At 44.1% G+C, this 288,358-nt stretch overlaps 3 protein-coding genes across 3 annotated transcripts; all 3 read right to left on the reverse strand.

Moving 5' to 3' along the window:
- Positions 1–41,784: 41,784 nt before the first annotated feature.
- On the reverse strand, positions 41,785–169,040 carry magi2b (membrane associated guanylate kinase, WW and PDZ domain containing 2b). Its single transcript, XM_030365817.1, is given in 23 exon segments — positions 41,785–44,941; positions 51,890–51,947; positions 51,949–52,029; positions 52,901–53,044; positions 54,280–54,535; positions 57,406–57,916; positions 59,739–59,948; positions 65,521–65,757; positions 66,815–67,007; positions 67,751–67,866; positions 68,374–68,548; positions 69,248–69,279; positions 81,406–81,574; positions 86,896–87,404; positions 88,840–89,022; positions 96,569–96,690; positions 97,000–97,057; positions 113,321–113,400; positions 114,288–114,516; positions 118,454–118,678; positions 121,326–121,445; positions 149,122–149,238; positions 168,200–169,040. Coding segments are annotated over 23 exon segments (4,797 nt in total). The 5' UTR covers positions 168,501–169,040; the 3' UTR covers positions 41,785–44,270.
- Positions 169,041–206,431: 37,391 nt separating this feature from the next.
- LOC115550678 (guanine nucleotide-binding protein G(i) subunit alpha-1) lies at positions 206,432–236,640 on the reverse strand. The gene is made up of 9 exons (XM_030365932.1): positions 236,214–236,640; positions 219,458–219,500; positions 219,072–219,213; positions 216,552–216,709; positions 215,514–215,642; positions 213,491–213,620; positions 213,246–213,399; positions 209,534–209,725; positions 206,432–207,490 (listed from the first exon to the last, which is right to left on the reverse strand). The coding sequence occupies exons 1-8, from the start codon at positions 236,329–236,331 to the stop codon at positions 209,535–209,537; spliced, it is 1,065 nt and encodes a 354-aa protein (XP_030221792.1). The 5' UTR covers positions 236,332–236,640; the 3' UTR covers positions 206,432–207,490; position 209,534.
- A 38,585-nt stretch (positions 236,641–275,225) lies between these two features.
- On the reverse strand, positions 275,226–277,577 carry LOC115551409 (uncharacterized). The gene is made up of 2 exons (XM_030367129.1): positions 276,580–277,577; positions 275,226–275,660 (listed from the first exon to the last, which is right to left on the reverse strand). The coding sequence occupies exons 1-2, from the start codon at positions 277,171–277,173 to the stop codon at positions 275,334–275,336; spliced, it is 921 nt and encodes a 306-aa protein (XP_030222989.1). The 5' UTR covers positions 277,174–277,577; the 3' UTR covers positions 275,226–275,333.
- Between the last annotated feature and the right edge of the window lie 10,781 nt (positions 277,578–288,358).

The raw sequence follows: 288,358 nt of genomic DNA on the forward strand, positions 1-288,358 counted from the left end.
TTTATCGTGCAGGCTACACTCTTTCGCGCTGCTATGATGTCACGATGTTTACGTAGCTGCCGTGGCGATCGACATCCGGCCTATCATAAAGGGTACTGTCGGTGGTGGAAACGCGACCTCGGAACTGCGCTGGACTATACCGCCCCCTCCCTACCGGATTGAGGCGAACCGAACCGTACCGCACCCTGCAGTGGAAACGCGGCATAACCCTACATGCCCACTACCTCCGTCAGTCAACGGACGTGGGAAGGCATGGCTGACTGATGGGGGAGTAGTCTTTGCAGATGCATCCGTCAGCCAATCAAATCGGTTCGCCGGGTTCTTCCCACTTCTTCCTGCTTGTTGCGAGGCAAGATGACCCGCTTTCTCGCTTTCCAGTATCGTCAGAGCCCGAGTCGCGTCATAGTGCTTACATTTGCATACGCGATCTGATTGGATGACGGATCCGTTGCTGCCGAAAAAGTTGAACATTTTTCAACTTTTTGACTGAGCTGAAGGCTCCAACGGAACGGATGGATCCACAATGCATTGCGCGTCTGTCCCCATTCAAAGTCAATGGAGATCAGTCAACTGACGGAGGTAGTGGGCATGAGGCGTTAGAGAGAGCATGGCCACTACGAAAGCCTCCCTCTCGCCGCACAGCATCCGAAATGCCCTATGGATGGTTATGCAACCTAATCCCACCATTAGATGGTCAAGGTTGACCGGGACCTCTCGGCAACAGACCGATTCAATGGCAGTCTCCATGCTCCGGCAGCACCCACACGATCCGAAGGTGGAGCTGGAGCCCGAAATTGATCCCTCCCCACCGGGTTGCAGTCGGACACTACAGGCATGTCCCTCACAGGCTCAAACGCGTAACCAGCCATATTAAAATCACTATTTTCCGCTGTGGAGTGTAGAACACATTTGCGTGTCTGCTGCACCGACCTAGTCCTACCATGCCAGTGACGTCATCGGTGCTCTAATACTAAAAGACGCATTTTCTTTTGTTACTGAATATTTTTTTTATAATGGTCAAACTAACACGTTATCGGTGTTGATTATTTCAGTTCATTTGATCTTTAAGGTACGGTATGGTTTGGTCTCCTCTCATCGGTGTCACATTCCCTCCAGCTCATCACCTCCAGAGTAGAAGTCGTCCAGGAGCACTCCTGATTTATTGATAAAGTTCAGTATCAATGTAGCTTACTATGACGTGCTACAATGACAAGGGGCGCATGCTAAACGTAGCGCTACACACTGAGAAGTACATCGGTTATTTTAGCATTGACAACAGCGCTGGGATGCATCAGGATTGAATTTGCCACAACATTTACAAATGTATCGGAAGTCAACTCTTCGAGCTGTAAGTTAAAGTGACAATCTCAGATTGTTCCTGTAACAATGTGTGGTACGTCCTATCTTTTTGAACAAAGTAACGAATGCTTTGCAGTTTTATGATATTTGGGGGCCGGGGATCTTGGTCATCCCCGTTGGGATCTATGGGCACAAATCCCACTTTGCCATAGGTCAAACCAAGGAGGACGTAATGGAGATCTTTGTGTATTTTGACCGGCCATGGAGGTGAAGACACTCCGCAAACCAGGAGACATGGACGGCGTGTGGTGTCATTTCACACACATCCATATGAGGTTGAGTTTGAGTCTGGATGTATTCTAGTACCCGAATACTTTATGTCAAGCCTCAGGTAATCATAGTTTCAGAACCTATATTCAAAAAAGGAAATAAAGATCTATTGCACTATGAATAGGAGCAGGTGGAATCCAACGCTGCAAAAACATGTTTTTATCAACTGATGGTTTTTCCTATTCATTTTTAAACTGGATTTTAATAACTTAAAAAGATCAACTACATGATCAGGTAAGATGACTGGTCCGGACTGACTGATCCAGTCTTAGGTAGGATGGCTGGTCGGCCCGACTGGTCCGGTCTGAAAGTGAGAGGAGACCACACATGTTGATTTACTGTGAATGTTAACTTCACACATGAATGTGAATGTTTAGCGTTTGTTTTCTGATTGCTGACCCCCAACCAAGCCGCTGCACCTTTACTTAGAAAGGGGTCAGTTGAGGTGGTTCAGACATCTGGTAAGGATGCCCACTGAGCGCCTCCCTTTGGTGGTGTTCCAGGCACATCCAGTGGGGAGAGGACCTCGGGGAAGACCGACGACTAGGTGGAGATATTATATCTCAATACTGGCCTTATCATTAAGAGTTACTTTAGACAAAAACATTAGCGTTGGCACCAGTGGCGAATCTAGACCTTCTTTGGGTGGACTCAAGCCCACCCAAAACTTGCCTTAGCTCACCCTATCGTTTCGTCCTCAAATCTTATATTCTACCTTTTTTTATTACAAAAGTAATGAGAGGATGGATGCTGTACACTAATGAACAGGCTCAAATGGGCTAGTGAAATCGAGCGCAACCTTCCTGCAGGAATCTCTAACCTCTGATTGGTGGGTGGGCGTCTCCTGTTTGACAAAACCAAAAATACAGCACGAGCGCACCTAACATAGTTTCTGCTGTTTTGTCTGTCGAAGAGGCTAGCTAGTCTTCATCAGAAAATCCACGATTTCCAGCTGTGTTATAACTTGACCTGGTAATAATAATAATAATCATTTTAAAACCTTGACATAATCTGTCAGATGTCTATTAAATGACAATTGACCACAAGGCGATTCTATCTATGCCTCTTCTTGAATTGCTTCATGTTTTAGTCAGCAGAGGCTTGTAATGCTGCGTAGCATGATAAGGTGCAAGGAGCAAAAAAAGTTGACATGGGTGCTAATTTTCAGTTTAAAAAAAACGCTGGCATTATTTTATCAGCTGAGGGTGTATTCATTGCCATAACAACGTGAGCTAATCAACAAGTACAACATATTCTAACACTATGAGACTCAGGAAAATCTCCAGCTAGCTCCAGTAGCTACCGCAGGATAACAACAATCGGAAGTTTGCTCTGGGTCACGAGCTTTAGTACGTGCACGACGGGGTCAAGGCGTGGAGCGGGGGAGGGGGAGTGCAGTACGACCGTTTGATTGACGTACTTACTGTCCAATGCCACTCGGTGGTTCTGGAATTCATTGGCTGGAGTTTTTCGAGCCCTGCCCATTCCACAGATGATTGACTTGTTTAATTTTCATGTCAGTACTTCTAACTCAGTGGCTGTAAGTGGGTTATGGTAAGTAATACATTTTGTAAGTAATTTTGCAAAAATGGCCAAAAAAGAGAATTCCATACCCAACCTTTAAAGATCCCATGCCATGCTATTTATGGATGCTTTAATATAGGTATTAGTTGGCTACAAACACAGTATTCAAAGACGTCCCCGAAATTCAGCCGTGGTGCAGAGTTACAGCCACTCCAAACCAGTCGCACATTGAGCTTCCCCCAAACGCGCTGTTTCGGTGGGCGTGTCAAGGAGGGGGGTGGGGGTGTGGCCCTGAGCAGCTTGTAGCCACAGTACAATGCGCTCTGGTTACGGTGGGCGTGTCAAGGCAGGTCAAGGAGGGGGGTGGGGGTGTGGCCCTGAGCAGCTTGTAGCCACAGTACCATGCGCTCGCCGCTCTGTTGACGGTGGATGTATCGCAATGGCTCGTAGAAACCCATATTATACATAGATATCTATATAATATAATATAATATATGATGTATATTATCACCTGGCCCTGCATGCGCTCTGTTTACGGTGGATGTATCGCAATGGCTCTTATAAACCCATATTATACATATCTATATCATATAATCTATAATATATATTATCACCTGGCCCTGAGCAGCTTGTAGCCACGGTACCATGCGCTCTGTTTACGGTGGATGTATCGCAATGGCTCTTAGAAACCCATTTTATACATAGATATCTATATCATAATATATATTATAACGGCCAAAAGCTGTGTGAGCCTCCAGACGATCAAACGACCGCGTCTTCTTCAGATTGATGTGGAAGTGGAAGAACCAGAGACGTCGGAGAACCCGACGAAGTCCTTTGCGATTCATTATATCGTCTGCACACAGGTTTTGGCCGTGATAATATGTATTATTTGATATAGATATCTATGTATTATATGATATTATTTAGATGTAGAGCCCCAGGACTGTAACGCTGCTGGAGTTGTTATTAGGATCTAAACAACACGTCGGACTCTCGTCTCTGGTATTTCTACAACGAGACTCGTAGTGGGGGTTATCTCAGCCATGGTTGAGAATGAATTGGGGGAAAGGAACTTTGGCTTTGACTCCCTGAAGTACATGAACCACGACATGGAGGAGAAGGGGATTGTTGGCCGCGAATGTATCCCGCTTGAGCCCTGCTTCCCGCCGCCTCGGCAGCGGTCAGCGCTAATCACCGCCTCCTGAAGCGGTGGTCCATCGGCAGCGAGGCTCCGGCGGGAGACGACCGCGGTCAACAATCCCTTTCTTCTCCATGTTGTGGTTCATGCCTACTTCAGGGAGTCAAAGCCAATGTTCCTTTCCCCCAATTCATTCTCAACCATGGCTGAGATAACCCCCACTACGAGTCTCGTTGTAGAAATACCAGAGACGAGAGTCCGACGTGTTATGCGCCATCACACCAACAGCAGAACGGTTATCCAAATAACAAGGAAGTGTACAACACTTGCGTTACAGTCCTGGAGCTCTATATCTAAATAATATCATATAATACATAGATATCTATATCAAATAATACATATTATCACGGCCAAAAGCTGTGTGCACGTCCAGACGATATAATGAATCACAAAGGACTTCGTCGGGTTCTCCGACGTCTCTGGTTCTTCCACTTCCACATCAATCTGTAGTAGACAGAACCGCGCGCTGCCTGCTGCCAGCTGCCGGGGCAAGGCACCACCGCCCGGCTGCCTGCTGCCGGGCGGTGGTGCTTCGCGGCGGTGGTGCCTCGCGCCGCGGCAACCGGCGGCAGGCAGCATGTCGCAGTTCATGTACTTCGATGTTGTTCTGCCATTGCATTCAAAATTCTGTAACTAGCCTGTTACTACGAACTAAGCAACTACCATACACGTATTAGCATTTAGCACTAGCTCAATCACGACTCCTTCAGAATTCTTGTGGGTGGTTACGAACCAACCAAGTGGGCAGGGCCATGAATAATAGTTTGACAACGCTACGTCACAGTGTCACCTTATCCAGATTGGCTCATTTCTTCTGCCTTTTTCCTTTCATTGCCTATTGCATTCAGCAGACACACTGCATAGATTTCAAACTTACCACAGCTCACAAACTTATTCAGACCTATGTTATTCAACAAACAACAGGAAAAATGTGATTTTAATGGCATGGGCTCTTTAAGTCAGAGGATAATGGCGGCGCCCGTGCAGTCACACTTCGTGAGAGGTAAAACTTTAACAAATAGGCTATAAACTTTACCTCTCTGCGTTAAGGGTTGTTTTAACACTGCAATTTTAGCACAACTTGTTTTTACATATTATAGCATGAAATTATTTCGTTATTATCTGTTGGCATAAAGATATATGGTAAAAGTATACCCAGTTACGTTATATAGCGATATGCAGCGCTTTTACATTAAATGCTCCCGAACAGTTGGTGAAGATGTTTTAGTTAGAAAACCGCTATCGTCAACCAATGTTACCCAGTGCTGGACAATATTGTGGCGACTCCTACCCCCCGGGGAGTCTGGGTATTCGCAATGTTGTTTGGGAAAAAGGGGTTTTAGTTCCTTTTGGTGTGGGTTTAACGGGTTTGGGTTGTGTGTTCGGTTGAATGTAAATTATGTGTTGTTGTGGGGTGTTGCTTATTGTGTTAAAGTGTTGTCGGCAACCGTTACCCGGAGTCGCATGTCCGTTGGTGGGGTGTGCGGTGCGCTGTGTGTTGTGTGACATTGTTCAAATAAAGGTTATGCTGTCGTGCGGTGAATGAGACGCGGGATTACCTTAAGACCTGACTCTGTCCTTCTTGGCCGAAGCTACAATATGTTAATCAATGTGTTAGACTTATCTTTGATTTATTGTTAATATTGTAATATTTCCTCTAAGGAGACTGCGATTTCGGTAGCAGACTGGCCGACTCATTTGTTGTGATTAGGCGGGTGTTCAAATGTTAGCGATTAGATGGTGCTCTTTTGATGCATAGCCTACATTGTCGAGCTGTTGCTCTTTTATATATAGCCTGTAGATTGTCATGTAACGTTATTTTAACGTTTAACCATAAACTAAATTACGTTTCCATGAACTAAATATAAAAAATATATGTATATATAAAATATATAAATATAATCTTAGATGAGGGGATGAACGCCTTCCTAGATGAGGAAAGATCCCATCCCCTCATGGGCATACCATCGCCATACCAGCAGGATTGTGACCGGAATGCCTACTTCCTCGATGAAGCCTGTATGGTCAGTGTTCAAATTGGCCTTCCAGGTAGGTCATGGAGCCGATCTAGATCATTTTCAGCCATAGAATCATAAGAATAGCATAGACATAAACTCACCACATCCCCAATTCCTGCAGAAACTCAGAGAGACAGGGACATAGGACCATGGAGAGGAGAGTATGGAGGAACTTGAGCTGCTGGAGTCCAGCAGCTCAAGTTCATAACAGATGCAATGCAATGATACCTTTGCAAGAGAGCATACACTCATTCTTATATTATTGATTTAATGAGGAGACACCTAGAGGCAGATGGGAGTGTACTCCCTCAGACCCTGGCAGAGATTAATAGCAGGATAAAACATGGGGAAGGCTGTCCATTTTGGTCTGATATTTGATACTGCACGGCTCAATAGAAAACGGAACAAAAATTAAGGATAATAACAGGAGCACAGGGAGGGGAACAATTCGCTTCAAATTTTACAATGAAATGGATGCTCTTTTGGGGGCAAACCATGATGTTGAGTTCCCAATTATCGAAACTTCAGAGGGCATCCAGATTTGCAGGCCTGGGGCCTCATGTACAAAGCTTGCTTACGCACAAAAAAGCTGCGTAAGCAACTTCTCACGCAAACGTTCGGATGTACGAAGACTGACTTGACGTGAGAAAGTGCGGTTCTCCACGCAAACTAAATGCCTGGCTTACGCACATTTCTGCTGCATTGTCAGTTGGCGGCACATAGAGGCAAATCAGCGCAACAACATGAGGCCTACGCGATCACGAGTCAAGAAGTAATATTGCAATATGAGGCGAGTTCAAAGTGGATTTGAACATCGGGATGCGTGATCTTAAATGCACTTCAATAATGCGTTATTGTTGTCGAGACGCATAATGTGACACTGTTGTTAGGCTAAACTTAAACAGACCCATAAAACTAAATTGTCAATATTGGAATGAAAAGGAAATTAAAAGGAACCCCCAGCAATATTATTTTCAGTGATGGCTTGTTTATTAAACGTTACATATTTTCCGGACCACGCATGACATATGATCTCTCTTCACACATTTGTTGTGAAATTCTTGACTGCAATATTATTATATGATGCTGAGTGGATTAAGCGCAAGATTGTTACTTAAAATCAATCCATCAATAAACCAGTCGGCCAATTTCGAATTATGTGTATATTATTGACACCTTGGGTGTATGGGAACAACCTATCGTCAACATGCATCAAATTAAATGAGAATATAAAAGCAGGTGCAAAATGTGGCAATAATCGATAGGTTGACAATGGCAGTGTTGGCCTTATTAGAAGATATTGCGAATGGTCACATTCGAAATGAACGAGTGTTCCGTGATTATTACGATTTTTTGGCTCATGATGATGACTGGCTTATCAGCCGATTCACATTTCCAAGAGCTATCCTCTTGGAACTATGTACTGAGTTGAGCCCGGGTTTGGAGAGGCAGACGGCGAGGAGTCACGCATTGCCAGTTCCAATACAAGTCCTGACTACGCTTGGTTTTCTAGCAACAGGATCATTCCAGAGGGAATTGGCTGACCGGTCAGGAATGAGTCAGGGAGCTCTGAGCCGCGCCATTCCGCCTGTTTTAAACGGGATCATCCGCATCTCAGCCAGGTATATACGGTTTCCATATGATGCAGTAAACCAAGCAAACATCAAAGCGCAATTTGCAGCGATAGCCGGTTTTCCCAATGTAATCGGAGCGATCGACTGCACACACATTGCAATAAAGGCGCCATCTGAAGGGGAATATGAGTACGTTAATAGGAAACACTTCCATTCCTTAAACGTGCAAATAATCTGTGATGCCCAAATGCGCCTTACGAATATCGTGGCAAGGTGGCCTGGGTCAACCCATGATTCATTCGTCCTGAGAAACAGCTCGGTTGGGAATAGGTTGGAGGCTGGAAGAGTGTGTGATGGGTGGCTAATTGGTAAGCAATTTAAAACACTTTAAAGTGAATTTACTGAAATCTAGACATGTTGGGTAGCCTATGCTGTAATTGTACCTATTACTCCTAAGGAGACAGCGGTTACGCCTTACGGCCATGGCTGTTAACCCCCCTCGCCAACCCACAGACTGTCCGAGAGCAGAGATATAATGATATCCATGCACGCACTCGGACAGTCGTGGAAAGAGCGATAGGGCAGCTGAAGAGCCGGTGGCGCTGCCTTGACCGGAGCGGGGGAATGCTGCTCTATCACCCTGAAAAGGTGTGCCGCATTGTGCAGGCATGTGGGGTTCTGCACAATGTTGCGCACAGGCACGGCGTGCCATTACGCGAGGTAATGGACCTCCCAGAAGACCCAGACCCCGGACCAAACAATGCGCAGCCCAATGTAGAGGCCATTCGAATCCGGCAGCAGTTAATAGCCAGAATATAAAAAAGGTAAACGGAGACAACATTCATTTTTTAACTAGTTCTTTGAATGTGAGACTAATTGCTTGTAAGGCCTCCGTTATTTCTTTGAGGTTCGAATTCATCTCCTGAATTCCCTTAACGATCTCCTCCTGCGAGTCCAGCACAGCGCGAGTTAAAACCCGGCCTTTCCCACTGGCAGCAGAAGGGGGGCAATGGGCAGTGGAGACGGAGACGCCGGACACGCCTGGCTGGGGGTCTTCCTCTGGCACCATCAGCTGTGCGCCACTTGGTCCTTGGCTGTCTGTGATTAAAGAATGTATATAAATTACAATCACATTGAGGAGAACGCGTTTTATTGCTGGCTAAACATTAATCATGTATACGGAAATGCAGGCTAGGGCCTATACTAGCAGGTATAAAAGTTCTTCAAATATATGAAAACAATTGTACCTTCCGTGGGATCCTGGGCCAAGTCGGAATCCCCTTCGGCTGGCGGGACCACGCCAAAAAGGAGCCGATCCCCCAGCACTGCGGCCACCCTCTGCTCGAATAGGGCGAGCTCCCCGACTCCGGCTCCGCTGCCCGTCTGACCCACGCTTCTCCGGTGGGCAGAGACCTTTTTTTTGACATCAACTTTTATGTCCGACCACTTTTTTTTTATATCCGCCACAGTTCGGCTTTCCGCCCCAACCTCATTAACAGATTTTGCTACCGATTCCCACGCCAGTTTTTTTGTTTTAGTGCTGATTCCGGAGGAAAGAGAGCCAAACAAGATTTTATTTCTGGCCTCTACCTCCGAAATCAGCACTTCCACCTCGCATTCGCTAAAGTTCTTCTTTCTTGCTTTATCCATTATCTCCTTTCTCCTAACAAGCGCACTACTGCAGGCCTGTTTATACTAATTAGCATATTAAATGAGGGAGGAGACTGGGCGGAGAGTCGGGCTCGTGCACGTGTGCACAATTTCACGTTAATTGGGATGTACAAAGAGAATCTGCGTGAAATCGTGCTTACGCAAGGATTGATACATCCGGATTTATTTGTGCGCAGCAGCTTTCCAAATTTTGGCGTCCGCAAAGTTTTACTCAGAAATCCACGCAAGTCTTTGTACATGAGGCCCCTGGGGTCTCATTTATAACCGTTGCGTACGCACAAAACGGGGCTGAAATTGGCGTACGTGACTTTTCACGCCAAGGTTGTGATCTATAAAAAACCAACTTGACGGGAAAATGTGCGCAGCCCTAAGCAAACTCTGACCCATGCGTACGCATGGTTTGGAGGAAAAGGAGAATTGGCGACACAGACGGTGTGGTGGTGAACTGAAGTCAGACCGAAGAATTGCAGAGTGAGAAGAACGATTATGTTTTATCATCGCCCTTCATCAATTTAATTTCAACCCGTATCATGCGTTAAATCCTAATCAGAATAATTTAAGTCCACTGCGTTATTTCTCAGTTATAACTCCAGAAATATCTCCTTAGAATAGAAATAAAAAGAAATTCTCTATATTTAATCCCGTCACTCCATACTGTCCACTGACGGCGCGACTGCATGGAATAAAGCATCTGTCCAACATGTGTCAATAACATAATATTTTTATGTGACACTGTAAACACATGATCGAATGTCAATTAAATCCCAAGTGTGAAAAACCAAGCCACACATCACAATCGTTGTCCGTTACTCTTGATGCTTTTCATGACAAATCAGGCATTAAAAAGGGGTTATGTTCAAGAACATTTTACGTGGGTAATTACAAACTGATTATCCAAGGCGTTCTCGTCAGTCTTATTACCGTAACCCTATAAATACAGAGGTGAGCGCCGTGGTAATGCTGCACCATATGGCACTTCTGGCGGACCATGCAAATGGCAGGATTCGGAGGGAGAGGGTATTTAGGGACCATAACGATTTATTGGTAGGCTAGATAAAAATATGTAACTATGTCAGACCACTTCTTTTTTTAATTCTGGGACAGTGCGCTCCGTGCTACTGACAGAGTTCACTGCTGCAGCAACATGTTGCCACTCACTCTGCTTTTTGTTGTTGGCGATCCCAATCCCGTGACCGCCGAACAAAACTACCTTTCGAGCCTCCATCTCACCCACAAGTGTCTCCACTTCAACCTCCGTGAAATTTCGCTTTTTTGATTTTCTCAGTACTTCTGCCATTGTTTCCAACAAGACATAATACCGGCATCTGAGTCTGTTTTATATGCAGATCGCATTCATGAGGTCATTTGCATTGACCATTTATGGTTAAAAAGGGGCGTGTAGAGGGCGGAACGTGAAGCTGATTCAGCTGCGCACAATTGTAGTCAGTATGTGATTTATAAAGCAAAGATTGCGTACAGGTGTGCGTACGCAGTGTTTTATAAATCTGAATATTTTTTGGCGCACGCAAAACTTGGCTTCTTGGCGTACGCACCTTTTTAGTAACGATCCTACGCACAGTTTTATAAATGAGACCCCTGATCTGTTCAATGAGGGTGGGCAGTTACTTGCAGCCAGCCCATCTCCACAGGTTAGCATAGCTCCTAGCACAGTGAGCCCAGCACCTAGCACAGTGAGCCCAGCACCTAGCACAGTGAGCCCAGCACCTAACACAGTGAGCCCAGCACCTAGCGCAGTGAGCCCAGCACCTAGCGCAGTGAGCCTAGCACCTAGCACAGTGAGCCCCTCACCTAGCACAGTGAGCCCAGCACCTAGCAGTGAGCCCAGCACCTAGCACAGTGAGCCCAGCACCTAGCACAGTGACCCCAGTACCTAATACAGTGACCCTAGTACCTAGCACAGTGAGCCCAGCACCTAATACAGTCAGCCCAGCACCTAGCACAGTGACCCCAGCACCTAGCACAGTGACCACAGCACCTAGCACAGTGACCCCAGCACCTAGCACAGTGACCCCAGCACCTAGCACAGTGAGCCCAGCACCTAGCACAGTGAGCCCAGCACCTAGCACAGTGAGCACAGCACCTAGTACAGTGATCCCAGTACCTAGCACAGTGAGCACACCCAGAACAATGAGCACACCTAGACAGAGGTTTAGGTCACAGCAAAGTGACGTTGTGGAATTACTCAGAGCGTCAGAGTCTGCCAATGAAAGGAGGCACAGTCAATTGTTAAGTTATGTTACAAAAAGCTGAGAGCACTTCAACAATACATCTGGGGGCTGATGATTGTGAAATGTTAAATTTGTCTGACATTTCACGAAAACTATTCTAATTACCCAAATACCACAAAAAGGTGCAAGCTTTTGTCTCAGAGGAATGGAAGAAGGGCCTCCTGCGTGCTCTTTATTTAGGCCCAGCTGCTTCAGTAGGTAACTTATGGAATCAAACTGGGAGTGGGTAATGCGGAGATGTCTGTAAAATGTGTGTTCATCCATTTGAAACCGAATTTCCCATTCGGTACCAGTCTTGAGAATTTGCCGTTGTATAACACATTGGCCAAATATTGATATTCTGAAAAGGAGAACGTGAAGTGTACGAGTTCCTAAATTACGGACAGATTTTAAAAAAATGAATGCCACATAAAAACACAAAGACCACACACCAGAGGGGGGGACTACTTTAACAGGAAGAATAACTTCTCTGTTGTTGTAATTGTTCAGTTGGCCTTGCAACACATATTAAGATATCAAGGAGACTCGTAGAGATGTGACTGCATGGTATGAACTCCGTTCTTTTAATGGCTCCCGCCACTCGTTGACTATGTTACATGTATACAGAACGTTCCGACGTATTACCGTATTACCTCTAATACTACATCCCCCTTTCTGACTTAAGGATGCTGTCTAAGAAAATGCATAACAAAACAATAAAACTCCTGTTAATAAAACATTAATTATTTCTTTCACTCCTCTTGAGAGTTAAACTAAACACTTGCATCTTTTCAAGCAAACAGGTTTTTAAACTAAGACTGTTTTATGTTAATCTCATAAACTTTTAACCCTTATGTCAGTCTTACTGGAACTATGAAATCATGTCAAATGTAAACAGTTGCATTTTTCAATTTCAACAAATAGATACTCTAACAAGCATCAACAACATTTACAACATTTGCACATCACTTTCTCTTTTCTCTTCAGTCATGGACTTAGTCTTTTAGGTACAGTCATAGTCTTTTAGGTACACCGGTGGTACTCTCACTCTGGAAGGGACAGGTCCTTCTTTTACTGGTGTCTGCTGCCCCGAGTCACAAGGATTTGCAGGTGTGACAGGTGTGTTCACCGCAGTGGATGCACCATCCTCAGGTAAGTTGGTGTGTGTTGCTGGTGCAATAGGGGTGGGCGAGAGATGGTACCTGTTTCTTCGCAGCGTGCCCCTAGGTGTCTCCACATTGTAGGATCTTGGAGTGCCTGCATTTGACACCACTGTGCCTCTCTCAAGGATGTCCTTGACCCACACATGGTCACCTTGTCGGAGGAGTGGCAGGTTTCGAGCTCTGTGACGACGGTCGTAGTTCAGTTTCTGCTTCTGTCTGTATGCTTGTTCAATTCTTTTTAGACTGTTCATGTCTGTCCAGCCCGGGTTAAGCTGAGATGGGATGACAGGGACAGGTGTTCTAATGTTTCTGCCCATGAGGAGCTCTGATGGACTGTGTCCGTTCACCAGAGGAGCGGCCCGGTAGGCCATGAGGCCAAGGTAAGGGTCACTGGATTTCTTCAGGATACCTTTGATTGTCCTAACGGCCCGCTCTGCCTCACCGTTGCTTTGTGGGAAGTGGGGGCTAGATGTGACATGACTGAAACCCCACTCTCGTGCAAACTTTCTGAAGTACTCGGATTTAAATTGTGGCCCATTGTCTGAGCGCACCACATCTGGAATGCCATGACGTGCAAATATGGATTTGAAGTGCTCCACCACCGCCTCAGATGTTGTATAAGTGAGTTTGGCTACTTCAAAGAATCTGGAAAAGTAGTGTACAATGACCAGATAGTGCTTATTATTTTCTGTCTGAAATAGATCTGCCCCCAAAGTGGACCATGGTCTTGCTGGGAACTCAGTGGGTTGCAGTGTTTCTCTAAAGTTGGGTCTCTCCCGACTGCATACATCACAGTTCTCTATCAGTTGTGTCAGGTCTTTGCTAAGGCCTGGCCACCACACAGATTGCTTGGCCCTCTCTCTGCATTTAGTGAGTCCCAGGTGGCCCTCATGCAGTTTGTTCAGCATCTCTGCTCTAAGTGACACTGGAATTACTATTCTACAGCCGTAAAGTAGCAAACCCTCATTAACTGTTAGCTCACCTGAGAACGGCAGGTAGGGACGGAATGCTGTTTGTATGGAGAATTTACCAGGCCAGCCCTCCTTGCAGTATCTCTTCAGTGTGTGGGATACAGTGTCTTTGTCCTGATGTGTTTGTATTTCTTTAAGTCTTTTGTCTGTAGCTGGCAGGTTTGCCATCACAGTGTCCACGTACAGGCTCACCTCTTCTTCCTGTAAGCCCTCCGCTGTGTTTTCGATTGGCGCTCTGGAGAGCACGTCAGCGGTGGCGATGTCCTTGCCTGGCACATGTGAGATGGTGTAAGAGAACCTCATCAGCCGCATACGTAGACGCTGTATGCGAGGTGGCAGTTCATCCAGACTCATTGAGCCTAGCAGGGGAACCAAAGGCTTGTGATCTGTCTCTACGTGGAATTCCTTTCCTATAAGGAACTCTGCAAATCTCTCACAGGCCCATGTTGTGGCTGAAGCTTCTTTTTCGATTTGAGCATACCGCTGTTCGGTGTTGCTCAGGGCTCTCGAAGCATATGCCACCGGCTTCCAGTCTTTTTCATTTCGTCGCTGGAGGAGAACAGCACCCATGCCGTATGAAGACGAATCTGCTGAGAAAAGTGTGTCTGCATTTGGGTCATACAAGGCAAGACCCGGCGGTGTTGTAAGCTCAGCCTTAATCTGTTCAAAGGCTTGCTGCTGTTGTGGACCCCAGGCCCACATGTTTGATTTCCTCAATAGATCTCTGAGAGGGCGCGTTTTCTCCGCCAGGTGAGGCAGGAATTTTCCCAGATGATTGGTCATTCCCAAGAAGCGCCTCACCTCACTGACGTTACTGGGCTCTGCCATGGCTTTCACAGCGCCCACCTTGTCAGGGTCTGCACTGACTCCAGTGGCATCGATAAGTTGTCCCAGGAACTTTATCCTGCTCTTTGAGAAGTCACATTTGTCATTGAGTGTCACCCCTGCCTCCTGCAGACGTGTCAATGTCTTCCTTAGCCTCTCATCATGCTCACTCTGCGTGGCACCCCATATGAGCACATCGTCCATCTGACATACAACACCTTCCAGGCCCTCCAGGATAAGAGACATGCGTTTTTGGAAGTGCTCTTGCTCGGACGAAATTCCAAAACAGAGACGGTTGTAGCAGTAGCGCCCAAATGGTGTTATGAAGGTGGTGAGGAGAGAGGATTCTTCGGATAGCGGAATCTGCCAGAATCCAGCATTGGCATCGAGTTTAGAAAAGATCTTGGCTCCTGCAAGCTTTCCTAAAGTGTGCTCAACAGATGGTAGCGGATGCTTCTCCCTCATCACTGACCTGTTCAGCTCCTTGAGGTCGGTGCAAATCCTGACTCTGCCAGAGCTTTTGGGCACCACAACCATGGGTGCACACCATGCTGTAGGCTCCTCCACCTTTGAAATCACTCCTTGCTGCTCCATGCGAGTGAGCTCTTCTCTCACCTTTGGCATGAGTGGGAGGGATATGCGTCGCGGTGTCGAGAGAGAAAAGGGCTTTGCTCCAGGCTTCAGCACAATGGTGTACTCTCCCTCCATTTTCCCTAGTCCAGAGAAAAGATTTGGAAACTCTCTTTTCACAGTCAGTCCCAGGAGTGGCGTACGTAGCCCATCAACAACATAAACTTCCTCTTGTGTGCTTTTGTTACCCTTACTGAGAGTAGCTGTACATTTTCCATTCACCTTTAATGCTGTCCCTCCTGGTCCATAAAGAGTCTTTGTGGCTCTGGAAAGTTTGCTGAACTGGCCCTGGGTGTAAAACTTTGCTGGGATTGCAGTGACATCTGCTCCAGTGTCTATCTTAAACACTGATTTTTGATTGTCCACCCTTACCTCTGTCATCCATGGGCAGGCACCTGTGGACTCCACAGAGCCCAAGAACGCGACGTCCTCATCGCTGTATTCCTCATCGCTGTCTTCCTCAGTCACTGCAGCTACATGAACTCCCGGTTTCTTTTTAGCTTGGCAGACTCTAGCATAATGTCCTTTCTTTCGGCACTGGTTACACACAGCCTCTCTAGCTGGACACTGCTGTGGATGATGCCCTCGTGTGTCCCCGCATCTGTTACATTGTGTTTGTCTTTCCAGTGTCTTTTTATGAAATGTCTGCCTATCTCGCTGCATGCTTTGCTTCGCTGCGCTGCCACGATTGAATACTGTCTAGCTGAGTGCTACTGGCTTCTGCTTTAAAGTTTGTTTTTAGCATTTCAAGTTGCTTCTTTACCTGCTCACTTTGTCGTGCCTTGTTAATTGCCTTCTCCAACGTCAGTTCAGGGTCCATCTGCAACTGTTCTGAAAGGCGTTTATCCCTCAGGCCCACGACTAGACGATCTCTCACCATTTCGTCGTGTAGGGCACCGTATCCGCAGTACTCAGAAAGGCAATGCAGCGCGGTGTGGAAGCTGTCTGCTGACTCGCCGACCTCTTGTTGCCTCTGGTTGAACTTAGCCCGTTCGAATATAATGTTCCTGCGCATTACGAAATGTGCGTCCAGCTTATTTTTCACGGTACCATAGTCTCCCGCCTCTTCTGCGTTTAAATGTAGAGAAATTACAATGTCCTCTGCTTGTTCTCCCATTGTGTAAATCAACGCATTGACCTGATTTTCCTCGTCCTGAGCGTCCATTCCAGACGCGATGCGAAATCTGTCGAATCGTTTTATCCATTTCGTCCACTCTTCTGCCTTGAACGAAAACGGCTCCGGAGGCTTAACTTGGTAGTGAGCCATCGTTGCTCCCGCCGTCAAGCTGCTAACGCTAACTCACTGACTGGCTTATCTAACCTAACTTAGCGAATACCACTACCACTTTGCAGCTCACTGTCTTCACTTCTGACACCATGTTTAGTTGGCCTTGCAACACATATTAAGATATCAAGGAGACTCGTAGAGACGTGACTGCATGGTATGAACTCTGTTCTTTTAATGGCTCCCGCCACTCGTTCCCTAGGTTACATGTGTACAGAACGTTCCGACGTATTACCGTATTACCTCTAATACTACAGTAATATTGATTGACATTACATCAGGACAATTTTGTTGTATAAACATGCAATTTGTTTACTATCATACAGTTTTGTACCGTTTAATAGGGGAAGGGGTGAAAGAAGACAACACGTAGCCTAGCCAAATGGATAAACACATTTTTCTTTTGATGTTTTTAGTAGAGCTGTCAAGCGATTAAAATATTTAATCGTGATTAATCGCATTAATGTCATAGTTAACTCACGATTAATCGCAATTAATCACAAATTATTTTTCTATGCTAAATATCCCTTGATTTTTTTGTCCCATAATTCTTCTCATTTTAATTATCTTATCAACATGGTGAAGTGCATCGGCTTGCCTTGTGCAAATGATTTTTTATTGATATCAACATTGGAATATACTGATCAAAACAGGACGATACAAAAAAAGAGCCTATAGTGCAATTAAATTACTGCTTTGAACAAATGTCATTTGAACATAGCAGTCAGGCTACTGCTTCTTTGTTTTGAGCCAAAGAAAAAAAAAGTATTATTATTTTTTTTTAAATATAAAAATTGCGTTAATCGCGTGATAAAGATTTTAACGCCGTTAAAATTGGTTTGCGTTAACGCCGTTAATAACGCGTTTAACTGACAGCTCTAGTTTTTAGACTTTTTTCAAAGCAATTTTGCAATGAGGAAGGCTACAGTGCATATTACCTAATCCGTCGTTTGGCCTCTTCCATCTCGTTTGTGTATGTAAGTACACTTAATTAATTAATCTGACCCATATGACATCACTAGTGGGTGTGTCCACCTAGATATGTGCTGGATAGATGAGCAACGTTAACTTCAGTCCACTGGGTAGGCTGGGAGACTGAGCTATCCAGCACAGATCTAGGTGGACACGCCAACTAGTGATGTCATATGGGGCCGATTTTCGAAACGGCTTGTAAGGTTGCCATGGTGACGGCGCGGCTGTGTCCAGACGCCGTCAGGGTCTCTATGTTTAGACTGTGCATTTTACCTTTTTTTTTTTTATATTTAATCTTTTTTCTGATGTGACTTTTAGTATGATCACATATGATCACCAAATGCTTGCGGCATATTTTATGTTAGCACGTCTTTTGACAGCAAGTCGGCGTTTCAGCTGCGATTCTCCGACAAACTGACAAACTGACGTTCAATAGCGACAAGCCCTGGAAACGGTCAAAACACAGAGGGAGAAGAGGGGGGATCCGGGACAGACTGAGGAGGAAGGACGCAGGCGGAGATGGCGCACACGTGTCGCGGGACCATCAACCTGGTCACGGCGCACATCGACACGGAGGACGCCTGCAACATCGTGCTGAGCAGCGGGGGGCGCACGTACCACCTGAAGGCCAGCACGGAGGTGGAGCGCCAGAGATGGGTCACAGCCCTAGAGCTGGCCAAGGCTAAAGCCATCCGCATGATGAATGACCAGTCAGCTGAGCGGACTATCAGAGCGTCCCTACCCAACGTGAAGGACATCTACCACAAGAGGGTGGAGTCGAGGGCAAAAAACATCAGGAGGGATGACACACACCCCAATGTACGGAAGAGGATTAGGGCCACACATGTAAAAAAAAATTAAATTCTGACTTTATTCTCAGAATTCTGAGAAAAAAGTCAGAATTCTGACTTTAATCTCAGAATTCTGAGAATAAAGTCAGAATTCTGACATTAATCTCAGAATTCTGACATTAATCTCAGAATTCTGAGATAAAAAGTCAGAATTCTGACATTAATCTCAGAATTCTGAGATTAAAGTCAGAATTCTGACTTTAATCTCAGAATTCTGAGATAAAAAGTCAGAATTCTGACATTAATCTCAGAATTCTGAGATTAAAGTCAGAATTCTGACTTTAATCTCAGAATTCTGAGAAAAAAGTCAGAATTCTGACTTTAAAGTCAGAACTACGGGTATCTGTAAGGACCAACCTCCGTGGGAGAGACACTTTGCTTTATGCAGTAGGAGGAAACCTATGGAAGTCCAAGAAAGCCACAATCCGGCCCTAGAATGGCGCGGTAAAAGTGCACGTCCCATAGCCAACTCACCAAGCTCACCAAGTCCAGTATTCAGAATTCAAAGCATTTATTCACAAATACGTTCTATTTTTTTGACAAGCGGAGCCGACAGTCCTGTGCAAGTATGCACATTAGCCATGTGCGCCAAACAGAAGATAGACGCAATGTATAGAACTGATTGTTGTGCATTGTTGTGGATATGTAGGCTGGTTAGTTGTGGTTGTTTGTGGTCTTAGTGAAACAGCTTTGCCTTGGAGTTGGAGAAGTTGGAGTGATTGTGTGAATGTGCGAGAGAGAGCGCACCTGCCGTGGCGATGTTGGGCTTGTTGTTGGCTTATATGTGATCAATGATGTATCTGTCTGATCGTATTAGCTGTAGATGGATGGTTAAATAATGTCACAAGAACGGTCATACTGCAGGCTCTTATTTGCAAATGCACTGATTGTGTGCCTGTCTCCGATATGCTATATACCTGGCATTTATTCAGTTCATGTTCTTCTGAGTGCGCAAGAACTGTGCCAATTATTGTCGTGTTTGCATTGTAATGCACAACTTTGCCCCTCCCTGTTATAAAATAACGTGCATCCCAACAACTTTAGCCAATGCAGGCTCCTATTGCTATACCAGTGTGTTTAACGTGTGTGTGTGTGTCTGTGTGTGTGTGTGTGCGTGTGTTGTCATGTAGGCTATAGATATAGAATTATTGTCTTGGCTTGCTTGCATCCATGAAATATTGTAATGTTATGGCCTAGCTGGCTACTGCATATCGAGAACAATCTGGGGATGAGGGCATCCCCGAATATTGACGGGTATTTCGAACACTGCCATCTCAATATATAGCCTAACATATACAAATATATCAGTGTACTAGACACAAATGTATTTTCCACTAGCTAATGGTGGTCATTACATTGTAGTGAAACTAGTAAAGACAACACAGCTTTATGTTACGGCGAAACATGGAGGCACTGCAGCTCTAGTCTCGACAATGCGTTACTTTAGTCTGGTATTTCTCTTCACTGATTGGTTAGACAGCCTTCAAACTTAGTGGTCAAGCTAAGAAGAGGGAGGGCTCGTTCTGCATACCTAATAGCCGGAGTGAATAACTAATAGCCGGAGTTAATAACTAATAGCCGGAGTGAATGACTAATAGCCGCGGCTATTAGTCATTCAAAACCGTACGGAATTCTTGCCAAACCGCACAGGTTTTGCACTTTTACCGCGCCATTCTAGGGCCGGATTGTGGCCTTCTTGTCTTTCCATAGGTTTCCTCCTACTGCATAAAGCAAAGTGTCTCTCCCACGGAGGTTGGTCCTTACAGATACCCGTAGTTCTGACTTTAAAGTCAGAATTCTGACTTTAATCTCAGAATTCTGAGAAAAAAGTCAGAATTCTGAGATTAAAGTCAGAATTCTGACTTTTTTTCTCGGAATTCTGAGATTAATGTCAGAATTCTGACTTTATTCTCAGAATTCTGAGATTAAAGTCAGAATTCTGACTTTTTTCTCAGAATTCTGAGAATAAAGTCAGAACTTAATTTTTTTTTACATGTGTGGCCCTAATCCTCTTCCGTACCAATGCCAGCCTCTTCACCCTGCTGCCGTCGGGTAGACGCCTACGAAGCCTCAACTCAAGGAATTTTTAATTCAACACCTTATTTTTAAATTTGATTTTATTTACTTTTTTTTATTTTATCTAAATAAATTAACTAATTTATTTTATTTTATATTTTTATTTATTTTTGCACAGTGTGGAGCATTGAACCTTTAACATTTCACTTCAATTTATTGTATGTGACAAATAAAAACACTTGAACTTGAACTTGAACTAAGGCTAATCACACTCACACCTGTATGGCAAGCCGAATTGTCATTTATTAATGAAGTTAGACTATCCGGAATTAACATTGTAGATATCAATAACTTCTTTCTGATTAGTCGTAATAACATTTTGAATAGTTGGAATTTTCATTCAAGATATCTGTAATTAGATTTTGACTAGGCGGAATGAAAGTTACAGATATCTCTAATCAAAATTCCTTTCAAGATATCTATAACTTGATAATAGATATCTACAATTAAATTATGACTATCCCTAAGTCCAGTTTGAGATATCTACAACGTCATTTTGACTAGTCGTAACTCCAGTCAGAGATATCTACAACGTAATTTCGCCTAGTCAAAACTTAATTTAAGATGGGCCTATCTGAAAAGGGTATGTAGATATCTTGAATTGAGGTGAATTAAAGATATCTTGAACTGGAATTATGACTAGTCAGAATCAAATTGTAGATATCTCAAACTGGAATTGATATCTACAATTCAGTTGCAGATATCCGTAATTCACAAAGTGGATATCCGCAACTGAATTGTAGATATCTGCAATGAGAAACCCCATAGACATGCAGGGCCGGATTAACAATTTTCTGTGCCCTGGGCAACAAGGCTCAAGGCCCCCCCCCCCCCTCGCCGCCGCCAAACAATCGTAAAGTCGCTATCATCAGAACTTGGTGGCTTGATGAGTACTTATTGAATGTTTCAATTGTCTTGACAGCAAACAGCTAGGTAGGCCTTAACTTAACTTAATAGGCCTCACCTCCATTACCACTGTTAATGGCTGTTAGGGCCGGCTGCCCTGGGGAGGGGGGGGTTCATCAGGGGGGATAAGGTGCTTCGGGTGTGACCTCTATCGCGTTGGGGGTCGGAGATGCCGGAGGAAAGCATCTGGCCACACACACACACACACACACACACACACACACACACACACACACACACACACACACACACACACACACACACACACACACACACACACACACACACACTCTCTCCCTATCACAAACACCTCCCCAAACCCTCTCGTAATCTGTCCTTGTCCCCGTATAATTCTTTATGTTTTGGTATATGTTACATGTCTGTCACACGTATCTGGGTTTTGTCGTGTTATGTGGTGTCTGAAGATGTATGTTTGCACTTTGAAAAAAAAAAAAAAAAAAAACGTTGTCAAGGGCCCCTTTGATGTCACGGGCCCTGGGCAAGTGCCCAGTTGCCCTAATGGTTAATCCGGCCTTGTAGACATGAATGGCGAAAATGACGTCATTTCTCCTAGGAGGAAAGTCTTTGTGGATATCTGAAATGACAATTGTGGATAGGAGGAATGTAGTTGCAGATATCCGAAATGTTAGTTTTGACTAGGCGAAACTGAATTGCAGATATCTGCAACACATATCCAGTCTAGCGAATTTATGTATAATTGGCTTGCCATACACCTGGTGGTATAATATGTCCCCTTTAAGTATCCCAAACGAGGTCCACACGTTACACACTGCACAGCTAAAGAGGGAGATGAATACCTGATGGGCATTTTCATCAAATGTCTTGGCACCTGCTGGCATCATCATCTTAATGATGGCAGCTCCATCAATAACTACACAGGTAGCATCATGAGCTGGAGACAAGTCCTGGAGAGAGCGCTGGTGGCCATGCTTGGGGATCATTCTGAAAGTTAGCCTACGTCATGGCGCCGTCCTGTGTTTGTCTTTATGTTTGTTACTATATGTTCGTATGGTTTATTTTTTTGGACTGATACAATATGGAAGGCTGGACCTACTGCACATAAGAGACAATATGGCAAACTTTCCACCAAAGTTGTACTCTTACTTACGCCATAGATGTTATGATCAGACCTGCAGTCGCTAGTGCTAAGCAAGCCGACGCCAACCCAAAACCCCAGCTGAGACCCAGGAAACTGGGGAAAGAGAGCGGGTGCTTAATCGGCGGAGGAATCGATCCCCACTACCGAGTATTCTACTCTCCAACATCCACTCACTGGTCAGCAATCAGGACGAACTCGGCATCCTCATTGATAGCAGACCGGTCATTGCAGATTGCTCCGTTTTGTGTTTCACCGAAAACTGGGTTTAATGCCATTGCCGACTCCACGGTACAACAAGACGGATTAACCCTCCCTCGCGCCGACCGTACCGAGGCTTCTCAGAAGACCAAGGTGGCGGTGTATGCTTCTAAGTGAACCAGAGATGGTGCATAGACACAACAGTCATCTCACAGACCCGTTCCGGGGCCTGCCCGTAATTCCGACGCCTCATTGTTCCGACGTCTCAATGTTCCGAAATATTTCCCATTAGATCGACATGCCACTATTCCGACGGTTCAATGTTCCGAAAACGAAACCCATTGGTCCGAAGGTCCGTTAGTCCGACTTTTCAAAAAGGAGGCGCATTAGGCCGACGGTTCAATATGCCGAATAGGAAAAAGAGTTTTATACCTCGCTCGCTCCCTCTCTCTCTCACTCACTCTCACTCTGTGTGTGTGAGTGTGTGTGTGTGCGTGCGTGCGTGCGTGCGTGCGTGTGTGTGTGTGTGTGTTCGTGCCCGTGTTGAGAATTAGACCTCCGCTCTCTGTCCATGGTGCTGCAACACTGTGTCGAAATGAAGTGAAGCGTTGTCTTTTTGCCCTCCAAAATTCATCGTGAACGTGATATGTAGGCCTAGGTTGTATTTTGGAGACAGAGAGAGAGTGAGAGTGAGAGAGAGGGGGAGCGAGCGAGGTATAAAACTATTTTTCCTATTCGGCATATTAAACCGTCGGCCTAATGCGCCTCCTTTTCGAAAAGTCGGACTAACGGACCTTCGGACCAATGGGTTTCGTTTTCGGAACATTGAACCTTCGGAATAGTGACATGTCGATCTAATGGGAAATATTTCTGAACATTGAGACGTCGGAACAATGAGGCGTCGGAATTACGGCATGGCACCCCTGTTCCACAGTTCTCGAGACACTCACCATAAAATGCAGACCGTTATATCTGCCGTGGGACTAAATTCCGAGTCCGAAGCAGCCCAGCAACTTTCTACACACATCACAGACATTGAAAGCGACTATCCAGACGCTTTGTAATTCTTGTGGACTTTAACCACGTCAGCCTGAAGTAATCTCTGCCCAGGTTTAAACAGCAGATTCGGGTGCCGACAAGGTATGAAAAAATACTAGACAAATGCTATTGTAGCATAGCTGATGCCTTTCATGCAATAACACTATCCTTCTAATTCCTTCCTAACATCAGAAATTAAAAGCTGTTAATCCTATGACTAAGGTAGTTAAGCCATGGTCTTCCCAAGCAATTTCTGAAAAAGACTGTTCTGATAACACAGATTTGTCTGTTGATTTCACTTAGTTGGTTGATGCCTACATAAGCTTTTCTGAAAATGTGTGTGTTCCTACTAAGACTATAACTGTGTACAGTAATAATAAGCCATGGTTAAGCAGAGATAAAACACCTATGGAAAAACAAACATGATGCTTATAAAGGTGGTAACAGAGATCTTTACAAAGCAGCCAAATATGACTTTGAAAGAGCTGTTAAAAAAGCCAAAGCTGATTACAAGAATAAACTCAAGAGCAAACTTCAGGCCAATGATGGCAGAAGGCTGTGGGAAGGCCTGAGGCAGATTACAGATTTGACAAAGACTGGGACGATGCCATCACACAACTAGGGGCGCCGCTAGGGATTTTGGGCCCCATGAAAAGAATGAAACTTAGTGTCATTATTTTTTCTGTATTATAATTTCATCATCATTAGGGGCCTCTCTGGGCCCCCCTCCATCATGGGCCCCTAGAATCCGTCTCCTTTACCCCCCTTTTTCGGCGCCCCTGCACACAACCAAGGAGCATCAGAACCCTAACACCGCCTTTTGTTACGGAAGAGATTGAGGTTAGGCTTCTATTACACTGTAGAACTGTAGAAAAGCTGCAGGCCCTGACCTCGTATCATCACCTACCATCAAACATTGTGCTGATGAACTGACCTCTGTACTCACAGACATTTTCTACTGGTCTCTGAAGGAATGCTGAGTCGCTACATGCTTTAAGTCTGCGGTTATTATTTCTCTGCCCAAAAAGCCCATCATTACTTGTTTAAATGACTCTTAATCGTACATCTGTCATAATGATTATTATTTTTAAATTGTATGTGACCGTCTGTCCAAAGCGATCAGTCAATGCCGCTTCCAGTTTGCCTAAAGGACAACAGGTTTGTCGAGGATGCTGTGTCCCTTTGTATTCACTCAATTCTACAACATCTTGGATCCCCTGGTAACTACGCAAAGGTACTTTTTATAGACTACACTTCTGCTTTAATACAATTTTACCCAGCAAACTTTTCTATAAATTCCAAAACACTGGTCTTCAGAACTCCTTGTGTCATTGGATTTTGGACTTCCTACTGCAGAGAATACAAGTAGTCAAAATCAATAACAAGTTTTTGAAGGTCAAGTACATTAGCACTGTTTCCCCCCAGGGGTGTGTATTATCACCACTTTTATATTCTCTGTACACAAACGATTTGTCACACAGTGAAAATGTTTAAATTTGGTGATGACACAACTCTGGTAGGGCTGATTCCTTCCCTACTTAATGGTGTTCCCACCACAACCTAGAGCTAAATGTCTCAAAAACTAAGGAGCTTGTGGTTGACTTCCAAAGTTGGGGACGGTGACCAAGCCGTTGTACATCAATGGGCTGGTGGTGTCAGTTTCAAGTTTCTGGTTACAATAATGTCCTCCACCTTGAAATGGGAGGATAGCATAACTGCTATTATGAAAAAAGCCAACCAGAGGCTTTTTTTTCTCCGCCAATTGAAGAAGTGTGGGGTGGCCTGCAAGGGGATGCTGCAGTTCTACCGAGCCACCTTTGAGAGTGTCCTTACGTTCTCAGTTACTGTCTGGTATGGCAACTACTGTCCAGCAGAGGATGCGACTAGATAGGATTGTCCACCCGGCCTCCAAAATCATTGGTTGCAGACACCCCCCCCCCCATCTCAGACATCGACAAGGCCCGTATCCGTCGCAGAGGCCTAACAATTCTTCAGGATAAATCGTACCCTGCTAACTCCCTCTTCAATTCACTTCCGTCAGGTAGAAGGTTGAGGGCTATGAAAACAAAAACCTCCCGTATTCCTCAACAGCACATACTGCAGAACCATTACAAAAGCTCTACATCCCTGCACCAGTATATCATTACGGTAGACTCTAGTGGCTCTGTATAACATGCATAACCTTTTATTCTGTTTTTATATACTGTTGGTTTTCTTAAAGACTACTTATATCTGTACTTTGCATTTATTTATTGGACTCTATGCGGATTTGCACATCACTTGCACTCATAAGCACCTGTCACTTTAACCAGACATCTGACATTTAGCCTGTTCTGACAACCAGGTTTAAATAGGCTATATTCTGTCCTATCTTGCATCCGGCGCAATTGACTTAATCACTAACGTATGTGTCGTTTCTAGTTTGCAACTGGCGCAGAGCGTTCTTTACCCTCCTGCGCCACACGTCGGTAAATTAGGGAATGATCTTGCGCCCCAAGGGGCGGTTCGGCAAAATGAGGAGGCGTGTTCTGGCGCAAACGTGCCCAGGTGCTATTTTGCAGTTTCAGAAACCACTTGCGCCACAAACCAGGAAATACCTGGTTAAAGTCAGTCGCGCATTGTTCAGATGCTATTTTAAGGGCGCATACATAATATTGCTTGTGCACCTCGCGCATACACTTTGCTTCTCTCATCTACCTAGCCACACATTCTTGGTAAATTATTTGGGAAAGAACAGCTGACACAGCGCTAATAAGTTGTACTTTTAAATCAATGCATCTGCAAACACCGTACAGCAAACACATATTTTCTTGACACAGACATGTACATGCCCATCAATTTTAGGATTGTTGTTTATTTGATCGTGAGAAAACATTGTTTTACCGCGAGTGAGAGTTAAAAAGAATGAATGAAGTGTGTGTATATGTAAAATAATTAATGAATGCGCGCGCGCGGGTGTGCGTCCCTCTGTTTAAACACACGAAAAATAACACGCAACGCATAATACAGTCCATGGCAATGCATATTAACGGGAGGATACATGCATATTAGGAACACAAGTCGATAATGATAATGCACAATACTGATAAGAAACTATGTTCATAATGTATTGCGTATATCATTAAACAGAACCACAGTTACTGCATATCATATGTGTGTTAAGTTTTCTTTGCCGAAATTTATTTGAGGACTCTGGAAGAAGTTCTGGGAGAAAAACCTTATTCCATGTGTGAATTAGGCCATATTATTTGTCCATAAACTGAGCCATTTGAAGTTTTAAATTCATGTGCATCTGTCTCATCGGAGACTGCAGTCGCGCTGTCAAAATATCAACTCAGCAAATGCGCTCATGGCTCTTAAAGGGGATGGGAGCTGGCACTCTCATTGGTTTATTGCACGTTATGCCCAAACAACACTTACAGGTAATTAGGCTACCTCAGACCAACCCTTTTTAGATTTGCCCCTTTGGCAAGTGTAATTTTTTCTCCGGTAAAATAGCGACATCGCCATAGAACCGCCCACAAAGCTACTTGCGCTTGGCGCTTCTCACTTGCGTTTCAGACCGTTAAAATAGGACCCTATATGTCTGTGTGGGATTTCTTTCTTTGTTATGTACTGTCATGAGCACACTGAAACGAATCCCAACTTGTACAGAGTTGTATGGCAATAAAGTCTTCCAGGTTTCCATCTCTTGTTCGACAGCTAATGTAGAGTTGTGAGGACAGCTCAACATCACTCTCCATACTTGCCGTCTTTGCCGTTGAGCCATCAAACAGTTTCAACCGGTTGCGGTGGATTGTGTCATCAATGGGCTTTGTTCTCTCAAGACTGTTTGTGAATGCTTGGAACTGTTGTCGGACAATCTTTTGTACCTTCTTAACCACTGAACCACGTTTCCACTGCCGATGGATTCAAAATCTCCTAGCTGTCAAGGACAAGCAAGCACTCTCCTTTTTGAAGTGGTTGCTCAGTTCTTCCATTATATTGACGGGTGAGCAAACAACTTTCCTAAGTGTTTTCTGTAAACTTGCTGTCTGGTCATGGTGGAGCACCTCATCTTGCCATCCCTAGAGGTGCTGTGTATCTTCAAAGTCGTCAATCAGCTTTGCAACCTCAGGGCCAACTACCAACCACCGCTCGAGGGCACCAGGGTTGGCTGTAAAACTAACAAACCCTCAATCACTCTTGATGCAAGCATTTTTCTGCTCATGTGCTTGATTGATGAGGATTACCGAGATGACCCGGTAGCTCTTCTGAATTGTGAAATTGGCAGTATTAAATTATCTGGCAAGATCTGGGTTTATTGTTGGTAGTTCAGTCGTATCCCGGAGATCAACTGGTATCCAGAGCGCATAGTTGGTATGATCCAGAGGGGACGAGTTCTGTCAGAGCATGTAGGTACTGTTGATGTTGAAGGAGGACTGCCACAGGGATCCCACATAGACCAGTAAAAACATCTCCAATGCCATGACTGTTGCCCAGTACTGGAATTGAGGGCAGCTCTCTTCCCTCTTTGAGCACCATTTGACTTCTCTATCTGTGTCATGGTTATTGTAGGCCCGATACTGCAGGATGTATAATGCAGTCGCTGGGGCTTGGTGGGCACATCTGTTGCGAGCAACTTGTTCTGAATGCAAGAAGGAGTGGGCAGTGCCTGCTGTTATGATTTCCGCTTCTACCAGTGCATCAACCTAGCCACTGCCTTGCAACCAATCACCCAGGGTCTTCAGAGCTGCCATCTCTATATGCAATCTCTGTACTTCCAAAGCGAGAGCTGTGTCCGCGTGCTCGGCAGCAAGTCAGTTTCGTTCCCAGTGGGGGTTGGCCTCGGCCAGGGCTGCGCTTTGTCACCAATCATGTGTGTGATATTCATGGACAGGACATCGAGGCATAGTCGTGGTGGGGAGGATATAGTCCTCCGCACTGGTCAAGAGATTCTTTCATGGGTAGACGTGTCAAAACTGTTTTTTTCTCACCTGCTTACACCACGCTGGGATTTTCCCTCCGTGTTGTGTGGGTTAACCAGGCATTGGCTATGTACGTCAAACGTTCGGCCACGTTCCGTTCCACACAACATTTGTTCGTAAGTTATGGCGACGCCATACCCAGCTCTACACAAGGTGTGGCTGCTTGGACGGCTCTATTCTAGGGCGTTTCGGTGGAGGATTTTTGAGTGGCTGCGTCATGGTCCTCCCCCGGCACTTTTTATCTGTTTCTACATGCTAGATATGTCCAGGGGCCCCGCTCTGTGTTCGAGTCGGGACTTCTCCTACGGCTTGTTCGTATCCCATCCTATCCTATCCTGTCAATTTATTATTGATCCGCTAGCACTATCTCTTAGAAACGCTTTGTGTTCATTGAGAAGGCTATGTGTGCTTGTTTGGACTTTTAGTCTACCGTTGCATACAGTGGTTTTGAGCACTCTGTGTGTACGGAAAGTAAGACTTTCTTCGCTGCGTTGATACGTCAAATAAGCTGCTCTTTGATATTGTTTATTTCATGTAGGCTAGTGTGTCTTGGCTTCGCCTCATGCTTGCGTCCCAGTGTTGTGCTGGGATTAACAGTGACCAGATATTCTGGTTTTGGTTACAGTTCATAACCGGCGTCTTTTAATATTCTGTCCTCAATCCATCTAAAATGGATGTTATCCTTGTCTCTTATACACTTGCGTTTATTGAGTGCTCGTGTGGACCTTTAGTCCATTGTCGCATACATTTGTTTCCAGTTTTACACATTCTGTGTGTTCACTAGCAAACCAGAGTTTATTCGTTGCTTTGTGAAGTAAATAATTGTGTTCTTAGGAGAATTTGCGGTTATGTATAGTAGAGCTGGGCGATTAATCATTTTTTATCGTATTCATATTTATGGTTTAGGATTTCTTTAAATGAAAATCGATTATTACGATTATTTTTGTGGGGAGATGTGGGTAATTTAATTTGCTTTTGTAAATCATTGTTATTCTTCGAATCATTTCCAAAATAGAGATTTAATTTTTAGGCCAAAATGCCCAGCCCTAATTTATAGAGCCAATCCTCTTATGAGCCTGTGACTTAGGGTTTTACAATCATCAAAAATCATAAAACTAGAGTTATTATAGCATGACTATCACTCAGTCAGAGATAAGTTAATTTTAACAAACATTCAAATATCATCATCATTCAAAGAACTCAACAATGGGGAATCCCGGCTGCGTAGAACAAACCCAATCCGTGCAAACGGTTTCGGGATCCTAGGGAACGGATTAACCCATCAAGTCCAAATGTACAAATGTATTCACAAAAATAAAAAAAGGCCATAAAGGCAAAAAAGAAAAGAAAACTTGACTAGTTTATGTATGATGCTTTCTCAGTAAACGGTAAAAAAAAGAAAACAAAGGGAGCCCTATGAGCCATTTGTGTAGAAAACAAGAATAATCTGATAAGGTCATTATTACTGTGCGTTCACACCAAACGCGAAATTTGTCGCCTGTTCGCGTTGTCGCCGAAGTTTTGTCGCTGTGCAAGTTTTGTCTAATTTGTCGCGCCACAACAAGATAACCACCATTGCATGTCTTTACCTTTTGTGGAAGAGGGAGAGACGTTGGAGGACCTGACGCAGTATATTCATAATATTGTAATGACCACGGAAGAGGCAGTGAATGAAGCATTGAATATACAGAGATTTATTAGATAGGCCTACCTAATAAACCGTTGGAACACACAAGACCGGAAACATAGCAACGCCGGTAAACAAACCCCCAGAAGCACAATTCCTATGAGAGCTCCCCGCGCTACGGCCATCCGGAGGCGCACAGAGCTTTTGGCCGTGATATTATATATACAAATATTATATACTATTATATTATATATAGAGCTCCGGGAGTCGCAAACGCCAACGTTCACTTCACTTTCTCCTCCATGCTACAGTTCACCCCGGACTGCACTGCACTGAGTTTGACTGTTGAATGCTGATTGGCTGTTACGTTACACATGTGACTCAGTGGCCACGCTGTTGAACACTGATTGGCTGTCATCACGCGAAATTCGCGTCAAAGTTGAAATATTTCAACTTGAGCGAATTTCTCGCGCAACAAATCCTCGTGAACGCGCTCGCCTGTGCACGGCGAAAGTGTGGCGCGACAAATCAAAACTTGTTGCCGGTTTTCTCGCGCGAAAAATTTGCCCGATACACGTCTATACGTTCACTTTGTATGGGATCCTGTCGCCCCGTCGCGTTTGGTGTGAACGCACAGTTAGGACTAGAGTTTCCCTCAACCCATAGCTTTAATGTGGAAACTCTCTGTAAGAAATTTCTGAGGGCAGAATTGTCGTCCCTCAGCGGGAGCTCGTTTATTGTCCTTCACGAGTGGAACACAACAACTCAAAACTATAACTTAGGAATTACGAGAGTCCTTTCCGTGTGGTGTTTTAATGCGAACTCCACTTGCTCTCGCCGTGGATCTTTCTGTTTGGTCCGCTCCCGGTCTCTTCACTACAACACAAAGAAGGCACATAAGTACACACTCCCTGATTGGCCTGATTGCGAGCAGGTGTCCGCAATCAGGTCCAATCCCCCCAGTCGTTCCGGTACGTAATGAATCAAGCATAATTCTTCTACATGTAAGCCGTTTTCAAATATATTGCCGCATTTGTAGGCCTATATCAGGAGATTCGCTCGAGTGATTCAGACTTGATGCTTTATACGCGGACATCAATGTCGTTCAGTAGAATCAACGGGGGTTTAGGGGGGTGTGCTTGCAAGAGGTGGGATGAGTGTGGCAACTGTCACTGTAGTTTGTTTTGGAGGCAGAACGGACAGAACTCATTGCGATCATCTTAAATGTTGCTAAAATGATGCATTATATATTCCGTTGCATACACAAAATCCGAAGCATATGGATGGATGAAAGATTGGAGCATGAGTTAGAGACAAATAGAAGAAACGGCGAAGAGGAAAGGCATCGCGAACGACTGCGTTACCGGAGAAAGAGAGCGTCTTTTTTTGCTTCATTTCACATATAACAAACACTTGGACAAAGGTAGTTGATTTCTGTGTTTAACTGAGAAAACAGGGAGTGGAAGGACGGGACCCTATAATGTTCAGCTGACTGTGGTCAGTAATGGTAATAAAAAAACATTCAAATTACGCGTGCAGCTGTGAACTCATGTTTTGTAATTTATTGTTTGATGTGTACTTTTAGGGTTATGATAAGACCTATCTTTTAGCGTTCACCACGAATGAAAGCAGTGCTGATGTAACCAAACTGTATTTTCAGTCAGCTAATGCTTTCTTGTAATATCACTGTTTTTTGTGTATGTTCCTTTAAGTGTTACGACCACTTTATGTTACGGTAGCTTTACACTGCCGTGTTATCGTTTCCTCGGAGATGAAAATGCGCGGGTTCTCACCGCGGTGAAGTTAGTTTTAGGTTGGATATTCGACAGATATTCAGTCCAGTTCCGGCCGCGACTTCACGGAGATTTGCCCGGCAATAGCAGCAGGAGAACGGTTAGCACACCTCGCAGAGCCTCGCGGTGAATCGCTAGAAACTGATTTAGGGACCGTCAATAAATTACTTCACGTAAATATATCAATACAAAATACTTGCAGTTTTTTCAATAGCTTCCATGCCATATGACCCAGTGACTCCAAACCAGAATCTAATTGTATTATTAAACCCTGAGAATAAGACACACCACTTGTTATGGTATTTTAGTGCTTCCTCTATTTTATATGAATATTAATAAGCAGGAATTATCATATTTCTTTCAATAGCTTCCATGCCACGTGACCCAGTGACTCCAAACCAGTATCCACTTGTAGAACTAAACCCTGAGAATAGGACACACCACTTTTTATGGTATTTTAGTGCTTCCTCTATTTTATATGAATATTAATATGCAGGAATGATCATATTTCATTCAATAGCTTCCATGCCATGTGACCCAGTGACTCCAAACCAGTATCTAATTGTATTATTAAACCCTGAGAATAAGACACACCACTTGTTATGGTATTTTAGTGCTTCCTCTATTTTATATGAATATTAATAAGCAGGAATGATCATATTTCTTTCAATAGCTTCCATGCCACGTGACCCAGTGACTCCAAACCAGTATCCAATTGTAGAACTAAAGCCTAAGATTAGGACACACCACTTTTTATGGTATTTTAGTGATTTCTCTATTTTATATGAATATTAATATGCAGGAATGATCATATTTCTTTCAATAGCTTCCATGCCATGTGACCCAGTGACTCCAAACCAGTATCCACTTGTAGAACTAAACCCTGAGAATAGGACACACCACTTTTTATGGTATTTTAGTGCTTCCTCTATTTTATATGAATATTAATATGCAGGAATGATCATATTTCATTCAATAGCTTCCATGCCATGTGACCCAGTGACTCCAAACCAGTATCCAATTGTAGAACTAAACCCTTAGAATGAGACACACCACTTGTTATAGTATTTTATTCCTTCCTCTATTTTATATGAATATTGATATGCAGGAATGATCATATTTCTTTCAATAGCTTCCATGCCATGTGACCCAGTGACTCCAAACCAATATCCACTTGTAGAACTAAACCCTGAGAATAGGACACACCACTTTTTATCGTATTTTAGTGCTTCCTCTATTTTATATGAATATTAATAAGCAGAAATGATCATATTTCTTTCAATAGCTTCCATGCCACGTGACCCAGTGACTCCAAACCAGTATCCAATTGTAGAACTAAAGCCTAAGATTAGGACACACCACTTTTTATGGTACTTTAGTGCTTTCTCTATTTTATATGAATATTAATATGCAGGAATGATCATATTTCATTCAATAGCTTCCATGCCATGTGACCCAGTGACTCCAAACCAGTATCCACTTGTAGAACTAAACCCTGAGAATAGGACACACCACTTTTTATGGTATTTTAGTGCTTCCTCTATTTGATATGAATATTAATAAGCAGGAATGATCATATTTCTTTCAATAGCTTCCATGCCATGTGATCCAGTGACTCCAAACCAGTATCCACTTGTAGAACTAAACCCTGAGAATAGGACACACCACTTTTTATGGTATTTTAGTGCTTCCTCTATTTTATATGAATATTAATAAGCAGGAATTATCATATTTCTTTCAATAGCTTCCATGCCACGTGACCCAGTGACTCCAAACCAGTATCCAATTGTAGAACTAAAGCCTAAGATTAGGACTCACCACTTTTTATGGTATTGGAAGCTATTGAATGAAATATGATCATTCCTGCATATTAATATTCATATAAAACAGAGGAAGCACTAAAATACCATAAAAAGTGGTGTGTCCTATTTTCAGGGTTTAGTTCTACAATTGGATACTGGTTTGGAGTCACTGGGTCACGTGGCATGGAAGCTATTGAATGAAATATGATCATTCCTGCATATTAATATTCATATAAAATAGAGGAAGCACTAAAATACCATAAAAAGTGGTGTGTCCTATTCTCAGGGTTTAGTTCTACAAGTGGATACTGGTTTGGAGTCACTGGGTCACGTGGCATGGAAGCTATTGAATGAAATATGATCATTCCTGCATATTCATATTCATATAAAATAGAGAAAGCACTAAAATACCATAAAAAGTGGTGTGTCCTAATCTTAGGCTTTAGTTCTACAATTGGATACTGGTTTGGAGTCACTGGGTCACGTGGCATGGAAGCTATTGAAAGAAATATGATCATTCCTGCTTATTAATATTCATATAAAATAGAGGAAGCACTAAAATACCATAACAAGTGGTGTGTCTTATTCTCAGGGTTTAATAATACAATTAGATACTGGTTTGGAGTCACTGGGTCACATGGCATGGAAGCTATTGAATGAAATATGATCATTCCTGCATATTAATATTCATATAAAATAGAGGAAGCACTAAAATACCATAAAAAGTGGTGTGTCCTATTCTCAGGGTGTAGTTCTACAAGTGGATACTGGTTTGGAGTCACTGGGTCACGTGGCATGGAAGCTATTGAAAGAAATATGATCATTTCTGCTTATTAATATTCATATAAAATAGAGAAAGCACTAAAATACCATAAAAAGTGGTGTGTCCTATTCTCAGGGTTTAGTTCTACAAGTGGATACTGGTTTGGAGTCACTGGGTCACGTGGCATGGAAGCTATTGAATGAAATATGATCATTCCTGCATATTAATATTCATATAAAATAGAGAAAGCACTAAAATACCATAAAAAGTGGTGTGTCCTAATCTTAGGCTTTAGTTCTACAATTGGATACTGGTTTGGAGTCACTGGGTCACGTGGCATGGAAGCTATTGAAAGAAATATGATAATTCCTGCTTATTAATATTCATATAAAATAGAGGAAGCACTAAAATACCATAACAAGTGGTGTGTCTTATTCTCAGGGTTTAATAATACAATTAGATACTGGTTTGGAGTCACTGGGTCACATGGCATGGAAGCTATTGAAAGAAATATGATCATTTCTGCTTATTAATATTCATATAAAATAGAGAAAGCACTAAAATACCATAAAAAGTGGTGTGTCCTAATCTTAGGCTTTAGTTCTACAATTGGATACTGGTTTGGAGTCACTGGGTCACGTGGCATGGAAGCTATTGAAAGAAATATGATCATTTCTGCTTATTAATATTCATATAAAATAGAGGAAGCACTAAAATACGATAAAAAGTGGTGTGTCCTATTCTCAGGGTTTAGTTCTACAAGTGGATACTGGTTTGGAGTCACTGGGTCACATGGCATGGAAGCTATTGAATGAAATATGATCATTCCTGCATATTAATATTCATATAAAATAGAGAAAGCACTAAAATACCATAAAAAGTGGTGTGTCCTATTCTCAGGGTTTAGTTCTACAAGTGGATACTGGTTTGGAGTCACTGGGTCACGTGGCATGGAAGCTATTGAAAGAAATATGATCATTTCTGCTTATTAATATTCATATAAAATAGAGAAAGCACTAAAATACCATAAAAAGTGGTGTGTCCTAATCTTAGGCTTTAGTTCTACAATTGGATACTGGTTTGGAGTCACTGGGTCACGTGGCATGGAAGCTATTGAAAGAAATATGATCATTTCTGCTTATTAATATTCATATAAAATAGAGGAAGCACTAAAATACCATAAAAAGTGGTGTGTCCTATTCTCAGGGTTTAGTTCTACAATTGGATACTGGTTTGGAGTCACTGGGTCACGTGGCATGGAAGCTATTGAATTAAATATGAGCATTCCTGCATATTAATATTAATATAAAATAGAGGAAGCACTAAAATACCATAAAAAGTGGTGTGTCCTATTCTCAGGGTTTAGTTCTACAAGTGGATACTGGTTTGGAGTCACTGGGTCACGTGGCATGGAAGCTATTGAAAGAAATATGATCATTCCTGCTTATTAATATTCATATAAAATAGAGGAAGCACTAAAATACCATAACAAGTGGTGTGTCTTATTCTCAGGGTTTAATAATACAATTAGATACTGGTTTGGAGTCACTGGGTCACATGGCATGGAAGCTATTGAAAAAACTGCAAGTATTTTGTATTGATATATTTACGTGAAGTAATTTATTGACGGTCCCTAAATCAGTTTCTAGCGATTCACCGCGAGGCTCTGTGAGGTGTGCTAACCGTTCTCCTGCTGCTATTGCCGGGCAAATCTCCGTGAAGTCGCGGCCGGAACTGGACTGAATATCTGTCGAATATCCAACCTAAAACTAACTTCACCGCGGTCGGGTTCTCTCTCTTTCAATGCATGCAAGCAATGTGTGGACAAGCTGTAATTTTCCTACTGTTTATTTCGGAGTTTAACTTGTCAAAAGTATTTTATTTACCGTACAAAGTACTCGGTTTGTATTTGATAATAATCCAGAAGCCGTGTATCCACAAGAAGACCGCAAGAAGGGAACTTGATGAACATTGGTGAACGTGATGGCCGTTTCTTTTCCTGAGTTGCCTATCCCAGTGGCTCGTGAGGACCCGTCGCCATCTTCTGAACGTCCCCGAGGATTACAGGCAAAACCATTTCAATCACATACACATATAGAGCTCTATAATATTGTTTTGCTGGTCAGCACTTTACTTGACTTTATAACTTTTTTTTCTTGTTGCTAAAGACAACACAAGGACACTTGAAGACTTATTCTATTTTTTGGATAAGAAGGCCGTTCGGTGATTAGTTTGTTTATGGACTACACTGAAAAAAGTCTAACCGTGCTCAAATTAAAAAAAATGATGTCCAGATATCACATCTAATATATTTGACTTCACTGAATCTAAATTGAGTCACTTGTTATGACCTGATTATTTTATGTTGATGTAAACAATAATGCTGCACTTGACCCAACATTAAATCTTTGCCTTGATCCAAATGATTTTCTCAACATTTAAATTGTTGAACCAAACTAATATATCTACTTTCAACTAAATTAACATGAATTAATGTTTGCATTGATACCAGTTAATTTATTTACATATGACCAAACTATCATTTACACATTTTAAAAAAAAAAGACACTTGGCCAACAGATAACTTTATATGTATTTATTCATCTTTAACATATGAACCGTAACATATTTAACATGAGGGGAGGAGAGAGGAGGTGAGGAGGAGAATGGAAAGGAGGAGAAAGGAGCAGATGAGAGGGGAGGAGATGGTGGAGAGAAGAGGAGAAAGGCTGGAGAGGGGAGGAGAAGGGTGGAGAGGGGAGAGGGGAACAGAGGAAAGGATGGAGAGAATGAGAGGTGGGAAAGAAGAGGATAGAGAAAGCAGGACAGGGCCATGAGGGCAGGATTCTATGTTTTCTAAAAACCAACATACTGGTACTTCTTTATCATCCTCTGGCGACTGGAATCTCACTGTCCAGATGCCATCTTGATAAAGACTACCCTTAAAAGGGCAGTTTTCTGCACGGATATAAACTGTGATGATCTTTAAGAAATGCAAGTCAAGTAAAAAATAGATGCCGCAAACACACACAAGCATGTGTGTGTGTAGTGTAGATGCAAGATATTAACTGTTCAGGTTGGATGAAGATATAGGCTACAGGCATGGAACTGAAGAGAGCGACCACGTGTTTCTGAAACCATACAAAATAAAACAAACAATTACTACTCTCTGAAGAGCACATAATACAACACCAATAAATAAATAAACGTTGCTGGGTGGAGAGCGAGAGAGTCTGTGTTTTCTCTCCACCCAATGACAGACCTTAGGTGAAGCTAATACGTGCAGCAGAGTATGTGGGTGGGCTACTAGCCACACTAGCTGCCCCGGATGTTAGCGAGCGAATCATTGTCATAACGTTACCGGTAAATGCATTATAATAACTCAAACGTCAGCTTGCTCATATTAACAGTTAAGGCCAAGCCAAGAGCCTGCCTGGAACGTGCCACAGCCCGCTACGGCAATTTTGCACAAAAAAACAACACAAAATACTAAAACATTGATTATCTGCAACTGTTTTGCTACTTACATTCATGTTTCGACGAAATCCTCCAAGGATGAAAACGACCGAAAGAGAGCTCTCGATCACGTTCTGAGACTGGGACCTGAATGTGCTCCGACTGTGCAACGTGCAAATTCAAATTTGACTCAAACTAAAAATAATACCTGCAGGTCATGAATAAAAAATAATTGTTTGTGAGAAATCTAAAACTTTTGTTTGTGTCTATTGGACGTATATTTAGTTCAGTTTAAATCAAACTTGGTGTCTCAAAATGCATAAAGAATGAGTTACACAATCAAATCAATAATTGTATCCTGTTTTCAATGACAGTTATTAGTTTGAATGAACAACCGCATGTTACTCTTTTTACAGTGTAAGAAAGACCATGTGTTGTTGTTGAGACATTTAAGTATTTGGTTTAACGTCCTAAAAAAAGGGAAATGTATGTTATTTTTTTATTTTATTTTCGTATACCAATTGAGGGTTAACAAAAACATAATTGCATTTCGATGTGCTTTAAATATACTGTTATATGGTCTATCCGATTTCCATCATGATGAAGAAGATGCGTTTCAGTCCAGCAATTGTTGAATAAATCTGGATCGATAGTACACTGCTATCACAACCCAAGTAAATTCTGTTTATTGGTTAAACCAACATTGAAATACTTTTTAACCAGCGAAAAAAGGCAACAGGCTGATTATCATTTACGGTACCACTCAATGACATGCAGAAGAGTCATCAACACTCCCACTCAAGTGGTTTGAGAAATACCAACTTTCTACTCCTCAGTCACATATAAGGTATTTTACATTTCCTACAGAGTTTTCAGGGTACAAATGTCAGGATATGTTGTTTACACACACGGCCCATCTGAAGAATAGCAGGAGAATATCAGGACTTAGACCTGTGTCTTAAAGCATTTGATTACATTATAAAATGAGTCAATTTATTGTTTACAGGGGTAATTGTTCAATGGAAACTGTAGTATACTATATGCATGCTAATCAATTATTCAATCGCTTTTACTGTTATTCAGGGCTCAAAGTGTATTGACATTTTGTCTATTGGCAACTACTATTGGTTTGTTGAAAATAATAATAAACAGCTGAAAATTTACCTCAGTGAAATAAACTAGGTGTACCAACAGCTAAGGCAGCAACCTAACTATAGTGAAATAAAGCACAGGCTTGTGTGGGGGAGGGGGAGAGGGAGAAGTGGGGGGGGGGGGGGGGGGGGTGTGACGGCAAGATTGTGGATTGTACATTGGCGAGTTTAGGATGTTTATTTTATAAAAAATGTACCAGAAGAATAGGCTCAAGGAGGAAAGTAATATTACATTTTAGCAACAAAGTTTAGTCCTGTAGTTGACTCTATGGACGTTTTCTCGTTCGCACGCCGAAATATTCACTCGCAAATGCGAGTGAAATGGGCGCACTGTAGAGCCCTGACCCCATCTGTATGTTTGCTGACCCATTGTGCAGGCAATAACACCGCTGCACCCATTGCTGAGCGTCCCGGGGTGAGTTTCCCAAAACAGTCAGGACGTTAGCATTTTGCCGACTTATTACTAAGCCCAGTTGTACTATGCAGCAGCCGAAGTACGAGTGTTTCCCAAAAGTCTCAAGCTAACATAGCAATACATAGCTGACCTCTTCGTTGAGTAGCTGCATACTTATCAGCTAATACATAGTGAACAGATTTTTTCTGAAGGCGAAGTTCGGAGTTGCTCTGACAAACTTTGATATTTAGACTACATGCTTGTTATACAGTTGTGGTTAATATTCGCCAACTTGATTGTGTTTAGCCTACCTATCCTTTGTATCAACATTAGATACTGCACTAACTTGGAATGCTACCAGGACCCCAGCATCACATCCTACCAGGACCCCAGCATCACATCCTACCAGGACCCCAGCATCACATCCTATCAGGAGCCTAGCATCACATCCTACCAGGAGCCTAGCATCACATCCTACCACTCATTACCCATCCAGGTACCCCGGAGTACCAATCTATCCAGGTACCCCGGAGTTACGAGTACCCATCCATCCAGGTACCCCACTTTGACAACCACTGACCTAGGCATGAGGAAAACTTTGGTAGTTTTAACATTCTCACTCCATATTGAAAAATTATTCATGATAAATGACTGAAATATGACCAAAACACCATGACTACCAATAACATTCCTATGCTCCTTTACTTCTGAAATAGTGGTGGTCGTTGTAATGAGGCGTCACGATGTATGGTCCGATAGCTAATGTCATAATAAAAAAATATTTTTCAGGATTCCATTATGTACTCCATACAGCTAAGGAAATCACATTTTAAACTGGGGAACATGGGACACATGGATTATTTCACTTTCCCACGCCAATGGAAAGGAGGCAATGTTCCAGTGTATTTGGCCTTCTTGCATCACTTTGGATTTTGATACCCATTTTGAGATGATCCAAGGATAATCATTTTAAACCTTTGTAGTAAAATGAGTGTCCAGAGCTAGTCCAGGTCACTGCAACAACACATTTAAAAAAACACATTTGTAAAGGATATTTAATGATCATATTGAATATAAGGAAGTTGTGTGAAAAGTATCCACGGCTGGAATTTATGACCCAAAGAAAGTTTCTTTCCGCATGCAGTCAGTACGAACACTTGAAGCGAAGGGTCAATCCTGCTGCTTTACACCTGGAACATTAAGCATCCACTATAAGTACAAATTATAGCTCATATTTTCTATGTAATCATTATCAAATATAAACACATATCGCCCTCATGAAATTAAAACATTGAGGAAACACTATCTCTCGCTTGATCGCTTTTCAGGTATGTTGTCGATGTTTAAACCTTGTAGGCTAGGCTTGACTGGATTGAGTTGGTGGCGAGAGTGTTTAGGGGTTTGAGCGTGTGTGTGAGCAAAGACCTGCTCGAAAGCATAGAGCGACTCGTGGCCGTGCCAAGTGCAGCCCCCATTTTGTATTAACAGTGAAGTCACGTGTACATGTTGCAATACATTTGCAAATTTATCTCATTTTCGATTTCTGTAATGGGTTTTATGCACTGTGATGGTTTTGGGTTTGCAGTTTTTGAAAGAGATATAAAATTAAAGTTACCATTGAGGAAACACCGTATCACTCTTGTGATAATTTCTCCGCCTTTCCGGGACGTAACATGTTTGAATGAATTTGTGTGTGTGTGTCTTCCAGAAAATGATATTATACTAATTAGAATATAACAATAGGTAGCCAAATATTTTCAGTGAATATCTAATAAGGCCATCCCGGTCCATTCCTTCAGTCTGTTTCCATGGTGATTGTGACCCCCCTTCTCCTTCATCTGAAGCCATATGAGAAGACATACATCGACTCCATTTTGTTAATTTTCCATATCTGGCTCTGGATGTTACTCTAAAGAAAATAAGCAATAATTAAAAAGAATCCTGCAGAGAATATTTTACACCATGTCAACAGTTTATTTGACAATATTTCAGAATACCCTTCAGTAAACAAGATTTCTTTTTTTTTAGCAAAATGTAATATATGCGTACTCTCGCCTTTCATAAAAATATTTGTTCACGTCTTTGAAACTACAGTATCAATGATACAGTAAAGCATATCTGTAGGAATACAGCTGTACAGAGTGGATAATACACAGTCAACACCACACTTATATTGGATTCAATTGGGACTGGTCAACGTTTCGTCTTTCCATACAAAAGCCCCCTGCTTGGAGCGCCGTGAATCTGGAGACATCAGCGGCACACCCTGCGGCCCGGGTGTGCACCTCAGTAACTACTGCACATGAACAAGAGTTCAATACAACGGCGTATGAGTTCATGTGCAAGTGGAAGGTCAGAGAGGTCGGGACTGATGATATCAACTGAAACAAAATGGAATACCATGTGGATGTACTGGGAATCACCATATACATTTTATCACTATGTATTTGTACAAGATCTATTTTTGTTCATGGTAGTCTAAAGGTCAGCCTCACAGCTCATCAAAATAAGCTCTAACGAACCACTTGCATATAAGCCAGCTCCTCTCCCCCAAGCCTTCTGGTTCCCCTGGTGACTGAGACGTTCACCGGACGGACGCTGGTGATTTCATGCAGCGCTTTGATGTGTCCTTGTTTCTGATAGACAGGCATTTGTTTTGTCTTGACAAAATTATCTAACTGACAAAACAAAAAGAGAGTTGTTCTTTCAAGTGACTATTTCAGCTGTAGCATGCATTATGATGGTCAAAGGAAATAATTCTTATGGATGCATTGTTCAAATGCAATAAAAAAAAAAACTGTTGACCTAATGGGAATGGATCAATTGACACCAATGCTGATATATTTGAACCAAGTATACTTAAGACATTTCTACTATTAAAACAAATTTCCATCAGATAGGATAGTGGTTTGTGTCTGAACTCCAGCAAAGAGCCGTTGATGCTTCTAACTAACAAACCCCTGCTGGTGAAATTCACAACCGATGGCTATTGGACTTTCACAATACATTTTAAATTAACATGGACTACTCAACAATTTGGTTATAATTTCTTCTGACTTGTCAATTACTTTCTGTCTGTTTTGTATGACTTCTGTGTAACCTAACAAAATAACCAGCTTGACAACAGTCCTCTATTTAGACTGCTTTGAAGGTTTCCTTTGTGTTTTTCCACTAGAATGGCCGATTACTGAAGGCTACATGTTGGCCACTTCCTAACACTAAGGGGGAAAGGGGGGGGGGGTCACTCTGTGCCACCAGCTTCACTACCGGACGTATTCTTCACAGATGGAGGTACACCCCTCCTGCTCTGTGTAGAAGTCTGAAATCAAACAGAAAAGAAAGTGAACAGAACCCCAATGGTAACAGCCCTGCATTAGCTCAAGTAAGGCACTCTGCCCCACCACCAAACCTCCAACTGCTCTGTTCCTCTGATCTTCTCTTCCACAGTGATGTGGTACATGTAGCACAGTAAAAGGCATATAACTGTTGAATAGAAAGTGGACACATCCCCCCTTCCCCTGTTTAGAAGACACCAGACTTAAGATGTTTACATGATGGTCTAAATGAATGAGTTGCAACAAAGTGGTTGATGGAACTTACAGGTAATGGATTAAGCTAAAGCCAACTGTTTTCATTTTTTCAGCAACTCCTAAATTTAACTAAACCGACCAACACTATTTTTCATACATTTATGAACCGATGGTGTGATGAAGGAGATTCTCTTTAGATGGTAGCGCTAAACAAGAGCTCCTTAGTACCAACATGGTGGCCTGAGTCCATGCACTAATGAGGCGCCCTAGTGGTGACATGGGGACTTCACAGTCGTTGATATGTAGATATAGACAAGGCAATGGACGTTTGGATTTCAAAATAATGTTTCTTCTCTTTACAATGGGTTTCTAACTGCTAAAAAACACCTGAACATGGGCATATTTTTGGAGTAGATAAAATGTACATATTTTCCACTCATTTTCACATTGACAGTATAAGATATATTGGTAGGCATGTGAAATTTAACGTGTGTCTTGTTAACAGAACCCTCTGTTACTGCCCGTTAGGCCCATCTGTCATCCTCACTCCTAGAAGAAAAATTATTTGTTTCAAATATCTCTCATAGGCAAGTAGCATTTTCGGAACCAGAAAGCGGTTCACAAATCAATAAATGTGATTATCGTAGACTACCTCTGGTGTTAAGAGGTGTGAATCAGCACTGTAGGCTGTATTCTTCAAGAGCTTTGAAGGTCCCTCTGCTTTTTAAGGTGGTCGGTGTTATCATCTTGTAATAACTAACAGAAACATGACTTGTCAAGGAGAGGCTGAACCAACATGCTGAGATGGACAGAAGAGTTTTATTCTCCTCACTTCAAACCAGATGGTAGGGGACGTTCACACAAAGAGTCCAACAGTCTGATCTGGTCCAAACCAGCTAGATCCAGTCTATCTGCTCACTGTGGAGGTCCAGGACCGTAGAGTCCCAGGCAGCCTATCAGGCCCAGGGGACCTCCAGGGTCCCGGGAGGGCAGTGGAGCTGGGCCCAGTCAAACCCTCCGTCCGGTGGGAGGGGCAGCACTGCCCGCTGATACCACTGAACCTTCTTCCTTCCTTGGGAAGCGAATCTCTTGGCTCCAGCCTGTCAAGAAGTTTGCCTGGAGGAGCACCTCCATTCACACTCACATCAACTAATGAGTCCCGCAGCCAGGCCGAGCCTGCACTCTGCAGGTCCTGACTCTCACAACAGGGGGCGCTAGGGTCACTCTGCATCTCTCTTCGGTTGGTGGTTCTCCCCAGGACGGCTTTTCGGCCCATAGGCCCAGGCTGGCATGCCCATGTTCCTTCCTCCACTTCCCCAGGCCCTTGTGGTGCTCTTTGGCCCTCGATGGTGTACCTCTGCTGGGTGGTCCTGCCACCCAAAGCCCCTCTAATGGACCCCTGGTCTGTCAGCTGTGGAGCCTGGCCTGCCAAGCACACTCTGACCTCTAGAGGGAGCCGGGGGGGGGTGTCATGGGCAGGATGTGAGGAGAACAGTTGGGCGGGGGGACGGGGGTGAAGGGTCACTTCCTGCAGGGCATGGTGGGCTGTAGAAAGGGGATCCCAGGGGCTGCCACTGTCTGTCGAGGAAACGCAGGGAGGAAAGCAAGGGAATCAGAATACAGAAACACGCTGAACAATAGCTTCAGAGTGTGGTGCTTGTTCCCATGATCCTTTGCTTTCCTACGGATCCTTACTCCGGCCCTTACAGCAGAAACCCCTTAACTTAACACCTAACATCTCCCGGTAACACTTTATATTAAGGTCCGTGTAATAAGCCATAGTTAATATGTAATAAGACCTTATTATATGCTTATTAACATTAATTTCTGTTATTAAGACTATCAATAAGTGTTAATAACATATTAAACATGTTTATTGTGAGATTATAAGACTTTTATAAGCCCTTATAAGAAACTTCTTAACTATTTATTGATTGCTTAATAACATTAATAATAGTCTTATGAGTTGATTATGAGCACTTATTAACAGTTAATGAGTACTGTATGTTATCAAGATTGATAAAAGGTCAAATAAAAATACATATACTGTGAATACAAAGTTATGGCGGTGAAGCAGAAAAACACGCTTTGAAACAGCTCTTTTGAAAAATATTTATTTCAGAACGTATTCTTGAACAAAAAAACTAATCTGAGTCCGGCTTCTCCACGCCCTCCACGGGAATTCTTCCGGCTGGTCTTTCTTGTTACTGTATAAAGAAACACAAAGAACAATGACCACAATAGACAGTTAGCAGACAGGTTACAATAGGCATTAAGCCGTTTAGACATGAATTCATGACACAACTGTTAGAATTGGATAAGTTTGGTCACCTAGTTGCATATGATAGCATAAGCTAAACGTTAGCTCAACATTAGCACGCCAAAGCCTCTGAAAGAAAGTAATGTAAGCCAAAAAAGTTCGCAAGCAAACAGCTAGCTAGCTAGAACCAGCTACGGTTACTATAGCACTACATTCTTAAACTTACTCTTAAAAGAGTTATCCTCCAGTTCGGACCTCTTCCGCTTATCCATGTTTTCTTTGCTTGTTCCTGTCTTTTGTCTGTCAGTTGTTGGTCTTGGGTGCTCGTGCTGACGATTCCAACATGTTTTCCAAACGTTCGTCAAACACTTCATCAAGCATATGCGTCAAGCCATCATCCACTTGCTTAAACAGAACTTCCGGGTTAAAATTACCTTCAAAATAAATGCCTTTAAAGGATTTATTATATGAGGCGCAAAACTGATGACACTCGTTCAACATGTACAGACTTATTAACATTAATAACAGGGCTCTTGCGTGAGTCTCACGCCAAATGCGTGAGACTTGAGAGCCGTGTAATAAGCATTGTTCCCGCTTTAGATTAACCTTAAAGGACAATTCCAGTGTAAAATGGATCTGGGATATGTTTAAGATGATAACGAGTTGGAAAGTTTGTTTTGGAGCAACAAAACGGATATAGACGCATTCTTAAGTTGGTTGTTTTTAGCCGATTCCACCAAAACGCTATAAACTTGGAACGATGGGGGAATTTGTTATGGTAAAAACTATATCGCTACTTTAAACCACTTAAAAGGCTAGAAGTAGCCTTTTTCACTTCTTTGGTAGTATAATAAGGGTCTTAACATATAAAACGAGGCATTGATAACTTTAAGTGTACAGATTGTTTATTAAAAAGGACATTTTACACACAATACCATCAGTAGTTCACCCGTCGATGCCATCTTGTTTTTAAGACTTATAGTCTTATAATCTCACAATAAAAATGTTTATTATGTTATTATTAACACTTATAGACAGTCTTAACCCCAATTAATGTTAATAAGAATATAATAAGTGTATTTTTAGCTATTAACAAAGGGCTTATTACAAGGACCTGGATATAAAGCGTTACCAAGAAAGGATTTGTCATGGGAAGAATAACCATAACATTCAACAGTTGCACCCATGCACATTAAAAAAGAAATAATCAGTTTAATGTAAGGCAAAGATGCAGACCTCCTTAAGCATCTTGCCAGGGAGTAACATCATGCAGCATAGAGAGGGGGACGGATCCTAGCCTTCAGACCTTAGGCAGACATGCCTCACTAGGAGCCGTGCACTATTGCACACCACATGCATTGTCTAGACTTTCATCCACCTCTTGAGATTGGAACCAATCATAAGAAAGCATACACGGGTGACATTAGTTGCGCAATTGAACAGCAGTTGCCATGACAACTTCTTCAAAGCTTATTCAAGGCTAATTCAGTGAATTAAAATAAAGAATAATTGATGATTTAAAGGTACTTGACAGCATAAGTGCCAATAACGGCAGCTGGTATTATGTTTAGAAGTGTTTCTGTAAAGGGAATAAACTTGGAATATAGTCAACTGGGTCATTTGAACTAGGTTATAGTTTTACCGCTGCTAGTTTAAGTAGCCAGATGAATGATCCACATTCACCGTTGTACGCGCTGTAATTCAAGTGTTTTTCCATCCTCGCATACGTAAGTCCTTTACAGCCAGCCTATTTACACTGTGTTCAGGACATTACAATTTTTACACCCTTGTTCCTGACCAAAACCTTGGACTGTTTAACTCTTAACCAGGAGCCCAGCCTACTAACATTCGTATTTTATAGTCCATATTTTACGTACTGAGAAAGAAATCTAGAATAACTACCTATTTTTATTTGATGTTTGATAATTTGACAAAACACTTTGAGAGGTGTATTTGGAATAGTTCCTGTTAATTCCTCCCAAGCCTCTATCCCCCCATTATTGCTGAGTAGTTTATACTTATGTTGTACTAATAGAATAGGTACCCAGTAGTTTAATAACTACAGCATACTTATTTGTATTATCCAGAATTGTCCCCCCCATATTTCATGACTGACTTCTGGTTCCTAAGTACCTAGATATAAGTATGTATGTACTGGTGTACCATTAGTACAGAAGATTACACCGTAACTCCTAAGAAATGATGGTGTACGATGGCTTTAATCTTAAGTGTTACCCACATTTAGGCTTAATAGACAAATTATCCTTTGTGCATTTCCTGTTCTACAGTGTTATTTTCCCGTTGTTTTTGGTTTGGGTTCTTTGCTATGTAAACACAATAAAAGAGTAAGCAGCATTTTTTTCTTTCCACTTTTCATGGCCATGGTCCTTTTGCAGTAATTATTGTGCAAGTTTCAAGCCTCAAATCTGTAGAAAATGTATTATTTTCAACAGAAGGGAGGGAGCAAAAAGGAGCAGGAGGGAATGACTTATTATAACTAGAGCTGTCAGTTAAACGCGTTATTAACGGCGTTAACGCAAACCAAATTTAACGGCGTTAAAATTTTTATCGCGCGATTAACGTAATTACTTTATAAAAAAAAAAAAAAAAAAAAAATTTTTTTTTTTCTTTGGCTCAAAACAAAGAAGCAGTAGCCTGACTGCTATGTTCAAATGACATTTGTTCAAAGCAGTCGTTTAATTGCACTATAGGCTCTTTTTTTGTATCGTCCTGTTTTGATCAGTGTATATGCCAATGTTGTTATCAATAAAAAATCATTTGCACAAGGCAAGCCGATGCACTTCACCATGTTGATAAGAGAATTAAAATGAGAAGAATTATGGGACAAAAAAATCAAGGGATATTTAGCATAGAAAAAGAATTTGCGATTAATCGCGATTAATTAGAGTTAACTATGACATTAATGCGATTAATCACGATTAAATATTTTAATCGCTTGACAGCTCTAATTATAACTTATTATACCATTGTGGCCTGTTGTTGAAGGGGCCCCACAACAGTCTTTACCTGGGACCCCGAAAACCTAACTCTGCCCTTGGTGACTAAGGAACACGTATGCATTCTGCACGGAAAATGTGCTCATAATGCACCCCTGGGTTGGAATGGAAGACAAGGAACTTCTCTCAGAGGGGATTAAATCACCCGTAGTTCACTTGCCAGTTTTTCTCAAATGATACAAGGTCAACCTAAGCATACATTTCAAACTCATTGCTTGTTTTGCTTGCACACACTGACAGGCAAACACAGACATAAGTAACCTTTTCAAACACAAGTATCAATGCATGCACAGTACTGATGCACAGCCAGAAGAAGAGAGGCATGCGGTTTGTTCACCAACCGTGTCTTTAGAGTGGCCCATTAGGAAGAAATAGGGGGAGCTTAACGTGTCACCTTTCATGCACATGGACAGGTTGGGAGGTACCATTCCTAAGAGAGGGCAAGTAGAAGTCTGTTCTAATCATTAGAAACCAAGCAGCGGGTTAAACCAAAGACAGGTGAGTTAAACCAAAGACAGATGAGTTAAACCAAAGACAGATGAGTTAAACCAAAGACAGATGAGTTAAACCAAAGACAGATGAGTTAAACCGACAGACGGATGAGTTAAACCGACAGACGGATGAGTTAAACCGGCAGACGGATGAGTTAAACCAAAGACAGATGAGTTAAACCAAAGAAAGATGAGTTAAACCGGCAGACGGATGAGTTAAACCAAAAGAAAGATGAGTTAAACCAAAGACAGATGAGTTAAACCAAAGACAGATGAGTTAAACCGGCAGACGGATGAGTTAAACCAAAGACAGATGAGTTAAACCGGCAGACGGATGAGTTAAACCGGCAGACGGATGAGTTATCAGGGACAGACTCACATACACAACAACCCGTGAGGGAGAGAGAGGGAGAGATAGACAGAGACGGAGGTGGTAAAGAACACAGGATTGAAAAAGCCACAGAAATCTGTTATAAACAACAGCATGATTAATTAAAATTAAAAGATTAATTGGTAATGGGGGTAGAATTATTTCATAGTGCAATTTTGAGAATGAACCGCAACAAGTCCCACACTGAGTTGATCAGCTAATGTTTACATGTGTAACTTATTCATTGTATTTTGCATCTTCCCTTAAATCCTTGTTGGCACCCAGCTGTCTCCGTCTTTCAAAACCCCAGAGATTGACCCTCGATTTAGCTCTGCTCGTGGAGCTTTTCCAAGGAGACATGTTCTTTTGGGTCGGTAGACTCTGTGCAGTCCAAGTTTGTTTGCTAGCTTCCATGGGCTGCAGCACTTTTTGTTTGTGTGCCAATTAGTTTCTTATCTGGCAACCCCGGGGTACTCGGCAAATAATGAATGATAACACAAAGGCCAAAATAAAACCAGACTTGCTGAAAGAGACATTTCAACGGTCCGATTGGCTGTTGCTGGAGAAGCCAGTATTATAACTCAGCATGTTTCCTTAATTTTTGCTGACCTATCATGTTTTGTTATGGTTTAATAAAGTGAATGTGTTACATATAGCTCCTTGAAAGTGCCTGCGAACCGAAAATCATGTTTTTATTTTTTTTAACATGCTGGTACATATATGATCTTAAACATTACAATCGTTCATTTTGTCATTTGTCACTGTTGGAAAAACAATCATGTAATGCATAAGCAAACCACTGTAAAGTCTTGTGTTTTTGTCAGTCTTGGACAACCAGAGTTTGTTCTGCTCTGCTCTGCACTTGGTCCCATTGTGCTGATGCTGAGGGTTGGGCTGGCTGAGGGGCGTGTGTGGATGTGAGGGGCGTGTTGGATGTGAAGTGTGTGGGGTTGTGTGTGGATGTGAGGAGTGTGTTTGGATTTTTTCTGGCTGAGGGGTGTGTGTGGATGTGAAAAGCAGCGGTTACATGATAGTATAACACCAAGGTGTGAGGCAGATTTCAAATACAACGCCCATTATACCGTGTTGTATGTGAGATTATACAACACGTATAATTGAACCACGGGTCATTTTTACTACGGATCGTTCAGAGAATCTTGATTGATCAAGCAGACATTTAGAACCTGCTCCAATGGGTATGAAGGCCCACTTAGCGATGCATTGACTTAGCAACGCGTTTATGTGTGATATTTATTCAGTTTGGAAATCCCACAAACTCAAGAAAACGTAACCTCAAGTTGGTTAGCAACAGGGTCTAGGAAGCATTTCTACTGCCCTTCATAAGGTGCGTTGTAGGAGGATGGGATGTGATGTGTTAAACTTTCAGAGTGAATTGCCCCAAACTTCCTTGACCATGACTACATTCTGATTATATAATTGTTTAGTTGGTCACCATTGTTTAATAGCAATATTATTACAGCACTTGTTCCACATAACTGAAGTAAATACACACTCGTGATGATGATAACAATCATACCCAAAGATGCGTACTGGCTAAAACAAAGAGAAAATAAAATGCAACAAAGTATGGCCTATAATAAGAAGGCCTATCGTTGCTTACTTTGTCACGGTGTTACCAGTGTTGACCTGGTATGAAACATCTTCAGGCACTTTGCAAGGAGCCGGTAAACACAACCACAACATTTTCTTCAATGTTCTGAAACTGTCACTAGAATCTTTACTGCATCATTAAAAATAAAGTATTGTTATTTTGTGAAAAAAATAGGGAAATATCCAGATGGGAGAGCAGAGAGAGAGTGAAGGAGAGGTAACGAGGAGAGGGGATCTAGAGGCTATAAAATGAAGGAATGCTAGAGCTGACGAGTGGTGAGCAATAGGGGTCTAGAGCTAAAGCGTACAACTTGGGAGCAGATTCTAAAGCTAAAGGTAACGAGGAGAGGGGTCTAGGGCTAAAGGTAAGAAGGAGAGAGGTCTAGGGCTAAAGGTAAGGAGGAGAGGGGTCTAGGGCTAAAGGTAACGAACAGAGGGTTCTAGAGCTAAAGGTAACGAGGAGAGGGGTCTAAAGCTAGAGGTAACGAGGAGAGGGGTCTAGGGCTAAAAGTAACGAGGAGAGGGGTCTAAAGCTAAAGGTAACGAGGAGAGGGATCTGGAGCTAAAGGTAACGAGGAGAGGGGTCTAAAGCTAAAGGTAACGAGGAGAGGGGTCTAGAGCTCAAGATAACGAGGAGAGGGGGTCTAGAGCTAAAGGTAACGAGCAGAGGGGTCTAGTGCTAAAGGTAACAAGGAGAGGGGGTCTAAGGCTAAAGGTAACGAGCAGAGGGTTCTAGAGCTAAAGGTAACGAGGAGAGGGGTCTAGCGGCTGGCTCACCGTAGTCGGGCACCTGTCCCGAGCCTCTCTTGAGCAGCAGGCGCACGCGACGCCCCCCCCGCCTTGATGAGTTCGATGGCGCGGGCGTGTGTCATATCGCGCGTGCTATCCCCGTTGATCTCGATGATCTGATCGCCCACCTGTGGGGGCAAGGGAAGCAGTATGTGTGTGTGTGTGTGTGTGTGTGTGAACAAAGGCACAAAGGAAGGGTGAAGTTAAAGGTATAGGACATTAAAAAGAGGAAGATATAGAGAAAGCGTTGTGTGTATGCAATGTTTCTCTTTTGTTGGATAGAGACAGATAAAGACAGAGTTAGAGAGAGAGAGTTAGAAAGAGACAGAATAAGAGAGACAGAGTTAGAGAGAGACACAGTTCGAGCAAATTCTGTCAACATACCATTAATTGGACTTGTAAAAATATGTATGATGACCACTTAAAGTCTAAAGCCCATGTGAAGAAAGAGGAACAGCTCTGTTACCAGAGCATGCCTCCTCAAAACACCATAACTAGAGCAAGCGATCCCTAGTTTTAAGACTAGAAAATATACATCTATCGACGACCAGGTATCTTGGTGAAATGTTGAAGCTGTCAGCTCTATCTAACTCACTATCGTGGTGAATATCAGGAATCTTTCAGCAGCTATCTGCCTCTCTATCTTGCTCACAATCGTTCCTTTATTTCAAATAATGCAATGTTGTGTGCATCATTAAAAACTGTTATATATCTTTGCTGACGTTGCTACGCTTCTGACGGTGACCTGGCTCTTCTTTATTTGTTTCGTTTTTGTCAACAGCGGCCCTGTGCCCTAATAACCTTTTGGGTTCAAATTTCACATACACCTGAGGTACACCTGACATACACCTGACATAGAGAGAGAAAGAGTCACAGAGAGTGAGAGAGAGAGACACCGATATATGAAGACAGATAAAGGAACAGAGGAGTGAGGGAGACGTACAGAGACAGAGAGAGATATGTATGAGAGCGAGAGAGAGTCATCCAATGCCGACTCACCCTCATGCGTCCGTTGCGGATGGCCGGCCCGTCTTCAGCAAGTCGCAGGACAAACAGGTCCATCTTGTACTCTCTTCCCCCGCGTATACTGAAGCCAAAACCCTTCAAGCTCTTCTCCAGCTCCACAGTGAAGTAGTCATAGTCCTGCAGTCCAGGAACCACCACCGGGTGAGCACCATGACAACCACTGGAACCACCAGGTGAGCACCATGACAACCACCGGAACCACCACCAGGTGAGCACCATGACAACCACCGGAACCACCACCAGGTGAGCACCATGACAACCACCGGAACCACCACCAGGTGAGCACCATGACAACCCCCGGAACCACCACCAGGTGAGCACCATGACCAGGGCTGGACTGGGACCAAAAAATGGCCCTGTCTTTTTTGGCCATGGCAGCCCACTATGATACAAAAAAAGAAAAGAACGCAGTTACGTCCCGGGCAGCGGTTGTTGACGGGGGGGGGGGGGGGGGTATCGTGGACCTACGGATTCCAGCGACGGTTTCATTCCGTCTATACGAGAGAGAGATATTCTCTGCGCCTCCTTTACGTTTCTTCTCCATTTTTCTGTCAGTTAGTGACGTGACTGATTGACAGCCGAGGCCCAAGGGGCGGGACCTCGGCCCTCTGCTGTGTGTGTGATAGGGCCAGGGCCAGCCTGGAACCAATCATAATGAGTTATGGCCTGGGCCAAAGTTTTATTGAACTTTCAGGTTAAGTTGACAGCCCGCACGACCGAGAGGGAAGGAACGGACCTCGGCCCTCGGCTGTGTGACGGGGCTGGGCCGGGCCGGGTCCATTTAAAAAAAAAAAAAAAAAAAAAAGTAAACCTCGTCGGCCCAAAAAGGCCTGCCAGCCCACCGGGCATTGCCCGGTACGCCCGATGGCCAGTCCAGCCCTGACCATGACAACCACCACCAGGTGAGCACCATGACAACCACCGGAACCACCACCAGGTGAGCACCATGACAACCACCGGAACCACCACCAGGTGAGCACCATGACAACCACCGGAACCACCACCAGGTGAGCACCATGACAACCACCGGAACCACCACCAGGTGACGACCATTACAACCACCGGAACCAACACCAGGTGAGCACCATGACAACCACCGGCTCATCTTTCTAATGCCAGCACTTGGCAACAGTTTACAATTCACTATTTAGTCAACTATCTGAAGTTTTTATCCAACGTGAACCTGCTACATTAAGAAACATGCCATCAAGGTGCAAGACGCTGGAGGTTATGGAGGGTGCTTATAGGGTAACTGCTGATATTAGGGATTTTTTAAAGGGTTTGACTGCTGAATCAAGCCCCACACCTTCAGAAAATACTGTTTTAGTGGATCAAGGAGGTATATTTCCTACCTGGGGTCGGAAATCAGCAGGGAGCCCCAGAGGGAAGGGTGTAGCAGCGCCATGCTGCCTGAACTCCAGCAGGCCAGGGGGCTGGCGGTAGTCGACTGGAGGCTGGCGGTAGTCGACTGGGGGCTGGCGGTAGTCGACTGGGGGCTGGCGGTAGTCGACTGGGGGCTGGCGGTAGTCGACTGGCGGCTGACGGTAGTCTGTGAACGGCGGCTGTCGTATGTCGGGCTTTACATCCTGTCTCGCCTTGACCTCTGACCTGTAGTGGCACCAAGGAAACCTTTCACTTAAAGGCAGTCTCTGACTCCATGGAGAAATCAAATGGGCATCAAAGTACCACTAAAGAAAAAATAAGAAGGCACATCGGGGTTAGTAGTTGATTCATGCTGGTGATACTTAGATTTTAGCTTGCATGGTAGAGGACAGTTAACATTTGATTCACATGGAATGAAGACGTTAGCTTAATTCTTCAGTTGATAGAGATGAGATTGTTAAAAACACCCTTATAACGGAAAAGCTTTAAAAATAGCCCCAACCAAGTCATGTCAGCCAGTCTACATAAGATTTCTCACTGTCATTTGTTACACTGTAGAACAAGAGTTAGGTATGCAACCACAGTTCTATTAATTCCAACTGACTGCCAGAGGCAGGGGTTTAGCACTGGATGTATCCCTCTCGTGCATGCGCAGGGCGAGTGTGTATACCAATGTAGTCACGTTGTGACTCTGCATGACGTAGGGCGCATCCGCTCAAAAGCAGAAATGCCCCTGTCATCCTGAAGTTTGTCTCTTCAGAATCTTCTCGCCCAGATTGACAGAGAACTCTGGCAGTCCTCATTGAACCATAGTTACCTGGGTAACTCTCGTTCTATTTCATTCTGACTGACAGAGGCAGTGCAGCACTGGATGGCTAATCCCAACAAAGTCACGAGTAATCCTGCAACCACCTCATTGAGAGCAGGCTTCCGGCCTAGGCAGGACAGTTCCATTTAAAAGTGGGTCTGGCCCTTCAGGGATCACCCCCCACACCTTCAGGGCATGACGAGGATATGCCGGCCACTCAGGAAAACCCAAAAATGCCTGATTGACAGGAATATGGTGCGAAGTTCTAGCACATTTATGTGCTCCTGCCTCTGCTGTGCACTCCACAGCCCCCTCCCCGTCCTGCGCCACCATGCCGCTCCCCAACCGGATGTGAGGCGGATGTGACTGTTACTAAGACCTCTCGGCGGGAAGGGATCACATCTAAGGGAACACCCGGGGTAAGATACACCTTGGTCCTCCATTGCCGGAGTACGAGGAGGCACTGGATACCCTGAACCTCCTGTGCCTTTGTTGCCTGGTGTCCAACTGAAGTCCGTTCATCCATGCCTAGAGGGGATGCACTGGCAGGAGGCCACATTGTAGGAGGCCACATGCTTCCACACACATTGTAGGAGGCCACATGCTTCCGCATCGGAATGTGGAGGCATGCGTCTTTCTAGTCCATTGCCATGAACCAGTGTCCTGGCCTTACACCTGGTGGACCTCTGCTCTCCTGTGGGGCCAGATTACTGCCCTGGAACCACCAGGAGAGAGCAGAGCCTAAATTGTTCTTCGACGCTGGTGCCCTGCGTCCTCTCTGAATCAGAATACGATATCTGGGAGGCAGGTTCTAGGTTTTTCCGTGGGGGGGCACCCCAAGTCTCCCAGCGATGTCCTGAGCCAGGTGTAAGAGCCGCCTATCATGAAGGGGAGCCTCCACCTCATCTAGCCTGCCTAACTTCGTAGTCCTTGGCATGAAAATGCTGTTCAGGCCAGCCCTATCCCTACCTTCTATCAGCCTGGGAGCAATAATCTCTCGGCTCTGTACCGAGCCGGCTATTAACCGTCTCGCAACACTCTCGCCGAAGCCAAGTGTTACTCTGGTATGCGGAGAGACTCTACCAAGCCCAGGCCTAACGGTCTGTTGGTGCGACAATAACTCTGCTCTGTGCCGAGCCGGTGACCTTAAGAGCGGGGAACACTCTGATTATGCTGTTACATTATGGGATACATCCAGTGCTCAAGCACTGCCTCAGGCAGTCAGTAGGAATTAGATATAAATGCTTTGACAGATTTACAGATAATAACTTCGTCGTTTTCAGTGATCTACAAATCCCTGTAAAATAATGGACATTATCTGAAAATTCACAATTGAGTTGTTCATCAGATAATGCCTGTTTTACTCAGTTATCCTCCATAATAACTTATCCAAAGTAAATAGAGGACATCGCAACAACGACAAGTGCTTTAATATGTAATCTCGGTACCAAAAGAAAGAACACCAGTGATTGTTGAGCAAGTGAAATAATCAACGTGGATTCTATTTGGTGAGAGAGAATAAAGCTAGAACACAGCACCGAGTTTTAAATCCTGCACAAAATAAATGTCATGCTTTAGAGTGACCACCACCTGGTCATCAGTTGTTAGCCCTATAGTACTATCAGGCCGTAGCACAACGTCTGATGCTTTAGAGTGACCACCACCTGGTCATCAGTTGTTAGCCCTATAGTACTATCAGGCCGTAGCACAACGTCTGATGAGGACCTGGGTCACAATCTAATGCCAATAAATTGAGGTACAGGAGAGATAAAGGTTTCAGAAGATTTACGTTTAGGTGGAGTCTCCAAATAGAAACATGTATCCAAATCAAATCAAACCAATGCAAACGTGACAATATAAATGTTTAGTTAAGCGTAAGTATTGTGCATTACTGTACATTATGAAATTATTCATAATTTATTTTTTCTTAATAACATAAAAATGTATGTAAAACTGTATGTATGTATGTCAAATAACAAAATTAACTGTAATTAAATAAGTACATTTTGATTTAAAGGTTTATGTCGATACTAACTATGAAAAGTTTTTGTTTGTTTTGTTAGGTAGAATCTTAGTATATTTCCATTCAAACTGTATTCTAGATCGTAAACAAAACTAAAAAAGCCCCCCCCCGCCTGCCAGCGGGCTGCGCGGACATCAGCCCTCTGCTGTTTGGAGGGACAGGTTGTCTCAAACTGTATGAATAAACACCTTTAGAACCACAGTAATCGGTGCGTTCTTGTGCTGAGGCGTGTGTGTGTGTGCGGTCTTTCTTCTGTGTCCTCACCTGCCATCGTGCAGGTAGAGCTGGGGGACCCCTCCCGGGGGCTGGGTGACCGGGCTCTGGTGCGGGGCTGGGGCGCTGGGCTGGCCGGGTCCGGGGGGGGCGGTCTGTGTGGGCCCCTGAGCAGGCTGACTGGGCCCCTGAGCAGGCTGACCGGGACCCCCAGCAGGCTGACTGGGCCCCTGAGCCGGCTGACCGGGCCCCTGAGCAGGCTGACCGGGCCCCTGAGCAGGCTGACCGGGCCCCTGAGCAGGCTGAGTGGGCCCCTGAGCAGGCTGCGGACCTGCTGGGGAGCCCGGGGGCTGGGAGGGGGTCTGGATAGGTTGGGTCTGGACGGGGGTCTGGACGGGGGTCTGGCCAGGTGGAGGAGGTGTTGTCTGGCCTGGCTGGGGGTCAGTGGGGCCAGGCTGGGATGACGGGCTGGGCTGGGCCTGGGGGCTCTGCTTCTGGGCCTGGGGGCTCTGCTTCTGGGTCTGGGGGCTCTGCTTCTCGGAGTTGGGGCCAGAATGAGGATCTGCAATAAAGTGAACCACTCATCACTCAGCCTCTGCCTCAATAGAGTGAACCACTCATCACTCAGCCTCTTCCTCAATAGAGTGAACCCCTTCATCAAGGGGCCTCTTCCTCAATAGAGTGAATCCTTTATAACTCAGCCTCTTTCTTAATAGGGTCGACCTCTTCATCACTTGGCCTTTTTCTCAGTTATCCTCCACAATAGCATATCCATAGTAAATAGAGGACATAGCAACAACAACAAGTGCTTTAATATGTAATCTTGGTACCAAAATAAAGAGAACACCAGTGAGATTGTTGAGCAAGTGAAATAATCAATGTGGATTCTATTTGGTTAGAGTGAATAAAGCTAGAACACAGAACAAGTTTTAAATCCTGCCTGAAATAAATGTCATGCTTTAGAGTGACCACCACCTGGTCATCAGTTGTTAGCCTTATAGTACTATCAGGAGGACCTGGGTCACAACATAACGTGCCACTGGATATCTCCAGCATCCATGGTTGCATTGTTAGGTTTGACCCCTCTTAACGTGACACAAAGAGCTGGATATCTCCAGGATCCATGGTTTCATTGTTAGGTTTGACCCCTCTATTGAAAGGTCAGGGACACCGAGCCGACTGCACCGTTCAGCCAGCAGACCAAGACGTGGGCTCTGAGTGAAAGCAGTTGACCTATGACATGTGAAACGCTCTTTTAAGGCCTGGAAATACTTTAATTTTCCTCACGTCAGACAGCTGTGGACGTGAACCTGTAACGCATCCACTTCCATTCATACCACAATTGAGGTTCTGCATCAGTTTGGGGTTCCATGCATGCCGGTTTCCCAATCAACACCACATTCCAGTTGGTGAAGACCAGGATGCTGAATGGCATCCACCATCAAAACCATCCACCATGTAAACACAGCATGCAAACTCCAATTAATGCACAATGAGGGATCATAAACAGAATGACAACCCTCTGCAATATAACCTCCCAGTGTACCCACCTCCCTCTCCCTCCCAGTGTACCCACCTCCCTCTCCCTCCCAGTGTACCCACCTCCCTCTCCCTCCCAGTGTACCCACCTCCCTCTCTCTCATGGTACCCACCTTCCTCTCCCTCCCAGTGTACCCACCTTCCTCCAGGGTACCCACCTTCCTCTCCCTCCCAGTGTACCCACCTTCCTCTTCCTCCCAGGGTACCCACCTTCCTCTTCCTCCAGGGTACCCACCTTCCTCTCTCTCATGGCACCCACCTCCCTCTCCCTCCCAGTGTCCCACCTCCCTCTCCCTCCCAGTGTACCCACCTCCCTCTCCCTCCCAGTGTACCACCTCCCTCTCCCTCCCAGTGTACCCACCTCCCTCTCCCTCCCAGTGTACCCACCTCCCTCTCCCTCCCAGTGTACCCACCTTCCTCTCCCTCCCAGGGTACCCACCTTCCTCTTCCTCCAGGGTACCCACCTCCCTCTCCCTCCCAGGGTACCCACCTTCCTCTTCCTCCAGTGTACCCACCTTCCTCTTCCTCAGGGTACCCACCTTCCTCTTCCTCCAGGGTACCCACCTTCCTCTTCCTCCAGTGTACCCACCTTCCTCTTCCTCCAGGGTACCCACCTTCCTCTTCCTCCAGGGTACCCACCTTCCTCTTCCTCCAGGGTACCCACCTTCCTCTCCCTCCCAGGGTACCCACCTTCCTCTCCCTCCCAGGGTACCCACCTTCCTCTCCCTCCCAGTGTACCCACCTTCCTCTTCCTCCCAGGGTACCCACCTTCCTCTCCCTCCCAGGGTACCCACCTTCCTCTCCCTCCCAGGGTCCCACCTTCCTCTCCCTCCCAGTGTACCCACCTTCCTCTTCCTCAGGGTACCCACCTTCCTCCGGGATGATGTGCAGCGTGACGGCCAGCCCGGCGTCCTTGATGAGCTTCACGATGTCGGCGTGGGGCATGGTGATGATGGACTGTCCGTTGACTGCCAGGATGCGGTCGCCCACCTTGAGGCGCCTGCAGCGGTCTGCGGGGCTGGCCTCGATGATGCGGCCGATCTTATGGGGCACAGCTGGGGTGGGGGGAGGAGAAGGTCAACCGCTTCCATCTGATGACGCCACTTTGGACTGAGTGTTGACTTTGTGTCATTGGGCTTTATGTTAGTAGTAAAGTAAGACCCATTCAGCTTAATGTGGGAGGGATATTTATAGGAACCCTATCATGTGAAAAATAAAGGAATGTCAATGGCTACATTAAAAAGCAGCTTCCAACGGTTGGCAATAAACAGACTTAACAAAAACAAAAAGCTGTGCATTATAGAACAACAATTCTTGGATTCTTGTGGAAACCTTGTAGAGGATTACATATCATAATCAGAATGATTGAGATGAAACACAGAGACCATCTACTGAAGTCCAGTCGCTCCACTCAATACAACCATGCAAGTCGTTTAGCCGTAAGCCTTCAAAAGCCAAACAAGATTATCACTCAAAAACTCCTGTTGGCAACAGGTTCATCTGACATGTATCCCTAATGAAAGGATTACTTAAAAAAAGAGCCACATTTATCAGACAATCTCTGACGGTATCTAGGTCATGCTGTCGTCGTTGGAAGGATTCTCCTTGTCATTGTCATCCTGAAGCTATCGGTTTGTATTATATATGTGTAGATATATATTATATATCGGCATTTGTTCATGGGTTCACGGTTCCTGCATGACAATAAGCATAAACCTGTGTAAAGTAAAGAAAATGAGGCTCAGCTATTTAACAGAAATCTGTGCATTTTGCTATTATTAATGACCATTTGATCAACAAAAATATTTATTATGCTTGAGTAATGGAAATCCCATTAACAAAACAGTTTACAAAAAAGGTATTGCATTTCAACATTCATACCTGCAAACTCATAAGGGTTGAAAAAGGTGACAACCTAAACCGTTGTAGGGGGGTCTGGGGGCACCTATGCCCTATGTTTGCGACACTTGCGAACGATTTGAAACATGTTCCGTTAAGCATGCCGATGTCTTCAAACGTTCGTGAACATAGGCCAACTGTCAGAAGAGGTCGTTCTCTGCAAGCAGACCTGGAACACAGACTGAAGAGATGTGCTCCCAGATGGCGATGAACCCTAAACTATAGCAAGTACTGTGCAACATTTAAACAATTCCCATGTCTATATAGAAAACATTCATTCCTTTCCTACACATAAAGCCATAGTTACTTTGTTTCATATAGCCTATCTACACCCTTGCTTCAACTAATGTCTTGTGCATCCTAAAATGTGATCTGAACGTGACATCGCAGTAAGTGGGCACAACTTTGGTGACGTAGACCCCTAACTTGAATCGTCCGAATTCCTTGTCTGCATTATACTTTCTAAGAGATCGACAACTTCTAGACCTTCTGTAAACTCGTCAATTATCATATAGGCTGCAGCCAATACAATGGCCTTTCTTGTCGCCATGTGTTTGTTTACAGTTTGTTTACAGTTTAAAACTAATGATTAGAACGTTGTCTAAAAATCGTTTTAATTTTATTGTTTTAAGTCAATTGTTTAAAGCTGCGAAAGTTCCCCTATGTTCGCAGATTCCGAACAGTTAAGTTGTGAAAAATCATTCAGCATTACTATCTCATTTGCACCAAATTAAAGCACAAAAAAGCAGGTGCCCCTTCTCATAGTTGTGTTTCAACAGTACATTTTAATGGTGAAAAGGTCTATCCACTATAACCAATCCAGTTTTAAAACCATTATTTATACTGCCACATGGAGGGGCTATTACCATATCATGCACAATAAGGACAGGTAAACAGTAAATCCCATTGACCAAATTTGTCATTTTCCGAATGTACTGCATATATGGTATTTACAAAAGTGTGAAGCGTACAATCGTATGTCTCTCGCGCATAATGTTGGTCAGTATTATATGATATATGTGGGATAATGTTGTACAGAACGCCGGTCATTATCGGGAAAGTAAGCCCCGACAGGGCGAACCGGACCCTGATGCGAACCGGAGGTGTCTTGCTTCGCCCTGAAGGGTATTATTTTTGATAATGGCACGTTCTATGCATTATCCTGCTTATTACACGGCCCCTTGCCAAAACGAAACAATATCTTCACAGTGTGTCTTTTTACAATTACCATTCGTAGTGTTGATCAACAGAGAAATAATCTGCCAAAGACGTTGACGTTGCTTACCAACCGGACACGCTGAGGTTGATAAGTTACCGTACTACTTGCGGAGTGAAGACGTGAAATCCACTTTCCTTGACAGCGGTCGGTCAAGTTCGGTGTGCATAAAAGTACCGACCATTTGCGAACTACTGCAGCTGCTGATGCCATTGATCTAAGAATTGTATTCCGATTGAGGCGTATATATGATAATTTTTTATTCAAATTGAGCTGTTCTTCCATTTCTAATCGGATCAGAAGTGTCCATGTAAACGTGGCTAATGACGGGCTGTTTTAAAGTATAACTAATATGAAAAAAAAATAACTCAGGCGCAGTCTCATCTACGAGACATTTGCTTAGTGACCTATAAGGAAGGCGCTGCAACGAGACGCGTCATGGGATGGATCGTCACTTAATTGAAACTTTTTGTTTTCTTTTGGGAGTGTGTGTATGTTTAACAATGTTTATATATTTTTAATTTGATTGGTTGAACAGCCACCTGCCCAAATTTAATTAAATATAATTTTTTGTCACGTCACCCGCCCGAGTCCGCGGCTGCAACGGCCAACCGCGCATCTCTACGACTGAGCAAGGCCACTCCAGGACTGGACGGATTGGGAATGTGGTTTATCTTGATTATGATTGGTGGTCGTGGAACGCCAGTCATTTGGCCAAAGATTTTTTACTATGTAGATAGCAAGCATGTTTCTAGCTCATTATACAGTCGGTTATTTTACAGTCTATGGTCGGTCGGTCCCCCCCCCCCCCCATGGATCTACACGATTCACATAATTGACCTATTTTGAGTTAAAAAAGGCGAATTTCGCTGAAAGGTGAATAGTTTGCAGGTATGAACTTTGAAAAAACTAATGACTGAACATTCATATAAATCTACCTATTTATAAAAGCAAATATTCATTTGGGATAACTCCTTCTGGGGTAGGTTGTTAGTGTTTAAAAAGCAAAGGTCCTTGATATGACCATCATTTTAAAAGCACAAATAGGAAAGTAACTCCAAACAGAAATGAACCATCCCTCCTCTTCCTCTCGCTTTCTTCCTTCACTTCTTCTTATCTCAGAATTCAGAGAAAAGTTTTGATGCGAAAAAAATCTGCCTTGTTTTTTGAATGAATGAGATACCTCAAAATCTTGTGATAAACTCTCACCTGGAGTAGAGTTCATGCTGATTAGCCTCACCCTGACAAGTGATTTCGGGTACGGTCAATATAAGCTATCTAAGGTATCAGGTAACATGTCAGATTATGTAATCAAACTGTTTGCTTGACCTTATGTAACAGAACAGAATGCATTTCGGATGCATCATCTTATATCCATGAAGCATATCGGTTCCACTGATCCTGGAGAAACAAGGTCCTCAGATCACAACAGGCTTTCTGTCTGAACCCCAAAGTTCTGAGGTGACAAGGCAAACTAATGTCAATACCGTCAACACTACTGATGGACATGAGCCTCTCTCAACGTCTCAAGACACTCACCAAACTAAGACTTGATTCAATTCAACAGGACATGTTTGCTCCTTTGAAATAGAGCTCTTAAGTGAATGACAGCTGCCATTGGTATTTTGAGTCATCTTATTATTATTTTTTCAATGAAAACTTTTTTGTGAATTTTTATTTGAGGAAAAAAAGTATTCTCTGTTAGTTGAGCATTGTTAATGCTCTGAATTAACTGGATAAATAAATCAGAATCCGGAGAAAAGTTTTCATGAAAAAATGTATCTGCTCTGCTCTTGTTTTTCTTAAAGGTTCAAAGGCATGAACATTTCACTTTATGAGGTTTTGTAACATTATTTTGAGTTCCCATAGCCTGCCTATGGTCCCCCAATAGCTAGAAATGGCGTTAGGTGTAAAGCGAGCACTAGGTATCCTGCTCTGACTTTGAAAAAACAAAGCTCAGATGCGGCGATTTGGAATTTTCCAAATTCATGTTACAAAGACATGTTACCTCCCCTTTCTCTGCTTTGCCCACCCAGAGAATTTGGCCCGCCGATGAGACAATGAGCTAGGACGGTGCGAGCGCCACATGTGTTTGTGTGTGAATACACACACTGTAACGCTATCCAAATACGTTATCCAAATAAAGAAGTGTTGTACACTTCTTTATTTGGATAACCGTTCTGCTGTTCGTGTTATGGCGCATAACACATCAGGTTATCTGACGTCACTGGTGTGTCCACACCTAGTCTCGTAGTGTGGCTTATCTCAGCCATGGTTCAGGAGGAATTGGCGGAAAGGAACTTTGGCTTTGACTCCCTGAAGTACATGAACCGCGACATGGAGGAGAAAGGTATTGTACTCCGGGAGCTGAGCTGCCGGATTGCCGCCGAGCTCCCCGCGCCGGAGCTGCCGGACTGCTGCCGAAGCTTCGGCGGCATTCCGGCAGCTCCGGCAGTGTACTCCGGGAGCTGAACTGCCGCCGAAGCTTCGACGGCAGTCCGGCGGGGGTAGCTCGGCAGTCCAGCAGCTCAGCTCCGGGAGTACAATCCCTTTCTCCTCCATGTCTCCTTCTCTGGACTACAGCTCCGGCGGGGGGAGCTCGGCAGCAGTCCGGCAGAGAAAGGGATTGCACTCCCGGAGCTGAGCTGCCGGGCTGCCGCAGAGTTCCCCCTGCCGGAGCTGCTCGTCCGCTCGTCCACAAAATCGTAGCGATGCTCTGATTGGAGGGGAGTGGGGAAGTGGGAGGTAATATTCAATTGCGCCCCCTTCCTACGTGGAAGTGGGAGCCGAAGCTGACTCGCTCGTTTGATATCTCTAGGCGGGGTACTTTCAGAAATGCATATCTCACTCAGGAGCATACATGGGAGCACCATCTACCCGCAACAACACCCCAAACCCCAGGAAAAGTGTTGTTTTCATAATATGTCACCTTTAAAAGGGAGCATCCTGCATAATGCTGCTTTAGATAAGAAGGTGAAGGCCATAAAGAGGTGAAGGTTTATTTGTTTGTTAGTTACTTTATTTTCCTGAAATACTTATTTTAAATGTGGGTTGAGGTAGCTCAGAATCTGAGTCTTTCTTATCTTAAATGGTTGCAGTAAGAGGATCTTATTTTTTGCAAATCTTTGAGGTGTGTATGTGTTAAAATAAATATCATTGTACGGTACTCATGAATCTTTGAATCTTTACCTTTACCAGTGCTTTAATATATAGCCTACAGTATGACGGTGACGATAATGAAGCTCGTACAAACCCTTATGTAGCCATCTATTTCATACTGTGAACACATTAAAAAAAGAAAGAAAAAAGTATTGGGAGTTGGGGGCCTGTGCCCCAGTAAAGCTCTAGGTCTACCAACGCCCCTGTTCAAGATAATACGTTTAGAAGAGGAATCATATTCTGTTATGTCCCAACTTTTTTGATTCTAGGTGGATTGTATATTTAGTGTATGGTATTTCTAAAAGAACAAGTGGCTCATAGAACAGCTGAGTGACACTTGTGTTGTGACTCACTGATGATGGCGGCGTTCTCTGGTCTGTTGAGGGAGCTGATGATGACGAAGCCGAATCCTTCGTTCTCCTTGCGATGGATGATGACATCGCTGGTCTGCAGGCCGCCGCCCTCCAGGGGAGGGGCTGCCACGTGCGGGGGGCCAGTGGTGCTGAGGCCTGAGGCCGCGTCGCTCCGCGGGGAGCTGTGCTGGGTGGAGATGGAGCCCGGGCTGCGGCCGTTCACTGGACAAGCCTCACCTGAGGAGACACACCTAGTGAACACCTGTGGGTCGTGGTAACTAGAGGCAGAGCCAGTTAACTAGAGGAGTATCCAGGCAACTAGAGGAAGAGCCAGCTAACTAGAGGAGTATCCAGGTAACTAGAGTTAGAGCCCGGTAACTAGAGGTAGAGCCAGGTAAATTGAGGAAGAGACAGTTAACTAGAGGCAATAATAATGATAATAATAATTGATTGAATTTAGTAAGTGCTTTTCTAGCCACTCAAAGACACTTTACAGTGAAGGGGGGACCTCACTCACCACCACCAGTGTGCAACCCCCACTGGGGTGATGCACGGCAGCCAATCTGCACCAGAACGCTCACCACACACCAGCTTGAGGTGGAGAGCGAGGGAATTAATGAGTCAGCCAATTAAACAGGAGGATGATTAGGGGGCCAGACTGAATGAGCCTGGTTGGGCAGTTTTAGCCAGTCACTGCACTGGGGCATGGGGATTAATGTTAATGCCAGAGGGAAGAGTGCCACCTATTGGCCACCCCCCGACACCGCTAACAGAACCCGGTATTCCCAGGAGGTCTCCCATCCAAGTCCTAATAGAGGTGCATCCAGGTAACTAGAGGTAGATCAAGATAACTGCCACTACCAACAACAAAACAGAAAAACAGGGGCTACAAAACCTAATCCAATACCAGTACCATTGCCTCTCACTGCAGACAGTATTTTCTCCCCATACACTGGCTGTCCCAGGGGAGGTGAGAGATGATACAACCAGACGCCAGGAGATGATAAAGGCCCTATCGGTACAAGACAACCGGTACCATGCAATCTTTACTGACCACAGGGAGTCAGGCCCTTTGCTTAATGTCCAACAGACGGGGCAATTCTACAGCACACGTCCCTGTCTCCATCCTGGGGCATTGAGGGTTGAGCTGCCCCTACTGGGCATCACTTCTACCGGCACAAGGATGGGCCAGACCAGCCCTGCAGTTGAGCCGGTGGCAGGTGAGCTGGAACAACAACAGTACACAACAATAAAACCTGGACAGCTCCCAGACAGCATGAACCCTGGGGCTGACCTGGGATCAGCAGCCGCCTCCTCACGGTCAGGCTGACCTGCCCGTTGCGGGCGGCCGCGTGCATCAGGTCGATGACGTAGCGGTGGGGTTTCCCCGCCACCACCATCTTGTCCACAGAGATGAGCTCGTCGCCAGGCCTCAGCCGTCCGTCCCGCTCAGCAGGGGTGTTCTCGATGATGGCCCCGATCACGATCTGTGGAGGAGCGGACAGGGTTAGTGGAGCGGACAGGGTGAGGAGGGGCTGGTTTAATCTGAGAGGAACCCCCGGGACCTGATCTACCGCAAAACAAATCCAATATTCCTGTTTCACCTCACTTGAACTGTGTGTGAGTACGTCTGTGTGTGTTTACGTGTGTTTGTGTACGTGTGTTTGTGTACGTGGGTGCATAATTGTATGTGTGGACGTGTGTGTTTACGTGTGTGCATACGTGTGTGTGTGTGTGTACGTGTGTGTGTGTGTACATGTGTGTGTATGTATGTGTGTTGTGGCAACCTGGCCCGGCCCAATTAAGGAGATGCAGAGCACCTGAGGAACAGGTGGAGAAGCAGGGCTTAAATAGCCTGCTTCTCCACTCATGCTCTCCCAGCCATGTTGCTCCTGTACGGAGAGACCGGTCCTCGTGGGCGACGGGGATTCCACCCACGAAGGAGGGGACCGTTGATTCCTCCCAGGTTTTAACGTTATTTTGTGTTTCTTCAGCTAGAGACTTTATGTTTGAGTTTGGAATAAAACATGCCTTTTTGGTTTTTCCCCACAAAATGGTGTCCTGTTTGGGAGGAGGTGGTTCGCTCACCGTGCCGGGTTGCCACAGTGTGTATGCATTTTTTGTGTACGTGTGTGCGTATTTATGGCTACATGTACATTCATCCGTGTGTGTGCGTCTGTGTGTGGGCGTGCGTGTGTGTGTGTGGTGCTCCAGCCCGTCCCATACGAGCCTTGTCGCGGGCGTCCGGACTCACAGCCTGCACGGCCTCGTCTCCCCCCAGGATGCGGAACCCAAAGCCGGTCTTCTCCCTGAGCAGGTGGACCTCCACCTCCTGGTACTCTGGGCCTGGTCCAGAATGAACACACTCCTATTACAACAGGTAGGAGAGAGAGAGAGAGGGGAGGGAGAAAGATAGAGAGAGAGGGAGAGGGAGAGAGAGAGAGAGGGAGAGAGAGAGAGAGAGAGAGAGAGGTAGAGAGAGAGAGAGGGGTAGAGAGAGAGAGAGAGGTAGAGAGAGAGAGAGAGAGAGAGAGAGAGGTAGAGAGAGAGAGAGAGAGAGGATGAGAGAGAGAGAGAGAGAGAGAGAGAGGGGGGAGAGAGAGAGGTAGAGAGAGAGAGAGAGAGGGGGGGGAGAGAGAGAGGTAGAGAGAGAGAGAGAGAGAGGGGAGGGAGAGAGAGGGGAGGGAGAGAGAGAGAGAGAGGGGAGGGAGGGAGAGAGAGAGAGAGAGAGAGAGAGAGAGAGGGAGGGAGGGGGGGAGAGAGAGAGAGAGAGAGAAGAGAGAGAGAAGAGAGAGAGAGAGAGAGAGAGAGAGAGAGAGAGAGACAAAGGGGGGGGGGGGGGGTTAAACTCACGCCGACTCTCGTAGATGGCCCTGGACTTCTCGTACAGGTCGTAGGGGTCTGGTTTGCTGAGGTCGTAGGGGTCCGTGGGGTCAGGGACTGACGAGCGGTGCTGAGGAAAGACCGCTCCGGGGGTGAGGACGGAGCCCCCCTTTGGGCTGCCATGGGGGTCCCACTGCTCCCCCAACTACAACACATACACACAGATACACTTTACATCTGTTTAAGAATGGTTCATTTAATGCAAAAAATCTAAATCCCTTATTATAGTAAATATTGCAGAAGATGGTAAGAAGGTGAGGACAATGTCAGGCAGCGATGGGAGGACATCTGGAAGTGGTCAATGAAGACCAAAGAATGAAGATCTAGACGCAGCACCGTGACCCCAAAGGCAGACATTTGAGGTGCAGATCCACCTTCTACGAAGTAATTTGTAAGAAGTAATCCATATTTTGCACATTGAGGGCAGGAATTAATTTGCCGTCTCCCATTAGTGTATGACCAGAACTAATCTGGATTTAATCTGTAAGAAGCTTCTAATAAGTAATAATTTATAATAAAATAATAATAACTGAAATCCTAACTGAGTAAAGACAACTAATATTGGCTTTATAATCTGAGAATGAAATCCCATTTCCTCCATTGATGAGTTCTGCCACCAGACCTCACAAAGCCACCAGCATTACAGAGCTGGAGCTGTGCGAGACGACAGCACAAGCATCAGATGAACACACACATGGTTATTCACAACAAGTCACACACACACACACACGCACACACACCCACACCCACACAGATACACGCGCGCACGCACGCACGCACGCACATGCACACGCACACGCACACGCACACGCACACACACACACACACACACCTGTGTCTTTACCTGTTTGGCAGTCTTCCACGGAGAGATGTGACCTGGTGAAACAGAAGAACAGTCAGTACCTCCGGCTGGTGGAGAGACCAGCTCCAGAAGAACAGTCAGTACCTCCAGCTGGTGGAGAGACCAGCTCCAGGAGAACACAGTCAGTACCTCCAGCTGGTGGAGAGACCAGCTCCAGAAGAACACAGTCAGTACCTCTAGCTGGTGGAGAGACCAGCTCCAGGAGAACACAGTCAGTACCTCCAGGTGGTGGAGAGACCAGCTCCAGAAGAACACTCGGTACCTCCAGCTGGTGGAGAGACCAGCTCCAGGAGAACACAGTCAGTACCTCCAGCTGGTGGAGAGACCAGCTCCAGAAGAACACAGTCAGTACCTCCAGCTGGTGGAGAGACCAGCTCCAGGAGAACACAGTCAGTACCTCCGGCTGGTGGAGAGACCAGCTCCAGGAGAACACAGTCAGTACCTCCAGGTGGTGGAGAGACCAGCTCCAGAAGAACAGTCAGTATCTCCTGCTGGTGGAGAGACCAGCTCCAGGAGAACACAGTCAGTACCTCCAGGTGGTGGAGAGACCAGCTCCAGGAGAACACAGTCAGTACCTCCAGCTGGTGGAGAGACCAGCTCCAGAAGAACACAGTCAGTACCTCTAGCTGGTGGAGAGACCAGCTCCAGGAGAACAGTCAGTACCTCCGGCTGGTGGAGGGACCAGCTCCAACTCTAAAGTAGAGAGAACACAGTCCTCCCCTGACACTCTCTGGTCTAAGCAGCAGCTCCAACAGAGCTGGATACATATATATTTATGTGCGTATATACTAGTGCTGTCAAGTGATTCAAATATTTATCGCATTAATGTCACAGTTAACTCGCGATTAATCGCAAATGTTTTCTATTCTAAATATCCCTTGATTTCGTGCTGCTAGCCTTTTAGTGAGATCAGAGAGTGTTGAGAAGGACAGTAAGAAGAGAGACCCGCAGTGAATTCAACCCGGTCCACATCGGGTAGGTGCATGACAGTGGTAGGCCTACCGTTAAACTTCAATAGCCCAGGCTTTCATTTGTTTCAATCACTGAACTTTCGAACAAAACTCTTGCTCAGCAAAGATGGGAAATACTATTATAACATTTATTATTTAAACCAGAATGAATATTCCCACTGTACGTAGGCCTATACACATTACCAGGCTATCGAATAATGCCTACACACACACACACACACACACACAAAACACACACACACACACACACACACACACACACACACACACGGTGGCGGAGTGGTAATCGGGAGAGTCCGGAGAAATCCTGATGGGCCTTTAACATTTCGGGGCTGTCGGGCTGACTACTGCGGGATAAATATATTGCGTTTATAAAAGTTCCTTGCAGCGCCGTCCGGCAGCCTGAGCTGTGCGCCCGCAACCTCTCACTCACTCAACAAAACAGCCGCAACAACTGTGAACGTCGCAACCAAGTCGATTTTGTCTAGAGGGGAGTAACTGAGCGGCCCCTCCCGAAGTGGTACAGCCCAGGTGGGCCTTGAACTGTGATTGGTTGAAAGACGTAACAGCTAAGGACAACATTGAAGTTGTCCTTAGCTGAGCGAGTTTTTCACCCGCTCCGTATCCGTGCTTGCCCCAACAAGTTTGTGCGGCAAACTTGTTGTTTTGTTTCCGGTGTATCTAGATCCGGTATGGTGTTGTAGTTTTTCTAACGCGACTAGTTGTTGCTAGACAGCAGGTGAAAAGAATATGTTTACCATCGTGCGTTAAAAAAATTATCGCCGTTAAAACTGCTTTGCGTTAACGCTGTTAATAACGCGTTAAACTGACAGCACCAATATATATACATATTAGGGATGGGCGTGAGGAATCGATTACTCAAGTACTCCTCGTTACAAATGAACTCGGTTGGTGGACAGGCAAACTCGAGTTTGCACATACACAAACAAAGTTTTCTGAAGCAAATGTATCAATTTTCTGTGCGGCGCCACTAACGCATGCCGTGGGCACAAAGCAAATGAAATGTATCAAATTCCTGTGTGGCGCGTGCCGTGCCGTGTGCAGGCACGCCAGAATTCAAAAAGTTAAGAGATGGCGGTAAAAGCAAAGCGCAGCGAAGAATTGAAATACTTTAGGAGATCTTAAGGTGAAATGTAAAATATGCCAAGCGAAATCGAGCTACCAGTGTACTACAAGTACCATGCGGCAACATCCTCATCCTCATCCGCTTATCCGGGGTCGGGTCGCGGGGGGAGCAGCTCAAGCAGGGGGCCCCAGACTTCCCTTTCCCGGGCCACATTGACCAGCTCTGACGGGGGGAACCCGAGGCGTTCCCAGGCCAGTGTTGAGATATAATCTCTCCACCTAGTCCTGGGTCTTCCCCGAGGTCTCCTTCCCACTGGACGTGCCTGAAACACCTCCCAAGGAAGGAGCCCAGTGGGCATCCTTACCAGATGCCCGAACCACCTCAGCTGACTCCTTTCTAAGTAAAGGAGCAGCGGCTCTAATCCGAGTTCCTCACGGATGGCTGAGCTTCTCACCCTATCCCTAAGGGAGACGCCAGCCACCCTTCTGAGAAAACTCATCTCGGCCGCTTGTACCCGCGATCTCGTCCTTTCGGTCATCACCCAGCCCTCATGACCATAGTGAGGATAGGAACGAAGATCGACCGGTAGATTGAGAGCTTTGCCTGAGAGACGCCGAGATCGTTTAATGGCCTGTGGCATGTGCCACCGCGACCACTGACATACCATGGCATATGCCGTTCTGGAACGGTAACTGCCGTTCTGAAACGGTAACTGCCGTTCTCAAACGGTAACTACCGTTCTGAAACGGTAATGCCATGGCATATGCCTTTCTGGAACGGTAACTACCGTTCTGAAACGGTAACTGCCGTTCAGGTGGAACGGTAACTGCAGTTCCCAACAATGGTATGTGAGACCAGCATAACTCCTCCGTATAATTTCAAGACAGGTATTGCCATAATGTAAAGGTATATATATTTGGTATTTATTGACACAATATCACAACATAACGCCGTAAATAAAGGGATTTACACGTTTCTCTCGTCCGTGCTGTTGTAAGGATATTTCCGATCTGTTTGTTGTTGCATTTGTAATGACAGATGCTTTTGAAAACAGCCGGACTTGCTCCGGTGACGGTAGTTATAGCCTAGCCTTCTAGGTGGCCATAGAGCTATAGTCTATTGCTTTGTTCCAATATCCATACTATCCGCAGTCATTATACTTTATTTTAGTATGACTTATTTTTTATATAGTTTGAGTACGTAGTGCGTTGCAATTAAGATCAGGGCGAAAGGAAGTGTAGTGAAAGGACCCGGATGGTATACTCAAAACGGTCAAACCGATGAGTGTGGATTGATGTACACCTTTCGTGCTCAACGGCAGCGATCTTAGCTACGTAGCTGAAGAGGCGGAGCCAGGCTGAGCCAACGTCGGCGCATTTTCTTTAATAGGTCCATGCATTTTCCACGTATCCTGCATTAATGGAGTCATTTTGTAGTTTTAATAGCTTTATAACTACTATGTGTAAAGAGTTCAACGTTCAAAGCGAGATGTTTATTGCGGTTGCGATCGTAGTTTCCGGTTAGTGCACCAGAGCCAGGTCCCTATAGGGGTGGCACTGTAGGCTATGGCTAGACAGTCATCCATTTTTCCACTCGTGTTTTATCAAGATGTTCTAGTAGCGTAGCCTATAATAAAGCCTACTGTATGACTGCTTCAGCTCATAACTATTCAATAGGCCAAATATTAAGTTTTGCATTTGTTCTTATTGGTGTTTAACCAAATAATTTAAGTAGGCCTATAGGTTCCTATCATTTAACCCTGATCCAGTGTCATAAAACCTTTCTATATCGACATGATCCAGTGGTATCATGGCATACAGGCCAAAAGTTTTTCCGCTGGCAAAGCCAATTATGTTAATCGGAAGTTCCATTTCCTACTGGAAACCACCGTTTTTCGCTGGCATGCCACTCATGTAAAATGGTATTACCAGTTTCTACTGGCACCTACCGTTTTCTGCTGGCATGCCACTCATGGAAAATGGTAATTACCAGTTTCTACTGGCACCTACCGTTTTTCCGCTGGCATGCCACTCATGGAAAATGGTAATTACCAGTTTCTACTGGCACCTACCGTTTTTATAAGAATGATTGTGTAGCTGTGAATCATGAGTGGTATGTGTGTATGAACGGGCAAATACCACAGGAAAGGAATATCTACTGGCAAACGGTAGGTGCCAGTAGAAACTGGTAATTACCATTTTCCATGAGTGGCATGCCAGCGGAAAAACGGTAGGTGCCAGTAGAAACTGGTAATACCATTTTACACGAGTGGCATGCCAGCGGAAAAACGGTAGGTGCCAGTAGAAACTGGTAATTACCATTTTCCATGAGTGGCATGCCAGCGGAAAAACGGTAGGTGCCAGTAGAAACTGGTAATACCATTTTACATGAGTGGCACGCCAGCGGAAAAACGGTGGTTCCAGTAGGAAATGGAACTTCCGATTAACATAATTGGCTTGCCAGCGGAAAAACTTTTGGCCTGTATGCCATGATACCACTGGATCATGTCGATATATAAAGGTTTATGACACTGGATCATGTCGATATAGAAAGGTTTATGACACTGGATCAGGGTTAAATGATAGGAACCTATAGGCCTACTTAAAATATTTGGTTAAACACCAATAAGAACAAATGCAAAACTTAATATTTGGCCTATTGAATAGTTATGAGCTGAAGCAGTCATACAGTAGGCTTTATTAAAGGCTACGCTACTAGAACATCTTGATAAAACACGAGTGGAAAAATGGACGACTGTCTAGCCATAGCCTACAGTGCCACCCCTATAGGGACCTGGCTCTGGTGCACTAACCGGAAACTACGATCGCAACCGCAATAAACATCTCGCTTTGAACGGTGAACTCTTTACACATAGTAGTTATAAAGCTATTAAAACTACAAAATGACTCCATTAATGCAGGATACGTGGAAAATGCATGGACCTATTAAAGAAAATGCGCCGACGTTGGCTCAGCCTGGTTCCGCCTCTTCAGCTACGTAGCTAAGATCGCTGCCGTGGAGCACGAAAGGTGTACATCAATCCACACTCATCGGTTTGACCGTTTTGAGTATACCATCCGGGTCCTTTCACTACACTTCCTTTCGCCCTGATCTTAATTGCAACGCACTACGTACTCAAACTATATAAAAAATAAGTCATACTAAAATAAAGTATAATGACTGCGGATAGTATGGATATTGGAACAAAGCAATAGACTATAGCTCTATGGCCACCTAGAAGGCTAGGCTATAACTACCGTCACCGGAGCAAGTCCGGCTGTTTTCAAAAGCATCTGTCATTACAAAAGCAACAACAAACAGATCGGAAATATCCTTACAACAGCACGGACGAGAGAAACGTGTAAATCCCTTTATTTACGGCGTTATGTTGTGATATTGTGTCAATAAATACCAAATATATATACCTTTACATTTATGGCAGTACCTGTCTTGAAATTATACGGAGGAGTTATGCTGGTCTCACATACCATTGTTGGGAACTGCAGTTACCGTTCCACCTGAACGGCAGTTACCGTTTCAGAACGGTAGTTACCGTTCCAGAAAGGCATATGCCATGGCATTACCGTTTCAGAACGGCAGTTACCGTTTCAGAACGGCAGTTACCGTTCCAGAACGGCATATGCCATGGTATGTCAGTGGTCGCGACGGCAGTTACCGTTTCAGAACGGCAGTTACCGTTCCAGAACGGCATATGCCATGGTATGTCTGTGGTCGCGACGGCAGTTACCGTTTCAGAACGGTAGTTACCGTTTCAGAATCATTCTGAAACGGTAACTACCATTCTGAATGGTAGTTACCGTTCCAGGACGGCATATGCCATGGTATGTCAGTGGTCGCGACGGCAGTTACCGTTTCAGAACGGTAGTTACCGTTTCAGAACGGCAGTTACCGTTTCAGAACGGCAGTTACCGTTCCAGAACGGCATATGCCATGGTATGTCAGTGGTCGCGGTGGCACATGCCACAGGCCAATAAACGATCTCGGCCCTACTGCTTTGCCTTGCGGCTCAGCTCTCTTTTCGTTACAACGGTGCGGTAAAGCGAACGCAATACCGCCCCCGCTGCTCCGATTCTCCGGCCAATCTCACGCTCCATAGTACCCTCACTCGCGAACAAGACCCCGAGTTACTTGAACTCCTTCACTTGGGCTAAGGACTCATTTCCTACCCGGAGTAAGCAATCCACCGGTTTCCTGCTAAGAGTCATGGCCTCAGATTTAGCGGCAACATATGCTCCTGAAACACAACGGTGAGTTCGGGAAAGCAGACCCGCAGCAACCAAGTGTGTCGGCTATTTTCACCGCCGCGAGTATTTCCATAGTCCATTTGCTGCCATTTTATTTGCAGCTTTAAATTATTTGCAATGGTTAGGCTACTTGTTTCGTTTTTTTTTTTTTTTTTAAATCGTTACAGGCCTTGGTTCGACGTGATTTAAATTGTGAGACGCATATTTATTTTTGTAAGGAAAATGTGTTTTGAACGTTTGCAAAAATAAATAATGTATACTCTGATAACTCTGACTGTTTTGATGAAGAATAAGCATTACATGTTTGGTTGGTAATATTGCCGTTCATCATTAGGCCTATTCCTGCTGCAGATGCGTTGCATTCCAAAAATAGATTTGATTAAACGATTAAACTCGATTGATCCTCAAGGAATTCCTTCGATCACTCGAGTTTGGAATTTATTACTCGTGCCCATCCCTAATACATAGACACATAAACGGTCTGCTACAGGCCAGACTCTGGCATGCAACCATTAAATACACTTAAAGGGGCACTATTATGCCAACAATAAAGGGTTGTCTAGAACAGCGGTCCCCAACCACCGGGCCGCGGACCGGTACCGGGCCGCCGGACATTCCTAACCGGGCCGTAGGTTAGTAGGCTACGACATAAAAATAAAATAAATAAAATAAAATAAAAATGAGATGAGATGAGATTGCACATAACATGTTTGCATTTTTGGCAAGGTCTATTTTCTTAGGCATAACTGTCTGTCTTTCCCGTCCTCAACACGTATTGGCTTCAGCGGCTGCGCGCGCAGCCTAAGCTCACTTCACTGGTTCAGTTCAACAGTAGTGTCACACTATGAGCTCAGCTCAACCTGACACTCCAGAGGGGAGAATGACGACTGTCTTTAAACTGGCAGATAAAGTTGCTGCATTTAAAGCCAATCTTGATTTGTGGGGACGACGAGTGGACAGGGGAGTATTCGATATGTTCCAAACATTAGTGGGGATTTTGGGAGAGACTGAGGCAGGGCCCATTCTCTCGCAGCTGGTGCGCGATCACCTTGTTGCGCTTTCAAATGAATTCGAACGTTACTTCCCATCCTCCAAAGATCCACGGCGAACGAATGAGTGGATCGGCAACCCATTTGTCAATGTCCCAAATCACTTGTCAGTGCAGGAGGAAGATCAAATGATCGAAATAGCTAATGATGGTGGTCTTAAAAGTGTGTTTGAGCAAACCTCTCTGGCAGGTTTTTGGATCAAAAACAAAGCGGAGTATCCCGAGATATCCGTAAAAGCGCTGAAAACGTTGCTTCCATTTCCCACCACGTACCTATGCGAGGCCGGGTTTTTGGCAATGACTGCAACTAAAAAAAAATTGCGCAATCGATTGGACATTTCAAACACTCTAAGGGTGTCACTGTCTTCCGTCACCCCCAGATGGAACCTTCTTGTTGCAGGGAAACAAGCACAGGGCTGATTAAAAATGAATTGTAGCCTATTCTGTGGCCTCACAAACGCGTGTTAAGTTCCCTTACTGACATTTTGTGTTGTGCATGTTTACACTTGATAGATGTTACTTCAAGTTTAGTTCAATATATTTATGTCCATAGTTGTTCATTTTTCACTTGTTCAAGTTCACATTATTTTTTAACAGTTTGTTCACACCTTCACTGTTCATACATAACTGGAACTAGTTATTTTAAATGAATACATGCACAACACTATATGAAAATATCAACAAATTGGCAACCTCTGCGCAACATGGTAAGTTTTTGTTTATGCTGTTATACACACACATGATTTATCATGTATTTAGCCTAGCTTAACTGACTAAGCTTGCGGCTAGTAGACTACACGTACTATTCAAGCGTCCGTAACAAGCTTTTTGTGTCCCGACATGGCATATTGTTGACTACTTTTGTCCATCAAAATACACCGTTATAACTTATAACATCTCTAACTACCTAGGTGCACCTGTGGGAATTGTGCCACTATGCCCAACGAAGTGGAGAACGTCTGCTGTAGAGAAATCCCAAAGGTAAAACTGATGAGCTTTAGGCTAAGCTACACCGTTTGTTGAGAACGATCTCATGTCATATATCTATCATCTTCGGAGGACGTTATGATATAAATATATGTATATATTTGGGCTGTCAAAATTGCTCAAAAATGACATTCGAATGTTCGTTTGGAAAAAAATCATGAATTCGAACTATTCGAATATCTGGTTGCCTATTTTACGCAGTTGCCGTCAATATGTCAATAATGCGACAAAACCATGGTTCAAATTAGCGGGATATATATATATATATCCTATAAACAGCCCAGTAACGTGGAGGCCTAATCATGAAAAGCCACAACTTTGTATCGCTTGCATTTCACCACCACACCTGCAAGTGCGCAAACTATAGTAATCTGAAGAAGACGCCCGCTTCTGAATGTTACAAAGTATGCTAGTGGTAACGTTCCTTGCTTTGCTTACCAAGTTACCATTTATCGAGAAGGCCTATTAAAATCGATAAATAAAGATATGCATGTCGCCTACGTCTTCCACCATGCCAGCGAAAGGGCACTTCGCACTACGCACCGTTCGGATTCATGAAAAAAAAGCTGTCTCGGACTTTGCCGAGAACATTGCGTTATAGCAGCTTTCACCAGCCAGACTACTAGCTCCCTGAGCTCTACTTCGGATGCTTATTGAATGGCATAGCCGAGCTGGAATACCTATATCCAAGTACGGAAACCCCGAGGGGATAAAATACATTCGCTCTTCACAATACTAGTCTGTTACACTTGTACCGCGGGAGTGTTTTTTCACATTCGAATATTATGAGGGACATCGCGAACAGACAGAGGCTCATTCACAAAGCAGATAGAGGCGCTTGTACCGCGGGAGTGTTTTTTCACATTCGAATATTAATTTTCACGTTCGAATTCGCGTTTTTGGATACATTTCGAACGAATATTCGAACTTCGAATATTCGTTGACAGCCCTAGTATATATATATATGTATATGTATATATATGTATGCATGTATGTTTATACATCCTCAGAAGATGAGTAGCCTACCACTATGCCCAAACCCTATAAGGAACCTCTAGTAAACTATGTTGCATGTTTAGATCATCTCTACCATATAGCAACAGTAATACCAGTCCACTTGTAATGGAAAACGAGTAATCTCACCATTCTCCTCACCTGTTTGCTGTAGTACCAGCCAACTTTACCATGTTTGTTATGTGAAGTCATTAGTGTTACCATTTTTTGTAAATAACAATCCTACTCTTAGTCGTTCGCGATTCAGCCTAGTTTCCGGTAACGGTGAATCGCATCATGGAATGCACGCCATTGCACGGTTCTCAGTTGAGTCAGTCAGACTCAGTGGAGTTAGTGCTAACGGAAACTCGTTCGTTCGTTCAGTCGAGTTTCCGGTGAATCGAATGGTGAACGAGACGACCGAACGAACGAGAGAGACGAACCGGTTTAGTTCGTTCGTCCTAAAGACTCGGTCATTTGAACCGGTTCGCGAACGAACGAGCCAACACTATCGTCACATAAACAAACTAATCGACAAGACGAGGGATAAATGACAAGGGATATATCTCTTGTCTTTTATCCCTCTATTCTCCACTATTCACGGAGCCTGAGGTGAATAATTGTGAATTAAATAGTCTAGATAGATAGCCTAGTCAAGTCTGTATTAATACCAAACGACACAAATCGTCGGGAATCCATAGGTGGTTCGGCCCACACAGGACAGTAGCCTACAAGACCACACAGAACAAGTCTGACTGGACATACACACAATACATCACATTAAAACTAGACACGCGTTGATAGATAGACAGATAGGCCTAGATAGATAGATATGTTCCATTATTTGCCTTGCGGAGCCAACCAGTCCTGTGCACGTATGCAAATTAGCCATGTGCGCCAATGTCTATTTGTTTTGAGTGCGACGAATGAGTGCAGATCATGATTTGCAGATGCAGATCAGTGAAACATATTTTAACTAGCCTACTACAGCACGCAGGGTTTTTTGTTCTCGGTTGTAATTAGCCTACATTTTAGGATTTTTTTTATATTGGGGGGAATCACTGTCCTACTTGTTGTCGAAGCACTTTATCCAACAATCAAAACCGTCTCGGCAATATGGCCAAGGTGTATGGGAGAGTTCACTCTTTGATATGGCTGTCTGTAGGGCCTACTAAAAGCATACGGCTCCTTTAAATGCGTCTGCATAATTGAATTGTACGTCATGAGCGACCAAAGCGACCAAAGCGAACAGAAAAATTTGCAGCGAAACTTTGTGAGCGTTTGGTCGCTCCTGGTGTGGACGTACAACCCCCCGACCCCAGCGTGTCCAGGAACGCAGCAAAAGGTGATTGATGACGCTCTCCCATTGACTCCCAGCAGAAGTACATGCTTACGTCGCCATGTACCGGACGTAAAAGAAAGCCGCGGAGAGAATCCCAACGTGCCATTTCTAGGCAGCTCGGTAACAGTGATTTGCGGTAGTCATTTACTCCCCCTTGTGGGAATCTTGTGGTATTGTAACTTTGCCAACCATTTATATACCCAAAAACATATATAAAGCGCAATAGGAGAAGGAAAAAACGGAAAAGCATAATAGGACCCCTTTAAATAAATGCCGAGCGCTTTTTCTGTGAAGACCATCCTAGGCTCTCCAGGGTGAAGTCGGAGATTCTTTAAGAGAATCACTGTTTGAACCCAATGTACCCAACAGTGCTGTTACTTTGTGCGTTTACTACGACACAAACACACGTGCTGCACATTTCTGGAACAAATGCAGAAGAAAAAATTTGGAGAAAGGTCGCTCCCGGTTCCTCAGTGGTCATTAACATCTCCTGGAGACTCCTCAGTGGTCATTAAGGTCTCCTGGAGGCTCCTCAGTGGTCATTTAGGTCTCCTGGAGGCTCCTCAGTGGTCATTAAGGTCTCCTGGAGACTCCTCAGTGGTCATTAAGGTCTCCTGGAGGCTCCTCAGTGGTCATTAAGGTCTCCTGGAGGCTCCTCAGTGGTCATTTAGGTCTCCTGGAGGTTCCCTCTCGCTGAGCCACGCATGGCAGTGACACACACAGGTCGCTATGGGTCATGAATTAATCCCATCTGTCAGCTGAAGATCTAAACCCTGTGGGACGATAGAGCACTCTACTGGGTCTGTTCTGGGGTCGGTTCCCATGCAGTAGTGCCTCTCTACTGGGTCTGTTCTGGGGTCGGTTCCCTTGCCTCTCTACTGGGTCTGTTCTGGGGTCAGTTCCCACACAGTAGTGCCTCTCTACTGGGTCTGTTCTGGGGTCGGTTCCCTTGCCTCTCTACTGGGTCTGTTCTGGGGTCAGTACCCACGCAGTAGTGCCTCTCTACTGGGTCTGTTCTGGGGTCAGTTCCCATGCAGTATTACAGAACTTGTCTTAGGTGTGATGTGATGTTCTGGGGTTGTGTGAGTACAAAAGGGTTAGGTAAAAACACACTTAACGAAAAGTGTCCTTGACCTTGAGGCCTCCGAGACAGACGGGTTACAAACAAACACCAACAAATCTTGGTCCAACTCTCAACACCAACCGGAGGACGATTTGCCAGACCAATCCTTTTTGAGTGCACAGGAACAGGAGGTTGGTAAGATTGTTTAAGTTCCAGCTGACCAAGACTTCATGAATGTTTTCTGATGTTCAGATTGTGCAAATGGCAGGAATTTCCCTTTCTTACAATCCTGAGCACCAACCAACCGGCAAGTCAGACAGGCAGAATAGAGACAACAGCACTAGACCTCAAACATACAGACAGTAAACAAAGCAGCCATCTCACCTGAGGCGGGTCTCTGGATGAGCAGTTGAGCCTCTCCGCCTACGGGACACTCCTTCAGCAGCTCCACCACACGGCCATGTCCCGCCCCCGCCACCGCCTGCTGGTTCACCTCCAGGATCAGGTCCCCCTCCAGCAGACCGCCTGCCCCCTGGGAGCCCGGGTCCAGGACCTGCGCCAGAGGCAAGAGGAGAACCAGGACTTACTGTACCCCTGTATCATAGAGAACCAGAACTTGCTGTACCCCTGTATCATAGAGAACCAGGACTTACTGTACCCCTGTATCATAGAGAACCAGGACTTACTGTACCCCTGTATCATAGAGAATCAGGACTTACTGTACCCCTGTATCATAGAGAACCAGGACTTACTGTACCCCTGTATCATAGAGAACCAGGACTTACTGTACCCCTATATCATAGAGAACCAGAGGCTTACTATACAACTATGTCATAGAGAACCAGAGACTACCTATACACCTATATCATAGAGAACCAGAGACTACCTATACACCTATATCATAGAGAACCAGAGACCAACTATACACCTATATCATAGAGAACCAGAGACCACCTTTACACCTATATCATAGAGAACCAGAGACTACCTATACACCTATATCAAAGAGAGCCAGAGACTACCTACACACCTATATCAGAGAGAACCAGAGACTACCTATACACCTATATCATAGAGAACAAGAGACGACCTATACACCTATATCATGGAGAGCCAGAGACTACCTATACACCTATATTGCCATGGCTACCAGAGAGGACGCTGGCGTTGTTTGTTCGCCGCTTCTCTGATCACGACTTTTTTCGATTTTTGTGACTGATAAAATAGTTTTCCTGTGCTTTTTTTCACTTTTATTTTTTCACTTTTAACAAGCTATTGTCACGAGCCCTTCCAGTTTTTCGGGACATTGATTTTTAGCCTCACCGACGTTGTTAGCTGGGTAGTTAGGCATCTAGCTTTTTCTGACGTCTTCCAACTGTCAATATTGCCTCACCGGGAAAAGAGCCATCTGGTTCCAACAACAACTTATATCGCCTTGCCGGACAACTTTCAGCCACTCGCCTCCCGATCCCTGCTAGTGGGTCCCCCCTCTCTCAGCCGCTATCGCTGAGCTGTTGCTCCCTTCGCCCGGCAGCATCATGCTCACCTATTCGCCTGCACAGCTGTTTGGTATGTTCAACTACTCCCTCCCATCATCCATCTCAGTCATCAAACAACTTGGACTCCTACGTCGTCGCCGTTACATCCACAGGAGCTTCCGCCGTAGATTTGTTTTGTCCCAGCACGGTCTCTGCGTCCCATTCACCCGGTCAACTGCACGCTCCGTCACGCCCCTCCCACGTCATCAGGACTCAGCTGCTTCCGGACCTTTCAACGCTGCCGTTAGGCAGCAGCTCACCAGGCAGGTGAGCTCCCCTCTGTCCTCCCGCACAGCTATCCTGACTAACCTCAGACCTCTCCAACCTGCCCCGATCCCACCCCCCTCTGGCTGTGTCAACTTTGCCCTCCTCAACACTCGTTCACTCACCAATAAAGCCCCCATCATACATGAACTCATCCTTGATAATAACCTCGACCTCCTTCCACTTACTGAAACCTGGCAACAACCCAATGAATTTTTCTCCCTCAACCAAGCATCTCCCCCTGGTTTCAGCTACATCGCCAAACCCCGCCCCTCTCGCCGTGGAGGTGGTCTCGCCGTCATACAGAAAGAGACCTATTTGATTAAAGAACTCACCCTCCCTTTAGTAATATCATCCTTTGAATTCATTGCTTTTAAAGCCCCCTCCCCCACAGTTATCCTCATCTACCGGCCACCCAAACCTAATCCCTCATTCCTCTCTGACCTCACTGAACTCCTCACACTAGCATCAACCCTCTCTCCACGTCTGCTGTTACTTGGTGATTTTAATATCCACATGGACTCCCCCACTTGCAAGCTCTCATTTGAATTCACCACTTTATTGGAAAATTTCTCTCTCGCCCAACATGTCACCTTCCCCACCCATGACAAAGGACACATCCTTGACCTTGTCTGCTCCATTAATCTCCCTGTACTCGACCTCCGGCCATGCCCCTTTCCCCACTCTGATCACAACCTTTTACGGTTCTCCATCCTCTCCCCCATCTCCCGCCCCCGCCCCCTTAAAGAAATCACCTTCCGTAACCTAAAATCCATTGACCCCCACCATCTCTCTGACCTGCTCTCCTCCACCCTCCCCCTGGACTCAACCCTCATCTCACCTGATGAGCTCACAAACCACCTTAATGCTACCCTGTCTTCCTCCCTCAACACCCTGGCCCCCCTCAAAACCAAAACTGTCTCCTTTAATACATCCTCACCCTGGTTCACACCTGCACTCCGCAAATTGAAACAAACCGGCCGCCAACTCGAACGACTCTCCAAAAAAACCTCACTCACAGTCCACCATCAAGCCTACAAACTCCACCTCACTGCCTACAAAGACGCCCTCATCGCCGCCAAGTCTGCATACCTCTCTGCCATCTTTTCTGACCCCTGTCAAACCCCAGAACCCTCTTCTCCACAGTGAGCAACCTCCTCAAACCGCGGACCAGCACCCTCTCCACCTCCACCCCAGATCTCTGCAACTCATTCCTCCAGTTCTTCGCCGACAAAATCACTGAAATCAACCATTCACTATTCCCTGTACATAACCCCCCTGCACACTCAATGGCCTCTCCCCTACCCATCTCTCTGGACCTCCCAACACCTCCTCCCCATTGCCGTCTCACCCACTTTGACCTGATTACCCCTCCTGCACTCTCCAAACTTATAGGCTCCTCCAAACCTACTACCTGCTCCCTCGATCCCCTCCCCACTCCCCTGCTCAAGTCCTGCCTCCCCGTTCTCTGCCCTTACCTCACTAAGCTCTTCAACTCCTCACTGTCCCATGGAACGGTCCCCTCTGCCTTCAAATCTGCTGCTGTCACCCCCACCCTCAAGAAACCTGGTCTCGACCCCTCCTCCCTCAGTAACTACCGCCCAATCTCCAACCTCTCCTTCCTCTCCAAAACCCTTGAACGCATCGTCACCACACAACTCCAATCCCATCTCCACGCCAATAACCTTTTTGAATTCCTCCAATCTGGCTTCCGCCCCCTCCACAGCACAGAAACCGCTCTCCTCAAAGTCCTCAATGACCTCCTCATCTCTGCCGACTCTGGTTCCCTCAACTTCCTCATCCTCTTTGACCTGAGTGCAGCCTTCGATACTGTAAACCACACCATCCTGCTCACCAGACTCAGCAACCTCGGAATTGAAGGAACTGCACTTAGCTGGCTTCACTCCTACCTCTCCGACAGATCTCACTTCATCTCCCTCCACAACCACACATCTGCCACAGCCACTGTCATACAAGGTGTTCCCCAAGGTTCTGTACTTGGCCCCCTCCTCTTCATCATCTACCTCCTCCCCCTTGGTCAGTTACTCCGCCATTTCTCCATGGACTTCCACTGCTACGCCGACGACACCCAGATTTACCTCAGCACCAAATCCCCCCACACACCCCCCCTCTCCCACATTGAATCCTGCCTGTCTTCACTCACTCTCTGGATGCAAAATAACTTCCTGAAACTTAACAGCAACAAAACTGAACTCCTCCTCATTGGCTCCAAATCCACCCTCAGTAAACTCGCCAACCCCCCCCACACTCACTATCGACGGCACCACGGTCTCCCCCTCCCCCCAGGCCCGCAACCTTGGCGTAATCTTTGATTCCACCCTCTCCCTTGAACCCCACATCCGCCACACTGTCAAAACTTCCTTCTATCACCTCCGTAATATTGCAAAGATCAGATCCTCCCTCACACCTCACGCTGCAGAAAGACTCATCCATGCCTTCATCTCCTCCCGCCTTGATTATTGCAATTCACTCCTCGCCGGCATCTCCACCACCTCCATCAACAGACTCCAACTGGTCCAGAATGCAGCAGCCCGTCTCCTCACTCATACTAAAGCGTGGCACAACATCACCCCAGTCCTCAAGAATCTCCACTGGCTCCCCATCTCACATCGGATCCACTACAAACTCCTGGTCCTCACCTACAAAGCTCTCCACCATATGGCCCCCCCATATCTCTCTGATCTTCTCTCCCTCTACCCACCCCCCCGGGCCCTCAGATCCTCCTCAGCTGGTCTCCTCTCCACCCACACATCAAAACTCCACAGCCTAGGTGACAGAGCCTTCTCCAGGACATCTCCCAGGCTCTGGAACTCCCTCCCCCAACATATTCGTGACTCTGAGTCCCTCACCATCTTCCAGTCCCGCCTCAAGACTCATCTCTTCTCCTCTGCCTACCCCTAGATCACTCACTATCTCTAGCCCATCAAACTTCCCCTATGTAAAGCGCTTTGAGTACGTGAAAAGCGCTATATAAATTGAATCTATTATTATTATTATTATATCATAGAGAGCCAGAGACTACCTATACACCTATATCATAGAGAACCAGAGACTACCTATACACCTATACCAACAGGGAACCAGCATAACCCTGACTTGCTCCTTATATCCTCAATTATATCTTAAAATAATACAATGTGCTGTAAAGGAGTCCATTATTTTCTAGATGACTAGATGATGAAGTATGTACAGATTAGTTATAGATAGTATATTAGTATATAGTATATTATAGGAGAAGTAGTTAAATATATCTCCTCTTACTTTGTTGAATGAGAACAACATTGGAATATATTTATCCACACGAATGACCAATGTTTTATACTTAATTCAAGCTGTAATTCAGTTTGTTTGTATTCTATTCAGGCTTTTATTATCTCCTTGTTTCCTTGTTTTAATAGGAAGCACTTTTACATTTAATAAATAAATGATTACTATTTCACCCTTCTGTTTGAGTGTGAGTGACCGGTTATTCTACATCACACTGTGAAGCACACACAGCTCCCTAGTATAGATCCAGCAATACGGAACTATACAAGGGATTATTGATCATCAATCAGGATCTTTAATCAGGGATTACCTCACTTATAAATGACTTCCAGTTTAGCAGGTTTTCTGGCAAGATTCCAGGACTATAAGAAAGTCATTCAGGAGCTCAACCCTAACCCTCCCCTAACTCTAATCCCCCTCCCCTAACCCTACCCTTAATAACAGTTAGTGCTGCTCATGTTCACTAACAGTTGATGTACCCCTAATGTAAAGTCAATGTGTCTGGCCGCCTTCAGGGGTTAGTAGTAGTAGTAGTTGGATCAAGACAATGCAACCACCTGTTAGAATCAAAGGCTTCATTGAGCAGATTTCAAAGGTACATTGAAGGAGCTGTGATGCTTTCATTGACCCTAACATCAACAATGAAACAATAACCATTATATGAAATTAGAATTCAAAGATGACCATGAATAAGGACTACACTAACAAAAACAAACCAAACCAACAAACACAAGGGCAGGCATTCTAAATGAGTGCACTAATAAGAGGCGTGGTGGGGGTCTACCTGCTTGACGCGCTGCCCTGTGGGGCTGTCAGCGATGGTGAACCCAAACCCCTCCGGCCCCTTCACCATGGTGACAGTCAGGAGCCCCGCCCCCGCCCCCGGCCCCGCCGCTGGCCCCGCCCCCACCGGCCCCGACGACGTCATGGACACGTCGTCGTCGTGAGGGGGGAGGGACGGGGCCGGGCCGGGGGCGGCGGGGGGCAGCGAGGAGCCGTCCAGGTGGGTGTCCCCGGGGTGAGACCCCCCCACAGGGGGCAGCTGGGAGCTCAGAGACAGGTACTCCAGGTAGGGGTCGTAGCCGCCCCGCCCGTTCACCACCAGAGGGCGCTGCTCCATCCCCATGGGGGTGAGGGCGGCGGCCCCGGCCTCGGGGTCAAAGGGCAGCGGGTAGCCCCGGCACAGCACCAGAGTCACGCTGTGGCCGATGGGCACCGACTGGAACAGCTTGACCACGTCGGCGTGCGTGGTGCCCAAAACGCACACGTCGTTGATGTAGACGATCACGTCGCCTGGGGAGAGAAGAGGAGGCAGCTGGTGACTCTTCTCTCTGTGCGTCCGGTCTGTGTGAGTGTGTGGTCTGTGTGTGTGTCTGGTCTGTGTGTGTGTGGTCTGTGTGTGTGTGTGGTCAGTGTGTGTGTGTGGTCAGTGTGTGTGGTCTGTGTGTGTGTGGTCTGTGTGTGTGTGGTCGGTGTGTGTCTGGTCTGTGTGTGTGTGTGGTCAGTGTGTGTGTGTGGTCTGTGTGTGTCTCGTCTGTGTGTGTGTGTGTGGTCTGTGAGTACATGGGTGTGCGTCCGGTCTGTGTGTGTGTTGTCTGTGTGTGTGTGGTCTGTGTGTGTGTGTGTTCGTAGCATCAGCTCAATGATTGCTATGTGACCTTGCTACGTCACCACCATACTGTAGTGCTTCGTTCGTAAGATCCACACAGAACCCCAACAGTTTACCGTCTGTGTTTGGGGGTTTTGCTTCTTAGATGGATTTCAGACTAAAGCAGAAAGATGCGCTTAAGCCTCAGAAATGCTCAGGAAATGTAGCTTGTAGGGACGTTACCGCGCTGCTTGATCAAGGGGGACTTGATCAAGGGACTTATTTCAGAGTGAAGCTGTACATACACTTGGTAAGTCTTATATTGTGTTTAGGTTGAAGGGTAAGTTGTATATGTTTTAATTTGATCAAGGTAATGATCTGGGGGAGCAATGCATGATGGGAAGAGGAAACCGACCATTGCGAGGGGTCTACGAGTAAATGAAGACCAGACAATGACCATGACCAACGCTTGTAGCTGTGTGGATCAAGGAGGAACAGAGTGTGTGCAAGCTCGCCCACGGCTTTGATATACTTTTTCAGTATAGCCTACAAATGTATTCAACACACGGCATTCATCTTGGTGTCGCCCTGAACCGATAGATCTCATTATTCGTCCCTCTTTGCTCTTTGCTTTCATTTACACAGCTGGATTCAGTGTGCGCCCTACTGGTATTTGACTGTTTCTTTATCTAGTTTTACACCAGATAATGTGCATGATATGTATGTTGCTTGTGGTAGCATGTCATTACATGGGGTAGCATGTCGTGGCATGTGGTAGCATGTTCTAGCTTGCTTTAGCATGTTGTAGCATGCTGTAGCATATTGTAGGATGCTGTGGCATGTTGGAGCATGCTATAGCACGTTGTAGCAAGCTGTGTCATGATGTAGCATGTTGTAGCATGTTGTAGCGCGAACAGCACACTGTAGCATGTGTAGCATGTTGTAGCATGTTGTAGCGCGAACAGCACACTGTAGCATGATGTAGCATGTTGTAGCATGTTGCAGCATGTTGTAGCATTTTACACACATTGAATGTAGTTGTAAAAGCTGAAGCAGGCTCCCATGCGGTTGTGTGGGACCATGCATGTTTATGATGTGGGATAGCTCTGAGGAACGTTGCCATATGGTTGCCTGGGTTACCGGTGTCCATCTTGGCGTCCTGCGCAGCCGGGCCTTCTGGGATGACGCTCTTCACCTGCAGGAACTCGTCCGGCTCGTCGCCCCCGATGATGGTGAACCCGAAGCCCATGCTGCTCTTGTGGAGCGCAGTGGACAGGAAGCTGCCCTTCAGCTGGGTTGGGTCCCTGGTGAACAGCGGCCTCTCTGTGGACCCCGAGACACCCCCACACCCAGGGGGAGAGGGCAGGGGCCGGGGACAGAGGAGGGAGGTAAGCAGGACGCTTGATTTGTGACTAGTTGGACATTTCTTGTACTTTTTTCCCATGATGCATCAGGTACAGGTATCTTGGTGCTATGTAATGTTAGTTTATAGGGATTATTAAAAGTATTAAAGGCCACAGCATCGATAAGCTCTGAGTTGCTGCTATAATTTAGTTGACGTTGTAATTCTTCACATTTCATTTCTGATCAATGGTTTAATTTGATAATGCTTGAACAAGCTCCAGTGCGGTATGGATGAATTCAGAGGGTGACTCGGGTGCTCCAGAGCTTCAAACATAAAGCAGGGTGTATCGCACAGCAGCTGTAGAAAGACAACACGTCAGAGGGTTCCAGTCAGTTCCCGTTCTGTGTTTAACACAAGGGCTTTGATTGCTAAAGCTGTGAAGCAGTGCTGGAAGTTATAGCGCAGCTGTATGATCACTCTCATTGGAAACACGATCCACTTAAGTTCAACTTAAGACACACAGCTTTGAACGGGGTAGCCCACTCCCACTTATCATGAAACTAAAAAGGGGGTTTGTCTGTTGTGCAAAGTTTCAATAAAAACGTCTGCGTTGTGAAAGACTAGTACTAACGCTGCACAAGAGCATACAGACAGAAAACACACCATCCTGGAGGAACCATCACCAGGAAAGGAAAGAAGAAGAGTTAGAAGCACTCCTGAGGCAACCCAGTCGCCAAGAAAAAACGTTGACGGTGTACGTTTCCATGAACACTGGATACGTAGCATTTCAACGTAAAAAATAGCGTGTTATACCTACAGTATCCACGCGTGCCGCTGTGGAGGCGGGTTTCGGGGTTTGGGTTTCACGGCTTTCGCGGCAAATTGTGGACACGATTGTTTAGGGGGGGGGGGGGGGGGGGGGGGAGGTAGACTGTTGTTGACCGGGGGGGAGACACGTTTGTTGAGGGGGACGACGACGACACGATTGTGGGGGGGGGGGACACGTCTGTAGGGGGGGGGGGCACGCTCGACAACGAGAGTTGGTTTTTATTGAACGCTCGACAACGAGAGTTGGTTTTTATTGAACGAGACTTCAACACGGAACAGCTGCACGAAACGATGGTCACGTCACTCTCGGTGACGGTGTCGACAACAATGAACACACGAACAATGTTAATAGAACAACACACAACCACATAACATCTCGAACCCATTAACCCCACTTAATCCTAACAACAAAACAAGTTAACAAAAGCCCCTTTTGTCAACTGACAACCCCAATTCCCAGAATCCCCCGCGGCTCCGGAAAACGGCGTAGCCTATATTAATCTTTAATATCTGAATGGGAAATGCAATATTTTAGGACAGATACAACATTAAACGCGTTTCTAATGACATTTCTGGCGAGAAATGTACATTTTCCTTACATAATCTTCAGTCAGTGAATGTGTATGATCTTTATTAATCTTTATTATCTGAATGGGAAATGCAATATTTTAGGACCGATTCACCGTTAAACGTGTTTCTAATAACATTTCTAGCGAGAAATATACTTTTTACTTGCATAATCTTCAGTCAGTGATTGTGTCTGATCTTTAGTTTTATAGTTATTAGGATTTGATCGGCTCGCTCGCATGTTTGAACAACGTCAGGTTGTTAGGAATAGGGACGCTGCTTTCGCTAAACTAGCAGCTCACGTGCTTCCTGCGTTTGTGTTATTAAACTGTTACTTTATGTAACTTTTAATGATATCATCTTGTTAGAAACACGTATATCTGAGAGCCAACCCAGTAGCCAAAAGCATACGTTGACAGTGTACGTTTCGTGAACACTGGATTACGTCGCATTTCAACATAAAATAGCGTGTTATACACACACACGCACGCACACACACACACACACAAGCACACACACGCACACGCACGCACAGACACACACAGACACAGACACACACACACACACACACACACACACACACACACACACACACACACACACACACACGGTGCATTTCGCTGCTAAAACAACAACAAAAAAATATTCCCTCAAATATTATTACTAAAGAACCGTTTTCCAAAGAACGAAATGTAAACCAATGCATTCTGAATGGGAGTGTTTCTCCGATTTTTCCATGCTACACAGAACGAAATGTAAACCCATGCAAATAAAGACTTCATGGTCATAATCATTTAAATATCATTAATCTCCTGAGTGTGTTGGGTGGTATTCTATTTTTTTCAACGGGGCTGGTGCCGTCTCCTTTTGACCTTTTGACCCCAGACTTCTGGGGGAATAGCTGAATCAATTCATTAGTTAATCAGAAGCATGTGAATATCTTCCCACCGACGAACAAGGTGTCCTTCAACATCTACGCTTCCAGGCGATTGCAACGGTGCCACACATGAGCATTTCGAACATATTTAATGGTAGTAATTAGCTGTCGAAATTGGAGGCCTTAATCAATAATGAGCAGCTATTGATTTGCTTCCTGATAAAAATTTGTGACAAATGACATGTTATTTAGCATCTACACGTTGAGCTGAGTCCAATGACACCAAGCATGACACTCTAGCTAATGGTAACATGTATTTTACATGGTACACCTAGGTCTAGGACATGATCTCGGTGTAGCAAGAGGGCGAGCTTGATCTCATTGGACTCAGCTTAACGTGTAGATGCTAATTAACATGTAATTTGTCAAAAATCTCCATCGGGAAGCAAATCTATAGCTGGTCATTATTGATAAAGGCCTCCAAAATCGACAGCTAATTACTACCCCGAAACATATTCAAATATGATCATGTGTGGCACTGTTGCAATCGTCTCGAAACGTAGATGTCAAAGGACACCTTGTTTGCTCTGTTGCACCACCGGGAAGATATTTTCATACTTCTAATGGATTGATTCATATTTTAAGGTTCTCGGAGTGAGACTTTAAGCGGCTGCAGCAGAAGTGTTGAGACCAAAGATGATATCAAGACATTAATAGAATATTCCCATTCACATTATGATTCTTCGTCATAACATCCGACCAAACATCCTTCACATTCACAGAGCGAAGATTATGAAAGTCCAGGCCCCCCCTTCCTGCACTCGGGGTCCGACCGGGCCAAGTTTCGGTGCGGGGGTCCCAGTTAGGCCCTAGAATATGGTATTCAAATTCAGGGCGGTAGGACCTTCCTATCTCAAAAACTGTTTTTCCACCACATTCTGAATCATTAGGTCTCGCAGGCAACACTTCTGAAGGGGCTTTGTCCAAATGACAGTCCATTTGGGAAAACTTTTTTTCTCTATGGGCTAGAACTACAAATCTTGGATATGTTGTTCTCGGGGCCCCGGGAAATGTGTGTAAACATTTTAGCATCCCTAGCTATCTCGAAAAGGCCGGAAAAGGGGCGTGACCTCCAACAGTACAGTCACTGTACATAAGACAGAGGTTAGTTTCTAGGCCCCATTTTTTGCGGGATGGAGGTGTACATTTGTGGCTTAATGTGTGTAGACACAGCTGGCCTGTGGCCACGTCTTTGAAGTCTGGGGTCAAAAGGTCAAAAGGAGCCGGCCCCACGCCGCTTATGAGATAACAAAAAGTGAATCTGTATTTCTCTGCATTTTGTCATTATTGAAGAGAGGCCTGATTCTCAGATATGCATGTTGGACTGTTAGGGTATAGGTCTGGGAAGAACTCAGGCCAAAATCTTGCAAGCGAGCCGCTGGGTGCAGGTGCAACGAGATGGAGCACTTGCTGAGTCATTTCCTGTAGGGCTGGAGCCACAGGTTGAAGCGTATATGCGTCCTTTGAAACCCCCTTTGATATATAAGAGACCCTAAGGTACAGTTTACTTAAATGTTCTCGCCTCAGTCACCTATTGCATCACTTCCTTTAGGGCTTCGGCCTCCTAATTGATCATTGTAGTATAATTGAATGCCCTCTTTCATATTATATGATACTTCCACCACTGGGACGTGGCAACAACTCTCCAAATCCATATGGGGGGGGGGGGGGGGGATGCTTTTGGACAGTAGGGGTGTACACTAGACATAAATAGGAAGCAAACTCAGGAGAAGGAATGACCTCTCACAAATATTTATTGAATAAATTGTTTCAAATAACCCTGCCTCGTTAAATCAATGAACTTGGTGTTTTGCTTTCAAAAATAGGTTATAGAAGAAGTCTAAACTGCAGAAAATAAAAACATCCAAGCTGCCTTTTAAGGATACCTCGGAATATCTGTCTATTTTTTAACCGTCGGACCCCAGTTTACGACAAAAACAACACAATTTACGGCAGCTCCTTTGCCGCGTGGTTTTTAGAGCCATGTAAGGATTAGAGGGGGCGGTCGATAGCAACCACCATAGCAACCATGACGGTCAAGTGACTGGATGCAGCCCCGTTGAAAAAAATAGAATACCACCCAACACACTCAGGAGATTAATGATAGTTAAATTATTATGACCATGAAGTCTTTATTTGCATGGGTTTACATTTCGTTCTTTGGAAAACGGTTCTTTAGTGATAATATTTGAGGGAATTTTGTTGTTGTTTTAGCAGCGAAATGCACCGTGTGCGTGTGTGTGTCTGTGTCTGTGTGTGTCTGTGCGTGCGTGTGCTTGTGTGTGCTTGTGTGTGTGTGCGTGCGTGTGTGTATAACACGCTATTTTATGTTGAAATGCGACGTAATCCAGTGTTCACGAAATGTACACTGTCAACGTATGCTTTTGGCGACTGGGTTGGCTCTCAGATATACGTGTTTCTAACAAGATGATATCATTAAAAGTTACATAAAGTAACAGTTTAATAACACAAACGCAGGAAGCACGTGAGCTGCTAGTTTAGCGAAAGCAGCGTCCCTATTCCTAACAACCTGACGTTGTTGAAACATGCGAGCGAGCCGATCAAATCCTAATAACTATGCTCATAATGCTCATGTGTGGCACCGTTGCAATCGCCTGGAAGCGTAGATGTTGAAGGACACCTTGTTCGTCGGTGGGAAGATATTCACATGCTTCTGATTAACTAATGAATTGATTCAGCTATTCCCCCAGAAGTCTGGGGTCAAAAGGTCAAAAGGAGACGGCACCAGCCCCGTTGAAAAAAATAGAATACCACCCAACACACTCAGGAGATTAATGATATTTAAATGATTATGACCATGAAGTCTTTATTTGCATGGGTTTACATTTCGTTCTGTGTAGCATGGAAAAATCGGAGAAACACTCCCATTCAGAATGCATTGGTTTACATTTCGTTCTTTGGAAAACGGTTCTTTAGTAATAATATTTGAGGGAATATTTTTTTGTTGTTGTTTTAGCAGCGAAATGCACCGTGTGTGTGTGTGTGTGTGTGTGTGTGTGTGTGTGTGTGTGTGTGTGTGTGTGTGTGTGTGTGTGTGTGTGTGTGTCTGTGTCTGTGTGTGTCTGTGCGTGCGTGTGCGTGTGTGTGCTTGTGTGTGTGTGTGTGTGCGTGCGTGTGTGTGTATAACACGCTATTTTATGTTGAAATGCGACGTAATCCAGTGTTCACGAAACGTACACTGTCAACGTATGCTTTTGGCTACTGGGTTGGCTCTCAGATATACGTGTTTCTAACAAGATGATATCATTAAAAGTTACATAAAGTAACAGTTTAATAACACAAACGCAGGAAGCACGTGAGCTGCTAGTTTAGCGAAAGCAGCGTCCCTATTCCTAACAACCTGACGTTGTTGAAACATGCGAGCGAGCCGATCAAATCCTAATAACTATAAAACTAAAGATCAGACACAATCACTGACTGAAGATTATGCAAGTAAAAAGTATATTTCTCGCTAGAAATGTTATTAGAAACACGTTTAACGGTGAATCGGTCCTAAAATATTGCATTTCCCATTCAGATAATAAAGATTAATAAAGATCATACACATTCACTGACTGAAGATTATGTAAGGAAAATGTACATTTCTCGCTAGAAATGTCATTAGAAACGCGTTTAATGTTGTATCTGTCCTAAAATATTGCATTTCCCATTCAGATAATAAAGATTAATATAAGCTACTCCGTGTTCCAGAGCCGCGGGGGATTCTGGGAATTGGGGTTGTCAGTTGACAAATGGGGCTTTTGTTAACTTGTTTTGTTGTTAGGATTAAGTGGGGTTAATGGGTTCGGGATGTTATGTGGTTGTGTGTTGTTCTATTAACATTGTTTGTGTGTTCATTGTTGTTGACACCGTCACCGAGAGTGACGTGACCATCGTTTCGTGCAGCTGTTCCGTGTTGAAGTCTCGTTCAATAAAAACCAACTCTCGTTGTCGCGCGTTCAATAAAAACCAACTCTCGTTGTCGAGCGTGCCCCCCCCTACAAACGTGTCTCCCCCCCCCCCCTCAACAAACGTGTCGTCGTCCCCCCCCTCAACAAACGTGTCTCCCCCCCCCCCTCCCCGGTCAACAACAGTCTACCTCCCCCCCCCCCTAAACAATCGTGTCCACAATTTGCCGCGAAAGCCGTGAAACCGAAGCCCCGAAACCCGCCTCCACAGCGGCACGCGTGGATACTGTAGGTATAACACGCTATTTTTTACGTTGAAATGCTACGTATCCAGTGTTCATGGAAACGTACACCGTCAACGTTTTTTCTTGGCGACTGGGTTGCCTGAGGCCTTGAGGCCAGCTGCATGCAGACAGCACATGGCATGCTGACCCGTCGCGGCTGCCAGGTCTAACGGTAGGGTTTGGTTTGGAGTGATTACAGTCAGAATAACTTCATAGGCGGAGAGCCAGGCATCATGAGAACAAGCACCATAGTAGCATAATAGCAGTCCTTTCAGTACACAACAAACCCTTTAAGAATAAATGTTGCATGATGCAGTACTATAAGTATTATGTTTAGATGTATTATAAATAGTTGACCAACATTGGAGCAACACTGCTGAGTGCAGTGGCATGCCAACATTCAGCCAATGGGAATAAGTTAGTTATATCTTCTAATGCAAAGCCAATCGATTTATCCTTTGTTCAGTTGGTACCTCATGGTGTGTTGAACTTCAAAATATGTATTTTACAAGGTCCTGGTAGACGGGCAGATTTCATATTTGAAGTTATTAAGGATTGACTATTAATGAGCCACATCCGAGCCATTCAAGTCCCGCCCTCAATGGGCCAAATATGGATTGATTCAACTGATTCAAGTGAGATGAAGGGAGAAACGTCTAGAGGCAAACCAACCCCCCCCAAAAGGTTGTTAACCAGAATGTGAGGTCAGGGTCTAGGATGGAGATGGAGGGCGTTGGTACCTCTGTAGATACCGGGGAGAGGGAGAGAGGACAGACCCTATGATGGAGGTGGAGGGGGTTGGTACCTCTGTAGATACTGGGGAGAGGGAGAGAGGACAGACCCTATGATGGAGGTGGAGGGGGTTGGTACCTCTGTAGATACTGGGGAGAGGGAGAGAGGACAGACCCTATGATGGAGGTGGAGGGGGTTGGTACCTCTGTAGATACTGGGGAGAGGGAGAGAGGACAGACCCTATGATGGAGGTGGAGGGGGTTGGTACCTCTGTAGATACTGGGGAGAGGGAGAGAGGACAGACCCTGGCTCTGGATCTGCTGCTGTTGATCCACTCGCCTCTTGGCCTCCAGAACCGGGTTCTCAAACTGTGTTCTTCTGTTGATGTGGCTAAAAGGGAAGAAATCAACACCATCACCTAGAACCCTTACCTAGAACCTTCACTTCATTGACCTGTAAATCAGTCAATACATAAGAATGATATAAAACTTAGGTATCAAATTAATTAACAGCAGAACTGCTGTCTTAACAGCAAGAGCGTTTCACTATGAATTTTTAAACATACGGAAAATTAACAAATGTAAAACTTTCCACATTCAAGATACCCATTCTTCATTCATAACATAATCATAACATATCATGTATGACAAATATATTTTTCCGCTGCCTCACAGCAGTGTTAGGGACGGGGAGACTTACTCTACATAGTAGCTCCCATAGATGGGATCATCAATCTTCTCCCAACCATATGGAAGCTCTAATTGAAGAGCGGAGGAGAGCGGAGGAGAGAGGAGGAAGGAAAGAGGGGGGAAGGGAAGGAAAGGAATGAGGGAGCGCAGAAGGAGAGGAGGAGAGGAAAAGGAAGGCAAGGTAGAGGAGAGAGCGATGAAGAGTGAGGAGAAAAGAGAAGGCACAAAACGGACTTGTGGTTAGGTTCAGCCCGATGCATCAGTTCAGTGTTCTGTACTAACTAGTACTAATACTAACTAGTGGTTAGGTTCAGCCCGCTGCATGAGGTCAGAGTTCTGTACTACCTAGTACTAATACTAACTAGTGGTTAGGTTAAGCCCGGTGCATCAGTTCAGTGTTCAGTACCAACTAGTACAGGTTCTAACTAGTACTAGTTAGAGAGCACCAGAGCTCTCTAACTAGTACCAGAGCCTAGACATCGATGTAGCAACAGCCAACGGATCACACCTCAGTACTACCTAGTACTACACCTCAGTACTACCCAGTACTAACCCTCAGTATTTACTAGTACTAGTGCTACACCTCAGTACGACCTAACAGTACTTGTAATTCGCGATATAAACTATATGCGATATAAAAGATAAAAAATTGCATACGATAGAGATTTTAATGTCTTTATTTTTATCGAGATAATGCATGTTGAGGACTCTTTGGTCCGGATCAAAATCCAATGTTCATTTTTTGGTTTGGTGCGGTTCCTTTTCAAATTGCCATTTTCACAACATTCCCAGAATTTGTCAACAAACCCACATTTGTGCAAAGAACGTTAAATCATTGGACAAAAGGGTCTGGGGCGGGGGAAAGCGTTAAAGGAAAAAGAGGGGGGAAAAGCGCCGGTGAAAGTAAACAATCATGGATATCCAGCGTGATATACAATGATCTGCGGACCGGTCGAACTCCTTCTCCCTCAACCTGACTCGGAATGTGTTGAATGTGATGAATCAGCAATTTTATGTGTTTTCCATCATATCTTTTATGTGCTTTTGTCGGACCGTCGGGTGAAAATGAGTCGTGCCTGGACATGGAGCAAAGAGGAGACAGAATGTCTATTGGATATCGGACCCAAATATCCAATACACATTCCTCTTTACTCCATGTTGAGCCAGGACTCATTTTCACCCGATGGTCTGACAATGTGCTGCTAAGTTACCGCTAATCAAACAATAATTCCCATAATGCGTGTGTCTGAGCAGGTGCCTGTTACGTCCAAAGAGGCATATGATTTTTAGAACTGGATCGGACCGAGGTGCGTTCGCTTTCACATCTCAAGTGAACCGCACCAGGGTTCGTTTAAAAGCGAACCGAGACCACCTCTTCGGCTGGGTCTCGGACTGGCTGTTTCGTCCTCTCCTGAGTTTGATGGTTTGTATTCCCACCAGCCCAAAAGGTCCGCACCAAGGGACAAAACTTGTTTAGTGCGCACTAAACACGGGAAACAATTCAAAAGACAAATTCTATATTAAACAGCCAAGCTTGGCTGCAAGCAGAACAGCCGGCTTGGCTGTTCTGCTCCCACAATATGGAACACAACCTCCTTTTTATTGAGGTTATATCATATCACGGGATCGACAAATTCTTAACGATCAATGATTGATCATCAATTAATCATGCCCATCCCTAATTTTCAGAAAAGTATCTGTTCCTTGATTAAAAAGACAACAGTTCTCTGCATATTGGGTGGCATTTAAGAACCAAGGACCTAAACTAACTAAGGGTCGTGCCTTTTAAAATGGTTTGCACTCAAGGAAAGAAACCCAATACTTAACTCTATTTCTTTGTCAAATTCTCTGCAGCTAATGTACTTGCATTTTATTTATCTGCAACATTATGTTGTTTGATTACAGTGTTGCACAATAAATGTTCTCAAAATTACATACTATGTCCCTTTTTTTTTTAAAATACATTTAGCAGTTTGGCTTTCCTTAGGGTCTATGTAACCTGTTCTGAAATGGTTCTATTATGATTTATATATCGTGATATATCATTATCGCAAGAGGCTGCAATGTATATCGTAATATGGATTTTAGGCCATATCGTCCATCCCTACCTAGTACTATACCTCAGTAATACCTTATACTACCTAGTACTAACATTCAGTACTACCTAGTACTACACCTCAGTACTACCTAGTACAACACCTCGAGTACTACACCACAGTACTACCTAAGACTATACCTCAAAAGTACTACCCCTCTATAGTACTACCTCTCTATAGTGCTACCACTCTATAGTACTACCTCCTTCATAGTACAGACACCAGGCGTGTGTTGATTGAACCGTGTAAACAGAGCGTAGTGACTGACTCCTGTTAGTCTGTAGTGGTCACTAAGATGGCATCAACTTCACTTCAATGACACATGGACCCACAGGCACACCCAAACCTTTTGTTTGGCCGAGTGTTTTCTGTCTGTTTTATTTGAGCGTGCTAAATCCCTTCAAAGAGGCATGTGCGTATAAGTGTTGGCGTTTAGTGTGTGCATGTATGTGTGTGCATCTACGGGTTGTTAATGTGCTATCGTGTGATTATCTTGGCTGATTTCCATCTCTTTGGTGACCCCAGATAACCCTCCTCTGTACTGTGAAGCCATAGAATACATCACACACAAACTCCCTCCTACTGGGCGTCTCCAGCACCCTAAATGTCTGCCGAGCTTATCCACCCTCCCCCTCAAATGAATAGGGAGACAGTTTCCATGGTAACCAACACTGGAAACTGTGGCTTCTCTCCTCCCCGTCTGAGCGGAGAGCAGCATCCTCTCTTCATTTCCAGCCTCTAAGAGATCATCTGAGGGGCTCTGAGTTCAGAGGTGTGCATTTATTTATGGTTTATTGAGTTCACATGCAGTTGCTTTGAGGGTGTGTTGAGCTATTGGATAAATTAGCCTGTATTGTGTTAGACTGCATGTACTACGTTTGTGTCTGAGTATTTGTTTGTATTGTGTTAGACTGCATGTACTAAGTGTTTGTCTGTGTGTTACTCTGGTTCAGATGCTCAACATTTCGCGCTTAAGGCCATTGGTTCAGCATTTCAGTGTTTAGTCAACACTGGGAGACTCGGACTGCGGATGGTACATTTATTCTCCCCTAAGATCAATATATTGATGAGCATGATAGAACAAAGTTGCACGGCTCATTTTAGAGATTTTAGTTCTCTGTAGGTAAGATTTGGCAGAATCGCACAAGTTACCCAAGTTGGTCAGTGAGCATGTGCCAAGCAGCCTGCAGCTCACACACGCACACACATAGCACGCGCGAACGCTGTCGAAACGTTTTATTTCTTGATTCCTCAGGAGAATAAGGAAAATCATAAAATAACTAAGACTACTTCCAATATGGGGAAAAGTGGGGAGGGTTCTCCGGCCAGGTCCGTCTTGGTGTCTGACAACGGCGATATCATTTTGCATCCTGCAATGTCTTGCGACATTGATATCCCCCCCCCCTTCCGTCTGTTTTTAACGGAGTAGCCGTCGATAAACTCTCCCAGGTAAGACGTTCTGTCCATTGACTGTAGAAATTGTGATCAAAGAAGTGAAGAGACGATTTCTCACCTCGACATGCAATGGCGGGTCGTTCATTTTGTCATATTAAAACAGTTAAATTCAAACATCGCGCCAACCGGCATATCAAAACACAAGTCACGTGATCTTAAAGCGACAGCGTCCCTATAACACAGAACGAACACATGTCTATAACACAGTATGGTGAATTATGTCCATAGAGTCCACCACAAGACTACACTTTGTTGCTCAAATGTAATATTACTCTCCTCTTTGAGCCTCCCGAAATGTCTTTACACTTTGTTGCTCAAACTTAATGTTACTTGATGTCTTGCGATATTGATATCCCCCTTCCCCCCTGTGGACTGTTTTAGTTGTTTTATTTTTCTTATGTTTTGTGTGTTTCTTATGTGTGACTGTAGGCTACTGCTGCCTGTCTTTGCCAGGACACTTGAAGAGATGAATCTCAATGATGATTATTATTTTCAACTAACCAATAGTAGTTGCCATGCTTTTTAAAGTCAATGCACTTTTCATCCCTGAATAACAGTAAAAGCTATTTATTAATTGATTTGCATGCATAGTATACTACACTTTCCATTGAACAAATACCCCGGTTACCCATAAATTGACTCAGTTTTAATGTAATCAAATGCTCACACACTAGCTGCTTTCAGACACACGTGTAAGTCCTGATGTTCTCCTGATGAGAGAACAACATATCCCGACAATTGTACCCTAAAAATCTCCTGAATAATACTAACACTGAGGTAGTATTTTCTCCATAGGAAATGCAAATTACCTTATATGTGAATGAGGAGTAGAAAGTCGGTATTTCTCACACCACTTCGGTGGGCGTGTTGATGATGCTTCTACATGTCATTGAGTGGCCCCCTAAATGATAATCAGCCTGTTGCCTTTTGTTCACTGAATGGTTAGAAAACTATTTAAATGTTGGCGTTTGTTGGCATTTGTGGTGAACGCTAAAAGATAGGTCTTATCATAACCCTAAAAGTACACATCATTCATTAAATAAATGAGTTCACAGCTATACATGTACAGAAAAAGATTTTTTTATTACCGTTATTATTATTATTACTGACTATTATTACTGACTGAGTTTCTGGTTGACTGAAGCGTAAGACTATCTCTTTCAAGTTGACTGATGTGTAGGAGTGGATATTGTGCTAAGATTGCTCCCACCTAATTTCTGACCAATCAGGGCAGCTCCATTCTGAATGTTTCAGGGATACTCTTGCCTGCTAATCACATGAGCTAAGCGTCACCAGAGCGGCAATTTAGTTTCTCAATGGCAGAGAGACTATGCTTTTTTGGGGGTGTTTATTTTAATCTTTTGCTCTTTCCAAGTCCCAAATGTTGCCCATGGTTATTGAAGTTTATAACCTTTGATTTGGTTACCATATTATCCAGTTCATCTGCAGTTTAAAACTGTTCCCAGGGCTCTTAACGTTAGTGAGTTCATGTCAAAAAATATCCTAAACCAGCAGTAGTGTGGAACAGGAGTGTCTTTATTTTTCTACATTCTCAGGCTGTTTTTGTAGGGTCTGGTGTTATGCAAATGTTATCCAAATGTTTCATAGAACCAAGTGCAAAGCACTAACAATCGCTAGGTTAACCCACTCCCTGTATACAACAAAGTTAGCCACGATAAGATGCTACATAACTAAGTACTAATTAAGTACTATAACTAAATAAGACGTGAAGACAAGAAATGCAGTAGACTAAGGCCCAATCCCATTTCTAGCCCTTACCCCTTCCCCTTACCCCTCCCCCTTACCCCTTCCCCTTGCCCCTCAATACAGAGGGGTAAAACGTTCCCCTAAGAAATGGGACGCCCCTCCATTACGTGGCTTCATCGTCGCTGACTGCTATGTCAACAGAAGCCACGAGTAGGAATGTTTCAGATCAAGCATACGTTGCGTTGCCTCACATAACATAATGAATTAGTGGATAAAAACGTCAGAAATGCTGGCGTTAACTTCCCTATGTGATGCGACGCGTCACATGGCTTTAAAAACTCGCTGGATCTCCATTGTAACTCCGTCCGTCTGCTTTTCTGTGCATATGCTCTTTCAAATAAATGCAGACATAAAACACTCCCCTCAACATATCAAAACATTTCCATAGGATAGGATAGGATAGGATTTTATTTGTTGTCATTGCACATACACACAGGTATACACAGGTGCAACACCAAACCACTCCCCAGGGAAACAAAAGGCATGCCATAGGGAACAACGAAACCAACTTACTTAGGAACCAATATTTGGTGGAGTTCACATAAAAAAAGGTATGAACAATGATAAAAAATAAAACAAAATCAAATTAAATTTAGCTCGGCTACACACACACACACACACACACACACACGCACACACACACACACACACACACACACACACACACACACACACACACACACACACACACACACACACACACACCAAAATACTAAATTACAACAAAAACAATGGTCTCGTTTGGTTGATACATTCATTAGGCAATTGGTATAATGACACAGACATTCAGTGGGCTATTGAGCTCAACACAGAAATACCAAAGTAGAAAACAGACGCAAGAATGAAAAGATTGAACAACGTAAGACTCACTCCCACTGTTTTCTGGCGATCATTTCCGATTTTAGGAACTCATTGTCCCTGGTCCCCCTGAAATTAATGAGCCGTCTGGTCTCCTGTGGTGTCCCTGAGGTAAAGGTGGAAAGGAAATCTTCAGTTTGACAGGCGAGCGACGTAGCCTAGGTGGCAGCTTTACCGATATCAAAGCAGTGCGCCGGTATAATCAACCAAGGAATAGTAGTAGTAAGCATATCCACTGCACACAAATGTTACTTGAAACCTTAACATGTCATGTCAAGGGTTATCGGATATCTATCTCAACAAATAGCGATAGCGGAACACATTATCATCGGCTTCTAGTGATTCAAAACAAACTTGACTAGTGAATCAAAACAAACTTGACTAGTGATTCAAAACTAACTTCACAATTAAAAACCGCTCGAAAATAGTATTATTACACCAGTCTGCCGTAATTAAAGTGCTGAAAATACTTACATTTGTGCGTGTCCTTCGCTTGAACCATCGCTGCTGTTTGTTTATTTGGCGATTTCGGTTGGCCACTAGAGAGCGCTAAAATATTGTATAGTTCAACGGTTATTTACCGTTATGTCATGTTTAATATCGAGCTCAGAGATCGCATTGTCCGTGTATGACTTCGAGCTGAATATACAGTCAACTTTACATCATGAGTCCGAATGATAACAACTAGTAAAAATGCATTTTCGGCCGGATTTTCCTCGAAGCCCTCCCTTTGAAGTGTGGTCCTTGGATAGCTTTGTTTCAAGCTACGTTTTCGCTTCGTTTCAAGGGCTACGTAGCCTTTTGTCTTCGCCCTACCCCTTAACCAAAATGAGAATTGGGACACCCTTACCCCTTCAAACCAAGGGGGAGGGGTAAGGGGGAGGGGTAAGGGGTAGAAATGGGACGCACCCTAAGTGCCAGGACATACAACATACAACAAGTAGGAGGGGAGGGACAGGGTGGCTATACGGAGTCTTGGTGAACTTTGAACAGGTGAGTCTTGAGTCTTTTGTGGAAGCTGTTGAGCGACTCTGGGGTCCTTTCATCGGCAGGGAGCTCGTTCCACCACTGTGTTGCCAAAACAGAGAAGAGTTTTGACTTGAGGATCGACTTTTTCTCGCTCTTAGCGATGGCGGTACCAAAAGTCCAGATGAAGTAGACAGGGGTGCCTTTGAGCTGGGGTGTGTGATTTGACCAATGCATGGAAGTAGGCAGGGGCAGTTCCATTGACTGTCGTGTATGCCAGTACCATTATCTTGAATCTGATACAAGCTAATACAGGGAGCCAGTGGAGCTCCCTGAAGAGGGGGGTCATATGGGAGAATTTAGGTAGGTTGAACACGAGGCGGGCGGCAGATACGCTGAAAAGGTTTAATTGCGCAGGCAGGGAGTCCAGCCAGGAACGAGTTGCAGAAGTCGAGGTGCGAGATGACGAGCGCTTGGACCAGGAGCTGAGCTGCTTCCCTTGTGAGAAGGGTCTGATCCTGCGGATGTTGCAGAGGGCCAATATGCAGGATCGGGCCACCACGATGATGTTCACGGTGCAGCACAACTGATTGTCCAGTACCACACCAAGGTTTCCGGCAGTTGGTGATGGAGATACAGCAATGTTCTCGACAGTGACCAGTAGTCCAATGTGAGGACAATTTTCCTGGCATTAGGAGGAGATCAGTTTTGTTGAAGTTAAGCTTCAGGTGATTGGCAGTAGTCCAAGTGCTGACGTCTGCCAGACATTGTGAGATGCATGTGCAATCAGGGGTTTGTAAGAGGGGGGGAAAGAGAGGAATAGCTGAGTGCTGACAGCGTGTGATGTGATTACGTAGCCCAGGGATTTGGTAAATAGGGAGAACACAAGGGGTCCCAGTACAAAGCCTTGAGGGACACCAGTTTTAAGAGGGCAGGGTTTGGACAAGGAGCCCACTGGTCTGGAGTGGAAGGGACAGAGGGAGTCCAAGGAGAGGGAGGATAGCAGAGTGTCGGAGGTTCGAGAGATGGTCGTGAAGACAGGACAGTTGAGGCAAACGTAGGGGGAGAGAGAGATTTCAGGTTCCTGGGGGGGTGACAATGTGAGGAGTACGGAGGAGGGAGGGGGAGAGAAAGAGCAACAAAGGAATGGTCGGACACAGGGAGCGGGATAACGGAGAGAACCGGGGTACCGCACAACCCCGTGAGTATCAGGTGAAGTTGGTTACCGGCCCTTTGTGTCGGAGGTGAAGGGGTGAGTTTTAAGTCAAAGGTGTCAAAAAGTTATGTAGCAAGATGTGGAAGTCGCCCAAGACTGAGAAGGGCATCCATGTCATCGTAGAAGTCGCAAAGGGGAGCTGGAGGACGGTAGATCACCACAATGTAGAGCTGGTAGGAAGGGTGACACTGACAGTGTGGAGATCAAATGCAGATCTGGTTAAGTGTTCGAGTGGAAGGACGTGGTAGGACCACTTCGGCGAGATGATGAGTCCAGTCCCTCCTTCTCGCCCCGATGGTCTTGGGTTGTGTCAGAACGAGTAGGCGGTAGAGAGGCCAGCTGGAGCGGCATAGTTCTCTGGAGCGATCCAAGTCTCTGTAAGCGCAAGGAAGTCGATTGTCTTGAGGGATTCGTAGGCCAAGATGGAGTCTGCCTTCTTGACCGCTGATTAGCAGTTCCAAAGTCCTCCCATCAATTTGAGGTCAGTGCAGGTAGAGAGTGGTGGGTGGCACAGATTGGAAGGGTTACTGCGCCGAGCAGGTCATCTTTTGAGAACCACTAGGGCAGTGGTTCTCAAAGTGGGGTCTGCGGCGCATTGCCAGGGGGTCCGTGAAGAGTTTGCTACAAAATATAAACATACCGTATTTATGGAGAAAGTGGTTGGGCTATCGTCAATACTCCCGTCTGCGTAACGTTAAACTATGTCAAACCGGATGTCTTCTTATCGCAGCTTCTGGGGAGACTTCGTCGCAGTGAGTTTAGTTTTAGTTTAGTCAGTGAGTTTTCCATCCACTTGGATGATTCAACTGATGTTGCTAGCACAGCACAGCTAATCGCGCTTTTCTTTTTTTTTCTTTGTGTTTTCTCGTGGGTTGTTGCTGCAGTGAAAGAGGTAGCCGACCCTCACCTCACTGCACTCAGCGAGCACTTCACCTTGTACTTGGCGGATGTGAATACGGATGCTGGGGACTGGGTGACAGATCCCTTTGCTCCAGCAGTATCGTGAAGCCTCTCTACCAAAGCAGAGGATCGGACTCTGATTCCAGCAGGTGAGCCATGCAGACTTTTGGCCCTCTCTCTCACGTGAGAATCCTGAGCTCACAGCACAGGCCATGCAGGTACTGCTTCCATTTTCCACTTACTTATGAGTCATCTTTCTCAACTTTGACTGCAATGAAGAAGAAGCACGGAGCTCGTCTCAATGTGGAGATTAACTACATTTGTGTTGCGTTATGAGGGGGTCCTTGAAAATGGTCTGCCCTATGAGGGATCCCCCACTACTTATTGACAATAACACAGTTAGGATTAGCACAACCAACTGAAATGCTAAGAACAAAAGTTCTGAGTTTCTCTTCCCACCAGCAGCGGATAAATGCAACAGCCTTCATCCATAGAGCTAAACTACATTTATAAACCTAGAATTATGGTTTATATGTATCGACCACTCTAGATAGAAGTCGGCGCTACAAGCCAGTGATTATTTGAACTCTGGTACGTGACTATGGGTTGCTGATAACATCAAGGTGTGCAGTTGCATCAATACACTCTAGTTTTGAATACAAACTTTTGCCAAAAGAGGGACAGACATCTATTAGTTGTTTATATTTTAGGGGGGTAATAACCTCAAAAACAACGGTCTCCAAGTAAAATTGCATGTTGACCAGAAGTAAACACATCAAACTCATGACCAACCATGTTTCAATCATGTTTCATTGACAAAATCCACCATCAATGTGGAAAATTATTTGTTTACCCCTTACAAGCCCAGGCAGCATCGGAGAGAGGCCTCCTTTAGATAAGCAAACTTAGTTGTTTTTGATAGAGACTGGAAATTTGTCATGGGTAGACTATGGTATCTCCTATTTTTAGCCGTCTTAGAAATCCAAGCCTAACTTGTATTTGTTAGTATTATTTTTATTTCCAGATTTTTTGGCTCTATTTGTTTGAAGTTGCCTTTTAGTGGCCACTTCAAAGTGGCCTTAAAGCGGTACAAACTTAATTTCGCAAACGTCAGTTTTTACAGTGGGTATTGACACAGTATGCTTTAGAAACATGGTTGTTGATTGTTTTGATAACTTCCATTAACCAGCTTTAAGGCATACCAATGACATTACCATACCGACCAAGCTCACCACACCTCCACGCACAGAAGACTTATACTTCTCAAAATATAGTGTCACCTGCCCTTGGCAATCAACATGTCCATGTAGTGTAGTGGTGTGACCTTGACCTTGATCATTAAGCGACCACCATACCCATCAAACATTAGGACCCTGTCATTGTTGCTTGCAACTATATATATAGTTACAGTATATCTGTTCAAGTGTCGGGAGAATTATATCTCTGACATCTTTGCCCTTATTGCTATGAATTTTACACCATATAGTAACACCGGGACCTGGTACTTGTGTGCCAAGTTTGCCGCTTTAACCGCTTCTGCCAGCAAATCAGTTTCTGTGTGGGTGTTTGGTCAATTTGTGGTAATTGTGTGACACCCACCAATGTGTGGTCACATTTGTGTCATTGAATTTTGTTTCCATGTGTAATCAACAAGCTTCCACATTATTTACAGTATAAACACTATATCATCGTGAATTAACATTCTTTCACTAAGTTAGCATGTACTAAATTGTAGTTTGAAGCCATCCAGGGCAATGTAGCACCTTACTTCGCTTTAGGAAGGTCTGCCCAGAAGGCTTGGCTCTTTGGTCTTTCTGCTAAGCGAGGCTAAACAAACAGAAGTAAAGTTGCCCCTTTTTTCAAGTTGAGTTTTAATTTTTGCTCCATGAACAATTGGGTCGACTTCATTACATTTTTTAAGATTGTAAAAATGTGAAGGTCGATTTCAAAAGAAAGGTTAAAAAAAAGAAAAAAGTTAAGCCGCTGAAAAATGGAGCTCCACATCTCAACACACACGTAGCGTGTGGTGTCCGGGAAGCCTAAACTTCAAAAATCACTGTCTGTCCAGAACGAGCACCACACATCCACACATACAACGTTGCGTTATAGCCTACTATAAGTGTCATACTGATACAGATGAATAAAGGATTGTTTTATCTGATCTAATAACCTTGGTAAATATGGAGAGGTTTCCAATTTCCTAGCAAATGATACAGGGGACACACATTCCATAAGACTGCATTTTCTGTTGACTGTTGCCTTCTATAGCTCGATTCGGATCTCAAACTAAGTGTCTTTCTGCACTTCATGTTTGATGGTGATTTTCAATAAATGTGATGCATAAAGTTAACCCCTGCCTTTTAGCTCCTTGAAGCTCATTTGACGCATTTTGACCTCTGGCGGCTGTCTCTTTAGGACAATCTGAATCCTCCCTCTTGACCAATTAGATCCTTGACCTTCAACCATTCCCTCAAATCTGACATTCGGGCGAGGAACTTTGGCCATTTTAGTGGATGGTAGTGTTATAGCTTCGTCATGAGGGAATGTGGCTCATTTTCTCGCGGTCCCCTCTGGGGTTTCTTCTAGACAAGGTTTTGGTGTGAATAGGATTTATTGCTTAGGAGATATGCCTGTTTCCTGTTGGAGTCCCTGGAGGCTGTACGGTGTGGGCTCAGAACTGTTCTGATACCACTTATTCCTTGGGAGATTGGGAATCTATTAGAGTTTTGAATTAGGCGTATGGCTTGTGAAAATATTTGAAGTATGTGCAGTTTTTGCATCAAATGCAGAATCTAGGGAACATTAGTGTGGGGACCTTTATGGGTAGAGCGGGAAAGTTGGAGAGATTGAGAAGATGCATCATTTGACACCAGGGTAGGGCTGTGCGATATGGGAAAAAAATGAATAGCCTGATACATTTTCTCCATTTCACGATATACGATATATATCTTCATATTTTGAAATCTCCTTTAAAGGACCCCATGACATCGCACTTTTACCCTTTACTGTTTTCACTACAATCCCTGCAGACTATATACCATTCTTGGTTAACTTCCCAGGTGGTTTCCATCAAAACATTTTATGATTTCATGTTAGTGATTAATCACAATTGAGTTGAAATAAGAAAAACTAATTATTCAAACAAAGCACAAACTGCAAAAACAATCTTCCACGTCACAAAAAAGGGGCAATATAAAACTGAGCAGCTCATAAGAGAGAGAGAGAGAGAGAGAGAGAGAGAGAGAGAGAGAGAGAGAGAGAGAGAGAGAGAGAGAGAGAGAGAGAGAGAGAGAGAGAGAGAGAAAAATTGATAGGCTTATAAACATTAATGCTGAATCATCTTAAAATATTTTACACAAATAACTAATTTAGGCAGCATTTTCATTATATTTAGGCCATTGCAATGAATTAAACTAAATTATTAAAAACTAAATTTGATACAATGTGTTCGATATTTGTGAGCCCATTGAATTTGTTTATTTAGGAATTGTAGGTGTGCTGACCTCTATCGCCTTGCCGGGGTCGACAGATAGATAACTCCTCTCCCAAACAAACCATGATGACGCTCTTCGACTAGGCTACTGTTCAAGGAAAATGTCTATATTCAGTTTTAAATTCTTCTTACAGCTCAAAAGAAGAAGCACATAGGCCTACAAGCGGAGCTTCTGGAATTGGAGAAAGAGAAGCTGATGGTGATGCGAGAGAAATTAAATGATGAGAAGGAGACTGAAATTGGATAAGGAAATGTTTTAATTTATTAAGGAATATTTTAAGTGTGAACAATATTGTGAATTAATCTGAACAATGAAATTAAATAATTTATACAATTATTTAACTTTTATAGTTTTGTTTTATATTAACTTTTATATTGTTTAATTAAATATTTTAAATCAAACTACAATGTTTTACTTTTAATTATCTTGTAAAATAATCTGCAAATTGGTTATTTCTGGCAGTTCTGCTATTCTGGGCACCACCATGTAGGCCATCATGCCTCATCTTCAACCATGCCCTCAGGGTCCGGGAGGCTAGCCATCCTGCATACGGCAGGATGCTGTGTTATGCACAGGCATAACAAAGCAGTGGCCTTCACAAACATCACTATTCTGATACTCAGATGGCACGTCTTTCTTCGAACAGCCGTGTCAGCTGACCTGAATACTGCGTGCTGGTTCGCCGGCAAGGACGTCTGACAGTTTCTGCTGTGAAACGCAAACTTCCAATGCCTGACAATGTACCATAACGGCTTTTGGGACAACAATGTATTTAGGGTTCAGAATGTCCTATGTATGAAGAATAACGCACGGCAGTCAGTTTTTTATTATCTTTTAAAGAAGGCGTTTATCGTTTTTTGCAAATGAACTAATTTGCTACCTGCACAACCACTGGCAAGGCTCCATGTCTCATTGCAGGCCACTCCAGAGCAGGATGTAATTGTTCCAGCAAATTAAAAAATGAAATGTATTGGCAGATGATAAACTGAAATTAAAATATGTTCAGGAAAATTTAACACATCATTATGTGGTCTCAGTAGCCTTTCAGCAATTACATTTCTGTTGTGATGTTCATTGTCTTCATGTGATACAGACCTACTAGCAATGCTGCTCCCATTTTTTTCAGTTATTGAGAGTTATTTTGAGCTTAGGATCCTAACTTATGATATTCCTTAGGATAGTCTTGTAATGGCTAAATTCCTATCTTAAGAAAAGATAGCATTTCTTTCTGAGTTAAGTTAGGACACCTCCTTCGGCAATACCAAAAACCCTAACTGCCTTCCTATCTTAAGATAGGATAGGATTTCAGAGTTAGGACGTTTCTGTAATGATGCCCCAGATGTAGTATAGGGCAGTCGGCCTTATGCTTTTGAAAAGATTAAACTTTCACCCGTTGGTTGTGAGACTCAGGCCGGTTGGTTCCTCATCCTAGATTTAGCTGTTTGCGACCTTTTGGCATTAGAATAGAAGTTTAGGCTGCATATTGGCCCCATGAAGTAAGAGTTTTGAAGATCTCAGTGATCGGTTTGCTTTGCATAGCAGCAGGGCAGGGATGGTAGGAGTGATGCAAACACATAATGACTTTAACAAAGGCTTTTTTTTTTAGCAAATTCAGAGACGATCTGCAATTTTAATGGATTGGTTGCATGCATATGTTTGTATTTGGTTCAGAACCATCAGATTTTCCCCCATCTGATTCTGAATCATCGGATTTGCCTGTCTGATTCTGAACCATCTTATAAGACTTAATATAGTTCAGAATAGGGATGTCCCGATACCACTTTTTGACTTCCGATACGATACCGCAACTTTGGCCGATACCGATATCAGACCGATAAATAAAAATAATAAAATATATGGAAACACTTTTGCTCATGATTTCCAATTAGCCACTTAAAAACATCTCATTGAAGAAAAGTTGAATTGCTTAAATCAAGTGAAAAGATTTTAACAGAGTTCAATTAGTAAACAATTTAAACATGCACGCGATTTAAAAAATGGTTGGACACAAAAGAATGAAGAGTAAAACAAATATCGAAAGTGACAAAGTTAGAATACATTTGAGATAATATATAGAATAGCTAAGCTGTTACAGCCTGAAGCCATATAAACGGGGGATCCCACACACAAATGCCCGATATATAATGAATCATATTTCCAATTGTTTAATCATTTTAATCGATTGGACATCCTCAACGTCCGAAATGGTTAGCTTTTGTAATTGCAAACAAGCAAAGCTGTGATCGCCTCTATTCCAAGCTGGAGCGTGTGGCGCCAACACTCGGGCCGCGTGTTTGCGCTCGACAACAGCCGAGGAGAGCCTTCTCGTTAAGGATGAAACGCTGCTAAACTGCTGACATGGCTGTTCAACAGGCAGCTCCCATGCACTAGCTCTCATGCGCATGCGCCTAATTGGCGCATAACACGCTGCGCGGATCAGATCATATTTTTTACAGATCCTATATCTGGATATATCGGATCGGGACATCCCTAGTTCAGAACCATCTGATTTGGTTCGGTGTGGTCCAGAACCATCAGGTTTTCCCTGTCTGGAGTGGAGACAGAAGAAAGATGCCACACACATTCTCTCCGATGTCAATTTCAATGAAAAGAGGTACGACAAAACATTCTTAGCAGATGATCTTTGCTTGAAGGACATTCAATGAGAGAGAGCGCAAAGAGCACCTAGGACATGGTTCAGAAGGCGTATCCTCATATCAAGTTTATGATTACCAAGTTGCCAAAAATGTTCTATACAATTTATTTAGTCGTTCCTTCTCGCTGCAGATTTACTGCTGTTGGATCTGCCAACCTCTGCTACCGCTAACTGTGTGCTTAATCTATTCTGTGAGGGTGTGTCTGTGTGTGTCTGTATGTGTATTTGTGCGTGCGTGTTTCTGTGTGTGTGTGTGTGTGTGTGTGTGGTCTGTGTGTGTGTGTGTGTGTGTGTGTGTGTGTGTTTCTGTCTGTGTGTTTCTGTGTGTGTGTGCGTGTGTTGTGTGTGTGTGTGCATGCGCGTCCAACATGGCCTCCATGCTGAGATGGGAGTAGTGAGAATCCCACCAAACGACCTTAAATTCAGCCTGCACACCTGTCGTAATTGCCGCCGTTAATGCAAACGATGCATATTGCTTCAGAAATATCTGGTACTTATCTTTGGCAGCCTGGGCCACGTGCATAGGCTTGTCATTAGGGCTCTCTGGATAGTTGGCTTTACAAAAGCAAGGGCATTTGGCAAAACAACATGCCAAATACTGCACAAGATCCTCCATTATTGGAATCCGCTACATTTGGAGGAAAAGGTGTTGTGTGTATCCATTATCTGCTGTTTGAACTGCCATCAGACCCACATTGCTGGATCATGACTGAGCAATGTTTTGTATCTCTAACGTTTATGTCCTTATGTACATTTATTATGAATTGCGGACAGAAAAAAAAAAAAAAGTGTTTCTGTGTGTCTTTCTGTGTGTCTTTCTGTGTGTGTGTGTGTGTGTGTGTGTGTGTGTGTGTGTGTGTGTGTGTGTGTGTGTGTGTGTGTGTGTGTGTGTGTGTGTGTGTGTTTGTGTGTGTGTAACTCACCGTCCTCCTGGCACTCCTCTGGTGGTTTGGCTTTCTTGGCCAGACGAGGGTCGAGCCACGACGTGGTTTTGGTGTTGTGGCTGAAAGGGAGAGAGGGAGAGAGGAGAAAGAAAGGGAGGAGGAGAGAGAGGGAAGGAGCAGGGAGAGAGGGAGAGAGGAGGAGAAAGAAAGGGAGGAGGAGAGAGAGGGAAGGAGCGGGGAGAGAGGGAGAGAGGAGGAGAAAGAAAGAGAGGAGGAGAGAGAGGGAAGGAGCGGGGAGAGAGGGAGAGAGGAGGAGAAAGAAAGAGAGGAGGAGAAAGAGGGAAGAAGCGGGGAGAGAGGGAGAGAGGAGGAGAAAGAAAGAGAGGAGGAGAAAGAGGGAAGAAGCGGGGAGAGAGGAGGAGAAAGAAAGAGAGGAGGAGAGAGAGGGAAGGAGCCGGGAGAGAGGAGGAGAGAGAGGGAAGGAGCGGGGAGAGGAGAGAGGGGAGGGGATAGAAAGGGAGGAGGAGAGAGAGGGAAGGAGGGGGGAGAGAGGGAGAGGAGAAAGAGAGTGAGAAGGAGATAGAGGGAGAGAAGTATATTGTGCTGTGTACTTTGCATGTATACATGTTGTGTTGGGTGTGTGCGTGCGTGTGATTGTGTTGTGTACTGTGTGTGTATACATGTTGTGTTGTGTGTTGTCTATTTTGTTATTTCTTGTGTGAATACAAGTTGTGTTGTGTACTGTGTGTGCATACGTGTTGTGTTGTCTGTGTCTATTGTGTTGTGAGTTGTGTGTATATACATGTCGTGTGTGTGTATATTCGATGTGTACTGTGTGTGTGTATACATTTTGGTTTGTGGGTGTCTTTTGTGTGGGGTACTGTGTGTTCGCATGTTGTGTTGTGTGTGTCCAATGTGTTGTGTAGTCTGTCTGTCTGTCTGTCTGTCTGTCTGTCTGTCTGTCTGTCTGTCTGTCTGTCTCTCTCTCTCTACAGTAGTCTCTTACTCTATGAAGTACACCTCTCCCTTCTCGGTGTAGGCCATCTCCCAGTTGTCAGGCAGTGGCCCCAGATCCTCGTCCTCCGTGTCAGGGGCTTTTATGGGGGTCTTTGGGGGTGATTTGGGGGCCTCTCCCCCCTCGGCAGTGGGCTCCACAGAGGAGGGCCCCTGGCTGGGGGACTCCTCCGGCCCCTCTCCAGAGGCGTCCGTGCTCTTGTCTTCAAGCTCACTGGATTCTGGAGACGAGCACACGGAGACATACACGCTCGGTCAGCGGTGAACCGTTCAGACCAGGGGTCAATAGAACCAGTACCACGAGACCCTCCCAACCAGAACCAAGAGACACTCCACACAATAACACCCAGTACCACGAAGGGGGACGAGACACCCCCCAACCAGTACCACGAGACACCCCCAACCAGTACCACGAGACACCCCCAACCAGTACAACGAGACACCCCCAACCAGTACCACGAGACACCCCCAACCAGTACCACGAGACACCCCCCAACCAGTACCACGAGACACCCCCCAACCAGTACCACGAGACACCCCCAACCAGTATCACGAGACACCCCCCAACCAGTATCACGAGACACCCCCCAACCAGTACCACGAGACACCCCCAACCAGTATCACGAGACACCCCCCAACCAGTACCACGAGACACCCCAACCAGTATCACGAGACACCCCCCAACCAGTACCACGAGACACCCCCAACTAGTACCACGAGACACCCCCAACTAGTACCACGAGACACCCCCAACAATAATACCCAGTACCACGAGACACCCCCAAACCAGTATCACGAGACACCCCCAACAATAACACCCAGTACCACGAGACACCCCCAACCAGTACCACGAGACACCCCCAACCAGTACCACGAGACACCCCCCAACCAGTACCACGAGACACCCCCAACCAGTACCACAAGACACCCCCAACCAGTACCACGAGACACCCCCAACCAGTACCACAAGACACCCCAACCAGTATCACGAGACACCCCCCAACCAGTATCACGAGACACCCCCCAACCAGTACCACGAGACACCCCCAACCAGTATCATGAGACACCCCCAACCAGTACCACGAGACACCCCCAACTAGTACCACGAGACACCCCCAACAATAATACCCAGTACCACGAGACACCCCCAACCAGTACCACGAGACACCCCCAACCAGTACCACGAGACACCCCCAACCAGTACCACGAGACACCCCCCAACCAGTATCACGAGACACCCCCCAACCAGTACCACGAGACACCCCCAACCAGTACCACAAGACACCCCCAACCAGTATCACGAGACACCCCCCAACCAGTATCACGAGACAATACAAATAAGATAATTAATAATGCTTAGAATAAATATGCAATACATATGAGACAGAGACAGAGAGTAAGAGAGAGAAAACAGCAAATGGTAGTACAGAGTGAGCTAAAGCTTGACAAAGACAGTAACAATGAAAGAGAATCTGAAGTATGTGTGAGAGGTTGATGGAGGATGATTCCTGGGATTCCTGCAAGTGTGTGAGCGCACCCTATGTTGCAGCTTTAAAGGTGCTATAGAGTGGGTTAGATGTTTTTTTTTCTAAGTCAAAAGCCACATGTGAGATGTTGCAAGCACTTTTATGAAAACATAGGTCAGTATGACTGCAACATGTGATTTTGTATCGTTATTTTCAACAGAATTGAATGAACATGTTAAAAAAAAAAGGAAACAGTTTTTCATCTTCTTAACAAAATAATCACCTGTGCAAAACAATATAAAGCTGTAAGTTACACACATTAGCTACCATTTAGAGCATTGGCTTCGTCGCATTGTCCTGCGTACTACGGTGACTGTGCGTTCACACCACTGCGACATTTGTCGCCCGTTCGCGTTGTCGCCGAAGTTTAGTCGCGCCACAAATCATAATCTGTCGCTGTGCAAGTTTTGTCGAATTTGTCGCGCTACAACAAGATAACCACCATTGCATGTCTTTTTGTAGAGAGTATTGATTAGACAGAGATTTGGAACACACAAGACCGGAAACCATAGCAACGCCGGCAAACAAACCCCGAGAAGCACAATCCCTATGAGAGCTCCCTGCGCTACGGCCATCCGGAGGCGCACAGCGCTTTTGGCCGTGATATTATGTATACAATTATATTATATTATATACTATTATATATAGAGCTCCGGGAGTCGCAAACGGCAACAATCACTTTCTCCTCCATGCTGCAGTTCACCCCGGACTGCACTGCACTGAGTTTGACGGTTGAACGCTGACTGGCTGTCATCACGCAAAATCCGCTTCAAAGTTGAGATATTTCAACACGAGCGAATTTGTCGCGCTACAAATCCTCGTTAACGCGCTCGCCTGTGCAAGGCGGAAGTGTGGTGCGACAAATCAAAACTTGTCGCCGGTTTTCTCTCGAGAAAAATTTGCCCGATACGCGTCTCTACGTTCCCTTTGTATGTGATCCTGTCGCCCCACTGCGTTTGGTGTGAACGCAAAGTGAGGGTTTCAGTGCGCCCTAACTTTAATCCCCCGCCCCCACCCTTCTCCGTTCCATTTGGGAACATGTTTGGTTTAATTTCGCTTGTTTCGTATATTTTTATTAATTAATTAAGGGCCCCCAACACACAAACTGTCGCAGCCGATGATGCAGCAGCACAGCCACAGAGTTTTACGCATTCCTCATACTGAACTTTGTGCCGCTGCTGTAATTGGTGGATCAGATTTGTCGTGCTTCCACTTTTAGCCGCAACGGTTTTGCTACACTCTCTACAGATGACCTGCAGCTGCTACTCATCAGTTTTTTTAAACCCAAACTATTTCCATATTATGGAGCCGTTGTTTCGCCTCTTCGAAACAATTTCGTCTCCCGCCGCCGTCTCGTTTTCTTTACCTTCTCGTTTTCTTCTCTTATCCTCCATGTTTGTTGTGTTGTGAGGGGGTGGCGGGGGCGGGAATGAGGCGTCTTTGCACACGGCACGTTCGGAAGGACGGAGTGGGAGGGATCGCGCTCGCGCTCACAGTCTCCAAGGCAAACACAGACTATTTTAACGCATATATCGATATAAACGATATTGTCAAATCTTGTATCCCCTTCGAAATTATATCGATATATCGTACATAGCCGATATATCCTGCAGCCCTAGGGGAGGGGGGGGTTATATTTACCATGGCAATTGTTTGACTGGTTGATTTATGACATCATGTGAAAGAGAAAATAAAAGAAAACAAGAGAAGTCCAGTTTCTGTCTTTCTTTATTTAAAGTCGTCCTGCAATGCCCTAGAAGCTGCTCACAGCTCTTTGGCCGAGACACCAATATGTCAAGGCACTCTCAGTATGACCAAAGGTAGTAATGTTGTTTTTTTGGATATAAATGCATAAGAGCGCTTTCTATAACCCCCCTCACCCCCCCCCCCCCCCCCCCTCCCTTGGGGACTCGGCCTCTGTTTAACTTGCGCCGCGACGACTCTGATTGCAAACTCTTCCAGATGACGCTTATCCGCGGTGACATCATCTGCATGCACCAGTGGCCGGGGTGGACGCCAGTCTATGTGATTTTATTTCCGCCCGTAAATGACAGGACGCCTTTTATTGGTTCACCACCACCACCCCCCCACCCCCAAATTATATTTTTTGGATATAAATATAATTTATATCCAAAAAAACAATGCTTTCATTGACCTTTCAGGTTCACAAATTTTGTACTTAACATGACTTTCAGATGCTTTATAAACATTGGTCATTGACCTTTAAGCATCAACACTCCAAACTCCTGCGTGGGATTTCAATGATGGTGAGAACGAGCTGAGACAGAACCATTCTACGTAAACCTGATTATCTTACTCTACACGACAACCGAGTTCTATGAATTTCGTGCATTTTATTGTTCCATTTGGCTATAGTACCATTTTATCTAGCAGTTTAGCAACCACTTTTGACTTGCAACTTGACACACATGTGACGAAGGAGCAGGGGCTATCGGCTCTCCATCGGGGGCATGCAGGTTGGGCTGCTCAAAGTGGGGATGGAGCCGGCACTGGCCGCTACATTGACTATCCTGTTGGATGAAGACATTCTGATTGGACTAGAGACGGTCACAGGCTGGGGTTGAACGCGGCTTGGTTCAGGCAGGGTTTGAGGTGGGGTGCGGCTGCTTACCGGGCGTGATGACCACCCCGTTGCCGTTGACGACGGGGCTGTCATCGTCCTCCTCCTCAGGGGGCTCCAGGCTGCTGCGCTGCTCCATGTTGCTGACCGACTGGTTCCTCTTCCTCTTGCCCTGGGCGCTGGGCCGGGCTCCGGGCAGCAGCGCCTCGCTCACATTCAGGGGAGGGGCCGAGGGGGACGGCTCCGCGGGCGGCTTAGGGGTCCCGTAGAAGTTATCTGTGGAACGACCTGCTATTAATTATTACTATTACTTATTGGGAACTTAGTATTACATAGTAGTACATTAAAGTAATAGATTAGTAAGTATGTAGTAGTATTGGACAGACACATGCCATGTGAGGGTATGCACAAATTAAGTTTTGATTGGCATGTCTTCAAGATTTCTACACAGTGTATGGACATATTCAGTAGATATCGTATATATCCATACATACAGGGGCGGAGTGGGACACTAATAGCCACCGGGAGAATCCTCCCCGGTCCGGCCCTTCCCGCCCCCCCCCCCCCCCCCCCCAACAACGTTTTTTTTTGTTTGATTTTTCAGTAATAAAAAAGAAATCGGTAAAAATGAATGATATAATTATAATTAAGAAAATAAAAATGTGTAAAATAGGCCACAGTTCTGCTCTGTGCGGAAGAGAATTGGCACTCCGAGAATTGGCGCACTTCCTTACAAGACCGGTAACCATAGCAACGCCGGTAAACAAAAGCAAGCAACCACGAACTCTCTCGCCTTCTCTGTCTGACGTGTCTATAGGGTCATTCCATTAGACGTGGGGCCGCTCATATATCCCCCTACATTTCCGAAAATGGACTTGCCCTGCAAGCTGTTTATTGGATAAACGCATTTCCCAATCCCAGGAGTCTTTGCTCCATTCTACGTCAATTCAAGAACAAACCAATTAAAGTAAACTGTAGTTCGTATTATTTATTTATGGCTATGAAACTTCTGTAACGCCTGAATAATGAAGAATTAAATGAAGTAAAAAAAAAGAATATAAAAAAAACCATGAATGAGACATAGAGAGTAAGCAAGTGGTATCAATATTGGTTGGATGTTCACAAGATATATATTGTTTATTTCGGGGATTTTGCGGCGTCTTGACGGGGAATAAATTATGCTCAGGGCCGGCTTGCAGACGCTTCGCGGCCGCTCACAACTGTGGGCCGGTCCAACTGACTTCGCAGGCCGCTACACAATTGCGGGCCGGTCCACCTGACCTCGCCGGCCGACCGGGAAATCTCCTGATCGTCCCGACGGCCACTCCGCCTCTGCATACATATGTTCAGGTTGGGTGAGACAGAGGCTAAATCCGTCAAACCAACTCCTGCAGAACACTACTCCCTAAGCAGTGAGTACTAAGGGATCAGGAGTAGTAATAGTAGTGGTAACAACTACAACAAAAACAACTTAATGTGGAATTCATACCACCATGAAGACATGCTAGGATGAGAATAGCATGTCTAAAGGAATTTGAGAAATATTTAAAAGAAGATCTAAAGGAGTCGATCTAGGCGAAAACAAGAGCTTAATGGGGCTTGATGACATTAATTCTAAATGGAAAACGTACCTTCATACAGTCATTAGAGAAATATAAGGGGATGCTAAGATGTTCATTAAAAAAAGAAAGAAATTATGCAATTTTTTAAAATGAATTGAACCAAATGGGCATAATGTATCTTAATGTGACTTAATGTAGCTTAATGTGGCTGAATGTCCCTAAGCTGATCTGCAAATCTGAAAATAATCTCAAGGACACCTCAAGGTATGCCTCTACATCCGCCAAAAGAAAAACAGAAACTGTGATTTATAAACTCTAAACTATTCATACATCAAAGATGTATCAACTATGAAAGGCTAAGGACCAATCCCAATTCACCCCTTGGCCCTAACTCATAGCCCTACCCTTCGCTTTTGCACATTCACACGTAGGAGTATCGCTGTCCCTATAGTCGTATCATTCAGGGGGCAGGCTAAGGGGAAGGGCTAACTAGCCCTTGAAAGTATTATTTTCGAGCAGCACACTCAAAAGCGATGGTTTTGAGAAATCTCCCACAATGCCTCGAGAAAAAATAGAAAATCGGTTCCTCAGAAAGTGGCTTAAAATGCATCAACACATGCCTTCGGCCCCCAATAAACACCGCTCCACTACTAGGTCACTGTGGTACAACAAATGCATTGAGCAAACCCATTTTTGCACAAATAGTGCAAATGGTATGAATTTCATCCTGATCTGACACACAAAGCTATATTTAATTTCTAAATAAATCAAAAATATATCCCTTTTTTTTTCCAACTAAACACTCGGTGAGTTGCACATTTCTGAAAACGACATATATCAAGCCTTAAGGATATCCCCAACTATGTCACAACTCGTCAGTCCAATGGAGAGCCGAAAGCGGTGTGGTTGTTTACACTTTTCCAAACTGAAAGCAGAAAGACTGAAATGCTCTGTCTTGGCGGTGTGTGTGGAGGTCTGTCTGGTGTGTGGAGCTCTGTCTGGGCGGTGTGTGTGGAGCTCTGTCTGGTTTGTGGAGCTCTGTCTGGGCGGTGTGTGTGGAGCTCTGTCTGGTGTGTGGAGCTCTGTCTGGTGTGTGGAGCTCTGTCTGGGCAGTGGTTGACTGCGCCTTCCGAGAGAAAGTTTAGCTTTTCAGAAACGTGTTGTTTATCGGTACAGTGTGTGTGTGTGGATGGTGATGCTCCGTCTGAGCAGCAATGTATTTAATACCCGCGTCCGAGGGTTCGGTTTTTGACACATATAGAATATCACTACAGAATGGACACGTCCTTTAACACATCACTCATCATAACGCTCATACACTGGTTTAGTGTAGTCTGGATTGTGGGGTTGCAGGGACCAACCTTCATATGTTCCGCTCTCGAGCAGGGCACCACTCTGCTCCAATTCCATAAAGCGCTCCACACTCACGAAGTTGTAGTCCACCCCAGGCACCTCTCCCTCCTTGGGCTGCCTGGTGGTACCTGCAGGAAGGAAACACAGACACACAGCGAATTTAGCCGACGCTTAAACCCAAAGACACCTTTCAGATACGTGCACCAATGAGCAGGCAGGGGTTAGGGAACCATTGGGTTTTGAAACTAGTTCGGCACTGCCGAGGGTCAAAACACCCTTACGCAAGACAAGACTATCCTTCCCCCTTACAGACCTCACCTCTGAGATGAAAGAAAAAAGACCGCCATGCAATCAAATTATTTTTTTAATTCATTTCAAGAAAGGCCAATTCCGTGACAAGCAGCGAAAAAAGTGGTAAGACAAAATTTGTTAGGTGGAAACCAAATGAGCCCTGTTAGATTACACCTGTTTTTTAGTTACTTTCAATCAGAATCTTCCGAAGCTTAGAAAGGAGGAGCCTCACTAATTGGCTGGTAGGAGCATCACTCTGATTGGCTGGTACAGTGTAAAAACGAAAACTTAAAATTGTTGGTCTCATTATGATTTCTGAGTAAAATGAATATAAAACATTAAGTATTCATGTCAACTGTGCAATGCAATTTAGACCAACCAACAATGTTGAGTTTTGGGTCAAGAGTTGGATTCACTGTAGTATCTTTGTTAGCAAGACACACGGGTTTAAGTCAGACTCTGTCTGAGGCTGGGCCAACTACGGTGCACATGCGCATTTCGACACTACCCCCCGGGGAGTCTGGGTATTCGTGATGCCGGTTGGGAAAAAGGGGTTTATTGCCTTTTGTCAATTTCTTTCTGTTAGGTTAAGTTGGGTTAACGGGTTTGGGGTCTTTATTGTTTGTTTGTTGTTTATTTTGCGTAGTGTTGCCGCCACCGTTACCGAGAATTGCATGTCCGTTGGTTGCGTGTGCGGTGCGCTGTGTGTTGCGGGTGTGTGTTAAATAAAGGCAGCTCTCGGGATCGTGCGGTGTATGAGGCACGAGAGATGCGTCACTGTTTAACCTGGGCTCCCGTCTCGTGCAGAACAGGTTTGACCATAATGTCAAACTTGTTCTGCACTTTGGTTTGCTGCATTCAGACAGCGATTCTCTGCTGCTGAACTAGCTACATGTTGCTTGTTCTATTGCTGTCTGGCATTCAGAAATGTAAAATGGAATTTTCAAATTATTAATTTTAATAAAGTGAACTTAAAACTCGTTTTGCATTCTTTAAAATGTTTTTTTTTTTTTTTAATAATATTAACCTTAATTTGAAATATTAAGTTAACACCCCTGACTTATTTTTTTGAGTTTGTAAAATATAAAAATCTTAGTTGGTATAACTCTAACTTTCAAGTTTGTCTAAAGAAGAAAATGACCTTTTTGATGGGCTCAAAACTCAAAAATTGATTGCAGTAAGTTGCCTTGCAATTTTGAGTATGCTCAACTTTTTATTTTTTACAGTGTAGGAGCATCACTCTGATTGGTTGGTAGGAGCGTCACTCTGATTTGATGGAGAATTTTGGACAACGTAAGGCATATTTTGGAAAAACTTCAATGCCAAACCAAGGCCAGATGGTTAATGCCCCCAAGATACAGATAAAAAAAAAAATGCAATTTAAATATGTAAATGTCTTAGCATGGCTGTTACGGACCCTCTTTGTTTTGTTTAGGTTGTATTTGCACTCTAGCACCTCGGCTGGTGCTATTGTGTTTTGGGCTTATTTTCTAGCTTTCACCTGCTTCCAGCTGCCAATTGGCAATCATCGCCTACACCTCTTGAGCAGAAGCAGCCTCTCTCTCAACATGAAGATTTGCGGTTGGGCTTAAGCCTTGCCACCTCTTCCTTTTTCTGTTTCCTAAGCTAATTGTTTGGCATTTGGTCGCTTAAGTCACATATGACTTTATGCGGGAACCTGAAAAAAAACAAACACCCCTTTTTCAGTTAGTCTCGTGTCTATCTATTCATGCCTGCGTCCAGACAATGGGCCGTAACATGGATTGATTGGGGGCTTGTATCCGTGTCTATCTATTCATACCTGCGCCCAGACAATGGGCCATAACATGAATTGATCGGGGGTGTATCCGTGTCTTCTGACTCTTTGGCACAAGATTTTGAATTCTGCCTTTTGTTGCAGTCTCGTCTCGTCGGTTATCATGGATGCAGGTTCTTTTGTTACAGTCTCGTCTCATCGGTTATCATGGATACAGGTTATTTTGTTGTGGTCTCGTCTAGGGATGTCCCGATCCAGCTTTTTGCACTTCCGATCCGATACCGATATTGTAGCTTTTAGCATCGGCCGATACCGATACCGGCCGATCCAAGCATGTATTAAAGATTAAAGATATTTACTTATTTTGTTGTACTACTCATGTTGAAAAGGGTTTTACTCTTAAGAACAACTAGCCAACTTAATTAGGTTAGTTTGAATAATCCACAATAGTTGGTAATGAGAAGCTGACCTGTTTATTCAGGGTTAAATAAACACTAAATAGACAAAATATTAAATAGTCAAATTACCACACACACACTGAATTGGCATCAGTGCTCTGTTCTTGAACAACAAGAGTGTAAACAATATTGTAAACAATATAACATTATATATAAAAGCAACACACACAAAACCTGAGTAGAAAATAGTCAAATTACCACACACACAGTGTGCGCTAGGTGTGCTGAACAACGCGGACCGGATTTGGGGGGAAAAGCTGAAAAAAACTGGAATGGATTACCTACATTGGTGCGCTCGAAAACATGGACCGGAGTTTTGAAAACAAACTGGATCGGGAGTCCGGATCGGGATTTTTCCCGTGCAGGCCGATCCGATATTGATATGCATTTTTTTGCTAATATCGGCGGCCGATCCGATCCAAATATCGGATCGGGACATCCCTAGTCTCGTCTCGTCGGTTATCATGGATACAGGTTATTTTGTTACAGTTTCGTCTCGTCGGTTATCATGGATACAGGTTATTTTGTTGCAGCCTCGTCTCGTCGGTTATCATGGATACAGGTTATTTTGTTACAGTCTCGTCTCGTCGGTTATCGTGGATACAGGTTCTTTGTTGCAGTCTCGTCTCGTCGGTTATCATGGATACAGCTTATTTTGTTGCAGTCTCGTCTCGTCGGTTATCATGTATACAGGTTCTTTTGTTACAGTCTAGTCTCGTCGGTTATCCTGTATACAGGTTCTTTTGTTACAGTCTCGTCTCGTCGGTTATCATGGATACAGTTTCTGTTTAACTGAGGAGGAGGTCCGTGGAGGACCTCGAGCTCGGTACGGCCAGTAAATAGGTGTGGAATAAAGTGTTCAGTTTAGGGAGGAAGGAACTCCGCTGATTTGGTTAAATGCATGATTCCGTTTGCACAGTTTCTCTGTGTTGCTGTTTTTACCGTTGACTGTTTGACTGAAACTTTTTGCGTGGTTGCGCTGTTTCTTGGAAACAATACTGCGTTGCATGTGTAGCGCTTTGTTAAGGGGGTTGTGCATTGCCTTTGTGTGATGCATTAGTTTACTGTCTGCAGTGCTTTGTTTGTGCGCCGGTTAAGCTTTGACCATAGCTTGATCTCTGTGCGCTTCGCCCGTGGTATGAACGCAACTTCCTTAAGCTTTTCTTAAATCCGTAGGTAGGGCTACTTCTAAAGTCACTGAGATCTTCCTTGTGTTGCGCTAGCGCACACTTTGAGAGACCGCTGATTTGTTTCAGTGTTAAACTTGTTTATTTTATAACAACCAAGTAAAGTCACATATGGCGTCTTTCAAAGCTTTTATCGATAATCCTGGTGCGGCGCTACTTAATCGATTAACGAAAGACCAAATAGCGAAATTGGCCACTCATTATAACATTACTCTCACCTATGATTATTATATTTATTTTTTTTCCCACAATGTCTTGTTTTTTTTAAACGATTTATGATGACTATATGCTCTGTAAGGTGACCTTGGGTGTCTTGAAAGGCGCCTCTAAATTAAATGTATTATTATTATTATTATGATTCGAGGCGGAGAAAGTATGCAGCAATGAGTGCCTTAACGGCTGGTCTGGTCAAGAAAGGAATTATTCTTGAACCAGACAATCCACCTGAGGATCCGCATGACGAGTCGGATGACGCAGCGGATAAACCAGCTTTGATTTATACTTAAAGAAGGAGGAGGGGGACAGTGGTTGAACAGGTGTTGAATTTTTAACCAATGATTTATAAAGTTGGCCTTGGGCCAAAAGGAGATTTTGTAAATGGTCATGTCACCCATTCGAGTGAGGGCAAGAACCACTGGCAGGAAGACCACCATGACCCCCAGTGGGTGGGTCCCCAAGCCAGCGGGCAGAACCTTCAGGGACACATTCCTCCCAGCCCCACTTGGATCATCATGGGACCAGGACCAGGTGGTCTCCTTAGATCTCTTTTGTTATTATGCTATACTTTATTTGCCTGGGTGGGTGCGGATACCTTTTTTAGATTGCTTGTCAATTGTTGTCGTTTTGAGAATACATGAATCTTGCATTTGGATGTGGCTCTGTGTATTTATTTATCAATGACCATAGGCCAAAGACCCTCAGTTACAATTAGAACTGTAAGTAACACGATGGAGACTATTAAACCTGGCAAACTTAGTAGAAATGATGCCCCAGACAGAAGGGCAGCAGTGTGTTTCGTTTTAGGGGTTATACAAGGAAAGGCTTAGCCTACGTTGTTTAGTTGTTCATAAGGTAGGACAGTGGTTCTCCAACCTGACGGGGGCCAGAGAGCCCAGGGGGGCGTGAGGCCTCTGACGGCTAGAGGCAAATTGACGTCCGAGCAGTGCCTCAATTTCAGAATGTAGCAAATGCAGCAACAGTTCGCCGGTGCCTGACTTTATAACAGCTCATACGAGCTTGAAAGAACTATTTTAGATTTCACGGGCCCTGCGATTGAAAATAGCCTTCAATTGACCTGTCGCTAAGTCACGCTCCCCGTCGTTACCATGACGAACTCGGACACTCTGTGTAATCCGGGGCACATAAAGACTGGGACCAGAAGATAATTACTTTCTCTCAATTGAAACCCATACATATTTTTCAACCTCATAGGTCCCATGGGCTCTACTGGAAGGGGCGTGACTTCGCCACTCTATGGCGAGCCGGTGCGTGATTAAAAGTAGCTCAATAGAGCTACTTTTGGCAACACTGCTGAGCGTCATCACGCTCCAGCGTCAACGTGAATCAATGAGACCAACTGAAAACTAAGCCGGTATGAAACAAAAACTGTGATTCTGTGAACTGTGAAGTTTAAATGATATCGAAATTCCGTTTGGATATTATTGAAGATACAAGTGTGTAGATTTGTTAAATGGTTTGAACGAAGGTAAATGGTTGAAATTTGACCGAGTTACGATGTCCTAAGTAATTTAAGTGTCTGAATGGGCAGACGGCTTGAATGGGACCAACTGTAGAATATGACTGTTTGAAACTAAAACTGTGATTCTGAAGAAAGTTTGAAGGATATTGAAATTCCGTTTAGATATTATTGAAGATAGAAGTGTGTAGATTTGTTAAATGCTTTGAACGAAGATAAACAGTCGAAAATTGATTTAGTCGCCACACAGCGACATAGGACGACTCTAAACACCGCTGATACCTGGGGTCGCCACACAGCGACATAGGACGACTCTAAACACCGCTGATACCTGGGGTCGCCACATAGGACGACTCTAAACACCGCTGATACCTGGGGTCGCCACATAGGACGACTCTAAACACCGCTGATACCTGGGGTCGCCACACAGCGACATAGGTTGTATCTTCTAACCTCAAGGCTGTCAGATCGGAGAAACATCCAAGGCACACTTCTAGGAACACATCTAGGAAGTCATCTTGGAATACATCTAGGACCACATCTAGGAACACTAGGAAAACATCTAATAACACATCTAGGACCACATCTAGTTCTTACCTGCTGCTGACATCATAACCTAATGAAAACCAACTGCTTCACAACCCACCAGGATCCACCGCATGGGGCATGCTCCTCACCCTCATTTGGGTTCAGTGGATCTTAGGGTTTAATAGTTACGTCTTTTGACATGTCTAACCCTAATCCTAACCCTAACTCACCAGGAGCCACCGCATGGGGCACTCCCCTCACCCTCATGGGGTTTAGTGGATCTTAGTAGTTCTGTTATGTATTTTGGAAAGTATGAGGAGATTTTAATAGTTATTAGTTATAAGCCATGCTTGATCATTAATAGTTATAAATTATGTGTCATTTGGGAAGGAAAATCTGGTTGTTTACTTTTGTCTCCCCTGTTGGTTAGTTCTTCACGATGAAGGGCCACCATCGTGATGGCACGCCGCCCCCCCCCCCCCCCCCCCCCCCCCCTGTCAGACACACACTAATCCAAGTCTCTTATAGTTAACCTAAATACTTTGCAGGGATTGCTCTGTAAATTAAATTGAGAATATAACTGCATCTATATGCATCAGTGTTAATTTTGTCAGCTATTTTAGATTTAGTCTTAGTCTTAGTCTTTTGACGAAAATGCTTAGTATATTTAGTCACATTTTAGTCATTGTTTTCCTTTGTAGTTTTAGTCTAGTTTTAGTCGACGAAAATTCCTTACATTTTAGTCAACTTTTAGTCATTACTTTTAGTCAAAATGTTTTCTCTTTTTAAACTAGTTCAATTAGGCTAACCCTATATAGGCTATATGGACACCTGCTAAGTTGTTCCACTCAAATAGAGTACTAAAGTGAAAACGTTACGTTGTCCTGGCAACCGGATTTTCAGTTCTAAACAACCGAACGAGAGATGGTGTTCTCCATTGCTTCCATGTGTTGTTTCTTTCAAAATTAAAATAAATCAATTTCAAGAGGTGAAAATCACTACCAATCTAAAAATGTCGAGGCGTTCATGTATTCCCCTGGGGTATTAAAAGGAAACGTTTGTAAACGTTAGTTTAGTTTAGTTTTTTTTTTAATATGAAGACAATCTATTCTCAATATTACTTACATCATTGGTAAAGCAAACTCACAAATCAATTCGCAAAAAGATTGTTCCTTTTCTATAAAAGGTTTGTGTGCCATAGGATTTCCCCTTGTTAATTTGGTTGTGTAGAACCAAAAATCTGTTGCTCTCGAAACGTGACGTCACACTTTACTACTCTTGTCTGTTCAGCCTTCAAAACGATAGCTGGTAAATTGTGAAAAATGCATTAAACTGTAATCAGAAAACGCGGTTATATGCTATAAACCCGATAGTATCTTGGGTATAAAGGCTGGGACGAATTTCAAAGTCCACCTTATGTTGAAGTATAGACCGTGGCGATTCCCATTGAAACGAATGGCGCGGTGATTTTCTTCAAAACGAGAGCCGGTAAATTGTGAAAAATGATTTAAACTGTAATCAGACAACGCGGTTATATGCTATAGACCCTAGTATCTGTGGAATAAAAGCTGGGAAGAATTCGAATCATGTACAATGCATAACGTTAGCTCATAGCTGAGTGGACCATACCTCCCGTTGCCAAGTCGTAGCTAAGGTCCGTCCTATTTACTGGAGGAGTGAACAGTTGCATAAGAACCTTACGGGAGTGTACTGATTGGAAAATATCGTGCATTTTGAATGTCCAAACAGCACACCAATAACATTTTCGTCCTGTCTCGTCTCGTCAACGAAAACAAAATGACATTTCGTCATCGTTTTTATTATCACAGATCTATTTTTAGCTCGTCAACGTCTCGTCTTAGTCACGGAAAAAAGGTCGTTGACGAACATTTTTCGTCATATTTTTCGTTAACGAAATTAACACTGATATGCATGCTATTTTAATATTATAAAATATAATATATATATAGAATAGATATTTTTTAACTATCCGTCGACGCCATGGAACTATTGGTCGACGCAACGGAGATGACAAGGGCTGTGATTGGTCCTCCAACAAAATAATTTCCGGAATCACTTCTCCGGTTTGACTTTGCACCTTAATTACTTTCTACATTGTTTACTTAGCACCTTAAGGACCAATAAAACACCAAATAAAAATTTAAGAGCTTTGGTAGTTTATTTACAACACTGCTTACATGGTGTGTAGTCAACATATAAGATCGATCGGGCGACGAATTGCGCTGCGTATCCGACATCCCGACGGAGAGCTGCTGAGGGGTCTCCGTAGTTACGGAGTTGCATTACGGAGTCGGAGTAGTATACTTTAGCTAAATGGTCTGGGGTGAACTCCGAATTCAAGTTTTGAATTCTGCATCGCAAAACAAGCCTTTACATTCGCCACATTTACGCACCACGGTCCAACTCTGTAGCCACACCGAAGTGCCTGTACCGTGACGGTTCGGTACAAATACGTGTATCGTTACACCCCTACTGAATAGCATATCTACAAGAGGAATAAAAGTAGACAAAACTATTTTGTTGTGTGTAGGGTACCAATAAATGACAAATTGGGTTAGAGGCATCTAATCCCACACCTTAACCACTTCAACCCAAGCTAACAATGTACCCAAAATCACTCATTAATAGCGCCACAAATATAAGGGCCAGGAGCACAATCGGCCGCTCAAAGGATAACTTGGGAGAATATAAATCGGTATATTATAATATATATACAACCACTTAATCCGGCTGGATGCTGTTAAACATCAGAAATAGCTCATTTTAATTACGCCTGAATGCCATTCCAAATGAGAGAAGGGCTGTTAATTATGATCAAGTTCCCTCATGGTCAACAGACGCATTTGTGAATTAAATTAAAGAAATTGAATCAAATGCCGAGAAATCGGTCAACATTTTGCCAAAAACGAAGAGGCCAAATATGGTCAAAAATACATTGTGTGTATAATGCAAATGCTGATCTAATGACCTAATGTCTCATGATAATATCCTATTTTAAATTAGGAAAAGTGTGACATTTTGCAATAGGGTATATGGGTTGTTTACCTTTGGAAGTTTAAATTTAAAACATAATCTGAAACTGGACAAATGTGGTTGCATGAGCCAACTCGTTGTGGCGCAATAATCCGTGAAGATGCTCCAAGTCCCTGGGTTTTCTAAAACATCCAAGGTACAGCAAAATCTATGCTGACAAAGATTCAGCATGTAACTAACTGGAAATGCCTCCGAAAAAGTCTGCGAAAGAGTTCGCTAATGATGAGGAATATGTTACTGTTAATGTCCTAACAGGAATGTAAGAACAGCGGAAAGTTTTCTTTAAAGCAGTACACACGTTATTTCGCAAACATCCGTTAGACAGTGGAATTTGACACAGTATGCTTCTTTTTTTTTCAATTCAATTTTATTTGTATAGCTTGAGCTGGCTGGTGTTGTTAATAACTTATAATATTTCAAGCTTTTCAAGTTAGATGTACACACACAACTCTTCACACATTCATTGTTCTTGTTCCACAAATGAATAACTCTATTTTATTTATTGATACCCCCTGGCTCTACTTTGTTGTTCTTGTTCACACTGACTTTATGTCGGCTTTGTTGTTCTTATTCATACTTGTTCCCACTTGTTTTTTGTTCCACAAACCTCAGCCTGACACTGTATATATGGTAGGGGTGTAACGATACATGTACTTGTACCGAACCGTCACGGTACAGGCACTTCGGTGTGGTTACAGAGTTGGACCGCGGTGCGTAAATGTGGCGTACATAGCGTTAATATGGCGAAGGTAAAGGCTAGTTTTGCGATGCGGAATTTCAAAATTGAAGCCGAAATTCGCCCCGGACCGTTTAGGCAAAGTATACTACTCCGACTCCGTAACTACTGAGACCGCTCAGCAGCTCTCCGTCAGGATGTCGGATACGCAAAGCAATTTGCCGCCCAATCGATCTTATATGTTGACTACAAACCATGCTTTCAAAGCTTTTCAAATCTTATTTGGTGTTTTATTGGTCCTTAAGGTGCAAAGTAAACAATGTACAAAGTAATTAAGGTGCAAAGTCAAACTGGAGAAGTGATTCCGGAAATTATTTTGTTAGAGGATCAATCATAGCCCTTGCCGTATCCATTGCGTCGACCAATAGGTCCATTGAATCGACGGATAGTTAAAAAATATTGGATGCGCACGTAAGCTACGGAGAGGGTCTCTGACAGGCTCTCCGGCTACGGAGAGGGCTCTCCGTGTCTACGAACAGCACTTTAACATGCACACGCATTTCAAAAGGCACCATCCAGGTGTTACTATTTCTGTTGCTGTGAAAAAAAAACGAGCTGTGCCAACCCAGCTCAAGACACTATTTCAACAACCCCTGTCTGGGAATTCAGAAATGCAAATGCCATAACCAAGTTTATTGGTGTTATCATTGCTGCTGATCTACGGCCATTCTCCGTTGTTGACAAACAAGCAGTTTTTAAAAATTTTCCCCTTAACTGTATCGTCCTGTACCATACCGTGACTTCAAAACCGAGGTATGTACCGAACCGTGACTTTTGTGTACTGTTACACCCCTAATACGTGGAGATGATGTTTCTTCTAAAAACTCAAAACACAAAACTCCTTGCTACAGCTTTAGATGCTGCATCTTCCTTTGCAGCTTGCTGATGTTAGGCAGTGGAATCTGTATGAGCTGGAGGGTTTCATCACCAGTGGTATATTTTATTTGTATTGCTTTTTTAATAGTCACCTTTCCCCACCATATTCCTCTCTTGTTAACACTTATGTATACACAATATTCATCCCTGTTCCTTCACTTTGTTCTTGCTTTCCCAGTTAGAAACACACACATTCTTGTTGTCTCACTCATTGTTCTTTCATTCCAGCATAATGAGTTGTTATTCTTCAATATATTTGATGCATAGTGTATGGCTTAGTCTTAAATTGATCATGGTTGTGTGGTCAGCTCCTGCCTCATCAGAAGAAGTGGGCTGGACACTAAATGCTGAATGGACTGTTGCTACTCTGCTTTCTCAATCGCTCCCTTACCAGGGGTAAGTGAATCGAATAGCATGCAAAATCAAGGAAATCCAAGAGTCCAGTTGCGCAAAAAATAACATCTTGAATCGTCTTTGATTTCAAAACAGATGTAGTAAGGTAAAAGGTTAAGCCCCTAAAGCCAGTAACCTAGTGCTACCAATGCTAACACGGACGTGGAGCTTTCCCTCAAACTTAAAAACGGATCTCAGTAGCTTTCAGTTGTCACCCTACCACTCCAAATGTAAAACTGACATTTACAAATATGCAATAATCCAATAACAGTCAAACAAGAACTTGGGTATTCCCACTAGGGCCGGTAAGTTACTTTTTTCCCTCATGTTTTTGGACTTCCTATTGGACATTTTTTTGGTCATTGCGACTGCTAGTTTTCTGTTTCCCTGGGCTTTAGTGCCCCAGTGCCTAGCCAAGCTCCTTAGTTTTCCCCCAATACTGATTTGCTCATGCTCATTGGAGCCTGTTGCCTGCGAATCCTGTTTTAAATAAAAAATATATTTTTGTTCAAGTATATCGTGCCTGCATTGAGGTCCATTTTCTGCACCCTGGCCAGCGGCTGTGACAGGTATGTGTTTTTCGCAATCGCTGCTGTCAGTCCCATAGAAGAACATGACAACATGAGTGTTTTGGAACTATACAGGCTTACATGAACCACTTGACTACCCCGCCAGCGAGATCATAGAGTGTCACAACTCTTCTCTCTCTATGGCTCTGGGCAAGTCGAAGCCACTCAAAAGCGAGGGCCAATCAAAAACGAGGGGTAGGGCTAAAAAACAGAGAATTGAGATTGGGCCTTAAACTCATGTCCTCAAAACCTGACCAAAAACCTGCCCGGACCAACCTTCCCAGAGTCAGTTAACTTCGGAAGAAGAAGCAAGGTGTTTCGTGTCATTTGTTTCCAGCTTTGGACTCTGCTTTTTGTTTGGTTTAATAGCGTCTTCTGACTTGATGTCTTCTCTAACTTTTCAACCAGCGGCACTTCTGTCTGTTCTGCTGACCGACGGATACTCTTCGTGGTTCAGAAAGGGGGCGGAAACAAGTCGTCGGACTTGTAGTCTGATTGGTTAGACCATATGTCATGATGGGTTGATGTTTTGGCTGGCAATAAGTAAGCAACTAGGGTGGTGCTCAGAGGATGAGTCGAGTTATATATATATATATGTATTTTACCAGACATATTATGACGGTATGCTGGTAGCCAGTTTATATGCCCTGGGTTACAGTGAGAGGAAGACATCCTCTATTTAGTGTCAATGTGTTCTGCTGGCCAGCGGGCTCTTGGTCTGTCAGATGAGCCTTACCGCTCATGGCTGCTGCCTGCTTAGGACACTATCAACAAGCAGGGTTGAGTCAGAACAGAAGTCAGAGCTGTCTGCATACTCTGCCACATCATCTCAACATTTTATTTTTGCTAAATTGTCATTATCACACCAATATAAACATAAACAATTTATCTCAAACAACAATGTTAAACTAGCTGAAAGACTGAAACGAAGCATTTCAAAAATATATTGAGAAAACATGACAGATCAGTATCATAGGTGGGGAGATGAATGAAGCTTGACACATTGCTCCCAATATTTTTTTAATAACAAAATGGTCTTTGGTCAACCTGTGGCCTGTACTACGAATCTTGATTAGTGGGTTAGCAAGGTACTGTATGTTGCGCTCAAAGCCTGGGTTAGCTGGGACATGAAAATCGCTCTCTTTTAGCGTCACTGTATCACCATGGTGACTTATGCTTTCAACCAAACCTGGTCGGGAGCAGGTTTTCAGCTAAGTCCATCAGGCGTGCGCAGCTTCTTAGCCCCTCCTTTGACAATGGCGTAACCATTACTGGGTGTTCCCGTGGACCTCGGAGCCCTTGTCGTACAGGGGTCTCTCCAACAGAGGCTCTTTCGGGACCAATCCCTTGGCATTGCCTGAGAATATTCTTTATGAGATACAGGTTCTCATCAGAGGGTATTCTCTATTTGATCGTCCTTGTTGGACCTTATGTAGACAATGCTTACCGTTGCGCATTGTGTCTCTGTGAGAGAGTGGTAGACTGTGGAGGTACCGCATCAATCTTGAATTTCTGTGCAGGGGGTTCGACTCCCAAGTGACGCGCATTCATGTGAAGCTTATAAAGTCCAGATTCTCATGCATATGGAATACATATTCATCACTTAAGGTTATGGAATTATATTTTTGTGTTTATTTTGAACTTGAACACATATTTTGAAGGCCGTGCTGGCACCACACCTATGGGAACAAAATGCATGATGATAGACTGGCGAGATTTGAACCCTGGTCGCTGGCGTTCGGGTCTTATAATAATCCACTATGCCACCGTCGCTACCTCTCAGCGGTTTAAAACATATGCGATACATTTCTTACATAGGGTGTATTTAAGGTAAATTCCCTAAATTATAGAATAAGGCAGGTTGGACGTTGCTTATGCATTTTGAAATCACCATCATTCTATTGGGATTAATGGCGAACAATTCAGCATTTGGCAAGGTTAATTTATAGTCAACATGCAGAATCTTTTCACTGATACGCATTTATATAGACTGCTTTGTCTATCCAGTTTGTAAAGGTGAGTAAAATGACGAGATAAACGCCCCTTTCACGTGGACAGATTGAACCTAAAGCGGAAAACCTGGCTCAACTAATCAAGTCCTAAGTGAGCTTCGTAGTACCATTTAACTCGCGAGTTGCTTCTCTGTCGATCCAGGCTTTCCCAAGAAGGTCTGGGTATATTCAGCGAGGTTCGTAGTACAGGGCACTGTAAGGTCATCAGGGTGTGGCATTTACCCATTTATTGAATCATAGGTGTTGAACAAGTCATTTTACCAGTCCCAATGTGAATCAGTCAAACCACGCTTATGATGTAAAAAAATACAACACACACTTGTATCATAAGTTATAAGATTGTTTTTGACAAGTTATGAGGACTTAGGACAATTGGTAAGGATGAAGCACTGTTTTTGTAAAATAAAATGAGGACGAAATACACATAATCAGTTCAGACACCTCTCAGGCATCTTTTTTTACCATCAATACGAGTTTGGGTAGAGTTGTGTTTTTTCACATTGATCTGAGCATTCAAACATGGACAAACATTCAGCCCGGTTTCGTGCTGGTCAGGCTGAAGTGGTCACAAACCTGGTTGATTTGCACTGAGTGGGTACTCTCGACAACAAGTCATATCCCGCTGTTTGTCATAGCAGTTTAAACTGTATACTCAGCCTGCATAATTATAATGTTTTTAGGTTCTCACTTTTTGTCAAGATTCTTACTGGCTACAGTATTTCTATACTTTTCATAGTCGTTTTAGAAGCATGCATCTTGGGTCATGCAGCTTTTATTGTGAATATTATCAAATGAATTGCATACGTTTTTAATTTGTATTATATTCCTTAAACTCTCATTTCATTTGCATAGGAATATATTGCTATTGCATATAGATACTTTTGTACTGTTTTCCTGTGAAACACCTTATCCATTACAAAGCCCTTAAGTCAACATGGTAGTGGATATTTATAAGGAGTGTTTGGCTCAGGAGAACCGACATCCATTTGGTGCACACAAACAAACACACCTCCCCAGTGCCACAGTGTCCCTGGTTATACAGTAGGACGTCAGAAGGATGCAGAGTAATGCGGACGTTGGGGGGTATTTATAGTCTTTCATGCAGGAGAAACATGGCTCTACTGGATCTATTTATAGCTACTCTTACGGAGGTAGAGGGGCTCCTCGCTGGGGGGGGGGGGGATTCATCCCTCTTCCCTCATTCAACTCCTATCTATTCCTTGTACCCTGTCCTCCCCTCCCCCTACAACCCAGAATGCAATCCTGAATCCTCCCCCATCTCCTCTTACCTCCAGATGAACATCCATCTCCATCCCCAACACACTCCCCTCCCCCTTGGTCACTGTTTCTTCTCCCCTCCTCCTCTCTATATCCCTCCTTCTGTTTTATCTTTTATCTTTATCTCCAATCCACTCTCCATCCCTGTCTCTTGTCATGCGTGTGCCTCTCTATCCAGCTCCTGCATCCCTCTTCCTCCTTCAGCCCTCATTGGTCTCATTCCAGTTCTTTACTTCTCACTGCAAGACAGTTGAACCAAACACTCTCAAAACTCTGTTTGATTTGGAGGAGAGACTAACCATGGCTCAGCAATGTGTAAATGTGCAATTTATATGCCATCCACAGAAGAGAATGTTAATTGACAGAGTTAAATATAGTCGTCTTTGAACAAATAGATTTTGCGTGTAATGTGGTCTTTTGGCAAGCGGATGGTGGTATGAACGCACTGACCATCATTTAAATTCCACACAGGATCCCATGGTTCTTATACATTCAAAAGACCAGTCCGTCCTGCACTGCGAAAACGACATGGTGGAGGGAAAACAGGTGGACCTGCTTTCATTTTGCACCGCTGTGAAATATCAAAAAGCCTAAACTACATCCCAGCCCAGAATTACAGTAAAAACAAGAATTAATGCAGCAAGCAGCATTTTACGGGGGCCAAGCCTAAAGCAGACCAATAAGACCCTGAGGCAGACCATTAAGAACTCAATGGCTCCTGGGTGCTTTAATCTTTATTGTACATACTTCCTCTTAAATCAGATTGAAGACATTCGTCCATAGATGATAAAGGATTTTTATTTAAATCCAAAATCCTAGGATCCTTAGATAAGATTATATTTTTTATTGTCCTTGTTCAACAGAGTTAAAAAACGAAATTGTGTTTAGAGCATCACCACCACCACTGGCATACAAGTACCTGATGGCATACATTACCCACTATAAAGATAGATCTCCCATATGCTATGGTGTATAAATATATAAATAATAACAATAACACAAAAGTGCAGTTGAAATGTCAACAGTCCAGTTATAGCTCCAATGTGTGAGAGGAAAGAGAATAAGAATGCAGCAATGCAAGCCCAGTCCATAGTTATTGTGATGTGTGAGTGCATCGGATGAGGGGGATGGGGGGGGCTGCAGTCCTGTAATGGATGGAAAATAGTGTACAGTGCAGCAATGCAGTCCGGTTCACAGTTAATGAGTGGGAGTTATAGTGGGGGTTATGTGACCGAGGGGTTTGAGGGTGGGGGGGGGGGGGGGGGGGGGGGGGGGGGGGGGGGGGGGGGGGCAGGTAGTTCGTTCAACAGTCTGACAGCCTGTGGATAGAGGCTGTTGGTCAGTCTGTTGGTCCTGGAGCAGATGGAACGGTATCTTCGTCCAGAGGGCAGTCGCTGGTAGAGATGGTGCGCTGGGTGGAACTGGTCCTGTAGGATGTTATTCACCTGGCGTAGGCAGCGGGAGGTGAAGACTGTGGAGATCTCTGCGAGGCTCATCCCAATGATCCTCCTGCAGCCTTGACCACTCTGTGGAGGGCCTCCTTTACTGCCCTGGTGCAGCTGGAGAACCACACCAGTAGTCCGTAGGTGAGGACGCTCTCTACTGTGCAGTGGTAGAAGTTGACCATCAGTCCCTGTGGAAGCTTTGCCCTTTTCAAGGTACGGCCACACCAACCGCGTTACTCGCGTTAGGGGCTTCGAAAACCGGCATTTTTTCATAGGGATTCATTGGTGTAGGCGCGTAGACACGTTGCACGCGTTGAAGCGTCGCGTTAGGGGCGTTAGACGCGGCAGACGCACGTAATTACGCACGTAAACGCAGTAACGCGCCCAACGCGTTACTGCGTTGGGCGCTACTGCGGGCGTTGGGCGTTACTGCCCAACGTCCGGAGTTCAAAAAATTTAACTTTCAACGCTCCAACGCGTGACGCTTAGCCGCGATAGCACAGCTTGCACAGAAGCATACGGCCGACATCTTTCTTTATTCTGGGTGGAAATAGTAACATAGTTACGCCATTAAATGCGTTTATGGAAACATTTTTTTCGAGAAATGTGCATTTTACTTTCATAATGTTTGCTCTGTGAATGTGAAGGATGTTTGGTTTGATAGTTATGACGAAGAGGGAACGCTCCGTTCACTTGCATGGACATGGACTCATCTAGCTGCGTTGGCGCGTTGACGCGTTGGAAGCGTTGAACCATCACACAATGATCAAGCGTCAGGTTAGGCACGCGAGTAACGCGTTTGGTGTGGCCGTAGCGCAAGATTCCGCAGGTAGAAGAGGCGTTGTTGTGCCTAACCCACGGCAGAGGAGATGTTGGACCTCCAGGACAGATCGTTGGCCACAGTCACGCCAGAAACTTGAAGTTGGACACACTCTCTACCTCCTCCCCTCTGATTAGGAGTTAAGAGTGGCTGAGGTGTCTGGCCCTGCGGAAATCGATGATCACTTCCTTGGTCTTGGTGGTGTTGAGAACCAGGTTGTGATCACGGCACCACTCAACCAGTCTCTCGGCCTCCCTCCTGTATGAGGTCTCATCATTTCCTGTGATGAGGCCAAGTACTGTTGTGTCGTCAGCAAATTTCACTATGAGGGTAGATGGAGAAGAGGAGCAGCGGTCGTGAGTGAAAAGAGTTTAGAGAAGTGGGCTGAGCACGCAACCCTGAGGGGCCCCGGTGTTCATGGGCAGGGTGGGGGGGACCTGCCAATCCTGACATGTTGTGTGCGGTGGGTTAGAAAGTCCAAAATCCAGTTGCATAATGTGGTGTTCAGGCCGAGTTTGTGTAATTTGCTGTGTAGCTTGTTTGGCAGTATAGGGTTGAAGGCTGTTCTAGTAGAGTAGAGCTCAGGAGGTAGAGCAGTTGCCTTGTAACCGCAAGGTTGCTAGTTCGATCCCCAGCTCCTCCTAGCTGAGTGTTGATGTGTCCCTGAGCAAGACACTTAACCCTAACTGCTCCTGACGAGCTGGCTGTCAACTTGCATAGTTGACTCTGCCGTTGGTAGGTCAATGTGTGTATCAACCGATGTAAGTAGCTTTGGATAAAAGCGTCTGCTAAGTGCCCTAATTGTAATTGTAACACAATGGCATCCTCTGTTGACCTGTTCATCCTTAGGGAATTGACTGTTTTTAACAAAGTTCAAGATGGTCATGAATCTATCCAAAGAAAGTCACAGGTTCTTGAGACCAATTTGTTCACTGTGAGGATATGCATGTGCTTGCAAGACTTCATGACTCGAAGTCAAAGGATCACGAGATATGCTTGTTATCTCGTGAGCTTTATTTTTGGTCTATGCTGTAGCGCCACCTTTGGGCCAGACAGTGTAATATTGCTCTCTGTTAATCTTGAGTAAGCCTCTAGAGCTGTAGAAAGTTCATAAAAAGCATGCGAGCGGATTAGGCTGTGTACGTTTTAACGTGGCGGAATAATAACAAAATTAAAGCTGCAAGCAGCATTTACGTGTGCCAAGCTAAATCCGACCAATAAGACCCTTACAGACCATTAATACTCTGACAGGCCATTAAAACCCTGACGCAGACCATGAAGACACTGATAGACCATTAACTCCGGACAGAACCCCCTACAGACAGCGATCTTGTGGTGCTGTAAAACTATTTTAAAGCATGTGATTGGCCTACAGCTCAACAACTGCCCAGCAGCATGTAAAAGATACAAGGAATAGATAAATCGCAGGGCATAAAACCATTTGCTCAATTGATTGGCTTACAATGCTTTTCAGATAAAAACACCAATAACAAATGCATCAGATTTTTCTGGTTTCAAACGCTACATTACCTAGCAGCGTGGAAAAATTCACACCACAAACGCATGCTGGCAATACGAGTAGATAACACATGACTCTCAACAGTACTGTACACTTACAGTATTATTATATATAAAATATACAAAAAATCTATAATTAATTAAGCGCCTAGTATTAGCCTAAACTATTCAGCGTGTGACACATCAACAGGCGCTTGGCAGGCTTAGGAAATTTGACTTGACACTGTTGTGATGACGGTTTTTTGTTTGTAAAGTAACTCAATTCGCACGGTTGGTGCTCGAACAACGCTATTTAAGTCTTTATTGATAACGTGACTCTGCATATGGAGATTTGATCGTGAGACGGTCGCTGTTCAGTTGTGCTCCAGCGGGTTCTATACATGATTCCAGAATAAATTACTTTTCTTATTAGCAGATATCTGACGCTGCTTGGTTATTTGGACTGGGTTCTTTGTCTGATCTGAAAGAAAAGACCAGGGGTCTCATTTATAAAACTGTGCGTTGGGATCGTTACTAAAAGTGTACGTACGCCCCAAAAGCCAAGTTTTGCGTCACGTGCGGCAAAAAATGTCAGACTTATAAAACCCTGCGTACGCACACCTCTAAGCAATCTTTGCTATATAAATCACAGAGTGCCTACGAGTGTGCGCAGCTGAATCAGCTTCACGTTCCGCCCTGTACACGCCCCTTTTTAACCATAAATGGTCAATGCAAACAACCTGTTTTATATGATCTACATATAAAACAGACTCAGATGGAAGTATTATGTCTTGTCTGAAAGAATGGCAGAGGGACTGAGAAAATCAAAAAAGGGAAATTTCACGGAGGTTGAAGTGGAGACACTTGTGGGTGAGGTGGAGGCCCGAAAAGACCCTCTCCCTCCGAATCCTGCCATTTGCATGGTGCCAGCATGGTGCCAGCAGTGCCATGGTGCAGCATTACGCAGGGGCTCACCGCTGTATTAATAGGGTTACGGTAATAAGACTGACTGAGAACACCTTGGATGATCAGTTTGTAATCACCCACGTAAAATGTTCTTGAACATAACCCCTATTTAATGCCTGATTTGTCATTAAAAGCATGGATTTGGATGAGGAGTATGTGGCTTGGTATTTCACTCTTGGGATTTAATTGACATTTGATTATGTGTTGACAGTGTCACATAAAAATATTATGTTATTGACACATGTTGGACAGATGCTTTATTCCATGCAGTCGCGCCGACAGTGGACCGTATGGAGTGGCGGGATTAAATATAGAGAATTTTCATTTTGAATTTTCATTTAGATTCTAAGGAGATGTTTCTGGAGTTATAACTGAGAAATAACGCAGATGACTTAAATTATTCTGATTACATAGATTTAACGCATGATACGGGTTGAAATTAAATTTATGAAGGACGATGATAAAAACGAATCGTTCTTCTCTACATTTCTTCTGTCTGACTTCAGTTCACCACCACACCGTCTGTGTCGCCAATTCTCCTTTTCCTCCAAACCATGCGTACGCATGGGTCAGAGTTTGCTTAGGGCTGCGCACATTCTCCCGTCAAGTTCGTTTTTTATAGATCACAACCTTGGCGTGGAAAGTCACGTACGCCACTTTCAGCCCCGTTTTGTGCATACGCAACTGTTATAAATGAGACCCCAGGACACACGATGGTCGCAATTTAGGCCTTCTAAGTAAAGCTTGGTGTTTGGAAACAACTTTGCGACCATCTACAGACGTTTACTCTAAATATGGATATTGTGCATTACCCATAAAATAAGTGGCCTTAATTGGGGATACAGTGGGATGTTTTTCCTAAATGGGATTATATCTTACATTTTTTATTAAAAGTGATCTTGGGCTCGAAAAGGTTGGTTACAGCTGCGAGTCTTTAGCCATCTGCTGGCTCTGTGCTACTGCTGAGCCATTGTGGTGCAACCATTCAATATCCTCTGGGTGTTCCTCAGAACGGGCCTTTTGGGTTGGATAAGAGAGTTTGCATGGTGGGTCTGCGTACAGTTGAGACAGTGTATGAAACCAAAAAAAAACTAAACTTGTTATAAATATATTTATTACCAGCCAATTGCAGCGGTTATTGACTGGTCCTGGTCCCCAGCTTACCAAACATTTTTTTTTATAAAAGCCAGTTTGGCTTTGTGAAGCTCCTTAAGGGTTGTGTTTGGAAATCAAAGATTCTTGAAGCTTCTTTATGAGACCATTTTAGAAGCACAAATAAAAAGATGCCTCTTGATGCAACTTAAGCCATCTCAACTCTCCCTGATCCCTCCCCCACTCTCACCTCCTCCCGCTGTCCATCAGCCACCTTGTGTCTCTGCATCTCATTAACGCATAATGAAAGGAGGAGGGCTCTATGTAGGCGTGGTCTATGTAGGCGGGGTCTATGTAGGAGGGGTCTATGTAGGTGTGGTATATGTGGGCGTGGTCTATGTGGGAGTGGTCTATGTAAAAGGGGTCTATGAATTTATAATGTTAAAACTATTCAAGGTTTTCTTAGACAATAGGAATGGAATTTATTGTCAGTTATTTGCCGATTGAAAGACAAAAACATTGATGGCAGAAGACAAGAATAGTTGCATTAGGGCTGCACGATATGGGCAAAATATGATATCCCGATATTTTTGGGCTGAATGGCGATATACGATATATATCTCGATATTTTCTATAGAGTGGGTTAGATGTTTTTTTTCTAAGTCAAAAGCCACATGTGAGATGTTGCAAGCACTTTTATTAAAACATAGGTCAGTATGACTGCAACATGTGATTTTGTATCGTTATTTTCAACAGAATTGAATGAACATGTTAAAAAAAAAAGGGACGTTTTTCACCTTCTTCACAAAATAATCACCTATGCAAAACAATATAAAGCTGTAGGTTACACACATTAGCTACCAGTAAGAGCATTGGCTTCGTCGCATTGTCCTGTGTACTACGGTGAGGGTTTCAGTGCGCCGTAACTTTAATCCCCCGCCCCCTCCCTTCTCCGTTCCATTTGGGAACATGTTTGGCTTCATTTCGCTTGTTTCGTATATTTTAATTAATTAATTAAGAGCGTCACCAGAGGGCGCCCCCAACACATTTGCCGAGCGCCGGCCCTGGTTTCGGGGCAGAAGAAACTGTCGCGGCGGGTGATGCAGCAGCACAGCCACGGAGTATTACGCATTCATTATACTGCACTTTGTACCGCTGCTGTAAATGGTGGAACAGATTTGTCGTGCTTCCACTTTTAGTCGCAACGGTTTTGCTACACTCTCTACAGATGACCTGCAGCTGCTGCTCATCTGTTTTTTTTTAAACCCGAACTATTTCCACATTATGGAGCCGTTGTTTCTCCTCTTTGAAACAATTTAGTCTCTCGCCGCCGTCTCGTTTTCTTTACGGGTATCATCCATGCTTGTTGTGTTGTGAGGGGGCGGCGGGGGCGGGAATGAGGCGTCTTTGCACACGGCACGTTCGGAAAGACAGAGTGGGAGGGGTCGCGCTCACAGTCTCCAAGGCAAGCGCTGTAGACGCTTGAGGGGGAAACTGACCATTTTAACGCATATCGATATAAACGATATTGTCAAATCTTGTATCCCCGTGGAAATTATATCGATATATCGTACATAGCCGATATATCCTGCAGCCCTAAGTTGCATGCAATAATTTCAAAAGAAATATGTTTTATTTTTATAAAGCAGTAAAACTATTACGTTCTCAATTCCGTTTCCATTCCGGACTTTCCATTGGTCTAAATCAGGAATGGGCAACTGGTGGCTCGGGTGCCGCATTGCGGCCCGCATCCTCACTCAATGCGGTCCGCAGATAATTTTTAATTGAGTCAGTCATTGTATTTATATATTGCTGTTCAAAGATAGAGGACGCTTCCTATGCAATCTCGGGGCCCCAGGCCTTCCCGATCAGCGAGAAATAAAGACAGGTTACCATGGCCATGAGCAGTGCAAACATGGATCAAGAAGACCCTACCTTTCAGTCAAGATGGGAAGCAGAGTATCTGTTCATAGAAGGTAAACCCATGTGTCTAGTTTGCTTTGAAACAATATCATTCATGAAAGACTTCAACTAAAGTAGCCACTACAACTGCACTGAATATGATGATAGTTGTTGCACTTAATGTTGAATGATGTTTGTGAGCCCTTTGCGCTGAAAAAAATAGTAATCACTCATGTGGCTGTTGTTTCTGATAAAACAAACTTGTTGTATTTGTCGTTTAACAAGAGACCAAGATTTTCCTGAAAGCTTTCAGACTTTGTTTACTTACTCATTTAACGTACATTCACATCGTACTAGACACAGCAATAATAACAACCTATCTTTACCCTTTTCCCGCACATCACATCATCAATTGAGTATGTCTTATAGAGGCCCTGCATTATGGAATGTCTTACCCCCCCTATTAAGATCCATATCATCCCACTCCCTCTTTAAAAAGCATCTTAAAAAACATATTATCTTTTCATGAATCATCTCATCACCCCCTGTCTTCTCCATTGCCCCACATTGTTATTTTTCTCTATCTAAGACATGTATTTACCACATCCTTTTCCATTTAATTTTGATTATTTTGATTATTTATGTACTTTGTCTCCTTATTTTCTGAAGTTTATTTGTCAGCCTAATAAATATGATTTGATTGTGATTATTGACAGGGGTGGAACTCTTGTACAAGCCCATTGGGCTTCGTTCCCTCCTTGCATCATTAATGCTAAAGTGTGCTAAATAAATAAACTAAACTGAACTAAAACTTCAATAGCCCAGGCTTTTATTTGTTTCAATCACTGAATTTTCGAACAAAACTCTTGCTCAGCAAAGATGGGAAATACTATAACATTTATTATTTAAAGTATGAATATTCCTACTGTACGTAGCCCTACACACATTACCACGCTAACGAATAACGCCTACACACACACACACACACACACACACACACACACACACACACACACAGTGGCGGAGTGTAATCGGAGCGTAATCGGGATAGACTGAGGAATTCCCGGTGGGCCGTTAACATTTCGGGGCTGTCGGGCTGATTACTGCGGGATAAAAATATTATGTTTATAAAAGTTCCTTGCAGCGCCGTCCGGCAGCCTGAGCTGTGCGCCCGCAACCTCTCACTCCCTCAACAGACGCAACACTCACAAACTGTCAACATCGCAACCAAGTTGATTTTGTCTTGAGTAACTGAGCGGCCCCTCCCGAAGTGGTACAGCCCAGGTGGGCCTTGAACTGCGATTGGTCAAAAAGACGTAACAGCTTATGACAACATTGAACTCTCCTGCAGGCTCGAACAGAGTGACACACAAACACACACACACTTTTAAGGAGTTTTTCACCCACTCCGTATCCTTGCTTGCCCCAACAAGTTTGTGCGGCCTGCTTGTTGTTTTATTTCCGGTGTACGTTGTTTCTACAACGTTTGCCAAGCCAAAAGAGCGTTAATCGTTTGTGCGTGAGTGTGTGTGTGTCATTACATATACTAACCAGGAAAAGTGTGTTTTAGACGTCATTCAAGATAAGCTCACAATATGATGAGGCTTGTACCATTGTACTCCTTGGAGTCTCAGCTTTCATATGGCAAACCGTTTGTGTAGATAGCATGAAGTGAAAAAGATAGTTTAAGCATGGTTGTTAGCATGTAGCTTCTACCGGGAACAAATCACATATGTAGGAAGCAGCTAGCCTCTAGACATATAAACGGGGGTCCCCACACGCAAACGCCCGATATACAATCATAGATAAAATCAATTAATAATTGTAATTGATTGGACGACCGCAAGGTTCGAAAGGGTTAGCCCTTTGGATAGCCACAAGCTTGGCAATCAAAATAGTTGTCCTCCACTCTTGCCAAGCTGGAGAGTGTGGCTGCGTGATCGCGCTCAGCAACAGCTGCATGTTACACTTGGCTGTTGAACATCTTCTTCTTTAAGGTTGAAACACTGCCACACTGCTGACATGACTCAACAGGTAGCTCTGATGCGCATGAGCCTAATTGGCTACTACTGGTGTAATCACGTGACACAGTGTGCAGATCGGATCATATTTTTTTTCTCCCCTCCGATATCTGATCCAGCGTACTGGGCTATTATCGGACCGATTCCGAGGCCGTGGATCAGATCGGGACATCACTAGTTTCTGTAATTGCTTTGTTTGTTGATAAATTTTATATTTAGTAGGTCGATGTTGTTTGTACGTCTCGCAGACTTAAGACACACTTTTAAAACAAAGTTGGCTGGGATGTAGTTTAGGCTTTGAGATGTTTGGCTTGGGTGCAGAAGGAAAGCAGGTCCACATGTTTTCTCCCCACCAGTCTCAAATATGATTATGCAAATGAGTTGCTATTATTCAATCAATCACAACTCCAGGGATCTATAACTTGGAGTGCTCAAGAACCTCCCCCTCATGTAAAAAAAATATTTAAAATGTTATAGGGTACATTTCAAATCAGCACTGTGGGACCGACCCATATCATTGAAACCAACTGCCTAAGCTAGGAAGCTACTCCACGGAGTCGGCACCGCGTGCATCAACAATCTTTCAAAGCAGCAGTAGTAATCATTCAACCGGACGGTGTAGAAAGTCCCGTCAGTTAAAGATAGTAATCCGTGTCAAATGTGATTGACACTGACACGGACAAACGATCTGTCATCTTAGAGAAATTAAGATGATTAATCTCTTTTTAACCGTTAGTATTTACCGGTTAAAGATCTTATCGGTCAACCATGGACATCCCTTATATACTGTATATTTATAAATGTATATCATACATTGTATGTTTTTTTTGTGCTTCCCATTTATGTTTTTTAATTTTTTTATAATTTAATATTACTTTTAATAGTTCTGGGAAGTTGGAGCAATAACCTGATGTTTTTACACTTCAGCCTGCACTGTGAATTTGAAGCAATGTTCAGTTTTTGAATAAAGATGCGGCAATTACAAATGTTTCTTTTTTTTTTACAGATTAATCGATTATTAAAATAATCGTTAGTTGCAGCCCTATGTGGGACCCCGTGGTCTTCAAGGGGTCCACCACAGCTGTGGTACTAGGCCCGGCACCACAGATGTGTCTAATCTTTAGGACTTGATTGGACACATGGGGGATCAGTGTAGTGCAGCTAATGAGACGCGCCGCAAGTCCACTGCCAAAGGGTAAGGCTTGGCGATTCATCAAATTTGGATTGCGATTTCGATTAGAGCGTCAAACGATCACCGACCTAATATAATCGAGTTGAAATGGGCTTTTTGTTCGCTTTTGTGTATATTTGATGTTTTGTAGAAATTGCAGAACAGCTGGATATATATCTCTATATAATTGTTATTTGAAAATTGTATATTTGTCCATTTTGTGTATTTTTTCCCATCATGGAAAAAATATCCCATCATGTTTTCAAACTCAAAATAGTCGTTGGTATAATCGTCATTTCAATATTAACCAAAATAATCGTGATTATGATTGTTTCCATAACCAAGCAGCCCGACCACAGAGTCCGGAGGAGACCTCCACCAGGGAACCCCCAGCCGTAGCATCATGGGGACCCCCCAGCCGTAGCATCATGGGGACCCCCCAGCCGTAGCATCATGGGGACACCCCCCAGCCGTAGCATCATGGGGACCCTCCAGCCGTAGCATCATGTGGACCCCCATGCCGTAGCATCATGGGGACCCCCCAGCCGTAGCATCATGGGGACCCCCCATGCCGTAGCATCATGGGGACCCCCATGCCGTAGCATCATGGGGACCCCCATGCCGTAGCATCATGGGGACCCCCATGCTGTAGCATCATGGGGACCCCCAGCCGTAGCATCATGGGGACCCCCATGCCGTAGCATCATGGGGACCCCCATGCCGTAGCATCATGGGGACCCCCAGCCGTAGCATCATGGGGACCCCCCAGCCGTAGCATCATGGGGACCCCCCAGCCGTAGCATTATGGGGACCCCCAGCCATAGCATCATGGGGACCCCCCAGCCGTAGCATCATGGGGACCCCCATGCCGTAGCATCATGGGGACCCCCCAGCCGTAGCATTATGGGGACCCCCAGCCGTAGCATCATGGGGACCCCCCAGCCGTAGCATCATGTGGACCCCCCAGCCGTAGCATCATGGGGACCCCCCAGCCGTAGCATCATGTGGACCCCCCAGCCGTAGCATCATGGGGACCCCCCAGCCGTAGCATCATGGGGACCCCCCAGCCGTAGCATCATGTGGACCCCCCAGTCGTAGCATCATGGGGACACAGAGACAACAGCAGCACAAGAGAGAGAGGAGCGTGGGGGGAGAGGGAGGGAGGAAAGCCAGAGAGAGAAAGAGGAAATACAAAGAGAGGAGCTCTTTGTATTTCCTCTTTCTCGCTCTGGCTTTCCTCTTCCTCTGATGAAGGAGTGTAAAGAGAGAGGGAAGAGAAGTCAGGATTGACGAGGAGGGACAGGGAGATATAGTGAATCTTTTGTTTAGCTAAGGGATATACACCGGCGATCCACGGTATCCACTATCTCATTATGTGAGATATCCCAATCACATCTACAAACTAGAAGCTAGGAGCTACACCCAGCCCTCCAGAGGTTGAATCACCGGTTGCTCTTTGAACTGACAGCAGGTACGGCTCCCAGCTATCAAACCCCTCCAAGGTCACACATTACAAGACACAGTGCTCAAGGCAGGAAGGCCCCCAGCAGGCTGCCACCATAGAACAGATCCCAGTCGCTAGCTGACCTTTCTCTCCGCTGGCCACTAGGCTATGCAAGACCATACCCAACGGCACCTCTTGCAAATATTATGTTGATTTCAGACCTGAGAGTGTGAGTTTATGTGTGTGTTTTTGCACAGTAGGGTGGCAAGACAACGCTGGCCTGGAGATGAGAAAGACGTTGGTTACCATGGCAACCGATGGGATGAAAGCTTGAATAATCAGGAGACGAGGAAAGAATACTTTCTGGATCCAAACTGGGAGAGACAGAGAAAAAAACAAAGGTGGAGAGCAAGAGAAAGACGATAGAGGTAGTGTGTTTATATCGCTAGTTGTGTTTACATTGATGTTTCAGCAAGACAGGGAAGAGTATATGAGGGGTTGAAAACGATGTATAGAGAGAGAGGGCAGATCAGATGGAGGAGAGAGAGAGAGAGAGAGAGAGAGAGAGAGAGAGAGGCGAGAACAGTAAGGAGGGAGAGAGAAGCTACTCACAGGGTACAGTCCGGAGGTACAAGTTGTCTCTGATGATCTGCTGGTGGTCGTTGTCCACAGAACCTTTAGAGAACCGCAGGTTGAGGTAGTGGCGCAAATCCTTGTCCACCACCCCCCCTAGAGAGAGACACAACAACAGTGGATCACAATGGAGCGTAACAGTCACCGCCCCCTTTTTTAACAGCTCTGGTTTCTGAAGTAAATTTCCCATGCATTTATACCGTCCACTTTTCGTTAAATCCTTATATATAGAGCTTTAAACCTGGAACCAAGCCAATCGTACTTCAAGGTAGTCATGACCAGCAAATGTTTGATTCGGGCCAAAAAAATTATTTGGAAAACGGAAAAAAAGGCAAAAGGTACAAGACTGTGTACATTATTTTTGTGATTGAGTGAGGAACTCCTCATCCCATGAACCATTGCAGACCTTTTCGCAATGGTTACAACCCAATAGTTTAGCGTGTTTCTTAAATCTTATAACCTTCGTCAGGATTAAATTGTTTTTGAAGTTGTGTCATATATTATATGTGTGTGTGTTAGTGTATGTGTGTCTGTATGTTACTGTTTAATATAGTGTATAGGGTCGTCAACTTGTCATCAACATGGTACGTCCCTTTTAGGGGTGGGAATCTCTTGAAACCTCACGATTCGATTCTGATTATGAGGTCAACAATTCGATTCTGAAGCGATTATCGTTGCATCTCGATGCAACAATATTTTTTTATGTACATTTCCATGCGTGATTTTCAAAAATATATATGCATCTGGGTTTGCTACTCAGAGTTTGCTAATCACTTCCTATTTTTGTGATGATCATTAAAGACACAACAGATGAATTAACTTATCTAATATTTCATAAGAGAGAAAGCTTTGTCACAAATATGACTTTCTATGAACAATGCAATAATCAATGCAGCTTGCATTATAACACAATATGGAAGCATGCAAAAAATAGGTTTCAGTTTTATTTTCTTTCTAAGCTTTCTTTTCTATGTCATTAAAGGAAAAGCTGCTCTTGAATTAGAAGGAGTTCTTGTGTCTGGCTGTGAATTTGCACGCATGCTATGCGTAGGCTGAATCGCAATCGTTTCAAGACAAATCACATTGGCCAAAACACGCTGAAGATAAACTCAATGATTTTAAAATTACAAAAATATCCCTCTCTTGCGAACATAATGTTGCAGCAGGCAACATGAACACATTAAAAAAACATTATTGTATTTTTAATTCCGATTATTAATTTATCTGCATTGAGACAGAATCTTTCTAGCGAGAATCGCGATGCATCAAAAATCGATTATTTTTCCCACCCCTAGTCCCTTTGCTGTCTGCGGTCACCATTTAATAACATTACTCGTTTTTAATACATGTGAATTCAGTCTCTGCCTCCAGTTACGTATTCATTCAACATTATGTATTCCTTTGCTATTATAATACCCAAATTACTAAAAAGCACTGCTAGTGCCAAATCATATATTTGTACTTTTATTTGTATCATCTATTCTATCTATCAACATATTTTTCAACAGTTACAGCTCATTTCCTCTACAGCTCTAACCACAACTCTGACTTTCCATTAATATAAATCCTGGTTGCTGTGGTAAGTGATGGAGTTCAGTAGCAGCAGAGCGTCTTCAGGAATAGTCTCCGTAGACGAGCTCTGGTAGCAGCATGGACGTATTATAGAATGGACAACGGATTCCAAAATGGCGCCTATTCATTCCTATGGAAACTGCTCAGTGGCGCAGGGCAACATCAAGGAGCGACATGCTTCCGCATCATGGGTCTATGGCTACACCCTATTTCATGACGTACCGGATGCAGAAATATAGAACGCATGCGTGCCCATCCCCCCACTCCGGTCCAACAACACTATAAAATGATACCGTAATGCACCTGTACTTTGTCTTTGGATCTTTTGAATAAATGGATCAATACATGATGAATCACAATGATCGCAAGCAGAGGACCGTGAGAGTTATTGAGCAGCAGATGAACCAAAATCGGACACGTTAACGGAGCACTGAACTAGGCCCTCTCGGATGCCATTTGTTTCACTACGACTCCTTTCAGCTGCTCACCCCTCTTCCCCAGCAAAAAATAATATGAGATAACGGCTAATAAAACGCTTGAGGTGGCTTTTTGAAAAGAGAAAACTTTTTTTAGGACATGGCATGAAGGTAATTATGAGCCTTTGATTGATATCCAGACATTTTTTGCGGAGACACATTCCTGTTCCCCACTTGTATTGGAGTGAACGGAGATATCTACTTCTGGGTCCCATGATTTGAGGGACCCGTCCACAGCCCGCTTAAACAGCTGCAATACCAGGCTTGGCCGCTTTGCACTGGTGGATTGCGGAAGTATGCAGTGTTCCTGGGGGCTTGGGTAGCAGTAGCATTCACTTTACCGGGTGCAGTATACGTTTCCTGATAATGGCCAGCTCCACCAATCAGAGACGTCGTGTCACACTTCAGGATTTATGGGTAGTGTAGTGATTTTAGGCTTCGATACCTGCCCGAAAATAGCTTGATACTCGATACTTAACTGATACCACGGTGAAAACTTAAAATATCTGGAAAAGAGATTAATAATGGTCCAGCTCCGTCTCACTTTGGTTTTACTTTCAGCAGCTGTTAACAAATTAATTCTACAGATCAGAGAATTGTATTCTGATTGAGGCGTAATAATACGCCTCAATCAGAATACAATTCTCTGATCGGAATAAAATTCCATGCGGAATAGAAGAGGTGGTGTATTCCGCTATAATCGACATGTATACACTTATCCGATTGGTTTGGGGTGGGTGCAGCTACTTTTTAACTTAGAGCGATGGCGTCAGCAGCTGCAGTAGTTCGCAATTGGTCTGTCGGTACTTCTATGCACACCGAACTAGACCGCTGTCAAGGGAAATGGATTTTTTGCCTGATTCACATCTTTCTTATCACCCCGCAAGTAGTATTGTGGTCTACCCTGACCACAATACAACGCGAACCCAGCGTTTTCACATTTATCCACCTTTTTTGTTCGTTTTTGAAAAGCATCGTTTTCAGTGGCGGAATGCGTTTAGTGTGGACGGAAGGGCTAAACAGATAAATATTTATGCGTTTGTAGATTTACCTGGGTTAATGTGGACTGGGCAAGGCAACGAGAAGGCGACAGGTTCGGAAGCGCTTGCCTACAATCCTCGGCTTGTGGATAAAAAGACGAGAGAAGTGAAATATGGGGTTATTGTATATAACGGATCAGAAGTGTCCATGTAAACACGGCTATTGGCACTTCTGATCCGATTAGATTTCTAATCTGAATAGATCTATTCCGATTAGAAATCTAATCAGATCAGAAATAGAAGACGGAGGCTTTCAGAAACTATGACGTTTGTTTGCCATGACACTACATTGACGCTGCCACAAGCTTGCGCTAGAGACCGAGACGCTCATCAAAAAATGGCTGGTGAAATGGAAATGATGATTTCTCTGTACAATGTACTTTTGTATCTCCAGTTACAACTCGACATATTGTCTAAAACCTATTCGTCAGTCCAACGGTGAAGGCGAGCACTGTACTTGTTGTGCTTAAGCGATGGGAAAAAAACGCAGACGCCAGTTCAAACCGTACTTGCAGCAGCGTTTAAAAAAAAAAAAAAAACGCCTTTGTACTTTCGGTTTGAGATATATTTTTGCTTGTGAAAATGAATAGCCAGCTGATCAACTGCAACTATCAGCTGATCGCGCACCTGTAATCTAAACAGAGAGGCATGGCGTGAGTCCTGTAACCATGGCAACAACTGTTTATCAAAATCATTCAGTGTGGAACGTGGATGCAAAACATTCCGAAAACGATATGAAAACGATAGTGTGGACGGACGGAGATCGTTTTCATTGCGAATGTGCATCTTTATATTTACCCGGGTTAGTGTGGACATGGCCTAACTCTCACTCACTCACACTTTTTAATTAAAGTATTCTTTTTTTTTTATATATGAAAGTATCGATACTAAAAAAATTGCTTATCGTATCGTTTTTTGCATGGGGGTATCGTGATTAGGGGTGAAACGATCCATCGATTGTAGATCGATACATCGATTGATTGGCAAACGATCCAACTGCATCGATGCAACGCCCAAACATCGATGCATATCGCTGTATTATACGCTTTTATTTTGACAATCTCCTTGCGCGGCTGTTTGTGAAACTATTTCTGCACAATTGCGCCAAGCCGCTCGTATCCGTTCTTCAGTTAAACGAGGCAAGCAGCAAGATAGCTACAGCGAGCACATGTGTGAGCGCGATGACGGTGTGAGCACCAGATGTGTTCGGCTGCCAGATCGGCTCGGGGTCCTGACAGATGACGTATCGACACTCGACGTATCGACAAAAGCCAACGGACAAAACCCGGAAGGGTTGTTTATATACGGTGCACAATCAGTTTTGGTTTTGATTTCATTGAACGGAGCCCGTTCTCCTACAAAGCCATTGGAAACACGTCTAAAAGCACTGATGAATGCATATTTTTATTTTCACATATGTTAAAGTAAGGATTGGCATTGTTAAAGTAAGATATCAAGACAGTATTTTCTAGTTTCTATTAACTGAAAATGAAGAATTTGGACAGTCATATGATTGATGAGATTTTATTTGCTCATACAAAACAGAATAAATAAGACAATTAGGGGTGTAACGATTCATGCGATGCATCGATGAATCGATTGTCAGTCCTACCAATTCAACTAAATCGATCTGCTAAATAAATAAATAGAATGAATCGCTTTGGCTTCACCAATAATCGATATAAATGCTTTAAATCGCATGAATCGATTATGATTAATGTTTTAAGACTTAGTTTACACGTTTATTTTGTGAAGTACAGCTCGGTAATCCGTAACTCTGTCATCAGCTAGTCAGCTTGCAAGGAAGTCCCACAAGAGTTTTTTTTCTCCCTCACCCTCTACTGGTGCATTTCAAACATGGCAGAGAGCAGCAGCGAGATTGTTAATGCACCAGCAAACTTGAAATCCAAAATCCAAAGTGTTAATAAAAATGTTTTCTCTTTTTAAACTAGTTCAATTAGGCTAACCCCATATATATGGACACCTGCTAAGTTGTTCCACTCAAATAGAGTACTCAAGTGAAAACGTCACGTTGTCCTGGCAACCGGATTTTCAGTTCTAAACAACCGAACGAGAGATGGCGTTCTCCATTGCTTCCATGTGTTGTTTCTTTCAAAATTAAAATAAATCAATTTCAAGAGGTGAAAATCACTACCAATCGAAACATGTCGAGGCGTTCATGTATTGTTGTTGCCAGATTGGGAACATTTCCCGTTTTCCCAGCCTAAGGTGATTAAAAGTAGCCAAATTGGGCGGGAAAATGTGCCCAATCTGGCAACACGGACGGCTTATCTTAACAGCCAAGATGATTCTGAGGCATGTTTTGTTTTTAGTAGAAAACTATCCAGACACATAGGTTGGGAATGGTCTATGTTCAAAATGAAAGATCATTACAGGCTCTTTAATTTAAGCCATAAAAAAACCTTTTGCACTTAAATGCAATCTGGCACTTTATTATTTGTATTAAAAATTGAATGTTTAAGACTTAGTTTACACGTTTATTTTGTGAAGTACAGCTCGGTAATCCGTAACTCTGTCATCAGCTAGTCAGCTTGCAAGGAAGTCCCACAAGAGTTTTTTTTCTCCCTCACCCTCTACTGGTGCATTTCAAACATGGCAGAGAGCAGCAGCGAGATTGTTAATGCACCAGCAAACTTGAAATCCAAAGTGTGGAAGCATTTTGGCTTCGCAAAGAATAATGGTAAAATTGACAAGGGGTGTCACATTATTGCATGTTTATTTCACGGATATATAATTTTGGTTCAAAGTTACTGAATCGAATCGTGGTTTACAGAATCGAATCGTTCCAAAAAAAAAAAATTGTCCTTGAATCGAATCGCCAACTACTGAATCGTTAATCGAATCGAATCGTCTGAAGCCAAAGATTCACACCCCTAAAGACAATACATTGATACAAATGAGGAACAGCTAAATGTAAATCCATAAAAAACGGCATGTTTAGATCCAATGGCGAATTGAGGATGAATTCATGATTGTGTTCATATTAGATATTCATCCTGTTCCTTGAAAATTGATTTTCCTTATGATTTTCCAGATGTTCAATGAATTGCATCCTTGCCTATACAACTAATAGCAATAAAAAATGTAACATTTTCCTTGTTTCCACTAGGGGTATCTTTGCTCTATAGTTTAACAAACATCTGTAAAATAGTAAAAATGTCAAGGTAGGCCTATAAGAATGTATATAATGTGTTACCACATTCATGAATATATCCCCAATTGGCCGTGGGATCAAAACATGATGTTTTCATGGATTTACATTGAGCTGTATGTGTGTATGTGAATTGCAGTGCATGGGTTTGGATGCACACACGGGCACACACACTGACATATTTGTATATTATTATATATTTTTTTATTCATGTGGCCTGCAGTGGCGATATCACACAGGTGTATTCCAACAGGCTCTGAAAACAACAGTCATCAAGCCATATCTAACTTACCATTTTTAAGCAAAATCATTGAAAAAGCTGTTTATCAACAGCTAAATAACTACTTCAATCACTGGATGTGCCAAAATTGTCTTCAATTGAACAATGGAAAAAAGCTGAAGTTATGGCCTTTGGTGCAAGGGATGAACAATTAAAAGTCAGTGCACAGCTGTTATGTTAGAAAGCACACACCAAGACAGAAATCTTGGTGTAGTCTTATGCCGCTTTTCCACTGCATGGTACCAGCTCGACACGACTCGACTCGACTCGCATTTTTTGCGTTTCCACCGCGAAAACATGGTACCTGGTACCTGAAGTGGCTGCTTTTTCTAGTACCGCCTCGCTCTAGGTTCCAAGCGGCTGAGCCGATGCTAAAAGGTGCCGTCGGCAGACGGCCGGCCACTGATTGGCCAGAGAGTGTGACGAAGTCACGAGAGCGTGACGGCCATAGCAGCGCCGCAGCCAACATATTCCACTTCTTCAACTTCTTCAACATACCAGCTAATAATAGTAATGTTATCGATGTCCTCCATTGTTGTTATGTGGGTTCTGTCCATGTGTGGGTTGCGTAGGTGTTGTTTGCGTCGCGTACAAAAATACGTCACGGCCCTTTCGCGCAGCCGACCCCGCCCACGTCCAGGAGGTACTATTTGCGGTGGAAAACGACCCGTGCTGCTACCATGTCGAGTCGTGTCGAGTCGAGTCGAGTCGAGTCGAGCTACATGTGCGGTGGAAAAGCGGCAATAGAGAATTTCTAAAACCGCATTAAATGCCATACTGAACTAACTGACTAAGGTGTAAATCAGTGTTAATTTTGTCAGCTATTTTAGATTTAGTCTTAGTCTTAGTCTTTTGACGAAAATGTTTATTAGATTGTCACATTTTAGTCATTGTTTTCCTCTGTAGTTTTAGTCAAGTTTTTGTCGACGAAAAGTCCTTACATTTTATTTAACTTTTAGTCATTACTTTTAATAAAAAGGTTTTCTCTTTTTAAACTAGTTCAATTAGGCTAACCCCATATATATGGACACCTGCTAAGTTGTTCCACTCAAATAGAGTACTCAAGTGAAAACGTCACGTTGTCCTGGCAACCGGATTTTCAGTTCTAAACAACCGAACGAGAGATGGCGTTCTCCATTGCTTCCATGTGTTGTTTCTTTCAAAATTAAAATAAATCAATTTCAAGAGGTGAAAATCACTACCAATCGAAACATGTCGAGGCGTTCATGTATTGTTGTTGCCAGATTGGGACATTTCCCGTTTTCCCAGCCTAAGGTGATTAAAAGTAGCCAAATTGGGCGGGAAAATGTGCCCAATCTGGCAACACGGACGGCTTATCTTAACAGCCAAGATGATTCTGAGGCATGTTTTGTTTTTAGTAGAAAACTATCCAGACACATAGGTTGGGAATGGTCTATGTTCAAAATGAAAGATCATTACAGGCTCTTTAATTTAAGCCATAAAAAAACCTTTTGCACTTAAATGCAATCTGGCACTTTATTATTTGTATTAAAAATTGAATGTTTTTGTTTTTAAATATCCGGAAGAGCAAAGAAATAAAATGATGAAATTATAATTAAGTTGATGTGAGTTTATGTGAATCGAATCAAAATCGTATCGTGACAGACTTTTGATATCGGCAAATATCGTATTGTTGTCCAATGAATCGATTTAATATCGTATCGTGATGAAACCAGAGATTTACACCCCTAATCGTGATACCTTGCTAGTATCGGTATACCGTGCCACACTAAGTGATTTTAATGAAATCTCGAATAAAACGTGTTTTTTTAAAAAGCTAGGTGTTGCCCCGATTAACGTGTAGCTTCTACAGGAGCAAATACCTTCGATTCACAATATAAAGGGGTTTGGTACTCATCATATGGATGGTTACGACATTAAGGCTTAGTTTAAATCAAAGTCTCGACGGGTGAAAATGAATGGGATTTTTACGGAACCAGGCTGTGGGTGGCACACACACACGCACACGCGCACGCACACACACACACACACACACACACACACACACACACACACACACTTATGTCCACATAAAAGACAATTAATACAGGGACAAAAATAGTAAAAGTGCAGTAAAGTACATTGACAAAATCACGTTTAAGTGGCATGCGATTTCATAATACAAGCATCAATACTCAAGGTAATAGGTAGCAGGGTCTCCGCCATATATGGTGGCTGCCGGTGATGGCAAAGAGCACAGTACTTGGCCATCTTTTTAGACCCCTTTTTGGGCATCCCAAGATGTTGCAGTCCTCTCACAACTAACCTGTGGACATGTCCCAGCTACCGAATATGAACACAAATAGCCTTTACCCATAACCCAACTCTGAGATTGTATTACGGAGCGGTTGGAATTGAATGACCTTGGTCATAAAGGCTTCCTCTAGGTTGGGGTCAAAGGTGCAGGGTACCTCAAGAACTAAAACCTCTTTAGACTCCTCATCAACATCATAGTATCTGATGTATTTGCAGAGAGATGTGTTAAAGTGTCCAGGTTGCTGCAGAGGTTGAACATGGAGGGATTGATACAGAATTCTTTATACATTTTCACTGGGGATGGAAAGTGTCCTTTCCTTTAAGATTCACTATTCTGTCATGATTTGCCATGTACATTCCTTTGTAGGCATGGCAGCCATTGAGGATGTAGGACAGTGTTTCCGTAGCCTGTTCTGTGATGTGATGCAAACAGTGAGGAGCCCAGTAGTAGGAAAGCAGATATAAAAGGTTGAGTCTGGTGGAAAGGACTTTTAGTATCTTTAACTGTAAATGTAGCAATGTCCGCATTGAGCACACTGTTCCTAAAGAAGGAGTGAGAGATGGAATGATCGGCGGCGGGAAGACATGCAAGTTTTCCCTGGAGTTTTAGTCGAGTCCACCGCAGTGAGAATTCGCCTGGCTCCTGTAGCTGTTAACAGGTGACTGTGGGCCACCATATGTGGCTTTAGCCTTGGCATGGGTGTGGGGGTCAGTTATAAGGTCCTCTGAAAAACACACACACACACTGTGAACGGCCCTACTCAAAGATGCTTTAACCAATGCAACTGGGGTGTATCTATAGAGATATATCCTGCCCAGACCTGCAGACCAGACCAAGATCAGGTTTGAAGGGGCAGGATGGAATAGATAGGTTAGGGTCGCTAAACCCAGTACCAGCCCGATGGTAATGGGTTCACTCTCCCAGTAGGTGTCCCACAGCAGGATGTGTCCAAGCGGATCCTTGATGACATCTGAATGCAGAACACGATCGACCAGACAATGTGCTAAATGAGGAGAGGGTAAACATGACCCATCATAGTGATGATGAGGAGTATGTTGTCCGAGGGAGGGACCTCGGCGCACATACCCTAATGAGATGACGACGGAGGGGGGGAGGGACATACTAGCTTCTAGAAACCACAGATATTTCAAGCAATTAACCAAAGCTCCGGATCCCAGATAAAGCCTGTTAGCAGATCGATGCTTAACGCACACCATGCACACAAAGAGGCTGGAGGAGGGGATGGAGGCTAATGGAGGAATCAGCAGAGGGTGCTGAAGGAACAACCGTCTCTCTGCTGGCACCATTTTAGCTTTCTGAGGCGAAAGCAGAGCGGAGAGGAGAGGAGGCGCAGAAAAAGACAAGGCAAGCCTGAAAAAAGGCCAGCTTAACAGCATTCTGCCTGCCGAGAAAACAATCACCCTGGTGAAGAACGATGGCGACCACACAGCCAACATGAGAATTACACAAACACACACACACACTAACGACCATCGGCTCAGAGAACATAAATGGAGACATTTGGAAAAGCTAAACGACCATCGGCCTAGAGAACATAAATGAAGACATTTGGAAAAGCTAAGCATACACACAAACACACACACACACACACACACACACACACACACACAGGCGATGTAGAGGAATACGAAAAGAGAGTGGGCAAGAGAGGCATGGAGACAAAGACGGAGAGAGAGAGAACACAGCACAGTCCAGGCACCTGAGCAGCAGCTGGCCCAGATGTCCCTCCACAGGTCTACATTAAGCCTCCCAGACGTCCTCTAGCCTGAGAGCCCCGCGCCGTACATCCTCCGTCGATTAGCTCCATCCAGCATGCTCCTGGACCCCGACAGCAGCCCCCCGTCCGCACCCAACCACAAACAGCAGCGCTTTTTTTAATCTTTTTTTTTCCCAAGAAAAAAAAGATTATCCGGAAAGCAGATAAATAAGGAGAAACACAGAGATGGAGAGACGACGACCCTCGATAGATGAGAGGGGGGAAGCGCCGAAGAGATGTGCCAATGGGAAGCTGGCTCCAGCTGATTGGCCAAGGAGCGTCGCTAAGGGGACAGTGTCCTCTGCTGGCTGGTTGTGATACTGCGCCTTATTGCCTTACATCTTTAATCTTGTGTGTGTTTCCTCCTCTTCTATACTGAAGTTGGGAATTGAATAAGAATGAATGGTAACGAATAGGAGAGAGAGAGAGTGATTGAATTTGACTTATTTTATATATCTTTTTATGTACTCTGGCAAAGTAATGTACATTTTACATTAAATTATGTTATTATTTGTCTTATTTGAGAATATGTTCACACCATAATGTTCACAGCCCATGTTTAATATTTTCAAATGTGTAAACCACGCAAAAGTCAAACTAGGGCTCATTGAACCGCCTATATAGAAAAATCGATAAAATAATGGACTAGTGGACGACAGGTCTAGCGCTGCCGCGGTTAGTTTACTTAGTCTACGTAATCGACCATGAAATAAGCCAACTGCAATTTTTTTTATTCTTTTACTAATGACCGCCTATTTATTTTTGTTCTCCCGTCTCAAACGGCTTACTGTAATTCACCTCCACACAAGTCTCTGCGCTGTGCGCGCCCTGCTGGTTGATCTGCTATCCTCTTTCTTCCCCCTCGCCCCGCCTTCACTGCTTTGATGTGAAAAATGGCTGAGGCAGGTGAGGCCTCCGATATCAAATTTGTCAGTTTGCTGTGTCTGCCTGGCAGGGAATAGACTCCCGGCCAACCCTACAATCCCTTTCTCCTCCATGTCGTGGTTCAATCTGGACTTCAGAGAGTCATAGCCAAAGTAGCACTTCAAAACATGTTTTCTGGAACTCATATAATATCATTACTTGTTGGAAAAACATCATAATATGTCACCTTTAATAAAATGGCGAGCTAGTCTGTACTGTTTATTAACCCTTGAGAAGTGCAATGACAATGTCTTTGGATGTTAAACAGGCTACTTAGACTATAGCAGTAATGTTTTAAACCCTGCCACGCATGCAAGTGTAAACGCGAGCAGCATAGCTGCATGCCTGCCTGCTTTCAGCCCGATTCATTATCAGGCATATTTAAGATATTGCTTATGGCTCGGTGACATTCTATGTTTTGGCCCTTCAGTTGAGCTCAAAATAAAATGGACACTATGAAATAACAAACATATTGTATTAATTAGTTGTTAAGAGTAGTCGACTAATCGAAAAAGTAGTTGAAAGGTTAGTCTTGTGGACAGCGGCCCTCAGTTTCCGGAGCCGACAGCAGGCCCAGCGGAGGGCCCCGCTCCGTTGGGGACAGAGAAGGAGGCCCTCAGAGGTCCTCCAGTACGGTGCGGTCCCCTCAGCAGCAGCAGAGGGAGCTCCTACTGCTTCTGGAATCCTTCACTGTCCCATCCGGCACTAAGGCTAAAGATTAGCTCCAGCAGCTTATCCACACATAATGGCAGTGAATAGATCCCTTCCATATCCCTGATTGGAAGTAGAAGTAAAATTGGAGTAAAATGAGAAAGTAGCTGGTTTTGATTCAACTAAATTAGGGTCGTCACACGGCTGCTGGCAACAAATTATCTTCCCTGCAGCATTCTGATGCCTGGCAGGAGAGAATCCATCATCGTCGACCAATCAGCTTCCTCCACAGGCCGAATGGCCCTGAAGGGTTCAGGAAGAGGGGCCTTCTGGCGCTAGCTCCTCCTATCAACCAATCCCAGCTGACCATCTCTCACATGTGAGCTGTGAACGTCAGTAACACAACATGGAGCAAGAACAACAACATCAAAGATGAGAAGATATGGAGGGTTTTATCCATTATTTGAAAAAGCATAGATGGATAGAAAGATTCAGTGGCGGAACTATCGGTAAGCAGGGTATGCGGGCGCGTACGGGCCTGGGCCAATCAGGGCCCCAAAAAAAAAAAAAAAAAAAAAAAAAAAAATCGTTCTATAACCCCAGAGGCGCCGCATCGCATTAGGCATACCAGGCAACAGCCTGGGGACCCACAATTGTTTGGGGGCCCCGGGCCACGGGGGGGGCCCCCTAGAGGCAAAAGAAAAAAAAAAAAATCGCTCCACACACCACCCCCCCGAAGTCCTGACCTCTTACTATCAACACATTGGATGCATCCACTTGGATTGCCTTTGAACCAGGATATGAAAAAGGAAGAGGTGTGACCCACATCCATTCTGATGACCACAGACAGATATCCAGGTCTGAGGGAGGAGAGAGAGGGGGGGGGGTAGGAGGTCTCCCTCAATGGGAGTGGACAGATCAACACAGGGCCTGTCCGCTGGTGGAGGCTTCTGAGGAGTGCATATTGGTCTTTATATTAATAATATCTACATTTACCCAACGCATGCAGAGAAATATACACCAGCGTGCACAAACACACACACTCCTTATAAATAGAAATGGAATTATAGGACTTAATGCAAGCCTATGAAATATGGGCCTCCAATATTAAACACATCGTGTCGCCATGGTAATCCATCACAGAGGCATGGGTGCAGGTATACAGAGGATGCAGCCTTGGGATTCTGACCAGTGTTGACTTGGGAGAATTATGACTCTTTTGTGGCCCAAACACACTCTCATGTGGCACTCCCAGTCGGCAGGGCTACAGAATAATTTGCCGGTCACCTTCAATTAAACAAGAGAAAGGGGCTTTTATGAATTGATGTTTCGTGGAGCGTGTTAAATCACTACGGGAGGTGGATGCAAATATCATATAAAACAACTTTCTTATTTCCTTTTCGAAAGAGTTGGTGCTAATACAGCAATTATAAAATGGATAGTTACGGATCTTGACTCGAGTTTGCGCCATGCCTAATAACTCCCCATGGCTATAATCACTGTAAACAACTGCCTCTCTTTGCCTATTGCTTAAATAACACACTCAAAAACACTAATGCTGGTTCTCAACACATTGAAAATGGATGCAAGTACACTTGTGTTCGCATCCTGGCATTGATGGACGTAAGGGTAACGGCACGGAAAGCAGCCAGTGGCAAATAAGATATCCATGCTGGGGCAACAAGGCAAGGAGGAGCCCACTGACCTAGTTCACTGCCCAGAACCAGATATATCGGGTTTGGGGCAGGATGGGGTTAGATTTGGTCCATGCAGCCCAGCGCAAAAGCTGCTCCAACCCAAAACATACCAGTAAACGCTTCATCTAATGTTGCAATGAATTTTAAACACCAACAACAAGGGCATACGCCGGCCTAGGAACCTTCAAGTTTCTAGTCTGCAAGCAGCAAGAGAAGGGAAGGTCGACCTCTCTGTCTCTTCCTCCAGAGCTCCAGGTGCTCTCGGGCTCCTCAGAACCATCAACACCGGGAAGGCCCATATCTCTGGTTCATGTCCAGTTTTTATTTGTATCCGTACAGCGTTTTAACCCATCAAGCTAATAAATGATTAGTCTGTTTGAATATACATACCCTTTAGCTTTAAGACCTTAAAGCCTTTTCTTTATGTATAATTGGTATGTATATAAATCCATTATGGCACCACCATATGTGGCGCCCCAAGTGGTGTCCCAACCCAAGGTTGGGAACACGCCCACCTCCCTGGTCCAGACTCCATGGGCAGGTGAACGATGGCGGATCTGCCTATAGATGGCCGCTAGGTTCTGCTGTTGGTCGCCATGGGCCATCAGCATCCATAAAGACTACATTTGCAACGGCTCAAAATGGATGACTCAAGGCATTTGCTTAGGCACCTTCTCAGATTTCATGAACGTTAAATTAGAATGTTTATTGAAATAGGCAGTTTTTTGTCCTTTTAATGCACATCACTGTTATTTATGGATGTAGCTTTTGTTGTTCTTGTTTTCTGAGATGGTTGTACTGTTTGTGATTATCAATTATCTGATCAGCTACATATCTTTCCCCTGAAACTGGCTGATTGTTGGAATCCCTCATTAGAAACTTGTAAATTCTTGCCATTTATAACATAGTAACATTTCCCTGCCAAAGTAGAAGCCACGCCTTCTGCTGAATCTATTCATCTATAGAGCAGAACAGTTTGGTTCCGGAAGTAAAAATCCCATTAATTTTGCCATAATGTCGTATCCATCAAAAGCATACATACCACCCACTGATATTTTGTGAATCGATGGTATGCTCCTGCAGAAGCCACAAGTTAAACGGGCAACATCTTGTTTTTTGAAAAACACGTTTTATTTGCGATGTCTTTGAGAACCACCAGTGTAACACAACATCTTTGATTGGTGGAGCTCGCTGTTAGCATGGAAACGTTAACCATCACCCACAGATTCAAGTGGTCGATGACTGCTGAACTGAACTCGATCGCTTACCGCAGCAACCATGATGTCCCTTAGATTAATGGAAAGTTAGAGTGTTGTTGTAAGAGCTGGAGAGGAAACGAAAAATATGTTCATATAGAATATACGATAAAAAGAAAAGAAAATTATATGATATAGCACTAGCAGTGCTTCTTTCTCAATTTGGTAGCATAAAAGCAGAATATATAATGTTGAATGAATACGTAACTGGTATACGAGACTGAATTCACATGTATTAAAAACTAGTAATGTTATTACGCAGTGATTGCAGTCAACGTACTATGTCAATGACAACCCAATACTGTATGAAGCACTTTGTACACACACACACACACACACACACACACACACACACACACACACACACACACACACACACACACACACACACACACACACACACACACCAACACACACACAACACACACACACACACACACCTTGTATTAGCAATATAAACAATATAATAATGACAATGGTTAAGATGCAAGAAACACGCTCAATTATTGGTTCCATTGTGAAAAAGTCTGCAATGTTTTATGGGATGAGTAGTTTCTTCACTCGTTCTAAAAATGTATACACAGTCTTGTACCTTTGCCTCTTCTTCTGTTTTCCAAAATATTTTTTTGCCCCGTATTAAACTTTTTATTATCATTGATCACGACTACCTTGACAAACGATTGGCTTGGTTCCAGGCTTAAAACTCTAAAGCTATATTTTAAACTATGTAAAGATTTTATGAATAGTCCACGGTGAAAATGAATGGGAAATTTACTTCCGGAACCAGAGCTGTTCTAATGGGGGGCGGTCAGTGTTACGCTCTGTAGATGAAGTCGGCTAGTCTTCTTCTCCGTTGGGAGAAGCCATTAACAATCCTTTCTACCAAGAGATATGTTGTGCACAGCTCCACAAAGAAATATGATTTAAACAATTTGCAAAACGGTAATAAAAATAGTAAATTTAAGGAAAAATATATAAATCGTGGAAGAACGTTGTCGTCTCGGACGTATACAATCTTTTAAAACAAAATGCCAAAGTAGAGTAAATCTCTGGGGAATTCTGCATTTGTTGGTGGATGGCACGATCATTTTTCAAAGTATCACATCATAGTAAGTAAGCTAGATTGACAGGTCTCTGTAGTGTAACAGTTGTCCCTAGTTCCCCTTACAGTTAGGGCTAAGGGAATAAGTCATGCAGCCAAATGTAACATACTGTCATTGTGAGTAAAACTATGGAAACTATGGGTTGGAAAATTGTTCCAATTGAAATTCACATTATTATAAAGTGCTAAAAGGCAGCAAACAGACAGTTTGGGGTATCTGGCTAATGAATGTCTTTTATACAATAACAATCCATAGCCCTGTAAAAGCCATTCTTTCTGTTTGGCTACAAGTGACTAGATGGATCTCAATAAAAGGCCCGGATTTAGTGTGCAGACATACATTTTATATTATAAATCTGGGGTTAGAACCCCAAGCTTTCAGGTGGGAGCCAAACACCCCAGCCACTAGAAATGCATTCCCCTCACATAATTATATATTATGACATCACACTACATATTTAGATTGATCGATATTATGGCGTCATAGGTGAAATATAAAAAAGAAAAAGAACACGGATATTAAGGTAATGTTCTCTTTCCAGCCAAGAATAAACACATACTTCTCATCTGCACTATTTTGTAGTCACACACCTGTCTGTCTGTCTGTCTGTCTGTCTGTCAAAACCATGCATTGCATTTGTTGTCTCTGTTCCACACAGAGCAACGGCCACACCCGTTTGTAACGGTCAGGAGGGTGATGTTGACAGGTGCTCTGTAGCCTGGTTCTTAATATCCCCTGATACAAAGCATCTTTGAATAATAAGTCTGCTTTAAAGGCTATTTTTAGCCACAATCTGTCCAATTTATAATGGCCTGGTGACGGGAGGATTATTTTAGGCAATGGCAGTTAGGATTTACTTTCATTGGACAGGCGCCTTTTACAGAAATAAACATGATAGGGTGATGGAGAAACTCAAGTTAGACTTCAGATTAACTCTCATTCTGATGGCATATGAACTCAAATCTGTGTTAGCTTTCTTGTGCTTCCTTTTTTGATTCAACAAATCATGTTGCTGGAGGTTGTAATCAGTAAACGTGTAATTTACCTGTCGCTAAGCTCCGCCATTAGAAAGCAGATAAGCCAATGACATTCCAGCCTGAACTATACTCAGACATCAGCTCGGGCAGCATGGGGTATATTTCATCCCTTTTCCCAGGCCACAACGGGACAAGGAAAAGTGTGTAATGTGTATCAGACTTTGTGGCAGGCCAGAATACCAACTGAATTTAAGCTTGTTTTGAATATACCCCTCCATAGCCTAATGTAAAACTTATCCAAACCTGCTTTGATATACTGTCAGCTGACATTTTTCATGTTTTTGTTATCTAGTCTGGTTTGTTTTTCCGAGTTAATCATGGTAACGACGGGGGGCGTGACTTAGCGACAGGTCAATCGGCAGTAGAATGAGACTGTAGACCATCGGATGGCCGATGTGTGGTGATGATCGCTCGCCAACAATGTCTAAGAGCCTGAAGAAGAAGAACCACTGGACCAACAAAGTCCACGAAGCGGTGGTGACGAGGAGCCGAGAAGGGGAACTGGGGGTGGGCTGAAGGGACTGTTGGCATGCCGTCCCCGGTGACCTCTACAGCGTCACCATCGGCCCCCAGCAACCAGCCCCCAGGTCAGCCTGACCAACAACACGTGGTCCTTCATGGAGGACTCTTAGAGCTCCAGTTCATTCAGGAGGATCTCCTTAAATGGTGAATGGACTGCATGTATACATCTTCCTAAACGGTGGCCACTCAAAGCGCTTTACAATATTAATAATAATAATAATAATAAATGAAATTTATATAGCGCTTAATATGGTACTCTAAGACACTTAGGATAGTGCCTGACATTCATCCATTCATGCACACCAACGGCAGAGTAAACTAACCAGGGCAACCTGTTAGGGTCAGGGGCCTTGCTCAGGGACCCTGGACCCCGCTCTACCTCCTGAGCCACACGCGGCCTTAAGGGTTGATAGGAGCCCCGGTTCCCTGCTGGGTGAGCAGAGATGGGTCCTATAGATCCTCCGCTCACTGAGACTGAACTGAAGGGAGCCCTCCTCCAGCGGCAGAATGGAGAGGGACCTGGAGGCCTTTTGAAGGATTAGGGTTAGGCTAACCCTAACCCTAACGCTTCAGAAGGGTTAGGGTCAGGCTAACCCTAACCCTAACCCTTCAAAAGGGTTAGGGTTAGGGTAACCCTAACCCTTTTGAAGGGTTAGGGTTACCCTAACCCTAACCCTTTTGAAGGCGGTCAGGGGAGCTGCAGGACCCGACAGCATCTGACTGAGGAACGCAGACACTAGAATGCAGACACAACGAAACCAGTTTCTTCAGATAAACAACCTACATACGTGTTCAATTCACTTTAGTATTAAAGAGCACATAAACAGCCTGCTATGCAGAGAGAGAGAGAGAGAGAGAGAGAGAGAGAGAGAGAGAGAGAGAGAGAGAGAGATGTGTGTGTTCAGGGCAGGCTACCTGTAGGTTCACATCTAAACCATGTAGGCCCGTTATAGCTCTCAAAAATCACTACCGAAACATAAAACACATAATCTCTTCTGATAAACAAACGATCTGAAAATTCATCCGATTCATGTCAGCAGCTGTTCTATAGGACCCCCCCCACACACACACAGACGACTGGCATTACGACCCGCGGGCCCGCGCTCAACAACACACACATTGGAATTCAGCCTTCATAGATGTCATCGCAGTTAAAATCACGCGCGCAAAAAAATTCAACACACACACACACACACACACACACACACACACACACACACACACACACACACACACACACACACACACACACACACACGATTCATAGCTCACCTTGCTTCACGCATTTCAAACGGACCGGATCCTTGCAGTGCTTGATGACGGCCAACACGTCCCGGGTGGTGAGCCCCGCCACGGGCATGTCGTTGACTTCCAGCAGCAGCTCATCCTGGGCCAGTTTCCCGTTCTGCACCGACGCCTTGCTCCCCGGTTTCACCTCTCCGAAGTGGGGGAACTGCCCGTTCTCCGCACCCCCCTTTAGCTCGAACCCCAGCTCCCCTTCTCGGCTCCTCGTCACCACCGCTTCGTGGACTTTGTTGGTCCAGTGGTTCTTCTTCTTCAGGCTCTTAGACATTGTTGGCGAGCGATCACCACACACCGGCCATCCGAAGGTCTATCGTCTCATTCCGCCTTTGCGACACACGGGCCGTGGAGGAGACGAGGAGCTCAGAGCGACGGCGGCCCCATCACCGCGGAACGACGCGGGTTCTACTGTTTCTACTGGTTCTACTGGAGGACAACGACGCTGTCACACAGACGGAGAGACATAGACCAGCGAATGACCCGGATGTGAAGTCTGGAGAAATGGGAGCGATGAATGGTTGGGATTCTGAGAGGAGAGGAGGAGGAGGAGGAAGAAGAGGACGAGATGGTCACTCCCACTCCGAATCGAAGCGCGCGACTCTGATCCGACTGGTCACACGGACGTGCGCGTTCATGTTTTGTGCGTGCTTTAACCTTTCCTATTCCATGAACGGATAACGGCATTAGGGTGGGGGGAGATTTGGAGAAACCAGCCAAAGTAACCTAGGTTACTAAAGCTAGGCTACTTAAGTATCCAACCGAAGAAATACCCCCGTCCCTCCAGAGCCGTTAGACCAGGTGACTAGCTCGATAGCTTTAGCCAGGAGTCCGAGAGCCTCATGGAAGACTCCGCTCATGCGCAACGGCCGAGTGTGCGCAGGTAGCTGGCTGGGTAGAAAGGGAGACATACTGGTAAACCAGCCAATCATTTAATTCGGTCCGAATGAATTGATTCAGAGGTGTAGCCATGGTTTCAACATTGGGGGGGACAAATGCCTGGGGGCGGGGTCCGGCCCCCCCCCCAGGCAAAGATTTTGAACATGCATTAATCTGGTGCACTCTGAGAGCAAAATCTCAATACCTAGCACCTAATTTTGAAGACCTTTTTAGGGATGGATGTTTCAAACACTTTAATACTGGATGTGACCAAGCAGTCTGGGAGTGTGGAAGACTTGAAATTAGGAAAAGGTTGACACACATATACTTCAGAGCTCTGTTTTCCTTTACTTTTTAAATTAAATATAACATTTTGTGCTCCTCAATATTTCAACCAATCCAGTCAGTTCTTTTTTTCCACATTACATTCATTGATGTTTTGTCTTTTTTACAAAACACACACAAACAAACACCTGCACCACCACAACAAGGACACAAATCCAGCCAGTTCTTACTTCCATTACATTTTTTATTGCATAACCATCACATTTGCCAATGTTGAGTAAAACCCACCCAGGTGCATCTATCTCATGGACCTAAATGGAAGTCACCCCAAAACTTTTGTTAACCCTCAGAAAACATAGATTTTCTGATATTTTCAACCACTTGTTTAATAAGTACATGGATGAGTTTCACGAGAGAGCGCACTGATCTAATCTCATGGTGAAACCATTAGCCGTATTGAATGATGCACTGTTAAAGAATTAGACAGGTCAAGGATATAACCTAAAAGTTTTCTGATTAGTTATGGATTAATCTATGAAGACATATAGGCTAGTGACAAACAGTCAGAAAGGGCTTTAGTTTTTGAGATACCCCTACCGGAGGTAGAACTAAACCCAACAATGTTTTTCCTCATCTCTAAGGTCTCCCATACATGAAAGTGATTCTTGGCTAAAATATTTTTACTGCTAAGATTGTGAAATTGACAGATATTGTTATATACCTCCAAACAAAAAAAGGCCTAAAATATAGCCTGTCCGTATGGGAGTTAAGACAGATAAACTAATGCAGAATGATAACACAAGCTCTGAGAGCTTTGAGACTTGGCAAGTTTGTAGCCAGGGAGTCACTTCACCTACTGGAAAAACCTGGATGTGAATATCTTGATGCATGAAGTAGATGGAGACCTATAAACACATACCTAAAATAAGCGGACAGTGAAAAAAATGATTTCTATGCAGAATGTTATCATTTACTTTGTAGTTGCTTTGCCAGGCATTATCATAGGAACACATAAGATGGCTTGTTGGAAAGGTGGGATTGTGCTGAATCCAGCAATATCAAACATCTATATATGGTATGAACAATGAAAATGGTATGTCACTCAATGTATGAGGTGTCCAAAATGAAAGAAAATGAAACCAGTCCAATGCCCAATATCAGTGGTCAGAGGAATGTTGATAAATTCAATAATACTGCAAATTAACTTACATGAGGTAAGTGCTGCTGTATATAATAATACATCTTAATGATATATTTTTAATATGGCACATTGTAGTATATAGTTCATACAGAAAGGAAAGATCCAATTGAATCAGGTTATAAATTGAAAGAAAATATTTACATCCACTTGAATTTCTTTGTAGTCAAGTAATTACTGAATAATGGGAAATAATTGTTTGGCAGCTTTGGTCTCTCCAGACCAGAAGTGGGCAGTAGAAACCACTACCCCCTTGATGTGACCTTTGATTTGACCTTTGATGTAGCACAATGATGAAGTAGCTACATCATTGTCTTCATGGATATTTTCCTAAACTGACAGGTAAATCATTGCATTACAATCATTAATTTCATGTCAAAAGGCTTGACCTAGAATCATACAAGTAAATTAGTGCTTAGCCCTCTGTAATTCAGAGGGCTAAAGCACTTTCTTTAGCCTAAGCTATTTAACAATAGCCTAGCTAAGAAAGTACTTAGCCTCTGAATTAGCACCATTCTTTCTGCTAGCAACAAAACTGTAGAGTGAATTATATTATTATGTTATGTTATGTTTTTATTATGTTATGTTTATATTATGTTATTATATTATTATGTATTATATTTTAGGGCTGAACGCATTTATCGTTTTCTGGTCGAAATTGCGATTTCAGACAACGCGATCTCGTGATCGCCAAAGCCGCGGTTTCTTCCGTGTTCCTGACTGACCCGAGATATGTTGTCAACTATTTATACCGGCACTTGAGAAATCACCACAAGCATTTGCACGACGAGTGCATGACGGAAAAGTCTCCCTAGGGCTGGGCGATAAAACGATAACGATATGTATCGCGATAGACACGTAATCAATATCAATAAAAAATATGTTCGATAGAACGTTTCGATATTGTATTTATTCCTCGTTGTAAGAAACCGCGGCGAAAAAAGTTCCGGTTTCTCCGCTTTGAACGAGAGGTTGCGAAGCAACGTTGGTTGCACAAACAAAGGCACTCGTACTGGTACCTAGCAACGCTAATAGCCAATCATGTAACAGTATCACGCTTGGTTGCGCCCTCTCGTTGTCTCGTGTTTCAACTGAAACAGCTGCTGTCAGATGAAAGATGAGTACCGCAACGAGGGAGGAAATTATCGACAAAAATGGAAGTGTCAGCTCGCCAGTATGCAGTTCTTTGGATTTTTTAAATCAGACCGTAGTCAGACTAAAGTTGTCTGTAAATTATGTAAAACCGTAGTCCCCACCAAGTCTGGGAATACAACAAACCTATTTTACCACCTTAGCCGCTCTCACCCTTTGGAGCACAGCCGTATAAAAAAACGGCCAACAACGTCTACAAATGCAACGCCGCAAAAGAAGCAGCAGACCACCATGGAGAGGTACTCGGCATCAGTGCCTTATGACAAAGATTCCAAACGCTACAGGGACATAACCCGGGGAGTGGCATATCACATAGCTAAGGATATGCTTCCGCTCAGTACCGTTGAGAAGCCCGGTTATAAAAATCTCCTTCACGTGCTTGACCCACGCTATGTGATTCCAGGGCGAAAGTACTTTTCCAAGACTGCCATTCCCAAACTGTTATCTGATGTTTAAAGGAATCTGTGCAAAAAGAAATCCTGTTGGCCAGGTAGTTTGCCACAACTTCTGACCTGTGGTCAAGCCGTACTTCAGAGCCATACATTAGCTTGACCATTCATTTCATAGACCACGAATGGAATCTGAAAACCCGATGCCTCGAAACGGCATATTTCCCCGACGATCACACAGGCGAAAATATAGCAGAAGGCTTGAAGGAGGCACTGTTGACCTGGTCTCTAAATGAAGAAAGAATGGTGTGCATCACCACAGACAGTGGGGCAAATGTAGTGAAAGCAACTTCACTGAACGACTGGACCCGGCTACAGTGTTTTGGCCATCGTTTGCACTCAGCTATTGGTGAGTACCGTATTTTCAGCACTATAAGGCGCACCGGACCGAGTATAAGCCGCAGCAGCTAAATTGCATGATGTGTACATATAAAAGCCTCACTGGACTATAAACCGCAGGTTTTTTAATGTTTAATTACCATTAGGGCTGGCCCGAGTGCCATTTTTCAGGCTTCGAATACTCGAGCGAATATTCGAATACTCGTTCCAGAAAAAAACAACATTAATAATCCCTATATACTCCCTGGAACCGATTTTGACAGTATCTGCATATTTTGTTGAAGATTTAATAGCTTTTTGAACGTTAATAAGTAGGCCTAAGTAGGGTTGAAGTTCCTTAGTTTTTTCCCGTGAAAGCGAACAGCTGTTGCTCCGTTCCAAATCAGCTGTCCTCTGCCATCTCATCCCTTACGGGAGCTTTTCAATTCATCCTGGAACGTGCATCTTTCAGGGTATTTTTACAATAAATCCATAACAAATATCGATTGTCTATGTGCCCATATTATATCCATTATATTGACCGGGTATTCCCAAGACGCTCACGCTCTGCAGCAAGCCAGTCACAGTTGATTGGCGTCGGCGTCTGTACAGCGAACGTAACAAAACAACTAAGCTAAGGATTGCATTTCGCTACAGTATTACTTTCCTTCCGAGATCCCGCTAATGTTGTGTTATAAAGTAAAGGGAAACAAGATATCTATTCTTCCTCCACCTCTCTCGCTTCTCTGCTTGGTGTCGCTGACGCTTATAGTTTGCGTCCCTCGCTCTGGTAACGTCAGTACATGAAAAAACAACAACGAAGCTCTGAATACTGATTCAAGCTTCGAATACTAATTTTCCGAGTGGCCGTTAGATGTAAAAATCCATAGATTAGCCGCACCGTTACATAAGCCACAGAATCGAAAAATGGGAAAAAGGCGCGGCTTATAGTCCAAAAATTACTGTACTACCATTGTCATTTTGATGGTACTCATCCATGTTGGTTCATGTATTGATTTTATTAGCCAATAATTATTCTTAAGATGATATAATTATTAATATATTGAGTTTTTATTATTATCCATGAAAGCAGCTTTACACTGAATTACTGACTGACTCAACCTCATCTATTATCTGTAATATACGCTTTCATTCTTTTTCTGCAGGTGCCGCAGGAAAGGACAAAAGAGTGGACAGGGCTGTAGGTGTTTGCAAGAAAGTGGTCTCTGCCTTTTCTTACTCATGGAAGAAAAAGAGTGCGCTCTCAAAAGCACAGCAACGTCTCAATCTTCCCACACACCAGCTGATCACAGAGTCACCAACCAGGTGGGGCTCGAGACAAAAGATGGTGGCAAGGGTCCTAGAGCAACAAAAGGCCATCATTGACGTTCTGTCTGCTGACAAAAACAACAGGCACCTGATCCCAACGTGGCAGGACATTGAGGTCCTTGAGTCCATGAATGCGGCCTTAACTCCTCTCCTGGAGTTCACAGACTCCCTTTCTGGGGAGTCATATGTGACAGTGTCTTACGTGAAGCCTGTGCTCCACCTGTTCCGCACCAATTTGCTTAAATTAAACGAGGAAGACACTCAGCTCACAAAAGAGATGAAAACAAAAATAATGACCTATCTTGATGAGAAGTATGCTGGCCCTGACACAGACGATCTCCTTGACATGGCTACCTTGATGGACCCCAGGTTTAAAGTCCAATACATTAGACCAGAGAAGGTAAGGGCCATTAAAATGAGAGCAGTGTCTGAGGGAGTGAATGAAGGCCAGTCACAGGCAGGGGCTTCTGAGGGAGCAGCAGACCAAGGTGCAGAAGGAGGAGCTGCGGCTGCGGCTGCCACTGAACCACCTCTACCACTGGGCGTGAAGAAGCAACGCAAGTCATTGGGGAGCTTCTTCAAAAAGCAGAATCAAGATGAAGATGATTTGCCTCTCACTGAAGAACAAAAAGTGGAGAGTGAGCTAGACAGGTACCTGATGTGCCCTGATGCAGACAGTGAGTCTGAACCCCTGGACTGGTGGAGGCTCCATGGACACAGCTTCCCAAGATTATCTCAGCTGGCAAAAAAGTACTTATGCATCCCAGCCACCAGTAGCCCCTCAGAAAGAATTTTTAGTACTGGGGGTAATATTGTTACATGCACCAGGTCAGCTTTAAAACCAGAGAAGGTCAACCAGCTGGTGTTCCTAGCACAAAACCTTGAGTGAAATATATATTAGTAGTTCAGACGTTAGTTCAGACGTTAGTGTTAAGTCTACCTCAGTTTTTCTTGAAGTTCTTCTTTGTTTACTAAACACTGCATGTATTTAAAAAACTTGAACTTTTTTGCACTAAACTTGCAGTAAAAAATATATATGTAGATAGTTCTTCTCGGGTCTCAGGTTTCTACGTTTACATTTTGCACATGTTTTTGTAACACTTTATTTTTGTTAAGTAGGCTACTTTGTTATTGATAATTGTTAAGTTTTCATTGTGATGGTATTTATTTGAGTGTTTTCCATAGCTCTGTTGTTTACATTCATTTCCATTGTTTGCCTACAACCAGAGTAAGGTTAAGATTAAAATTAAAATAATAATAAAATAAAATTGTATGTTTTTCTCCTGGTCCTTATTATAAATACAGTATTTTCCGCACTATAAGGCGCACCGGAGTAGCAGCTAAATTGAATTATGTGTATATATATAAGCCGCGCTGGAGCCCGCCGCTTAAAAAGTTGGTGGACGGTAACCTGTAAAATCCATAGATCTAGGAGGTCCCCTAGTGGCCGTTAGCTATAAATTTCAAAGATTAGCCGCACCGTTATATAAGACGGAGGATCGCAAAATGGGAAAAAAGGCGCGGTTTATAGTCCGAAAATTACGGACTATAATCCGTTATCGATAATTATCGATATCGACCGATATGAAACACTTATATCGTGATACAGTTTTCAGCCATATCGCCCAGCCCTAAGTCTCCCCCCGTCAACAATTCCGACCGCGGACCCTGTTATAATGTAATGTCCCCAATTAATGTAAAGCAATTGGCCCGCCGGCATATCGCATTTCAGCGTTAACGCGTTGACGTGCGTCTTGACGCGGTAACCCTGGCGCGTCAACTCCCCCCCCCCCCCCTTTGAGTTTGACACCCCTTGTTTATAGAATAGATGTGCAATATCTACCAGAAAAATCGCAATTAGATCTTTTCCTGAAATCGTTCAGCCCTTGAGTGAATGTGTAATTTAACATTTTATGATAAAAATTCTAATTCTAAAATGTATGTTATTTTCCCTTTTTCCTAGTCAGTTGAATTATGGAGGATGTCTTACAGACATTGGATCCAAATCTTTGTATCATTTGTGGGAATCATTTGGAAAAGGGCAAGAAAAAAGATCCCTATGTCCAAAACCCTACAGTAGAAGGCCTCCAACGCATACTTACTCTTGCTCAGCAGAGAGATGATGATGTCCATAAAAACTTTGCTCCATATAGAGATGACATACTTTCAGCCAAAATTAAAGTGTCATATCATGTATCATGTAGAGCAAACTACTGCAAGAAAAAAAACAGTGAGCAGCAAGTTGCAGATGTTGAGAGTGAGAGCACATCTGTGCCAAGAAGGCTGAGTAGGTCTGATACAGCATCATTTAACATACGGAGAGATTGTTTCATTTGTGAAAAGGCCAGCACTAGACCAGAACCTCTGACAGCCATTTCAACTGGTACAGGCACGAGTACCAGAGAAAAGGTACTTCATGCAGCTTCTGAAAGGCTTGATGAAGATGTACATCTTCGGATTCTTTCATGCCCAGATCTCTTTGCATATGATGCTAAATACCATAAAAAGTGTCTTGCACACTACATCTCTGAACGAAATATAGCAGCTGCCAGACGAAGAAAATAATCTGAAAAGAAGCAGACAAATGTCTATGACAAAGCCTTTATCAAGCTAACTGAAGAAATTGATAAAACAGTGTTGTCCAAGGATATGAAAGTTCGATCTCTCAACTATTTGACTGATAGCTACGATGACATACTAATGAGCATTTCTGAGGAAGATGTGTCCACGGTCCAACACAAGAAATACAGCTCCTGGAAACTAAAGGGAAAGTTGATGCAGCATTACAAAGACAGGCTGGTATTTGTTCCACGTCCAGGAAAGTCAGATCTGGTGTGTTCGGAGACTATGACTGTAGGTTGTGCACTGAGGGAAGCTGCTCAACTCAGAGAAAAGACTGAAGAACATACAGAAGACTATGAGACAACACTTCCAGAGACAAGTCAGAGTCTTTCTGAAACTCAATTATTACACAGGGCTGCAGACATATTGAGGAAAAGCATGGAGCAGGTAGAGCATGACAGTAAATCAAATGTCAGCAGTGATCGTCTATCACGTTGTCAATGCAGCAAGTATGTACCAAACACCCTGTATGATTTTGTGAACTGGTGTGTTGATTCACGTGCCCACAGAGGTTACCAAACATGTGATGATGACCCAGCTTCGAAGGACAATCTGTGTGTGATAGCAATCTGTCATGATCTCATTGGGCAGAGCCGTCACATTCATACGCCAATCACACTGGGACTCGCCATTTTGATTCATCATGAGTTTGGTAGTAAGACACTCATCGATGAGCTCAGTGCAATGGGGCACTGTGTTTCCTATACAGAGGTTAGGCATTTCCTCACATCTGTGGCAGCAGACCAGATATCAAGGACAGAAAGAGGTGTCTACATCCCAACAGGCCTCACTGGAGTCGCTGAACATGGAATTGTTGATGCAGCCATCGACAACTTTGACCAAAATGAAGATACCCTGGATGGGAAGCATACAACTCATGCTATGGCTTCTGTTGTGTTCCGAAGAGGCCAAGTCTCCACAGCAGATACATGCCTAGCACGGGTTCCAGAGAGGTCCCTCACCACCTTAAACACATTCGACCTGAATGGAGATACACTTCACAGGTACTTATTTTTGACATTGACATTTTTTTTAAATCTATTTTTATGTTTTAATGTTATGGTATCCACTTATTCACATGCACTGCTAAAAATATAATGGGTGGATGAAATGTTTAATAGTGAAGTGAATGTATGCTGTGAAGTTTTAAAGTGATATAATATTCAATGCATATGATCACAAGATTATCCTCTCATTTCAATTGACAGATACATCAAATCAACAAAGCGACCAGAACCACCTGAACTTCCTGAGTTACTAAACACAAACACAACAGTCTCTAAAGCAGCTGAAGACAGAGATCTGGTATGGAAGCTGTCCCGAAATGTAATTGAGAATCAGCAGCATGTCCCTTCATGGTCTGCATTCAATGCCTTCACGTCAGACACTGCTTGTTCAGTAGCCAGTGTACTCTACATGCCCTTCACAAGAGAATCACCCTCAGAATTGTCCACCATCTATACATCTTTGATAAGACTTGTACAGCTTGCTGCAGACCTGGGACAGGACCATATTCTTGTGACTGCAGACCTTGCTATTTATAGTAAAGCACAACAGATAATGTGGAGCAAACCACTTCCTTTACAAGGAAAGATCACAATGAGACTCGGAGGTATGCATATCACGATGGCTTACCTGGCAAGCATCGGAAAGCTGTATGGCGATGATGGACTCTTTGACATACTTACTGAGTCAGATGTGTATCCAGAGGGAACAGCTCGACAGATGCTTCAAGGGAAACAGCTGGCAAGAGGAGTAAGGACCATAAAGCTAGCCTCTGAGGCTCTGTTCAGGCTCTTCTGGAAAGCTATGCAATCATGGCTTGAAAAACAAGGCCAATGTGCAATGACTGAAGAACAAGAGCAACTCCTACGAGATGTACAGCATGCATTTCATGGTAATGACAAGGACACTGCTCAACAGTTCATCGGTGAGGTGGAGACTGAACTCCATGAGATTCAGAAGAAAATCCAGAAGTTCACAATTGAGGGAGTTAAGCAATCAGCAACATTTGGATACTGGATAATGTTCCTAAATGGTGCTGATCTGTTGCTACGGATCCTTTGCTCAGAACGCGAAGCTGACTTTCAACTTCACCTGAATTGCATGTGTGAAGTTATGCCTTGGTTCAGAGCTGCTGGAAGGACCAATTATTCCAAGTACATGCCTGTCTATGTTGCAGAAATGAAAGCTCTTGAACATGAACAACCAGAAGCATACACATTCATGCAGCAAGGTGGGTTTGTTGTTCGCCAGTCTGAGCATCGAAGCTTCAACTGTGTGGCATCTGATCAGGCACTGGAGCAAACCATTAATCGTGAAGGCAAGAGTCAGGGTGGAGTTGTTGGTTGTACATTGCGAAAGGGAGCTCTCACAAGATGGCTGATGACAAGACATGTGACCACAGCATATGTGGATGCCATGAAAGAGCTTTGTGACACTGATGCAAAGGGCCAAAAAGTACACCAGGAGCATGGAGCATCCAGAACGGAAAGAGACGAGAGAGACATACAGAAGATAATGGAAGCTGTGGAGCAGAGACAGAATCCTTTTGATCTTGAAAGCATTCCTGAGGAATTGATCAATATTGCAAGTGGTCAGGTTGCATCTGAGAAGGTTGCAAAAGGGCTCTCAAGCTTCCTCCAAGATGGTGCAAAGCAGAATGCCGTCTTTATTGAAGAACGTCTGGCAAAATCAAAAAGAACAAAGAGCTTCTGAGAGCCTGAGAAAAGAAACCAGTGTGCAACCTTCAAGGATATGAAAACATCAGTTGGAGTCCAGTCTAGACAGGTTCACATGGACTCAGATGTGCTCTTTCGAAGGTTACTGGCTGTTTCCATCAGCGAGAGGCGTCCATGGAAACTGTGATGTCTCATGAACTCGCAGCTGTCCCGCCCTCTTTGTTTTATGATGATGGAAGCATGAGGGAGACAACTAAAGCTGACCTTGCCAAGAAACTGGAGGCTGTTGTTGAAGAGTCACAGCAGCTGCCAAACGTTGACGTACCATCAGCATACATCATCGATGGCATGGCTCTTATACAGACTCTCCTTGATTCAGCCTTTCAAACATTCAACGACCTGGCCGAGTGTGTCTGGAAAAAGATCACAATGTTAATGGGAAAGGAAGGCATCAGCTGTGTTGTTGTAGTGTTTGACAGATATGACCATCAACACTCAGTCAAAGATCTAGAGAGGCAAAGAAGAGGCACCATTCAAACCACACGAACACATATCATCACAGGACAAGCAAGTGTTCCAAACTATAGGAAATACCTTAAGATAAGTGGAAACAAGGCTGCTCTATGTAGCTTTGTGAGTAACTACATCACAAGTACTGGGCCGATGAGACTCTCTTCAGAGAACACAGTTATCTTGGCTGGTGGATTTGATAATGGTGAGGAAGTAAAGAGGGTTAGGAAGTCAGGCATCGACAATTTGACAGAGCTTTACAGTGACCAGGAGGAGGCAGATACGAGACTGGTGTTACATGCAATACCACTTGCAAGGTCACATTCTCGTCTAATAGTCAAATGTGATGACACAGATATGCTGGTTTTGCTGATCTACTATACAAGCAAAGGAATGTTTGGATCCTCTGCAGTTTTCATGCACTCTGGACATGGCCTGAAGGAAAGATTCATCCCAGTATGTTCAATCACTCAGAAGCTTGGACCGGTTCTTTGTGATTGTTTGCCTGCATGCCATGCCCTCACAGGTTGCGATACAACAAGCAGCTTATACAGAATTGGGAAGACCACTGCCTTCACAAGACTGAAGTCCCATCTGAGTGAGCTGAAGGAAATGACTAAGTTTGGACTTTCTGGAAGCCTGCAAGAAGCTTTGCCTGTGGCAAGAAAATATGCCCTGCTCCTGTATGGCCAAAAGAAAAGGGTGGATGGACATCTTTGCACCAATCTGGATGAGCTGAGGTACACACTTGCATCTACCACAGATGCATCTGCAGCAAATCTACCTCCAACAGAAGATGCCTTCCAGCAACATGTTGAGAGCCTTGTATCAAACAGCAGTGTGGCGTCACAGCCACCTGGCCAGGCCTCATCTCTGGAACCCAGTTGGTAGAGGATGGAAGCTCAGAGAAGATGGGTCCATTGAACCTGTGATGTTCCAGAAGGAACCAGCACCTAAAGAAGTCAGAGACATCACCCATATGTACTGTAAAGATGGAAAATGCAATGATACCACCAAATGCCAGTGTCTTGCAGTGGGATTGACTTGCACTGAGTTTTGCTCTTGCTCTTTTCCAGACTGTCCAAATGTGACTCATTTTGTCACTGATGATGATGTGGATGAGTGACAATGAAATGTTATAGTTTAAGTAATAGTTTTATTAAAAGGCTCATCAATGCCAAACTGCAATCCTGACTCCTGGTCTCCTGTGTGTGCTATTGCCAGGCCCTAAGCCATAACTAGACTCGCCTCAGATAGGACACTACAGCACATTGCAATGCAATGAGTTCTTTCATTTGGGACAGCTAAAACATCTAATTATGAATGGTTGCATGGTTTATTTTATATTATATATATAATATATTTGTATTATATTTTTATATTTGGTTGGCTGGATTTAGCGCAATGACATCCTTCCAACAAGCCATTTTATGAGTTTCGAGGACAGTACAAGTAGTCACTGTAAACGTGTCATCTTTCAATTTCAGTCTTTGTTTCCATATGAACTGTATAGATATATACAGTATATACAATGTGCTATATTATTTGTGTCATTATTAAATGTGTAGTATAGAGCAGCACTAACCTCTTACTTAATTTGCAATTTGCAGCTTTGGACTTTTATATCAGAGTTTCATTTTCTTTCATTTTGGACACCTCATACATTGAGTGACATACCATCTTTATTGTTCATACCATATATACATATTTGGTATTGCTGGATTCAGCACAATCCCAACTTTCCAACAAGCCATCTTATGTGTTCCTATGATAATGCCTGGCAAAGCAACTACAAAGTAAATGATAACATTCTGCATAGAAATCATTTTTTTCACTGTCCGCTTATTTTAGGTATGTGTTTATAGGTCTCCATCTACTTCATACATCAAGATATTCACATCCAGCTTTTTCCAGTAGGTGCATTGCCTCCCTGGCTACAAACTTGCCAAGTCTCAAAGCTCTCAGAGCTTGTGTTATCATTCTGCATTAGTTTATATGTCTTAAAGGTCCCATGACATGAAAATCTCACTTTGTGAGGTTTTCTAACATAAATATGAGTTCCCCTAGCCTGCCTATGGTCCCCCAGTGGCTAAAACTTGCGTTTGGTGTAAAACGAGCACTAGCTGTTCTGCTCGCCTTTGAAAAAACGGAGGCTCAAGCGCGCTGATTTGGAATGTCTGTGCTCATGACGTCATGAGGAATCTCGGCTCCTCCCCTTACTCTGCCTGGCCCGCCCAGAGACGTTGGCCCGCCAATGAGACTCGACCGTGCGAGCGCCACATGTGTGTGTGTGAATACACACACTGTAACGCAAGTGTTTCTTGTCGGTTCTTTGACGTGTCTTGTATTTCCACAACGAGACTGTCGTGGGGGTTATCTGAGCCATGTTTGAGAAGGAATTGGGGGAAAGGAACTTTGGTTTGACTCGCTGAAGTACATGAACTGCGACATGCCGCCGGTTGCCGCGAGGCACCATCGCCCGGCAGCGGGCAGCTGGCAGCAGGCAGCGCGCGGTTCAGTCGACTTCAGGTTGATGTGAAAGTGGAAGAACCAGAGACGTCGCAGAACCCGACAAAGTCGTTTGTGATTCATAATATCGTCTGGAGGCGCACACAATATATTATATGATATAGATATCTATGTGTTATATGATATTATTTAGATATAGAGCTCCAGGACTGTAACGCAAGTGTTGTACACTTCCTTGTTATTTGGCGCATAACGCGTCGGACTCTCGTCTCTGGTATTTCTACAACGAGACTCGTATTGGGGGTTATCTCAGCCAAGGTTGAGAATGAATTGGGGGGAAAGAACTTTGGCTTCGACTCCCTCAAGTCAAGAACATGAACCACGACAAGGAGGAGAAAGGGATCTTTGCCGGGCAGCGCTTAGGCACCTCCGCCTCCGGCGGTGGTCCCTCAGCGGGGCTCAAGCGGGAGACATTCGCCGCCAACAATCCCTTTCTCCTCCATGTCGTGGTTCATGTTCTTGAGGGAGTCAAAGCCAAAGTTCCTTCCCCCCAATTCATTCTCAACCTTGGCTGAGATAACCCCCAATACGAGTCTCGTTGTAGAAATACCAGAGACGAGAGTCCGACGCGTTATGCGCCATCACACCAACAGCAGAACGGTTATCCAAATAACAAGGAAGTGTACAACACTTGCGTTACAGTCCTGGAGCTCTATATCTAAATAATATCATATAATACATAGATATCTATATCATATAACATATTGTGTGCGCCTCCAGACGATATTATGAATCACAAACGACTTTGACGGGTTCTGCGACGTCTCTGGTTCTTCCACTTTCACATCAACCTGAAGTCGACTGAACTGCGCGCTGCCTGCTGCCGGCTGCCCGCTGCCGGGCGATGGTGCCTCGCGGCATGTCGCAGTTCATGTAGCCTACTTCAGCGAGTCAAACCAAAGTTCCTTTCCCCCAATTCCTTCTCAACCATGGCTCAGATAACCCCCACGACAGTCTCGTTGTGGAAATACAAGACACGTCAAAGAACCGACAAGAAACACTTGCGTTACAGTGTGTGTATTCACATTGATGTGGACGTTGAAGAACCAGGAACGTCGGAATATCGGCTCACACAGCTTTTGGCCGTGATAATATGTATTATATGATATAGATATCTGTGTAGGCTATATGATAATATTTAGATATAGAGCTCCAGGACTCCCGTGTGTTTCTAGAATATTTACAGAACACGGCTAAAGGCTGTGTGCGCCTCGCCATTGCGATACATCCACTGTAAACAGAGCGCATGGTACCGTCCCTGGCTGCAAGCTGCTCAGGGCCACACCCCCACCCTCCTCCTTGACACGCCCACCGAAACAGCGCATTTGGGGGAAGCTCAATGTGCGACTGGCTCGGAGTGGCTGTAACTCTGCACCACGGCTGAATTTCAGGAACGTCTTTGAATACTGTGTTAGTTGCCCACTAATACCTATATTAAAGAATACATAAAATAGCATGTCATGGGACCTTTAACTCCCATACGGACAGGCTATATTTTAGGCCTTTTTTTGTTTGGAGGTATATAACAATATCTGTCAATTTCACAATCTTAGCAGTAAAAATATTTTAGCCAAGAATCACTTTCATGTATGGGAGACCTTAGAGATGAGGAAAAACATTGTTGGGTTTAGTTCTACCTCCGGTAGGGGTATCTCAGAATTTGGGGGGCATTGTCACTAGCCTAATACATTGTACAATGTTTTGTAACTTTGAATGAGACTTGACTTAATAATTATTATGTTGCTATATTAGCAACACAACGCTGCCGTGTAAAGTTGTGTGTCAACCTTAGGAGGTGAGAAAAAAAAGAGATGAAGATGATGAAGACAGCGATTTTAGTATCGATACTGTTGCACATAAGTATCTAATCTGATATTATTATTTTTAATTTTAATCGATTAGCATAACAATTTTTTTGACAACCCTTCACTATATACATGTGTGTTAACAGGATTCTGCTTGAATGTCATGATTCGGTCTTAACCTTTCATATTTACTCCTCTCTTAGGCGACTCACCTCTATGCCACCACTAGATTGACAAACTCTCCCTGTGCTTTCATCCTCCAAACTTTCTGTCTCTCCCGCTGGCTCACTAGCTCTACTCTGAACACAACAGAGGAAACATGGAAGGAATAATATCACAGATATCAGCAAACTAGTATTTACCAGTAGACTACTGAAACACACCATAGACATCAGTGCCAATGCCAACAGCATTCTGCTCTAATGTCACAATTCGGTTTAAACCATTGATATTTACTCTTTGACAATAATTTTGCAGACGCTTTTATCCAAAGTAACTTACAAATTGCATTGAACGTGCATTGAACATAAGAAAAGCCAAGGCTCTACTAGTTTCCAGAACTCCTCTCTTAGGCTACTCACCTCTATGTCACTACCAGATTGACACACAAACGTTTCATCCTCCAAACGTTCTTGCTCTCTCTGTGCTTCACTCTCTTTATTCTGAACACACCAAAGTGAACATGCCACAGGGAAGAATTATTATCAGATATCAAGTACTGTTCCTTTCTCAGATAGTCAACAAACCACTTTTGATCTGAATGACAATAATTCTATGACTAGTTTTTTGTAGTCTATTAACTCTGTACTGTAATGCTACAACTGATAGGTTAACACTTCTCATTTTCTCACCCCTCTTTACTTACTTTGCTTCTTTTCTGAGACGAGGCAAAACATTGCCGAATGTCTCTGCAACCCTCTTGCTTCCTCTTGCTCATGACGACTGTGAAATAACACAAGCAGCACTAACATCATGAGAGACAAGTTAAAACTTCACGCAGGCTTGTTGTTACAATGTACAACATTGATAGTTCCTAAAATGGAGTGCTGTGAATGGGTGTGCACTTCGTAGGCCTACAGTGCAGTTGAAAGATTTACCCATGGTGACATACACAAGTGCGTGTGTGCGACAATGAGCCAATTTTGAGACAGGCCTGGCTAACATGAGATTCTACTATCATCCTTACCTCCCTTCTCCTACTCCCAATTCCTTTCTCTTCTCCTCTCTTTCGCTCTCCACACCTCCAAGCCTAGTTACCCTAAAGAGGATGGTGAATTCACTTAAACCAGCAAAGGTTTCTAATGCATATTTGTTACAGCTTGCCAACACCTTTACTGTCACTGGCATTTGTTTATTTGTGAATCAGGCCTCTCTCTTTCTCTTTTGCTCTCTCTCTCACACTAAGCAGCACCAAATACAATCTTGACAACTTTTGTAGTGCTGTGTGTAGTTTAGCCACACGTTTGCCCCTTCTGAACTTGAACAAGCAGTTAATTTCCTTTCCTAGCTCCTCTTGTTTATGTTGGTAGCTTAGCAATGTCATGTCACGTTGTCAACATTGGATACATAGAGCAGAACATAGTGGGTCATATGTCCGATACTTTTTGGAAACGTTTTCTTCATAAAACGTGCCAGACAGACTGCACTAAAGAGAGAAAAACGAGTGCATCCTCATTGTACCCAGCACTTCTGAAAATGCACTTCCGAATGCATCTCTGTCCCCAGCACATTTAAAACCAAACTGCCCATGCATTTAGATCTAATGGGGAACATTTCGGACCATTGAGACGTAGGCATAATGAGGCGTTGGAATTACGGAATGGGGCCGGGGCCAACGTCATCTAGCTGGCCTATTACATAGGTAACACATAGCTAATGATGCTGCTCGCTAGAGAAGCGCCAAAAACCCACGAAATTTGAGAGACACTATCAAAAGATTCATAACTTACCTGTGTTTTCGATCGTAACACGCCACTCATTTGCTGTTGTTGATGTTTTTGATTCCGTGGTCATGTAAAAAAGACGGTTGATGACCAATGCAATCGAGCGACAAGTCACCGTCACCGAGCCGCACGTGCGGGGACGAATCAAATCATGGATCTATCCCATCGGCTAGCTAGCCCGAACAGCCATATTCTCATTGGCTGTAAGAGCTGTAGATAGAATCGGATTGAGTTATTAGGGTGTGCGGCGCGCACTGTGTGCAGAGATGCGTTCAGGGATCGGAGTGTACTTCTGGGCAAACCTAAGTGTTCTACCCATAGAAATATTGAACTGCTATATCCCTATTCCCAGCGATTTATTGGGGGGGACATTTTGGGCATATCTGAACATTGGGGGGGACGCTACGCCTATGCTATGAACATCCTTTCTGTACCGACAGCGATATATTGATGCACTTCTTATGACAAATGTACTTATTGTAAGTGGCTTTGGATAAAAGCGTCTGCTAAATGCCCTAAATGTAAATGTTGACATTAAATATTCATGGCCATAACTCAGCACGGTAACTTTAATTAAATATCTAACTAAGGTCAACAGCTGTCCAAGTGAAAAGGGAAGGAATGAAATTCTGAAATGAAGCTGTTTGTCTGTCTGTCTGTCTGCCTGCCTGTGTGTGCGTGAGAAAGTGTCATCGTGTATTGTTGGGTGTGCGAGCCAGTCTGTGTGAATGTGTGTGTAAGTATGTTTGACTGTTAGTGAATACAATGCCAAACAACCAAATACCGCAGGCAACTATTACTTCATTTAAAAGTGTTACATTTAAATGAATTAGGCTACTCACTTTTGCTCTTCAGCTATATTGATTCCTTCACGCCTCTTTCAACTTGTATAGAGAACCTCTGAACTAGAACCTCTGAACTAGAACCTCTGTACTAGAACCTCTGAACTAGAACCTCTGTACTAGAACCTCTGTCTGTACTAGAACCTCTGTACTATAACCTCTGTACTAGAACCTCCATACTAGAACCTCTGTCTGTACTAGAAACCCTCTACTACAGGGTTTTTCAACCTTGGGGTCCCGACCCCATGTGGGGTCGCCTGGAATTTAAATAGGGTTGCCTGAAATGTGTAGTAATTGATAAAAAAAAAAAAAAAGATTAACACTACAAATAATCGTACATAACTGTCTCCTATACTTTCATTTTCTCGAGTATAAATCTAGTTCAAATAAAATGCAGCAAATATCTGAGCTGGTGCATCTTTTAGTGCCGCGATCACGTGACTGCACAGTTACTTTACTTGAGTTCAAGCTCAAACCTGTAAAATGTAAACACAAACTTGCAATCAGAGTGTATAAAACAAAATGGAAAGATTTATTCACCCGCCTGGCCCTGTCCCTCCAAAGGCAGTTCCAAGAGGAACTGTGGCACAGACACCAAAGACACAGCGAACATACGATCAAAGTTTCATTCAGTATGGATTTACAAGTGTGATGGAATGCTACGAGGAGAAGCCGAAATGTCTGCTATGTAGTAAGGTCCTGTCTGCCGAGAGTATGAAGCCAAACAAACTCAAAAGACACTTTGAGACACCACACAAAGAGCATGTCGGCAAACCAAGAGCTTTTTTCGAAAACAAATTTGCCGACCGAACAAACAGCAAGTGTAGGCCTATTTCAAAAAGGCTGTGACTGCTAGTGAACGGGCCCTGAAAGCTTCTCTTGAGTTGAGCTATCTCATTGCTAGGAATATGAAGCCACATAGCATTGCTGAGACTTTAATATTGTCAGCTGCCATCGAAATGGTGAAAACGATGTGCGGGGAGGAAGAAGCTAAAAAAATAACTAAATTGCGCCCATCGCAGACATACTGCACCAGGTCATAACCATAGTGAATTACATCAAGCCACATCCTCTGCGCGCACATCTGTTTGGAACACTGTGCGCCGACAGGGGCTCTGAATATGAAAACTTACCATTTCACACAGAGGCACGGTGGTTGTCGAGAGGTTACCAGCAGAAAATGTGCCTCCTTACATATATACCGGACATCTTTGGAAAATTTTCAATTTGTGCACTTATCCTGGCTACTCTGTTTTCTTCACAGTATAACAAACATGTTAAAAAAATAATTCTAGAAAAAAAAATGTCTCTGGGGTCGTCAGAAATTTTTGATGTCAAAATGGGGTCACAGCCCAAAAAAGGTTGGGAACCACTGCTCTACTAGAACCTCTGTACTAAAACCTCGAGACTAGAACCTCTGTACTAGAACCTCTGTCTGTACTAGACCCTCTGTCTGTACTAGAACCTCTGTACTAGAACCTCTGTACTAGAACCTCTGTACTAGAACCTCCGTACTAGAACCTCCGTACTAGAACCTCTGTCTGTACTAGAAACCCTCTACTAGAACCTCTTTACTAGAACCCCTGTCTGTACTATAACCTCTGTACTAAAACCTCTTGACTACAACCTCGGTACTAGAACCTCTGTACTAGAACCTCTGTACTAGAACCTTTGTCTGGACTATAACCTCTGTACTATAACCTCTGTCTGCACTAGAACCTCTGAACTAGAACCTCTGTCTGTACTAAAAACCCTCTACTAGAACCTCTGTACTAGAACCTCTCGACTCGATCCTCTCTACTATAATCTCTGTCTGTACTATAACCTCTACTAGAACCTCTGTCTGTACTATAACCTCTACTAGAACCTCTGTCTGTTCTAGAACCTCTACTAGAACCTCTGTACTATAACCTCTGTCTGTACTATAACCTTTGCACTATAACCTCTGCACTAGAACCACTGTACTAGTACCTCTCTTCTAGAACCTCTGCAATAGAACCTCTGTACTAGAACCACTGTACTAGTACCTCTCTTCTAGAATCTCTGCAATAGAACCTCTGCACTAGAACCTCTGTACCCGAACCTAACTACGAGAACCTCTCTACTAGAACCTCTGCACTAGTACAGGTTCTTGTAGAGATCCATTAAAAACATGAACACAGATTACCAGAGAACCGTTATAAACAACACAGAGAACCATTATAAACAACAATACAGAGCACCATTATAAACAACAATCGGAGCACCAGAGAACCATTATAAACAACAACACAGAAAACCGTTATAAACAAGAACACAGAGAACCGTTATAAACAAGAATATAGAGCACCAAAGGGGTATTCCATGTCGTTAAGGAAGGCGGTGCATAGTTGATTAAGCCCAGTTAGAACAAAGGCCAATTTCCACTTGAGACTCAAGCCATTCCATCAACCCAATTCAGCCATGCCTTGCTCAGGTTTGTTCAAACCAGGCTAAAGTTATCGTGGATTACGCTCGCTCACAAGATATGAAAGCAGTCCAGAACCGAATGTCGAATCATCTATCAAATATCCGAATATGACTTAGCGGGTTCTTTTCAAGCGGCGAACAGAGCTGCTTGTGGAGGTCTATGAGGAGTACAAGCATATAATAACTCGAAAAGGGAACACTGTAACCATTAATAAAAACAGGGAGGCTGCCTGGCAAAAAAAATCGCTGATCTGTTGAATGCATAAGTAGTATTAGGCGTATCATATTTTAATTGAATATTGACCATAGTTTTGTAATCAGGGAGATAGTCTCCAGATAATGTGTCAGACTTATACCCGGTCATCCGGGGTTCAATCCCCACGCATTAGTAATTTAGGAAGGATTACTGGAGAAATCAAAGAACTTTGAATATTCTAAATTGACTAACCATAGTATTTATCTCAACAGAGGTGTTCTCGGCTGCCTGCAGAGAAGCTCACCTGAAAGGAATTAATGTGGCTGACTATTTCCCATGCAGCAGTGTCTTTGTCATTGTGACAAAGACTTCACTATCACTAACATTAATATTAACATTAAATTTACCATTGGTTTTTGCAAGTTATATTTGGGTCCTGGGGAAATTGTAAGACATTTGTCTTGTTTTAGCGTTTGCCAAAACTCCTCTTGACATGAATTTGCGTGCACTGCTCTATCAACTTTCTTAGGCTTGTAACTGTCTACTGACACGGTGCTGATATGGGCTCTGTAGGAGGGGAGACGAAGGAATGTTGGATGAAATTATATTTTGTGGCAGCAAAAATATATCTCCCCATCAAGGCCAACAACAGAGTAACTTATGTTGTTGGCCGAGTAACTTGAGATGCAAGTCCTTGGCTGACACCCACACTCTCTGACCTGGTTGATAGTCTGGAGCCGGCCGTCTCCTGTGGTCGGCCGCTCTCTTAACCCGGTCCCCCTGTCAAATCAGGACCTGGCGGGCGGCTATCCAAATGCGTCGACAACCTTAGATCATGGCATGGGCAGAGGGAACCGACACTTCCAGCTCGTTGTCTGGAAATACTGGCGGTTGATAACCGTAAACACAGTGAAATGGTGAAAAATCTGTGGCAGGAGTGGATAACGAGTTGTGCACATACTCTACCCAGACCAGGTGCTTGCTCCATGTGGAGGGGTTCTGGTAAACCATGCAGCGGATTTTCCATTTGTTTGTTAAGGCGCTCGGTCTGGCCGTTGGCTTCCGGGTGGTAGCCTGAGTTTTGCCTGCAACATTACATTTTGATATTTTTAAATCACTGAACTGTTGTCTTATTTTTCTTTTTTTTTTGCCTTGAAGCCGGGAGCCCCGTGACAAAGTTGAGGGAGAGTGGTGCTCTCTGAGCACCACTGTCAGCCTTTGAACCTCCTCTCTGTAAGCGGCCTCATCACCTTTGGTGATGAGGCCCCACCACAGTTGGTCCCACCACAGTTGAGTCATCTGCGAATTTCACTATGGTGTTGGTAGTGTGAGATGGAGCACAGTCATGTGGGTACAAAGAGTAGAGTAAAGGGCTCAGTACACCACTCTGTGGGGCCCCTGTGCTGAGTGTCAGAGTGGGCGAAAGGTGCGGGCCCATTCTGACCGCCTGTGGCCTGTTTGTCAGGAAGTCCTTAATCCAAAGGCAGAGGTTGAGTGGTATACCTAGGTAGGACATCTTGGAGAACAGTCTGCTGGAGACGATGGTATTAAACGCAGAGCTGTAGTCCACAAACACTAGCCGTGCATAGGTCCCCTGCAGCTCCAGGTGGCGCAGAACAGAGTGGAGGGTCGTGGAGATTGCATCGTCTGCTTGAACCGGTTGGCTCGATATGCAAGAATGAGGATCCAGACTTGGGTGGTAGGGCAGCTTTGATGTGTTGTAGAACCAGTCTTTCAAAACACTTCATGATTTCAGGTGTCAGGTGCCAGAGGCCGGTAGTCATTGAAAGATGTTATTGAAGTCGGTTTGGGACCTGGAACTATGGTGGATGCTTCAGGCAGGTGGGGACAGTGCACTATGATAGAGAGAGATTGAAAATATTTATGAATACTTCACCTAAACTCTGCAGCACCGTCTTCTGAAGACCCGTCCTGGGACCCCATCTGGGCCGGCTGCCTTCCGTGTGTTAATCCTGCGGAGAGTGCGGATGACGTCAGCAGCTGAAGGACGAGGGTCTGGCTGTTGGTGTCTGGAGCCGGACTGGCGGTTGTCATTCCCTCCACCTCAAAGTGGGAGCGAAGAACCGGTTCAGCTGCTCTGCTCCAAGGCACTTTCGCTGGTAGTGCTGCTGGTGTTGTTTTGCCTGGTGATGTGACGTATCCCCTGCCATGCCCGGCGGGGGTCAGAGCTGCTAAAGAGGTCCTCGATCTTCTGTTTGTATGCTGCTTTAGCATCCATGATAAGTCATGACAATAAGATGGTGGGAAAAGCTTACCAGTTTGTATGATGTTTTTATACTTGGGAGCCATCGGAGTACATATTTTTCAGAAGAAAAGATTTATGTGGTAGGTACGTTAAGAATGCTTAACATGGATATTAATAGATTCATGGCTCAAATATTAAGGATCATGCTTTTGACATCTAACTTACACATTTACGCGGTCAGTGATCCGCTGCCAGGCTTTGGTTCTCAGGGTTGCAGAGGCTTCAGCGTTCCCTTTTCTTGTGATAATGTCCTTCCCCTCGTTATAGCTCTCCAGGAGAATCTGGAGTTCCATTTCAGTGAAATAAGCGGCCCGTTTCGCCATTTCGATCAGGGTTTCCATGATCCATACATCACGTCTTTATAGGTTTGGCGTTATAGGTTTAGCGTTCGTGGAATACCCCTCAGGAATGTTTGTAACGGTCTAGACATGGTCCAATAAATAGTGAACTTCATTACAGCCTCACCAAAGCGCCTACATCGCTTTATGGCAAACAATCGCAACAAAAAAGGCAAATTCTCCGACATCCGCTGGTTTCAGCATGATTCATGTGCAGTATGTCCTCTGTTATTGATAAGTATGAGGAAATTTAACGATGGTTGAATTAAATCAGAGTGAGACAGCAAATGCATCTTGAAAGCGACCTCCCCCATAAGAGCAATGGAATCATTTGATTTTATTTATATGCCTTGTGATAGGGATGGCTTGTTGAAGTGGCGTTTGATAGTTACATTCGGGCTGCGCATGTATTTTATGGAATTTTTAATTGCTGAAATAAAGTATGTTGTCTTGACTTCTTATGTTGTTGTGGACTTAAACCCCAGCCCTGTGGGGCGAGCGTTGTCATCTTGGAGATAGAGGTTCGGTCCCAGGCTGTTTTGCCTCCACCAAAACATGTTATTCTATCGGTGCAGCAATCAGCATAGCGTTCTCCGCGTCTTCTCCACACTTTGACCCTACGATCCAACTGCCGTAGGCAGAATCTGGACTCATCACTGAACATAACGTTCCTCCACATGTTCAGGTTCCAGTGCACGTGTTGCCGACACCAGCGCACACGGGCCTGACGGTGAAGGGCAGTCATGGCAGGACTCCTGGCAATCCTATGAGACCAGAGATCGGCTGTATGTAGTCTGTTCCGGATTGTCTGGGCAGAGAACCGTCGGCCATATCGTCCTGCAAACCTTGACTGCAAATCTGTGCAAGCCAGCCTACGCGCCTAAGTGCTGACAGGGTGATGAAATGGTGTTATTGGGGTGTCGTCTTCTTGGGACGCCCACTTCGTGGCCTGTCTTTGACATCCCCCGTTATATGGTACTTGGCCTTCAGTTTGGAGAGTGTACTATGGCTCATTCCAAATAATACCACAACTTGGTTTTGAGGAAAACCAGCTTGAAGTTGCCCTATCGCAAGGGCCCTATCCAGATCAGTCAAACGCGGCATGCCGGTCTTGGACCAGACACTTACTGACTGTAGCTGTACTTACAGTAGAAGGGCCCATGCTCACAGGTGCGGCCAGAAGCTCCAAACAAATTTCAATAGCAACAGCAAAATAACCTGTTTGGCTATGGCAGAAAAGATTTGGCTGATTTTCATGGGTGCAACCCACATACTCAGCGCTGCTGCTCATCCCACAAATGCATGTTCCTTACAAATGGGGCACCGTTTGGAAGGGAACTAAACAGGCTTTCCAACGGTATAAGATTTCTTGCCAAAAGCATTGTTACCACAGAGAAATAATCTACCAAACGCAAATGTCATTACTTTTTTTGCTAAGTTTAGATCGAGTCAATCCTCCTCGCTGTTTGTGTTGCAAAGATATCAGTGACGAGTGGCCTGTACTACGAACCTCGATTAGTGGGTTAGCGAGGTTTATTGCGCTCAAAGCCTGGGTTAGCTGGGACACGAAAGTCGATCTCTTAGCGTCGCTGTTTCACCATGGTGACTTATCCTCTCAACCAAACCTGGTCGGGAGCAGGTTTTCAGCCTAGTCTATCGGAATATTGGCTACTTAAAGCGACGCACAGCTTCCTCGCCCCTCTTCCGACAATGGCGTCACCATTTGTTTGTGTTCCCGTGGACCTCGGCGCACTTATCGTACAGGCGTCTCTCCGGAGACAGGGTTTTCGGGACAAACCGATCCCTTGGCATTGCCTAACGATATTCTTTATGAGAGATACAGATTCTCATCAGAGGGTATTCGTTATTTGACTGTCGTTGTTGGACCGTATGCAGGCAATGCTACACAAAGAAGCCGTGCACTTACTGTTGCACAGTGTGTCTGTGTTTCACTGCGATTTTTTGCCATGGGCACATATTTGCATGCAGTTGGTGATGCAGAACATATTAGCAAAAACACGGTGTCCTGTGCTAGTCGCAAGGTTGTAGCTGCACTCAATACTTTGCTTAATGTGTTCATGGCGTTTCCCAGCATTTTGCCCAGTCAAATTGTCAACGAAGGATTTTATAGACTTTCAGGTAAAGAGAAAACCTCCGCCTCAGTGAGAATGATTGAGTGGAGGTAGCGCGTCAGTCCTGAATTTATGCGTGCGGGGTACGTCTCCCAAGTGATGTGCATTCATGTGTAGCTTAAAATGTCCCAATTCTTATGTCATATGGAACAGGACTTATTCACTAAAGGTTACGGAATAATGCCTAGTGTGTACATGTTTGCATTTGTAACATTCTACAGTTCTCTAATCCCTATTGGATTCCCCAAACTGATTGGAGCATTGACTGCACTCATATCCCCATCACTGGACCTTTAGGGAACATGAGGCTGACTTTGTCAACAGAAAGTCAACCTATAGTATCAATGTGCAGGTAAAGTAGGCCTATTATCTGGGCTATATCATGTGAGAAGTGTAATTGCATGCAGGTAGCCTACTATAACGTGTTTATGGTGCTTCAAAATGGCCCAACTATGGTAACAGAAATACCGTTTTCCGATGACTTGCAACCATCAACTTATGGTTACCAGTGTGGATGCCAAATGGCCTTGCTCGGTCCATGACTCCCGTATTTTCCGGGAGTCAAGTCTTTGCCGACTGTTTCAGCAAGGTGTGGCGCAATACATGAGATCATTAACTGTAAATGTTGATTAAGGCAATGATCACATTATGCTCTTTCTAATAGGCCGTTATGAGGGAATTCTGCGGCAACCCACAGAGTCAATCGGGGGCCCGGTACAACAGGGCCTTAAGCACATTCCAGGTGAGGATAGAGATTACCTTTGGGGTCAACAAGGCCAGCTGGAACTGCCTCCGTGCTTTGAGGGCAAGCCAAATTATCACGGCAATGCTCCACAATATTGCAAAAATTTGCAAAGAGAGAGCCCCACATGTGCCGTTGGTGGCAGATAATGTCATGGACCCCACCACGGTGGATCATCCCACAGGAGCGGCGGTCAGACGGGCCATCTCTAACCAGTTTTTTGGTTTGTTTTTGTTTCAGTCAGGTTCTCAGCTCTCTTCAATCTCTTTTTGGATGTCACGCTTCACTGATATGGCCTGAGCTTTGATTAAGTCATACTGTGTTCTATTTGAGAGAAGTGAGACAAGAGGTCTTGTTTGACGTCCCTGCCTTTCTTTTACCGCATCAAGGTGTAGTTTGATTGCACATATTTTTGTCATATTTGCTTAACAACTCCACCAACTCCAGGAAATTCCCTCGATTTTGGCTTGATGAGGATTCATCGTCCCCCCTAAAAGACAAACCCTGTCTTGCCAGGTAAAGAGTAATATCGATTAAACGGGACAACACTTCTGTTTCTCTCCCTCTCTCGTTGTTTCGCAGACTGCAATTCAAGATTACCAACTTCAAAAGCAGCCTCCAATGATTTTTTCTTGAATGAATTCCAACTCACCATGCAACACATGTGAGACGCTGATGCACTGTTTTCTTTAATATTTTCTAAAGCCCTTCTCCTCTTATTCACCCCTTCCGTTTTCCAGGTGTTGCGGCTTGTATCTTTAGAAAAAATACGGCAACTAAAACAAAACATGGCATCAGCACTGGGAGAATACTATTGGTCCCTGGCTGGCAGGGACCAATATTGTTGCAAATTTTCCCAACAGCCTCATCATAATTTATATTATGATGAGGATATTTGAGGATATGATTAGGATCAGTTGGGTGTTGCAGTTTAAGTAATTCTGAAAATGGCCCTTCTATGGCTTCAATGTCCTCATGTGCTGACCCCTGAGCTGCAGCACATACCTCTGCATCTCCCTCATTCACTGCATATGGTTGAGTATCATGAGTTGCTACCTGCACATCTTCCGCCTCTGAATCTCCCTCATTCACCACCTCTGTCTCCTCCATCTCCTCATCTGATGATGAATCATTGTCCTCTCCTGAGAACAAGTAACAATTTGCTGAGCAGTATCCTAGGTATTCAGTACCATTGCAATGTGAACAGCTGGTATATATACCTAAAATAATGACAAGGTAATTCTGACACTGTGTAAAAAGGCATTGAAAGTCCATCATACCACATTTGTTTTTCACAGCCTACTGCCAGAGACACTGAGACAGAGTAGACATGAAACGGATTTGGCCATGTCATGTGTCCAAGTAGTTACTACAGAGTATACAGATTCAATATAACGATGTATGCTTTCCCTTTGCAATTTAAAAAGGTTTCCCAGACAGGTTAGCTGTATAACTAGCTGGTAGGCTATAGAAAATAAGCCGAGTGGTAGCCACTTTCACAGGTCAGTTAAAACGATGCTCGTTGAAAAGCTTTTGCTGGCAAACATAGGCCTATACTTCAAAATGACGCTACAAAACGAGATAACTGTTAGTTTATTTAGCATTATCAACTTAATGGTTTTGGAAACAACTGTCTGTGTCTGACTCTGTAGTGATCTTACCCTGCGTTGTACCGTCTCTTAAAACAACAAGCGCATCTTGCAAAGTACTCCCTTCAAATATTCAAAGGCTCCCTCACATTCCGTTGTCCACTAGAACGGTATGTCTTTGCATGTTAAGCGGTGCAGAGGAGCTGCACGCCGGGAAAAGCCCTCGATAAAACATCTATAGTATGAGCAAAGACCCATAAATGCTCTCACCTCGGTCGGAGTCTTTGGTGTGGGCCACGTTCTGACTTTGTCTGTGTTTCGAGGGTCTGGCTGCAGGCCATGACGGGACACAACATGGCCGAGGAACACCACATGATCTTGGGCAAGATGACATTTTTTAGGTTTTAACCTGAGGCCTGCTGATTGAATCCTGGGAAACACTTCACGCAAAGAGGAAAGATGTCCCTCAAAGGTGGGGCTGTAGATCAGCACATCATCGAGATAGACCATGCACACCTGCCAGGGAAGCCCTCTTAGCACCAGCTCCATCATGCGCTGAAATGTTGCAGGTGAGTTAGTGAGGCCCACTGGCATCGACCGCCACTGATAGAGACCCCTGCTGGTGGTGAAGGCAGTTTTCTCCCAGTCGTCCTCAGCAACCTCCACCTGCCAGTAACTAGGGATGGGGATGAGGAATCGATTACTCGAGTACTCCTCGTTACAAATGAACTCGGTTGGTGGACAGGCAAACTCGAGTTTGCATATACACACACAGACAAGTTTACTGAAGCAAATATATACATTTTCTGTGTGGCACCACTGGCGCATGCCGTGCACAAAGCAAATGAAATGTATCAAATTTGTGTGCGGCGCGTGCCGTGCCGTGTGTGCACAACGCCAGAATTCAAAAAGTTAAGATATGGCGGTTAGAGCAAAGCGCAGCGAAGTATTGAAATACTTTACAGAAATAGGAGATCATAAGGGGAAATGTCAAACATGCAAAGAGAAATTGAGCTACCAGAGTACTACAAGTACTATGCAGCAACATATGCTCCTGAACACAACGGTGAGTTCGGAAAGCAGAACCCAGCAGCAACCAAGTGTGTCGGTTATTTTCACCGCCGCAAGACGCAGCTGTAATCACGGCCGTGTATAGAAGATCACAACGCTGAGTATTTTTTTAGTTCATTTGCTGCCGTTTTATTTGCAGCTTTAAATTATTTGCAATGGTTAGGCTACATGTTTCGGTTTTTTTTAAAAAACCGTTACAGGCCTTTGTTCGACGTGATTTAAATTGTGAGACGCATATTTATTTTTGCAAGGAAAATATGTTTTGAACGTTTGCCAAAGTAAATAATGATATAGCCTACTCTGAATAACTTTGACTGTTTTGATTGAGACTAAGCATTACATGTTTGGTTGGTATATTGCCGTACATCATTAGGCCAATTCCTGCTGCAGATGCGTTGCATTCTTAAAATAGATTAGTTTTAAACGAGTACTCGAACCCAAATGTGAACTAATGCATCAGAAGTTGCACATCTGTGAAATATTTCCTCACAAATGCAATTATATAGATCGCACCTGTAAAACAGACTTGTGAACTCGTAGACCCTATTTAGTGTTTACAATGGTAGAAAAATATTTACGACTTTAAATGTAGGCTACTGTTACACATTTGTGACTTTAGTGTACGCATACAAAATATGCAGTTACAGGTGCTAAAGACTTTTACTACAATAATACCTTCGTAGGAGTCTAACAGTAGACGGACAGCCCTCAGTATCCACGTCAATGCACGGCACTCGGGGTTGAAAAAAAAACAACAGTCTGCACACACGCGCGATACTCGGCTATAGCACCACAGCGATTTTGCTAGGAAAGCTAGCGTTCAGGAACGAATAACACCGTAATTACATAAAGTTTCCCAATTTCAGTGACAAATCACGCTTCTAGTCAGTGGCGTAAATATCGACGGTGCAACCGGTGCAGCTGCCCGGGGCCCAGACTGCGTCAGGGGCCCATGGAGGAAGAAAAAATATATATATCGTCCAGAGCGGCAAATGTGTCAGTGGCTCCCTCTGGTCGCGCACTTAATTAATTAAATTACACGAAACCCTCACCGCAGTAAGCACGACAACGCGACTAACGCCACCCCCCCCCCATTAAACATTTGCACCCGCGCATATCACCATGATGTTACGCCACTGCTTCTAGTCAACCTATCCTGACTGGTTTACATTAATTTCGTTAAACATTTAGTCTATGGTGAACAAATGAGCGTCCACGTCTCAACAGTATGTGATAGTTTAACAGTTATGGAATCTCCCCTGTAAGAGGATCTCCTGGAGAGAAGGGGAAGCAGAGGTGCTTCCCTACAACAGTCTCTAACCTTAAGTAGGGAAAGCGAACAATGAGCATAAAATAGTAAATATTTATTTGAAACTGAATACATCCCTGTGGATATAATTATGGGCAGATTCTTTCTGAAACAAACCTAAGCGTCTCTTCAACGAATCACTAACATTTATTGGTTTCCAAGCTATACTATTAAGTATGCGTGTTGTTCAAGGACACCAGCGAATAATTGGGAAGCCTGTCGTAATGGCGATCCCAGCCACTTAGACCAGTTTGAAACACTAGATGGAGCTGCTAAACCATTTCGGTAATAAAACACAAGCCACACAAGAGTAAAACCTCTCTGGAAAGGTTAGTCCTTTCTGGGCTACTGGAAGAGGACTGCACCTCTGTAAAAAATAACGGCTCATTCTCCGCTAACGAAAACACCTTATTCTCATGGAGACACATCAATAATAAAAAAAAAGTGACTATTATATTCCAATTCTGCTACATGCCATTCAATTCTAGACATCTCACCATTAGCCTATCAGCAACTTCAGAAGACATGCTGGTGAGAACCCCCCACAGACCAGTGATCAGTGTGTCAGACCAGTGACCGGACACATTCATACGTTAAACACTGGGCGGAATTTCAGGGTAGACTTGCATTGAAAACAAGCAGTAATACTGTGGAAAACTGTTAAAGGAGCATTTCACCGGTGGAGGCATGAATATGTATTGAAATTGGGCCTAGTAACGGGGACGCTGGCGAGTCTAACGCCGCTCTGTATGGCTTGTTTTTATTCAGTATTTCCAATATTTCTCACGATTGCATTGAACATTTTGTCGTTTTTTTTGGTCTTTAGTAGTTTAGCTAAGTTTTACTAGTTATATATAGTCACTTTTCGCTATTGTCAGTGCGTCAGTTTCTTTATTTTTACGTGTTTTATACGTGAGGTCGTACAGTTGGTGGACGCTGTTGCCTTTTGAACGCTGTTGCTGCTGCTGCTCACCGGAACGTCATTCTGAACATTATTTTTTCGCGATTTTCTTTTTCTTTCTAGTCTTTTAACTTTTTATCAGTTTTATTTTGCTTACTTTCAACACCTTCTGTCTGAAACCCTTCTGGACCTCGGGTCGGACTACAAAGTTAAGTTAAGTAACTGCGTCAGTTTTCTTGATTTATTTATTTATTTCTGAACGTTAAACGTCTGCGTGTTTTGTTTTGTGTTTTGTGCGTGGAGTCGTGCAGCTGTTGGTGGATGACACCTGCTGGCCGGCTAGACTGCTGATAACCCCCGGCGCCGTCCAACTGGCTTCCCCGTCTCCAGCGTAGCTACAACCGGCTTGCTCCACTCCTCTGCCTCCGCTGTGCTGGCTCTGTGGCTTCGCCATAATCGCCTGGATCTACCGCTGGCTTCTTCCGACTTCACAACCTGGTGGATTTTAACCTGTTCCTCTGGATTGCGCTATGTTTGACTCTCACGTAACGAGCGCATCTCTGCCGCTCCGTTACTCGGTAACGGAGATGTTACGTCTACGGATCTTCTCAAGGACCCAACCACCTCAGCTTGCATCCCACCAGGACATTCTCAAACGACCAAAATACATCCACCGAGGCTCTGGACGGAATTTTCAGTACACTCACACCAGCAACAAAAAAACATCCGCTCCTTCTGGTCCACTGGGCCCCGCCCCCCTCCTCGCACAGCCCGTACGGTCAGTCCCGTCAATCACAGTGTACTGTCCCCTCTGCTCAAAGCAACCTGCTACACTCCACTCACCTGTCTGAAAACTCTGTCTGCTGAACACCAGATCCCTCAGTAATAAGGCCCTTTTGATAAATGACTTTATTGTTGACCAGAGGCCTAGATATTCTCTGCCTCACTGAGACCTGGCAACAACCAAATGACTTCTCCCATCTAAATGAAGCTGTCCCACCAGGTTTTTCGTTTATTAGTAAACCCCGGGTTAATGGGGAGGGGGGGGTGGCCTTGCTCTCCTCCATCGTGATAACATCAAAGTCACCACTGTCACAGTCCCCCTTCATTCCTCCTTTGAATGTCTAGCTGTAAAACTCTCAGGCCCCAAACCCACTATCATTGTCACCATTTACAGACCACCAAAACCCTCCGTCGTTTTCCTCAATGAATTCTCATCACTACTTACATCTGTATGTGCAATGTCCCCCACTGTTATCCTCCTTGGTGATTTCAACATCCACATTGACAACCCATCCTGTACTTTTGCTAATGACTTCACATAACTTCTGGACTGTCTTGGCATCACACAACATGTCAACCTCCCAACCCATAACAAAGGTCACATTCTGGATTTAATCTGCTGCACTGACATCACTCCCACTAACCTTGATGTCATTGATTTCCCCATCTCCGACCATAAAGCTGTACTTTTTGACATTCATACCCAACTACACAAAACCAAGGAACAACGGACCATCTCCTTCAGAAACATCAAACTTATCAACACCACAGACCTCTCCACCATGATCAGCTCCTACCCCAACCCTCCCCCAGCTTCCTCCTGACTGACCTGGTGACTCACTACAATAACTGCCTCTCCTCCTCCTCACCACCCTGGCCCCCCTGAAACCCGCTCAGTCTCATTCACCCACACTGCTCCCTGGTTCACTCCTCATCTGCGCCAGCTCAATGCCACTGGTCGTCGACTGGAGCGACTCGACAGTAAGACTCAACTCACTGTACACCGCCAAATGTATTCGGACCACCTCCATCACTACAAGAATGCCCTCACCACTGCCAAAACCTCATACTACTCCAACCTCATCAACACTGGTACAGGCAACAGCAGAGTCCTCTTCTTAACAGTCAGCCACTTACTCCAGCCTCCTAAATCTCTCCCTCCAGACATTTCCACCACCCAATGCACTGCGGTTCCTTGACTTCTTCAGCTCTAAAATCAACACCATTCACCAACAACTGGCCTCATCTCGCACCCCCTCTGATGACCCACCCTGGATGATCACCTCTGGCCAACCTCTCATCAGCTCCCTCTCTGACTTCACCCTAGTAACAGAACAGACCGTTTCAGAACTCATCCGCAAAGCCCAAAACCACCACCTGTCAGCTCGATCACTCTTCCAACCTCCCTTGTTAAAGCATGTCTTCCGTCCATCTCCCCCATGATCACCAACATAATTAACTCCTCCTCACTACTGGTACTGTACCCCCCACTCTCAAGCTGGCTGCCATCACTCCTATCCTAAAAAACCTGTGCTGACCAACTGACCTTAACCATTACCGGCCCATCTCCAATCTCCCTTTCATCTCCAAAACACTTGAAAGGGTGGTTTGCCGCACAACTACAGTCCCACCTCGACACTAACAATCTCCATGAACCGTTCCAATCTGGCTTCCGTCCAAAACACAGCACTGAAACAGCCCTAGTCAAAATCACCAACGACCTCCTCCTTGCAGCCGACTCTGGATTACTCACCATTCTCATCCTCCTCGATCTCAGCGCAGCATTCGACACCATCTCCCACCCTCTGCTCCTGGACCGCCTAGCTGGTATTGGGATCACTGGTGCTGCACTCTCCTGGTTTACATCCTACCTCACCGGCCGTCAACAATTTGTTCAACTAAGCAACCACAAGTCTGGGTGTTCAGGTGTCTCACTGGGCGTCCCCCAGGGGTCAGTCTTGGGTCCACTCCTCTTCACCACTTACCTCCTCCCGCTGGGCACACTCCTCCGTCACCATGGGGTCCATTTTCATTGCTACGCTGACGACACACAGGTCTACATCTCCACCAAACCCACCGCTGCCATCCCCCCCACCTCCCTCATCACGTGCCTGGAAGAGATCCGGAGCTGGTTGAGCAGGAACTTCCTGAAACTCAATGGAAACAAGACCGAGGCCCTGCTCATCGGATCCAAATCCACCCTCACTAAATCACAACACACCCCAGCTCCACTCATAATTATCGATGGATTCCCAGTACCCTTCTCCTCCAAAGTCAAGAGCCTCGGCGTCATCCTGGACAACACCCTCTCATTCGCACCCCATATTCACAACATCACCCGGACTGCATTCTTCCACCTCCGCTTCATCGCCAGACTCCGCCCATCACTGACCCAATCCAGCGCTGAAATCCTAGTTCACTCATTTGTCACATCACGCATAGACTACTGCAACGCCCTCCTCACCGGACTCCCCACCAAACTTATCAACAGACTGCAGATCATTCAGAACTCAGCCGCCCGGATCATCACCCGCACCAAATCATCTGACCACATCACCCCTGTCCTCATTCAACTTCACTGGCTCCCAGTACACTACCGCATCCAATACAAAACCCTACTCCTCACCTACAAAGCTCTCCACAACCTAGCCCCCAGTTATCTCTGCGACCTCCTCCAAGAATACACTCCCTCCCGCTCCCTCCGCTCAACCTCTGCTGGACTACTATGTATCCCCACAGCACGACTCACTTCAATGGGTGCCCGGTCATTCAGCTGTTCAGCACCCAGGCTCTGGAACTCCCTCCCCCCACACATAAAACAGTCAGACACCATTTCAACCTTCAAGTCACAACTCAAAACTCACTTGTTCAAACTCGCACACAACGTCTAACTGATCACTGTTTTGATGTTTTTTTTTTTTATTTCTTATTGCTTATGTTTATTTATTTATTTATTTATTTTTTCCACAATGTCTTGCTTTTTAAAAAATGTATGATGACTATATGCTCTGTAAGGTGACCTTAAATTAAATGTATTATCATTATTATTATTATTATTATTATTATTATTATTATTATATATGTAGTCGAATAATAAAATAAAATTCTAATTTGGTGCCGTCTTGACCGAGAAAAGGCAGAAAGTGACTTTTTGGCGCTTGTGGATTGAAGACAACAACTCCCACCATGCACAGCTTCGCTGGCGGCCACTCCCGCTGATCATCTCCGCCTATCGGACACCTCCTTGTTCCATCTACTAATGGAACAAATCAGCGTGGAGCTTGACCCGACGTCACTGGCAGAGAGTAGTGACGCTTGCACAGAAGCATACGGCCGACATCTTTCTTTATTCTGGGTGGAAATAGTAACATAGTTACGCCATTAAATGCGTTTATGTAAACATTTTTAGCGAGAAATGTGCATTATACTTTCATCATGTTCGCTCGTTGAATGTGAAGGATGTTTGGTTTGATAGTTATGACGAAGAGGGAACGCTCCATTCACTTGCATGGACAGCGTCTCTGGTTGCTAAGCAACCTCAACGTCTTGGCGGACTATCTGCTGATCAACACTACGAATGCTGGAAACACACCAGACACACCATGTGAAGTTATTTAACCCGATTATTGTTATTTATATCCGAGATTATTTAATCTAACCCGATCTAAACTCTATCATGCACCCAAACACGGCGGCGTTTGGGTTTCCTACCTCGGACTCCTAAATCCAGCGCAGCCACAGGCGCGTTGGCGCGTTGAACCATTTTTGTGACACACAATGATCAAGCGTCAAGTTAGGCACTTTACACGCGTTTGGTGTGGCCGTAGCATTATGCGGTTTCACCCAAAAAAATCGGCTTCGTGTGGGCGGGGCCAAGAAGGCGAACATCACGTCACCAAGTCACCAAGACAGCGCCAGGCGACTTACGCCACTATCTGCCAATGGATCGTGGATGCGTGGGCTGATATAACAGTCTCAACTGTGGTCCAAGCTTTCACGAAGGCAGGAATAATCACTGAACTGCCAGGCAACAGCAGCGACACTGACTCGGATAATGACGAGAGGGATCCGGGCATGTTGGATGCCGTACTCGCCCAACTGTCCAATTCGGACACACAAGAATTCGAGGGATTCGTAGACGGGGAATGAACTGAAAAGTGAGCTTATTGTTAAGAGATATTGATATTGATCAGATATTGATGATATTGTTAATATGCACATTAACGTTTGAACATCGTTACCATGGGAGTGACCGGAGTTGTCAGAACGCTTAATAAAGTTTGACTTTATCTGACTGTTTTGTTGACATTCCCTTTAGCACAGCTCGGTCTAGTCGATGCATAACGCAACCCCAGTCAAACGTTTGACTGCAGTATCTTCTATTCTATGCGCCTTATAATCCGGTGCGCCCTATATATGAAAAGTTCTAAAATAGGCCATTCATTAAAGGTCGACCGTGCGCCTTATAAACCGGTGTGCCTTATAATGCGGAAAATACGGTAGTCCTCGTTTGTATTTCTTTCGAAATGGTGAACTTTTGCATGGAGCCATCTTCTATGTCAGATCCAGTACCCTCCGCCAATGTACTTCAGTTTTATCAACAGCCTGTTATCTTAGCTTCAGACGCTGTGGATGTTAGTTTCTGCTGGTGAAGTCCCACCCACTGGCACTGCTCTAATAGGTCTGTAGCGTCAGTGGGTCCCACCCCCCCACTAGTGCCCACTAGTGGTTGTAGTCTTACGAGAATCATCCCCTGGTACGGCCACACCAACCGCGTTGCTCGCGTTAGGGGCGTTGAAAATCGGCATTTTTGCATAGGGAACCATTGGTTTAGGCGCGGTACACGCGTTGAAGCGTTGAAGCGTTGCGTTGGGGGCGTTAGGCGCGGCAGTTGCACGTAATTACGCACGTAAACGCAGTAACGCGCCCAACGCATCAACGCCCGGAGTTCAGAAAATTGAACTTTCAACGCTCCAACGCGTGACGCTTAGCCGCGGTAGCCAATCAGCGTGGAGCTTGACCCGACGTCACTGGCAGAGAGTAGTGAGCTTGCACAGAAGCATACGGCCGACATCTTTCTTTTTTCTGGGTGGAAATAGTAACATAGTTACGCCATTAAATGCGTTTATGGAAACATTTCTAGCGAGAAATGTGCATTTTACTTTCATAATGTTCGCTCGGTGAATGTGAAGGATGTTTGGTTTGATAGTTATGACGAAGAGGGAACGCTCCGTTCACTTGCATGGACAGAGTCTCTGGTTGCTAAGCAACCTCAACGTCTTGGCGGACTGCTTCTCTGCTGATCAACACTGCGAATGCTGGAAACACACCAGACACACCATGTGAAGTTATTTAACCCGATTATTGTTATTTATATCCGAGATTATTTAATCTAACCTGATCTAAACTCTATCACCCAAACACGGCGGCGTTTGGGTTTCCTACCTCGGACGGTTAGGCGCGTTACTCGCGTTGTCCAACGCGAGTAACGCGGTTGGTGTGGCCGCACACGAATTTTCTTGTACGCAAAAATCGTCATATTGCGTCATTGAAAACAGGAAGTGTTGGAGATCGATACGGATCTCTCCAGTCTCTCCAGAAAATAAGGGAATGATGCTAGACCATTCAAAAATATGCGGGGGGGGTTCTAAAAATACAAAGCTTATGTGAAATGGGTGAAGTTGCCCTTTAAAGGGTGAGGGTCTCGTCTTCCAACACCTTGGCATGGTCCGCAGTCACAGCTATCCACGCTCAGCAACACATCCAGATACAGTACATCAAGTCAGCAGTAAAACCGGGTATGTACGTACCAGACACACAATGACGACCCATAAAATCATATTTTCCATCCAAAACGTAAAAATTGACAGAGAAAACAGTCAGACAAATAGATAGGATGGGTTGCCATGTCTCACCATAGCAACACTTTTATTAGCAAAAAAAATATGGAAATTGCTGGTCCCCATCCAATGGAATCAAAAGGTTTGGGGCTTGGGGTTTGTAACCTTAATCCAGTACAGATCCTAATCTATCCAAAGTGCACGTGATTAGGGACTATTAGGACATATTATCATCCATGGTAGCAGTGGACTTACCACCATGCTGCTACAGAGTCGCTTGATGATCCTTGTGTCAAAGCATCTCAGTGTATTTGGAATAGGAATGTTTGCCTTGATAGCAACAATCAAGACCATGCACATGTTAATCAGTGTATCATTTTTGGTCTCATAAAAAAAAATCACAAGTTTTGAGGATGAATAGGAGGAAAATAGGTCCCTTTGATTTCTATTTTGTATTCACGTGTATGCAAAAATGAACACGCTCAGAGACACACACACACACACACACACCAAGAAGCCATTTGAAGGGAGGGAGGAACACACATAAAATGGCCGACATCATGCTCACAGTCTTCCAGGCTCAGAGTAAATTGGTCTTCAGAGGCCGACTTGGTCTTCCTTGCTAGCAAAAAAAAAATATTATCTGTGATGCATGCTTGTGGAAACAAGATCATCATGAATGGTGAGGGTTTAAAATGTTTCCATGGTAACATCTATACGATCAAACAGCTAACTTGAGGCAAAGGAAATTAAAAGACACAGCAACGAAGGCATGCAAGGCACAAGTTCCTACAAAGAGAAATCAAAGATGAAGTTTGATCCTTTCAAAAAGCATTAAGAAATAAATGCAAAAAAGCATTTTTCCTTAAAATAAAAAATGAGAAGTAAAACACATTTAAAAAACAGTGAAAAACCCCAGCCATAGACAGTTGTACAAATATTATACACAAATGCTTTTTTTTTTTCTCTACACACCATCTTTAAAACCTTTTAGATAGCATCATAAGTTAAGAGGTTAACAGTGCCATTCTCCACAGCGTCCATGTAGAGGTCCCTCGGTCACAGACTCCCTTTGAAGACGAGTCACTGCGGGCGGCCGAGCACTGCCTGCATAAACACACAAACACAGGTCAGTCACGTTACTGCTCAGGGTCAAATGGTCATTTCTGTCACTGGGGGATCGACTCCCCAGCTGTTCTCTCTACTGCATTACCGTTTCACTGGGTAACGGGGATATGATATAATTAACAGGCAACCTCATGATGTCTAAAGTTAAAATAACAGATTTCTCAGGCAGGGGAGATCTGGGAGAGAAGTTCCATCCTGGACTTCTCGGCTTGGCCCAGCCCGCTGGGTGGGTTGGTATACAATAGTCAGTTTTAGTTGGGCCCCGCCATTACTTTGACCCACACACAGAGAGTAGAGAGACCCAGACACAGAGAGTAGAGAGACCCAGACACAGAGTAGAGAGACCCAGACACAGAGAGTAGAGAGACCCACAAACAGAGACTAGAGAGACCCACACACAGAGAGTAGAGAGACCCAGACACCGAGGGTAGAGACCAGGCGGGCCGGGGAAATCGTTAGGACTTTATACCAGGGTACCAGGATTTGTCTCAGTATGTCTGATGTCCACCACTGAACATAGATCTAAATATTGGAATGAGGAAATGTTCGGTATTATGACTTTCAAGGTTCCCTATCTTACCACCAGGTGTTAACGTGAAGCACCAATAGAAACCTGTCCTGCCCTCTGTCATCCCCAGTGTCCACCTCAATGTAGGATGGATAGATCAGCCTCAAAGCTGCTCTATCCACTGGGAGGCTGATTTATTCATTGTATATCTGGCTGGACACTCCCACGTGGGATGTCACAGGGCAGATTTAGAAATGGCTTGTATTAGAGCGCAACAGTTTGGTTCCGGAAGTAAAAATCCCATTCATTTGTTCAGAGGTTTTGATTAAAAGCAAATAAAAGTAAAAATATTTGATATAGCACTAGGAGGGCCTTTTAGTAATTGTGGCAGTATTAAAGCTAGGTATACATAATGTTGAATGAAGACGTTACTGGAATAAGAGACTTAATTAAAAACGAGGAACGTTATTATGCGGTGATTGCAGTCGGGAACAAAGGAACGTACCATTTCAATGACAATACTATAGCCGTTTTCAGACGTGTCCTCCGCATTTTTTCAGCAATTTTACATCAGGAGATTCGACCCCGAGGGTGATTCAGACTTCATGCTTTATATGCAGACATTGGTGTCGTTCAGACATCAGTAGAATCTCCGGGTGGTTTAGGTGGGTGGGATTGCAAGGGGCGGGATATGACGTAGGGTCTAAGTTCGCTGTAAGAGGCGGGATGAGTGCGCCCGCTGTCACTGTAGTTTGTTGGGGTTTGACCACAGCCGCATGGAGGCAGAGCGGGCAGAACTCATCGCCATCATATTAAATGTTGCTGCAACGATGCATCAAATATTTCGCTGCATCCACAATATTCGAAGCATCGACGGAAGTTTGGAGCATGAGGGGAAAAGAAGAAGAAAGACGTCGCAAACGAATGTTACCGGAGAAAGAGCGTTTTGGCCGTTTAACCTGTTTTGACGGCAGGGAAGGATCTGGGAAGGCCATGACCCTATATGCTCAGCTAACTGTTCCAAATAATAATAAAAACATTTTCTTTATATGCGTGCAGCTATGATACATATTTTCTAATCATTCAGCGAACAAAAGGCAACAGGCTGATCATCATTTAGGTTGCCACTCAATGACATACAAATGCAGACCGAAGCGTCATCAACACGCAGACTCACGGGGTGTGAGCAATACAGACTTTCTATGCCTCATTCATCACACATAGGTTATTTACATTTCATCCAGAGAAAATACTTCCTCAGGGTTAGTATTTTTCAGGAGAACTTCAATGATTGGCTTGGATCCAGGCTTAAAACTTTATGTAACGATTTTACGAAGAGTCAATGAAGAAAATAAATGGGAAATTTACTTCCAGGACCAGAGCTGTGCAAAGTGGGCGGTCTCTGTTTCGCTCTATGGCCAACCTCAAAAGAGGGTTTTACAAAGGCTGATTGATCTAGCTATGGGCAGCATGGGGACACAAAACCTGTCCTACTCCAGTGGAGAGGGGCTCACCTCAGAAGAGGCCGCAGTCCTTCAGGTTGTTCTTGATGATGACGTCGGTGACGGCGTCAAACACAAACTGCACGTTCTTGGTGTCGGTGGCGCAGGTGAAGTGGGTGTAGATCTCCTTGGTGTCCTTCCTCTTGTTCAGGTCCTCGAACTGACACTGGATGTAGGCGGCCGCCTCCTCGTATGTGTTGGAGCCTGAAGAGAGCATACAAACACAAGTTGGGCTTTCTTACCTCTCTGGGTAAAAAGACTACAGTAACTTGGATAGAGCAACCGATCAGAGCAACGAAACCTGTCCCACATAAGCGACAGCCATCTTGGTTGCTTCTGATAATAGCACAATGGCCCCCCCACAGGGCGCTGCTCTGTACAGCCATCCAACCCATCAGATGACCGCTCTGACTGAGCACAGGTCTGAACAGCACCGCTAGCAAAACCACATGAGCAAAACAAACAAGAGCTCCATCTTTTGATAATCCCATGTGCCAGCTTACATTAACGACCCCAGTGAAAACAAAGTTACCTCTTATCAGTGAATATGAATCCAGTGTGAAAATAGCTAACAGTTAACAGCAGAATTACCTCAATGCTTTTCAGCCATTTCACGGGTGCATTTTATATTTTACTTAATTCTGAATAAGTGAAATTATTAGTTAAATTGCCCTTTTCAAAATATTTTAGATACCCCATGAATTTATTAAATCATGTTCTCAATAGACAAGACAAAAAACTTGTATCAATAATCTAGGGGTAGGATTCTGCCCTTCCAGTCAAAAGAGGAGGGCAGAGCCCCAAAGCCTCCTAGTTCAGTCAATAGAGAGGCCAGAGCCGCAAAGCCTCCTAGTTCAGTCAATGGAGAGGAGGCCCAGAGCCGCCAAAGCCTCCTAGTTCAGTCAATAGAGAGGAGGCCAGAGCCGCAAAGCCTCCTAGTTCAGTCAATAGAGAGGAGGCCAGAGCCCTAAGCCTCCTAGTTCAGTCAATAAAGGAGGCCAGAGCCACAAAGCCTCCTAGTTCAGTCAATAGAGGCCAGAGCCCAAAAGCCTCCTAGTTCAGTCAATAGAGGCCAGAGCCACAAAGCCTCCTAGTTCAGTCAATAGAGAGGAGGCCAGAGCCGCAAAGCCTCCTAGTTCAGTCAATAGAGAGGAGGCCAGAGCCACAAAGCCTCCTAGTTCAGTCAATAGAGAGGAGGCCAGAGCCACAAAGCCTCCTAGTTCAGTCAATAGAGAGGAGGCCAGAGCCACAAAGCCTCCTAGTTCAGTCAATAGAGAGGAGGCCAGAGCCCTAAGCCTCCTAGTTCAGTCATAGAGGAGGCCAGAGCCCTAAGCCTCCTAGTTCAGTCAATAGAGGCCAGAGCCCAAAAGCCTCCTAGTTCAGTCAATAGAGGAGGCCAGAGCCCTAGGCCTCCTAGTTCAGTCAATAAAGGAGGCCAGAGCCACAAAGCCTCCTAGTTCAGTCAATAAAGGAGGCCAGAGCCACAAAGCCTCCTAGTTCAGTCACCCGAGGTGAGGCCAGAACTTCAAAGCCTCCTAGTTCCGACACTGACCGCCTATTTGCATGCTTTGCATAACCACTGTTGGCCTCACCAGTCATCACTTCTGCTTGTTTGACTGATCACCTATTCATGAAAGAATAATTTATTGAAAGATATGAAGAAGAATCTTACAAACAATCTCACAAGTTAACCTAAAATTCAGGTTTTATTCAGACCGATTCCAATAGAGACAAACCATAATGAGGAGCATTGTGCATTTCAGCTTCTTTTTTTATTGCTTTCCTTGTGGACCCCTATTTATTTTTTGTTAGGCTTTCGGCACTCGTTTCGTCATGAACTGAAACTCCCTGATTGATCCTAGCATTTGACCATTTTTGTTAAAGGCTTTCAATGGGATAGACCCAGGGCGTCTGCAGAGAACCTGCACGATGGGGACGGCCTCCGAGGCCCTTCCACCGTTCAGAACCCATGATAGGAGGACACTAGCTTATCACTGCCATGGGTCATGGGGTCTTCGTTTAGGGCCCGAGAAGACGTGTGCGTTACCCCGGCTGTTGCTGAGCAAGTTTGTGCCAAGAAAAAGCTGCACATTATTATTCATTTATTTATTATATCCCTCATTTCGTATGTGGAAAGAATAAGCTCAATGGTATTTACTAAATCCATATTGATGAGTATCTGTAAACCTGACAAATAACAAGGGGCAGGATGGTGTACTTGTTGGGGGGTAAATTCCCTGGTGTAAGGGTTATCCAGTTTAAACCTTCATGTCCGAGACTACATGTTGGCACCCCTGTTACGCAAGATGCCCAACCAAACAATACTGGCCACTTTGGTTAAAGGTCCCATGGCATGCTACTTTATGGATGCTTTAATATAGATATTAGTGGGCCCCACCGACAGTATTTGAAGATGTTCCCGAAATTCAGCCGTGGTGCAGAATTAGAGTCGCACATTGAGCTTTCCCCAAATCCGCCGTTTCTGTGTCAGTAGCATTAATGCAAATATAGAGAGAGGCGGGTCAAGGAGGAGGGTGGGGGTGTGGCCCTGAGCAGCTTGCGGCCACGGTACCATGCGCTCTGTTTACAGTGAATGAATCGCAATGGCGAGGCACACACAGCCTTTAGCCGTGTTCTGTAAATATTCTAGAATACTCCGGGTGCTCCGGCGGGAGTCATGGAGCTCTACATCTAAATAATATCATATTATACAGATATCTATATCATGTAATATATATTATTACGGCCAAAAGCTGTTTGAGCCTCCAGACGAACTTATGAATCTCAAACGACCACGACGGGTTCTCCAACGTCTCTAGTTCTTCCACGTCCACATCAATCTGAAGTAGACTCAACCATGACGAGGCTCTGTCTCCCGCCAGAGCCTCGCTGCCGAGGCACCACCGCCTCCTGCAGTGCCCTCAGCAGCGGGAAGCGGGGCTCAAGCAGGAGACATTCGCGGCCAACAATCCCTTTTTCCTCCATGTCGTGGTTCATGTACTTCAGGGAGTCAAAGCCAAAGTTCCATTCCCCCAATTCATTCTCAACCATGGCTGAGATAACCCCCACTACGAGTCTCGTTGTAGAAATACCAGAGACGAGAGTCCGACGTGTTAGGGCTGTCAACGAATATTCGAAGTTCGAATATTCGTTCGAAATGTATCCAAAAACGCGAATTCGAACGTGAAAATTAATATTCGAATGTGAAAAAACACTCCCGCGGTACAAGCGCCTCTATCTGCTTTGCGAATGAGTCTCCGTCTGTTGTGTGCGCGCCTCCAGACGATATTATGAATCTCAAACGACTTTGTCGGGTTCTCCGACGTCTCTGGTTCTTCCACGTCCACATTAATCTGAAGTAGACGGAACCGCACGCTGCCTGCTGCCGGGCGGTGGTGCTGCCTCACGGCAACTGGCAGCAGGCAGCATGTCGCCTCCCATGTACTTCAGGGAGTCAAAGCCAAAGTTCCTTTCCCCCAATTCCTTCTCAACCATGGCTGAGATAACCCCAACTACAGTCTCGTTGTGGAAATACAAGAGACGTCAAAAAACCGACGTGTTATGCGCCATAAAACCAACAGCAAACACTTGCGTTACAGTGTGTGTGATCACCTCATAAAGTGAGATTTTCATTCCATGGGACCATTAAAAGAGTTTGCTAAATTCTGAAGTATTCCAAGTAGGATAACTGATATGTAGCTTTGAGTCCTCTTGGCCACCTCACCTGCGTATTCAGGGAAGCAGATGGTCAGAGGACTCCTCTTGATCTTCTCCTCAAACAGGTCCTTCTTGTTGAGGAAGAGGATGATGGAGGTGTCCGTGAACCACTTGTTGTTGCAGATGGAGTCGAACAGCTTCATGCTCTCGTGCATCCGGTTCTGAGGGAAACAGCCAGGACCGGTAAGAACACACACTTGCCAAGAGCTCTAAAGTAAAGGGACCTCATTCTGAGCTCTTATGTTTCAATACCATCTCCTCGTCCTCCGCCAGCACTAGGTCGTAGTCGCTGAGCGCCACGCAGAAGATGATGGCGGTCACGCCCTCGAAGCAGTGGATCCACTTCTTCCTCTCGGATCGCTGTCCGCCAACGTCAAACATCCTGCAGGGAGAAACACCACAGCCCGAGGTTACCGGGACAGGTAGTGTAGAACCAACCATGTGGAGAAAGAGCTCACGGATAATGCTTTGAAACAGTAACAGGATTAATCCCGGGTCACAAGACCAGACCAGCCCCGGAGCACCGGGTGGCCAGACCAGTACAACCCCAGAGCACCGGGTGGCCAGACCAGTACAACCCCAGAGCGCCGGGTGGCCAGACCAGTCCATCCCCGGAGCGCCGGGTGGCCAGACCAGTCCAGCCCCAGAGCGCCGGGTGGCCAGACCAGTCCAGCCCCAGAGCGCCGGGTGGCCAGACCAGTCCAGCCCCGGAGCGCCGGGTGGCCAGACCAGTCCAGCCCCGGAGCGCCGGGTGGCCAGACCAGTCCAGCCCCGGAGCGCCGGGTCACCAGTCACCAACCATTTTACACAAGCTGGGACATGGTTTTTAATAGGATGATTGACTACAACTACTAAATAGAATAGGGATCAGACATCGGGATCAGTGAGCTCCGTCTCACATGCGCAACACTAACACTGGAGAGTTCACCCATCACACAGACCCATTATTTTCATAGCAGGTGCAACATTTATGTCAGTGTACAGCCCTAAGGGGATCTACTGCGTGATATCAAGACAAAACACGCTTAGGGGGTCTTGTAACCGAAAGGTTGCTAGTTCGATCCCCAGCTCCTCCTAGCTGTGTTGGAGCGTTGATGTGACCCTAACGAAATCCTGACGAGCTGGCTGTCAGCTTGCATGGTTGACTCTGCCGGTGTGTCAATGTGTGTATTAACCCATGTAAGTCACTTTGGATAAAAGCGTCTGCTAAATGCCCTAATTGTAAGTGTCAGCACTTCAGCACAATCTGAAAGGATTTACTTTGTGACATCAAGCGAACATTAGCTGAGAATCTGATGCGTGACAGAAGGGCATCATGCCATGCTGAGGGGATCTACAGCTGGACATCATGCCACGCTGAGGGGATCTACTGCTGGACATCACGGCAGCACATCGTGTGGACATCATGCCACGCTGAGGGGATCTACTGCTGGACATCATGCCACGCTCAGGGGATCTACTGCGTGACTTCGCTCTAACATACGCTGAGCGGTGTGTATTTCCAAGCAGCCACCCTCAGGTGCTACAGATATAGGAAGGGCCATCATGGAAAAATATCTTTGGTGGTTTGTGGGGATGTTGTAACCTTCTGCCCTTGCACCCACATATCTGGACTGGGATTAATACAAAGAACATTTTAGAGGACTCAAAACCAGGTCTGGACTGGGAATAATACAAAGTACATCTTAGTAGAGGACTCCTAACCAATGCTGTTTTCCAATATCCATACTTCCATGAGAACACTTAAACGTAGTACACTATCCGCACTCACTAAGCGCGCTAATTTTCAGATGTCAGTGATGTTTCAAATCGAATACTCCGTGGTGCACTAACCGGAAATTACAATCACGACTGCCGCCGCGGCTCCTCCCCCGCAATAAACATCGCGCTTTGAACGGTGAACTCTTTACGCCTAGCAGCTATAAAAAGCTATAAAAGCTACAAAAAATACAAAATGACTTAATGCAGGCTATGTGGAAAATGCGCAGACTTTGGCTCAGCCTGGCTCCGCCCTCTTCCGCTACGTAGCTATGATGGCTGCCGTTGAGCACGAATAGTGTACATCGATCCACACGATCTGAATTGGAACACCCCATGTGCTCAAACTAAGGCTAGTAAGTAGAGATAAAATGGATATTGGAACACAAAACAAGTCTTTACTGGGATTAATATATATTTTATGGGGGACATATAACAAGGTCTGGTCTAGGACTAATACAAAGTACATTTTATTAACGAACTCTTAACCAGGCCTAGGGTTCTCTGAGGGACTGACTTGAAGTGCAGGTCCTTGAAGGTGAAGTGTGTTTCCACGATGCCAGTGGTCTTGACCCGGGTCCGGAGCACGTCCTGCTGCGTGGGCACATAAACGGCATTGGCTATCCTGTCCAGGTCATTCAGATAGCTGCGGGAAAAACAGGGGAAGAGATTGGGCAAATGAGTGGCCATAGTGGTTCCTCTTCTGTACCATGGAGGAAGGCCATTACAACCAATGGCACCACAAGCTGAGTTCAGTGATGCCTATTTGATTCAGGGGGACTACGTCCCAAGGATTCAGGGTGCAATAACCACTGGTCCATTCCGATGATGCATTGATATCCTCAGGTACTTACTGAGATTACCTTATCTACGATCCTTTCTTAAACCACCTAAATTAACCACCTTCAACCTCCAAGCTACTTGGAAAGTGAGCTAAGCTACCTGTTTGTGTGTGTCTAGTCAGTGTGTTTGGTCGTAGCATCAGCTCAATGATACCAGGACATTACTTCCCCTGATCTTATCAACTAACCATTTCAAAATATATACTAGGACATTACTACCCCTGATCTGATCAACAACGACTTCCAATGCATCATGGGAAGAACCTATGGGAAAGGGCCAAAGGGTTTAATTTCACTTTGACATGTGTATGATTGAGGCCCTCCCAGTTACTAGGCGGGGAATAGTTCTGTCCACTCTAACTTGCTCTGCAACTGTGGGACACATACAAGAACAGCTTGGCTGGCTTGACGGTGTCAGAGTTTTTTCCTCGTTGATAGAAAGATTCCAAATGACAATGATGTCATGTAATACTTGTACTATTGCTGGCCCATTTTTACTTTGATAGACCTTTCCGTTGTTCAGATAAAGCCAACACTTTTATTCAAGTTGTTAACGATTAAAATCAGTCGATATGAGTTTACAAAAGAGGCACTGGCTGGACAGAATTTTGTAATTTGTAGAATATATCAGTTACGAGATGTGATTATATCGATACCTTAATTAAAATAACTTGTTCAGGTCATTGTAAGCTAGTTAACCCCTGAGGACTCACTAAGCAGCCGAGTCGTTGAGCTGATACTCTCTGGAGCGCCCGAAGCAGGCCTGGACGCCGCCGTCCTTCCACAGCCGCTGGATCACCCCGGCCAGCTCTCCGGTCATGAAGCCCTCCTCTGCAGAGCCCGCCAGGACAAACAGCTGGCGCGCATCGTCCTGGAGTGCATCATTTACAAATACACATTGTTTAAAATATGAGATGTTTTAGTTCAGAGCACAATAACCTTAAGGGAATTTCAATCAATAATTTTATAAACGTAAGCTCATAATATCCTTCCAAAGAGGCTGGATTTTTGTATAGTATCTAAAGTCGGTTATTGATCCACATTATATACACTATTGATTAGCAGTGTTGTACTTCCCTACTGTCATCCAACCTGGCCTTTTTAAAGATAATTGCCATGCTCTTCTGGTCTGGTTCAATGTTAGCAGTGAATTTCTTAACCCACAATGCTAAAACACACGCAGGCCTCAAGACTACAGTTTCAGAGAGTTTAGAAGATTTGGTGCGGTTTATTGGGGAAGTTGCTACTTTGTATGCATCTTTGATATGGTTCTGTTTGAGTTCAAACTGGCCTGTCAAATGAACTAGGGCTGTCAACGAATATTCAAAGTTCGAATATTCGTTCGAAAGGTATCCAAAAACGCGAATTCGAACGTGAAAATTTATATTCGAATGTGAAAAAACACTCCCGCGGTACAAGCGCCTCTATCTGCTTTGTGTGTGTGTGTACAGACCGGGTACACACACACACACACACTCTGTCTGTTCGCGATGTCCCTCATAATATTCGAATGTGAAAAAACAGTCCCGCGGTACAAGTGTAACAGACTAGTATTGTGAAGAGCGAATGTATTTTATCCCCTCGGGGTTTCCGTACTTGGATATAGTACGGAATGAACGGCTATGCCATTCAATAAGCATCCGAAGTAGAGCTCAGGGAGCTAGTAGTCTGGCTGGTGAAAGCTGCTATAACGCAATGTTCCCGGCAAAGTCCGAGACAGCTTTTTTTTCATGAATCCGAACGGTGCGTAGTGCTGGCCCTTTCGCTGGCATGGTGGGCGACATGCATTTTTTTCTTTATCGATTTTAATAGGCCTTCTCGATAAATGGTAAGCAAAGCAAGGAACGTTACCACTAGCATACTTTGTAACATTCAGAAGCGGGCGTCTTCTTCAGATTACAATAGTTTGCGCGCTTGCAGGTGTGGTGGTGAAATGCAAGCGATACAAAGTTGTGGCTTTTCATGATTAGGCCTCCACGTTACTGGGCTGTTTATAGGATATATATCCCACTAATTTGAACCATGGTTTTGTCGCATTATTGACATATTGACGGCAACTGCGTAAAATAGGCAACCAGATATTCGAATAGTTCGAATTCGTGATTTTTTTCCGAACGAACATTCGAATGTCATTTTTGAGCAATTTTGACAGCCCTAAAATGAACCAAACAATGTAAGCACATGCCACGCGGACCACAGGTTGTTTGTCGATTAGACTCATAATCTTCAGGAAACGCTTACTTTTTGTGAGAATAATGGAGGCTTTGCTTGGTCTTTGGGAACTTTTATTGGGCTTTGGTGTTGGGAAAAAACTAATAGCACGAGCGCCTTACAAGACATCATTTCAATCTAGGAAAGGTTTACGTGCATCTGTCTAAAGCCAGGGTTTGAACAAACGGATAAAAAAACCTTAGGTGTTACACTAATTGGCATTTCTTTGTCATGTAGCCAACCACTTTTGTGTACATTTATTTGAAATATGACTTCTTCTCACTTGAAATTCATTTTAAAACAAATGTATTGTCTATCAGTGCCTCGACAGCTTTCCTCACGAACCAATTCTTTGCGCTCTTCCTCCTAAATATATTTAATATATATTATAAAGGTTTCTGGTGATCCCGCATCCAGAATAGCGTGTGGATATCCAGAACAGCATGTGGATATTTATCTTCACATGCTTTCGAACAGCAGTAGTGCTGTTGAGCAATGTCAATGAAACTTTGAACATATATGGGGATTTGGAATTATAATTTAAATTTGTTCAAAGGGTTGTGTTTCAAAGGAGAGCACCAACACTGGCTCTGCCATCCAGCCACGCCATAACTTCCAGCAATGCTTAAAAACCTGCAGCGCATCTTTTTTAAACAAATTGAATCGTTATAGAAACTAAATTGGGAAACATTTTAATATCCCTGCCGCAGCAACTATTTTGAAAGGTTACATGGGGGCACAGCTCCACTACTGCATTGTTTGGAGAAAACCATGAGACAAGCACTAGAGCAAGACAGACAGATAGCGAGCGAGAGAGCCAAACTTGGTGCAATCAACAATATGACACAAACCCATAACAAGAGCGAGAACATTTTAAAAAACCTTCAGAGAACCTGTAGAAACATAGCTGGCCAAAACAAACGGCATAAATGGCTGGTAGCGAACATAAATCGATATTCGCATATGCTACCTTCATGTACCAAGACCACCTTTCCCCTGAGTTTTAGACCATCCCTACTCACCGCCCTGGCGGAGTCAGCAAAGTCGATCTTGAGGCGGCCCATGGCTCTGATGATGGCGATGATGGACTGGATGGTGTTGCTGTAGACCACAGCCTTGTACTGCTTACATTCCTCCTCAGAATACCCAGCCTCATGGATGATCCTGAGGAAACAGGAACATGTACTCAATGCACTTCTTTTATACAGCACTGACCTCTCAAAAGGCCTTCTTTATTCACATACATTAATGGTTTTGGATGGTGTCCCCTAGGCCAGGCACTTTAATTTAAACAAGTTCAATGTCAAAATCGATCCGTTAGAAACATTACAAGTGAATGAACACACCATGTAACAAACAAATCAAGCGGGGTCTATAGGATCTTTCCTTTAGGCAATAATACACTTACTTCATTTGTTTGACAATGGTACTCTTGCCAGACTCTCCAGCACCTGAGGAAGATGGACAGAACAATATGCATGAGATGTAGACATTAGGCGAGCAGATAGCAGTGTGATTTAGCCAACCAAGGGTTAATTATGAACAAATGGTCAGTCCCATGGAGAAGAGTGTCTGGAAGCACTTAAGAACATGGCCTACTGAGTATCAGCTGATCTAATTTCCAAACAGGACCAGACCATTATTATTATACATTCAATGAACCAGGAGATCCCGTCACTGCAGACCTAAGGCAGTGTGAATGGAGCTAGTAAAACGCCTAAACTACATTCCAGCCCGCTTTCTTTTAAAAAGGTTGTCTACTAGAATTTGTATAAAAGCAAGTTTGCTCGAACAAGATTAACTTGCCTGCCAACAAACTAGGCAAATGCAAAAGCTGTAAATGGAAACACACACACACGCACACACGTTTTGTTTTCTAAAAAAACATACCAAATGTAAATAGGAGGACATCTCCACAACTGCAAGGGCTGAAATATGTAATCTTGGTACCAAAAGTAGGACAACACCTGTGTGATTGTTGAGCAAGTGAAATAATCAATGTGGATACCATTTGGTTAGAGTGAATAAAGCTAGAACACAGCACAAGTGGAACATTTAATTTCTGCCCAAATAAATGTCATGTTTTAGAGTGAATACCAGGTAGTCATTATCAGTTGGTAGCCCTGTAATACTATAAGGCCATAGCACAACATCTGATGAGAACCTGGGTCAATATTGAATGTCAACAAAGTGAAGTAGAATAAAGAAAGAAGTTTTAGTAGATGTAAGGTTTAGGCAGAATCTCAAAATAAATCAATAAATCCAATACAAACCAATGCAAATTTGATTTGTGACACATGACCCCTCGATTGAAAGGTCAGGGGGAAAATATAATCGAGTGATGCCAAACAAAAACAATGCAACTCTAGGGCGGCGATGCGGAAATCGCGGAGATGGCAGAGCAATACCAGAATTGGCTATACTATTACGAGTCCGGGGATAAACTGTTTTGCGGAATAGAAGCACAGTCGCGACATGGAGTGACACCCGCCGGACACTCCGGCGGGTGTACGGGAGTCCGGAATCATTTTGAGGCAATTGCTGTACTGCCTTTATCTATAAAACCTATAAGAAAATAATAATTAATGTCGAGAGAGCTTAAGACTTTGGGTCGCTGCACGCATTTTTGAGCACGTTGTGCTGCTGCAAATGATGGAATAGGTTGGTCATAGCCTACTCGACCCTGCGATAGATTTGAAGCACTCTACAAAAAACCTGATTCTGTCATTTCGAAAGAATTCGACATATTTAAATATCGACATATCGCCCAGCTCTACAACAAAGGTAAGGCATCATTTTGTGTTTTATAAAGAAAAAGTAAAGTTGTTCTTCATTTCCTCTAGTTTGGCGTGCATTAGTCACACAGAGGTTTATGGCTTGGACTGTTGGGGTCAGGGGATCTTTATGAGATTTGTGCATATCAAATCACGTGAAAAAGATTGCTTTTTCTTTGCTTGTGCAGTTATGAAATACTCTTTCTTACATGCTTATTTGGTGAACTACGAATAAAGTACCCAGCCTGTCAATAGTCGGTGGCCACTTCATTCCGACCTATAAGCAGACCCACTGCTGTTATGTATTTTAAGCACATAAGCTAACCCCACATAGCCACAAGGGAGCAGGATCAAACACATAAGCTGTATTACCCACACACAGCCACAAGGGGAGCAGGACCAACATACAAGCTGTAATAACTACTAGGGATGGGCATTCGATTAAGTTGTCTTAGTCGATCGTCGGGAGAATTAACGATCAATTCGTCGATTAATCCTTGGTATTTTACATGCAAAATAAAAAAATTAAATTATATTCAAAATGAAATGAAAATACAAATGCAGCGTGTTTTCCTCATTGGGATCTTTATTATTAGATGAACAACTCAGTTAAACGAGATCCGTTCAATAGTTATGCGCTACTCTGCTCTAAGCAATGGAGCATGCAGCTCGAATCCGGTGCTCATAAACATGACTAAAAATAAACACAACCCTAGTTTCTTTCCAAAATAATAATATCAAAAAAACAATCATGTTATAACTAAACCAACCAGTCTATGAATTTTTGTTCAGAAAGATGAGCATGTTGACATGCTCTGGGGTCAGACGCAACCGCAGCCTGGTGACTGTCAGTCCAGCCGCCGAAAACACCCGCTCTGAGGGGACCGACGTTGCCGTGATGCACAAATACCTCCGTGCTAACTTGGCAAGGCGGGGCTCAGAAAGTTCTTTATTTCTGCTTCGATGCTAACCTCGCCTTGAGTGGTAGGCCTATAGTGCTCCCCAAGAAGTCATTTTTTAAATCATAACGGTCCCACACCAGACTTCGCCGTGGCCTCGTCCGCTTCATGATTACATCGCCGTGTTCCAATATCCATACTATCCGTACTTACTAGTCTAAGTTTGAGTACGTAAGGCGTTCCAATTCAGATCGGGCGAAAATAAGTGTACTGAAAAAGGTCAAGTGTGTGGCGATGTACCAGGCTGAGCCAAAGTCGGCGCATTTTCCACATAGCCTGCATTAATAGCCAGGCTGAGCCAAAGTCGGCTCATTTTCCACATAGCCTGCATTAATAGTCATTTTGTAGTTTTTATAGCTTTATATAGCTGCTAGGCGTAAAGAGTTCACCGTTCAAAGCGGGATGTTTATTGCGGGGGAGGAGCCGCAAATTTAAATATTGCCCCCGTGTGGTAAAATGTTTAATTGCACACTGCATTAGTTTAATCGATGAAAAATGTACGTAATCTACGAAATTCTTAACGATCAATTAGTCGACCGTCGATTAATCATGCCCATCCCTAATAACTATCCCTATAAACTACTCCTGCCAGAGAAGGCAGCATCTTTAAGACAGACGTGGAAGCCTGAGCCAATGCGTCAGATAGGCCACGCCTACTTGAAACAAACGCGGAGCGGGAGTGGGATCAGGTCAAAAACCCATGGCAGCCCCGTTGGTTGCCCTGTGGCTGGAAGACAGGTCAGCCTTGGGTCGCTCCACGCGCGTTCAATACAATTCCCCTCCTTCTGCTTCATAGTTACCATACCGAAATACTTAAAGGTCCCATGACATGCTATTTTATGTATTCTTTAATATAGGTATTAGTGGGCAACTAACACAGTATTCAAAGACGTTCCTGAAATTCAGCCGTGGTGCAGAGTTACAGCCACTCCGAGCAAGTCGCACATTGAGCTTCCCCCAAATGCGCTGTTTCGGTGGGCGTGTCAAGGAGGAGGGTGGGGGTGTGGCCCTGAGCAGCTTGCAGCCAGGGACGGTACCATGCGCTCTGTTTACAGTGGATGTATCCAATGGCGAGGCGCACACAGCCTTTAGCCGTGTTCTGTAAATATTCTAGAACACACGGGAGTCCTGGAGCTCTATATCTAAATATTATCATATAGCCTACACAGATATCTATATCATATAATACATATTATCACGGCCAAAAGCTGTGTGAGCCGATATTATGAATCTCAAACGACCGCGTTGGGTTCTCCGAAGTTCCTGGTTCTTCAACGTCCACATCAATATGAATACACACACTGTAACGCAAGTGTTTCTTGTCGGTTCTTTGACGTGTCTTGTGTTTCCACAACGAGACTGTCGTGGGGGTTATCTGAGCCATGGTTGAGAAGGAATTGGGGGAAAGGAACTTTGGTTTGACTCGCTGAAGTACATGAACTGCGACATGCCGCGAGGCACCATCGCCCGGCAGCGGGCAGCCGGCAGCAGGCAGCGCGCAGTTCAGTCGACTTCAGGTTGATGTGAAAGTGGAAGAACCAGAGACGTCGCAGAACCCGTCAAAGTCGTTTGTGATTCATAATATCGTCTGGAGGCGCACACAATATGTTATATGAGATATCTATGTATCATATGATATTATTTAGATATAGAGCTCCAGGACTGTAACGCAAGTGTTGTACACTTCCTTGTTATTTGGATAACCGTTCTGCTGTTGGTGTGATGGCGCATAACGCGTCGGACTCTCGTCTCTGGTATTTCTACAACGAGACTCGTATTGGGGTTATCTCAGCCAAAGTTGAGAATGAATTGGGGGGAAGGAACTTTGGCTTTGACTCCCTCAAGAACATGAACCACGACATGGAGGAGAAAGGGATTGTTGGCGGCGAATGTCTCCCGCTTGAGCCCCGCTGAGGGACCGCCGCCGGAGGCGGAGGTGCCTAAGCGCTGCCCGGCAAAGATCCCTTTCTCCTCCTTGTCGTGGTTCATGTTCTTGACTTGAGGGAGTCGAAGCCAAAGTTCTTTCCCCCCAATTCATTCTCAACCTTGGCTGAGATAACCCCCAATACGAGTCTCGTTGTAGAAATACCAGAGACGAGAGTCCGATGTGTTATAAGCTATCACACCAACAGCAGAACGGTTATCCAAATAACAAGGAAGTGTACAACACTTGCGTTACAGTCCTGGAGCTCTATATCTAAATAATATCATATAATACATAGATATCTATATCATATAATATATTGTGTGCGCCTCCAGACGATATTATGAATCACAAACGACTTTGTCGGGTTCTGCGACGTCTCTGGTTCTTCCACTTTCACATCAACCTGAAGTCGACTGAACCGCGCGCTGCCTCGCTGCCGGGCGATGGTGCCTCGCGGCAACCGGCGGCATGTCGCAGTTCATGTACTTCAGCGAGTCAAACCAAAGTTCCTTTCCCCCAATTCCTTCTCAAACATGGCTCAGATAACCCCCACGACAGTCTCGTTGTGGAAATACAAGACACGTCAAAGAACCGACAAGAAACACTTGCGTTACAGTGTGTGTATTCACACACAAACACACACACATGTGGCGCTCGCACGGTCGAGTCTCATTGGCGGGCCAACGTCTCTGGGCGGGCCAGGCAGAGTAAGGGGAGGAGCCGAGATTCCTCATGACGTCATGAGCACAGACATTCCAAATCAGCGCGCTTGAGCCTCCGTTTTTTCAAAGGCGAGCAGAACAGTTAGTGCTCGTTTTACACCAAACGCAAGTTTTAGCCACTGGGGGACCATAGGCAGGCTAGGGGAACTCATATTTATGTTAGAAAACCTCACAAAGTGAGATTTTCATGTCATGGGACCTTTAAACAAATAAAGTGATCCGGTTTAGACTACTTTCTTCAAAAAAAGTTGTTACCCCCGAGAGAACATCGGCCCTGGAAGTAACGTCTCTCCTGTGCTCCTCGACTACGGTCTGGGAGCCGACAGCAGGTAAGGTTCAACACTTAGATTTCACCCAATGCTGAATTAAAAGTACATGTCTTTCTAAATGTTGGTCATCAACAAGGTTGTAAAGTAGTAACTTCGGGCACAGCGGCCGAACTGATGGGGATATTCTCTGATATTATGAATCTTAAAGACTATGTCAGGTTCTCCGACTCTCTGGTACTTCAGCAACAAGTAAACACTCGTAGTGAGGGTTATCTCAGCCATTGTAGAGAAGGAATTGGGGTAAAGGAATTTGGCTTCGACTCTCTGAAGTCCATATTGAAACGCTACATTGAGGAGAAAGGGATTGCTGCCGTATGCGGGACAGCTGTTAGTTCGCTTTGGGTCCATTTCTCAGACGCTCCATTGTTCCGTTCTCTCTGTCGTATGCGGACTCCTCCGACTGGACTCCACCCGCTGCTCCGCCGCCGGAGGAGTCTGCATATGACTGAGAGGACGGAACAATTGAGCGTCGGAGAAATGGACCCAAAGCGAACTGACAGCCGTCTACTGAAAACATCTTTCTCGAAAGCTGTGGTCGCCTGAGTTGGTTGTTGCTAGTGACGTAAAGAGGTCAACCGGTGGCTCTATTACCACTAGTTGAAATGGGCACAGCGCCACCTATTGTACCGGGGGAAGAAGTGCTTCGGCCAATGAAGAGATTTTCGTATACTCGGACAATTGCAGTTGTCCGATTGAGGAGCATAATATAACAACGGCCATAATCTGATGTGCATGTAAACGTACCGAGTGTTGTAATGATACTTACTAATACTAATTTGACACGGTAATGATAACCGTCTGGAATCTTACTGCGGTATTTCGTAAAACTGGTAACCGTTTCATCCCTAATGTATAGGTGCTCATCTTTGAAGCTGGAATAATATTGGGTTGTGCATAGTGGAGCGAGCTGCCTCATAGCTGCAAGTGGAGCCAAGGTCCATTTGTACCATCGCCACGATACAAGTGTACTGTCAACAAGAACCATCGCCATGGCTCATGGTCAACATGAAACATCGCCATGGTTAACATGAACCATGAACCATCGCCAGGGTCTCGGAACACGAGACACATCTTATAAACTGCCGGTGAAAAGAAAACACCTGTCCGTTCTTAAATAAAAGCTGTTTTTCACTGTTTATCTTTAGTGTTTACAGCACGCCATGTTAAAGGAATTGAATTTCCCCTGGGGATCAATAAAGTATACATCTATATCTAAATACTTTTCCCTGACAGTTCTCATGTCTTGTCTCTCCTGTTTGTTACTGTATCTCACTCACTAACTTGCATCAAAATTCTTATCGGAAAGCCCAGGGTTGATTGGCTGGGCCGCTAAGCCAGAGCCATAATGGCTAGAAAAGCCGGTCCAGTGAAACTAAAACTGTCAAATTGTAATCATTCTCAATAATGTATTACCATTGTAACCAGTTCCTTCATTTTCCGAACTTGTCCAACATCAGGCAGATGCGTGCTTGAGGCTGTTTTTTGTCTTCCGGTTATTGTCTTGCAGCTATATTTAGGGGGCCAAGCACAAAGTGCGAGGAAACCTAATGTAATTGTTAGTTTTATTAGGGTGTCAAGCAAAAAAGTTTGAAGGCAACCATTGAAATCATAATAATAAAATGTTTTTATTAGCATTCCGCCACGTTTGACTTACAGCCTAAACCGCTCGCACCCTTTCTGTGAAACTTAGTACAGCTGTAGAGGCTGACTCAAGATTAACAGGGAGCAAATATTATACTGATTGGCCCAAAGGTGGCGCTACAGCAACAGTCCAAAAATGCAAAAGCAAATTTTACCGCTTTGACTTAGTCATGAAACTTTGTTTACACAGGCATATCCTCATGTTGAACAAATCTGCCTCAAGAACCAATGGCTTCCTTTGAAAAGATTGAAGGAAGGCCTTCTTGAATTTTGTTAGAAACACTAAATACCCTAAAACAATTCCCAGGTTTTTTGACTTGGACAAAAATCCTGTGGACCAATTTCTTCAATCTGACATTAACAGAAGTCTGTACAATAAAGATTAAAGCACCCAGGAGCCATTCATTTGTGAAAAGGGTGTGGTTTAAAATGCGTAAAAGACTTAAATGCTTACATCAACATCAAGATGGACTCCTATCATCTTGAGTCTAATACAAAAGTTGTTCAGAATAAGAAATTGAATCGTAATTTCAATTAGGGTGTGGCATCGAGATGGGCGTGGCCTGTGACTCAAATCACCACAGTTCATAGACGGAGTGGTTGATTTGGACGGGACCAACTTAGTGGCTGTTGGGAACCAAAGTTCCAACTGCTCAAGTAAGATTTAGTCAATTGATAACAGGGTATCTGCAGGTTTCAGCAAGTCAAATTTAAGACTTTTTTTTTTTTTTTAAGACCTTTATAATCCCACCTTGAATGAAATTTAAGAACTAAAACATGCGATGGGGCGGGGGATGCCGCTGTATTATAACCCAAGCATAGCATGTGTGTCACTCAATGAGACTCATTCACCTACCCATTGTCGCAGACTAGCTAGCAAGCACGCAGATAATCGTTTATATATGCAGCTAGCAAGAAAGAAGCCTCTCTACATGTCCTTCCTGAAAAGTCCAACGAGAAAAAAATAAAATAATTGTCCTGCCCCGACAAATTTAAGACCTTGTGTTACAGTATTTAAGACCAGCATATGACATTTGTAACAAATCTAAGATTTTTCAAGGCCTTCAATTTAGAAACGTGAATTTAAGACTTTTTAAGACTCTTTAAGGATGAGCGGACACCCTGGAGAGAGGCTCAAAATTGTCCAAATTGAACTTAAGACCAAGTCGAGGTTAACTTAACCCAATCATCATCATCGACTTTGGTGTAGTCAAAGGCACATTGGTCAAGATGAAACTCACTAAATTGTAGCCATATCGGGCTATATAGAGCGCTAACAATTAACTGAAAATGCAACCTCTCGAAATTGTTCCCAGATTGGGCGATAGAGGGCGGTATAACAAATAGCTGAAAAGGCATACTTTGGACGGCCATATTTCCTGACCCCTTCACCTACTGTCATGAAATTGTCTGTCAGGGTCTTAATGGTCTGCCTCAGGGTCTTAATGGTCTATCAGGGTCTTAATGGTCTGCCTCAGGGTATTAATGGTCTGTCAGGGTCTTAATGGTCTATCAGGGTCTTAATAGTCTGTCAGGATCTTAATGGTCTGCTTTAGGCTTGGCCCCTGTAAAATGCTGCTTGCAGCGTTAATTAGGGTGCCAAGCTCAAAGTGCGAAGACAACCTATTGTAATTGTTACTGTATTTATTAGGTTGCAAAGTAGGGCTGGGCTATTCATTGAATTTTGATTTTTTTCCCATAATCAAGCAGCCTTAGTGCCAAGCACAAAGTGCGATTATTCCGCAACGTTTGACTTACACAGCCTTAACCGCGCACTTTTTATGAAACTTACTACAGCTATAGAGGCTGACTCAAGATTAACAGAGAGTAAATATTACACCAAGGTGGCGCTACAGCAACAGTCCAAAAATGCAAACTTTGGACAAACATATCTCGTAACCGCTTTGACTTATAGTCATGAAACTTTGTTCACGCATGCATATCCTCATGGTGAACAAATATGCCTCAAGAACCTTTATTTGGATAGATTCACGACTATCTTGAGCTTTGCTACAAACACACAATTCCCTAAGGATCCTAGGTTATTTGAATTAGACAAAAATCCTTCAGCAATCTATTGTCCAATGTCTTCAATCTGACATAAAGGGAAGTCTGTACAATAAAGTTGAAAGCACCCAGGAGCCATCAAGTTCTGAAAAGGGTGTGGTTTAAGACTTTTAAAGACTTAAATGCTTACATCAATATCAAGATGGACTCCTATGATCTTGAGTCCAATGAAAAAAAGTTGTTTAGGATCAAATTCTCAACAAGATGAAATCCACATATTTTTAATTATGGCGTGGCATCGATATGGGTGTGGCCTGTGACTAAAATCACCACAGTTCCTAGACAGAATGGTTGATTTGAGCAAGACCAACTTAATGGCTGTTGGGGACCAAAGTTCTAACTGCTCAAGTAAAATGAAGTTGATGGACAAAACAACATGGCCGCCAGAGGCCAATTATGTTGTTACTGAAAAAAACATCAATTAATTAACTAATTACTGAGGGAAAAATGCAGTAATAACTTAATATCTAACATCAGGAAAATCGCAACATTCACAACTTTTAAAAAACACTGCAACTTTCATCACAACTTTTTGGAAAAGCTCACACAACATCAGGCATTTCAGGCCGCGAAAACCTGGAGGGACTGGCTATGTGCCGATGTTCACTTAAATCCCGGGCCCATGGACCCTATGTAATTCCAGGCTATTGACTGGTAAAACAGCTGTTTTGGGTCTATCAACAGTTTCCCACAACACCGGAGAAACTCCACCATGCATTCCCCGCAGGATTACAAGGTACACTTACGGCTGCAAACTCGGGAGACTAAACTACATTGGCTACATTCTTCTAAATGCTGGTCCCACTATTGTGACAAATGTACCACGGACTATGAATAATAACTCTGACGAACAAAAAACTGAAAACCAAACTGTTTCAAACTGTCAATCACACGAGCGTATTGTGGAACCCGAATAGAAAACCGAAAGGGATATTCGGCGGACATTTAAACATACGGAGCGTTGTTTCAAAGACGGAACAACTTGAACATTAACTTAGACTCGAACCTTGATTATCTGTGTCTTGCAGAAACTTGGTTAACTCCTAACACCCCAGTGTTTCCCCAAGTACTGTGTTGTTAAGGCGGCCGCCTTAACAACACTAGGGCCCCGCCTTGACTACCATGTATATATACCAATGTATATAAAAAAAAAGAATTATATATATATATATATATATATATATATATACACACACATATATATATATATATATACACACACATATATATACATACATACATACTAGGGATGGGCGTGAGGAATCGATTACTCGAGTACTACTCGTTACAAATGAACTCGGTTGGTGGACAGGCAAACTCGAGTTTGCATATACACACAAACAACGTTTTCTGCAAATGTAGCAAATGTATACATTTTCTGTTGGCGCCACTAACGCATGACGTGGGCACAAAGTAAATTAAATGCATCCATTTCCATGGCGCGTTCCGTGCCGTGTGCAGGCACGCCAGAATTCAATAAGTTAAGAGATGGCGGTTAAAGCAAAGCGCAGCGAAGAATTGAAATACTTTAAAGAAATAGGAGATCATAAGGTGAAAAGTAAAATATGCCAAGCGAAATCGAGCTACCAGAAAGTACTATGCGGCAACATATGCTCCTGAAACAACGGTGAGTTCGGGAAAGCAGACCCGCAGCAACGGTGAAAGTGAAAGTGTGTCGGCTATTTTCACCGCCGCAAGACGCAGCTGTAATCCCGGGCGTGTAGAGAAGATCACAACGCTGAGTATTTCCATAGTCCATTTGCTGCCGTTTTATTTGCAGCTTTAAATTATTTGCAATGGTTAGACTACTTGTTTCGTTTTTGTTTTTTTTAAACTGTTACAGGCCTTGGTTCGACGTGACTTAAATTGTGAGACGCATATTTATTTTTGTAAGGAAAATGTGTTTTGAACGTTTGCAAAAATAAATAATGAATACTCTGATAACTCTGACTGTTTTGATGGAGAATAAGCATTACATGTTTGGTTGGTAATATTGCCGTTCATCATCAGGCCTATTCCTGCGGCAGATGCGTTGCATTCTAAAAATAGATTTGATTTAACGAGTACTCGATTGATCCTCGAGGAATTCCTTCGATCACTCGAGTTTGGAATTTACTACTCGTGCCCATCCCTAATACATACATACATACATACATACATACATACATACACACACACATACACACATACACAGGGGTTGACACTAAGGTTTCAAAAGCACTTGCCCATCGGGCAAGTACAGGTCAGGTTCAACTTGCCCGAATGTAATGTTCACTTGCCCAAATTATAATCAGAATCATGAACGGGCCTCTTTTTGCCAGGCACCCGGCCTGGTTTTGGGGGGGGGATCAGAAAAATCATCCTAGCTCAGACTGAAGCTGAATGTTAGCTTCCACACATGTTGTCGTGTTTAAAAAATAACAAACTTCTCTTTGTTTACTTATTTATCGAGCGGTCACATCGCGCCATGAAGTGATTTCAGTCCACCGTTCCAACCTATTAAAGCTATCGCTTTATATGTAGACCTGCATGATTTTATGCAAATGTACATAACTAAATGTCAGAGGTAGTAGCAAAGATATGTCTTTTTAACTTTCAAGTTTCTTGTAGCTCTAACTGAATAATCACAATCGCGTTTCTAGTAGGGTTGTCAGTCACGATACTGGATTTTCTAACTTCAACACTATTCCTGGAAAAAGATCGATATTCTATACCATTTTGATATCAGGGGAAAAGTTTTTTTCAGGAAAGAACATACCCAAAGTAAATAGATTATATCTCCACAACTGCAAGGGCGATAATGTCATCTTTGGAGAAAAAATAAAAGATTGTTGTGCAAGGGAAAAATTCAATGGGGATAATACTTGGTTAAAGTGAATAAAGCCATGGAACACAGCATAAGTGGAAGATAACATTTCCACCTGAAATAATTATCAGTATCAGTTGGGAGCGCTGTCTTACTATGAGACACAAATAAAGGTAGATATCTTATAATTTTGACACTTGACACCTCTATTTAAAGTTCAGGGCAATCGAATGCACCAAGCCAAACACTCGCAAATAAATATATGGCCACTACATTGTGCTGAAGAATATGTTTTCTGATTGAAGGCAATTCACCTATTTCCTAAGAAACCTTCTCTTATTCATTGATTGAAAACACCATGTTAAGTTGCAAAATTTGGCCCAGATACTGGATAATCTGTTTATGGTGGTTTTATTCGATCTGAATCAACTTTGTGGACAAAAATCACAAAGGTAATACTTCATTTTTGGTTGTTAAAAGAAAAGGGGACGTTTCTTCTGAAGTTGTTATTTGCGAGTTTTAGTCACAGAATGATATGGTTTGGACTGTTGGAATAAGTGGAGGCTCAGCTTTCATGTAATATATACAGTAGTTTGTGAGGGTCCAATTTCGTGAAAAAGATCGCTATTGCTGTGTGCATGTGCACAGTTATGAAACCCAAAACCGTGTTCTTGACTTTCCTTGATATTTGCCTCAATCCAAAGTACTTCCAAACTGCACTCCTCCATCACTACTCCATTTAACTTCTACCTAAACCGTTCGCGGAGGTACTGCACTTGAGATGCTAGCTGTGTTGGCTAACCTTTAGCGAATCACTGCCAGAGACCGCACTGCGAGTGAGTGACAGAAGGCGGGGCTATATTCGCACTGAAGCGATGCGTGTCTGTTAACTCGCTTTCCGAGAGAAGAGAAGACAGCGCGCTGATCAATTGCAAATACTTATATTTTGTGTGGTTTTGAGGAACAAAAGGTTGTTCTGCAGTTTCTAAAAACATTTGAATAAATAGCTTTTATATTAACATCCACCCAAAATCCACTTGCCCGTTCGGGCAACCAGAAAAATCTCAACTTGCCTAAACATTTTTTTTACTTGCCCCGGGCAAGCTGGCAACCGTTAGTGGTGTCAACCCCTGTATATATATATATATATATATATATATATATATATATATATATATATATATATATATATATATATATATATTTTTTTTTTTTTTTAATTATTATGCATTAACAAGTAGAAAACTCTCGTAGGGAAAGAAAAAATACTTCCATCAGGTGTAAAAAATAAAGATCAATAATGCATCGGTAATACTGTTACAACAATGGTCGTGCCATAAAGCTTTTTGAATGGAATTGAAAGAGACCGCCCCTCCCCCCCTTATGGGCTGGGGCTTATGTGTCCATATTCTATCCATTATATTGACCTGGTGTTCCCAAGACGCTCGCGCTCTGCAGCAAGCCAGTCACATTTGATTGGTGTGACGCTGTACAGCGAACGTAAACAAACAACTAAGCTAAGGTTAGCATTTCGCTAAGCAGTACTTTACCTCCCGAGATCCCGCTGATGTTGTGTTATAAAGTAAAGGGAAACAAGATATCTATTCTTCCTCCACCTCCCTTGCTTCACTGCTTTGTGTCGCTTATAGTTTGCCTCCCTCGCTCTGGTAACGTCACATACGTGAAAAAAACAACAAAGCTCCGAATACTGATTTAAGCTTTGAATACGAATTTCCGAACGAGTATTCGAATAATTCGGGCCAGCCCTAATACAGGCCACCTCACACAGGCCACCTCACACAATACAGGCCACCTCACACAATACAGGCCAGTACAAGACACCTGACACAAAACAGGCCTCTGCAGTCGTTGTCGGGGGGGCAATCTGTAACCTCACTGCTAGTGGCAACTACACTCTGTACCCTCACTACTAGTAGCCACTTCACTCTGTACCCTCACTGCTAGTGGCCACCTCACTCTGTACCCTCACTGCTAGTAGCCACCTCAATCTGTACCCTCACTGCTAGTGGCCACCTCACTCTGTACCCTCACTGCTAGTAGCCACTACACTCTGTACTAGGGCCCGACCGATATTGATTTTTGAGTGCCGATGCCGATTATTTTCAGAGAAAAAATTACGATTACGATTTAATCAGCCGATTAAAAAAAAACAAAAAAAAAAAACAACAACATAAAACATAGTTTTTGATACCTTAAATATACTTTAAACACTTTTGACGAATATGTGAATTTAATGCAGAACCTTTGAGTGTTTTAGAATACATTTACAGTCAAAAATGAGTGTAATGTAAAATGTAAAATAAATAACTAACTCCCAATGTGCTGCGCTCGTGAGCAGTGACTAACACGTGCGTGCTGAGCAGTATGGTCTCACCGTTAGAGTCTACAGTATAACAAATTAACATGGCCTGGGACCTAAAGAAAAATAGGCACAACATGCTCAAACAACGCGTCTTGTGTACATTGGTGAGGTGAGCGCGCAGCTGCCTGAGCGAGCGTGCTTTCATGTTGTACGGTAAAATTCAATCTCCTCTTTTTTACTCCAGCTAAAGTTGTTAGTTAGCAAGGCGAGTAGGAGCGCAATCTGCAGGATACTAAGCGCAATAACATTAAAAAAATAATAATTATAATCGGTTGTAATCTGCGTCTTTTTGGCCGATGCCGATTATTTTCAAAAAGGCTATAATCGGCCGATTAAATCGGCAGGCCGATAAATCGGTCGGGCCCTACTCTGTACCCTCCCTGCTAATGGCCACTTCACTCTGTACCCTCACTGCTAGTGGCCACCTCACTTTGTACCCTCACTGCTAGTGGCCACCTCACTCTGTACCCTCACTGCTAGTTGCCACCTCAATCGGACGGTTCCCACCATCTTAGACAAACATATTTCCATCATCCAACACCAAGGTATGCAAGTAGTAATTTCTTGTGAGCCATGGGGATACTCAGCACAGGTCTGTTAATTTGCCCCGTTGAGGCTTTCTTGCAGGATTTCATGCCGAGTTGAGGTAGGCATGTTTTCACCTGAACACACAACATTTTAATTAGCCTTCCCTGAGCTGGGACTGGGGCTCCTCTGCGACTACAACAGTTCTCAGACTCTCCTTCCCAAATGAATAAACAGAAGCACCCCGTGGGACCAGGCACCAGAGGTGACTAACAGCTCATCAGACTTCCACTTCATCAAAAGCCTGCGACCTCCACTGAGGCACTGCTAATATTAAATCGCTACGGGAGGATACAGCTACACACCAAGAAGGCCTGTTTCACTCTCCCCAGGACATTGTTGGACAAAAGACATAGTTGTAAGAATAGGAAACATGACAGTGTTTACTTTTACTCAAAGGGCATTATAGACGGCCCAAACATGCATTATTACTGCTTTAACTCTGTCAACAAACTCAGAAACAAACTCAAATCGAGGTATACTGCATTCTACTTAAAGACCGTTTAATGTCTGGTTTTACTGGAATAACAACCATGTAGCTAATATTGGGCTCATATTCCCCTTCAAAAAGACATAGTGTAAGATTTCCAATCATGGATAGCATCACAGAATCCTCTCCCCATTCGGGGATATTACAAATGAGTTCACACATAAGATTCAGACGGTCATTCGAAATACAGGCAAACATAAGCTACCATGAAGACCGACTCCGGTCCATCTCAAATAACCCATGTACATCCAACAACTTATTTCTATAATTGACTGACGAGGTCATCGATGCAACTGTAGGGAACTGCTTTTCAACACAGTAAACAAATCCATTGTAGATCAGAAGGGATGGAACCTAACGCAGCAGTGGCAGCATAATGAAACTCAGTTGTGTTTTGGCATATCCAGGTTGCCACACATGTTCTCACTATCCCCCACTCCCAGTTGTAGCCAAATGATCCGCGTCCTGGTTTAATGAGGAATCGGGGAAGACCGTATCGGATATCAAACGCTCCATAACTGAACGACTGATACACTCATGAGACAGAGTTTGAGATTTCAATTCAGACTAATGGTTTTACATTCAAGAAGGCAGCTAATGGTTGACTTCAAAACAGAATGTAACATTATTGGAATTTACAAAATAGAAGCTTTAAGATAGTTAACAAAACGCAATTGATAATCTTAAACACGTTTACAACGCACAAGTTTGATGCGAGATGCATTAGTAGCTGACCTTTTAACTCTGTATTAATTTGATCTAAAAACCCAACCTCGTCTTTAGCCGATGGCCACTGGGCTATCCCCCTGTATCATGGATATTTTTAACCCCTGCATCATGTACATCTTTGATTTAACCCTTTATCATGTATGTCTTTAATTTAACCCTGCATCATCTACATCTTGTATTTAACTTGTATCAGGTATATCTCTAATTGAACCCTGTTTTATGAATATCTTTAATTAACTCCGTTTCATGAATATCTTTAATTTAATCCTGTTTCATGTATATGTTCTGTTTCAATATATCTAACTGTGTTACACTAGTGTAGCTCTCGGTGGCTAATATGCTATCCAGAAGAAAATACTCCAGCCCAACTTTTCACTACCCGCCCATGAGCATAATGACTCCACTTAGTGTTTTCAAATCCAATACGCATAAGTTAATTTATTTATCATTGATGATACAAAATCCTCAAATTGTGATTAAATAACACAGGCTGACGTTCTCATCTATGGTCTGCGGGAAAGTAGACCCAGACCGCCTCCCTCTCCAGCAAGTAGACCCAGACCGCCTCCCTCTCCAGCAAGTAGACCCAGACCCCGCTCTCCAGCAAGTCGCCTCACACTCCTTCCCTTTCCAACAAGTAGACCCAGACCCCGTACCCCTCCCTCTCCAGCAAGTACACCAGACCCCATCTCTCTCCAGGAAGTAGACCAGACCCCCTATTCCTCCATGAAGTAGACCAGACCGTCTCTTACCCAGCAGAAGAAGCTTCACCTCCCGGGCCGCCTTCTCTCCGTCGTCCCGCAGGTTCCTGTCGATCATCTTGCTGCGCTCCTGCGCCGCCTTGTCGTCCGTGCTCAGCGTGCAGCCCATCTTCAAACCCCGAAGATCAAACCCCAAAGAAAGTAACGAACCGGAGCTAACCAGCTAACATCTAACGAGGAGTCCCCAAACACACTCCAACACGCCCTGCTCACGGAAAAACACTCCGTTCACAGTCGAGACTTTTGGAATTAAACTTCAATAGCCACGTATGTTCACGCTATATGTATATTGTTAGTAATAGATGTTTGCCAAAAAAAACAACGTTATAATTTAGAAATGGGGCTGTTCAAGCAGGCGACATGTCGTTATTGGAGATGTGTTGAATGCTCATTTCCTGTTCTTTAGGGTACATTTAGCTGCGCCTGCGCGGTAGATACCAACACCCTGCACACCCCTGAGGACTGGAGCACGTGGTGCATCTGATGCAAATCATGTCATCGAGCACAGAGTGCATTTCAATAAAAAATGACAGGATTGTATTAATATGTGGAGATATACACACATATATATATATATATATATATATATATATATGCGCATGTTTGTCTTTATGAGCGAGGACCCAAAGAAGTAGAGTTTTGAATCTCTCACACTCCTCACTAAGTCGTTTTACAATGTGCATTTGAAGAACATTTAACGAAAAAAACACAGTAACAACACTGCCAGTAATATGATATCATAACAAAAGCCTTTCAAAAAGGTTTATAATGGTTTACAGCAAACAGTCTGACACTTGGATTTGAAGTTCAACTAAAGGAGATATTGTGTGTTAGTATTTGGATCAGTTATAGATACATTCAGTCAGCCAGTTTACTCAAGTCAATCAGGGAGTATTTCAACTTTTCAAGTGTACAATGCAACAGATGTACTTTTTTCATTATATGTGCTTATTTAAAGTCATGATGACACAGAAATGGTTGTCCGGTTATTCCCAAAAGAGTTGGTAATATCCAAAGGAAAGATTTAAAACTGTGGTGATCCGTTTGAGTACCACATCCAGAGATGTAAATGTTGTGCGGTAGATCATCTCCTGCTCCAGCCCTAAGAGCATCTGAGGCTGAAACAAAGAACACACATTTCATTCTTTTAGTTTTGACCCTGAAAAAGTTTGCCGACATATATATTAATGCACCCCAATTCTAGATTTTTGTAATAATAACATTTGCATGGATGTAAGTGTAATGAAAGTAACAATAATGTAAATAAATTAAATAAATGTACTTCATCCATCCATTTATGAAATTGTTAATTAATTTAGTAGACGCAACATTGTTCCTAATATGGAATGCATTGTGTTCAGCTAGTGTCGTGCTAATGGTTGTGTCTTAATCGGGTTGTTATTGGAATGGAGTTGTGGTCACCGCTTACCTCTTCACTTTACATGGACATTTCCATTGCAGATGGCCCCTCCATCATGCAAACCAGGCCCATAATTCAATCCTATGTGCTCATATTTCCCTATGCATGGTGTACAGTGTGGACATGTTCTAACAAGGTTTTTAATACCTTTATGGAAACAATCATGTCTTTTTATGGATGATTTTGCTTCAGAAAGATGTTTAAAAAATATGTATAAGAATTGCATGGACCCCTAACCCTGTTATTTCTGCCTCGGATTGGTGCCTATTATTGCACAATATTGCACGTGTCATTCATACACATGCCTCAATAGGAAGTGTAATTCCACCCTCATTCAGTCATTTTACTGCCATATACACTGCTACCACTAGTGAATAATACTACAACCTAATGTATACACATTTGTATTTATATTTATATTTTATTTTGGTTTCCCGATTGCAACCTTTAGTGGCTTGAGTGGTATGGACAGCTACAGCTTTATGGTCTCCATGACGCCTGCTTGAGTGGTATGGACCGCTACAGCTTTATGATCTCCATGACGCCTGCTGAGCTCCCTACGGTGTGAGTGGGGGTCATTCCCATGTTGATAAGCCATAAGATCAGAGAGGTGACCAGAGGATTGACCAGAGGGTTGACCAGAGGGTTGATCAGAGAGGTTGATCAGAGAGGTTGACCAGAGGGTTGATCAGAGAGGTTGACCAGAGGGTTGACCAGAGGGTTGATCAGAGGATTGACCGGAGGGTTGACCAGAGGGTTGACCAGACCAGAGGGTTGATCAGAGAGGTTGATCAGAGAGGTTGACCAGAGGGTTGACCAGACCAGAGGGTTGACCAGAGGGTTGACCAGACCAGAGGGTTGATCAGAGGGTTGACCAGAGGGTTGATCAGAGGGTTGCCCAGACCAGAGGGTTGATCAGAGGGTTGACCAGAGGGTTGATTGGATCTCAAAGGCAACACTAAGGTTCCACATCCCTCCTATTATCTGAAACTAATTTAATCATTTACAACATTTGTATTTCCTTTTATAATCATTGTTCGCTTAATTATTATTTCTGCTTGATACATTTTTTAGCACTGCAATCTAAAAGTTTGTTTCCCAAACCTCTTCAACTAAACTGAGAGTGGTAGAGTCTGTATCTGTATTTTGCAAATACCATTGTAAGTTGTCCTTCGATCAGATATGCCTACATTTCTAAATCTATAATCAACTATATGAATGTAGTGGGTTCAAATGAGTGCGAGCAGGCAGAGTTGTCGTCCCTCAGCGGGAGATCGTTTTATTGTCTTTAGAAGGAGAACAAAAATACTCTAGAACAAACTATAACAAAGGTTCTCCAAGAGTCGTCTCTTTGTGGGTTCTTGATATGATCTCCACTCTGTCTGGATTTCTGTGGTCCGTTCTCTCCTGGTTTCCTTCTCCCTACAACACAAAGCAGGCACATAAGTACAAACACTCCCTGATTGGCCTGAGTGCTGACACCTGCTTGCAATCAGATCCAATCCCCCCAGCCGATCCGGTGCGCTCCCAACCTGCCCATACTCCCCCTGTAGGCCAGACGTCGCACGTCCCCCAACACACCCCCACCGCCCGACACAGGCCGGGGTCCCATCCGGCCACCAACTCACTTCCCCCCCCCAGAGCGGGAGAGGAAGTACGCCACAGCCATCTGCGCCCAAGGCCTGTGCACGACCCGAAAATTTAAGGGTTGCAACGCGAGGTACCACCGGGTGATCCTCGCGTTGACGTCCATGCGGTGGAGCCACTGGAGGGGTCGTGGTCGGAGTAGAGGGTGAACGCGCGCCCCAGCATGTAGTAGCGAAGGGCGCCGACCGCCCACCGGATGGCGAGACACTCCTTCGCCACATGCTGTACCGACCTTCCCGGTCTGATAATTTCCGGCTCAGGTACGGCACCGGGTGGTCGACCCCCTCCACCTACTGGGTCAGGACTGCACCCAACCCCCTATCCGACGCGTCCGTCTGCAGGAAGAAAGGGAGATCAAAATTAGGAGCACATAGGACTCCCCACAGAGGGCTGTTTTAAAAGCCTCAAACGACACCTGACATGGCTCCGACCACTGGACTGTATCTGGGGCCCTCTTACGGGTGAGGCCGGTCAAGGGGCTGGCCAGGTCCAAGAAGTGCGGCACGAACTGCCGGTAGTACCCTGCCAGCCCCAAGAACCGCCTCACCCCCTTTTTGGTCCTGGGTCGAGGGGAGGCGGCCACAGCCGTGGTCTTAGCGACCTGTGGCCGAGCCTTCCCCCCCACCAGGTGGTACCCCAGATACTGGATCTCCCTCCGCCCGATCACGCACTTCCTCGGGTTGGCCGTGAGCCCCGCCCGTCTCAGCGACTGAAGGACGGCCGCACCTGCCGCACATGCTGCTCCCAAGTTCCACTATAGATGACGATGTCATCAATGTAGGCAGCAGCATACGCGGCGTGGGGCCGTAACACCCGGTCCATCAGTCGCTGAAACGTGGCCGGGGCCCTGAACAACCCGAACGGAAGCACCTTGAATTAGTATAGACCGAGCGGAGTGGAGAAGGACGTTTTTTCCCGGGCTGCAGGAGACAGCGAAATCTGCCAGTAGCCCTTCGTGCAGTCCAGAGTCATGTAATAGGTGGCCATGCCAAGCCGGTCCACGAGCTCGTCGATCCGAGGCATTGGGTAGGCGTCGAACGTCGAGACCGCGTTCACCCTACGATAGTCCACAAAGAACCGGACAGACCCGTCCGGCTTCCCCACAAGAACGACGGGACTGCACCAGTCGCTGTGAGATTCCTCGACCACAGCCAACTCTAACATGGTTGCCAATTCGCGCCGCACCACATCTTGTTTGTGGACGGGCAGCCTGTAGGGGCGTGTCCGCACCGTTAACCCGGGCTGTGTCTCGATATCGTGAGTAATTAACGGGGTGCGACCGGGCAGGGGCGAAAAGACGTTGGCGAACCGGAGTTGCAGGCCGGCAACGTCCCGCGCCTGACTCCTTGAGAGGTCCTCGCCCCGACCTACCGGAGGGATGGGTCCTGGGCCCGGGACTTCAGGCCAGAGCTCTTCTCTCTCCGGCAGCGTCGACGCAAACTCGACAGGGACCACATCGTTCCACCTCTTCAGGAGGTTGATGTGGTAAACCTGTTTGTTTTCGCCCCTGTCCGAACGCGCTACCTCGTAATCCACGTCCCCGACCCTCCGCGTGACCACGAAGGGCCCTTGCCACTTCGCGAGTAATTTGGTGCTAGAGGTGGGCAGCAGCACCAGTACTAGTCCCTCTGTCATACAGGCGTCTCTGACTCTCCTGGGCTCGGTGCAAGTGCTCACGTGACAATACCCCTAGTGAGTGAATCTTTGCACGCAAATCCATGACGTACTGGATTTCGTTTTTGCTGTCACTGGACCCCTCCTCCCAATTTTCTTTAATGAGGTCCAGGACGCCCCTGGGCTTGCGCCCATAAAGTAACAAATGGGGAAAACCCTGTGGAAGCCTGGGGCACTTCCCGGACTGCAAACAACAGAGGGTCTAGCCATTGATGCGAATTTCGAGCATCCTCGTGTACGAACTTACGGTCCAACCGGACTTTAACGTCCGGTTGGACCTCTCACACAAGCTGTCCGTGGCTGGGTGATAGACGCTTGTGCGAATGGCCTTGGCCTTCAACAACCCGTTAAGTTTCCTAATCGTGCATGACATGAAATTGGTGCCCTGGTCAGTGAGAATCTCTTTCGGGATTCCCACCCGAGATATGACATGAAACAATGCCTGCACATCACTCTTCGCGGAGATGTTGCGCAACGGAATTGCTTCCGGGTATCGGGTTGCGTAGTCGAGCAGGACTAACGCAAATCGATTCCCGTGTGCGGAACGTTCTAATGGCCCGATAATGTCAAGGCACGTGCAGAGGGGGGGGCTATGGGTGCCCGAGCCCCTGCCCTTTTCCCTCTGAAGGACCAAAGTGCCCTTTTGAGTGGTTTAAATTTTCAATGCTTTGTAAAATTACACATGAACAATTAAACATTAACATGTGAATCAATTATTCGAGAATAAAAATGTCTAAAAGTAATAATCTAGAAGTAAAGTTTGTACTTTGTAGCCTCGTTTACCGGCGCTCAGTGCGCAGCTGCCGCTGGGTGACTTCATAGGCTATCGACGTGACTTTTCACCTTTGCCTGCCTGCGCGATGCGCTTGTTGTTTTAAGAGACGGTACAATGCAGGGTAAGATCACTACAGAGTCAGACACACACAGACAGTTGTTTCCAAAACCATTAAGTTGATAATGCTAAATAAACTGTAACAGTTCTCGTTTTGTAGCGTCATTTTGAAGGATAGGCCTATGTTTGCCAGCAAAAGCTTTTCAACAAGCATCGTTTTAACTGACTGTGAAAGTGGCTACCACTCGGTTTATTTTCTATTGCCTACCAGCAAACCTATCTGGGAAACATTTTGAAATTGCAAAGGGAAAGCATACATTGTTATATTGAATCTGTATAGGCTACTCTGTAGTAACTACGTGGCCACATGACATGGCCAGTGGCGGTGGGTCAATAGAGGGCGCCAGGGCGCTGTCACACCATATTTGTACCGGGTGCCAAATTTGTACCGGGCACGTCATCCCGGTACAGACCCCCCACAGTAACAGACCCCCAGTCTATTACTGTGCCAAACCAACATTTTTGATCACCAGCCGCCACTGGACATGGCAAATCTGTTTCATGTCTACTCTGTCTCAGTGTCTCTGACAGTAGTGGTTTTTGCATGTGCCCTTTTTTGAATTTGAGCCCCTGCCCCTCAAAGGGTCGCTGCACGGCCCGGGGGGCTTCCACCAGGGGAAGGGACCGTAAAGGAGCCCTGGGGACGGCCGGGGGATTCACCAACTGGCACTCGGGGCAGGATGCGCACCACCTGCGCACCTCCGCCCAAATGCCCGGCCAATAGAACCGGGCCATTATCCGGTTAAGTGTTTTATCGTACCCCAAATGGACCGCCATTGGATTATAATGCGCCGCCTGGAAACCCATTTCCCGGCGACTCCTGGGTACCAGCAACTGGGTGACAACCTCCTCACTCTGGGTGTCAGGACTCACCCGATAAAGCCTATCCCTTACCACCATAAAGTGTGGGTAAGTTAGCGCTGTGTCCGGCCGGACCCGACTCCCATCAATAACTATCACTTGGTCGTAGGCCGAGCTCAACGTGGCGTCGCGAGACTGCTCGAGGGGGAAATCCTCCACCGGTGGGAACCTCGGTGCTGGGACCTCGGGGTGAGGACCCACTCCCCTCCCCCGATCCCTGAGCAGCGTCGGACACCCCCGCCTCGGCGCAGAACACAGCATATGACTTACATGTCCCTACCTGTCGTGTCCGCATCCCCGTAGTCCCCCTAACTGCCTGTGGAAACCCCGCCCAATCCAACCCAAGAATCAGGGGATGCGTGAGGCTCGAGCTAACCGCCGCCTTGACACTATATTTTGTTCCCCCACAACGAATTTCGATAGGGACCAAGGATACTCGTGCACATCCCCGTGTATACACCTCACCGAAATGCTCAGCGCCTCCACCAATGCCTCGGACCACACCAGACGCTGGTGGATCATGGTCTGCATGCAGCCCGAGTCCAAAAGCGCCTGGTGCGTTGTCTCTTTGTGTGTTTTCTTTATATGAACTCCACTCGCTCTGGATCTCTGTGGTCCGTTCGCTCCTGGTTTCCTTCTCCCTACAACACAAAGCAGGCACATAAGTACAAACACTCCCTGATTGGCCTGAGTGCTGACACCTGCTTGCAATCAGGTCCAATCCCCCCAGCCGATCCGGTGCGCCTCCAACCTGCCCATACTCCCCCTGCAGGCCAGAAGTCACACGTCCCCCCACAATGAATTTTAACGATGACTTCATAGCAGTTGAAATCCATTGCCAAACCGAAGCACTTCTTGTTCCTGTCCACAAAGTGGGACTATTTTCTAATATCTATTTTCTAATATATTGTATGGCATATGTTAATTATTATGTCTATCGGCTACTGATTAGCATCTATTGACCAAACAGTGTATGATTACAATATCCTACCCAAATGCATGGTTATGTTAAGATTTTTACCTTTTCCTATTTGTATTCTTGGCTTTTTTTTTAAATGTGTCCCCTTTTTTGGGGGACACAAGATAATCATGACAAGCAATTCGAAATGCCACAGTCGAAGTCCCTGTTGGCCTATAGGCTAATTAATCAACAAGTGGGTTATAATATCATGGAGGCTTGCTCATAAATTAAATATAATTTATCCAAATCTTCACCCATGCCTACATGGCCTGCTCTGATACCATTTATTGTGTTTCACTGTTTTTCAGTGACAATTATTTTCCATAATACTTCAATCAAAGTAAGGTCAACGTCCGACTGGGTGGGAGCACGTCAATGGTCTGAGTGAAAGGTCAGTAAAGGTCAGTAAAGGTCTTGTAAAGGTCACAGTCCCCTGCCGATCAATAGAGCACCTTCCCCCGCTCTTATGTGTTTAAGTTAAACTACTTAGGTTAAGACTTTTAAGAGAAATGTGAAATGGCTCATATCAAGTGAAAGGATTTGAACAGAGTCTAAGCCCCGGTCCACGCAGATACATTTTTTGCGTAAAAACGCGGAAGTCTTGTAAGTTTTCACTCTCAATCTCCACTTAATAAATCTGTCCTTCACCGCCTGCAATCCATTCAAAATGCTGCTGCTAGGCTACTAACTAAATCAAACAGACATGCCCATATCACCCCTATACTCTGCTTCCATCACTGGCTCCCTGTAACTTACAGGATCCAATTAGAACTTCTCCCCATAACCTATACGGCTCTAAATGGTCAGGAAATGTATATGCACGTGTGGAGATACGCTTAGCAGACCTGCCTGGAGCGTTCCTCATATAATAGATGAGCTGCCTCTAGACTAGATCGTCTGCCTGTTGGCGCTGTGTTCTTACCATACACACCTGGCAGGCGTGGCCCCTATGACGTAAAACGTGCTCTGATTGGTTATGGTGATGAGCCCCCGCCCCCTACTTCCTTGTATTTGTGACGGTACTGCCATCTTGTGGCTATGTGCGGTTTTTACAGCTTAAATGGTCCTGCTCCCTTGTGGGATTCCACAGACATTCCAGAGACAGATATTGTATCAAAAGATCAATAACATCAAGTACAAATAAAGTCGAAACCCCGTCAACGGCTACTAATGACGTACTATAACTGGGTCTTGAAGGCCTGTCGTCCCATTTCGTAGGGGTAGGGTTGAGGGGTAGGGTTACGGGGTAGGGTTACGGGGTAGGGGTAGGCTTAAGGGTATGGGCCAAGGGGTGCAACGGGATTGGGCCTTTGTGACCCTAATCAGTCTCTGTAGCTGTTGTATTACAGGTGCCCATTTAACAGTCCATCTTTTCCATTTTTTACTCTTACCCTCCATGGTTGGACAGTTGGTTGATTAACATTCCTCCATAACACAGGTATCATATTTTTGTGATCAATAGCAACACCCAGATTCAATAAAATATCCCAAAATAAAAACGTCTGGCTCTAGTGGCAGGTCTACCCCAATTAGTTTGATCCCAAGCTGAATGTCTCTCCAGCACTGAACAAGATTGAGGCAGTCCCAGAAAATGTGAGAATGGTCTCCAATCTTCCCACATTCTCTTCAGTCTCCAGCATAATTCTGTGGTGTTGTATCTTGCCAGCATTTTAGTTTTATACTCAAATTCCCTCCAGGTCGGGCTGCTGGTTAATTCATGACCATTAAGACCCAATCCCATTTCCACCCCTTACCCTTAGCCCTCCCCCTTGTTTTTGAAGGGGTAGGGCTGTTACAATTCTTATTTGGGTTAAGGGCTAGGACCAAGACGTAGAGCTCCGTAGCCCTTGAAATTATGCTTCAAAAAGGACCACACTTTAAAGGGAGGGCTTTGAGGAGAAGCCGGCCAGCAAATATGGCAGCTGTCATGAATCCTTTTTTTTAATTCTGTTTTGTTACCTAGGAGTCCCGTGAGTTTATAAAGCCATGTGACATGTCGCATAGGGAAGGTATCACCAGCATTTCTGACGTTTTTATCCCAGAATTCATTATGTTATGTGAGGCAACGCAACGCAACGCAACGTATGCTTGATCTGAAACACGCCTACTCTTTGGCCTCTGTTGACATGGTAAATGGACTGCATTTAGATAGCGCTTTTTCTGTAACCAGTGGCCACCCAAAGCGCTTTACAATATACACATATTCACACACCGATGGCGGAGTCAGCAATTCAAAGGCGATGGCCTTTGCATGGCTGACTCCGCCATCGGTGTGTGAATATGTGTATATTGACACACCGAGCACCCATCCATGCAAAGGCGATGGCCTTTGCATGGATGGGTGCCTTGTGGGCGCCCTGGCCGTCTTCTCCTCGGAGTGGGCGGTCCTCCTGCTGGCGCTGGCCGCCGTGGAGCGCCGGTGCCTTGCTCTTGCTCAGGTGCCTTGCTCAGGGACACCTCGACACTCTAGGTCCTCCATCTAGGAGGAGCCGGAGATTGAACTAGCAACCTTGCGGTTACCAGCGAACCCGCTCGACCTCCTGAGCTACTGCCGCCCCATAGCAGTCTGCGAGCTTCAAGCGACGATGATGCAAGGTAATGGAGGGGTGTCTCATTTCTTAGGGGAACGTTTTACCCCTCTGCATTGAGGGGCAAGGGAAAGGGGGAAGGGGAAGGGGGAGGGGGAAGGGGTGGAAATAGGATTGGGCCTAAGTGAATTTTCCCACATCTCATCTGTGATAACATTAATTTCTAATTCCCATTTCTGTTTCGTATTCAAAGTGCTTCCAATTACATAATCTTGAAGCCGTCTGTAAAAATGGGATATCAGGTTATTTTTAATTGTTCCTTTCATTGTCAACAATGATTTGTATTACATCCCAATCAGCATGTGTCTGTAAGAAGTGTTGCACTTGAAGGAATCTTAAAAAGTACATCCTAGACATACAGAATTCCTTGCATAGGTTTTCAAAGTTTCCCCAACAAAGAGTTGGGCCCAATTCCGAGAGTCTCTTCCGAAATCTTCTTACCTTTATGCCACCTTTCCTTAACCTTTGTGGAGAATGTCATCGGGTTAAAGAGAGATGAAAGGGTGCTTCCTTTCAAACATAGGAAAAGACAGCAGTGACATCACTTCTGAAATACAAAAAAGCGAACAAACAAACAATCAATCTCTGCAAACCTACTTTGAATCTACTGAAAGTTTGTCATCAAATTTACAGGTCTCAATTTTGTCATTGTAGTTTATATAGAAATCTCTGGAATTCAATATTTAAGTCGTGATTGTTTCTTTCCATTAAATAGTATTGTCTTGAGCAGGCCCTGCAACTGAAAATGTAGGATATGAATAAGAAGGTATTTAGGATTTGCAAATGCCCAGGTCACCCTAAAATGGACTAGAATGCAGGAAATCGGATCTTAGAATTTTTCGGGGGGAGGACCCCCAGACTCCCCTCAGGGCTAAGCCCCAGATGTACACAAAGTCTGGGTACGCCGCTGCTTGAATCCCATTTCACATGTGAATAAAAAAGAGGCTGAACTTATGTGGATGTTGAAATTAACTGCCCCCCAGTCCTTCTTAATGTGAAGTAAGCATTTTATTTTCTTATGGTGTATATTATGTGCTTACTCACCAGCAATAAATGAATTCATTTAAATTAAAATCATTATGTTTCTGGAATTGGTATCCATTATTATCCATTTTCTTTTCTTTTCTTCTCTTCTTCTGCTTTAGGCCTACTGCGTCTCCCATGCCTCTTAGCATAGAGTCACTTAACTTCATCGGTGGCCTGCAGCATTAAATATTGCGGCCATTAAGGATTATGGGTTACCAATATCTCCTTTCCTTGCATAAAGGTTGGTCAGGAGTAACCCATGCTAAAGGTCGGTTAAAGATTTTTTAGAATTTGAAGAACCTTTCCTCCAAGCAAAAAACTGAATCCATAGAGGCCCTTGATCCACTGTGACTATGGGCGCACTCACTCTAGGCCATCTGTATATATCATATAGTCCAATGCGACCCTTCTTTCCCTTCAAACAATAAACATGACGGCAAGCGGTTCACGTTGGTGCGATAGTGAAATTGAGTTTTTGATTAAAAATCCCCTGTACATCACGGAGCGGGCTTTCTTGGTTCACTGGAGAAGGCGGGGCTGCGCACGGAGTCTAGATCGCTTTACAATAATTTGCAAACTCTGAAATGTTTACAATTTTTTATGAATGAAGACACCCGCAGGCAAGAATAAGTTCACATCTGAGTGTAGGCTACAAACGCGATTAACTATTTGCAAGTGCAAAAACGCCAACATATTCTTTATTTTGCTGACCACTTTTTATCCCGACAAAAGCCTCGTAAGGACAGTTCCTCTGCGTCTCTCTCGTAGATCGCACCACGTCTTTGTTTAATACGACTGCATCACCTTCTCTCACATGATCAGCAGCTCGCGGATTTCGAGGCGCGCTGCCGCATTCTGGATGCGCTGCAAAGGTTTAATCGCAGAGGCAGGAAGTCAAGCCAGGAGTGAGTTGCAGTAGTCGAGGCGGGAGATGACCGGTGATTGGACTAGAAGCTGAGCTGCTTCCCTTGTGACGGGCTGGATTCTGCGGATGTTGTAAATTGCAAATCGGCAGGATTGGGCCAGCGCAGTGATGTTTGCAGGGCAGGATAACTGATTGTCCAATACCACACTGAGGTTTCTGGCAGTTGGAGAGGGAGATACAGTGATGTTCTCGACGGTGACCAGTAAGTCCATGTGTGGGCAATCTTTCCATTGAATTAGGAGGAGCTCGGTTTTGTTGAGGTTAAGCCTCAGGTGATGGGCAGTTGTCCAGGTGCTGACGTCCGCCAGACATTCCGATATGCGTGTTGCAATCAGGGCTTTATCAGATGAGGGGAAAGAGAGAAATAGCACAGTGTGTCGTCAGCATAGCAGTGATAGGAAAAGCCGTGTGATGCAATTACCGAGCCCAGAGATCTGGTATCGAGGGAGAACAGAAGAGGCCTGAGTACAGAGCCTTGAGGGACACCAATTTCAAGCGTGCAAGGTTTGGATAAGGAGCCATTCCATGTCACTTGATAGGTGCGGTTCGTCAGGTAGGATGTGAACCAGGAAAGAGCAGATTCAGCAATGCCAAGCTCGGCAAGAGTGGCAAGAAGGATCTGGTTGTTCACCGTGTCAAATGCTAAACGCGGACAGGTTGAGGAGAATGAGAACCGATGAGAGGGACGAGGCTCTGACAGCACGGAGGGACTCACCGCGAGGAGAGCCGACTCGGTGGAGTGTGCCTTCTTGAAACCTGACTGGTGAGGGTCAAGGAGGTTGTCAGATGAGGGATAGGAGGACAGTTGGTTAGCAACGGCACGTTCCAGTGTTTTAGACAGGAATGAAAGAAGAGATACCGGTCTGTTGTTCTGGATGTCGGTGGTATTACCTGATGACTCCTGCCATTGATGGAGAAGATGATCCCTTGGCTTGGTTTAGGGTGCACAAGATCAGCTGACCACAGTTGTGCACCATGGCCCGCATGTATCTTTGTGTACCTGCCACAAGCGCTCCCTCAGAGCGTAGCACAGGAGGGAATATGGTGACTTGCACTCGCTCATCCTTGAAGCCAGCAAAAGTCAACATGCTGGTTTTCTTAGCTAAAAGCCTGTGAGCCACTCAGAACATAACTGTTGGATCATTATGGCTGGCAACTTTAGTCTGTGTGCTGTGTTATTGTTGTGCACTTGAGATAAGTGAGGTTGATCTATATTATATTATTCAAATTCGTTTTTTATTGTCTACATTAAAAGTGCATTTCTCGATTTTTTATTTATAACTATTTCCTTTGATTTTACAAAATATTTTCAAAGTAGTACAGGCAAATTCTATGTTTCAGTTGTGTGAAATGTTACTGACTTGGGAGCAGTAACTCTTTTCTTAAGACTGTACATTTTTCACACAGTGTTTACAAAGTGCATGCCTTTGTTTAAATTACTTAAATGGACACTAATGGACCTAATCTCTTGTCATACCTGGCCAGTATAAACACTTTCTGGGGAGTTCTCTCATTTGCTGTATCCCTTGATGCGCTACCTGTATTTTTTTCAGCCCGTCTCTTCTCATGGGATTATTATGCTGTCACCTGCATACATAATATCCTCTCTCACTATATTGTGTCTGATGGGCAAGTATTAGTTAAGTGTGATTTTTTTTCCTGTGCCGGGAACAGCCATGTCCATGTGTCCTCTCCTGCAGTAGCTGCAATGTTTCATCCGTCTTTGTTCCTCTCTTGAGTTGCTCTAGTTTCTGCGCTAAAAGTGTCTCTCGGCTCCGAAGATTACTTTCTCATCTGTGATGTGACTGGCTTGTGTGAAAGCTCTTGAGAGTGTGTCTGCGATCAGCAGGTCTTTACCTGGTGCGTAGTTGACATTTAATTCATATCGCTGTAGCTGGAGTAGCATTCGTTGGAGTCTGGAAGGAGCTGCTCCGAGTGGCTTTTTTAAGCGGTTTGTGGTCCGACTGTATTATCCCTGTACATATACTGATGGAACTTCTTAACACAATAGCGATAGTTATGTTATTATAACTCTACTTTAGGATTGTAGGCGTAGCCGTCTAGGCATCGCCTTATGGGCTTCGCACCAATTTCAGCTATGTACCAATCAACGCCCACATTCCCCATGTCTCCATGTATATTACGTGGCGCACAGCAGCGTTCGTCTTCCATGGTATTCTTTCAGCAATTAGAGGGAACAGCAGGTGGGAAACTAGACGGCTACGGCTACAATCATACTCAACTAGAGTTATAATAACATATTGTTCTATTTCACGTAGGCTATGCCGCCTAGGCTTCGGCTTATGGGCTGAGGTAAAGACGTGAGTGGAGCCCAATCAATGTACTCCTGCTGGACCCCAGTCACAATGACATAAGTCACAGGGCACATCAGACTCATAAAGCAGAGGATGTGCAAAACACTTGACTCGTATTTCATAGAATCTCCTACGACCGCTGCCACTGGGGGTGTAGCTAGGAAAAACGCAAGCCGCAAACTGCGGTGAGCAGCAAGGCCCTTACAACAAACTTATGTCCGCTCCCAACGAGAGACAGTAAGAGGAACCGCTGGCAGGCGTAACAATGAACATAGCAGCTAATCTTGTGTGCCATTGCGTTTAACCCTCAACGGAGAAGATCCTGATGGCTGAGAGAGAACCACAACTTTCAGTGGGTGTTCTCTCTGGACGCGAGAGGTCCACCTGAGCCACTCTGCCACTCATAACACATTTCCTCACCATGGCGAGCTCTAGCACATTTATGGGGAGCGTCAGTCACTCGTCTCAAACCAAGTGGGGGAGGTCTGTTCCTCCCCAATGCATCGACGCAGTGTCCGTAAAGACCACCACGTAGGATGTCACTCAAAGGGAATCCCTTTGAGAAGTGCAAGGGGGCTTCCCCAATATTCCAGGTCTGGCAACACAGAGCCAGTATGGAGAGCACCCTGAACTTATGTTGCCTGGGACCCAAGCTCAGGGCAGCCATCGCTGTAGTTTACACAAAAAGGGGCAGACACAGGGGAACTACAGGGGGGCCAGCTGCCATCAGCCCCAACAGGTGTATGATAGACAGTGCGGTCACGCTCCTGCGAAAGGGGGAGAGTGCCAAAAGGACGGCATCTTGCAGAGGAGGCTAGAGCCTCACTGTCATGGTGGCCGAGTCTAGGGAAACTCCCAAGAAGACTAGCCGACGCCTGGGGAGCGGTGAGCTCTTCCCAGTTGATGGCGATACCCAAGGAAGAGCGATAGTTCATCACCATCATGGTGTCCCGTCTCGCAGCTTCCTTTGAGTGGCTCAGGACAAGCAGGTCGTTGAGATACAAAATACAATTTTTATCCCTTGACGCTTGAGCGGCACCAGCACAACCTTGACGCACTATGAGGAGGTGTGCGGGGCCAGAGAATAAGCGGATGGCAGTCAATGTCATAAATACGCTGTGCTCATGAAGGTGAGGCAGGGAAATCTGTGAGCCTTGGGAATAGGAACTGGGAAGAAAAACATTGTTGAGATCCAGGGATGGGAACCAAATCAAACCTCTCACATAGCTCTCACTCTTTCTGAGCAATGCTCTGGGGTCTCATTTATAAAACTGTGCGTGGGATCGTTACTAAAACTGTGCGTACGCCCAGAAGCCAAGTTTTGCGTGCGCCAAAAAATATTCCGATTTATAAAACCCTGCGTACGCACACCGTACGCAATGTTTGCTTTATAAGGCCCCGTCCACACGAAGCCGAATTCATGGCGAAACCGCAAAGGTCTTGTATGGTTCGGCCTTCCGTCCACACGAAGCCGGTGAATCTGCTGACCGAAACCGTAAACTTCCGAAACCACCCTCGGAGGTGGTTTCAAATCTACCCGGTTTCGTTTTTGATTCGTGTGGACGCCTAAAACCGACTGAAACCGTAAACCATGACGTCATCGCCCCACCCCTCGACCCTCTAGCCAATGACTGTTAAGCCCGCGGCGTCTCAGAACTCACAACAAAAAAGATGATGGCGGACTATAGGCTTGTAATCGTTCTGCAGCAGACCATGTCCCTTGTTGGGTTGCTAAGCCATTATTTATTGAGACTGTTGACTGACCGTTTGTTTGTGTTGTTAGTGGTTCGGGGGGCAGCCTTTATACGCATGCTCGCCTGTTCCTCTTATTTAATTTTCTTCTGGATTTCTGTAGCAGAAGCAGCACCCCTTATGGGCCTGGCATGTGTACTACAGCATTTCTACAGATCTACCCGGTTTCGCTTGACTCCGTCTTTACGGAGATACTCCGAAACCAGATAGATCGAAACCGGAACGGTTTCGCCCGTTTCGGCTTCGTATGGACGGGGCCTAAATCTCAGAGTGCCTACAAGTGTGCGCAGCTGAATCAGCTTCACGTTCCGCCCTGTACACGCCCCTTTTTAACCATAAATGGTCAATGCAAATGACCTCATGAATTCGATCTGCATATAAAACAGACTCAGATGCAATTATTATGTCTTGTCGGAAAAAATGGCAGAAGTACTGAGAAAAGCAAAAAAGCGAAATTTCCCGGAGGTTGAAGTGGAGACACTTGTGGGTGAGATGGAGGCCAGAAAGGTAGTTTTGTTCGGCGTTCACAGGATTGGGATCGCCAACAACAAAAAGCAGAGTGAGTGGCAACATGTTGCTGCAGCACTGAACTCTGTCAGTAGCACGGAGTGCACAGTCCCAGAATTAAAAAAGAAGTGGTCCGACAGAGTTACATATTTTTATGTAGCCTACCAATAAATCGTTATGGTCCCTAAATACCCTCTCCCTCCGAATCCTGCCATTTGCATGGTCCGCCAGAAGTGCAATATGGTGCAGCATTATCACGGCGCTCACCTCTGTATTTATAGGGTTACAGTAATAAGACTGACGAGAACACCTTGGATAATCAGTTTGTAATCACCCACGTAAAATGTTCTTGAACATAACCCCTTTTTAATGCCTGATTTGTCATGAAAAGCATCAAAAGTAACGGACAACGATTGTGATGAGTGTGGCATGGTTTTCCACTCTTGGGATTTGATTGACATTTGATTATGTGTTTACAGTGTCACATAAAAATATGTTATTGACACATGTTGGACAGATGCTTTATTCCATGCAGTCGCGCCGTCAGTATGGAGTGACGGGATTAAATATAGAGATTTTTATTTTATTTCTATTCTAAGGAGATTTTTCTGGAGTTATAACTGAGAAATAACGCAGTTGATTTAAATTATTCTGATTATGATTTAACGCATGATACGGGTTGAAATTAAATTTATGAAGGGCGATGATAAAACATAATCGTTCTTCTCACTCTACAATTCTTCGGTCTGACTTCAGTTCACCACCACACCATCTGTGTCTCCAATTCTCCTTTTCCTCCAAACCATGCGTACACATGGGTCAGAGTTTGCTTAGGGCTGCGCACATTTTCCCGTCAAGTTGGTTTTTTATAGATCACAACCTTGGCGTGGAGAGTCGCGTACGCCAATTTCAGCCCCGTTTTGTGTGTACGCAACGGTTATAAATGAGACCCCTGGGGCCTCATGTACTAAGGTTGCGTACGCACAAAAACGTGGCGTACTTCCTTTTCCACGCTCACGTTCAGATGTACAAAACGTGAAATGACCGTAAAAATGTGCGGTCCCAACGCCAGCTCCATAGCTGTCGTACGCACGTTTCTACAGCTATTGTTCCTTTGGCGACACTTAGAGGTGACGCTGGGAAACTGGGAAAAAAGGTGAAAACAATGACTCAGAGTGATTTGCACATCAGAGACACACTAATGAACAATTAACAAACCTTGAAATTATATGGGTGGCTATAAAAGCATGCGCAATGGATGAAGAAAATTGTTTTAAAAATGGCTGCGTTAGCGTTGTTAGAGGACATCGCAAATGGTCAAATCCGAAGGGCGCTGGAGACGCCGGGGCCGACGGAGGAGACGCCGGGGCCGACGGAGCAATCCGTGCCCTCTCCTTGCTTGTCTATTCAAAAATAAAAAATGTAAGTTAATAAACAAGAGTCAAAGTCTTTAATATCCTGGCATCTTTACGCACGACTTATGTGTATTGCAAGCAGCCAATTGCATGACCAGTATAATTACAGCATTTATGACTTCAGCATATTTACCTTGGGGATGATCGGCGTCCCCTTCATGGGCTCCCACCACTCCGGTGAGAGCTGTGTCACCGATCAAAGCGGCCACTCTCAAATCGAAGGGGGAGAGTTCCCCCACTCCCGTCCCCCCACCTGTTGCGGTCACGCTTCGGCGGTGGGCAGAAACCCTCCGCTTCACCTCCACCTTGAGGTCTGACCACTTTTTTTTTAATTTCAGAGTGTGTGCGCTGCTGAGACCCCACTGCATTGACGGCCTCTCAAACACACTCCCACTCACTTCTCTTTTGTTTTGCATTTATCCCTGTTGACAGGGTTCCAATATTGCGCATTTCTACCTCGTGGAGCAAAATCTCGAGCTCAGACTCGTGAAGTTTCGTTTTTTGCCTCTGTTCATGGTGCCAGGTGATCGGATTAAGAGGTGAATCTCAGGTCCAGAGGCCTATTTAAATGAAATTGCATATTTAAGTGAGGGCGTGGACAGGGAGGAGTTTGGCACCTCGGCGTGTGCGCTCAATTCCACGTTGATCGAGATGTACAAAAGAAACGTGCTTGGATCCATGCGTTCGCACACTTTGATACATCTGAATTTATTTGTGCGTAAGACAGTTTCTGGGTTTTGGCGTACGCCAAGTTTCAGTATGAAATCCACGCAAGTCTTAGTACATGAGGCCCCTGGTGATGAGCATTTAAAATATCTGCGTAAATACCTAGTAATTAGGGGACGGTAAAAGGAAGGGTTACCTTTATTTTGAAATTGCTAATCCTTTTGGAACTGAATTTTAAATCACACTTAATATAAACTTCTTCTGCACTTGCTTTAATCCAGTATTATTTGTTTTAGAATCACGTTATTTTATATAAAATGTGTTGCTTGCTGGTTCCATGGCTTATAATATGTCCATGGTTCAATGTGGGTAATTTCAGGCTCCTTCACTTCCTAACATCTTGACTGAATCGGTGTGTTCCTTCGGTACACCAGCTGATGGTTCTGTGTATATACTTGGTCATTTGATTCTCGTTTCAGAAACTGAAAAATATTTTTAAAAAACATTAGGGAATGTGTTCTGCTATCTTAAGGCAGAGCTTGGTGAATATGCTTGGATTGACAGGGACCAGGATCATAAGGCTGAAAACCTTCTGATAGGAATGTTTCATAGTAAAACAGTTTGGACGGACTGGCAGAAATGGGTTGCAATCACATGCAATTTTGTATGTTATCAAACAGTCCGTCAAGGTTGATAAAGTAATTGAAGGAATGATTGGCAAAGGCACACACAGCTGCTTTAAAAAAGCTTTATTCAGATGTTAGCATTGATCTGAAATGTAGAGCGATAACAGATGATGATAAAACCTTAGTCCGGGATATATTGTAGGCGTAAAGGAGCTCTTGAGTTAACAACACTACTCGTCTCTTCACTAGCAGGTCAGCCTGTACGGGTTTTAGCACTGAACTTATTGAGGCAGTAGTAGAACACAGCAAACGGTGTGTATTTACTGCGCATGCACACTGTTAAGGAAGAGCCCAGGGAGGCAATATGGTTGCCTTGCCATCCCAGCCTATTGGCTGTTAATACAGTACTGTCTTGGTTAGAAGGTCAAACATTTAACTTGACTCACCTCAAAACAAGTTTCGGGTAGCATACCAATCCTCAAACTTGAAAACAAGCCCTTCAAGTCGGTCCTCCCCACTTTCCCCTTCAGCAAGGTCCACTGATGGTTCTTACTGTTCCCCTCCGTCAGCCGGTCACCGCCAACTAGAATAATCTCCAGTCCATCTAGATTTACATGCTTTATCAATACACTTCTCTTCAGACCAAGCTGAAGGTATTTCTCCTAACCAGCTTACCCCTTGCCAAATGCCAAATGCCCACTGTGAAATTTGCCCAAAAGTGAAATTGCCACTGCTGCCTCAGTTCACCCTTACTCTTTCTTGAGGTGCTGTAGAACATCCACCAAGTCTCCAGATCTGTTATCATCCTTGAACAGAAGTCCAAGAGGGTGCTACAAAGAAAGAATGCATGTATTGTAGTGACAAAGGTTTGTGTTTAAAAACATACTAGTACAGTATTGTCTTTTTTAAGCAATACAAAGTTAGATGAATGTCCAACACACAATACAGTGTATTTCATTAATACTTACGTGCGTGGAGGCCTCCGACATAATCGTTGAAAACTCGTGAGGGATGTGATGAACCATGACTGTTGAGTACGGCTTGAAGGCAACTAAGCGATGTGTAAGGATCCGGCTGCCCAGGACTACATGTCACGGGTCAGGCCCGCACAGGGATTTGATCCCGGGTCTCCGGAGTGAAAGGGTGGAGATCACCACCCTCAGAAGTGAATAAAAGGACCAAAATGCCGAGGAATCAGATTCAGGGTTCTCTTTACTGAGTCTCAACAACAGGCAAGCAAACAGAAGTCTTTGTGGCAAAAACTCCAAAACTTAGAGCAAGGAACACAGTCCTTATAAACAGGCCAGCCAAAAATATGCAATGTCCAAGAACTCCTTGAAAAAGTCATCAATACGTAGGAAAAACAGGGGTACACTAGGCACAGGTGGTACAACAGAGAACTCAGCAAAGTCATGAGCACACACATGCTCTTTAAATACCCTAACTAATTACAATCAAACAGGTGTAATCACTCAATCACATGAGCAGAACAAATCAGGTGATTAACAAAAGACATACAAAGGTACCAATGAGGACATCTAGTGGCAAAAGGCAGTAACTGCAGCTTGAAAGTTCTTAGGCCCTGACACTACATATTCACAGCGCATATGGGCTTGGGTTTCAGGATCAGGGAGGGAGTCCCGTATGTCGTTCTCCAGGATTGGCTGAATGGGCTTGTATGGCGACACATTAGTGCCATAATTCACTAATGTGATAAAAGATGCATTCGGGCGTATTATATTATTCCACACGCGTAGATATTAACTGCGAGCGCGCAAATGATCTCTGCGCGCGCAAAACAGCCTCTCGCGCGCGCAAATTACCTCAGCGCGCGCAAAACAGCCTCTCGCGAGCAGCAAATTACCTCAGCGCGCGCAAAACCTCTCGCTCTCGCTCGAATTTAATTTTGGCACTATGGGGGAGGGAACCAAGGCAGGGCGGGCTTTCCTATGATTGGCCGTTTCTGAAGCGCGATATTTGATTGACAGCCCTCCTCAGCTCTCCTCTCATTCAATTCTGAATTGTACAGCACATGGCTGAAACGATAGTTACTTATTGTAACTCTAGATTCTATGAGTATAGGCGCAGCCTTTTAAGGCTATCGATATTGGGTTATCCCTAGGCGTGAGCCGTAGCACTGAAAATTTGTAATCCCCGACCACCAACAGCGTGGGCCTCAATTACGTCCGCGTGCGGCGTGCCTCAACGACGTCCGCATTTCGCAGATATAGTCGGGCGCCGGCGGACGTTCTGCTCCCAATAAACAGCTTTTCTTCAGCTATTTAAAGGACAATGAGGCCAACACTTAAAAGGCTGCGCCTATACTCATAGAATCTGGAGTTACAATACGTAACTATCGTTTCAGCCATTTACTGTACAATTCAGAATTGAATGTGAGGAGGGCTGTCAATCAAATATCGCGCTTCAGAAACGGCCAATCACGTTTGGCCGTTTCACGTATCGCCCTGCCTTGGTTCCCTCCCCCATAGTGCCAAAATTAAATTCGAGCGAGAGCGTAAAAACATCTTTCGCGAGAGGTTTTGCGCACGCTGAGGTAATTTGCGCGCGCGAGAGGCTGTTTTGCGCGCGCTGAGGTCATTTGCGCGCTAGAGGCTGTTTTGCGCGCGCAGAGATCATTTGCGCGCTCGCAGTTAATATCTACGCATGTGGAATAATATAATACGCCCGAATGCATCTTTTATCACATTAGTGAATTATGGCACTAATGTGTCGCCATAGGCTTGTCCTTGCTAAGATGATGTGAAGGCACTTTGTCTTCGACCGTAAGGTGGTGGATCCAGTGAAGTGACTTGCTCCATTGGACGAAAAAATATGATGGCATATGTAGTAGGGATGTCACGAGAACCAATACTTCGGTCACGTGGGCAGCATATACATATATATAAAAGCGAGGGTCGCATTTCCACAGAGCCTACCGTGTAGCCCCCTTTACAATTTGCATACACACATAGCGCCACACGACTAACAACTACCACACACGTCAGTTTAATCCACTTCAATTATTTACTCAACATGCATATTTCACGCCGTCAACAATGCATTAACTTGTATATCCAACGCAACGCTTACATTCATTAGTTTATAGCGGTGCACGGATTACCCATGATCCGTACGGATCACCCGTCACGGTACGGGACACAAGTGATCCGCGGATCGGCTGACGATGCAAAAACAAAAAAGTTGTGCGTTCACGTGATCGCCGCCGCAAGGACAATTCCGGTATTTAGCACATTGAGCCCCCTTTCTGGTTTGTCTAGGATGAAATATAGTGTTTGACACAGAAATGTTGACTATTGTTCCTGTCTCAGGTATTTGGCTCATTTGAATTGCCCCTGCCTGCTTCAGAATGGCTGGCTGTGGGAATTCAAAAACCTGTCCTTAAAACGACCCTAAACGTTTGTTTACCGAAATGTGCAACTCACGAGATTCTGTCGTGTTTTATTTGGCATTTTGCAAATCCCATTGAAACGGAAACCAGACCGGGGGCCATTTATGTTTGGTTGTAGTCTTTTCGCTTGGTTCTCCGTCTCAACCGTAGGGCTAGAACCGAGCGAAAAGACTACAACCAGCCCCCCTTTTATGGAGTCAGTTTCCTGCCATAATTCAAACCTGAAAAAAAAAGTTTCAAAGGCTTGTAAGTCTGGGTTTGAAAACTCAACACCTTGTAAAAAAGGTTTTGCAACACTGAAAAAATAGATTATAACCTGAAAAAAAATAAAACTAAAATTCAAACATCTGTAAACATGATTTTGTGTTCTATTTTATCTTCTTCATCATTTTCACCAACACATTTTCAAAGTTCAAACAATTTCACCAGCGCATTTGCAGAGTTTCAAATCTGGCACTGTTCTAACAGTGTATTTCATTGTTGCCCGGTTTTGAAACCTTGTAAATGGGATTCTGCAAACAGGTGTTCATACATTGAGAAATACATTTTGAAAGGTTGAATATTTAGTTTTAAAAACTTGTAAAGGTGTACGTTTACGACATTGCACCGTATTTTTTCAGAACTGGCTTTTCAGCACTGACTTTTCAGAGATTTGACCACACAGGCGCAAGCTTTGAGTCACGTGAATATTGGCAGTGTTCTGACGCCACTCGTTTTTAAACTCCTGAAAGTCGAATCTGAAAAAGAAAAAAACGTTCCTGGGGGCAGGACCATTTAGCTCTAAACCTATTGGTTGCTCTCGGCTGACGTACATTCCAATCACATGTGCCGTTCACCGGGCTGTGCGTGATTGACAGTGCTCTGCCGATGACACGAATAACAAGCGACTTTCACGGTTGATTTTGATTTCCATTTTCTGGAACCAGAAGCTGTGTTCGAAATCGTTCCCTATACACTCGTTCCCTATTCCCTATATAGTGTACATGATATAGTGCACTATATAGGGAATAGGGAACGAGAATTCGGACACTACGCCTAACATTTCTAAACGTCATTTGCGTCAGTAAATGCGCCTGGTATTTGTGTGACGTGATGCGCCGACATCATCTAAACAAACCGGGCTGGAGGTTGTATTGATGTTGAATGTTACATTTCCTTGTTCAAGTTTTTTTAAATTAATTTTGAATGTTAAATCCCAAATAAATTGTTGACATTTCTAAACCCAAGCCGGAGACTCCATCATTAAATGTATTCGTTTTCGCGGTTATTCAGCTTCTTCTTCTCCCCTGGAAAAATACAACCGCATTGCATTGTGGTATACGGGAGTAACATGTAGGGAACATCGTATGTACCCTATTTTAAGTCCACTATATAGTGCCCTATATAGTGGACCACTGAGAATTCGAACACCCTACAAAATGGCGTGCACCCTATTTAGTGCACCACATCCATGATAGGGAACGATTTCGAACACAGCTAGAGTCTCATCTCCATAGGACGCGACTAGCAAGGACGCGTCCTAGCAAGGCTGCAGCCTTCACTTTGGGAAACAGCCATGGTTCCAGAAAATGGAAATCAAAATCAACCGCGAAAGTCGCTTGTTATTCGTGTCATCGGCAGAGCACTGTCAATCACGCACAGCCCGGTGAACGGCATATGTGATTCGAATGTACGTCAGCCGAGAGCAACCAATAGGTTTAGAGCTAAATGGTCCCGCCCCCAGGAACGTTTTTTTCTTTTTCAGATTCGACTGTCAGGAGTTTCAAAACGAGTGGCGTCAGAACACTGCCAATATTCACGTGACTCAAAGCTTGCGCCTGTGTGGTCAAATCTCTGAAAAGTCAGTGCTGAAAAGCCAGTTCTGAGAAAATACGGTGCAATGTCGTAAACGTACACCTTTACAAGTTTTTAAAAGTAAATATTCAACCTTTCAAAACGTATTTCTCAATGTATGAACACCTGTTTGCAGAATCCCATTTACAAGGTTTCAAAACCGGGCAACAATGAAATACACTGTTAGAACAGTGCCAGATTTGAAACTCTGCAAATGCGCTGGTGAAATTGTTTGAACTTTGAAAATGTGTTGGTGAAAATGATGAAGAAGTTAAAATAGAACACAAAATCATGTTTACAGATGTTTGAATTTTAGTTTTATTTTTTTTCAGGTTATAATCTCTTTTTTCAGTGTTGCAAAACCTTTTTTACAAGGTGTTGAGTTTTCAAACCCAGACTTACAAGCCTTTGAAACTTTTTTTTTCAGGTTTGATTTATGGCAGGAAACTGACTCCATACCCATTCCATTTCTGGTAAATGAGTAATGAGTCTCCCAACAGAAATCAATGGATTTACAAAATGCCAAATAAAACACGACAGAAACTGTATTTCGCCATGATACATATTTTTTCGATGTTAAAAATAAGAAGGAATAATGCCTCAGATTGCACTATTTTGTTTTAAAATATTTTAAGATTTGATTTATACATTGAATGGACATCTTGAGTTAAGTTTTCATTTTATGTAGACACAAGCTATTTCTATTTTATTTACTATCCATGTTAAAAGAAGGAATAACGCCTCAGTTTGTACTTTATATTGTTTGCGACGGTTCTTTTTTTGTAATGTTATAGTGGTTTATTTGTATTAATTACTTGAAGGCTAAATGCCAGTGCCACTGTTTTCTGTAATTTTTTAATCAATGAGTGTATCTTGAAGAACATGGGATTTAGTGTTGTTGTTTTTTACCATGGTATCGAATTGGGTATCGAGAATCTTGGAATTTCACTGGTATTTGTATCGACTACTAAATGTCTGGTCTCGTGAAATCCCTAATATGTAGGTGGTTGAGTTGGCCATGGTGGTGATGCTTCGACATGCAAAACTCCAACACCCAGATGTGCCATTTCCTCATCTGTTAGTGAACTGAAGCTGAACACAGGTGTGCCATCGGCAGGCCCCTGGTCAATCTGCAGATACGTCGGTAAAGAACTAGTGGTGGAGCCAGTAGCACCCTGTGTGGCATTGGTGCCACCTGAAGTGCCTTGGGTAGGTTCATCTGTAGAGAAAGAAAGAAAAAAGAAACCGACACAATGTATAAGTGGACTACACAAGTAAGCATTGAGATTTGACACATTAGTACCCCAAAAGCATTAATAAGATCACTGACAATTGTCATGGATAGAGCAATTTGGCAACCTTAAAGGATAAATCCGGTGTAAAATGAATCTGGGATATGTTTAGTATGATAACGAGTTTGAATGTTTGTTTGGGAGCAAAAAAAGCCCAGATAGACGCATTCTTAAGTTGGCTATTTTTAGCCGATTCTACTAAAAACCTATACACCTGGAATGATAAGGGCATGTATCATGGTAAAAACTAAATCACTACTTTAAACCACTTACAAGGCTAGAAGTAGCCCTACATTTCTTTGGTAGTATAATTAGGGTCTTAACATATAAAACGAGGCATTGATAAGTAAGTGTAAGTGTACAGATTGTTTATTAAAAAGGACATTTTATACACACAATAATAATAATAATAATAATAATAATAATACATTTAATTTAGAGGCGCCTTTCAAGACACCCAAGGTCACCTTACAGAGCATATAGTCATCATACATTTTTTAAAAAGCAAGACATTGTGGAAAAAATAAATAAATAAATAAACATAATAAACAATACCATCAGTAGTTCACCCGTCGACGCCATCTTGTCTTTAAGACTCGATAGGTATATTGGCGAACACAGAGCTTGTGACATCCTTCATCGACATGCAAGCTCTGTGTTCGCCCATCTAGTTAGTTATGTTTCACATTTAATTGAAATGACCTCCGTCAAACTTTGCTGTGCCGTTTTTTGGGTTACATTCTCTTTAGCGGACTTCGAGAATTTTGGAGCTGGAGGTGCTGTTGGTGTTGGGGGTTGGGAACACGTCTTGGAAGGGGTCGGCACTCTGTCCCGTTTCTCAGAGGGTTTCTTGCCTACGGTTGACGATACGGTCGATGACTCGGCACTTGCCTATAACCTGACGGTTGAGGTTGATGCTTCTGCTGGGCTTCTTTCTTTCTCTGCTTCTTGCCATCTTCTAAAAACAGCGAACTCGTCCTCTAGTCTACCAAGTAAGCTGAAGCAAAGTGTGCAAATCCGACCTGATCTAGAGACATTTTCAGACAGTGGTAGCCCTAACTCTGTTAGCCACTCGCTAATGCTTCTTTCTGTTGGAACCTTCTTTTGGAAAATGGACCGGATATTTGAAAGTGTGCCTTTTAAACGTAAATTCTCCTTACACAGTAGGTAGGCTCAGCGCGTTTATTTCGGGACCTTGCCCTACTTTTGGCGGTGGAAACGCCAATATAAGCGAACAGAGCCTTATAGTACAGAGACAAACATTAAACCATGGTCTGCAGGAATACTCGGTTCTGATTGAGTGCAGGGTGTGCATTAACTCCTGATATACGGACACCTGCTAAGTAGTTCCAGTCAAATTGTCTGTTCACCGTTCTCAATTAATGCACTAGCTGGCGTATCATATCAGCCTGTCTCTAAAATTAGTAACCATAGCAACGGGAATGCAGTCAAAGAGAAATGGAAAAGAAAAGAGAGGAACGGCACCGGGAGAATTAAATCAAATAGAAGATGAAAAAGATGAGATCAACACCAAAAAAAACACAAAATGGGCAGTTACGTACTGAGAGACTTTCTTGAACAAAAACGAATGTACTCCAACTTGGAAAACTACACCGCTGATGCTCTTACTGAGACTCTGCAGGATTTTATGCCGCTGTCCACGCCTCCAAGGCAGAAGGGGAGTACAGCATAGCCAGCCTAACGCCCCGTGCCCACTACCTCCGTCTGTTGCGTGATCCCCATTGACTTTAATGGGGACGGACGCGCAATGCATTGTGGATCCGTCCGTTCCGTTGGAGCCTTCGGCGCCGTCAGAAAGTTGAAATATGTTCAACTTTTTCAGCAGCGACGGATCCGTCATCCAATCAGATCGCGTATGCAAATTTAAGCACTGTGACGCGACTCGGGCTCTGACGATACTGAAAAGCAGGAAAGCGGGTCATCTTGCATCGCAACAAGCAGGAAGTAGCGGGAAGAACCCGGCGAAGCGATTTGATTGGCTGACGGATGCCTCTGCAAAGACTACTCCCCCATCAGTCAGCCACGCCTTCCCACGTCCGTTGACTGAAGGAGGTAGTGGGCACGAGGTGTAAGGAGTCTGAGAGCCGGTATTAACCGTTATTTAGTTGGCTTCAATGTCATAACTGACACCAGATTCAGGACCAGCAATGTGGTGTTTAAAGCCATACTTTTCCTGTACTACGGTACAGGAAAAGCAATAAAGACCCCAGCCTCCACCATCCCCGTATCTCTGAGTCGGACCTCGAATTTATTAAATATTCAACTGCACTGTCTCCTGCTTCGCCAGTCGGCCTGGTCAGAAAAGTCTGGTTCGACATCCAACTATGTTTGGCTCAGCGTGCCAGGGAGGGCAACCCGGAGCTATCCACGGCATCTTTCATCCTCCAGAGAGATGAGGATGGGGTTGAATATGTCAGCCTAGCGCACAATCCACAAACCAAGAACCACAAAGTCCCGAATGACCCAGAAAAGTAAAACCTAAGAGGGTTTTTGTTGGCCAGGCCCGAGGATCTGCTGTGTCTGTTGGCAAGTTCAAAAAATATATTTATATCTACCTCCACCCGAAGCGCGCCCTGGCCTCCGACGTAGCACAGCCGGGAACCAATTGGTGTCCAATACCTCGGGAACATGTTGAAAAAGATCAGCGAAGAGGTGATTAGGCTATCATTTTGCATTATAGCTACTAAATAGTTTCCCTCCATCCCCATAATATGATAAATATCCTTATCATTCAACCTTTCAGGTAGGACTTTCGCATATCTACACCAACCACAGCCTCGCACAACATCAAAGTTGAGCGTCACAACTTTGATGTTCCCCTGATCCCAGTCCATATGATAATGGTCACACTTTCAGACTCCCATTGGGGCTAGGATCGCCTTCCGTTAATAAACCTCGCAATCGCATTCCTTCTAATTTGATTACAATATATCCAGCCAACTCCCACTACTGTATATATTTCCCAGCCTATGAATTACGAAGGTCCGCCCACCCAGTTTACGCCACCTAGCGCTAGAGCCCCCAGCTGTCCAATCCAGATACAAATAAGGGATAGGAAATATCGATTACATCCAGCCTATGGGGTTAACCTGGCAAATCTTCAGCTAGTAGCTAAGCAAACTCGGAATGTTCAAAAACCTCACACCACTGTAGTGAAACTTGCCCTTTTGAATGTCAGATCTCTCTTAAAAAAAAAATATATATTTTTTTTTTTTCTTATTTGCTCAAATAACCTTGATTTCTTGCTCCTAACCGAGACTTTGCTAGACCTGGCTAACAATGTGTCGAACCTTATTGAATCAGCACCCCCAAATTACAATTTTATGAGTGCAATCCGTGAAAACAAAAAAGGAGGTGGAATAGCCTCAATTTTTAATGCATCTTTTCAATGCAGACAGTCATCATTCGGTGACTTTGTTTCTTTTGAACAAAGTACCTGAGCACAATTATTAAGGGTTCTCCTCAGATTATATTACTGATCATTTACAGGCCACCAAAGCACTCTCCTAAAGTTTGTCTTGAAGAACTAAGTGAACTACTGTCTGGCATTTGTTTAGAGTATGACTGTGACATAAAATCTGGGGATTTCAATCTGCATGTTGACAATCCGGAAAACAGCTATGCCAGTGAACTGCTCTCATTACTTGACACATTACATCTTACACAACATGTAGAGGAGCCAACACATTCCCTTGGTCATACACTTGACCTGGTCATCACAAAAGGTGTTGATATTTCGTTAACTGTTAGGACTTAGCATTGTCTGATCATTCCTGTCTTTTCTTTGATGCATCTATGTCCCCAAAAAAGTCCAACAGCTCCGTGATGATAGGGATGAGAATGATCAATGATCACACTAATGTACTATTTGAACAGGCGTTTAACTCACAGCTTTCGAGTCCTACATCAAACACAGTAGATGACGTGATGGATAATTTTAATTCACGAATGTTAGAGATTATGGATGATATAGCCCAACTAAAACTTAAAAAACTTAATAGAAAACAGAAAGCCCCATGGAAACAAAACCCAACAGTTAAGCTTTTAAAGAGAGTGTAGGAAGGCTGAAAGACAGCGGCGCAAAACCAAGCTCCCTGTACACTACATATTATATAAGGAGATGCTTCGAAAGGAGATGCTTGAGCTGCTCCCCCGCGAACCGACCCCGGATAAGCGGATGACGATGAGGATGAGGAGGATGCTTCGAAATTTTAATACTGAGACATATACAGCAAGAAAGTTGTTCTTCTCAAACATTATAAACAGGAACTTGAACAACTCTCGATTCCTGTTCTCGACAATTGAAAAACTGACCAATCCCCCCCCTCAACTAGGACCTGAGCTCATCTCCACCAGCAGGTGCAATGAGCTTGCTTCTTTTTTCAAAACAAAAATTGATCAGATCAGACTGAATATACTCTCTCAAATTCATATCACACAGCAACCGGAAATAATAACCATAAAGACTGGAACAGTAAACCTGATGTCCAATTTCTGCATGATTGAAACTCTTAAGAAAACGGTACAAAGCCTCAGTTCCTCCACTTGAACACTAGATACTCTGCCCACCATCTTTTTTAAATCTGTCCTTCACCTACTAACGCCAGATCTGCTTAAAATCATAAATTCATCTTTGGAAACTGGCATTTTTCCCAAATCCCTAAAGACTGCTATTATAAAACCGCTACTTAAATAGAACAACCTAGATAAATCCATATTAAGCAATTACAGGCCCATATCCAACCTACCATTCATTGGCAAAATTATTGAAAAAATTGTTTTTAATCAACTAACCTCTTTTCTAACGCTCAACTCTAACGTTCAGTCAGGTTTTCGGGCCAACCACAGTACCGAAACAGCTCTGGCCAAAGTCACAAGTGACATTCGGCTAAATACAGATTCAGGCAAGTCATCAATCCTAGTACTACTGGACCTTGTCGCGGCAATTTCTCTATCAGAGTTTGCGTCTAAGACAGATGAGATATTTAGATGCAAAAAAGCACACAATACTGTTTGACAATTGGTGATCATATATATTTGTAATAAAAGTACGAACAAAGATACATCACAACATGCATCAACAAACAACACAACAGGCAAACACTACAATAATCTGAGGCCTCAGATGGGAGCTTCTCCTTGCGTGTTACTTCATTCTCTGAAGGTACGCTGGGGAGAAGTCCACTGAGTAGCTAAAGTCAGGAGCTTTTATACACTTAGATCGGATTCTTGAGGGCAGTTGGTCCCAATAAACCAAAAACCTTTGTTAACCAGATGTTAATCTATTGATTGAAGTTTCTTCAGAGGTTAAAAAGGTGGTTGAGGCTGTTCCTTATCACCCTTTGCTTCTCTACGCTCCCCAGGGGGTCAAGTAAAACAGGCCCAAACCAAATTACATACAATACGGAAACGGAATGTGAAATCAGATTACATCACATCAAACACTAAGAATTACATATTTAGAAGACCTTGCAGAATAGCAAGATTCCAAGAACGGGATGTGAAACCAGATTACATCACATCAAACACTAAGAATTACATATTTAGAAGACCTTGCAGAATAGCAAGATTCCAAGAACGAGATATGAAACCTACGGAGCCCCCCAAGGGACATGGAGGAAAAAAAAAAAATTGGTTGAAAATAAATAAATAAATAATGGTTTGCGAGATCTCGCAAATGGTTTGCGAGATCTCGCAAATGGTTTGCGAGATCTCGCAAAAGACTTTGCGAGATATCGCAAAAGACTTTGCGAGATATCGCAAAGACTTTGCGAGATCTCGCAAAAGACTTTGCGAGATATCGCAAAACTCTTTGCGTGATATCGCAAACCAACTTCCGCAGCCCTCATTCACCAACGGTCCATGCAACAGTCATTCATCTATGATAAACCGTACACCAGAAAATAATCATGGAGGAGGATTTAGAGCATTTCCTTCAGTCCAGAGGGGTCCCAAGAGAGGACATCATGCGAATGCAAAGAGACAAGGTGGGCAGGAATTTAATTTAACAGAAGTTGGACTGGGGAGGAGACCTCGGGGAAGACCCAGGACTAGGTGGAGAGATTATATCTCAACACTGGCCTGGGAACGCCTCGGGATCCCCCCGTCAGAGCTGGTCAATGTGGCCCGGGAAAGGGAAGTTTGGGGCCCCCTGCTTGAGCTGCTCCCCCCGCGACCCGACCCCGGATAAGCGGTCGAAAATGAGATGAGAAGTTGGACTAGGTTCCCTGCTCCGAGTTATGCTAGTCCAACGCTGTAGATGTTGTAAATTAGCTTCAGATATCTTTTAGTTTTCTTTATGAGGGGATATGTGTGTTTTATCTCTGTCATGTTGCTTTTGTTATACGCCGTATACCCACTAGGAACGCACCAGGATTTGCGTATCCCCACTTAAAAATGTGCACGGATACGTATCAATCGTCTTGTGACAGATCTTTCACACTGTGTTTTTTCGCAAATACCGGTTGGGTATAACTGCAATAAAATACTTTAAGCAGGGGAATTTATCTCCTACATTCACCATTCATAAAATTCACCCTGCGCGCTCGCGCTCTGCCCTGTCTGTTACGAAGCGCGAAGCTGCCCCTGCATCTCTCTGCACGTTAGTTGGCGGGCCGAGCCCCTCCTTCTCGCGTGTGTGTGTGCGCGTGTGCGTGTGTGTGTGCGTGTGTGTGTGCGTGTGTGTGTGTGTGTGTGTGTGTGTGTCCAGTCCTCCCATATTAATGTGTAAACCACATAACAAGCAGTCAACAGAAGACAATGTTTTAATCCCACTTTATATCTACTTGTTACTTTTAGATGAGAACCCCTGGTCAGCCTTTCAGCTCAAGTTAACCTAGCTTTAGTGTGTGTGTGTGTGTGTGTGTGTGTGTGTGTGTGTGTGTGTGTGTGTGTGTGTGTGTGTGTGTGTGTGTGTGTGTGTGTGTGTGTGTACAATATGAATGACTAGGCAATCAATCTCAAGTTTACCTAGCTTTGGTATGTTTAAAATAAGAATATTAAGTATTTCTTCTTATATTTGCAGGTTGACAAGGCAGTGCTATCCATCATGAGTGATGAGCAAATGGCTAAATACATCACTTCATATGGTGACAGAATAGCTGTCCTCTCCTTCTGTCAACAATCAAACACCAGCACCACCGATAAAGAGACGCTTCTACAGAAATTAAGAGCTAAAATAGGAGCACGGAAAATAAAATCAAAGAAAAAAGGAGTGTCACAATCAGGTGTGGTGGAGAGGAAAGCAGAGGGGATGACGAGACCAAAGAACAATGCAGCAGAAAAGACAACTAGAAAGATCGAAATCGGATGGCTTCATTTTACTGGCATCGATTACCATCAAGTCAGGACCCAAAATGGGGGGGGGACAAGGAACGCGACAATGGAGAAAGCTTCAACGGTGTCTCTGATCCTCGAACTGGGAAAGCAGCTGTTTTTCCCAGACGGAGCCTCGACAAAGGGCCGAGCAGAAGACTTTGACTTTGTTGTCTGCGATTTCAAAAGAAAGGAGATTGCTTTAAATGAATCTATCGGCAGTCTTTACGAACAAACTAAGTTAAAGCTGCTTGGATTTTACATCTGCACCAAAGAACAAGCAGCTTTAACAGATCAGTCCTTAGATGAGGATTCTCAACAGTGTTTATCCACTTCAGATGAGGCTGTATCTGCCATCACTCCCATTGATGCAGATGAAGCATTTACTGATGACCTGGAGCTTGTACCTTCATCACGCAGCGACATCACTGATCAGGTTTGTGGCCCTAAAAAAAAGTAATAATAATGACAGAGGCCGATGGAAATAGATTGTTGTACCTGTGATATATATGTGGGTGTGTGTGTGTATGAATTACATCAGAAAAATCTTCAAATATTATGCTTAATAGAGTAATGGAGCTTTCTTGTGCAATATATTTTTTTATCACTATTGAATATACATTGTGAAAACGTGTTTCACCCTGCCATATTTGAAATAACCGCTTTCAAAATTTTTTAACATGATTTCTTCCATTACAGAACCTGCTTTTCCAGATGCAACCAAAGTCCAAAAAACATAGGGGCACATCCGAGATTGTGACTGCACAAGGTTCAACAAAATCCCATCTCACTCATTCAACTCCAAAAGACAATACAAAAGCCCACATCGGCCAGGGGCAGGATACTGATTCAAGTGATGATGATGTTTTGAATCATCTCGAGCCTTCCTCTGATTTGCCTGACTCCTGCTTTGAAACTATTGATCTGACCAGTGCAGTTCTACAATCTGAGTCTTACTCTGATGAGCCAGACACTGTTGAATGGGATCCAGAAGATGACCCTCGTGGAGCATATGATGATTGGATAGATGTCATAACATTGAAGTCTGGCAACAATGAGGATATCACACAGGTAATTTGATTAAAATAAGCAAAGGAAGTAGAAATAGTAATACCAGAAAAAAGGAAGTTTGTCCAATGTTTGTCCATTCTGTGATACAGCAGAAAAATGACGGTGCAACATGGCGTCCTCAGCGCAACGGTCCTATGTAGATAGGCCTATGTTTTCTTTTGTTATTTTTTCTGTTTTCTTCATTATATAAAAATGTAAGTGGAATTTTTACCATCTCACCAGTGTCCCTGGATTTCAACGGAACACTGGAATGAAGAAGACTCGTTTAGAAACTGTTCTATAGATTGCAATCTGCAATTACATATTATATATGTAGGGTCAAAATGTCTGCTGTCAAATAATACTGCATTCATAATTTATCCTTCAGAGTGTCGACCTGAGTGGAGAACCTATTCAGGATATACCACTCCGGTTGTCTCCAGCTTATAGCCTGCCTACACCAAATGTGCAGTCCATACACGAGGAAGCATTGCAAACTGCACAAGTAAGATTAAGCACTACAAGAATCCCTGAACACATAATTTAAACAGGTGTAATATTTTAGAGAACTGTTAAGATGTGATACAATTGTGTATCTGGATGGTATAAAAGGATAAAAGTAGGGAGATCATGTTCAACAGTAGATTCATTGTCTTTCAAATCCATCTTCAAAATACATTCACATACTCATATTTGGATATTGAAATGTGATAGCCTGCGTTATAAACTGACGGTGTGCTGTTTGAGGGAAATGAAGGGAAGCTTTCGAGCTTCATTAGTAGAAATAGCATTCCAACATTATTTGTACTTTGACACAAGGTAGCACACTTGAATAATCAAACTCAAGAGCGCCTCGAAGAGTTCCATTTATATAGAGTTGTTTATTTTAATAGATTATCTGTAATATACATCGACATAGTGACACATTTTTTAGAGGGGTCCTATTATGCTTTTCCGTTTTTACCTCCTCCTATTGCGCTTTACATATGTTATGCCTCAAAATTCTAAGCAACAGGGTGTTTCACATAGGGGTTGTAATAGGTGGAGAAAAAAATAATGCGCTAGACAACCCTTTATTGTTGTCAATCAATTCTATGAGGTTAAACAAATTAAATAATAAACAGTAAAAAACGGCATAATAGGGACACGTTTCTGTCCGCCATCCGTCTCAGTAGTGCACTACACGTGTAGGTTTCACAGGAGGACAGGGAGTGCAAAAACAGGTCAAATCCACCCTGTGGCGGAAATGAGGTAGTACATGAATCGTATTCTATGCCTGTTAAACATAATTGGAACACAATGTCTACTTCAAAATTATACAAATATCAAGAAGAATAACTGTTAAACTAAATAAGGCAAAAATAAGGACTTCAGAAAATAGAATATCTGTAGGGGTGTGTAGTACTAATCCAAAATACACTATTCTCACACAAACAAAAAAATTATTGATATTTGGGCCTTTCCTTCACTCATTGACGACTCTTTTTCCACAATTGTTATTGTCTTCTTCTCACAGGACAGTGGATGGACTTTCACCCCACAAGATTTCCCGTCAACTTCAGCTGGCAACTCCGGAAATCAAGAGAGTCCACGACAAGCATCAATTTGCAGGATAAATGTGGTTGACGATCTTGTGGCTGTATTTATGGACAGCAGCATTTTGAATTTGAGTCTGACGATGGACTTTGTCAATGAAAATGCTATTGGTGACGTCGGAGTGTCAAGGGAAGTTTACACTGCATTCTGGGAGCAGTTTCTTGAACAGTGTGAAGGGGAATCGGAGCGAGTTCCAAAGCTGAGGCCAGATTTCTCTGAGGTTAAATGGCAAGCAGTTGGTCGAATCTGGGTGAAAGGATTCCTGGAACATGGTGTCATGCCAGTGAGGCTTTCAAAGGCTTTCATTTTAGCCTGCATCCATGGAATTGACTCAGTTGATACTGACATCCTGTTGAGCTCATTTCTCGAATACCTCCCTTCTGTTGAGAGATCAGCTGTTGAAAAAGCTTTCCAGGGCACAATGGAGGAAAGTGATGAAGAGGAATTGCTTGACCTTTTCACAAGGATGTATCCTACCTCCAAAGAAAAACATGGAGCCTGCAATCAAAATAATGGCTCACAAAGCCATTCTCCAAGAGCCAAAATATATACTTGATTGCTTCTCCACATCCATGGCACTTGTACAGATGAGGTTGTCGGACAAGCAAAGTGTGTTGTCTCTGTATGAGTCAAAGAAGGCCACAGGCAAAAGAGTGTTTCAACTGTTGGAAACTTCCAACGTAGTGCTGTCTCAGAGAGAAGAGACAACCTTTAACCACCTGAAACGGTATGTAAAAAATTCTGAACCAACCCAAGCAGAAAAAATCCTGCGTTTCTGCACTGGGTCTTCTGTCATATGTGTTGGGAAAATATTGGTTTGCTTCAACGCTGAAACCGGGCTCGGCAGAAGGCCCATTGGTCGTACCTGTGGAGCTACCCTTGAACTACCGTGTACTTACAGTTCATACCCCGAATTTCGCACTGAGTTTGACAACATACTGTCCAGCAACTACTTGAATATGGATATACTTTAAACTCTTGGACTGGCTTGATAATACAAGTTGTAATATTATGGTTCGTCATTGACTGTGTGTTTTTTCGTTTTACCGGTTCCGTTTGAATTAACAGTCACTTACCTGCGAGCTACATGTGTTCCCTGCGTTCCAAATCGCATTTTTTCTATTCTACAGACATCTGATCATAAAAATAATCTATTTAGGATGCAGTGCGCATACACTTGGGACATTCCTTAATCCGTGTGCCTCACTGCCTTTTTTTTTCTTCGCCACATTTTCTAATTTGTTATAAATTGTTAATTGTTAATTGACTTTTACTTTTCATAACCTGACATGTTTTGATTGTTAATGTTCCTGCCCACATACCGTTCAAAATCCACCCAAAATGTCCTATAGGCAGCCCAAATAAAAAAATATATTATATTTCCGCCAATGTTTTGAAAGAAATAATATTTGAGGGAATATTTTTTGTTGTTGTTTTAGCAGCGAAATGCATTGTGTGTGTGTGTGTGTGTGTGTGTGTGTGTGTGTGTGTGTGTGTGCTAAACACGCTATTTTATGTTGAAATGCGACGTAATCCAGTGTTCACGAAAACTTACACTGTCAACGCATGCTTTTGGCGACTGGATTGGCTCTCAGATAACCGTGTTTCTAACTAGATGACTTCATTAAAAGTTACATAAAGTAACGGTTTAATAACAAACGCAGGAAACACGTGAGCTGCTAGTTTAGCGAAAGCAGCGTCCCTAACAACCTGACGTCGTTGAAACATACGAGCGAGCCGATGAAATCTTCCTAATAACTATAAAACTAAAGAGCAGACACAATCACTGACTGAAGATTATGCAAGTAAAAAGTATATTTCCCGCTAGAAATGTTATTAGAAACACGTTTAACGGTGAATCGGTCCTAAAATATTGCATTTCCCATTCAGATAATAAAGATTAATAAAGATCATACACATTCACTGACTGAAGATTATGCAAGGTAAATGTACATTTCTCGCTAGAAATGTCATTAGAAAAACGTTTAATGGTGTATCTGTCCTAAAATATTGCATTTCCCATTCAGATAAAGATTAATATAGGCTACGTAATAATTTCACCAAATGCTAGGAGAACGTATCGCCCCCTGTTGGCACTATTCCCCCATTCATTTCGAATGGAGAAGGCGTGTTCAGGGTCACGCTTTGCTCGAGCAAAGCGTGACCCTGAACACGCCTTGCGATGTGGACAAACGTATCTATTTTACGCCCTGGCGTGATACCGGGTTGAAATGTCACATGTTGTTGCTCTGGTGTCAAGACAGCTGATTTTATACAGGTTTCAGGCCATCCTACTTGAACCGGCAGGATGACCGCACCCCCTGCTGTATACAATCAGCTGTCTTGACACCACAGCAACATCATGTGACATTAAGAAGGAGACTGCAGGAACTTCTCATGGTATGAGAGGTAATACTAGTCTGATTACAAGAACAATTAAGTCAATTGTTCTTGCACAAGTACAATTATTAATTCATTGCCAAGTTTTTCATCTAGCTAATGTGGCCACTGTAAGATGTGGCCTGAAAATACCAAGAAACAGCACTAAACTTGTTTGGCAATTTGTTTATTCAGAGTTCCACACCAGGATTAAATAGGGGATAGCAATATAGTTACAGTAATAAAAAATGTTCCAGTCTCAACAAAACATGAATAGCGTGTATTGTCGTTTTTAACCCCTCTCTCAGTATTTGAAACTACAGGTTGTAAATGCACAGATAATTTCAAAATGCTTTTCTGTCGGTAACATGTCAATATTTGTACTGATTGGCCATCAGAAGTTCAGAGTTAGATAGATACATCAAATTTTTGGTCCCATCATTTGAAATCCAATGATATTCTATCAGGTCCTTCTCAACCATGGCTCAGATAACCCCCACGACAGTCTCGTTGTGGAAATACAAGAGACGTCAAAGCACCGACAAGAAACCCTTGCGTTAGAGTGTGTGTATTCACACACATGTGGCGCTCACACGGTTGCGTCTCATTGGCTGGCCAACGTCTCTGGGCGGGCCAGGCAGAGTAAGGGGAGGAGCTTAGATGCAAAAACGTTTTTTTCAAAGGCGAGCAGAACAGCTAGTGCTTGTTTTACACCAAATGCAAGTTTTAGCCACTGGGGGACCATAGGCAGGCTAGGGGAACTCATATTTATGTTAGAAAACCTCATAAAGTGAGATTTTCATGTCATGGGACCTTTAAAGGAAACTCATAAAAGGAAAAGAACAGCAAGGTGAATTATTTACATATGTGACCACAAACTTATAAAAGGAACAGAACAGCAAGGTGAATTATTTACATATGTGACCACAAAATACGCCTGACCTACACACATGCCCTGATGGCCTCTCTGAGGTGCATGTACAAGTTCACTGCCTGATATGGATCTGTTGCTAGGGTGAGATTGGACTCAGCCATAAAGATGTTGCATAGTTTATACAGATCTGGATCACACGGTTTGGTCTGGCGAAAGATGCATTCGTTTTTGCACAGTTGAAATTCACCATCTTCAATTGGGGAAAGGAAGTCTCTTGTCCCATAGAGTTCAGGTACTGCAAACATCACGTTCGGCCGACCGCTGGGGACGTTAGGATTTTTCGATGGCCTGATGGTGTGTGTGTTCCAAACCTGTGCAGTGTCATCCAACTCATCCTGTTAAAAGCAAGAATATAAAAACAGTATACATTAAGGAAGAACTATAAATGCATATCCAGGGCTGTTCGCAGATTTTTTTTTAAGTGGTAGCACTGGTGCCAGCAAGCACAAAATTCAGTAGCATAAAAATACATTTGAGATTCACAATCAATATTATATCCTTGTGTGCAGTAATAATTGTAGAAAAAATTGCACTTATTTGGACAAGAGTCTAACCTGCCAATAGCAACTTTTGCTGATTCAGAATTGTTTCCCCCCCCCCATAGAACAATAATATGAATGTCTATATCTGTATATTGTTTATGTATACACATAATAATTATATTAATGCTAAACATTTTTAGAACATTTCCTTTTAATTAAAACCAAACTTTATACATTGAACACTGCCTATTTAATTAATTAGTAAACCGATTTCTGCAATTTAGGATAAATTAAATAGGTTGTTGTGTATGTTTTCGGAGTAGTTCTTCAATGGCTTATTTCAAAATGTGTCTATAGGTTACTGTTGACTGCTCTCAGCTCTCTGCAGCTAAAGGACAAGATGTGTCCAGCCAAAGTGGCGGCTGGACTCAACAACGACTACTTTACCCAGTTTGGTGATTGTTAATTTTGAGCCCTCTAAGCAGTGGCGTGCATCATCCTCTCTGTGTCTCAAAGACAGCATCTGTTCATTGACAACCTGTCGCACTAGTGCGATTAGCCTACCAAATTAAATCAAGCACAACATTGTAGCATTCACCCTCATCCCCCCCAACCTGTCTCTTCCTCTCATGTCCCTCTCTGTCAACTCCTCTGTTTATCTCTCCCTTTTCTACTTTTCCTCTTCTTCCTCTAATCCTACCCCTCATATCTCACTCACATAAGCTACACATATATACACATGAAAAAATATATAGATAATTAATTTACTCACCTGGATGAGTCCCATGCAACAAAACTGAAGGAGACCTTTATCCAGAAACCCACCATCAAAGAAACCGTTGTCTCTGAGGTCTGCAAACAAAGTTAACCAGAACTCCACGCACTCCCTACGGAGAAAACCCCACCAATATTCAATCCTCTGATTGGCGGTGCTGGCTCCCTCCAAGTAACTGTCAATGGTGCAGTATGGCTGGATGGGGACGAGGAAACGCTGAAAGCCTCTGACGTAGCCATTATCGGTTCCAAGATCGCCGCGCACAACTCTGGGACAGCCACCCAAACGCTGCACTGCTTCTATGTAATACCCTCCGATCAACTTTGGGTCACTGCTTGTTGTGTAAGCATTGAGCCAAATCATTTTCCTTGAGAAGCCATCAATACTTCCATTGATACAAATGCCATATGGCTTAAGTTTATCATAAGAGTCAATGTGCCATATGAAGTTCGGCCCTTTAGAGAAGTAGTTTCGTCGTCTGAGACGTCTCGCTAGCCTTCTTGACACTCCTCTTGGATCGAGCTCTTTTAACAACAACCGCACATCCTCTTTCCTCACACGCAGTCCATGCTCCCTGCATTTAGCGTACATCCATCGTACCCGTGAAGCTGTCCGGAGTACTGCAGTTGGTGGCTAATAAAATCAACCAGGACCGACAGGTCAGAGTACGCCTTGCGGCGAGAGTGTCCCCTATCTCGCAGTATCCTCTTGAGATGTCTCTCACTTATCTGGAAAGCGTGCCTACTGGCAAGTATGGCTTTGATGTCCGAATATTTGAGGCCAAGCTCAAAATAAACATCGATGAATCTCCCGAACTCCATCGTTGTGGTTGGTTTTCCTCTGACCCGGAAGTTAAATTCTGACCCGGAAGTTGGTTTGCGATATCTCGCAAAGTCTTTTGCGATATCTCGCAAAACCTTTTGCGAGATCTCGCAAACCAATTTTTTTTTTTTCTTTTCAACCAATTTTTTTTTTTTTCCTCCATGTCCCTTGGGGGGCTCCGTAGAAACCAGATTACATCACATGAAACACTAAGAATTACATTTTATAAGACCCTGAACATAACATGTAGATTTTCCATCACAATCCCCCCTTTGATTATTTTATAATCACAAATTCAAAAATCTATCATGTCCGACCATGGCGTCCAAGTACAGATATTTATACCACCGTTCGCTTTTACAGAAGGTAGCATAAAATCACCTAACATCACAATCAAGTCATCTGTTTCCATATATTCAAAAGTCATACAAATAAAAACAGAAAAAAAACTAAAACAAAGAAACAAGGCTACCTTTTAAAAACCAAAAATATTCTTATTTGATGTGTCCTTAATGCTGCTTCTGTGATACAAACACATGAGTAGTTGGCAAGCACTTAATGTTTACTACTCTAAAACAGTGGTCCCCAACCTTTTCAGCATCAAGGACCGGTATGATTCTCCAAAAAGTTTCGCGGACCGGGGGGGGGGGGGGGGGGGGTTGGGTTATGTTGTATGCAATCTAACAACTGCATATAGACTTATGGCATGTAAAAGAGTGACAGTATTGCGAAGTAAATTGAGTTTATTAAGTGTGCATGCATTTTGCATGAATTAAAAATTATTATTTTTTTTTCTAGTCATGTCATAGCCTCGTTAAACTACGGCCCGGTTAGGAATGTCCTGCGGCCCGGTACCGGTCCGCGGCCCGGTGGTTGGGGACCGCTGTTCTAAAACATTAATTGTCAATCCAGTCAGTATTAATAACACACAGTATAACCCAACATTTAAACGGTATTCCTCTTCTCTTTCCCATTGTCCTTCATGATGTCTCTGAGGGACCTACATGGGGTTTGTTTCATTTTTTTTTTTGAGTAATTCTTTTTTTTGGTTTGCTTTGGTATACCCAAGGTTGTTGTTGTGGGCTCCCCATCCCCCCTCTTTACGCATGGACTTTCCCATGTGTCCATTTACCATAATAAGGGAAAGCCTAGGCCTGTAAGCATGGCTTGCTGTTGCGAGCGCACCAAAAACCTTCTACTTTAATTCTGAAAAACATTGTAGCATACATCATGGTTATGCTTTTTGGGGTTCAATTTTAACGTTTTGTGCCTTAATGAATTCTACCGCTGTCGTACATTTGAACTCTGTCTAACACATTTCTTTAACCTTCAACTTTTCAACTTGTCTATGTTTCTTCAAACCACTTTTCCTGATGACTTTCAAACCTTTGAGATGTAAGAAATTATCACACATTTTATACACATTCCTAGTTACACATTAGATCTTTCTCTTGTAATATGTGTGAATGCTGTGTCTAGTGCGATACTTTCCGTACACTGCTCTTCTCTCCATCCGCCTGGACACGCCTCCACCTCTCTCTCTGCTTCCTGCCTCATATCCGCATCACAGGCTGTCCTTTGAAGTGCCTGTCCCCACGTCTCTCCCGTCTCTGGGACCCTCCTTTGTCTCAATGTTCAGGCCACTTCAATGTGGCTACACAGGCACCATGGAGGCCACCACTCTGGTGCTGTTGGTCCTGCTGGTCTGTCTCCTTGTGTCGTCCAGCAGACCATTCCGTAGCTCTTCAGGTGGGCCTCCCATGGTCTGTAACTTCATAAAGTCTGATGTAGAGGAGTCGTGACGTGGGGTATTTGCAATGTATTGGGCCACTGGTCGGGCTGAAAGCAGGAGAAGGAGGAGCGTTGTCCAGGTCCGGATCTATTTGAACAAAACTCGATGCAGATGGGTTATCTTTCTCCCCACCCCTTTCCTTATCTTGTCTTGCCTTCCGTTCTCATCTATCTCTTCTCCTTCCATAACACATACTTCTTCCAATCACTCTCATACGTTCGTCAATTCACCTTGTTGCCATTTTGGCCATAAAACATTAACAAAATATCATAATATAAAAATCTGCATTTTCAATATTAGGCAATACACTTCTGTTGTCCCCGTCACGTTGTCAGTCGGGGGTCAGTCGGGGTTAGTCTGGGTCAGTTGGGGTCATGTCATGGCTGTGTGATATGGTTGACCATTAAATTGGTTGTGATAGATCCACTGTCTACAATAGCCCGTTGTTTACTATAACCATATATAATAACTATATATAATAACCATATATAATATTACATTTAGCTGATCAGATCGCGTAATGCTGGTGAGAACCATACACCAATCATTTGGTTGGTTGTGTTATGTGTTATGGTGCTCATACCTCCTCCTTGGACCTGGCCTGCTCCTGCGTCCCGTCAATGCGAATGCCCCCTTCCACCTCTGCCTCTTGGATGATTCACAGTCACTTCACGGGAAGGTGCGAACTGCCGGCCGGCCCTTCCATTGTCTTTGTCGATTCTTTTGGGAGAATCGTTGAACCAAGGATCCATGACGCCACAACGAAAGCAGGCCTGCCTCTGTGCTTCCCCACTTTCCTGTGGTCGTCCTTGCCGTCCGGCGCCTCCACGAAGATTATATCAGCTTGGTCTCTCCCGGGAATGTCGCCTTGAATACGACCCCACCGTAGGCCTAGTTTGACTTGGCGTGGTTCGCCGATGGGTGATGGGCCATTTCCAGACTGGCTGTAGCGAGGGATTCCCCTCCCACTGCAGATGGGTCCGGGAGACATTCTGCTATGTCCTTAATGTCACTGGGTCTCCATGCACGGAAAACGTATGCCGGACTGCCATAACCCCTGTTGCGCTGTTAGCGGGTGCCTCCTTTGCCGTGAGGTCTGGATAGAGGTTGAATGATGGGGCGGCGGCCTGGGCGTTGTCGTCATACGGTGGAGGTGAAGGGGGATTCGCACGCGGTCCGCCGGTGCAGTCGAGGTCCGGGTTTACATCTCGGGTGAAATCGAGATTAAAAATTCCTACACTCTCTACGCTCTCTGTCCCTGGCTGATTTTTTTTCCCTCTATCCTGGCCCCAACAACCGTTTAAGCTAAAACGTTTAAGCCCAGTTTATACCAATATTTCACTATGTTTCTCCCGATCTATTATACATTTTTAGATCCATACACACTATTAGATACTATTATCTAATATCACCGTAACCTCCTTGTTACTACACACATATACATATTAATGAATGCCTATTATTATTTATATATATATATATAAAACACCAACCGCGCTTCAATGGGTTTCCCTTTTTCCCGTTCCCCCGACAGACTCTAGCTGCCCTTTCTGTTACCTATATAACTTCCTATATATATCGACGGAACCGGAGCTTTACCGTATGTTCCTATAACAGAGTTTCCTTGAACGAGGCCTAAGTTCAGATATAAGTTTACGTTTACCGAAACATTTATATACCGTTCCTGTAACGGATTTTATTTGGAAGCTTTAAACAGTATTGTGATCTCACCTGCTCGAATTCTTTTTCCTTTGGATACCGTACTGAATACCCCTACTACATCCCCCACAGACACCCCCTCCTCGACCCCATTAGTCTGGTTACAGTCACCTGGAGGCGAGGTAGAGCTTTGGGACTGAGAACAAATCCTCAGACCTGACTTGGCAGACACCTAGGGATTTTTCACGGGATCATTGTAGTAGATTAATCGAGATATAAACACTTAGACTAATTCAAGAGAGAGAGAGAGTAAAATAAAACGAGGGGTCCGGAGCAAGAATTGACAAAGGACTTTATCGTGCAGAAAAACAACAACGATAACAGCCGAGTAGGTCTTAAGAGTCACTGCTCGAACATTGACTGCAGCTTCACTTTATACACATACAGGAATTTCTTTGTTACAATGGAGTCCCTTTATCCCAATGGGGTTTCCGCCCGTCAATCTTCGTCTCAGCATGTTATCAACCGCCCAGTTCTGAGGTCCGCATGGATTAACCTCGTTGACCCAAGGCTGAAAAGGCTGAGGTCAACTTAGCTTGACCCCCCAGTTCTTTGGACACTCCTATGCGCCATCTGTTCTGAACCCAGACTCTGCAAGCATCAAGTGCTTTCCACCATTTCAAATATAAAACCTATTAATAATCATGGTTTACCATAGAATATACTCACTAATTTCTACCACACATCTCCCCTTTTGTGACTACTAAGATCACAACAAAAACATAACAGTCGTTTGGGTCATATTTTGCACTACATTTGATCATCATTAAAAAACCTTTAAACATGTTCAGGAGTCTCAACCTGGTTTAAGGCAAAAAAGATCTATCAAATGTCTAACATGCCTAACTAGAATTCACACATAACACAGTATTTTCAGCATGCATTGAAAATTAGCATTTCAGAATATATGACATAAAAATATGAAACTCAAAAATAATATTTCAAAAAATAAGTAAATAATAGAAATTAAAAACTAAAATTGTCAACAAGCTTGCATGGATTTGGATAGCTCTGATTTATCGTCATGTACTGGTATACTATATAACGTGGGGGGTTAGGGCACCGTAGTTGCTTCTGTTCGCAGCCACCATGCCCTGGAACCCATTAGTCCAATGTCCATTTGTTCACACTGTCTGAAATGGTTGTGGTTCCCATGGAGAGGTCACCAGTTAAGAAAATAGGACCTCCTTCTGATGTCCGATTCTCACATTCCGGTCTCCTTTCTAGTGTCACTGCAATCTATCTCCCCATAGAGCATCCTCTCCCACTCCCCCGACTCCTCTATGCCAGTCACCATGAGGGCCATCTCTTTAGAAAGCCTGGATGCTATTACGGATCTGACTATGGGAATGCAGCAGCAGAAGATCAGACCCATCACTGTTAGTACTATTAAGAGCACTACACCTATCTTTGCGAACATCATTCCCCACATACCAAACTTTGTTTCAAGCCATCCAAACATTCCCTGATCGTGGCCTGCGTTTTCCTTTAACTCTTTTCTTAAACGTTTTAAATTGTTCATCGCAAGTGTAAATGATCCATCTGGGGCAGTATTATTTGGAATGAAGGTACAACACATTTCACCTATAAGAGCACAAACTCCCCCCTTTTCTGCTAAAAGCCAATCTAAAGCCTGTCTTGTTCTGCCAAGCCACAGCTTTAAGAAGTATATATTATCTCATATTTAATTTATACTTTCTGTTATAGCCCCATGTATTCCTGACGTTACTGTTAAACACCATTTCATTGGATTAAATTATATTTTCTTCACACCGATTTTTCCTATGCACATGTTCATAATTCTGGCGGAAGGTTAATGCACATAACGGTTGGTTATCCGACATAACAGTAAACAAAAATTCATTAACTCGGTTCTGCGGTGGTATCTGAGCATATAAGACAATTTTCCCTTTCTTGTTGAATATTCCTGAGTGAGCTGGGGCCGGGTTGTCCTGTGTTTCTCTCTGGCTTCCTTCAGTACCAGCCCCTAATTCCTGGCCCTTCCAGGTTTGTGTTGTCTCCGTGGTTTCTCCCTTCCTCGGGGTCTGTGCTTGTTAGGGATGGGCAAAATGATTCTTTTCCGGGAACTAGTTCTTTCAGTTCAGTTCACTATAACGATTCGTTTATTTGATTCGGTCGTTTTGATTCGTTCGTTACGTCAGATTACGTCTTAAAAAAAAAGAAATGTCTCACCAATATTTATACCACTTGCTTACTTTCTATATTTCATTCATGGTTTTACATTTATAATTTTATTTTACTTTACATTTCATTCTTCATTGTTCAGGCATTACAGAACTTTCATGGTCATAAATAAAAAATACGAACTGCAGTTTAATTCCTTTGTTTGTTCTTAAATTGACGTAGAATGGAGCAAAGACTCCTGGGATTGGGAAATGCGTTTATCCAATAAACAGATGGAGGTCAAGTCTATTTTCGAAAAAATGTAGGGGGATATATGAGTGGCCCCACGTCGAATGGTATGACCCAAGATACGTCAGACAGAAAGCGTGCATATTCGACGGTACCGCCTTGTCATTGGTTTACCCAGGTGCCATTGAAACACCATTGCTACCTCTCATTGGCTGAATCTTTGAGAACGTTGTAGACTCAATCAATATAAGTCGCGGGGAGACGAAGCTCTGTTCGTTTGTATATTTTATTTACGTGACCATATTTTTGGTTGATGTTTAAAAAAAAGAATCAAAGAACCAGTTCTTCTTGTTTTGGGGAACCAGTTCTTGTCGTTCACGTTCGGGATTCGTTCGTTGTAACGAATCGGTCGCGACCGACACATCCCTAGTGCTTGTGCCAGCGGAATCTGGCACAACCCGTAAAGGATCAGAAACAGGCTCCCCATTTTCAGCAACATCATGTTGCTGAATCTCTTGGCTCGACTGGATCTGGTCCTGGGCAGTTGGTCAGCCCCAGGTGTGTCTGCGTCTGGCTCCTCCTCCTCACACTCATCCCTGGCTTTAGGTTGAGCGGCTTTTGTGCAGTGGTTGAGATGATACCACGTGGCACTTCCTTCCACTTGGATGGCTGTTGGTGTTGCGTTGGCGACTTTGTATGGTCCTTCTCTTCTGGGCTCGTTCCACTTTCTCCTGAACATCCCGAGGTACACTTGGTCACCTGGCTCCACCCCCCTTGGTGGCTCCTTCTCCAACTCTGGAACTCTGCCTTTCTCTTGTTGAAAAATAAGCCTGTGTATGCCAGTTAGTTGTCCCATATAACGTCTTAATTCAGTTTCCAATTGTTCTAATGGAGGTCCTTTATGAGGCCCTCGAATGACAGGTGAAGGCATTGATCGACCCGTAAGAATTTCATGCGGGGTTAGATGCGTCGTTCTGTTAGTTTTCATGCGATAACTCATTAGTGTCAGTCGTAGTGCATTAGTCCAATTCAAGTTAGTACTTGCACAAATTTTGTTAATTTTTGTCTTAAGCGTCCCATTCCTCTCTCCACCATACCTTGTGGTTTGAGGAATGTAGACACAGCCTAATCTTTGTTTGACATGCAGATGTTAAGTCAATTGTTTGAGTGTTTTCTGAATAAACGCTACCCTATTGCCTGAGCTAATTTGTGACGGAATTCCAAACCTTGGCATGACTTCTCTAGTCAGAACCTTGATTACCGTAACCGCACTTTGGTCTTCTGATGGGACTGCTTCTACCCATCTGTTGAACACTGTTTTTTCAAATATTTCACACTCATTTAGCTGGATGTCAATCATTGTTTGCAAGTATGGTGAAGAAAAACCTTGTTTTCAAATTTTTTCCTAATTCTCCGCAATACCTCCCCCCTTTCGCAATGGTCAAAACCATGCGCATTAAATGATAAACAAATCTAATAACGCCGTTGGTGCACCCAACGTCGAAAGTCTAACCTTAAGCATCAGCAAACTGAAACCAATCTTTTGGGAAGGGAAATCGAAACCAGTATGTCCAAATCCAAAGCCCAATATGGGTGGGTTTACCATCAGCCGCCTGAAACCACGCTGTTCCAAAGCCATGCACTAAACCGAAAAAACGTACATGCGTTAGTGGGCTTCTATACCACAAAGGTAAAATAAAATAAAATAAAACGCGACATGCCCCGTTCCAAGACCACTTCTGCTGCCATAGCTGACATATCTGACTCCTGTTCCCCCTCCAGTCCGTCACTCCATGATCAAGTGAGGCAGTGCTCACAGTGACTCTGCCAAGTAATCGTGACTGTGCCTGTTTAGGTTGTCCCGGGCTTCAAGGTGGGATCTTACCAGTCGTTGGCTAACCAGCCTTCCATACTGGCTTATTGCAGGATGCCGTACCTGGGATACGATCAATCCCCACCTATATGGTGGTATAGATCGCAAAGTGGAGGGATGGAGACAGAGTCTTCAGCCGCATCTGCCTTATGCAGCCATGTGTGTGCTTGATGAATACACTTCAGGGCGACTATAAAACAAAAGATAATTTATCAGAGTTAAAATTATTAAAGTGTTGCAACAGCATTAGTGGCATTTGAAGGTAAACCCACTACTTCCGAATCCAATTTGACAACATAGCATGTATGACTCCTTCCCAGCAGATGTGGCGTCAATCCACCTATTGTCCTTAACTAGGGAGATGTGAAAGAAAACAAAAATCACAATATTAAAACTTGCATTTTCAATATTGGGCGACTCACTTCTGTCTTAACCGTTACTCAAAATCACAATTCTCTTCATAATCCTACCCGATTGCCCTTCACTATTTATTTAAATTGGACGACCTAATTAAACCTTTTATTCTACCTATTGCTTGCATTTAGTGTTTTCCATATTTTGATTCACAACTATACCAAACCCAAACCCTCTATGTTGATCTTAACTAGTTTATTCAACACTGAATTGATACATTGTTTCCATTTACTAATTAACCATATTGTTTTATCTGAAGTGTGCTTGGGTATCCCCTTGTGTACTCACTCGGAGTAGGAGAGGATTCTCCCCTACCTCGGCAGCCCTGACACACACACGAAAACAGGCTCACACACACCCTTTCTTATTTTATTTTACTTATTTATTTTAAATGACATTTGTCATTGTGGATAACCTAAATAAGAAATTTGGATAATGTTTTATCATACTTATTTGGTCTAATTTTTAAGTATTGCCAATTGTTTTTTCTAAATTATAAGATCACTTTTAATAAATTGTCTATTACTTATCATAATCTCGAAGGAAATATTTTATTTGTGTTGTTATCTTGGCACCTAGACCTCGTCAGGCCCAAGCACCAAAATAACATCCACCTATTCACGCAGAGTCCATGGGTTGGGTCTGCTCCTCCTTTGATGAGTCACTTTACCCTGGCGCCATTGAACCCATCGACTCCTGTGGAGTGTGGTGTGCAGACTATTTTTAACACTAATTGCTCATGTTTTGGAGTCTAGATAATTAAAATAAAATTTCGCCATTAGGGGGCGCAATAAACGAGGAAATTGTATATCTTCTGCGAGATTTCGCCGCGAAAACGCTACACTGACTTCTCGCTACTCCTACCACAGTCAAATCCTTTGTATCCACAGGTTCAGGGTAGCGTTTTGAACACATGCTTTGCGTTGTGCCGGCGAAACGCACATTTCTTGTCGCGTTGTGCCGGCGAAATGCACACTTCTTGGACCCCTGCATAACTGCTTGCAGTTCTAGTTTCTATTCTGTCCTTGGGACCCCTGTTGCTGATTATTTTTATACTGTCCCTGGGGCCCCTTGTTGTGATTTTTCTTGTTCCCACCCATTGGGTTCCCATTGTTATGTGTGTGTATATTTATGGCAGGTGGAGTGGGTGACCATTGGCTCTGAGGCTGTTGTACTGGGGGGGAGAATGCCTGTTGAGGAGGTTGGGTTTGTGGTGCGCCCTGCTGGACGGCTTGCAATATTGTATCAACACACTCTGAAACAACCGCCAGTTTCTTCTTCTCTTTCTCTTTTCTTGTAAGTTCTTCCAACTGAAGCTGAGATAGCTTCCTCTGCACCTCTTTTCTTTGTTCCTGTATTTTGTGTTCATTTTGCCGATATTTGTCCACTGCATGAACCACATGATCGCAGAAGTCTCTGTGAGTTTTATTTGTAACCAGTCCAACCACATCATCCAGCTTAACTTTGATTGGGCTAGGTAGAATCTCTATCACAGAGTTTCTGAACATGACCGAAAACACAGGATGGATCTCAGGATCCTCATCCGTCTCCAAGCGCCATCTGTCTACTTGGGCCTGGAGGTAGGATGCAGGATTCTCTGTGTCGTTGATAGGGAGACCTCTCATGTTTTTATGATCGATATGGGTCGGGAACTCCCTTCTGAGTGTGGCCCACATCTCCACTCTGTAGCGATCAAGTGTAGTCCCATCATACATTCCGTCCATTATATCCAACCCTCCATTCCTCAGTACAGACTCCATTTTAGATAACCCCAATACTCTTGCCAACAGAGCTTTCAGGTCCCCCACTGCCATTAGCTTTCCCACTGTGAGTTCCTCAAATGTTCTAATCCATTTAGACGCCCCGTTATGTATGTTAGGGAGTTTAGAAATGACTCCCTCCAAGTCCTGTGAGCCCCACGGTTGATAGTGGACCTGTTGTCCTTTGACTAAATTAGGAAAAATTCCTGGGACGGTGTCGGGTGCCTTTTTTCCTCTTTGTGATTTCCTTAGTTTCTCATCTAACTCGAGTGGTGTGGGGCTTAGTAATGATGTACTGCAGCCAGGCTCCTCTGCCCCTTGTGTCCCACTAGACCACTCCTCCTTTTTTTCGTTACGCTTCTTTAATTTCCTTTTAGCATTCTTAGTAATGTGTTTTACACATGGTTGTGATGACCCTTCACCAACATGCTCAATGTCATCCTCCTCCTCTCCTTCATTCTCGTTTTCACCCTCACTACAACAAATGTCAGCATTGTTACACTCTTCCCTTGCTATTCTAATCCCCTCATAACAGTCCATGTGTATGGGTGCACCCCTCCTCTCCTGTGTGTTACATTTATTAACTCCTTCCTCTAGTGTGACTTCCCCTTTAATTTCTACGTTGCCAGTTAACAGTGGATACATTTTAGTTGGTTTGTACGGCGGTGGCTCAAGCTTCAGAGGCAAAGGTTGAGCCTCTTCTTTCTTTGTGATTATTTTCCTGGCCACTCGTTGTAATGCGCGCCACCTCTCTCCCTCCTCTTCAAACAAAGCTAGCACTAACTTTTCCCCGTCTCTCTTCTCCAAAGCCTTTTTACCACTTCTGTTAGGTTTGTAGTTCCTTATTACTACCTCCATGTCTCTACACATTGTTGGATCAAAAGTCCCTCCCGCGGGCCATATTGTGCCTGATTTAGCAGTCCGCTTCTCCCACTTCTCAGAAATTCGTTTTATCTAATTTCTGAGGAGTGGGTTGTCTCTACTCAAAACTTCTACCGCTGTTGGTGCCATTTTTAATTAATA

Source organism: Gadus morhua, chromosome 9, assembly GCF_902167405.1.
Source record: "Gadus morhua chromosome 9, gadMor3.0, whole genome shotgun sequence".
NCBI classification, from domain to species: domain Eukaryota; kingdom Metazoa; phylum Chordata; class Actinopteri; order Gadiformes; family Gadidae; genus Gadus; species Gadus morhua.

What these genes read in the sequence shown, in the direction of transcription:
- LOC115551409 (XM_030367129.1), bottom strand. Translation starts at nt 277,173, where the DNA reads ATGTACGCTAAATGCAGGGAGCATGGACTGCGTGTGAGGAAAGAGGAT. An exon ending in GTTGCATGGGACTCATCCAG is followed by an intron (nt 275,661 to 276,579) that starts GTGAGTAAATTA and finishes TGCTTTTAACAG; the next exon opens with GATGAGTTGGATGACACTGC.
- LOC115550678 (XM_030365932.1), bottom strand. Translation starts at nt 236,331, where the DNA reads ATGGGCTGCACGCTGAGCACGGACGACAAGGCGGCGCAGGAGCGCAGC. An exon ending in CTCAACGACTCGGCTGCTTA is followed by an intron (nt 215,643 to 216,551) that starts GTGAGTCCTCAG and finishes TTTTTCCCGCAG; the next exon opens with CTATCTGAATGACCTGGACA. An exon ending in TTCAAGGACCTGCACTTCAA is followed by an intron (nt 213,621 to 215,513) that starts GTCAGTCCCTCA and finishes TTCTCCCTGCAG; the next exon opens with GATGTTTGACGTTGGCGGAC.